General features: G+C 37.3%; 9 protein-coding genes and 1 long non-coding RNA gene across 14 annotated transcripts; 5 read left to right on the top strand and 5 right to left on the bottom strand.

Moving 5' to 3' along the window:
* The first annotated feature begins 2,915 nt into the window (after window positions 1-2,915).
* Window positions 2,916-62,135, top strand: kremen1 (kringle containing transmembrane protein 1). Of its 3 annotated transcripts, none has more exons than XM_079870976.1 (10): window positions 2,916-3,198; window positions 32,275-32,437; window positions 41,155-41,246; window positions 55,668-55,792; window positions 57,346-57,499; window positions 57,587-57,696; window positions 57,806-58,028; window positions 59,654-59,731; window positions 61,138-61,222; window positions 61,514-62,135. In XM_079870976.1, exons 1-10 carry the CDS (start codon window positions 3,123-3,125, stop codon window positions 61,668-61,670), a joined length of 1,263 nt encoding a protein of 420 aa, XP_079727102.1. In that variant the 5' UTR covers window positions 2,916-3,122; the 3' UTR covers window positions 61,671-62,135. The 3 variants fall into 3 exon arrangements, with proteins under 3 accessions (XP_079727102.1, XP_079727100.1, XP_079727101.1); XM_079870974.1 differs by having other exon boundaries at window positions 2,982-3,198; window positions 59,654-59,881; XM_079870975.1 differs by having other exon boundaries at window positions 2,982-3,198; window positions 59,654-59,839.
* A 4,684-nt stretch (window positions 62,136-66,819) lies between these two features.
* coq5 (coenzyme Q5, methyltransferase) lies at window positions 66,820-73,529 on the top strand. Its single transcript, XM_079871158.1, has 7 exons — window positions 66,820-67,065; window positions 67,420-67,569; window positions 69,578-69,799; window positions 69,887-69,993; window positions 70,276-70,364; window positions 71,194-71,305; window positions 72,699-73,529. The coding sequence occupies exons 1-7, from the start codon at window positions 66,870-66,872 to the stop codon at window positions 72,798-72,800; spliced, it is 978 nt and encodes a 325-aa protein (XP_079727284.1). The 5' UTR covers window positions 66,820-66,869; the 3' UTR covers window positions 72,801-73,529.
* Window positions 73,530-74,097: 568 nt separating this feature from the next.
* znrf3 (zinc and ring finger 3) lies at window positions 74,098-142,414 on the bottom strand. 2 transcript variants are annotated; one of them, XM_079871156.1, is made up of 8 exons: window positions 141,882-142,414; window positions 103,367-103,489; window positions 82,128-82,202; window positions 79,473-79,604; window positions 78,702-78,809; window positions 78,330-78,497; window positions 76,866-76,968; window positions 74,098-76,766 (listed from the first exon to the last, which is right to left on the bottom strand). In XM_079871156.1, exons 1-8 carry the CDS (start codon window positions 142,101-142,103, stop codon window positions 75,100-75,102), a joined length of 2,598 nt encoding a protein of 865 aa, XP_079727282.1. In that variant the 5' UTR covers window positions 142,104-142,414; the 3' UTR covers window positions 74,098-75,099. The 2 variants fall into 2 exon arrangements, with proteins under 2 accessions (XP_079727282.1, XP_079727283.1); XM_079871157.1 differs by lacking the exon at window positions 141,882-142,414 and adding an exon at window positions 118,122-118,238.
* Window positions 142,415-147,454: 5,040 nt separating this feature from the next.
* Window positions 147,455-147,971, bottom strand: LOC307158251. The gene is made up of 3 exons (XR_013821207.1): window positions 147,933-147,971; window positions 147,712-147,805; window positions 147,455-147,578 (listed from the first exon to the last, which is right to left on the bottom strand). It is a non-coding gene; the product is annotated as an uncharacterized lncRNA (long non-coding RNA).
* Window positions 147,972-163,113: 15,142 nt separating this feature from the next.
* On the top strand, window positions 163,114-165,441 carry xbp1 (X-box binding protein 1). Its single transcript, XM_079871285.1, is given in 6 exon segments — window positions 163,114-163,478; window positions 163,993-164,089; window positions 164,216-164,332; window positions 164,446-164,589; window positions 164,592-164,612; window positions 164,737-165,441. Coding segments are annotated over 6 exon segments (1,167 nt in total). The 5' UTR covers window positions 163,114-163,263; the 3' UTR covers window positions 165,310-165,441.
* Window positions 165,442-173,317: 7,876 nt separating this feature from the next.
* On the bottom strand, window positions 173,318-204,225 carry LOC307158250 (uncharacterized protein). The gene is made up of 13 exons (XM_079870673.1): window positions 204,122-204,225; window positions 198,115-198,233; window positions 193,346-193,471; window positions 190,317-190,420; window positions 184,234-184,326; window positions 182,311-182,527; window positions 179,651-179,735; window positions 179,012-179,086; window positions 178,210-178,350; window positions 177,142-177,303; window positions 176,692-176,881; window positions 174,005-174,144; window positions 173,318-173,377 (listed from the first exon to the last, which is right to left on the bottom strand). Exons 5-10 carry the CDS (start codon window positions 184,300-184,302, stop codon window positions 177,240-177,242), a joined length of 651 nt encoding a protein of 216 aa, XP_079726799.1. The 5' UTR covers window positions 184,303-184,326; window positions 190,317-190,420; window positions 193,346-193,471; window positions 198,115-198,233; window positions 204,122-204,225; the 3' UTR covers window positions 173,318-173,377; window positions 174,005-174,144; window positions 176,692-176,881; window positions 177,142-177,239.
* Window positions 204,226-212,104: 7,879 nt separating this feature from the next.
* LOC307158252 (uncharacterized protein) lies at window positions 212,105-217,642 on the top strand. Its single transcript, XM_079870674.1, has 4 exons — window positions 212,105-212,597; window positions 212,986-213,049; window positions 213,673-213,793; window positions 214,660-217,642. The coding sequence occupies exons 1-4, from the start codon at window positions 212,213-212,215 to the stop codon at window positions 215,206-215,208; spliced, it is 1,119 nt and encodes a 372-aa protein (XP_079726800.1). The 5' UTR covers window positions 212,105-212,212; the 3' UTR covers window positions 215,209-217,642.
* Window positions 217,175-224,675, bottom strand: hspb8 (heat shock protein b8). 2 transcript variants are annotated; one of them, XM_079870676.1, is made up of 4 exons: window positions 223,712-224,473; window positions 222,038-222,101; window positions 218,297-218,513; window positions 217,175-217,691 (listed from the first exon to the last, which is right to left on the bottom strand). In XM_079870676.1, exons 1-3 carry the CDS (start codon window positions 224,100-224,102, stop codon window positions 218,318-218,320), a joined length of 651 nt encoding a protein of 216 aa, XP_079726802.1. In that variant the 5' UTR covers window positions 224,103-224,473; the 3' UTR covers window positions 217,175-217,691; window positions 218,297-218,317. The 2 variants fall into 2 exon arrangements, with proteins under 2 accessions (XP_079726802.1, XP_079726801.1); XM_079870675.1 differs by having other exon boundaries at window positions 217,175-218,513; window positions 223,712-224,675.
* Window positions 224,676-228,881: 4,206 nt separating this feature from the next.
* On the bottom strand, window positions 228,882-278,012 carry srrm4 (serine/arginine repetitive matrix 4). Its single transcript, XM_079872330.1, has 13 exons — window positions 277,185-278,012; window positions 247,627-247,767; window positions 241,428-241,517; window positions 239,325-239,396; window positions 239,178-239,204; window positions 238,738-238,788; window positions 237,214-237,288; window positions 234,684-234,822; window positions 232,040-232,368; window positions 231,430-231,615; window positions 231,213-231,317; window positions 230,957-231,085; window positions 228,882-230,075 (listed from the first exon to the last, which is right to left on the bottom strand). The coding sequence occupies exons 1-13, from the start codon at window positions 277,313-277,315 to the stop codon at window positions 229,820-229,822; spliced, it is 1,731 nt and encodes a 576-aa protein (XP_079728456.1). The 5' UTR covers window positions 277,316-278,012; the 3' UTR covers window positions 228,882-229,819.
* Window positions 277,314-286,499, top strand: LOC307159149 (uncharacterized protein; the record flags this gene model as incomplete). The annotated part of the gene is made up of 5 exons (XM_079872360.1): window positions 277,314-277,403; window positions 278,007-278,211; window positions 282,313-282,994; window positions 283,089-283,187; window positions 286,343-286,499. The coding sequence occupies 5 exons, from the start codon at window positions 277,314-277,316 to the stop codon at window positions 286,497-286,499; spliced, it is 1,233 nt and encodes a 410-aa protein (XP_079728486.1).
* Window positions 286,500-288,358: the final 1,859 nt, after the last annotated feature.

Raw genomic sequence — 288,358 nt, forward strand, 5'->3', positions numbered from 1 at the left:
CTATCTATCTGTCTGTCTGTCTGTCTGTCTGTCTGTCTGTCTTTCTATCCATCTGTATTTCGTTCAATAATCTATCTATCTAATCAGCAGTGGCTCACAGAAACAGGAGCAAACAAGATGGTTGCTGTAGGTAGGCACATCATGCATGTATTTTGCTTAATAAATCAAATTAAAACAGGCAAAGTGAAGTGGGAATAATTGCACTGACAGTGATAAAAAGATTAGGAGTGAAATCAAGGAGAGACACAGCCTTGCGGAAGGTACCTTGGCTGTTGGCCCTGTTCCTCGGTTTCAATATCCACCCTAACACGGAAATCGGTATAGATCTTGGGGAATGTGTAAACCATATATACAAGCTCTAAAGAAGCAAATATAATGATATAATCCTGGACTTTCCAGTGAACCCTGAAACTGCTTTTAACATGCTCTAACAAGTTAGAAAGACTGCATTAGCTACTTAAATCTCAGGTCTTTTGTTGTTGAAAATTAAGACAAAACTATAAAGCATGTCCAATATTAAGATCATTTCACACCCCTAAATGTTCAATAAAAAGGCAACATGTGTGTGTATTACGGATTACTTTAAGGGTTTACAGTTAATTTACCTTTAAAGTAACACATATACATACTGTATATACTATTTATAAACTGTTATATAAGTAAATTAACTCTAAACACTTGAAGTTACATGAAAATAAATTATCCCTAATATATACATTTTGCCTTGTTTCCAAGGTTTTGTTAATGACTGCAATGTATATTCTCAGCTTTTTTGACATTAGAAAAGATGAGATCATGTAGGTCTCCTTTTATAAGGACAGGGAGTGTGTCCGTTCTCTCTTAAATGCATATAATTATTATACACTTACAAACATCAGACAAAGGCTGAAGACACTGACACATCTAACAACCCGGAATACACCTGAGGAACTTGTTAGGACTCGACCATCTAATTGTGATGTAGTCACATGCTCTTTTATGTGTGTGTATTGACTAGGTTGATGTAATGGTCCTAATAGTATAAGTAATTGCTGGTGCAGAAGACAAATCTAATTATGTTGGTTTGCTGTCTTTTGGGTTTTGGGTTTTTGTAAGTTTACTGAAACAAGCCTTACATATCATGTGTAGACAAATTAAGACATTTCCAAGCCAGCTCTGTATTACAGTGTGCCTAACATCCTGCTGATGATTCACTCCGTTATGGTCACTTTCATACCCAACCGAGTCATTTCAAACTTTAAAAAAGGCAGCAGGCAGCGAGTGTTATTTTTACCGAGCCGTTTGGGGTTTTGGGTGAGTTCGTTTTAATTTCAGCGGTGGATGAAGTCACTGAAGAAGCCTGTTATGGCTGCTGTCCCCTTCATGCCCTGCACTGCTAATGGATCCTCCATTCATGCGTTCTCCCACTAGAGAGAGACATTCTGCACAACTGATGCTGCTTGTTTTATTGGCTGGAATGTATGACATTGAAATGAGGTTTATGTTCCAGTGAGCAGTGTCATTATTTACCACAGAAGGCTGACAGGCTTTAAATTTACATTTGAGTTATATTCCTCATGTTTATGTAAACACTGTAAAAAACAAAAGTTGCTGCCTTAAATTTATAAGTACACTCAACTTGGATTTTTGAAACCATTTCAACTTAAATTGCTTAACTTATTTTGATGAGTTAAAGCAATGTAAAAACATGTTGTCATACCTTGTTTTTATTGATCATGTCATTTTTTACAGTATATGCATATATGTATATGCACAACATATGCATTCACTGTAAAAGAAATATGATCAATAAGTTATGACAACATGTTTTTCCATTACTTTAACTCATCAACATAAGTTAAGCAATTATACAAGACTCAACTAAATTGTTTTAGTCAGTTTAATTTGACTGTAGCCTACTTAAAAATGTAAGGCAGCAACTTTTTATAGTGTTGTAAAAAAAACTAACTCGTGAACCAAACAAAAGCTTACAAACCCTAAGCCTATTTAATTTCATAGTTGTTTAATTGTTCATGTATTCATTAAATTTTTTGTTATGGTAAAGTTTTTTGGTTAACATTAGTGAACTACATTATTAAACATGAACTACAGTATACTGTACTTCTACAGTATTTCTTAGTTAATTTCAACATTTACAATACGTTTCTAAAATCAAAAGTTGCATTTGTTAACATAAGTTAATGCACTGTGAACTAACATTCACTGTGAACAAGGAACAACGGTATTTTTATTCACATTTAGAAAGATTAATAAAAATATGTTAGTTAATACATTAACTAATGTTAACAAATGAAACCTTATTGTAATGCAATGTTTTAGTGTTGAAGTCCAACGTTTTTTGAACCACGCTGTCTTCTTTTGTGTTCCTGCAGATCGATCTATCTATCTATCTATCTATCTATCTATCTATCTATCTATCTATCTATCTATCTATCTATCTATCTATCTATCTATCTATCTATCTATCTATCTGTCTGTCTGTCTGTCTGTCTGTCTGGTTTTCTATCTATCTATCTATCTATCTATCTATCTATCTATCTATCTATCTATCTATCTATCTATCTATCTATCTATCTATCTATCTATCTATCTATCTATCTATCTATCTATCTATCTATCTATCTATCTATCTATCTATCTATCTATCTATCTATCTATCTGAGAATGTCACATACTGTAGCCTATTGGAATCATCACCGATTTAAAAGTCTTCAGGGATTATTTTCTTAACTCTGTGTTGTCCGTCTCGCTCACAGCTATTGGATTTCCAGCCATCCCACAGCGCGCAACAGGTATATGCCCCCATGCATGGGGCAGGTTGAATCTATTGCCCCGATTTCCTGTCACATGATTTGAAATAGGATCCCTACTTTTTCTGCTATCTGTCTTGTGTGTGTGTGTGTGTGTGTGTGTCTGTGTCTCTGTGTGTGTGTGTCTGGGGGCAGCGCTGATCTGCCTTAAAGTTCATACGCTCTTAACGCGGACGCGCAGCGAGATTCTGTGACATTCAGCTGCTCACTGCTTCAGCTCCACTGACCTGACTGGACTCAAAACACTTCACCTGCGAGAAGAGAGAGAGAGAGAAGGTGTTCAGATCTCTTATAGCCTACTACAGAAGAGCGATGGATTCGTGGAGAATCGCAGCTGTGCTCCTTGGTGCCTGCCTCAGCGCGTCAACTTCAGACCAGTTCGATACGGGTTAGTCCTCAACTCTTATGACTTGTAACTTTGTGCATTCGGGGTGGTTGTAGGTCTTTTATGAGATGTTTCTTACAGTCGTGCACTGCGTTGAGCCCGCATTGTCCCGACTCAGTCTCGAGATGAGCATCGGCGTGCAGCGCGTTCTGTCAATGTTCTTGCCTCGTCTTGCCTCTGGTTCAGCCGTATGAATCACACAATCCATTCATCACTAAATCATCTCAAAATCACTATTTGATCGTGCAGACTAAGCTTCGCTGTTTTGCATTTTGATGATTCTTCAATTAGAGACACTTTTGACACTTTTTAAGTCTTGAAAAATGAAACTTATTCAAACTATGTTTCATGGTTTGTGATAAAGTTATTGCATATCTTGGTATAAAGAACCATCAAGTGATGGACATGGTGAGAGTAGTTAATATTGTGTGCAATGGTAATGACCGTGATGTAATGACTTAAAAATAAATAAATAAATAAATAAATAAATTCTGTATGTGTTTAAAAATAAATAAATCTGTATATATATATATATATATATATATATATATATATATATATATATATATATATATATATATATATATATATATATATATATATATATATATATATATATATATCATGTACAATGTATTTTAATATATTCCTTTTTTTTAATTAAGTTAAATGTTAACACTTTTTTAAAATAATTCTTTATAAATAGAGAAATCGTGGCAAATTTACCTTTCAACACTAAAAAGATTTTGTATATGAGATTTTTTCTTTGCAATTTTAGTATATACAAGAGCTCCCCTAATTTATTAATCACAATATGCCTTATTATGTGACATTATACGTTTACATATTCGTACATTACGTATAATATAATTATACAAACATTATATGTTTGCATGCTTTAATGTATTTTTCAGGACAGATATGAAATCATGGTAAACCATACTTTCCACCACAATACCAGTTTCGACAGTGACTGTTGTTTACTGCAAAATTCTAATATGGGATCTCATTCAAAGAAAGTTAGATGCTTTCAATATATTACATGACGACAGAATGGTGACTGATTACCACAAGTTACCACAGTTTTATTTTACTAACAACAACCACAGTAACTATGGCATTTTGGCGGAAGCTATTGTTACCATTGTAAATATCTGTAAGGGATCTCTTTGTGTCATCATTGTCTAATTAAACTGCTCTTGGGATTACAAAAAACCTCTATTGACAGATTTACTTATCTGCCATTGATGTTCAATACTGGATGTATTGGAAGCCTTTTAGTTTTTCTCTCAAATCTACTTGTTCTTAATGAGCAGATCATGTTCTTTTCATGATATTTAGTAGTTGAAAGCTCATTATTTTCATTTAGAAACAGTCCAAATCTTTCGTCCCGTATTTCAAGTAGGTGAACTTGAGACATTTAATTGTATCATAAATCCATCTTCAGCATCAGACAACCATAAATGAATTGTCTCTATGCAAAACCCCAAAGAAATGGTAATTCATAAATGTTTAGCAATGACTACACAAAGCAAGCTCGCACCCCAGATAAACAGCAAAGAAAGTGTGACGTCTTCCAGGGTGGAAGTGACGTCAGCAATCAGTCGACCAATCAAAGTTTATGTGTGTGACAAGACACACATATTTGTATACGTATATACACACATAATTGTTAGGTGCCATTATCAAGCAGGTTATTATTTGAAAGAAGAACTAAATTTGTTAATTGACTGCCAAGTTAATTGACTGTTAGCTAACTTGTTGTGTTAGGAAGTCCAAGGTATATCCAACCTTTTCTCCAAAAAGTAAAAAAAAAAAAAATCCCAGCATGTACTTTGAATGCAGTAGCATAGATTAAACTTAGTTTAAAGACATTTGCATTGATTATAATGGGAGTGCTCTAGGTTGTCGCATTGCTTCGCTAACATTGTAAGCTGTAATTTGTGTTGTGTTTCAAGTCTCAGAACCAAATCCCATACGCTCTCTTTTAATTTTTTTTTTTTTTAATTATAGTCTTTGATTCAAATGACAGGTTAGGCAATCTGAGCAATGCGTAAGCACATGTCCTCTATACCTATGCATTAGCAATGTATTTAAAGCTGCCTTCCAGAACCTATTCATGATAATTACTTGACTTATTCCTCTTTAAAAGTTTTTCTACCATTTTGTGACATGTGACATGGTTTATGACTAATTTTGACAGGTTTATGGCTAATTAATGCTGTAATAATTAATAAGGCATGCAGTAACATGTCCATCCACCCAGAGGTTTTAATGTGTTGCAGTAAAAAATCATTTATTGAAATGACTTGATGGCTCATTGCAATCCTTGTGTTTCCATGTAAAATATAATGAAAATCATTTAACATCAGTGAGACGATTTGTACACTTTGCCCCCAATTTGTGAATATGATTATTTGCAGCTAGCAAGATTTATTGCATGAATTAATTAGAGCATGCATTTGCTTTATTGAAGTGGTTTTAGGCCGGGTGTCACAACTCACAAGTCATTGCATGTGTTAGGCTCTTAGGTTATTGATATCTGATGAGTGAAGAGACATTTTGTTGTGCATGTCTTTGTGTGATTGGATGTATAGATTTATACTTGTGAATGATGAAACACTTTGCATTTTAAATTATGTTAGACATTTGAAAGAAAGAGTATGGCATCTGTGTTTTTTCATTAAAGGTGCAGTAAGCAATTTCTAAGAAACTGTTGATATTTGGAATCAACTCGATTCCAAAACACATGCAATGCAAGACTAAATATCTCTTGACACTCAAAAGCCAATGACACTCAAAACAGTCCTGTTACTATAGCTAACATTACAACAACAGCATATATTAGCTCTGGATTCAACAAAAGATTGAGATTCTAAACAAAATAACACTTAATAGAGGTTATGCCAAAAGGGTACATTTTTTTGATTTTTTTTTTAATAATCTGAATGAAATAAAAAAAAAATGAATGATTCAAAGACTCCCTCATAAATACTTCTTGTTTCATTACTGAATGAATTAGCGTTTTTGAACAAATCTCTTGAATGAATGATTCAATAACAAATACATTTTTGAACCTGGCGGTGTAACAATGTAATCGACACAATCGTTATTTGAAGCGCCATGTTACTTTCAAAAGGTGATTTGCTCTATTTTGATCGGTACCGTAGACAGTGTTTATATATGAACTATAAACTTTTATCCCAGTACTTCTGTGATAATATGAATATTTGTAACACTATTGTGAAACTGTGTGGTTGAAAAGACTGTTTGTGAATTTGTCTTTTACCCATACATGATAACTGCTTTCTCTGGATCCGGAGCAGCGCAAACGCAGATTTGAAATGAGATCACGTGGGTGTTTGAAATGAGATCGCAATCTTTTAATGATTGATCGGGCAGCTCTAATTAACGCGGGTCCTAAAGCTCTTGCCTGATCATAACCCTTCTTTTTCCACTGATATTCCTCTGAGCTTTTCTCTTTTCTAATGTCTTATCAGCCATCTCTCTTTTTACAGTCTTTCTTCAAATCTCCCTCTAGCTCACTCTTTCTCCTCCCCCATCATGAGTGGACACACCCCCTACTGCTGATTGGCTACTAGCAAGTGTGTTGTGGTGCTGGGTCCGATCCAATTTCAACAGCGTTTCTCCGAAATCACTTACTGCACCTTTAACATAGGGAAATGCATTATTGTTGTGCTCGGAAAACTTATTTTATTTTTTTGCCTTTTTCTTGATATTGCATGAATTTAAAGCTTCTGCTCCTTTGCTTTTAAACATATCTAAGAGATATGAGCAGGTTGTACCTGCACCTTGACCAGGCCAGAGACCAAGTCTGTATTTCCTCAGACAAATATATGTATTAAAGGTGCAATAGGTGATTCTCTACAGAAACATTTTTTGTTATGCTGGTTTAAAGTCTCCTCATATCCTGATAGCAATCACTATGTTAAGCTGTCTAAATGTATTTTTATAAATTTATATCATCTGTGCAAGGCATAGACCACAAAATGTTCATTCAATCACTGCATTCAGTTTGAATGAAATGAAAGCATGTGTTCCCAGTAAGTCAATTGTTCACGCAGACGTCATATGTCATCAGCGAGTTCACGTATACGCTGCTCAGACAGAGCGAGAATGGAGCAAACAGTTGTTTACGTTTGTTATTGTAGTAGCTACTGTTACTCACTGTACTGTAAAGTTGTGAATGGTGAATGACACATTATGTAATTCAATAACGTTGTCTCTGGACCTCTCGCTTCTGGTCTGTGCACGTTCATGTGTTTTGGAGGAGCGATTTGCAGGGATCGTATGCTTTCAATGCTAGCAGGCTAAAGTTAGCATTTCCCAGATCACCTATTGCACTTTTAAACGAATAGAGTTTTATTCAGGGACTTTGAGAAGAAGCATCTGTGTCACTCATGTAAAGTGGATTTGGGTTTAGTTAAAAGATGTTGTTGCCTGGAATGCAGTAAGTGAGCTAAAAATGACAGATGCATTTTTCCCTCATATTTTTGCTGTTAAATGTGAACTTGGTGATGCTTGTTTGCTGTGTTTTTCTATGCAAAGCAAAATGTGCTGATTGTAAAAATGAATGGAATGGTTATGGCTGAAGGGCAAACCGAAGACTTCAAAGCATCAACAATTTAGCTTGAGTTATTAAATCCATGTCATGCCTTGTCTGTCGTGATTGTTTCGTCTTTCATCTCGTTTCAAAAGCCGACGCAAGCACCATGTGGCCAGTCGTGAGAAATTAACATGTTATCTGAAATGAGATCTCTGCTCAGAATCAGCACCGTTTAAAGTCATTTTTGTTCTTGAGTGTGTGTGATCAACTGAATCAGCATTTCATCTACAGACACTTAGTTAACTCTTTGACTAGATTTCATCTAATCTTGTAAACGTATAGCCGAAAAGATTGGGAATTCCAGAACGCAACCTCAGATGTTTCTTCAGTTTGCCTGTTGTGTTGAGCAAAGATCCAACATCAAAATACTTGTTTATATTTTCTCCAAACTGTCATCTGTTACTGGAAATCACAACCAGTCAACTACATCACTGTCAGTCAGTTAAAGCGTACTAAACCCAAAAGTGTTAAAGGAGGATTTGTTGCCATATTGCATTAGCGTCTGCCTAACAGATCCTTCATCGCTTCTGGAATCATCTTTCTCTCCTGCTGTCCGGCTGCTTGCCATTGCTGACTACCTCTCTCCTCTATCTTTATTTTCCCTCCATCTTTGTCTTTCTCTCTTGTTCCCCTCCTCTTTTTCTTGCCAGGGCTGTTTTGAGTGCAGCGCCTGCGCTTTGTCTAGTGTCTTCACTCTGACAGTGAAGTATGGTTTGGGAGGGAAACAGTAGCCAGGTGGTCGGAAATGTGGGACTTTTGTAACTTTTGTGCTTTTTCTTTGTCCCTTCAACCACTTCCTTTTTTCTTTCTTTTTCTTTTTATGTGTACTTGTTTAGAAAGCACTGCTGCATTGACCCACTGGAGTTCATGACTATTATTTAAAGACTGTAAATGGATGGTTTATTTTTTAGGGATTACAGTTTTTCTTTTTTCTTTTTCTTTTTCTTTTTCTTTTGTTTGTTCTTGGTCATCCACATCAAATGCTGTCTATGCTGTTATTTTGAAGCCTTGACTAGTTTTTCCAGTGAAACTTGCTTGTCATGGCATGTTTACATTAATGCATATGTGTGTATGTTTGTGTGAAATCATTTCAAGTCTTGTCGAGTACACCAGAAGTTCATACAATATTCTGTTCTGTTCTTTTTTTTGTTGGTTGTACCAACTTTGTGTCATACTGTGAAATCAATTTTCTTAATACATATTTTTGTCTTGTTTTCTAAATATTGTTAAAACAAAATACATTTACTTGAGAAGCAACATTTCATGAGACATTGAGTGTATTAAGGGAATACATTTTTAATTAAGTTTAGATTTTTTTTTTTTTTTTTTGTCTTACCTCATTGGCATTTATCATTGTTTTAAGCATAGATTTATGCTCAAAATAAGAAAAACTATTTGCCTATGGACTAAGACAAATAAACCTAAATTATATATTTTTTTGTTTTTCTTATAATTTTTTAAGTTTATTTGTTTATTTGTCTTACAACATTAGGAATGTTTATTGTTTTTAAGCATAAAGCATTAGCATTTTTGTTTATTTGTATAAAAGTGATATTTTATTTGCCAGTGGACTAAGACAAATAAACTTAAATTATATTTTTTGTTTTACTGATAGCTTTGCATAAAATAGAATACAATGAGAAAAAAATATAAAATAAAATCAATAAAAAATACATCAAAAATAAAATATTAAAATTGAAACATCTCGTGCAGTCTTGCTTCTCAAGTAAATATATCTTTCACTGTAAAACATGGCAAAAAAATAGGAGCGATAACACCAAACAAATGAGACATTTAATTAAAGAACAGCGCTATCAGTTTAGTGTGGATAGCATTGCTCAGATAAGATGAGAAATATTTGAGTTCTTTGACTGTTGCTTGCTGGCTTTGGAAAGAGTGCAGCTTGAAACATTCAGGAGAGAAATCTCAAAAGTTGAAGAACATTAGGAGAAACTATAGAGATTTGTTTTTCCTAGTGGCTGGTGTTCCACTAGAAGGCAGATTTGTGCAGATTTCTGATGTATAAATAAAGTGATAATGATTTTGAGTCAATACAGGGACCCTCATAATGTCAAACCACTGGACCGTGTGCCCACTCCCATATCTTTCTGTATCTGTGGTGCAGAGGTGGTTAGCTGAGAGTGCTTCTTCTAATTTAGCAACAGAAATACCCACATCAGAGGCTGTCGTTTCAGGGCACTGGCATTCCTTTGCTCCCATACATTTCCCAGAAATCCTTCCACCCATTTCCTGCCAGCATATCCTCACATTTACACACAACAGGCTGTAATTACCCACCCAGCTGATCCGATCCAGAACCAACCACCGAGAAACATGGAACACAAAGATGCCTCTGTATCCAAGAGTGACACAGTATACAGGCCGCGTTGCTCCTCTGGACAGAGACACAGCCTGTGGTCGGTTCTGTCAATCCCTGTTTCTACTGGAAACTAAGCAGAAAATAAGCAGGCAACACGTCGTGTGTTAATGACAATACCTGAACGCCAAGTTCGGCTGGGATGAGAGGTGCCTAAAGAGGCTAAATGAACTCAAACACTTCTCACCCAGTTCTACCAAGACCAAGATATTATCCGAGCAGTTTTTTTTTTTTAAGAAATTAATATTAGAACAATGAAAAGAATGGTTTTTTGACAAAAATATGAAGCAGCACAACTGTTTTCAACACTGATAATAATAAGAAATGATTCTTGAACAGCAAATCAGAGATTAGAATGATTTCTGAAGGAACGTGCGACACTGAAGACTGGATTCTGTGAACATGTTTGTGTGATAAATCACTAAATTGTTTGATTCAGTTGATTCACTGAAAGATTTGATTGATTTGTTTGATTCAGAACTTCCAAATGAATCTATATCGTCTTTTCCGAACATTTTAATACTGAACCACAACCCTTAAGCTAATGGTATGTGGGAGTATACGAGAGGTTTATGATGGTCATCTATGTCTGTCTCTCTTTTGTTTGATGTTACACCATGGGTCAAAGGTCAAGCCTTAGTTGACCTAGGGATAGTTAGAAGCTCCTGTTCTGTACCTAATGCCTGTTCAAACCAGTTCACCTCCTAGCTAATGTGGCATCTGCAAATCATTCCTTTTAAAGGCCGTTAAAAATTGTTTTATCTTAGGCTATGATTTAATCTACATGTTGTCTGTAGACAATAAACACAAGCCTACTGAATGTGTTTTTAATTATTGCTTTCTCTAGTTGTTGATGACTTCGCTACCACCCATTTAGTTAGTTTAACATTTGCATTTAGAGCAAAGGGCAAAACTCGTCTCGACTCAACATTGTTATTTTGTTATTTTTCATTGTACTAAGCATATTTTGTGTTTTGCTAAAGCTATATCCAGCACTGTTATTTTCTCTGAAGTATGCAAAGGTCAGTGAGAGGGGAGAGAGACAGACAGCGGGAGAGAGATTGAGATCTGCTTAACCACCATCACGGTGTCCAACATGCCGAGATATGTCAGATGCCTGGTTCAGAAAAATATCCATATTTATAAACATGAATTTGGAATGTGCTTGTATAAAGTTGGCGAGAGAGAGAATACCTCAGCCGCCTCCCATGCTGCCTTTTTCTGTCTGAGGCCATTTATTTTGGCTCAGGATGTAACAGCCCATGCCATCCGCTCACGACTTCCTGTTGACCTCTGATTGGTGTTCTGTGGAGCCGGTGCAGGTCAAAAGGTCAACTATATCTATCTACTGTCGAGTAGGGATGAGTCAGGATGATCGACTAGTCGTCAGTCAGTTAGTGAGACTGATTAGTGATTTTTTTCTTCTATCTAGAGTTAGTATTTTTGAGCGGTTTGAACATAAATGTGTGTTGGCAGTGTGTGTTTACACAACCACCCTATAATGGTAAAAATCCACCCACTCCTCTTTTTGTAATCTCCATAAATCATCAGCAGTGTCTCAGAACAAGCCATTTGCATATTCTAGCCATGTGATGTCACAAATGCTTAGGTCCCGCCCACGACTGCTGACAGACTCCGCCCTATTAGCATAGACCCCGCCTTCAGTAAACTGTACACAGACCGCCATGTTAATTCTTCGCCAGAGCATTTAAGTAATTTGTTCTTATTAAAGCTACTAAAGTTTTTCAATAAAGAGCAGTGAGTTATTTTTTTTCTTTTGTTGTTTGATTCATATTAACAGCATACATAGCAGTAGGTACTGTATATTACGCCGCTTTCACTTTAATACACAGATCTAATATACACGTGATTTCTTTCCTTGCTGTTTACGTTCACAAACATAAACCGACTGTGTTTTTTTACATAACCTTTTGTGCATTTGACAGTTTAAGCGCAATAAGACGCGAAAGAGAATCCGTCTGGTTTCCAGTTCGGATGTGTGCGCTCAGAAAACCATATATCAGAAGTTTAGACTGATGGCTTTAAACGCATGCAGATAATAAACTTTCATGATGATGAAGAACTGCAATGTCACGTGAGCTTGATCGCGATAGAGATGATAATCAAAACCAAACAGATGTTTTTCAGAGTATCAGAGGCACAAGCTGTAAAGGCTCCGCCCTCTTTTGGATGGGAGGGTGGGGATGCAGCATCTCATTTGCATTTAAAGATACATGCACGAAAACAGCATGATTTCCTTTCCACTCAAAAATGGGCATTTACAACATGGTGTAATAAATGATCTGTGGGGTGTTTTGAGCTGAAACTTCACAGACACATTCTGGCGACACCTGAGACTGACACCTGAGAACAACATTTGCCTGAGGCGATAAATGTAAAAATGTCTCTGAGAGGGTCTGACAGTGTATTTGTGCTGTGTTTTGGCATGCTAACAGTAACTATTGGATTGTTAGCATGTTAAAACCCTCTTTAATGGTGCAATAACATAGTTATGTTGTTCAGCAGATTTCCATGGGTCAAATCCAGTCATTTCAATAGGAATCCACACAATGTGGAATTTTGAGAGCGAAAGATTTCGCCACACAGATTTCACTCATGTTCAAGTTTGTCACGCAAATTCACCGCACTGATCAGCAAAAAGCTGCTGGGTTTGGAAGTGACTTCTATGTGAGCTGTACTTCATACATCACTAAACTACTGACAATAGACAATGGACTTTTTTGCCAGTGGAATTTCGCTGAAATTACGCTAAATTCAGTCTAAATTTCATCTCATTAATCCATCAAAGCACCTCTTTTGTAACCAATGAATCTCTTACATTTTGGATATTTTTTCAATTGTTCATCTATAGACACATTTTGGTCAATGTGTTGCTTCTCACTGTTTTTTTGTTGTTTTTGTTTTTGTCTTTTGGTGCCACCATGTGACTAATTGTTCTGGAGGCACAGGACAATGATATCATGGCATAATGAATCCAAAAAAAAAATCAAGATTATGATTTAGAGAGGTAAATAAATAAGAGAAGACGGGTCCTCGAGGAACAACCGTACTGTACGTTTGCCGTTGATGATTTTACATGACAGTGCATTGAGAAACATGGAACGTATGTTTCCGATTGTTTTTCTGTGAGACGTGTCATGTTCCTGTTTAAATTTGAAAGGCTTACACTTGTTTAATCCATACTATCACTCGTCACCTGTCCAGTATCCAGCTGTCAGGGTGTGATTGCTCAGTGCCCGCAGTGCGATAAAACCGAGTGGAAAAGTGAGTAACTCCTGTCCTCCTTTGAATGAGCTGATAAAACCTGACAGGAATGATAGCTGTGTAGAGAGTGGCAGCGAGGGAGAAAGAGAAAGAGAGCGACACCTCGGTTAGGTTTGTCATATCAGCCCTGTCTAATTCAAAGGAGCAGTGGAAGACAGCGGAACATTAAGCTGTCAGGCATTTGTACCCGTGTCAGGAAGTGTCTGTGGATGTGTGCCTCTCTATTCGTGATTAGATTCATTATTAAATCACTGAGAAATGCTGGTATAACTATGAATTTAAAATATAAGCCTTTTTTTTTTTTTCACTGATTAATATAATTAATTATCATTTAATACATAAATTTTTTTGGGATATAATAATTAAACATCATTTAATAAAGCATTTTTCATTGATATTATCACCTTTATTTATTTATATATTTATTTATATTACTTTATACAGTACAGATATATAGGTCCCACTTTATATTAAGTGGCTTTAAGTACTATGTACTTATATTGAAGATTTGATACAATGGACTTATTGTGTAGATACATTGTTTTTACATTTTACTTATAATAATAAATTATTATTAATAATAAAATATCATTTTAATATATAATATCAAGCAATGAAAAACATTGTTTATATATTAAATATTGAATTATTAACCATTTCTCTCAGTGATATAATTAAATATCATATAATATATAAACCATTTTTCATTTATTTTATATATTAAATTCTATTTAATTATTAACCATTTTTCAGTGACATAATTAAATATCATTTATTATATCATTTTTTAAAAAAAATACTATAGTTATTAAATGTAATATAATCATTTTGTGATATCAAAATTGAATATCATTTAATATTTAAGCAAATTTTCATTGCTATTATATATTAAAAGATATATATTTTTATATAAATGAAAAGAATGGTTTCTGTAATTAATTATATTTAATTGTAAAATCAATTAAAATGTATATTCATTAAATCATTAAAAAAATTTTTTTAAATCATATTTCTGTTGCTACCATTTTATAAAAGTCTGATTTAGTGATTTTTAAGGGGCAAACTCACTGTAACACACTGCCTCTTGTGGTTTATTGCTTTAATATACCATCAAACCACCTGTGGATTGTTTTGAAACATATTTATATTCACAGAAATGCTCTAAAGCTTGTAGCCACACTTTCTTTTCATGCCATCACTGTAACCGACACTAATAGAAGCTGAAGCTACCAAACATGTATCACATCTTTAGGATGTAAAAGCTTTGAAAATTCATGATCTGCCACATAAGAGGAGTGTTTCCCTTCATTACATCTGTAGCCTAGCTCTCTCTACCTCCTTCTGCTTTCACTGTCCTCCCTTTTACATGCATCTCTGTGGTTTTGATCTGACAAATGTTACGCTTGTGCAAGCTTCACAAGCTTCTTTTCACTCTGACATTTGCAAATGCCTGCAGACAGAGCTTGTCATATTCAATTGGATTTTTCTCACACTCTTCCTCTCTCTCAAATCAAATTTAAAATTGCTTTGTTGGCATGACAATAAATAATACAATATCGCCAAAGCTTGGAATACATAGAATAATAATAAAAACAGAAAAACAAGAAAATATTATAACGTAACTTAAATTTAAATAAACAGTGTAACAAATTAGAACATGTGTGAACTCTCTCTCTCTCTCTCTCTCTCTCTCTCTCTCTCTCTCTCTCTCTCTCTCTCTCTCTCTCTCTCTCTTTCTCTCACAGAAGAAAAAAAAAATGGTTTATAATCGAAGCTGTAGCAGAGACCATTTGCATATAGGGAGTGCCTGGAAAGTGCTCTAGGAAAAATGCAAAAAAGCATATGAAAATTGTTTAAGATAATGACTGTTTTCCAAACTACCATTGGTTTGTTTGGGCTAAATTAAAATGCAGTATTGTTGCAGCGCTTCGCAAAAAAACAAACAAAGCTAAAACAAACAATTGTGCTACCAGAATGCAAATGCATCTGTCTGGATGCTCAAGGCCATGAGTGTAGTTATCTACATTGCTGATCCAAGCAAATCCTCGTCTGAAAGTAACAGCGTTTTTTTGTAATGGGTTGTTTCAGTTCACTCTATGGGATAATGAGATTAGAAGGTTCTTTGAAAGTCTTGGAGAGGCTTTTCATCTTTGTCTGGCCATGTAATGGAGCCGAGAACCTTTAAAATGTGCCAGTACTGGAGTTTATTCACTAGGGCTTCTTAAATGGCGGTAAAGTCAGCAGATGTTCGGCAAACACACCGAGGAGATGCTACCAATTGTACTTTGTAGAAACTGCCCATTATCTGAAGGAAGTCCTCTAACGTTCCCACATCTCTGAAGACCAAATCTGAACCTTTTCAAACAAGCAAACATGTACTTATGTGGTGTTTTGTACAGCTATGATTTCAAAAGCCATGACCAGTATCATAATAGTAGGATATTGAATTGCCCCGGAGAGGGATGTGACCTGTCCTGTGAACTCCCTCACTTTTATGCGAACATTGACTTTGGTTCTCCGCCACCGGCCAGAGAGCTCTAAAGGAAGAAGAACAAGGCATAAAATAAAACCGTCCTTCCCCGAATACACTTGCTCGGGAGCCCAGAAAGACTTTTGTGGCAAAGAAGCAAATTGTCACCTTCCCTTTTCTTTTCGCGGGAAACTGTGACATGGAACAACAGGAAGACTATTGTGGAGGGTTAGATACTTGTGGTAGGGATGAAATAACTTTGTGTTTTGCAGTTCAAGCTAACTTGCAATTAAATGAGATTTAAGCTATTTTATTCCTCTCTGAAACTTTCAACTGTGTTTCATTTAGTCAGAGTCGTTTAACTTGAAAAGAGCCCATAAACTTGTGATTCAAATGGATGGTTCACCTAAAAATAATAATTCTGTCATCATTTACTCACCCAAAGTTGTATGACTTTCCTTCTTCTGTGAAACAGAAAAGAAAAACTAAAACAAATGTTCATACAATGAAAATGAATGAGGTCTACTGTTGTTTTGGACCCCATTGACTTTCATTATATTGTCAAAAACAATTCAATACTCAAATTGACAGGTCCTACAGGTTTCAAATCCTCAAATCCTTCAGGTTTGGAACGACATAAATAAATGATTTTTGGGTGAAACTTCCCTTTAAGGCTTCAGTTTGTGGCCTTATCGATTACTTATTTTAACTCCGTCAATCTTGTTGGTTTCTTTTACTGGTTTCCTGTGAGTTTTTGAAATCAACAGGGTTCAATGGCTGGCTATCTTATCTCAATGCTGGCGTAGACTCTTTTCTGTGTATTAATAGGGATGAATGAGGCCTATTCAGTAGCGGACCCATAGAGTGCTTCCTCAGGTCCGATTTGAGCAGGTCACTCTTAGTGCCATGTAACTGGATCTCCAAGTTCTCAATGGATCCATGAAACTGATCCCGTTCTCATGGAGGACAACAGGGATGCCCTGGACTTTCTTTCTCACGCCTCTCTCTCTCTCTCTCTCTCTCTCTCTCGCTATTCCATCTGTTTCTCTGCTCTTTTGTTTTTTTCCCCAGTATCTTTGAGCAGTTGAACTGAAGCGGGTTTTACTGTCAGGCAGATGGAGAAAACAAGGAGATGTTGATGATTGTCTGTCTTGTGTTGCTTCTTTTTTTTTTTTTTTTTTTGGTTTCAGATTATGAAAGGCGCATTTCATATGGTGTTTCTTTAGCGAGGGATTGTCGAGGAAGCCGAGCTGATATGAGGTAACAGAAGGATACCAATATCGATATCCAACAAAAAAGAAAGGAGAGGAAAAAATGTTAAAGTGATGTGAACAATGCTGACTTTTCTGCAAGGATGTCAAAAGTTGAATGAGTGTTTTATAGCAGGGGTTCCCAAACATGTTCAACAGCTATCTATATGACAAATGATTTACGTTTAAAGGGTTAGTTCTCCCAAATATTTCAATTCTGTCATCATTTACTCACCCTCGTTCCAAACCCACAAGACTTTTGTTCATCTTTGGTACACAAATAAAGATGTGTAATGAAATCTGTCCCTCCATTGACAGTCTATGCAACTACCACTTTGACACTTCAAAAATATCATAAAGAGATAATGTAAAACTAATCTGAATTGATCGGTTTATTCCAAATTTTCAGAAGAAACACAGATCGAATTTAGGCTTTTATTCACATATAAATATTGATCAGTGAATGTAACTGATCAGTGAATGTAATATAAATATTGATCAGTTGAGAAGCTCAACTGTACTTGCTTGACTCACAAGAACAAAGCTCATTGGTTGTTGTGTAAGCTGAAATGTTCTCATAACCTCATTGGTTCTCGCACGTCAAGCGAACATGCTTGAGCTTCCGTTTATCACAACTGATATGTGAGTTGATGAATGTTTATGTGAATAAAAGTTTAAATTAAATCTGTTCATCATATAAAGCGATCGTGTCTCTTCAGAAGATTTGGACAAAACACTTGATTTATATCGTTTTACGATATATAACCTTTTTGAAGCGTCAAAGTGGTCGTTGTATGAACTGTAAATGGAGGGACAGAAAGCTCTCAGATTTTATTAAAAATATATTAATTTGTGTTCCGAAGATGAATGAAACTTCTACTGGTTTGGAACGACATGAGGGTGAGTAATTAATGACAGATTTTTTTTCCTTGAGTTTAGTTAAACCTTATTTGATGTTTGTTAACCTTTCAAAATGTAATTCTTTTTTTCAAAATCTCTACATTTACAGATTTATATTCCTATTGTGTGTAATTATTATTATTTTTTAAACTTCCTATTATATTTTAATAAAGCTTTTTACATGTTTTTAAAAAAATATATATTTTAATGTAAATGTTTCTTAATTGAATTGAATTGAATTGAATTGAATTTATACCATTATCTTGGAAACCTTGGAATCCATGTTTTGGAGCCCTGTGTAAAATATTATTTTAAAAAGCATCTTTACATAAATTTGTTTCATAGAAAAAACAAACAAGAAATGCATTAAATGGGCATTTAAATACTCAATAAGATCTATACAGTGTTGTAGGGATGATGTATTTTTGTCGACCGAAACCCAGAAATGAGTTAGCATTCTAGCACTTCCTAAAGCCATTGGGTTTTTTAAATCAGTTTTTGGTTAATGCTTGAAATAAGGTCTGTGTTGAACAAAAGCTCAAGATATTTTCACCCTCTTGTGTTTTTTTAAAGCTCGGGGACATTAAACGTCATCAGCCGAACAGGTAAACTCATCGACTCGCTAGTCCGCTTTCACAACCTCGTGTTTATAATCGCGCTCTTGCAAACTATTATAACTCGAACTCTCAGAGACAATATTTTTAATCAAAGACTGAAAGAATTGTCGGAAGCTTATGGTGACGTTGAACTCATGCAACCGTGATCTGATCTGTTTATAGCCTACGTTTAGCTTTTGACTTCTGCCGCTTGTATTAACGCTTCAAAAGACCTTATTTTCTACAATAATCCAAAAGCCATTGGCAAAAGTAACAAGGGCGATGCTAACTTCCGGATTGGCTTACAAAAATACGCCATCCCTCCACCACTCTTATTACCAGCTTGCTTTGCCCAATTCTTGTTTTATTTTTAGTGTTTGTTTGTTGAGCATCACTATTACTATTGTTACTTATTGCAATCTGTGGATGAAAAATCTCTCCTACTTACATCGAAGGAGGGACCTGATCCATGCATACAAACCAGAATATCATAGCCATTTGTGGGTTGAACTCTTTTGACTTGAGCCCTTAAGTAATTCTGTTGCAACCACCTTGAACACCCAAGAAAACCACTCAAACACTCAGAACCCTATAGCAACCTCATAGCAACACCCTTACAACCTTGTGGAAAACTTTGCATTGGCAAGTACCAATCATATTTTCTTGTACAAATCTAGTTTTGTTTATAATGTATTGTTTTAATCCTTAACTTTTTGGATAAAAGCATCTTCTTAGTAGATATAACCTCATAATTGCTCTCAAAACAGCTCTTAGAGGCAAGCTCTTACTTTACAGCTTGCATGAAACATTGGCCACAGATGGTGGATGTTTGAGCAACACGCATGCATGCGCTGATTCTCTCCTGAGGGAAAAGGCGAAAAGGCGTGAGATTATTGAGTTTTTTGGGCAATGTCTGTACCTGCCGTGTGTAGCAACCACTCATCTTCTTTTTTATGGGGTGAACAGGTCCCACACACTACATTCAGTGTAATTAGTTTTAATGAAAACACATGGCTCAGAGCGATTTTCAGACATTTTGGAAAATTAAAATGGAATAAAATGAAGTTAAGTATTTCCCCCCCAAACCTCCTCGTCCCATGTTTAATTGGAGCTTCAGTGGAGCAGTTAAAATACTATATAGGTTTAGCATTCATGTTTGGTTCACTGCAGGCAGCGCTATCAAGGAAGAAATGAATTTACATTTATATTATTTTGTATTTTATTTGGTTAATCCTTCTAATGTTCTATGTTTTTTTTGTCTCCATCTCTTGTTCTCATATTACATAATTATGTTCAGAAACACATTGAAAATGTTGCTTTAACAACAGTGCCTAAAAACCTCATTCTCGGATGCCGTCATCATGTACAAATCTATGTTTAAAAAGTCTTTGTAGATGTTAATTATGTCTAATTATCAAAATTGAAGAATGTAATCCTGGACAGAGTTTGAAAGACATCTATGTTCGTTATAAACGGAGACTAATAGTGCTAATTAAAGTTGGGTTGGGACGGTCAACTAGTTGTTATCTAGATTTAAAGTGGATGAATTTGGGGACGCAGCTTCTCAGAGGATGTGTTAGCATGTGGATCCAAACAAATTCTTCAATTTTTCCCACCAACCTGCTGAGATGTTGTGGCTCTAAGTTAATTCAGATTTCAAACATGTTTACGGAGGCTTTCCTGTAGCTCAGTGGTAAGAGCATTGCGTTAACAACGCAAGGTTGTGGGTTCGATCCCAGGGGATTGCACATACCTATGTATAAATGTATAGGATAATGCAATGTAAGTCGCTTTGGATAAAAGCGTCTGCCAAATGCATAAATGTAAATGTAAATGTAATTGTGGATCAAGTTAAAACTAGACCTTTGCATTCTGTTCCATTGAGAATGAATGCAAGAAAGTGTATTTTGTGAACACTTCCTAAGAAACCTGTCTGATTCCACCAACTAGCCAATTTTTGTACATTCCTAATACTCATAAGTGTACCATGGTATTACAATATGTGATTTGTTTTATACATGGTACAATTGCAATGCACTGCTTTTATGCACATGCATATTTCCAATGTTGTTTCTTGTTTTTCGGGGGAGTTTTATCATATTATTTGCAGTACCTTGGAGTGGCATGTTAATACCATAGTAAAATCAAAGTTTGTATCAAAGTTAAGGAAAAAATACCATTACTGTACCATGGTTCTTTCACAGTATTTTTGTAAGAGTATATGTGTATTAGGGGTTTAGAAAGATTGACAGATGTGGCCTGCTTCTTGTAATTCTTGAGAACTGACTTGAGCTCAATTCTCTTGGGCAACAGTGCAGAGCTTTGAGAAGGAATGAAGTATACGTCTGTTTATATACCCTTGATTGATTTAACTATTGATTATATGTACATGTTCCTCCCAAAGGAGAGAACTCCATTGAAGACAGTTGCCAAAAACAGTGCTGTTCTACAGTATTTCTGTTCTGAATTGGGGTTGTTTGGCCTAAAGTAATATGAGACAGAAACTGTGCTGTGGTGTGGCCTGTAATCACTGTTTCTCAGTATCAGAGGGTCTACCGTTGCACACACATGCCCTTCAATGCACCCGACACATGTCTGCCTGCCTAAAACCACATATAATTAACATTCTTGCAATACCAATAAACCTGAGCGAAAACAGGGCGATCCGAAACAGGTGTGAGTTTGTGTGTGCACGTGTAATAATATGCAACACAGATCTTTGAGGTGTTACAGGCAAGTGGATCCAAACTTTGATTCAACTTTCCTCTGTTCTGGCCAAACCAAAAGCTTGTACGAAAGTCAACTTGGATTTCTAAAATTCAACTGAACTCCCATCAGAGAAGAGATGTGGTAACATAATCATTTCTCATTTCTCCAACCAATTCTGATTTGACAGAAACAGTCCTGATTTGAATTGCACATAAAACCATGATCCTGTAACCCAGTTATCCATAGAAACATCTGGCAGGTTTTATGATAACACGGTGAGGGAGCATTGGCTGATAACTCTAATATTTATTAAATCATAGAACAGAATCTATAGCTGACCGCACTGATTATTGATCGCTCCGTTGTTTTCTCTCTTGCTAACAGCTTAAACATATGCTTTACTCCTTTGTAAATCACACTCTAAATGTTTTTAGGGCCATCTGGGTGTTGTAACTGCAGAGTAGGAGAATGTAGCCTGTGCTTCACTCTTAAAGGGGTCATATCATGAAAAATCCTATTTTTTCTTTGAACTTTTGAAATATTGATGTCAATATACTATGTAAACATACTGTAAATTTAAGTAATTACCCTAATTACCAACCCAGGCTCGGTGTAAAAAAGTCCCAGTGATAACACCCATGCATCTCGCAAGCTTCACCACACTTTTAAACTGAAATGTCCAGTTTTATTACGTTGATTGTTGTTTACTACATCAGAAAAGTCATACATATCGAGCTGGTTAAGTGATGCAAATGTCAAAATGTATTAATTTACAAATCATGCACTAGGATAAAAGTGTTTTTAGGTGTTTACTAGGTTCATAACATAGTATTGTGCAAGGAACACAAAATAAATATTTATTAAGTGATAATCTCCCTGTAATCATAATCTGTGTGAAAAGGAACAAAAGGTGTTGGTGTTTAGGCTACTACCACTGGTGTTCATTTCAGCTGGAAACTGCATTGAATTGGATGTGTAGGTATGTTTTTTGGAGTTTTTCTAAAATGTAGAGCCACGTTTTTCCAACCAACCCGTGTTGTTAATTCATTCAATTTCATTTTATTATTTTATTTCCTTTAGTTTAATTTCATTTTAAAATACAAAACTTCCCAGTGCAAACTATATTGGATCTGACAACAAACCTGTTGGATCTGAGACTTTTCCTAACAACCCAACTGTGGGGATTAAACAATGATATCCAATGCTAGCACATGTCTGTAGCGTTTACAGGTGTGTGATTATTAGCAGAGAGGACTGTGGCTGTGTCCGGAATCGCCCCCTATACCCTTAAATAGGACACCATTTTGTAGTGGTCTCCGAAACCTGAGTGGACGTTATCGAGTGCACTCATTCAATCCCACTATAGACCGCAATAATGAGCGTACATCCGATGTACACTCGACGGCTAGAGAATAGACACTGTGAGAGTCGCGCGCCAAATGAATTCCTGCATCTGGCCAGAAGATGGCGCTAGCCGAATCATCCATCCATTTTGCAAACCGCTGGTCCAATGTGGGTACAGCGTAATATCACACAGGTATAAATTCCTTTTAATTGATTATTAAATTGTTTAATTAAGGTTTACATAGTTTCCATGACAGAGTTCAAGATACATATTTTCATCTTACTACTGGAGCTGCCAGTTTGCAAATAGTTATTAAACAGCAAGCACAAACTATGCAAATGCGTCACTCGTTTTCATTCACTCCCTCGAGTGAACTATATTAGTGGAGTAATGTAGGGAATAGTGAATTAGGTTATAGCGGGCGATTTCGGACACGAGAGTCTTAAATGAGTGAATGATTCAGTGATTCACTCATAAAGACAGTCACTTGTTTCATTCGTAAATGAATCCGTGTTTCTGAAATAATCGATTTGGTTGAACAAACTATTCTATTTCAGACAATTGCCTCCATCTACTGGCGTAACAATGGAACTTGTATTAAAAAAGTTATGATATGACCCGTCAAGGCTCGAAATGAAATCTAGATTCACTGCAGTACTTTCGAAAGTATAGTATTCAATCCTTCAAATTCAGTTTACCAGAAGTGATTATTCTAGCAGTTTCCTTTCTTTCCAGATTACGTCCTTGAACTCCAGACGAAGGGGTTTTTAATGGGTAGGTAGCGCTTAAAATAATCAAGGATCTGTAGGCGGATATCCGTTGAGAGGTCTTGATGTAAGAGAGAGGGTGCAAATGACACAAGCATGATGAGATCCTGTGGGAACAATGAGCTCTAGTGTCCTCTCAAATCCCACAACATGACGGCAGTCTACAGCTTAAAACCGCTCTCTTTCTTTCACTCCTGCCGTGAATGGATGGGGAGAACAAGAGGCAGAGACAGAACAGAAGATGATGCTGAAAAGGGAAGAATGCTGTGGGAAGAAGCTAATTCATGCATGTTTTCACTGCCACATTGTCTGTATCAGTGGTCTCTGTATGCTAGCTTTCGTAGGAGTTGTCTCACTCAAGCATGCTTTTATACAATAAGAATACACCCACATGCTGCCGCTCACTTTGCCGTTAGAGAGAGTGCACTATTGTGTTTATTATCACAGCTTTGAAAATCCTGTTCATGTTGATATATGCAGATACTGAGCAAGTATACAAGGGAATTCAACACCAGTGTCAGGACGTTTGGACCGCAACTATCTACAACCTTTGATAAAGCTGACAAGTTAGACTGCATATTTTAGCTCTCCAGTGTACATTAGTACAGTGTACATTAGTACGCGCTTACACAACCCACACATGTCTCAGGTTGCCGTTGTGTGTTTATATGCAGGTTCATCTGGCAGTTAGGGTTGCACTTCAAAGGCTGGCTTGAGCTGTTTTGGAAAGTGAACTTGAACCTAGCGTGGGCGCTATCTCTTTGTTTTGCTGTTAATTTTACGAGTCTTGGCTTTGTGACCCCCTCCATAACAAAAGGAAATGTAAATTAAACCGGCTGTTACCTCACAAGCTCGACTCAGTTTGTAGGGAGAATTGGGGCACTTGAGGAGAGAACAACGGCAATTTGACCATTCCTTTTTTTCTTCCACTATCTGGCTTTTTTATAGGCTCTTTGTTTGTTTAGTTCTGTTTCTTTCTCTTTTGTGTTACCTTGACTTGTGCTTTATCAATTCAGACGTATCTGACTCAAACAAATCCACTTTCGAGCTTTTAGACCTAAAATCAACCATTCTTTCCTTTTGCAGAAGAATACCATGGCATTACTACGTTTTCGTAGCATGATAATACTGTGATATATTTTGATATAAGTACCTTGGCGTAACATGTTTTTGACCTTTCAAAAGTTTAGGATGGGTGGGATGATCTTTGCTAATCTAGGCTACATTTATTTGATCAAAAATACATTAAAAACAGTAATACTGTGAAATGTAAATTCCTGTGATGGCAAAGCTGAATTTTCAGCATCAGTCTCCATGCAGTGTCACATGATCCTTTAGAAAACATTATCATATGCTTATTTGGTGCCCAAGAGATATTTCTTATTATAATCAATGACGAAAACAGTTGTGCTGCTTAACATTTTTGTGTAAATTGTGCTAAAAAAGTCTAGCAACATTATAAATGTTTTTATTATCACTTTTGAGCAATTTTATGCATCCTTGCTGAATAAAAGTATTCATTTCTTAAAATAAAAATATTATCGGCCTTTGAACGATAGTGTTCACAGTATAGTTTTGAAAACATTCAACCAAAAAAATATTTTTATATATTTAATAAACATCTGGTCTTTTTGTTGTTGTTGCTATTTCAGTTATTTAAATAATTTGTAAATTAAAGGTGCTCTCATTTGATTTGATTATTTTCTATTTTTAATTGGAACTTAATGGAATCAAACAAAAAAAGTTCATAACAAATACATAATAAGCCTATTATCAGTACAAAAACAGCTTCACATTATATAACACTTGAGTTAAAAACTTGGTGCCAATGTACTTTGTAAATACCGTGGTACATTATATGAAAATGATAATCATTTTAACTATTGTATATACTGTATGAAATTATCATTGTATTATGTGATTTCATCACTGTCCCATGGTACAGCCACAATCTTTTTTTTTTGTAAGAGACTTTTTCTCTCATTTCATCTGCGTTATTCCCATTTGTTTACTTTCCTGTCAGGGTCGGTTTGAGGTGGTGTCAGTGGCGTGTGCTAAGTTAGTCTGCCGTTCCCACTCCTATTTATTTAACCTCTTGTGGTCCCACTTTCACGTCGCAGCTCATGAAGCTTTCTTTCCCCTTTCGGAATGTGAAGATGAAAGATGACAGCAAAGCCTTGTGGATTCTGTCACAGTTTTCATCCAGCTGGACTCTGTGAGGCCAGATGTAGCGTTGGAGGATTCCCACTGCAAGAGAGGATGTCTATGCATGAAATAACAATTTCGCAGTGTCAGGCACTTGTGTGTGTTGGCCAGCCCTCCAGCTAAACCTCTGTGACTGCTCATTCAAGAACTTTATTATTCATCACCCAGAGCCAGCTCATATACATCCATTTAACTTATTCTTTCCTGAGAAACTCATGTGGTGGTGGTTGATGATGTTATGTTAAAAGAACAATTCCTTCAGAAATGAACATTTTGTCATTATTTGTCATTCCAGACATTTATTTTCTGTGATAGAAACACTGTTTGCCATACAATTTGATAAACATATCATAAAATTCCATATGATTTTGGCGCCTTGGAAAAGAGCGACTTGGACGGTTTCAGATATTTGTGGTTTTGAACAAATTGAATGACTTTAGGGTGATTTATTTTTTGGTGACCAATCCTTTTAAACCAATAGTATGCATTTCCCATCTCTATTGAAGACTTTTTTAATTTATTCTCACCTTCCAGGTAAGTTGCAACAAGTAGAATTACCTGTTGGCTGCCTTAAGGCGTTTCTCATTCTATTTATACCCTTCAAAGGCGGCACATGGCAGCACACACTGCTTATTTTTCCCATTAAAGGAAACAAGATTGAATAATGTGCTCTGCATAAGTGAGTCTTGGAGAGGATAGAGAAGGTTCAGTCAGGTTAATATTGATGAGTTCCTCTGAGATGCTGTTATTCTGAACCTGTCTGATTTTACAGTATCTCCCTCTGAAGTTTTTATTTTTTATTTTTTAATAGAAACTACTCAAGTAGATGATACTTTTCTTAAACTGAGTTAAGAAGATATTAGCTTCAGGTAAAAGTACTTCACCAGTGGTTCTGGAATGGGTTTGCTTCAGAACTACAATCTTATACTGTACAAAACATACTGTGGTCATCAAATAATCACGTTTATACTTGCAATTGAACCTATTTTAAGTAGTCTGGATTAGGTCGCCTGATGTTTTTTTTTTTTTTTTATGGCCAATGCTGATGTCTGATATAAAGCTGATATAGGTCTATATGATATTGCACTATTTAATTTAAGGATAGTAAATAACACATAGGCCTGCATTTCTGCAATTAAATTTATATTTATTTTACAAATTTTACATTTATTTTACTAATATTTATCAGCAACAGTGGCTGGTGAGCAAAAAAGTTAATGTCAAGCCCTGTTTATATATATAATTTTAAAATTAACCACTTGAATTTAAACATAAAAATGCAATGCATAATGAATAAAAACAAATGCATAAAATAAACAGATATATACTTTAGATATACTTCCTATTATAGTATCTTTCACAAATAAAGATGTTTAAATACATAATAATTAATAATATCTTAATATCTAACTAAAGACCAGATAAAAAAAAAACTAAAATAAAATGTAAATAACAGCCATGGCAATATATTGGTCAACCACTAGTCTGGATGCATGCAAATACCCTTGTTGGCATGTGTCTAGTTTGGCTAGCTACAAGTGCAGATACATTTGTGCCGTTCTCATACCCAAGACGTCACTTTTTGTCACTTTCAACCATGCTTCAATATCTGACGCTCAAAGCACCCTTTAGCGTCCATATGAGACGCATAACCCTACCACAGACCTAAACCTACCCAACCGAAGCGTCTCATATTGACGCTAAGGGTGCTTTGTGCGTCGGATATTGACGCTTCCGAAAGCGTCAGTTACATGACGCCTAAACCTACCCATAACCGAAGCGTCACATATGGACGCTAAAGGGTGCTTTGAGCGTCAGATATTGAAGCTTGTTTGAAAGTGACGCTTTGGGGTGAGAATGTGTTGAAAATACTAAAAACCTATTTATTTTATCACAACTATGCATGATTACATGGTCAGTTGCAGTTTATCATTTGCATCAAGCTTTGTTTTTTTTTCCCCCACAGTCCTGTCAGAACGCTCCTGTGACCCATTTTTAGGTCATGACCCACCATTTGAGAAGCACTTTATTCGGCCACCTTGGTGGGGACATGTCAGCAGCGATGTGTCATGATCCATACATCTCTTGAAATCATGTCCTCTTAATGGGAACTGCTTTTGATAATACAGATGCTTCTACAGCAAGACCTAAAGTGTTGTTGTAGTTGAAGTTTGTCCAATTGTTGTCTGATCGTTTTGAAAGCGCACCCCCTGAAGCAGATAGACTTGGTGAGTGTTTCATATGATGTGGCGGATGAGCAGATGGTTTGGCACTGTCACTTTTATACATAATCATTTTCTCTGCTTGTCTCATAGGCCTGCCACGTTCTCAGCTGAGCCCGTGGCTGGCTAAAGCTAGTTGAAGTGGGAAATGTTTTAGACTCTGCCATTGTCTCCTCACTCCATTCAGTGTGACGCAGAACGAGACCCAGAGGAAGCACAGTGTCTTGTTGAATTACCTCACCTCCCTCCCAGTGCATTAGTCATCAAGACATAGAGCCTACCTGCAAGATTCAGGGCCAGATTTACTAAACAGGGCAAATTAGCGTGAGAGCGCAATTCCAAAACAGCGCCGATGGTAGTGGAAAGTTCTGCGTGTGATCTACTGACGACGCTCAAATTAAAGAACACAGTCAGATCATTTCCATTATAACCAACGCAATCTACCAGTTAGCGTCTGGTTTAAGACATGCTTTTTTTGGGCGGTAAATAATGACGCAAACACCGGTAAATTGACGAGCGCAAACTTTAGTAAATCACCTTGCGTGATTCATTTAAATACATGAATATTTGCTCATTCTCATGAATTTTGCGCCTGAAAGGGAAACTCCCACAAATGCATATGCAATAATGTCAGCCTCAAAAATAACTGTCCACGCCTTTTCAGTGCTAATTTTACACTGCATGTCTTTAGTAAATCCTGACTGTAGTTTTTTAACGCCATAAAAGGGTTTGCGCTGGAGCAAGCTGTTAGTAAATCTGGTCCTTGGGGTTTTAATGTGCAAAAAACCACAGAAAGTGGAGCATTTCCAAAATGATTCTGCATCGTAATCCGGGTTCACACTGTACTATTCTTAATGAACATTGCGATAAAATTTTACCTCTGACGAAATTCTGGCAGTGTCAGAAGTTTTGGGGCACAGTCCTGCTGTGTGACTTCTCCTACAACTAACTGTCAAATCAAAAACCAATAGGAGCGCAGAACCTGATGACGCAATTAGTGAGACAACAACAAAACCACCACTTGCTCCACACACACGTCTTTTTTTCCCAGCGTTCTTTTTTAAGAAAAGCCATGATCATAATTAACGCTAGAGATTGTTTTTGTACACTACCTTTCATTTACATCCCGCATAAATGGGGCTTAAAGTCATCGATTAATGATGTAAAACTCTTGGCGTGTGTATGTTTTTAACAACTGAGATCTTACCGTGTGACATGACTTCTTTAATGACAGAGAAGTGACCTTTTATTAAATTATTCCTCTGCTTTACTCCTGAATTTTATTGAGAATTGTATCCCTGTTGAATCCTAGTGCCTTTGGTTGACACAAACACATCAAATTTAGTGTCATTTATTTCTGCCTTTGTTACATTTTCTGATCACAGTGCTACAAAGTCTCTCTCTGTCCTTTACAAAGATGAGCGCATCTGCAAACTCAATATGGAAGCAATTAGCAATGAATCCTTACACATATAATAACAGGGCATGTAAGTCTTTGCAAATAATCCACTTCTGTCCGTTTCTTTTAAGACCCTCTTGTTTCTGGTTCTGTGGGGCGGTTCCTCCCTTCCTCCTGAACCGAGCTTCTTTTTCTGTTGATGAACTTGCATTTTATAGGTTTTTTTCCATTCCTTTCTTTCATGTGGCCAAGACTCTGTTTCCCATCAAGGCCTGTGATCCGACCACAACAAAGGCATCACATGGCGATACAGGGGGAAACTTGGTGACAGAGTGAAAAACGGTTGGAGGTTATATTATTACAACTAAAAGAAGTGTGAAAGCTCATCCTCAGGAAACTACAAGTGCAAACAGTCTCGTTTTTTCCAGAAATGGTGTTTCTTTGAATGCCGCTTGACAACCCACAATGGGTTTTGACTACCCATTCATCTCGATGATGAACCTTCTTATCTGGTTCTTCCCAGTCAACTCGCTGCTTCCCTACACTGCCGCAACTTAACGACGTCTGCCGACCACATCAAGTTAAGTTGCTGCTAATTGCTATCCTTCCCCGGGTCCTTCTTATTTCAGCCATCCTGTCTGGAAACCTTTTTTGCCGAGGTTAGCCACAGCAGCAAGATGTCTGCCGGCTCGTAACCCAACACCAAATGCGATATGCAGTAGTAGATGGTTATTTAGCATCAAAGGGGCAGCAAAGTTGCTCTTCGGGTGACTTTTGCCTTTTGTAGGTGAGCATTACGTAGTATAAATAGGAATAATGAGTCCTGTGCTGTGTGGAGAATGGGTATGAAGGACGTCCATCCCATTAGTAATGCATGGTTTGGCTGGCAGTAACTTGGTCCAAGATTACAAAGAGGAAATCATGATTGCTCTGGGAGATCTGACTCTCCAATGCGGCGTAAACTCTCTGAGCTCTACGCGACAGCAGAAGCCATCGATCGACCCCTAACGGAATGGTCCAGTCACGCATTATTTATTGGCATGCTTTATGAATGTTAATCTGCTGCCTAAGTCTGTCACTGCAAGTGTTTTTGGATGAATTTTGCCATAAACTTTAACCGCAACCTTTATTATTATCAGCACCATTTTGAAGATCGATCGATCTATCTATCTATCTATCTATCTATCTATCTATCTATCTATCTATCTATCTATCTATCTATCTATCTATCTATCTATCTATCTATCTATCTATCTATCTATCTATCGAAAAAGTCATGCATGTTTGGAACAACATGAGTAAGTTGAGTAAATAATTATTTTTTAAAACAGTATTCCTGTCCCAGCAGGGCTTGTTTCTGTGTCTTGCCACCTGCATGACTTTAATTAAAATCTACATGACACCCAAAAAGCAAAGCCTGTGATTTCACATTTTAATGGGGCCTGATTTTCTTTCTTCTTGATTCCAGCGAGCATGACTTCCACAGCGCTGCCTGGACACTATCCAAGTGTTCTGCGGCTTTTACGGCTGTATTTTATGATTGGATACAACTGTTTCAGTTGTGCGAGCAACAGCGCAAATGTCCTACCACATATGTAGCTGCACCCTATGTCCGTTTGCTCAAATGTGCTTTTTTTTTTTTTCAGAGCCAGCCACCGGAAAGCATTTGCCCTTTTTTGAGGCAAGCAAGCCTCACACAAATCAAAATGATTATCAGTGAGCTCTCATTTTAGGCAGTCCTGCCTGAGGTATGTTAATTGCATTTGATTAATGCCATTCAGGAAATTTGTTCAGGGAGGCTGTGTGGTTTTTTGATTTGGTGCATGATGCCCTACTCATCCCCTGAAGGAAGGGCTCCACCCACATCAGTGGGACATTCATGCTTGAAAATCAGAGGCTAATTATCCCCAAATCTTTACTGTGCTCCAATATGCTGGAAATGTCTGCAATACTTTACTCACTTATGAATATTCTTACATATGTACGTATTAAATGAGTGGGAAAAAATAACCACAGAATATCTAGGGACCAGAATTTGAGCACTTTTGACCCAGTAAACAACCACCCAGACAATTATTGCCACATAGCAATGGAAATTGCTTTGTTACTTATTATTATTAATATTCATTCATGGGATGCTATTCTTGCACGTTTTCATTTTCTTGGCTTTTGTAGATCTTGGAGAGCGGATCAGAATGGAGATGTTATCAGATTATGAGGTAGCTCACATATGAAAGCCAGGGTTTAAATCCACGCTCTCGCCACATACCAGTTTCCTCATTCAAACCAGAACTCGGTCCAAATTAGATGCTTTGAAGTCTAGAGCTTAGAAATACCAACAGATACCCTTTGATGGAATAGTTACCCTCTTGTTTATTTTGACTGTGCAAAAGTCCTGCGTCTCTGTTGTTTTTGGTTGATGAAATAGCGGGGAGGTTTGGTCCATATGGTTGTGTTCCAGAATTTATTGTTCCTTTTTACAGTTTAGCCTTTGCTAGAGGTTCACAGAAGGGTAAATAACAGAATTGTCATGCACGCTTATGGAATTAGTTTGCAGACAGGTCACGAATACATGAATACAATCATAAACCTGAATCATAATTGATTAATTTCTTCCGTTATAATTATTCACATCACCCCTTCCCTGCAGTGATATGACTCATCCTGGGACAGCAGACTTGCATGCTAACAGAATGCAATAACAAATTACTACAACATTTTGAGTGTGACTCCCCATATTCCTCACAATTTCTGCCAAAATACTAAATGTTTTGTTTCTAAAAAGTCATAATAATTTAATAGGGGATCTCCATCAAATAATGTATGAATATTTTTGTACTAGCTACCCACAATCTGGATAAAATGTGTTGTGTTTACATCTAATTTCTGTAGAACATTTGGATTAAAAGAAGATTTTGTCTCTTTAGAGTGTTATACAGCAAATGGAGAGGACTATAGAGGCCGACAGAACCAGACCAGCCTGCAAGGGGGGAGGCCGTGCCTTTTCTGGAACGAGACCTTCCAACATCCATACAACACCCTCAAATACCCCAATGGAGACGGAGGCCTTGGACCTCACAACTTCTGCAGGTCAGACATGGTAGTACTGTATGGCCGAAAGGAAAGCAAAATAATCGGGATGCTCTGTAGAATTTACAATATCTGTAGAGTTGCATGATGAATACAAATTTGCAGAAGTGCTCATATGCTGTGGTATTTACATATTACTCCAAAGTTCTTCAAAGAATATAATGGTTTACTGTGGTACAGTGCAATGTCCAAGAAACATAATAAAACCTTGTTACTTTCTGGTACTTTATGCATTGAGAATGCTTGTATTGGGAATAAGATTCTGACTTATTAATTGTGGACTGTTCCTTTAAATAGAAGAATGCATTTTTAAGAGAAAATAACCAAGAGGGACATTGTGTGATTTTGGCAATGTGGTGTAAGAATGTTATTGACACATTCTTCAGTGTCAGAGTGTAAGTGTTGTCTCCTCACTCTAAAACATTCACACTTTATGTCCTCAACATTTCATATGTTTTATTCATTGAAAGTCTCTCCGTCTATGACCATGAACCGTATTTATATCTATAAGAAAACAATTTAGTCCTTAAACCACAATACTAAATGATTCTAAATTTATTTCATGTTGTTGGAAGGAAGCATTTGCGCTCATATTGTTGCTCAGAAAGTCACACTGCAGTGTTTGACTGTGGTCCATGAGTGTAGGTTTATTTTATTTTTTTCGTTCCATTATGTGGACTCAGCAGGGCTTGAAGAGTTTACATTTGCAAAGTCGCCTCAAATCCCTCTGTACAGAAAACAAACGCAGCAGAGCGACAGCATGGATGACCGATAGCCTCTTTCTCCCTTCAGCTTCACATTTGTTCTAGAATCTAGATGCACATGCTAACCCACCATGCAAGAAACAAAACGTTACTGTCATAGGCCTGTGATAAACAAATTGGTAATAGATTACATTTGGTTCAGGCACACGTGGAACACAATATTCCAACCTTAGTCTGTTTATAAAGTGTCAATTTGATAGAAATTCCCTTTTTTTCTGGCTGAATAGCCAAATCTGTCGGAGTTAGAGTTCTCGCAGTTTCCTCAGCTGTTGTGTCATTCCTTGGACTGACGATAGTAATTGAAAACACAAGGAAGTAGAGGAGAGATGGCTGTTTTAAATACTTAGAGATAGTTCACCCATAAATGAAAATCATGACATTGTCTACTCTTCTTAATTATTTGAATCCTGTTTCATTTTTAAGCTAAACACAAAACAAGTTATTTAGCAAAATTAACAAATTTATTTCCATGTGTAGCATGAACAATAAGGCCAATTACAGTTGAATCCGGGAAAAACTTCAATTTGTATTACATATAGCTATTGTATGGCTTGGAATATGGCTTATATAGGCAATTGTTATGGTACTTTGATTATTTGGAGTTAGACAAAATATTTAAACCAGCCTTATTTGCCGTTTGCTTAGCTGTTTTAAGCTAGTGTAAAAAAAAAACAGCTATACAACAGACCAACATAACAAGTTTGGCCAGGCTGGAGAAATGCCACCAGCCTGATGACAGATGACAGATTTTTCATTTTTATGAACATTCCCTTTAAAACAGCCTGCTTATTGCTATTTCAACCATGAGGAGGGGTGCTGGGGTTACTCTGTATATGTGTGTGCGTGCAGGTCCAGCAGACTGTATGATATGGGAAGTGAAAGCCGGATTCTGAACGGCAGACAGAGATTAAGTGAAAAGGGGGAGATCACCGTCAGGAACACCAGTGTTGATTTTAGGCACACGGTTGCATGGTGTTATGTCTGCTGGCTGTATGTAGGAATGCCTTTGTGTCATAACAGACTTTAGGTTTTTGACTTCACAAGATTTTGCCGAACTGGCTACATCACTGGAGACTTTTAGAAGTAGGATCAGCATTAGATCTATCTATCTATCTATCTATCTATCTATCTATCTATCTATCTATCTATCTATCTATCTATCTATCTATCTATCTATCTATCTATCTATCTATCTATCTATCTATCTATCTATCTATCTATCTATCTATCTATCTATCTATCTATCTATCTATCTATCTCTGTCTGTCTGGCTAAGTAGATTTTTTAAGCGTTAAAAAGAGTCAGGGAAAATGAGACAGGTGTATGTTTTTAAAGATATGACAACTGTTATTTGTGTAGTGAATGTTTTCATAGTTTCAATTACTTGTAAGAGAGGAATGCTTCTGGAAAGCAGCAAGTGTGTGTGTTTCTTTAATGATGTCATAAACTTTTTTGCATCTCTTTGTTAGCTTGTCTACACGCCATTTGACTTGAAAGAAAGAACTGCAGTCTTGAGAGAGCCAAAGAGAGAGAGAAATGGAGGTGCCAAGTCCTAATATCCCTCACATTTCATCTTTATTGTGTGCTGTAAAATAGCTATGAAAACATTTAGAGATGGGGCAGAGAGGAAACGTTCCATTAATTGTGAATAAAAGGAGCAATGAATGTTGGAGATTTAGACGGAAAGGTCTACAACTCATCAGCTTCCTCTCTGTTCACCTGTTCTACACCTCCTTACAGAAAGAGCAATCATAAATGGCACTTAACTTTAACAGTACACAAATAGCATTGTTTAATCAGGGTTTTAAGGTAAATCCCATTTATAGAAAAATATACTATTTATTTTGCAGATGCTTATATTCTATCCATTTATGCACTTGTTAGCACCAAAACATGCCACGCAGGGCTCCGGACTGCGACCAGAATGGTTGCAAATGCAATATAATATCAAAATGTGCTTCAATAATTTGAAATCTAGTCGGGAAAACTGTATCCATCAGTATGCTGTTTCATCACATATCACAGAGAAACGAAAACAGTGTGAAGTGTGATGGTCGATTCAATAACAAATGACTGTTATGAACTGGTCGGTCAAAAAGATTTACAAAAATAGGTTCTAAGTCGCTCGTGAATTAGCGTTTGGAATCAGACTCTCGCAGTGACTCATTCAGAACCGTTACTGAGTTCACAACTGACTCCCTCAATGACCCATTCAAAATAATCATAGAAGACATATATATAATAAATACTAAACGTCCCTTCATTACAGCACGCAACTGTTGTTAAAAGTTGGGAAAGTGGGACTATGTTTTGGGACAATTGTAGTGCCCTGACTTTTTGGACATGTACAATGGTATTCTTTAAAGTACCATGTAAATACTGTGTTACATAAATATAGTAAATAGACATTGTATAAATCAAAGTATTCAATGTTGTCAATAATGATATTTTCTCTGTATTCAGTGTAAATCAATGGTATATCAATAGTATTACAGGCCGGTTATTTTTTGCTGCTTTGTATATTATTTCCCAGAGAAACTTTAATGTTTAATTTTCCATCCTCAATCTGTCAAGAGTTTAGCTTAAGCGAAAGTGCAAGCAATCGTTAAGCATTTGTGCCTTTTCTGTTTACACTGTTGTTTACTTGACTGTGAAATTGAATGGTTTGTTATCCACTTTCAGGTGTCAGTTCAGTGAGGCAGGCTTGAATTGTTGTGGTTGCATCGACACGTAATGCCGTAAGAGTGTCTATGTGTGATATACTGTAGATACAATAGATTCTGACAACCAAACAGTCTCTCAAAAGTGTTCCCAACTACTCGGTCCCACTTTAAAGCTGCATAAAATAACTATGTTAGCTACATTAAAAAAGTACATGATTGTCTATTTGCCTGTTTTGTAATTTTTATTTGATTTAGAAGTGTCAGCACTTGTACAGGCTCATACTTGAGTTTCATTCCTGCTGTAGCATATGTTTGCCATGTTGACCAAGCACAGCTCTGAGCATATTGGGCAAATTTCCCTTGCTCATATTTGCTTTGGATACTGGTTAGCTGCAGAGGACTAATAGTGTGGCTGAGGTTGGCGTAAGCTATTTTCAGCCTTTCCCTACTATAGATCTCACACGCTTTTGTTGTTAAAGAATCCCAGGGTTTTTTTGTTTAGTTTTTTTATGAATAGCCCTATGCCAGAATTTTTAAAGTTTATCATAAATTTTATGATTATATTGAATGGAAAGAGGTTATTAAAGAAAATCGTTTGAACGCAGGCCAGACAAGAACAGCTGGTTTTCTCTATGGCCAGTAATGCTGAACTTTGTCTCAGGTGTTTCTAGTAAGAGTATGGAACTGTAAAATTGAAGGGATGGTTCACCCAAAAATGAAAATTCGATCATAATTTGTTCACTCTCACATCATTCCAAACCTGTATGACTTTCTTTCTTCTGTAGAACATAAAAGGAGATATTTTGAGAAATGTCTCAGTGTTTTTTTTGGTCCATACAATAGACGTCATTGGTCACCAAACCTCTTTGGTTACCAATATTATTCAAAATAATAACTATCTGTTTGGTTGCCATAACTCATATGGCATAATTTGGTCTTAGAAGATTTTAATGAGAAAAGTTTTAGTCCATATTGATTGCAGACTTTGAATGCTGCTATCTTGGCAAATCTCAGCAAAGTTTGAGACATTGTTGAGATCTATTCTGAAACACTAGAGGAGAAACATGCTTTTCTAGGGAATTTTGCTCATGGAAAATATCTGAGAGATAGCAGGAGACTGTTTGCTCTCCATATCATTACTGTCCACAAGAAACAATTTATTTGCTGCTGCCAATAGTCAAGTCAAATCACCTTCATGTATATAGTGCTTTTTACAATACAGATTGTTTCAAAGCAGCTTTACAGTGATAACAGGAAATAATGGAACAAAATTTGTATCTGCTGTACAGCAGATCTAGAAGAAAATAGGTTCATAGTCCATTTTAAGTAAGTTCAGTGATGGTTCAATACATACACATGACATGCTGTTTGTTGTACAGTACATGGATTACCCATAGCAGATCTATATCAGCTGTGGCCTATAGAGAATGATGTGATTGCAAGCAAATTGAGTTGAGGAATTATCAGCCTGCACCCTCTAGAGTTTCATGACAGAACTTTGTATTTACTTTACCAATTTTCAGAATGACAAATTGAGTAAAAAAAACAATTTCAGGATGTGTTACAATTTTTCCCTCTTTTGTGCTGTTCTAAAGAGCATCTTGTGCTTCAATGGAAGCAAGAACATCTGACCATCTGTACAGAGACTTGATCAGTTTCACAAATTTGATTACAGACGTAGAAATAGTGCAGAATTTCTGCGTCATTTACATCATACTATTTTATTGTTTATTTTTATTTATTTTTCCAGATTTTAGATTTCGAATCCCTGATTTTCACTGTAGTCTTGGAATTTATTTTACTGTGTTTACAGTATAAGCATACAAAATTGTGTATTTACATTAAATTACAATATGAAGAGTGATCACAAAAAGAGAACTCATTGGTAATGGTTGTTTCCTTGGGGCAGTTCTAAAGTTTATAAATCTCTAAAGGCAGGGGTAATTCCCCATCCCATTAACCAGCCCGGACAGATGATGATCCCATCGTTACGGTAACACATGAAAGGCCCTGAGATTCTATACTCATTTTCTGAAGGGACTTGACCCTGCAGGCTTAACCGGACACACACTTAGCATCATAAAGTACACTTTTGCACACACACATGCGCACATACACGTCCATGCATTTTGAGTCCTGAGGGCAAACAGGCCCCGTGTTTGGTGATCAAAGCCACCTATTATATCTGTTATGGGACTTCACCCCAGCATTCTCTGTGGCTGTGCTTTTCTCTCACCCTTGAGGGAAGGAGGGGAGTGATTAGAGGTTAAACAGACAGATGAATTTAAGGATTAGTTTATGATACTTGCATGGTAATTTTGAGTCCTTTTCGAAACTTGAATACTGTAGTCCCCATTCAGCCAGTCAAATTTTGTACTCTGCGATCAGAATTTAAGTTAATTACTCATAATCTTCCAGTGAACAGTTGCCAACACTTCTTTGAGTTACTGAGTTGAACTCAAGAACCAGAACAGTCAAATTCATGAACAAATCATTGAAAAGCTCAGTTTTAAAGAACATTTTGATCACATTTTTGGAGATTGTTTCTTGGCACGTTCATGAGAAGGAGTACTGTTACCGTTGAACAATTACATTTTGAATTAAATTAAAGTTGTATCGGACACTTTTATGAAACTTTTATGGTGCTTTTTGTCATTTTGTAGCTGGGCTGGCCCCAGTTCTCATTCACTTTCATTAAAGAGAGTGTGCAAAGCTATTCTTCAAAATGTCACCTTTTGAGTTCCACAGAAGATCAAATGTTATGTGGGTTTGGAACAACATGATGGTGACTAAATGATGACAGAATTTTCAGTTTTGGGTGCACTATTCCTTTAAGTGCTCCCCATGTGACCCCAGAGGCAGACTGGATCAGATAAAGCCATATAGAAACCTGGCACAGTGTACGAGTATGTTTATGTGTGTCTGCCAACGGGAAAGATTCCTCTTATAATCTAATCTCCTCCATTGAACCTCAATTGCCCTCAAGTCTTCAACTCCAAACAGGTGTCTTTCCTGAAGAAGAGAATACATTATAAAAAAAAAAACTATGCAAAAATCCATTATACTTGACTGAGTCATAATGAAAATCCCATCAGGCTGGAGGGGTTTGTCGAACTTGATGGTCGAAATGCATACACCGCTCCAAAGCCAGACTTTGGTTTGTTAGCAGGCCAGATCTCATTCTCCTCAACAGAAAAGAAAAAAAAAAGCAGGGAAAAATGGGAGATGTTTAACTGACTCCAACCTGAGGTTAAGTTTCCCCCGGACACAAAAAAGAAAGCACATGAAAAGACGCTTCACTCAATACACTTTCCTGTTGTAAAGAGAAAAGAAGAGAAGCTGGAAAGTGTTTTTGATAGGGGAAGAAAAGACCGTGGCACGCCCTTTTGATTCCACCGCACAATGGCTGAAATCAGATAGCTGTCGCCTCGGGGTCGAGCTCGAGATGTTGCATTGTAGCTCCTTAAAGACAAGAAGAATAGCTTTTCTCGCAATTATCGTTATTTCTGACGGCGCAGGCACCCGTAGTGCACTTGAAGGGGGATTCAGCCGGGCTGTTTTATGATGAATGTTCGGTTAGAGAAGAAATCAACCAATCACTGCCTCGTCTAGCTGTGCGGTTGTAATCAATACTCTGTTTTGAAGGCTTTTGGGGTTTGGGCATCAAGGTTTAAAGTACACACCGGAGAGCTTAAAGGGGTTTTGAAGCAGACAAAGCCGGAGAACTCCGCAGGTCACTGTCTGGAAAGGAACAAAGCCCTTCCCTGGGCCCTCGCGTAGACGCTGACCTGGAGGTGGACATGCTTGGATGGACAGGGCAGGGGGAGAGAAAGAGGCTCAATAAAGCACATAGGTTCCCTCTGTAGGGGGTGTTTCTGTCTGACTGACAACCCATGAAAAGGCTTTTCTCTTTAGTGACAGCTACGCTTGAACTAAATTACGTGCAGTAACTAACTAAAAGCAGTGATGCTACTAAATTAACATTTTTCAGTATGGCGTGACAGTTTCTCAGCTGTTTTCAAGTTACACTACCATTCATAAATTTGGAGTCAGTAGCAACGATGCATTTCATTGATCAAAATTGACAGTAAAGACTTACATTTTCATAAAAAAAAAAAATCTATTTCAAATAAATGCTGTTCTTTTGAACTTTCTATTCATCAAAGAACCTTTATATTAAGCTAATATTAAGCAAATATTAAGCAGTTTCCAACATCAAATCAGAGTGACACTAAAGACTGATAAAAAATGTAAAATTGTATGAATATTTCACAATATTACTGTGTTTTACTGTATTGTTCATCAGATTAATGCAGCCTTGGTGAACATAAGAAATATAAGACTTTTGAACGTCAGTGTAGCTCACGTAGTCAAGTTATATTGCATTATATTTATATTTTGTCCTACACTTGCTGAAAGTTCTCTCTTTCTCAGATTTGATAGTCTGAATCATTGTGGTTCATTCAGACTGTTTATTTTAAATATCTGGTTTATTAACAATTCACTGATTCATTTGAATCATCATTTAATTGTGTTCTTGAAACTTCTTGAGACTTTTTTGAAAGTTATATTAAACTGTCTGAAAACAAAACAGGGTTCACAAACGGTCTAAATATGTTCACCATGGTCCATTTATGTATATAGTAAAGAGAATAAACTACTGTATACAGTATATAATCGCATCTTATTAATATGTCAACATTTGAACTGCTCTAAAGTTGGGGGGGGGGGGGGGGTTACATTTGTATCATTAGATATTTGAGTAAGTTGAAACCCAGTACTTACGTTTAAAAGTGTAATTCGGCAAATTCTCTCAAAAAAAATCCTGTCGTCACTGGCACGCAATCAGTTCTGGGGCAGGCAAGGCCGCAAAGTTGTATCCATCTGTTGTATCATTTATTTCATGGGAAACGAAGGACGCATTTGGAGGCCGCATTTGAAGGAGCAATCGAATTTGGACGGCCTTCGTTGCGCCGTGGTGACACAATCGGCCTTCAAATTCGCCCTTCGAAGGATGCAGCCTCTGAATTGGGACAATTCAGAATCAGTATTCAAACAAATCACTTGAATAAATGATTCAGTGATTCACTCATAAGACAAGTCATTGGTCGCCACCTACTGGTGTAACGATGATACCTGCAGAAAGACTCACTGAAATTATAACTTGTTTCTGTAGTAGATTCTACTGTAGCTATAACTAGCCTAATTCTTCAAAAGAGGAACTTGACTGTTGTTGAACTAATTTGGTTCAAGTAGTTTGCCGTTGTAAACTAGTCTCTTTCTCACACAGGAACCCAGATGGAGATGTCCGGCCATGGTGTTACATCGCAGATCTTGAGGACGGAATCTACTGGAAATACTGTGATATTCCGACCTGCCAAAGTAAGTGTTTAAAGTGAGGAAAATGACGTGCTCATTGTTGATTCAAAGTTAAAGCAGGAACCTGGCCAAAAAACTTTAAGTTCCCATCATCTGGATTATAAAACTTAAATGCAAAACCACATTTTTGGGAAGGACTCTAATTGCTCCATCAGAAATCACACTGTCCCAGCATGCACAGATACGATTGCGGTGCTTGTCATCACTTGACGTTTTTGCATTTTCCATCCAGAGAATGTACAAGAGCATCTGTGTGTTGAAAGTATGTGTTTACCTCAAAGCTATAGGGTGATTAGATTAATTATTGATGTAGCTGTATTCAGTATTATTTCATATAATCAGTGCAGACTTATCTTTCTTTCTTTCTTGTTATTAGTGAATAAGTCTTTCTGTGCTCGAGGGCATGTATGTGTGTGCATGTACATACGAGTGCAAACCCATTTTTCTGTCAGTCAGATTTGTATAATCCCACTAAGTGTGTTTTCTACTGTACTGGCAGAGAAAGAGAATGTGGGTGTGTGTGAGAGTAATCTGATATCCCCAGCTCCTCAGTTTCTTCTTACTAATCACACCCCATAAACAAGAGCTGACACACAGTATCACAGGATGGGCATGAATACAAAACTTAACAGCTGTGACAAACACCAGGAAACAATCTCAGTAGTTAGAGCCCAGTCTGAAGTTCACTTCCATTACATTTGTGTGATTCTACAGCCATATCAATCATGACAAGTAAATGTGTAAATTAAGGAGGTCAAATTAGCATGTTAATTTAGCTCAATTAATTAGAAAAAAATTAATGGATGACACTGGAGCAATTCAAGCTTAATGTACCCTGTTTTGGGGAATCTGCAGCTCCAAAGTTATATTCCATATTTAAATTGATGCAAACAAAAGTGTGGCTATAGCGGGAAAGTATATTCAGTTCAATTCAGATGTCTTATTGTTTTATGGTCCTATAGTTCATGTCTAATTTTTTTAAAGAAATTGTACTTTCCATTTATCAATATCTTGAAAAAACATCACTGTTTCTGCAAAAATTTTAATCAGCACAACTTTTTCCAACATTGATAATTAAAAGAAATGTTTCTTAATCACAAATTCAGCTTATAATGATTTCTGAAGGAAACTGAAGATTTAAGAAATTGCTACAGAAAATCAGCTTTGCCATTACAGGACGTAAAATATATCAAATATATATGTAAAATATATTAAAATAGGTAGTTATTTGAGAAATTGTATTAATATTTCACTATAGTACTGTTTTTATTGTATTTATAATGAAATACATGTAGCCTTTGTGAGCATAAGAGACTTTCAAAAACATTTAAAAAGTCTTACAGACCCCAAACTTTTGAACAGTAGTGTATTATATTTTATTTGCTTCCGTTCTTTCCATCCTAAGCTTTAGACTTTCATAAAAATCGTTCAGACTACCTTAACAGTGGCATAGGATATCGAGAGAGAGAGAGAGAGAGAGAGAGAGAGAGAGAGAGAGAGAGAGAGAGAGAGAGAGAGAGAGAGAGAGAGAGAGAGAGAGAGAGAGAGAGAATATTTAGTTAAAATCTAGTCAGGATTGTTGTTTTTTCCCCCCAATCACATCCACTCCTGGTTCTGTGCTGGTTTGTTAAGGCCTGCTTCTCAGTATTTTATAGCCCATCTCAGGGTTGTGATGCGTGACTTAAGCTTTAATTTTCCTCCATCTCCGTATTCACTGTCCAGTACAACTGCACTCACTGACCCATTTCCCAAAAGTGCCATACACACATTAATCTGTCTGGATGCCCAGTATCTCTGTGCCTGAGTGGAGCTAACAATGCCCACCCAACTAATGCCCCTCTGGGCTGAGGCTGTCTTGGACGGCAGGCAAATTTAGGACAGCTTTTGTCACAGCCAGTTGTCTTCTCTGTTAGGCTCACTGGTTTGAGTCTGGTTTACCGTAAATGTGTTTGTGTGTACCGGCTTGTAACCTATCTGGTTTTTTTTTTCATGTTCCAGATTCCCGTCAGCTCTCAGGGCATCGCCCATATCAAGTACAGTCCTCCGCATGCTCCTGTTTCGGCTTGGATATCATTAGATAGGTCTTGGGTCTTGGGTGGTGCCCTAAAGCCACGATGCCCACAATGTTTGGCAATGAAAGCAAGGTGATTTGTTGGACTTTTTAGTTCCAGGCAGTCGTTATGCTGTAAAATCAGAAAGAAGTCGGCGCAATTGTAGCATCACAATCGACACGCGTGCATGCACCCGAGGCTGTTTCCCTATTTGTTATGTGGGATGAAAGAACAGAATTTGCCCCAATCTCCATTAGGCACGCTGTCATGTGCAAAAGGACACTTATCTTTGCAGCATGTAGAGAGAGGTAGATTTTCTCCTTTGTTTGTTCTGTTTTGGTGTTTTTTTTTTTTTTGTTCTCTGAATAACAATAACCTGTTTTAGATATCTTATCATGTTAACCTTCTGCAGACTTCTTTTTACCAACCCACACACACACATAATTAAGTATTAGTTTATAATATCTAGAAAAGGTATGTAGAAAAGCCTTCCTGCATGTAACGGAGGGACTTGATGTTTATTTATATACTGTCAGCACTGATTCAAATCACTCAATCACACAAAATTAACTTTGGACAGTTATCATGTTTACTTTCACTTTTATAGTATGTGAATATTCACCATGGAGGTTTAATGCCAAATAATTGGGATGGTTAACAGTCAAGTGTGAGTCATAAGAGAACCAGCTGCATTCCTCACAAATAGGTTGTTTTCTTAAAGCGAACAACAACATTATCTGTTAAAGGTGCATTTTTTTGTCTTTTTAATCAATGGTCATGCTCAGTTTTCAGTCACAGGTGTGTGTGGGTGGGTGTGTGTGATGGTTGGCTCAGGGTGATGTTTGGATTTGCTCTTTAACCTCCTGCAATAACAGATGAGAAGATTGGTCTCAGTGCCACATTTACACTGACAGATAGGCTTGAGAATCAAATCTAATAGTAATTTAAGAAATTGAATCATTCTGGGTATGATTCCCTTTCAATTCTGATTCCATTAATTATTCTTTTTTGTACTTTTAAAGATGAAATATTTTGAAGAAAAAATGTATACAGTAGTATTTGTACACTTTTTTGATATATTTGGTCATTTTTATAAAATGCTACTTCCAAAACTCTATCTTGTCATATGAACAACCATTCAGTAACTACTCTGATTCAAATCTCACAAGCCTTACAATAAACAACACAATAGCTTTATATGTTTGATTCGGAAGGGAAATGACTCATAAGATTCATTTTTCGGGAATCAGAATACATTGTTTACATGACAACTGCTCTCTCTGGGTCAGCAGCAGCACCAACGCAGATCTGAACGTTCACTGTTGTCAAAGGAAGATCTATTGGGTGTTTAAATCGAAGTCAAGACCTTTAAACGACTAATCATGCAGCTATATGATTTTATGAATTCCATGCTTTCAATCTCATGACTGGCTAAGTAGACAGATGAAGATTGCACAAGTACGTCTGTTAAAGATCACTTCATCTGTAAAGCATCTGCTGTTTACTAACATCTGATAGACGTCTTTAAGATGTCAGTTTTACATACATTCTAAATCAGAAACATCTTAAAGACATATTCTAAACATCCATTTGACATCTGACAGGAAACGTCCTATAGACGTATTGCAGATGAGCAAACACTCTAAAAAATACATCTTCCAGATGTAAACACGCACATCAAATAGACATCTCTGTGATGTACATGTTCAATATTGTTCTTGATACAATATCTTCATTAACAAAACAAAGTACAAAGGCCAAATTGCTGTTCTTTTTCCCCACTCAACAGTCTCTCTAAATTCGCAGGGCCGCCGTACCTCATGACCCAGGGCAGGTGCAGCGGGGGTTGAGAGCTGAGATCTGTACAGCTCTTTTCACTGTTCATTCCTGTTGTTTTACTCCTCCAGCCTCTGAAAACACTTTAATTATTCTGTTTCTATTGAGAACGCCTCCTTCAAACTTTAATTAAGCATGCAGTCACTCCCTGAAGGGCATGGCGGTGAAAGGCATTGATCTCTGCCTCAATTGTGTCATAATACGGCCTCCGGCACGACTAATGCAATGTGCTCACCGCCTTGCAGATGCACGACATGGGAAAGTATGCCGTGAAGTTGCGCAGCAGTCCCCTGTTAAAGGGTCGATGGTATTGTTTGTGTTCCTTGCATGTTGTACTCCAACCCAAGATTTATACTCAAGATGTTTGGAACGACCCCGTTGACTTGTTCCTTTGATTCTCACTTTTTCTCTCTCCCAGTGTAAATCTCAGCTGCTAAATGTATGATAGCTACAAGGGTCATGGGTAAAGTGCGGCATAACGCAAACAGAAACTCAGTCAGAAACGCCTGCCTCATAAACAAAGCTACACTGTCAAATTCCCCCGAGCAGAAAATGAAAGCATATTAATAGTCTGTTTTTTGTGGAATGATCCACAACATCAACAAATTAATTTCACTCCGAAGCAGATCCAGCTGTTGTAACTGTACAAAAAAAAGTTAAACCAAAACACATGTATTCTGGGCTGGAATAAGTGTATCTGAATTAATGACAGACATTCAGATCTAAAAGCAGGAAAGAGGATGAAGGCTCTTGAATGATTTACCAACAAATCACCAAACCCCAGATGCTTAATATAGTCATTTTATAGGTGTTTTACACCAAACTGTGAAGTGCAGCACTAAAACTAGATAATTGCTAGAGGTTAAAAACCCTCCTCTACCCAAACTGCACTGCGTGTCCCTGAATTGCTGTCCATAAAGACAGAAAGTGGAAATGTTTTAAATAAATGTTTCATTTACAAAATATTTTTACTAAATTCATTTTATGTTAAGTTTTTAATTTCATTTCATTATTTTTATTCATCTCTTTAATGGTCACTATTATTTTATTTCTGTCATCAAGCATCCAGCTCCCTAAATATCAGTATCAATATTGGCTATTAACTCTTTCCTCACCAGCGTTTTAAAAAAAAGTTGCCAGCCACCACCATTTTGTTGTATGAATATCTGAACATGCAATCTATCAAAAGAAAGAACAGACCCTCTACTTTTAAACAATAATAGCTTCATGCTTACTTTCTTTTATCAACACTTGAATGTGGGTTTCATTAAAAAAAGCAAAAAGTTGAGAAAATCACATTTTTGTCAAAGTCTACATCCAGATCGGATTCAGAACGATGATCAAAACATACAGTACTACATGGAGTAGATCGAGTCCATCAACACCCCCAAAACATTTAATTCAGTAAAAGTTTAATGATGTTTAATGTTGATGATCCCGTTATTTTACATATGCATCTGCTTACATATATGCTACCGCTTGTTTCAGCTTCTTCTTCGCATGCGTTTTGATCAGGAGATTCAATACTCTTTCAGAAGATGTGTAATAGCTTAAAACACAGAGAGCTGGAAAATTCCGTCAATGGCTAGGAAGCGTTGTCTCACAAATGACGAAAATTTCCGTCAATGGCGGGGAAAGTGTAAAAAAAAAAAAAAAAAAAAAAAAAAAAAACGTTCAGTCAACCACTAGTTAAACTCCCACTAACAAACCACTAGTTAGATGAAATGTGCTAGAAGTTCTTGTTATTGTGAGCAGTTTCACTGTTCTATATGATTTGTATCTGCCCACATGCATGAGCATAATAAAAAAAATTGGGCATTCTAAGAGATTTTGATTAATGCATTGATACTGTCAGCCCACCAGTAACATTAAAGCATCAAGCAAAAGGAACGCCTACTCCCACCAACAATACAGCAACTAAATGACCTCCACTAATAAAATTCCTGTCAGTGTGAGCGGCCCTTGAGAGCTCTAGGTGTTGACCGTAGATGTGTTAATGAATTTGTGCTGCAACAGCTAGAGGAATAGGCTACGTCTGTGGAATAAACCTGTTGATGTGGTGGGAGGTAGTTCTATGTGTGGGTTTGTGTATATGGACTTCACAAAATTAGAATGTTAATATAGTTTTCTAATCTGTTTGGGCTTTATTATTTCAGAAAGGTAACACGCTGTGAGATGACGCTCACAATAAGATGCCTGTGGAAAAAGATAAATCACACACGCTATATACTTCTCTCTGAGATCTTATCATCATTTTTATTAGTATATTGTATTATTTTATTTGTTGTGGCCCATTTTTAGCTTTTTTTATTTACTTTCACATTAATGATTTCAGAGTGCACTATCCATAAACCACAATAGAATCTGTTTACTCACTTTCCAAACTGTGCAACAAAAAATCTGATTTTTTGTTTGTTTGTACTGATCACTCTCAAAAATTGAGCTTCAAAATGGAAAGTCTCATAAAAGTACTCTGCACAAGTTCTGCAACCATATGAGCTTTGTATGATGAGCAGATTGAAACTGTAAGTCTTTATTTACTGTATACCAGGAGAAGTAGTGATTCATAATGAGTGAATCATACATCTGATTTAGATTCGTTTTAAAGAATCAGTTCACAAAACTGGCCTAAATGATATATTAATAAATCAGATTTGGAATATAATAAGTTTTGGGTCTATAATGTTTATTTATTTATTTATTAGATAGTGGTTTCTTATTGCAGACCAAGGCAGCATTTATCAAAAATACTGTAAAACAGTAATAGTGTGAATTATTGAACTGTTTTCTATTTTTTTTTTTTTTTTTCTATTTTAAAATGTAATTACTCCAGTCTTCAGTGTCACATGAACCTCCAGATTTGTATATATTTATTTATTTGAAACTGTGATTTTTTTTTTTCTGGATTATTTGATGAATATGAAGTTCAAAAGAGTAGCATTTATTTGTGACAGTAAATTTTTGTAACATTTTAAATGTCTTTACTGTCACTTTTGGTCATTTTAATCCATCCTAGCAGAATAAAAGTAGGCCTATTCATTTCTTTCATAGAAAAAAAAAACATTTCTGAATGGTAGTGTATAAAGTACCCTACCATAAACGTATCATAAAAGTCATAACATTTATGATACTATTCATTGTTACTACATGAAAAAGAGCGAGCGGCGCATTATTAAAATTTCTATAGAAGACCTAGAGTCATACAGGTTTTGAACAACATGGTGAATAAATGATGACAGAATTTAAATTTTTGGATGAACTATCCCCTTTAAACATTCAGAAAGACAGACTGTCTTATTAGCAATAACAAAACGTCTTTTTATTATTTCACCCCCTCTCCTCAAGTGTATCTCGGCTCTCAACTAAAAGTGTTCCTGGCAGAGTCTGCAGGGTGTGGCACAGAAACTTATGAATGTATTTTGGAAAAAAGAAACACCCACAATCCTCTGCAAAAAGAAAGAAGAAAAAACGCACCGCAGATGTCATCTGAATTTATGTCTGTAATTACCTTATTTTAATAACACACAGAGAGAGAGAATGAAAGAGGGAAAGAGAGAGGCCCTCTCAGACACGCTTATCCGCTGTTTCTGCCAAATGCATTTGCCAAGATCTGCAGTGTTTGATGTTGTTGTGTTTGTTATCTGGGTGTTTCTTTCCTTCTTCCTTTTGTCAGTCTCTCTCTCTCTCTCTCTCTCTCTCTCTCTCTCTCTCTCTCTCTCTCTCTCTCTCTCTCTCTCCCTCCTTTTGAATGCTATTATGTCCGCCTCTCTGCTTCAGCGGACTTGTGACACGTCTTTCACTCTTGCGTCACCCCCATCAAGCCCTGCAATAATGAAAATCTGAATTGTGAAAAGCACGGATGACTCCCCACAGCTGAGATATGATGTGCAATATAAGGCCTGATACCATCGTTTCTGCTCTGAACAATATCGGCGGTTTTAGTGAGCTTAAGAGAATAACAGTGGTATTTACTGTCGCTGTAGAGTTTTTGAAGATGAGAGTGGAACTGTCTCTCTTCAGAAGAGGGTTATTGGGGGTAATTCATGGGTGGCCTTGTGATTAAGGATCAGGGTTGAAATTGGAAAAGTTATCGTACATGCACTGCAAGTTACACGTGGTTGCAAAGGAGGACAGGCTGACTACTTCAACATTTCTGAGATATTGGGCCATTTAAGTCAACATAAGTGTTGTTTTAGTACACTCAAAAAAACGTTTTAAGCCTTTTTTTGAACATTTACTCATTTCAATTAATATTTTCAATTAAAATTTAATTGAATAATCTGTAGGTATTTTAATTGAATAATGTATTATTTTTTGAGTGTATTATTTAGATGCTATTATATTAAATAATATTTATGAATATTTTGAATTTTATTGTTTATATTTTTATTAGGGCTGTCAAACGATTAATCGTGATTAATCGCATCCAAAATAAAAGTTTGTTTTTACATAATATATGTGTGTACGGTGTATAATTATTTTCTATATATAAATACACACACATGCATGTATATATTTAAGAAATATTTGCATGTATATATTGTGTATATATATTTATATTACATATAATTTATATTATATATAAATATTTTATATATAAATAACACATTTTTCTTAAATATATATGCATGTGTGTGTATTTATATATAGAAAATAATTATACTCCATACACACACATATATTATGTAAACACAAACTTTTATTTTGGATGCGATTAATCGCGATTAATCGTTTGACAGCCCTAATTTTTATTTAAATTTTTGTTTAAGTTTGAGTAATTTTGTGTGCTTTTGTCATATTATTTTTTTGACAGTTCTATCTAGCTTTTTATTTATTTTTATTTAAATTTTTGTACTTTTTAATAAACTTATTTTATTTCAGTCATTTTTCATTTCTTATTTTTGTTTACATTTTTTAAGTTTAAGGTTTTCATCTAATATTTATATTTTATTTTATTTCAACATTATTTCAATTTACGAAAACAATTTTTAAAAGTTTCAGTTAACAATAACCACTCTTTATCAAAATGAAATCAAAATTGACCTCATTTGCTTTTTTTGTAACATTTCAGCGTGGTGGCGAAGATATGCTTATTAATTAATCATTATTAAGCAAATTATGTTAATTCATAGATGATACACATTGTCTTCTTTAGCTGTTGCGTCATATCTTGCACCTTGATCTGCATCTACTGTAGCTGGTCTCGCATAGACAGACCTTCAGACTGACAGCAGAAGGTCTGGACTCCATCGCAGCTTTCATTGGCCAAGGACCGCCCATAGGCGGTCTGACTGACATGTAAAGCAACCAATCACAGTTTGTTTTGTTCCGCGTCATGTTTATGGGCGTGAAAATGTAACGTTGATGTCCTTACAATAACAGACCTGTGTGTAAAACTCTTGGACTTATTTTAAAGAGTCTTATTAAGAGCTCTCATAGAAAGAGTGCTCATTGTCACAGTTGTAAACATGATGGCTTCCTTTTTCCATGAGGGGGCTTGGCGTCGCAGCATCTTTGTTTCCAGGCGGATCATTAAAGAACAAGTCACACACGTCTCCCAGAAATCCTGTAGAATTCAACCAATCAGAAGACAACTTCGAAACTTCTGAGGTGTTTCCAATTTTGTGTGCGTGACGTCTGAGGCTGAGACTAGCATCTAGCTAACTTTGAGTCTTGTGAATGTTCTCTGAATGTTCCGAAACAAGTAGTAACATTTAAAAAAAAGTTAGATCAACGTCCAACTAAAAAACATTCCATGAGTGATGTATGAATAATGTTTTTGTGCTGATGTTTTGAGAACATTATTAAAAACCAGATAACTTTTAACTAACATTCTACAGTATTAATGTTACTGGAAGAAGGTTTGTTAGTAACTTTTAGAGACCCTTGCCGGAACTTTAGCCAAAGTTCTGAGAACGTTCTGTAATGAGGTTTGTTGATTAGGGAAGAAGGAGGCAGGAACCGACGAATGTTTAAACACTTTAATATCAAAATAAACAAACACAAAAACGAAGGTAAAAGCGGCAGCCCCTCAGGGACGACTGCCACCACGTATAAACATAACATAAATAGTCCAGGCCTGGTCTTCTCTCATCCTTCACTGTCGTCGCTCCTCCTTTTATCAATCCGGAGCTCCTCCGTGAGATACTCGAGACCGGTGTGGCGTGCAGGTTCACACGTTCCTTGTTAGTTGGGGTAGCAGCTGGGTCTATGCTGACTCTGCGCTCGCAAAAACATAAAGGCTGCACTTGAGTTTTTCCAATAATCTGACAATCCCTTATTAGAGAATTTACATAGGAAAAATACATTTTTATTGAATTTTTAAATAATTAATCACACTAAATTAGTATTAGCTTTACAGCTCTACTTGCAATATGAAAAGGTCACTGCCATTTTTAGAATGTGTTTTTCAAACTGTTACGATCTATGCCTGTGAGCTGTACATCAGGGTGAAGCGAGTTTTCTTCTTTCTTTTGTCATTAGCAGATAGTTTTCCTCTAAAGTGATTTACTGTGAACTAACTCATGTCATCTTGCTCAAGGGCACACTTGTAAATGTCATCAGAGTTCCTTGGCTGCCCCTAACGCCAATCAAACCAGCAATCTTAAAAAAAAAAACACTGAGATATTTCATCATGGGCCTGCGTAGTATCAAATATCACTGTGTGTTTTTGTGAGGCATTTAATAATTTTATGTATTTCAGCAGTGGAACCAGCCACATTCCCAACTGCGTTTAATTTAAGACTCCAGTTCTTTCCATGTTGAGATGCAGATGCAGGCCTGTAAAATATAGACGTGTGTGTGTGTGTGCATGCGTTGCATCTTTCCATTGTGAAAGTGTGTGTTTCCTGAAAGCCGTATCTGGATGCGAGCCAGTCTAAACGAGGCACATTAGCACACGTAATGCCATTGCGTTCGCCAGCCAAGCGCCTTATAAAATCTTCAAATTCCACTCTACACTTTGAAGTCGATTGTATTACTTTTAAAGCATGGATATTCGCAGTTGTTGCCCATGTTCAGCACATCTTAACTGCATGAGGTACGTTCTGCAAATCTCTTTTGAAGTTTTCTGAGGTAAGTTAACTAAAAAAACATGGCGTTGCCTAAAACAGCAGCTGTGTCGGTGAAAGAGATGAGTCCTTTTTTGTGCAGGGGGAAGCAAACCCAGTGCGTGATGAGAGGTAAAGGACAGATAAATTGATGGTGAAGTACAATCACTCTGTCAGAAGCAGAAGACCTGCGGTCTTTAATCTTGCATGAGCCCTGGAGAGCAGAATGCCCTGCTTTCAAGTTCAGAGCTATTGCCATTGAAGTGGCAAAGGAACGGCCAAGAGAAATACTCTCTTTTTCCCCCTCTTCTCTAGGCATCCGAGAGTGAAAAATGAGTTTCTGTTCTCTGTAAAAGCATATCAGTGTAATTAAGGCTTTTGTCCTCTATCTAACGATCATAATTACATGCAGTCTTCCATTTAATTTCCACCCAGAAATTCCTCGCTGGCAGCGATGGATCATCTTCAGATCCAGTCCACTAGAACAGGCCCGTGTTTGACTCAACACCGCTCATGTGGATATTGTTCCAGATTTATGAGGGGGAGGAACACGCTGCACTGCAGTTTGTGGTGGTTTTTTACACTCTGATTAATAAGAGGAACAGACTGTGGATTATATTGTACATGTCTGTGTTTAGACAAGCATGAAAGTTGTAGGGTTTGCACAGTCTTTGTCTGTTCAACTCTACTTAGTCTTTAGCTAACATTTATGTTATGGTCATTTTGAATATTATATTTGCATACAAAGGAAAACAAATTTTTTTTGTTTCTCTTATGAAATAAGAGCCTAATTAATCTTTATTGAAAGGGCAAATTTTGTATTATGCGACACAATCCGTCAAATAGAACATATTAGATGTTTAATACTCCCTCCACAATTGACCCAGACCGTTTAAGGAAACTACGATGCAAAAAAGAAACGGCATATGTCATAATTTTATTAATGATGTCACAATGGCATTAATCAGTACATTACTTTTTTGAAACTTTTGAAAAACGATACCGTTATCGTCTCCTTGTAAACTACAAAAACTCGTGAAAACGGTGATGTCATGCGCGTGACATCGCAAGATAGTGTAAAATGTTAGTGTTTTTGGATCAAGATCACTTTTTTTTTTTTATAAAAGTTTATAATATTTCCTCCTTAAATTGTGTATTTATTAGTTGACATTGCCTTTAATAATGACTTTGTTTGTTTATTTTCAGCAAACCCACTCGAGATCTATTTATATGGAGATTAATTTTACTGTCACAATCTGTTGTAGTAGTTAATCTGTGTGTGTGTGTGTGTGTTTTGACTGACTGCATAAACTTCATTATCAAACTTTTCCTGCTGTAATTTCACTGTTCATCAAACAGCATGAAATATTTCAGTAAAACACTTTCACACAGATACAGAAACAGAATGTGTGTGTGTGTGTGTGTGTGTGTGTGTGTGTGTGTGTGTGTGTGTGTGTGTGTGTGTGTGTGTGTGTGTGTGTGTGTGTGTGTGTGTGTGTGTGTGTGCGTGTGTGTGTGTGTGTGGCCTGAGTTAGCCCCAACGTGTATCCCTTTGAAAACAAAACTTTTCATTGTATCCAGCGAGCGGAACAAGGCCTGTGCAAGTGCTGACTTGAGCTGAGATGTGTTCTTGAAGAGTTCTGGAGTGTCTGAGAGGGTTTTTTTTTTTATCCTTATCACCAGTCTGCAATCAAACCTTTCACTATTTAACCTACTCTGTCATCTAAATGGTTCTTTAAAACTCTTCAGATAGAACAGATACACTTACGTTCACACAAACAAATCCCAATCATCCATTCCTTTCTTGCATAAAAGGCATGTAACTTTATGTGTGTGCTGAATTCCTCTGTATGGTTGCTGGGTGCTCTGAATGGTTTTAGCACATTGCTATGAAGTTGCTAGGTTTTTTGTGGCTGGTTGCTATAAGGGATGGCCGATAAACAACATCACATTGAGATTGCGATGAAATTTACATCGATGACGATAATAAGCTCTGGATATGGATTAATCTAACAGCCAACCATGCAACAGAAATAGCAGAAAGTTATTTTTCCGCGTGTCTCTGTGAATGAGCAGCACGGTTTTGTCTGATAACAAACTCACACAGGTGACGCTCATGGTGTTTTAAGCATCTGCCGTCTCAATATATGAGGACATGAACACATGAACTTCATCTCCAGAGCTGCTTTGAGAGTCTCTTCACAGGCTTTTCACCGTTTCATTCAAGAAAATTAAACAAAAACAAAAAGGTCTTCACGACAAACTGTCAAAATAAAAGTTCGGTTTAACTTTAAGAAATTATGACAGAAATATATCACTACTGTATACTAAAATGTACTTCTAAAAGTATTAATAATAACATTTTTATTTCATACAACCAATATATTTTTTCTTTCATATTTTTTGTTGTTGTTGTAAATTAATTGTTATATTTTCATTTGATTACATTTTAAAAGCTTGAAAATAAATTCAATTGTTAAAGTTTATATAAACGTCCCCATTCACTGATCAGTTTTGAGTATCCAGATGATATAATCAATATAATCAGATATAATCTCCTATCTTGTGGAGCACTCTCTGAGTATGCATTCATTAGTCATTTTAACTGTTGGAAACGGAACGTAAAAGTGGACCTCAAAGATTTCGTATCCTCTTTGCGCCCTCTATAGGCCATGATCAGTGACTATAGTCGACATCAAGCTTAAAGCGTCATGGCAGGGCATTAAAGTTGACTTTGGCATGGCAGGGCATTAAAGTCTGTGCCTAGAACAAACAAGTTTACATTTATTCTCAAGGTCTGACAAATATGTGGAAAGCATTTCCTTTCCCATTAATGGTATATGAATATCATCATGATAAATATCGATAATGCATGAAATGGAAAAAAAACAATGTGATAATATTTTGCCCTAGTTGCTCTCCTTGCACTCCCAGCCCCAAGTTTTTCCATGCCAAAAAAAAAAACACCTACCAAAAATGGCCTAAACTGAACTCGTTGGTTTAAGATGGTCTTCAGTGGGTTGGCGAGCTGATTTATAGTTGTTTCATGTAGATAATAGCACACACACTTAATGGCACCGACATGGACTTTCAGACATTTTCTCTCTGTCTCTCTTTTTCTTTCTGACCTCTGTGTTCTCTCACCCTGAGATCTCATTCAGTTTATAATTAACAAACCCCCCAGAATCCATCTGTGCATTCCCTTAGGATGAGGTTTAGTCACATACGGCACTCTTCGTTCTCACACTGTTTGGGCCATGAGTGCTGTTTTAATCATAGTTCATAAAACACCTCAGTCTTTAAGACACGCTTCCAGACGATTTACCGGCAGAAGGAAGTTAATGATTTGCAAGTGTGTCTGTTATTGCATTTAATAGTGGCTGATGTTTCTAAATTTCTACATGGGCATAAGGCTTTAATATGGCCATGTCATGTTTTCCAGTGATTTTTTTAAATATATTTGCATTTTTTGTCTCTTTCTCTTTCAGTGCCTGGTAATCTGGGCTGTTTTAAGGACAGCGGCGATCCAACACCTCTATCCGGAGGCTACCAGACCTCCAACAAACTCACCATTCAGAACTGCATCAGCTTCTGCCGCAACCAAAGATACAAGGTACCAATTTCACTATGGGACATGCATAAAATAGAAAGCACATTAATATACAGGTGCTGGTCATAAAATTAGAATATCATCAAAAAGTTGATTTATTTCAAGAATTCAACTTAACAGGTGAAACTAATATATTATATAGACTCATTACATGAAAAGTGAGATATTTCAAGCCTTTATTTGTTATAATTTTGATGATTATGGCTTACAGCTTATGAAACCCACGAAATCAAAATCCCAGAAAGTTAGAATATTACATGAAATCACACAGTAATTACACAGTAATACCATGGTCATTGAACCAGGTTTTGGTTCTTTTGGCAGTGTGGGCAGGTGCAAATCCTGCTGGAAAATGAAGGAAGCATGAAGTGCTCTGAAAATGTCCTGGTAGACGGCTGTGTTGACTCTGGATTTAATAAAGCACAGTGGACCAAAGTCCTCTTTTCTGATGAGAGCAAATTTTGCATCTCATTTGGAAACCAAGGTCCCAGAGTCTGGAGGAAGAATGGAGAGGCACACAATCCAAGATGCTTGAAGTCCAGTGTGAAGTTTCCACAGTCTGTGTTGGTTTGGGGAGCCATGTCATCGGCTGGTGTTGGTCCACTGTGCTGTCCACTCAACGCAGCCGTCTACCAGGACATTTTCAGTGCACTTCGTGCTTCCTTCAGCAGACAAGCTTTATGGAGATGCTGACTTCATTTTCCAGCAGGATTTGCACCTGCCCACACTGCCAAAATAACCAAAACCTGGTTCAATGACCATGGTATTACTGTGTAATTACTGTGTGATTTCATGTAATAAGTTGAATTCTTGAAATAAATCAACTTTTTGATGATATTCTAATTTTATGACCAGCATCTGTATATTAATGTGTGGTCACGTGTACATATATTGGTTCCTTCACAAAAGCAATGAATGTGGCTTGTCCAGGCAGATTTTATAGCTAAAATTATGTTTTTTTTTATATATAAAACACGTTACCTCTTTATGGACGAATCTTACAAACAAGAATAGGTCACTTTTCATCCCAAAATCAGAACCAGAAATTTTATTTAGCATAAAGTTTAAATGTATGCTAGCTAAATGTGTGTATATATATATATATATATATATATATATATATATATATATATATATATATATATATATATATATATATATATATATATATATATATATATATATATATATATATATATAGTACAAATGTACAGTATAGTAGTACATCCAATATTGCTACCCAATTATATAAATACTATAGCCAATTATATATATATATATATATGTATATATACATACTTAAAATATACTTAAAATTGCTTACATGACCTTTTCTATACAATTGTGATTTTAGTCAATTTTTCCACAGTTAATGACTCAGCAAAAAGAAGAAAAAAAAGAATCAATATTTGTCCAAGATGTAATCATGTGCATCTGCTTGTGTGGGATGAAATCAATAATATATATTGTATTTTGCTTACTTTTTCTGATTGCCTGCACGCTTGGATTGTCCAGGCATGAGAGAATTATGATAATTTGTGAATCCTTTTTTTCAGCTCGCCGGTATGGAATCCGGCTATGCTTGTTTCTGTGGCAACGACCTTGATTATCATCGTCACGGTGATGCTCCGAGCACAGAGTGTAACCATGTGTGTTTTGGAGACCACACCCAGCCATGTGGAGGCGACGGACGTGTCATAGTCTTCGACAGTAAGTTTTCATAGTCTAATTACCTGTGCAAATGACGCGGACTAGCAAGTTAAGGAAAAAACTGAAGCTGTCACTTTACTCCTATAGCAAAAGTAGGCGCTTGTGGAGGAAACTACACATCGCCCTCTGCAGTAATCTACTCTCCTGACTTCCCAGACAAATACAGACCTGGCAGGGTCTGCTACTGGACCATTCAGGTATAATCTTTTAATTTCCTAATGGAGAGAGAGCCTGCTAGAGCCAAAACACATTATATGTATCTGGCATACTGACAGCTGTCTTATCTTTGTCATGTTGCTCTTCCAGGTTCCAGGTGCTTCCGTCCTTCTGTTCAACTTTACTTTCTTCAATATCGTGGACCAGACTGATATGGTGGAACTGCTGGATGGAAACTCCAATCGGGTGGTGGCACGATTCGATGGCCGCAATCCACCGCGGGACATCGTGAACATCACTGCAGACTTTGTCATTTTGTATTTTTTCTCAGATAGGACAAATGAGGCACAGGGATTTTCTGTTCTTTATCACGGTGAGGATTTCTTTTGATTTATATTTGGAAACATTTGACTGTCCACTTTTATATATGGTCATATCACTGCAAATGTTACAAAAAAAGTGTGTGAAATTGAAATCTACATATATATATTCTAAAAGTTTGGAGTCAGTAAGATTTTTTTAAATGTTTTTTTTCTTTTTCATCGGTAACACTTTACAATAAGGTTTCATTAATTAACATGAACTAAGAATGAACAATACTTCTACAGAATTTATTATTTTTAGTTAATGTTAATTTCGACATTTAATAATACATTATTAAAATCAAATGTTGTATTTGTTAACATTAGTTAATGCACTGTGAACTAACATGAACACACAATGAACGACTAACATTAACAAAGATTTATAAATACTGTAATAAATGTGTTGCTCATTGTTAGTTCATGTTAGTTAATACATTAACTAATGTTAATAAATGATCCTTATTGTAAAGTGTTACCTTTTTATCAATACTTCTATTCAGCAAATGCATTAAATTGATCAAAAATAACAGTAAAGACATTTATAATGTTACAAAAGATTTCTATTTCAAATAAATGCTGTTCTTTTCACTTTCTACATTTTTTTTTTTACAAAATATATCACAGTTTTCACAACTAGCACAAATAGTTTTCAATAGCTATGCATCAGCATATTAGAATTATTTCTGAAGGATCATGTGACTCTGAAGACTGGAAAAAATATGCTGAAAATTCAGCTTTGACGTCACAGGAATAAATGACTTAATATATTTAAATATATTTTATTTTAATATATTGTTAAAAAATACACACATGCACACACACAAACACACACATATATTCTATTTTTTACCTTTACAACTGATTTGAAAGAATTTTTCTCAATATTACTGCTTTTACTGTATTTTTGATCAAATAAATGCAGCTTTAGTGAGCATTAGAGACTTAAATAAAATATAAAAATAAAATAAAAAAACATTTAAAAGAACTTACTGAGTCAAACTTTTGATTAGTGTATTTTGTTGAATTTGACGACACAGAAAGCCTCTACTCAAAGCTAAGAGACACAAACTAAAACCAACATAACTCTAAAATCATGCATCATATGATGTTACTAAACACACTCTGCTGTTTTTATGAGTTTAAAATGGTAATATGAAAAGAAAGAAATAGAAGCCAAATATGTGTAAGCAGCACTCTCTGGATGCTTTTTTGTCATATCTATACAATTTTCAGACACGCTGTCACTTTCTGTTGTGTTGTTTTGGGAGGCAGAGTTCAATAACCACAATCTGAGGAAGAATAAAAGGGAGTGGGAAGTATGAAATGGAAAAAGGTTTTTCTGAAAGAAAAGGTCAAGAAGCAAATTGGCTTTCACTATTCACAGAGCCCTTTTCCCCTGCAGGCAGAGTTTGATTCAAACACCACATACTGCGTTTATATCTGCGTCTACAACGCTGAATGAGAGACGTGATGTTTTTTTTGAAAGAGCTTTGAAATCTCTCTCCGTGATGTCCGGGGGGACGTCAATAGAAACGTTATGAATTTTAATCAGATGATCAGCATATCTTAACAAGGAATTTTTGGGTTCTGTTTGTGTTTCATTGGCTGATTACCACATATGAACTCCCCACAGCTTTAAGCAATCAAGGAGTCAGACCTGTGGAAGAGGATGACGATGGTGACGAAGAGGACACCAGTACAGTGCGGCCTGGTACGGGAAGCACTACAGCAAAATCAAATACCAGTCAGAGTGGAAAATCCTCGCTCCTGTACTCACATCAATCACATGTAATCACATCAAGTCCTGCAAACATGCCAGGTCAGTGGCCTGGACCGGGCCGGACCACAGGCCACAGCACCAGTATGTGTCCAGTTCTCTTCATTTTGCTTCAGATCTGCTACTTTCCTCACTTTTTTATACTAAATATAAAAAAAATATAGCCTGATAGCCTGGTGAGATTACGTAACAATTTAGTTGCATACTGTATTAAACAACAACAACAAAAAACCTTACCCTTACTAAGGTTTACCATGGTAACTATACTTTCTGTCCAAATGCCTAAAAATTATATCCCTGTACTTTTCAGATTCATTATATATCTTGATATTTATGCATTTGCTCAGTTATTTGTTTGCAAGTATACTGGACATTTATTTAATAAACAAATCTAGTTAAAAAATATATATATTTACAATTTTTGATTTATATACTCCAATATTACCATACATAATAATACAAAGCACTAATAATAACAAGAAATGTTACTTGAGCACCAAATCAGCATATTTGAATGATTTCTGAAGGATCATGTGACACTGAAGACTGGAGCAATGATGCTGAAAATTCAGCTTTGACATCACAGGAATAAATTACATTTTAAAATATATTCAAATAGAAAACAGTAATTTTTAAATTGTAATAATATTTCACAATATTGCTGTTTTACTGTATTTTAAATCAAATAAATTGTGAACGTGAGACTTTTAAGCTTTTCAACGGTAGAATTTATTGGATTAAATCTTTTTTGAAGTGTATATGCCACAGAGCAACTTCTGAAAACATTTTTGCTATTAAAGTTTAAATCAGCAATGCTTTTAAACATATTAAAGATAACAAAACTAGTCTAATAACACAGTCTTTAGGGAACCTACTGGCCATGTAAATTCCCCTGTGAAACACATGAGATCACATGTGAAACACATGTTGAACACATGAAATTAATCTGGTTTTTCCATAAGGGGTATATTGAATATTAATAACTACATTTAGTGTTACCAGAATATACTGTGGTAACATTAGCTACGACTGTTAAAAGATCAATTTTTTTTTTAAAAAAGACTGAAAGCTTCCTTGGGAGATCCCACATTAATACATTATGATTTTACAGTCTTAACTTTACTGTAATGTTGGAGCTGCCAAAATGGCTATCATGTTAATTTATTCATTTTGTTAGTTTTCAAATATTTGCTGTTAGCTCTGTGCTTTCTAAAGCTAGTCACTCTTTATACTAGTACTTGAGTTTTCGCTAGTGATAGCCTTCCCTTTTAGTACAACTGTAATTATGAGGCTGCATTAGTTTTACTGTCTGTCACTAATAAACATGTCATGTTTTACAGTGTGGACCATCTACGCATTAGCTGCTCTGCTAACGCTAACAGTCATAGCCATGGTAGCTAAGCTGCTCCTGCATCTTACTGTAAAGTAAGTACAAATGCTACAAACTAAATATATTTTATAAAGTTTTTCGATTTGAAAAGCATGAGATGAAGAACTGTGATGAAATTGACTAGCTTATAGAAGGTTTTATTGCAGGTACAAGGAAGTTGTGCAGGTTTATCACTGCACTGTTGTCAGATTTATAGAGTCTATTTTGCTCATAATGGATGTTCGCCTGTACAATTTGCATGTCATTTGGTTTTTACCAGGCATATTGCAGCACATAAAAGTGTGATGTGAATCAATCGTCTGTTTGTGTTTGTCGCCCCCTCTCAGATCCCCATCCATCCCGTCAATCAGCGGGTCAGATTCGTGTGCGCAGAGCACTACGTCTGAACCCTGGATCATCTTCTACAGACCTTCCACCATCTCTCTGTTTAAGAAGAAACTCAAGAACCACCATGGAGACCTCAGCCCTCTCGTGGGAAACTAACCTCAACGCCTCTGACCTCTACGGCTGCTTTAGCCCCCTAAAAGATGCACACACTGTACGCAATGCTGGTCTTCTGCTGCTGGGCGTTGAAAAGGGATCGATCCCTACTTCACTTCAAATGACCAGCGCAGGGCCCAGTTTAAACGTGCCGATCGGTTGTTGGTAAGAAACAAATAAACTGCGCAAAATGAGCTGGCCAATGCGCTTACTCTCAATTTGCATCTCAACAAATCATGTGACAGGTGCACATATAAACCAAGCGATTTGATTAGCAAAGGAGTGCTGGAATGTTTCTGTTGCCACAGACCAAAACGAACAAATGACCAATGGCGAAAAATGGATAAAGTGGCCCAGCTGTTTCTTTCTCTGCTTTCACAGAAGTGATCAACAGATAAGCGTCTGCATTAAAGAAAGCGTGAGACTCCAATGTGGAGCACACTGAAAGACAAAACCACTTACATAACCAAAAAAGAAAAAAGAAGAAAAACAAAAAAAATCCACGGAGCCCCTCTGGACGAGAGATACGATTCTGCTTCATTCGCTCTTTAACCTCTAATGTAGGTCACCTGTTGTTGAGGAGCACAGAACTCCTTTCTTCAGATGTAAGAGAGCTGGCTGAACCGGCGGAGGATTGATGTCACAATCATGTCGAGAGCAATTCAGACTCAAAGTGAACAACAAAAAAGTCGAGAGAGAGAGAGAGAGAGAGAGAGAGAGAGAGAGAGAGAGAGAGAGAGAGAGAGAATCGGCGAGATGGACTGCGGAGAACCAAAGCCTGAAATTGCTACAAGTTGGGCAATGTTCAAAACGAGCTGTAGTTCAAACATCCCTATGGACCTCGCTTTCGTCTCTCATCGTTTGTGTTGGGTTTTGATCTTTCTGCATTGCCTTTAAGTGCCTTCAGGACTGAACAAACTCTTGTCTGTCTTTTAAGCTGTCATAATGTCTCGATGATGTAAAAACATTGATCCTTTGGAGCATTGAATTGCAAATGAGAATAGGCACTAAGGGAGTGTTTTTTTGTTTTTTTCTTGGGGATTCTCAAGATAAATGTAGTCCTGTGGGTGTCATTGGGGCATATTATTCTTGTCAGGTTTTCGACTTGAGCAAGAGAAGCATTGTGATGGACATTGTGTAATTCTATGTGGGAACAATCGAACGTCATCCCCTTTCATTTCACTCCCCAACAGAGGCTGTGGTGAAATTCTTCCAAAACAATTTGCTCTTTCTCCCCCTTTACCACAACTTGAGCTCTCACATTCTGAAGCACTTTTCCAGCCAGCCAAAAACCATGCGGATCACTGCACTGCTAGCTGCGAGGATTGCAAAGGAACGCGCAAACCGGTTAAAGGGCTGGTTCACCCAAAAGTGAAAATTCTGTCAGCATGTATAACGTTCTTAGAACACAAAAGAAGATATTTTCAGTGAATGTTTCAATTGTTTTTGTCCAAGTCGGTGGGATCCAAAACAACATTGGGCCTCATTCATGAAAAGTCTTTTGTGCAAATTTGTTCATAAAGCGAAAGTGTTGATTTTTTTTTTTTTAATGTTAGCTGGTATGGAAAAAAACGTACACCTGCTCCCAACCACACGCACATGGTGCGTAAAACATCCAGATGTTAACATTAGTTAAATGTGGAAATAAGTGTAATATGTAAAACACAAATTATTGAAAGTGGTTGTGGAATCCATTTTCTTTTTTATTATTATAGATTACACCAATAGTATTTGCCTGCAAGCTTAACACTTTCATAATAATTCATTTTAATTCAAATGTGTATGTGCATCCCTTTTTACAAATGATTGTTTAACTATCAAAGTTGAGGTTGATGATGCATTTGTGAATTGGGTCACAAATTAACTCTTAATGTTTTTGAAAATTTCATGAATGAGGCCCAGTGTTCTCAAATGACTTTCAATGTATGGACAAAAAAGTATATGAAAACAGAAATTTCATTTCTGAGTAAACTATCCTGTTGTGTCATCATGACATTTAGCTTGCGGTTTACAGCACTTGCACAGCCATCAGTCACAGGTCAACCATTTTGTACTTAGTGCTGTGAGTAGTACTTAATGTAAGTTTTAGTGATATTGTAAAGGCCCTTCATTCAGAAATCCCTTTGAGAACATTCAGTATGTAATCTGACACATGGGGGAGCAGCATTGCATTTTTTTGTGGGTATGTCACTAATGCTGTACCGACAAAAACGAATTAACAAAATCACTACATTTTGCACTTTATTACCGAAGTACTTATCTTGTGTAATGTTTTAGGGGCAACCTTTTTAAAACTATGATTATATCACAACGTGCATCTTTTGAAAACCAATACCTTGTATAAGAAAACAAATCAATAAGACCTCAGTTAAAGGAGAACTCCGGTCAATTTTAACATTGAGCTCATTTTTTTGTACATTTGGAGTGCTGTCAATACAGAGAACAACGACAAAAATCGGTGTTGCCTACACCGTGTTATCCTCTTTTTAAAAGATATGAATAAAAATGATGTTTATTCAGCCAGCGCACATACCTGTATTTACATCCTGTTTTCGGTCGAAGTCCATAGTAATCGATTGTCGAGTTCACGCGCATGATCATAGGTACTAAACCAATGCGCGTGAACTCGACAATCGATTACTATGGACTTTGACCGAAAACAGGATGTAAATACAGGTATGTGCGCTGGCTAAATAAATATCATTTTTATTCATATCTATCACATCTACTGCAGTCAGATTGACCCGCGTTCACTCCGAAGGAATCACTCACATGACCTGTGCACTTGTAAATAATGACACATCAAGGATGTTAAGAGGCTAAAAGCAGGTTTAAAACTTGCCCCATTGAAGTCAACAGGGTGCAAATTTTAAAAAGAGGATAACACGGTGTAGGCAACACCGATTTTTGTCGTTGTTCTCTGTATTGACAGCACTCCAAATTTACAAAAAAATGAGCTCAATGTTAAAATTGACCGGAGTTCTCCTTTAAGCAAGCCACCCACCCAATTCAAGTGCAAAGACCTCGCTTTACCTCAATATGAGAGTGTTTGTCTGCACTCTGTTAATTAATGCATACTTCATCATAACCTTAGCTCTGCAGTGCCTGAGGCTGCCCATGCATACTAAAGTGTCACCGGTCACAGAGAGAGAGACAAACCCAAAGTGACAGGTTAAATCCAACAAGGTCATATTCATCTGGAAAGGCTGGTGAATAATGCAGAAACCAGGCGTCCATTTAGATCGCAAAGCAGAAGGCCGTAACACTTTTAGCAGTGGGAAAAAAAGTGTCATATCCTTCTGTGGTTTATCACAATGCCACTGGGCCTTCCTTCTGAGAAACCAAGATAGGAATCCCTACAATTTTGGGAAAGGGTGCTTCCAGGGATAATAAAAAAAGATGTTGTTTTCATGGAATTGTAAATAAAATAGTGAGAATTTTAATTTATACCATAAATTATTGTTATTTTGGATGGGATATAATCTATCTTTTGTATAAGTTACCTTTGTAGTTTTTATTTAATGTGTCCTGAGTGCGAAAATAAATATGCATGTTTCTTATGCCTGTTGTGTTTGCTTTGTATACATCATGAGTTGTCACTAATGCTATTTTTTTTAATGATGTCATGCAATCATTTACATAGAAGTAAGAAGAGAGCGAGAGAGAGGGAATTTACAATGCAAATTAGATCCTTCGGGAGACTCCAAAATTTGCTTGTAAGATGACCAAAGTTTCATGCACAACCACAGCGTTTTATTAAACAGACATGACAAAGGGGGAAATATGCAAACAAGCATGTAGTTGAAAACTAGACAGACCTCCAAAACAACATCTGTTGAAGAGGAAAAAAAGTGAAGGAAGGAAGAAATTCAGCTCTGATGTTTTCTGCGTTGCTTAAATGCTTATCAGATAAAATGACTACCAGACGTAGAGTGGATGCACAAACAAAGCCTGTATTACAGGCCCCATGTGTAAGCCATTTCCCCTGTGTATGTGTGTGTGTGTGTGTGTGGGGCTGCCCACCTGCAGATGTTCATGGTATGTGAGGTGAACACATTCAGAGTATTACAATGCAACACAAACATAAATCACAAAATAAATACAATTCATCAATTAGTTTTTTTTACTGATCTGAATAAATGATGCACTCAAAGCTAATGCATCTATTAAATTCATGGTGATTTGTTTGATTGCCAATAAACACAATCAGCCTTTTCTCGTTAAATACCACAGATAATGAAATCCGCTCAGTCAGAAGCACTGCGTATTCAACAAGCATGACTATGAATCCTATAGTGCCCCCTACTGGTGTGGGTTACTTAACACATACTTTATTGTCATGTCTTTCCCTTATGAATAGCAGTTGCATTAATTCAAACAACAAATGTTTAGATGACATGACATTTCGTGGAGTTTTAGCGGTGTTAGAAGAAAAACACTGAAATACACACATCTCTGTTAGATTTTTTGTTTAATCTGGGAATCTGTCTGCACACTTGAATTGCCAAAGCATAAACAACATTTTCCAGTTAGCTGTGATACAATAAAAAGAATAGTAATTACATCAAGGGACATAATTAAAGAATATACACAATAATAAAAAGTCAAATAATACCATTAAATATAAAAAAATAAAAGCTAGAAATCCAGAAATATCTATCAATAAATCTTCCTGCCTAATAAATCTTTCTATAAAATACATTTTTAAAGATTCACCAACTCGTTTGTGTGACAAGATTAAATAGTTAGACAATGCTTTCGCCTACACAACAAGCCTACATAGGCTACATATTATACATATTACATAAAGTAAAATGACCTTTTTATTATAATTTTGATAATTGTGAACAAACCTGTCCCCACAGAACAAGCTTTCACACACACACATTAAAAATACATTTGGCTCACTCGCATGGCTCACTGTGGGCTTTAAATTGCCAATAAAGATGTTTTAAAAGGGGGTAATAACAAAAGTTAATCAAGACATCATTAACTTGGGGTCCATTTTTTTTTATGCAAGTCAAGGCCGGCTGTCAAGCACCATAGTTTTTACTACTGTTAATATTTAGAGAATATTTGATCTCTAGCAGGTGGAGATCAAATATCTACATGTTTGTAGTCCAACAAAGATCCGCCGGAACTACAACTCGTCGCGTTACGGGTTTATGACGCAGTGCTTGCGCAACTGAACTTGAGAGAAACATGGCGGCCTCCATCAGGGCACTTAGATTTTTCTCCGGTTCTACGCGAAATATTCATCATGTTTCACGGTGTCGAATCAAACATTTATGCTGTCGTGCTGGGATCACAGGGTGTCGAGGATATAGCGATAGCACAGAGAGCAGAAGTACGCACTTTGGATTCCAAACAGTCCCAGAGGAGGAGAAAGCAGAGAAAGGTGAGTTACACACATCAGTTTATTAGGACTGTTTGACTAACTTACTCAAAAGAGAATATATGACAAGATTACATGATACGTTTATGTGTCCTGCTACCTAAATGTCACATACCTAAACAAAATTAAACTGGCTTTTTTAGTTGTTCTATATATGGAAACTATCTACTGGCAACTGTATCTGCCTTCACATTTGGTATGATTGTTTATGTATGCTTATTAGTATGATTAAGTTAGTTGTCTATGCCTAATTAAACGTGTTTAAATTGAGTTTTTGATATTAGATAGTGTGTGATAGAACCTTTCCACTAGGCATGCATGACATTTCCATTTCTCTCGTTGTTTTTCAACTGTCAGTGTATAAGGTGTTTGAAAGTGTGGCCGAGAAGTATGACGTGATGAATGACGCCATGAGTTTGGGAATCCACAGATTGTGGAAAGACACACTGCTGCACATTATGAACCCTCAGCCGGGGCTGCGGCTACTGGACACGGCTGGTGGCACAGGTTAATCAAAGCTATCACTTGTTCTTTATTTCATTTCATTTTAATTTTATTTATCTAGAGCTTTATACTATACAGATCATTTTAAAGCAGCTTCACAGTAATAAACAAGAAAATAACAGCATTAATGCTGCCAAGTTCTTAAATTATTAAACAAATACAATTTCAGCTGAAAAGCAGCTCTAAAAAGACATTATTCAGCTCAATTTAGTTCAATAGCAGCGTGAATGTTGCAAAGTTCTTTATTTATGAAATGAACTATAAAACAGTTCTACAGAAGATAATTGTGGCATTACTCAGTTAAAGCTGCAGTCCGTAACCTTTTTGGGTTAAAAATTATCCAAAATAAATGTTTGAGCAAGTACATAACCAGCCTGTGTTCAAAACTCTCTGCTTGCCTTAAGACGGCTCGATTCAAGACGGTAAGCTTGTAATAATGTTTTTAATTTCAGTGGTACTGGTGGATTTCCGTGGGAAATTCGAGCATGTCTTTGCGTCATTACGTCACATCTGTACATTCAAAGAAGAGATGTCTCGGCTAGTAGGCTATATTGCGTGTGAGGATGTTTGAGGTGGAGATTTATAGCCTTTTCTCACAGCACTTGATATAATTAAACTTATCAATTTGATGGCGGATCCAGAAAGGTTCAAACGACAATCACCAGTGACAACTGGAGATTCACCCGTTGTAAAACGCAAAAGAAAAAAGAGACTGCAACCGGGACCATGCGAAAACAAGGATAAATATCGGAAGGGCATTAAATGTAGTCACGCAATGCTGATGTTGTTAACATTAACAATTTGAGAGCAAAGTATAATTTGCACGGTTTTGACGTGATATGATAAGCATGTGATGGTTAGATTTAATCGGCGCGATTTACTTTTTTTTTCCCTTAGTTGGTCAGAACAAAAGTGGATGTTACTTACTTGTTCAGATTACATTTTCCGGTGAAATTTCTTATGTTGGTCATAAATCCAAAAAGTAGAATCTGTGATTGCGAATGACAGTATCCACACCAGCACAGTGACTGACAGCCGCACATTCTCCTCAAAACATTAATTCATCCGCGCTGTGCCGTGCCGGGGCACAACCCAAGTAAAGTTGATAATTCCGCGAATAACTGCAATTGCAGATTTCGAAAAGAGGTGGCGACAAAGAGGAAAAACTACGGACTGCAGCTTTAAATGTTGATTCAGTTTAGTGCAAAGTTAGTCAAATTATGAAACAAGCCTAATTCAGTTATAATCAGAAGGCAATAGTGTTGTTATTCAGCTCAAGTCAGTTCAGTGTTGATTCAATTCAGTGCAATAACAGTGTTCAAGTTTTGTTCTCATTCAATACTGTCAATGCAATAAAATTGACAATATTACTGAATCTAAAGTGTCTTTTAAATATTAATTGTCTTTTAATGTGCTTCTTGAACATCAGTGTTGGGTAAGTTACTCTGAAAGAGTAATTCATTACTAGCTACTAATTACATCTTCAACAGTGTAATTAGATGACTGTACTAATTACTCTCTAAAAAGTATTGCATTACTTATTACTAATTATTTTCTAGATCCCATATCAACCTCGACAAGTTGAACAATACAAGGATGGACATGAAACCGCTCTTTTAATTCTTTCATATAAATAATATAAAATTGCATAAATTATTCCTGAACTGACCAAAGTATTTAAAAGCAAAAAGGTTTCAAAAACATACATTTGGACCGTGGAAAAGTTGAGAGAAAAACATTTGTAAAAAAATAAATAAAATAAAATCAATAAATTATTAGAAATGTAATGTAACGCAGTAGAATCTAATTATTTTCCAAATTATATTTTACATTTTTACACATAATAATGGTTTTTCACTGAATAAATTGGGTCCTTACACATGAAAATATATAGCTGCCTTTTAAGTTTTAGGAATGGGATGATCATATTTCGGGTCCATGGCACCGAAAAGATTGAAAACCCCTGCCCTAGATGTTCGTACAAATTCAGAAATGTGCTATTCTGCTGTAGGTGACATCTCTTTCCGCTTCCTGGAGTACACACACTCAATGTATGATCGTCAGCAGCGGCTAAGAGCAAAATCCCGTCAGACACCATCGTGGCAGGACATCACTGAACGTTATGTGTCCGACGATGCAGGGCCTCCACAGTCACGGGCAGTGGTGTGTGACATCAATAAAGAAATGCTCAAAGTTGGAAAACAAAAGGCGGAGACAGCAGGAATCACTACAGGTATGATGATCATCTGCAACCAAAGACATGATCATGCATGTTTTGGAGTGAAATATAAAGGTTGATTTCGTTGTCACATGCTTGCAGGTCTGTCATGGGTCGCAGGCGATGCAGAAGAGCTTCCGTTCGATGACGATCAGTTTGACATATACACTATTGCCTTCGGCATCAGAAATGTCACCCACATAGAGCAAGTAAAGACTGCACTTCACATCAGATTGCTGAACAGTTTAAAAATAGACACTGAAATAAATGACACTGTCTTGAAAGCCATTTAACTTTGAATTGTTGTCCATATTGCTCTACTACTTATGATCTATCGTGTGTCTTGCTGTCTAATATAAAACATACTGCATTTCATGCTGTTATCATTTATTAATTTCCATATTTGAAGAATGGGAGTGTATGAGGTCTTTGATCATTCTGTAGGCTAGTTATTATTATGATTTACTTTAAGATGACGTCTCTGTTTGCAGGCTCTACAAGAGGCTTTGCGCGTCCTTAAGCCAGGTGGACGCTTCATGTGTCTAGAATTCAGCAAAGTGACCAACCCTCTTCTCTCAAGGTCATTGTTGTGTTATTTTAGTATCACTATTATAGAATTCATTTTTAGCAATTTTGTTTTGTTTTTATGTCTATATTGTTTTTATTCATTTTTATTTCAGTATTAATTTGTTATTTTTGTGCATTTTAGTTATTTTTGTACAAGTTGAACTGAATGAAAATGAGAGATGTTGCCTTGGAAACTAGCTGAAATAAAATGAGCTATAAAAAAAGTTTTTTATATTTTCAGTCGACGTTTATCTTTACGGAGCACCTAAAGCAGGGTTCACCAATCTCGGTCCTGGAGGGCCGCTGTCCTGCAGAGTTTAGCTCCAACCAGCTCCAACACACCTGTTTGAAAGTTTCTAGTATGCCTAATGAGACCATGATTAGCTGGTTCAGGTGTGTTTAATTGGGGTTGGAGCTAAACTCTGCAGGACAGCGGCCCTCCAGGACCGAGATTGGTGAACCCTGACCTAAAGGGACATGGTGATGGAGGAAAAATAAGTAAATAAGTTTTGTGAGTGAACACGGGAACGCAAAACCATTGAAATATTCATTTTTTCGCGCCATTTCATATTTTTTCCATCACCATGTCTTTTTAGGGCTCTTTTGCCAGTCATTAACACAGTCTTTGATTTGTTAGGTACTATTCTTTAAAAACACACTTTAGAATAATATTTATTGTATATTGTGCTATACTAAAAAAATCTTATAATCATTAATTATTCTCTTTTTGTAATAACTTGTGTACTTTAAAAAAAAAATGTAATCTAATATTTCTGTTTTAGAGAGGGTATACACAGTGTATAGTATGTGAATTGCTCCATGATTAATTTATTTTTTTGCAGGCTGTATGATGCATATAGTTTTCAGATGATCCCTGTGTTGGGTGAAGTGATCGCTGGAGACTGGAAATCATATCAATATTTGGTGGAAAGCATCCGAAAGTTCCCAGACCAGGTAACAAAAAACAAAATCCACATTCCTTAGTGATACAACTATTTGATAGGCATAAGAGACATGGCACAATAAGTGTTTAGAAGACTTTTCGTGCAAGTGCAATAATTTCCTTGTAGCTTTGATCCAAATGGCTATCTTCATTTTGCCTAAAATAAAACCGTGTTGGGTCTTGAAATTTAAGAACTTATAAGGGTGTTTCATCAACTAAGGGATCATTTTTAAAGATTGCATTATTTTTCTTTGTGAAAGCCACACTGAAATTTTGTCCATGCTAGGGGTACCTGAAGCAGAATACTATGTTGGGAAATTAGGCATTCTACGGAGCCCCTAAAGGGACATGGTGATGGGAAAAAAAATATGAGAAGGGAGGGACATTTTTTTTCAATGTTTTCGCAATTATATGGTTGGTTAATTATATTGCATATAATTTGTGGGCATCAGGAAGCTATGGAAGCCTGTTTCCGCCACAAAATAAAACATTTTAAAAGATAATTGCGACTTTTTATCTCACAATTGCGAGTTTACATCTCGCAATTCTGACTTTATTTCTCAGAATTGCGAGATATAAAGTCAGAATTGCGTGTTATAAAGTCAGAATTGCGTGTTATAAAGTCAGAATTGCGTGTTATAAAGTCAGAATTGAGTGTTATAAAGTCAGAATTGCGTGTTATAAAGTCAGAATTCTGACTTTTTTCTCACAATTGCGACTTTGTCACGCAATTCTGACTTTATAACACATAATTGCGAGTTTATATCTCGCAATTCTGACATCTTTTCTCAGAATTGTGAGATATAAAGTCCAATTCTAAGGAAAAAAAGACGGACTTTTTTTTTTTTTTTTTTTACCTCAGAATAGTTTGTATCTCACAATTCTGACTTTATAACACGCTTTTGCGACTTTATATCATGCAATTCTGACTTTATATCTCGCAATTGCGACTTTATTTCTCAGAATTGCGACTTTATATCTCGCAATTGCGACTTTATTTCTCACAATTCTGACTTCATATCTCGCAATTGTGAGAAAAGTCAGAATTGTGAGATAAAAAGTCGCAATTATTATTATTTATTTATTATTCAGTGGCAGAAACAAGCTTCCATAGGAAGCAGCTATCAATATGTGTTGAAATTGTTTTGAAATTGCTTTTGAATGCGCGCTCGCTATTTACTATCCAAATTCAGATTTAGCCTTCGGGCACATCCTTTGTTTTATTTTTGCAGCTTTTCAATGCTAAAATATCCTGAAAACTCATAAGTATTACATTATTGTAAAAAAAAATTTGAACTATGGTAATCTAAGCAAAGAGTGAAATGAAGCATTTTAGTATTTGTGTGAAAACGAATTATAGAATACGTTGCGAGAAACCTTTATCATGCTATATGCCTTCCACAGGAAACATTCAAGGAAATGATTGAGGATGCTGGCTTCTTGTGCGTCCAGTATTTTAACCTGACAGGAGGAATCGTTGCCATTCATTCAGGATTCAAGCTCTGAGTGACTGTCTACCACATACACATGAGTATAGCTTTCTCTCCAAATGAACTCTGACAAGAAAGAGTGCAGTTCTACAAACAATGGGACGACAGTAAAATCAAACACTTGTGCAACAGGCACTGGCTCTTAGGAAACTCCGCATGGAAAGTCCTTTGTTCGTGTATTTATGCTGTTGGTATATTGAAACATTTCACCCTTTGAAGTGAAAATGGAAGAGATTAAAATGTTCTTTAAAGTTTGTGTGAAATGTTTTCCTGAGATATTGAAAATGTTGAAGCTGATGGAATGTGAGCACTATTTTTATTTGTACAAGCTGGACAATGTGTTTGGTTTTCGGTCATTGGGAAGCACATGCTGACCTAATAAAACAAAAAAGACTAAATATGTTTTATTTGATCTCATTGCACAATGTAAGTTTAGTAATGAACACTCCCAATGAATTACCCATCATTCATATAATGCGGTGCGAGTTCTACTTCTGGACTCGATCAAATCCACACACTTTTGTATTAGTGGAACTGGTCCATAACATGATGAACAACATCCCTGTGATGTGTTGTGCTTGGCGAAAATGAAACAGTCAATTGTGTTTTTACTTTAATAAAACCATATATTTTTTAAAGATCTTTGTACACTTTGTTACAAAACTGTACTAAAATTTTAAAATCAGTTTTTGGTCAGAGAATATTTAATCGTCTTGTGTGCAATTACCATGTATTTACAAAGTCTCTTATTAGTGATCTCAAGAAAAAAGAAAAGAACCTCACAGACACTCTGAACATAAGACATGGCTTAAAGATAAATATATTAGTCAATAAATATTCAGAGAACATATTTCCATTTATGAAATGTGCTGCTACACAGATACAGAAATATACACAGATCAAACTCTAACCTTTAACATTTGTAAAATGATAATGGAGAAAATAATTATATCTTTAAAAAAATTAAAAAATATTAATTTTTGTACACATTTTCTTTTATACAATCTTAAGTGCTACAAACAATACGAAATATTAAATAGTGACTCAAGTACCCAGAAAAAATGCTATATTTGCAGTACATATTTCTATGCAAGGCAAGAGTAGATTCTCATGTTACGGCACTGTTTTAGTCTATGTATAAATAAAGTTATTTTAAAATGACCGCCTGTGTAAGCTGTATGGGTACATTTCATAGAAACAGTATAAAATACTCTGTAAAAACAGAAAGGCATGATGATATGATGGTGTATGTGTAAAGCATGAGTGCAATGTGTAGTTATTAAAGGTAATTATGCGGTTTTTGATACATATAAATATATATATACCACTGCATTCCAATCTCTTTAAACCATTATACTTTGGCGTCTTTCTGACAAACTGCTAGCTTAAAAAAAAAAAAAAAAGAGCAACTTAGGGGTCAAACACTAGAGATCCTACACCTCTAACCCTATAGAGTAGTCAGGTTCTAATTCAACCAGTGGTGTTTTGACTGTACCCTGGAGACAAACTAAACTTTGGTGTGATATACATGTAGCTCAGTAGTCTCCATTGACAAGTATTAAAAAAAAAAAAAAAAAAAAAAAAAGGAAGGTTTTTTTTTTTTAAATGGTCTGTTTCTGTACTAAAAAGACAAAGGCCCTGAGAGAGGAAGAGAAAGAGGGAGATGTACATATTCAAGTCCGATTTACACCTAGCTAAGTTGTCGGTGAGAAATGACCCCAGCACCTGATGTGCACTCCCTCCACATGAAGTGTTCCATTTTGGTTTTTATTTCTCTAAATGAAATCATTTAGTTTACTGAGATGTACGTACATGCTTGTTTGACTTCTTACTGCTCGCATGCAATTCTGAATGTAAAAAGAGCATTCAAATTATCTTAGCGCTAATAACATGGAACTTAGGCATAATCTAAATTGTCATAAAAAACGTAAAAGTTAGTCATATACATTTAGACATAATCCCTGGTCCTAGTCCAATCAAGAAAGCATTCATATAATGATGCTCTGTATGACTCACATTTCTGAGTTTGTGTTGCATGAGGAAGTATGTGAAATTCAAATATAGCTGTTATTTAGCTTTGTACTTTTGCCTTCTATAACTTCTATAACCATTGTGTTGATGTGACAGATTCTGAAGGCCACAGGAATGAACAAGATCAACACTGAAAAAAAAAAAAAAAAAAGTACAATTGTAAAATCTTAATTTGAAAAGCAAACCATTTCTGATAAGTACACTCCAGAGTTTTGACAACACAACTATTTAAAAGTTTAACATTTATTGATTTTCAAGAGCCTGTGCTGTTTTGGGGTCTCCTATCAGAGCCCTGATCTATCATAAGATGCTTTGCCACCCCCTTGTGTTTCAGACACGCCAGTACACTGTGAGGAAAACAGTGCTGTCGCCTCTTCATCCTGAGGCTGCTGATAAACTTGACCTCTACATTGTCCTGAGGTGAAAAACAAGTCACAATTCTCCTCAGAAGTCCTCTCTTCCCTCTCTAGGTTAAGTCTAGGAGGGAGCAAACATGTTTGTGGTTCTGGACCCAAGCCTAATTCACAGTCTGTATCCTCAGGAATTATGGGTATTCGCTGTGATAGCTCACAGCAACCCTGACCCATGCATCCGTCACTGTCTGCCTGGGTGTACTGTACGTTAACTGAACAATCTTCAGCGTAATTACTAGCACTTCCTCTGTGTACAGTCATCTCTGTGTAAAAGCAGCACGGCAGTCCGTCATAGCTAACATGATCTGGAGACGGTAGCTGCTCTGTGCTAACGCTATAAAAGTTCTGTGTGGAAGCGACCGCCTGAGACTCTGCGGCCCATCTGCAGCGTCCTCGGTCTTCTCCTTCCTTGCCTTTACGTTCTAAGTGTAATTTAGGTACCTCAAAACAGCAGTTGCAAGCTACCCCTTGCTCTCCACAAGGCTTCACAGAGCTGTGGCTCCTTTCTGCCAATGAGCCCTCTAGGGGCCCGGCTGAGGTAGTGCTAGTAAGTTCCCTGGTTTCCACTGAAGAGTGGTTACTACAATTGGGCTCCAGGCTGCAGTTAGACAACTGGTCCCCAGAACTGTAACACACTCCAACTGGAGGTTGTAGGCAGTCCATCATCCCTGATACTGGGGCCGAAATGTCATCAGCTGGAGGGGCGGCAGAAAACAGCGTCCCAGCCTCCCCAGCCGATCCCCGACACGGACTCTTACTTCGGTACACGTAGGGATCATAATCACTGCTTAGCGAACTCCGGAACGTCGAACAGCTTCCATACACGCCCTGGTTGCTGACTTCCGTACAATCCAACATGGAGTCACTTGAGGAGCAGTGGCACTGACCCGAACTGCTGCTGCTGTCACTTCCAGGACAGTCCGCAAGGTAACCGCTACACACGGAGCGGTGCCCGTGGTAACAACTAAGTCCTGAGGTGCTTCCGGAGTCACCCAGACGAGAAGATGAAGCCGGTGCCATGTGCACCACAGTAGGATACAAAAGTCCTGGCTGGAAGGGTCGGCTGTGACCTTTGTGTAGTCCATTACCAGGCTGGCCTTCAGGTTGTGGAAAGGTCAAGCCCTGAAAATAGTAGTGCTGGTACATGGTCTCGTACTGGGAAAAGCAGGCAGCACGAGAAAAGTTGCGTCCATGGAATTTGGGCCGTTTGAATGTATGGGTTTGTGGGTAAGCAGGGCCGCGATGCTCCATGCCGCAATGGTGCGGGTTTAGTGTGCGGTCCAAATGGAGGGCAGGGTAACCCCGAATAAAGGAAGATTGCGAAGGATAGAGGCCCTGCTCAGGGTGCTGGTCCACTGTTAAAACAGTGATGGGGTTGCCATGGGGGTCCATGCTGGTCCGTGTAGGGTAGGCCGTCACTTGCCCAGCTCTGTGCACTCTTCCTGGATAATGAACAGGGAGGACAACTCTCTGCTGGCGGCTGTGGACTGGGTTTCCTGGATCCAGGCAAACGGCACCTGGGTTTCCCTTTTTTTGTTCTGGTAGAAAATAAAAATGCACAGTTAAAAAATGAACTGAATCAAGACCCATTATTTAGACATATTTGACAAGTTTATTAGCCGGTTTCTGATGCTCACCAATAATGTTGTGCCTGCAGTGTGGACAAGTGTGGTGCTGAAGTAGCCAAGGGTCCACACATTTCTTGTGAAATCGGTGTGCACAAGGGATAACCCTCAGCTCCTGCAAGTGTGGAGGAGAAGATTTGTGAGGTCAACAGGTCTTTCTTAACATTTTTGTGGGCCTTCCAGTTATAGCAATGACATTTTGAAGCTTCCTGAAATGCAATATTTGCAAACCCCAAAAAAAAGATAACCATGGGCCCCAATTTTATGCTTTTACCAAGTCACAGAGCTGCTTTAGATCAGGGGTGTCCAATTCTGCGTCTGGAGGGCCAATGTCCTGAGGCGCTTCTCAATACTCAAAGTGATACTTCCTCATTTCTTCGCTCCTCCGTCCTCTAGCCCGTGACCTGGAAAACTGATCGAACTCAGCCATTTTGAAGGACATCCCAATTCTCAAATAGCACAGCGAGGAGGAGAGGAATGAGGAGCGAGGAAGATTCCTGAGGAGTCATGAGCAAGGATATACACAGGTGTATCCTTCCCTCGCATCCTAAGGGAGAGGAGCTAAGACGCGTGGAAAGGAAACGAGGATGCACAAATAAGAAATGAGAAGCACCCCTGGAGAATTTAACTTTAACCTGCACCAACACACTAGCCAGAAAGTTTCTGGCAATCTGGAAGATCTTGATTAGCTGGTTCAGGTGTGTTTAATTAGGGCTGGAACGAAACTTAACAGGAAGGTGGCCCTCCAAAAGCAGAATTTGACACCCCTGCTTTAGATGCAAAAATACCACATTGTGCATGTGAACTGTAGATGGCGCCACCGTTACACAGCATGTCAGTGCTCAAGATGCTAACATTCTCAATCCCTTTCGAAGAGATGCACTCTTGTGCCTTCAGACAGAAAGCCTAACTTCACAGATCTCACCCACAGAAGTCATTCTCTGTCCCCAAGCATGACTCATCCCCCCTCCCTCTGCCTTTCCGTCCCGCTTTTGTTGCTTTTCTTAATCATCACAGACAAACCCTTTGATGCCATTGAGCCTTTTATATCGCCACTTCCTCTGTGCATCTAAGACGACTTGATTTCTTTGTTGTGTGCTTTTTTTTTAGCATGACACATAACCACAAAGGCGAATACAAAAATGTCACCAGCGTTAGTCTTCATATATTTTGAGACAAAAGAAGCACAGGGAGGCCAAAACATGGATGTTTAAGACAACATTATCAAAAACCTCCAAAAGGTCCATTGCTGAATAAACCAAATCAACCAAAATAAATAAACTTGAAAGCATGACTAATTTTCCAGGGTCATGCAATAGTGGTTTGGCATATTCCTTTAATCTGTTAGCCTGTAATTTGGTTTTGGAATAGATATTAGAGAACTGACAAAGTGAGGACATTTGGCCAGTGTGCAAAACCTTTTTAATTGAGTTTTTTATTTCCTACAAGCTTTTGAACATTTGTGAAGATATTTACCTCGCCATCGATGTATTTCTCAAGGCATATGGCACAGTCTGATGTGGAACTACTGCTCACGGAGTCTGATGCTCCACAGCTGGCCTCACGTTGACCCTTGACCTTAGCCTTGAACTTGCGTGTCTCCATCTTTTCCAGGGCCTGAATAGCCATCCGGTTCATGGAACTCTGACAGGTGGGGAAACAATTATGTACAGAAGGCATGTCAGGAATGGCAAGAAACGAACTTCTTTAAATTGTACAATGACCTGAAACAAGACACCTTCTGTGAATGAATCAAATTGCATGAGACGATGAGGTAAAAATTTAGACCTCAAATTGAATTGTTACAGTGTAATCAAATATGTATCAAACTGCGTTATGGAGCCTCACCTGGCTGCGTCTTTGCTTGAGCTTTATCTTGATGAGGAGGATGAGGCAGACCAGAGACACCACAACGAAGAACGCCAGGAAGATTCCCATGTCAAAATACTCTGTGGGCTGTTGTAGACAACAACAGGAAAATGTCAGAACATTTTACAGATAAGGTGTACGCAAAAAAGATTACATTCAAAAAAATAATTACAAACTTTTTCAAATACAACTTTCTTTGTGGGACACTCATGTGATAACGCAACAGCCAAACACAACCTGCCCTAGAGGGTGTACTTTAAAGGAGATTCATTTTACGACTTTTAGAGAGTTTTATTACACTCTGTGGAATACTTTACTCTGATTGGTCAATCGCGCAACCCAGCAGTATGTTATTCCCTGATAACACCTATTACCTATTTTCACCTACTTATTGTGGACTGTTTAAAAAGAGTTGTATAATCTAACCTTTATAGTGCCTGTATAATCTAAACTTTATCAGCCGCCTCTGTCCCAACTTTTTTGTAGTGTGTTGCAGCCATCAATATCAAAATTTATTTACAAAATACAATTATGTTGGTCAGTGAAAACATTGGAAAAAATTTCTTTGTACTTTTGTCAGTTAAAAAAAAGGTTCAAGAGAATTAACATATCACAGATTGTGAATTTTATTGCATTTTATTAACTTTTCTGGAAATGGGGTTGTAGATAAACGTTGTGACAGATAAAGATCCTACTATAACTAACATACTAATATTTTTTATTGCATGCAATACAAGTGTGAACTCTCACCCTTGGTGGTCGATGTTGGATTCTGGCTCGTGCAACTTTTTGCTTATTGACTATGTTCATCAGTTTAACAGCATCGGCTCCTTTGACATAGACCACCGGCCTCTTTAAAGGGTCCTCTGAAACCTGGTTCAACTAGACAAAATAATGAGAGAAAAGACATTAAGAACTCGAGAGAGAGAATTCAAGCTCTCATGCCAGACCACTTAACAAATAAACGATACAGTTATTTTGAGTAAAAACTCTCAAAAGCAGCAGAAAACCCATTACACTGCTATGGCTTTACATCTGAAGATGCACTTAGAAAAATACATGTAATTATTTTAATGAATAACGTTTCCAATCATTATTCAATCTGCCCAATCTACATGAAGTCGGTTGCCAGGGAAAAGCTCTCCCCGACAACATACACCCATGTGAAAAAGCAACCTATAGAGTCCAGACGTGGAAACTGCGGTTGGCCTTTTTTTTCTATAGAAGGGGAAAGTAGCAGTAAACCAATTGCATGTTGCAAATGTGGATGCTCAATTTAGCCTTGTAGCTCCCTCAGACTACAGCTCCAGTCTGTAATTTGAAAAACCTGAGGGAAATACCAGGGATATTTAAGCCTCTATTTCTCCCTCTGTCGTCATGTCTCTCATGTGAAATATGGGAAGTTGAAAGATAGTCATTTAAGCGTTCTTTTCCCCCTCTTATTTTTCAGGTCTGTTGGGTTTTCATTCAAGAAAAGATGCACAGACTCAGGGAAATCCTCCCGTTTCAAACAACGCATTCTCTATGTTTACACATCACAACACGATAGAAATACAGGCCTCGTCGTATATACATCGTAGAGATGTCTTTGCGGTTTGTGCATTTTTATCTTGACGATTTACAGCGTTCGCTTATCTGCAATACACTTCTAAGGTGTTTGTCACATGGAATAGAATAACATTTAACAGAAATTGGGACGTTTATGATGTTTTTCCTGGAATCTGTTTTCTAAAGATATTTACTAAAGATTGTTTACAACAAAAGCAAAACCTGTCGCACATTTTTTAACACATTTAGTAACCCATCAGACAAAAATTAGATCACTTAAAGTAATAGCATACATTTTTCAGTTGAGGTATCACAGACGTCTTTGGCAATGTACATGTGCTTACTGGGGGAGAAGAGAGAGAGAGAGAGAGAGAGAGAGAGAAAGAGAGAAATGAATAAGGACAGAACTAGGTTAGGATCTGGGGTAGGGAACTAGGGTAGGATCTAGCAGGTGATGATGAAAGCTTTTCCCTTAATGCTTCGCCCCGTGATTAAAACTCTCCTCGTCCTCCCCAAAGCCTTGAGGCTTTAAACTGTAATCTGTGCAACCGAGGAAGCCGAATGAGTCTGGACAGAGGTGCTGGCACTGGAATGTACAGCGCTGACTCTTTTCATGTGGTCTACACAGAAGCTCTTTTATCTCGTCTGTACACCGTTTACAACTGAACGAAGGAGAGGGGGAAAAAAGCAAGTCTGGGCCTGGTTTGGAAGAGAAAAATACCACAGTGAAAGAGAGGGGAGTGGAAAAAAAGACCCTTGCTCTCTCAAAAGCAGAGACAAAGAAAAGGACTTCCGCAGATCAGCCTTTTCCACAGACAGTGCTGAGAATAGGTGCTGCACCACGGTAGTGATTCCATTAAGTAAATGGAAATAAAGTGGTAGTGGACAACACGCTTCTTTCAATTACCACTGAATATCTTTAACTACATTTGCATTTCTTAAAGAAAATACCAATACATCCCATCCGAAACAGAATGTGCTACTAGAATTAGACTGGAAGTTGTAAACAGTGTGCCAAACATGCCCAAATTATATAATTATGTACTGATTTATAAATTAAATAAAATAAAATGAGTATTAATGAGTGTAATTCAGTATGTAGCGTAAGTATGCAAACTGGGACGCAACCACCAATTGAAGGCAATTTCATTAACAAACCACATTACAAACCGATGACATCTTTAAACGCTAAATGGGAGTTTTGAAGTTCAGAATGTGAGGTTTTAAACCTTCAACCTTTATTTAAGAATAAAGTAGAAAAATTAATAAATGAAAAAAATATATATACTGTATGTATAGCACTAAAACGATACGTTTACACAACACTGATGTACAAATAATAACGGATCCACGAAAATGACAAAAACGCTGTATTATGCTGCCAAACCAGTAGTTTGTAAAGGAACACTATGCGCCTTTAGACTGAACACAAAATATGCAAACTTGCGTTTTTGTTGTTTACAAAGAGATAACGGTTTAATTTTACTTACACTTTGAAACCTGTTTTCAAAGGTTTGTGTTTTCGGGTCCCCAAAACGCAGTTGTTGTGTAAACGAACGGCCAAAACGAATAAAAAGTTGTCCATTTTTAGTTGAATATGGTTTCATGTAAACGGCTCTGAAGGCTGAAATTATCTACAAAAAATTGTTATAACCAACTAAATATATAGTCTCATTATACATCCATTTATAATAATGGATCCAATTAAAATGTATGTTTTTCATACATTATGCATGTAATGGACAGGTGTTACTCTAGAAAATGGTAATATTAAAACTGGATGTATTGCTGATAAAGATCAAATTAGGTTGAAGTTGTCAAGACATTCAGCACATCACTGATGTTACAGACACTCACCTGGTCGATGGCATCTGGATTTTCAGAGACGTCAAAGATGACAGCTGTGGCCCCTCTCTGAACGGCTCTCTTCGCCTGTGAGGACGGTGACAAACAAACAAAAATTATTCTTCTATACTCGAAGGGCCAAAATCTCATCTAAAACTGACAATGTAGTGCTGAAAGTAAACAGTGGAAAAAGAATAAAGCACTGCAAATTACCAGTGTTATTTTGGTATTATATATATATATATATATATATACACACACTAGTATTTATTAATATTTGATCTTAGCTTTTATTTTTATATGTTCAGTTTTTGATTTTAGTTTAAGTTTCAGTCATTTTATAATGTGCTTTTGTATTTTTTTGTATTTTTTTTTCTATTACATTTATTTTTAATTCAAAAGTTACTTGCTAAACTAATATTTAGATTTTATTTAAATTACTGATTACTTTTAATAGTTTTAGTTTTCATTTTAGTTAACTATAACAACACTGGTAATTACTGCATTTATAGGAAAAGACAACAATTCAAAATACAAGAAACCGTAAGACCGCAAACCCCAAATGTTTGAAGTGGGAGCAACAGTAGGCTCCACATCAAAGTTTTTCTTCATTTAAAAGATTTGGATTCATTTAAAAGCAGCCCATTTTAAAGACACACTGCAGTAATGTGACTTTTTTTGAGCCTTAAGTAAATATTTCCACACCACGTTAAACGTTCTACCTGTTTCTCTCCCAGCCAATAGAGGTCGCTCTTACACTTCAGCTAGAGGGCTCACATGACTCAGTGTGGAGAACAAGTACTTTGTGATGGTTACAGTGGCTTTCTGTACATAACTACAGTTCAAAGCTTTGATCAATGCATTTAGTTGTGCTTTCATTGCTTCATTTGTTCACCATTTTATTGCCATCTTGATGTTCATTGTTTTATTATTTTAATAGATGATCAACATCACATACCCGGAATCGCATTTTGTTTACACTGATGGCTGGGTATGTTCCAACTCCACTCATGCAAAAGAGAAAAGAACAGGCTGAGAAAAAAAAAAAAGAAAAAGAAAAAAAGAAAAAGGAAAATAAAGAGATCAAAGCGACAATGCGCAGCTCTATAACTCTGTTATCAGAGTAGCAAAGGGATGGCACTTTTCCAAGCCCAAGGCATTCTGGGTACTATGAGAGAAAGCATGGCCTCTCCACACACTGTCTGTGTGCTTATGCATGTCTGTGAGTGTGTGTGTGTGTGAGTGTGTGGTAGAGACATTGCAGTGACTGTTCAACAAACAATACATGTATCCGCAATTCACTGTTCATTTACGTCAAAGTGATTTAGCTGGAAGTCTCACGTAAAAGACCCGAATGAGAAAGTTGGTAAAGACATCAGTAATTCAAATACACGTTCATTAACATCAAATGGTACATTGGATAGATAGATGGACAGATAGATAGATGGATAGACAAATGGATAGATGGATGGAAGTTGACATATTAACCATGTCATTTTGTATTTTGATGTCTACCACACAATGATGGGTCTAGTGGTGTGGTAAGCTGATCTCCTTGATAAATAGTAACTTTCAAGTCCAAATAGAATAAAACATTGGAAAATTGTTAAAAATGTTGGTGCCAACATTCATTATCAAATACATATTTCAACACGAGACTCACTGAATCCCACAGGAAAATCACAGTGAAACCGAATCCCATTCTGACTTCTGTTAAAGCTTGAGCAAGAACGTGCAAGAGAACAAAAACAACCCAGAGAAAACTCATGGGACTGCAGTCGTACAGCACGGAAGGGTTGGGTGAGAGGTTATGCAGCAATATTCCCAAACTCAAATTTAAAATGAAAGGAAAAAGCAAACATTTTCCACATTGACCCCATGATGTCATAATGCTCATGCTCCGCCCACGACCACTGACGGACTGTCCCGTATTAGCATATTTCTGCCCTCAGCCATTGACACCCCCCATGGAAGTTGCTCATTATCATTTAAAGAGACATGCACCGAAACGGGTCACTGTGAACAAAACTGTTTTTGAGGAGGTAAAAAGGTTGTTTTACACAACCATTGAGGAATTTTAACCGAAGTATATTACAAACTTTACATGAACACCCTAAAGAATCATACCAACTTGTGGAAAATGGGCATCCGATGACCCCTTTAAGAGATAAGCCACACAATAGTCTTAATTCAATTTTGCAACATTTTATTATTCCCAGACATAACTTACGGTCTTTGATAAGACCTGTCATTTTCATTTAAAAGTGAATATGCTCAGTAAACATTGTAATGAGTAAGACATGAGAGAATCCAAAGGAATTCATTTGACGCTGGATGAGGGAACACCTCGAGAGATGAAAACGAAGTGGAAGTTAATGACTGTTTAGGCTATGTCTTGTCAACGTTTAGATTCATACTACCGTTTAGCTGATTGACTGATCCAAAGGAATGCGGAAACAGACTGAACTCTCTCGCTCTACCTTGTTTGCTCCACATCAATGTGCTTCGAACGGTTCAGCTGTGTTTCGGCTCTTTTGAAGATGGCAATTTCAGTTAATTATTAATAGTGGCTTGATAAAAGATCTTTAGGAGTAAAATGAAGGGTTGGAGAGAGGGGTGGTTGACATAGAACAATAGAGAGAGAGAGAGAGAGAGAGAGAGAGAGAGAGAGAGAGAGAGAGAGAGAGAGAGAGAGAGAGAGAGAGAGAGAGAGAGAGAGAGAGAGAGAGAGAGAGAGAGATCCTGGTGGAACAGGCCAGAAAAAAAGAGACATGGAATCTACTTTGAGCAAGCGCTGCGATGTAACAACTTGTCTAACGACAGCCAGAAAAGCTTCTTAAGACAAAGCAAAGACCACCGCGCAACCTCCCACACACACAGACACACACACACACACCTTGTTCAGGTGTCCTGCAAACAATGGCCACCAGCAGTGTTGAGGAATCTACTTTGAAATTGTAGCTACTCTTTTGAATTAGTTAGCTACACAATAATCTACTTACAAAAAGTAGCTAACTACATTAAAGCTACTTAAGGGGGATACAATTTTTTTTTAAATATAAAACTATCTGATAACAATGTACAATTTGATAACCTGAGTCATACAGTATTTTTTCTTGCGCATTAGACTACTAATCGACAAAGAATCAATATGAAAACATTAGACAGCACAATTTACGAATTTCCATGGGAACCGTGGAATGAAAAATGTCAGTTAGGATACAATTTGCGTGTTCCAGAATATTGAACGGATACAATAATTTGTTATAAATCGAGAAGATTTAAAATACTGCACAAGGATTTGTGCGCAGAGCCATGAAGTAAGAGAATCCTTTGCATGGAACCATCCAAACAAACAATTCATTCATTAGAATTAACTGACCAGACATTATGACTGGATTCCACGATTCCGTCCGCATTTTCAGCATTGCAGAAATCACATAGCCCTAAGAAGGTACTATAACTGTACCTTTACTGTAGTGAAAAATAAATGTAATATTGACTGCAAATTACGTAGTTTAAATCGCAATATGATTGCTAGAAAGCACTACATCAACCGGTGCAATAGTGACTGTGATATCCAGGTGAGCTACAATCAATTTATAGACCCTTGAAGCAATCATCTCTCCGACTTTATGCAATTTTTCCTCTCGCTTTCTCCTCCTCGCCCCTTTTTATATTTAAGCAATCCTACACACTCTCTGCATTGCTATAATTAAAGTAATTAAGTCCTCAGAAAGCAAAGCTCTGCCATTACGCTGTAATTTCAGGTTGCCTTCTGGCCGTTGGGATTCCTCAAAGATAAAGGCATACTTTCCTCATTTAGAGTTTACTTACATGTGGTAGGACTTTAAAAAAAAAAAAAATTATCACCCTATATTTTCTGTGAAAGTGCCAAGGCATTACTTAGGCAAGTCCTAGATTCTTGAAGGGAAAGAAAGGGAAAATAAAAAAAAGCATCCAAGTCAGCAAAGTACAAAACTGTGCCTACTTGGTTTCTCACAGTCTCTTCACTACTTGGGTTTGCCTGAGCTACACTTAACACGAAAATCCAAACAACACACTTAGCTTAAGTTTACACTGAGGTCCTTACTAGAACCACAGCACTTAACGCTAAATAGACACAGGCTACAGCTGCTCTTATGCTGTCATTTTTTAAGGTTATATTTCTGCTGTTGACTTGTGTCAGTGCACTGGTTGAAAAGCAAAGAGGAAAAATACGCATTTTTACATACAATTTACCTAAAAATGTTAGGAAGACTAAATAAAAACACCCACGAAATGCTTTATTGACTACATGAGGTTACTTTCCTTACAACAAAACAAAAAAATAAAGGTTTCAAAAGGAGGTTTTCACAGTGATGCCATAGAAGAACTATTTTCTTAGTGTGAAAAACATTTGAATAAACTTTTTCCACTATAAAGAATCTTTTGTGGAATGTTAAACATCATACATAAAAATCTACATACAAATATGTTTTCTTAAAAAATAAACAGTAAGCATACAAGTATTACTTTTTAATATCACTACAACTTACTGAAATTATATACAATAATTATACAGTAGTTAAGGAGTAAAATTACTCAAACATTTTACACCACTGCAAAAAGTACTGTAGTAATAATGTGTTAAAGTAGTTATCTCATGGTATTGCATTCAGATCGATCACTAAATTGTTCGATAATATATTACTCCAAAGTACTGTAGAGAATACAAGGTAAAAAAAAAGGGTAAATCTCTGTTAATTACTGATGTAACCATTTACTTGTATTTTTGTTACCGTGATAAACGGTAACACATTCTCCATACCGCACCAAAACGTATTTCTTAGAGGCTGCATAAATGTGCCACACAAAACTTGCTGCCAGCAAGCAGGACACTTACACACACTTACACTTATGGTTTAATATTTGTCTTATGGACAAAATAGTCCATTAAGCAATAACAGCTACATTTTATAGCAACCATGAGTACAGCGTGTTACCATTTAAAACAATTTTTATTGGTGAAAAATGTTTATGAAGCTTGTAAAAGTCATGTAGTAACACAAATCACAGTACAAACCTAGTGTTAAATTAAACTTCCTTTGTCTCAGCAGCTCTGCCTGGAAGTACATATAAAATTGTTCGAGACAAACAAAAGGCATTTGGATCGAAAAATAGCTCTGTTTTCAGTTTTAGATTTGACTTAATAATAATTTAGGTTTTCCCATTCATTCATTTACACTAACAGTTCATTAAAGTTATAAACATGCACTACTAATCAAGTATTTAATTCTCTCAAGGCTGCATTTATTTTATCAAAAGTCTAGTAATATTGTGAAATGGTATTACCATTTAAAATAACTATTTTATATTTTATATTCATTACTCCTGTCTTCAGCGTCACATGATCCTTCAGAAATCATTCTAATATGCTGATTTGCTGCTCAAGAAACTCTGAAATTAATTTATTAGTGGAAACAGTGAACTATTGTGAACTGGACCATATGCAACTGTACTAAGTGTCAACATGCACATCTTAAAGGCACACTATGCAAGATCTGTACTTTAATATAACAGCTTCGAAGTCATTTCGATGGTAGAACGAATGGTCATTTCGATGGTAGGGCGAATCATCCCGATCGCAAAGCAGGTTTGAGAGGTGGCACCCCGCTAAATCTCGCGAGAATCTCGACTTGCTTTATGGCACGATGTCACATACATCAACAACATATGAAGCAGCCTCTATGGAAGACACTAGCACGCATTTCAGACGTGAATCACGGCAGAGTCGATGAAGAAAACGAAGAAAGCGCGGTCGGAAGAGTGCAGAGACGACTTTGCGTGACTGGTATTTACGACAGTAATGTTAAATACAAGTACTCCACAGCGACTTTGCTGTTTGACAAAAACAGAAACTGCATAGTGTGCCTTTAAAAGGTCAGCAAATAAGAATTTTCTATATGGAATTAAATGTATGCACAGATTGCACACCCTAAAAAACCTTTTATTCACAAGCACCCTTGATTATCACTGAAAAAGTCACTTAACGATTTAAACTGAACAACTGCAAACAGAGAGAGAGACCTCTAAGACCAGTCACTAAAGTTTGATCTAAAGCTTGCCTTTACTCTAAATTGACATTTAGAGTAGAGCATTCTCTCTAAAGATAAGAGGTAAATGGGTCTTAATAACATGCCTTCACATAGTCAATGGTTATTTACTGAAAAACAGGTCTTGATTTTGGCCCGGTCTGTGGACGCAGCGACCTAACTGAGATGCCAGTCTCATTGGAGGCCCCTGTTAAGTAGTGCAGAACTAATATAGGATAATTTGAGGGAAGGCACCAGAAGACCCTGGACTACAGGTCAGCTTCTTGTTCAGACCTGTTCTGAGTTCAGTTTCATGCTGGAAGCAAAAACTGTTTGAAGGACTGAAAAGATAAGGCTAGGTTCAGGTAAGTGGTATAGATTAGGCTAAATAACTTCAAAATAACCTTATAATGACATTTTTACAGCTAATTAACAATGTTTTATGAAGTTGTTTCACAGAGGGAACATTCACCTGTTAATTAGCCAACTTTAGGGGTGTGCTGTTTATAAAATGCACACGCTAGTTCAGATGAATAAAGCTGCCATTCATTTCATTTACAGCTAGTTTGACACACTGGATTACATCAATTCAAAAATAAATCCTAATTAATTTTCTTCCTGCGAAATGTATTGGTTTCTTCAAATCACCATACCATCAACCTTTTTTCTTTCCAGTCATCCTTTCACTTTCCCTCCCCTAACGAAATCTCTCATCACTTCCAGCTCCTGTTGCATAACCAGAAAATACACTTGCGTGTGTGTGTGTGGGGGGGGGGGGGGCACCTAGCAAAGGGACTGACTCTGTCACGAGGCAAATACGAGGCCCTACAACTGTGTAGCCAAAGAATAACTCAGAAAGACTGGTGTTCCGTTTTTCCTGCAACTCACAAATGGACATAACATTTACAGTATAAATATAGTATATTTCTAAATATAAACATGACAATATATTTATAAGGGCCCAAATTTAGATCGACAGACAGACACTTCCACCAAGGTAGAAGCATTTTCCCCCAAAAAATGGTAGCTGTATGGTAAAGTGTGCCGAATGCTTTGGAAAACGTTGTGCCAGTGGCCCAGCTAATAGTCATACTTTGCATTCACATTCAGATAACAAACAGACTTAGCATTCTATACTTACTAGTCCATTGAATTGGTTTTAATCAATCTTTTCCTGCATCTAAAACTCCATCTGACTGGCATATTAGCTCTTGTGGATGTGAATTTCTTCTCATTCAACAGCTACATGTTGATTGTATTAAATCAAATGGTGATGATTTTTGGAAGAACTAAATGTTCCTCTCCAGATGATACCCACTTGATCTATCAGCGGCGCCTCAATGACGAGAAACAATGACAGGGAGGCTGGTGATGTCATCTGACATTCTGTGGGAGAATCCCTGTTCATTATTTCATCATTAATAGAATGAACTCCAGCTTTGGTTCCCAGCTATACCAGCAACTTCCTGAGGGGTCGTAAAATTGCCCTCTTCTCCATTTATCATTCTCAAGGCTCCCCCTCCTCTTTCCTTTCCCTGCACTCAACGATCAGTCAAAAAAAACACAGCCACTAATTTAAAGCCCATCGGCTTCCCGCTAACTCTGGTGACTGCAAACCCTGCGCCTCAGGATGGACAACCGCTAATTAAATTTCCCCCTCATTTTTTTGCTTTCCTCTCACTCTCTATTTGGGTGTATGTTTTGTTTTTATACCGGTTTTCCAGTCTTAACCATGCACAGGAAAAGTAAACAATCCTGTCTTTTCGATCTCCTCTCAATACCAAATTGGTATGTGAGGTATGTTGCAAGAGAACATTTTAAGTCAAGTTTAAAGTCAACGTGAATTACTGTTTCTAACCAATTGTGCTTCCATAATCTGATCAATTTCTGAGTAAACAAGGGAGTCACCAAGAAACAATGTGCGATTTTTTTTTTCTATCCATTGAACTGATTGAATTACCAACGAATGTTGATTGTATGAAAAATAAATTATTATTATTATTTGTAATAATATGTGAGATTATGAATCATTCACAATAAGACCACAAAAATCGTTATAAAAAAGGTCCGTTTTGATTTCACGTTGACTTTAAAGAGCCTGTAAAGAGGAGCTGACATCTCCTTCAAACACATAAAACAAGAAAGAGTAGCGTTTGAAAATCGGTCATTGCGGTTTTGCAGACATAGCCTGTCCTTTTAGCTGTACAGGGAAAAGTGAAGCTAATTGCATTTCTGAGAGGCTCAACAATGTCACGTACACCATTCAGAAACTTTCTTTTAAATGGATGTGAAACGCTCTTGCTCAGTACAGTGGAGCATTCAGAGCTTTCATCAAAGAAGTCATTATTAAGAAAGTGTGCTGTGGATTCCTTGTCAATGATAACTCAATCCAGGCGAGTTTAGATTTAATAAGGGTACCACAGCACGAGGCAAACAAACACACGCATAAGTTATCTTTAATAAAGTTAACACTGCGGGGAGACGCTCTGCTGACACGGTCTTAAGACAATCAGACACAAAAGGGCTGCCCAGGGTCACAGAGAGTTTAAAAATGTGGCATCCCACAGAAGTCAGCATCTACACGATCTTTACAACCAGCGGAGCTATGCTAAAAACCTGCCTACATACTCGGACTGATGCATTGGACAGTCATTCCACTTAAATAAAATTACACACAAATGAATTACCACAGAACCCAAACAAAAGTCATGACTAGGATGTCTGACAATATTAAAATGAAATTAACCAAATGCATTCACACATAACCTTCTTAATAAGTTAGCGTGGTAACTCTAGATTGTGCTAGAATACTATTTTTACTATTTTGCTTATGGCTTATTATTATTTGCTTTTTACAGAGTCATTATCTGCTAAACCAACAATGTCATCATTGAGACCCTCTGAATATTTTATGCCAATAAGTGGCATATGTACATTTACATATATAGAAAAACATACATACTGTGTGTGCGTGTGTGTGTGTGTGTGTGTGTGTGTGTGTGTGTGTGTGTGTGTGTATGTATACGTATTTGTGTATATATATATGTGTATATGTATGTGTATGTGTGTATGTACTGTATGTATGTGTGTATGTATGTGTCTATGTCTGTGTGTGTGTGTGTGTGTGTGTGTGTGTGTGTGTGTGTGTGTGTGTGTGTGTGTGTGTGTATATGTGTATATATGTGTATATGTATGTGTGTATGTGTGTATGTATGTGTGTATGTCTGTGTGTATGTCTGTGTGTGTGTGTGTGTGTGTGTGTGTGTGTGTGTGTGTGTGTGTGTGTGTGTATACACACATATACATACACACATATACATATATATATATATATATATATAATTGCAATTAGGCAATACTATATACATATAATTAACAATATGTGTTAAATTATTCATTAAACGAAATGCAACTGTTTTGGGTCTCTGATTGAAGAGTGCGAGCCAGCGTGGAGTCGTCAGATCAGAGCTGCTTGTGCACTGCGGTGAATGAGGACAGCTGAATGCGAATGACTTTAATTAAAGGAGCATGAGCTCTCTGCCTTCATACCTCTCTAATCTAACCTTCCCTTGAAGTGGCTCTCTGTGTGTGGGGTATATTTGAGCTAAGCTTCATGAGTGTGAGTGTGTGTGTGTGTGTGTGTGTGTGTGTGTGTGTGTGTGTGTGTGTGTGTGTGTGTGTGTGTGTGTGTGTGTGTGTGTGTGTGTGTGTGTGTGTGTGTGTGTGTGTGTGTGTGTGTGAGTGAGGGAGACACTTTGTGTGTGCGTCTGCGTCTTTGTAATGGGATCTGCATTTGGTGAGCTGCGTTTCTCCTCGGGCAAACAGAACAGCAGGTTTAGACTCGGCCTATACAAGACCACAACGGCTTTCCAGCACTTAGATTAACCCTTGCAGCGGGGGGATTTACCAGAAGACTTCAAGGATTTCAAGCAGAGGGGCAGCACTTTGATACAAGTACAAAAAACGAGGTGTCTCTCTTTCAATGAATGAAGAAATCTGATGGAAACTCCTCGCTTCCTCTCACACGTTCATTCCGTTTTTTCCACCTCGGCCTCTCATTCATTCATCTTTCTCAAGGCTGTTCTGAGAGTAGGAAACAGGAGAAGAACTCTCCCTCTTGCTCTATTGTCTCTTCTACTCCAGAGAGCTGTAATTCAACCACCCACAATCCCTCCCTGCGCTCACACGTCTCACACTTTAACAAGCGTATCTTTACCTGACACACAAGCCGGTGGCTTCGTGCACCTGAGGCTACCAGGTGTGTTAGCCAGTCCCGTTCTCAGTTTCCTACCTCCAGTTCCCCCCTGCCACAGGAAAGACAAATCGCACATGAGATCTGTTTAACATCTCAATTGTTTCTCCTAGATGGCAATGAGATTAAATGGAGTGCAAATGGAGACTTAAGGCTAGCGCAGAGATTCCCAGAGGCCCTAGTAATCTCACACGTCTCGTCTAGAGTTTCAGAAGAGATCTGTCTCACAAACCACCACGCTCAAATTTGCAAAGCTACAAAAGTCTGCAAGGTTCTGCAAAACTATTTCTCATCAAATTCTTCCAAGACCAAATTGTCCCGAGTTATGCTGTCCACATTCATTTTTATAGCTCTGTATTTTTATGACAGCAATTAGCTTCTGTTTTATTTCTCCTCAGGAATTTTAGGAGAAACATCTGAGACAAAGTTACAAGGATAGTTCACCCATCATTTACTTTCTCATTTATTTTCTGTGAAATGCAAAAGATTAAATTTTAAAAACAATGTGTTTTTTCTCCATATAATGAAATGAGATTCAATGATGTTTTGGACACCACGTTCTTTCATTGTAGGAAACATGCTTCAAAATAACTGAAGCTCCACTGAAGAAAGTAAGTCATACATGTTAGGAACAACATGAAAGAAAGTTTTTTGTTTTGTTTTTGGTTTAACTATGTCTTTAAAAGAAGTTAATTCACACATCAAGCAAAGTTAGGGTTCATCAAATATCGTCAACAGAATCTCAATGTGGCTGTGTTGATCAACGTTTATGTGAATAAAAGCCGAAAATAAATCTGGTTATATATATATATATAAAGCGATCATGTCTCTTCAGAAGACCTAGGGTCTGTTCACACTTGGCATGTTTGGTTCGATTTAAAACGAACCCAGGTGCAATTGCTCTGTTAGTGCGGTTCATTTGAATAAATGTAATGCCATCCAAACCCTGGTGCGCACCAAACAAGCGGACCCAGATCGATGGGTAAACGAGCCAAAAACAGGACATGATGTCACAAGATGCGACCCTAAAAAGGACAGAATGCTCATGCATACCTGTTTTTTCTCATCATAGTCACGATGTTGCCCATCACAGTTCGGTACAGGCATCAGAACCGTGTCTCCTCGCTGCAGATCTTCGTTTGTGACGGAGGGATTCCTGCCACTGTTTTGACTCCTTTATACATTTTTTAAGCTCTTCACAAGTTCTCAGCTGGTCAAAATACCATGTTGGCTATGCACACACAATGAGCGCATTTAGCCCAGCACACAGCAAAATCTGCTCATATAAAGTGACCATGTGTCTTCAGAAGACAAAAAAAAAAAAAAAAAAATGTTATCCTGATCTGCCTAGCGTTCACATTGGCATTTTAACACCGAACCTAAAGATACCAAACCTTAAGGCATAGGGATACGGTCACATCCTGATTGGTCGGCTTTTCCTGAACATCCAAAACAATGCTGTGTGCAGGGATAAATGCGCTCGTTGTATGTGCCTACATATGATGCTATTTTGACCAGCTGAGAACTCGTGAAGAACTTGTGTAACGGAGTCAAAACAGCGGCAGGAATCCCTCCGTCACACACAAAAACGAAGATCTTCTGCGAGGAGACGCCATTCTGATGCCTTTACCGAACTGTCTTTTGTCTGTGTTGTGTTCATATTTAATTCGAACCGCACCAGAGTTCGTTTGGAAGCGGACCGAGACCCATCTTTTCAGCGGTCTCAGTCCACTTGTTTGGTGCGCACCAGGGTTTGGATTTCAGCGTTCACACGTTCAAATGAACCGCACTAACAGAGCAAACGCTCCAGGGTTCGCTTTAATCAGACCAAACATGCCAAGTGTGAACAGACCCTTAAATTAAATAGTTTGATTCATATGGATCTCGTTTATGATCTCTTTATGAACTTCTTGAAGTTTTGGTGCAATGGACTTTGAATGGAGAAACAGAAATATCTCACATTTACTTAAAAAAAAAATATCTTAATTTGAGTTTCAAGTTTGAACAAGTCTTCTTAATCAAGTAAAGGTCTTTACAACCCATTTTACTTCAGTAATGAAAATTATTTCTGAGTGAAACAGTATATTGAACAAGAAAGAAAATGGACAGGGGTGAGCTCAACTTTTAGAACAAGGGTCTAGCAACACCAAAGTCAGTTCGAATCTCTGGCAAAACAAATGCTGACAAACTGAATGCAATGCAGACAAAATATCTGCTGAATGTATAAATGTAAAAGGAGTTAATCATGAAAATGTATTAAAAGTAAATGAGGTCAATTTTGATTTCAAGCTACACAAAAAAATGTAATCTACGCTGTTTTTTCTGCATCTTTTTCTATCCTCTCCCTCACTCCTTTTCCCTCGCCCCCCTCCGTCAAGTCCTCAACTTCCTCTCAATTAGCAGGTGTGCTAAAGCTTTCTTCTCCCTTCTCTCTTTCTGTAGCTCTCCAAGTCACTCACAGCTGACCCCCTTACACAAGCCCTCCTCACACACACACACACACACAGATACCACCCCCCTCCGGAGTATAAAAGAGTCTTAAAACTTGGGATGGAACTTAATCCATGAAAGAAAAAGCGGAAAAAAAAAGCCCGCCAAGTGGCCCGGCCCATCCCAGCATGGCACAGTGTTCAAAGAGAAACACACACATACTATTACCGCATCTGGCAGACACAACATTACACGCTCTGTTCGCCGCAACAACCTAAAGTGACGTGTCTCGCATATTCGGCTCCATTCTTTTTGGAAGGGCAGCCTGGAAAAATCCACAGGTGATTTGCGAAGTCTTTGATTTTCATTCTCTTGTAAACACTAAAACAAAATACTTCCTGGGGGAGCTCTTTGAACTGAGATACCACCATGACATTTTCTCTGGCGGCTTATCCGTCTCCCTCTCTTGCGCACTCTCGTTCCCCTCCTTTCGCTTTTCCTCGAGCTCTTGTCTTAAGCTCCCCGGGTTTCTTTTCTTCTCTCTTTAAATAGAGGGCCAGGACTGTGAAGTCTAATAATGGTCATTTTGCCTCCCATTGAAGGCTGGGTAATTCTGCCAGGCCTCGGTTCACTTTGAAACACATGACACAGGGAGCTTCCCAGTGGCCATGGCAACTCACTCAGTGGGTTCCAAAGCCATGATTTCATACTTGTGGAGGGACAGAAACCTGCCGGCCAATCGGAAGAGGCTCCGCCCACTGGGAGAGAACCTTTGACACCAAGCAAAGGAAAACCCAGTGAGATAATATCAGCAAGTTGAGGCATACACAAACATAAAAGAGAAACCCCAGAGCTAGGGCCCCATCAGCACTGTGCGCTTCAAAAACGCCAACCGTCCCCCCTCGCCCCACCCGTTCCTGCTACTTCTGGATGGTCTGTGTGTGAGTGTGCATGTTAATAATGAAAACTAAATGTGGAGTTTACATTAAAACCCAATACGTCACAATCAAAAGATGTACATTAAAGGGAAAGTTCACCCAAAAATCTAAAATTCTTTCATCATTTACTCACCCTCAAGTTGTTCCAAACCTGTATGAATTTCTTTCTTCTGCTGAACACAAAGGAAGATATTTTGAAGAATGTCGTAACCAAACAGTTGATGGGCCCCTTTTTTTTTCTTTCATACTTTGGAGGTCAATGGGGTCGAAACTGTTTGGTAATCCATATTCTTAAAAATATCTTATTTTGTGTTCAGCAGTAGAAAGAACAACTTGAGGGAGAGTAAATGATAAGTGAATTTTCATTTTTGGGTGAACTATCCCATTAACATTTCTTTCTACCAGTGTTTTTTCTCTTTAACTAAAACTAAAACTTTTAAAAAATAATTTGTGATAATTGAAAATTGAAATAAGATCAAATATAAAAATTAGATGAAAAACAAAATGGAAATTTAAAAAATACTTAAAAAAACTGAAATAAAAATAAATTAAAACAATTTTAAAAAACTACAAAATTACAAAAGCACAATTTTTTTTAAATAAAAAACAAAAATAAGAATTTAAATATTAATAAGTGCTATAATATGTTATATTAAATATATATATAAAAGTATAAAGCACAAAACATTACTAAAACGTAAAATAAAATTAAAATGAAAATTGAAAATAATTAAAAGCTAATTCAAAATATTAATAAATGCTACAACAGTATATAAATGATCCTAAAATAACAATGATTCCGACATCCTAAGAAAAAAGACAAAGTTTTAGCTTCAAAATCAATACATTTCTGCATCAAAATCTTTGCTCTAGTGCTGCAGCTTCATCTCCCTCTGGTTTTTAATCGAAGTGACTCGAGCGCCGTGCAGTCAAGCAGCAGGTGGGTGGAGGTGCTTCAAGCCGCCTCCGGCCTGCGTCAGGATTTAGCTTCCTTTCTAGAGCAATTACGCCACATAAAAAGCAATGTTCCAGCTCATCAAAGGGGAGTTCATCAAATGGTGATGTACGAGGAAAATGCACATATGTGTGGACACCTGGAAGCTGATTCAATCACTTTCCCTTAGACACTTTCACAAATGAAAGGCAAATGTGCGGCAAAAATAAGTAGCACAACTGTTTTCAACACTGATAATAATAAATGATAATGATAATACAATGTTTTTTGAGCATTGAGTTTTTTGTTCTCAAAGAGCACCAAATCAGCATATTGGAGTGATTTGTAAAAGATCATACGACACTGAAAACAGGAGTAATAGTTGAAAATACACAGGAATAAAATATATTTAACAATATTACTGTTTTTACTGTTGTTTTTACTGTAGTTTTTACTGCAGCCTTGCTAAGCATAAGATGTTAGTTCTGTTATATGTTCAGGCACTTCAAAGTTCAAAGAATATCATGGTTTTACCATACCATGAATCATGATACATGTCCACTTCCACCAAGTTAAAGAACTTAAATCAGACAAAAACAGATACTATTTGGACTTGTTTCTCACACCCACACACACACACACAGCCATGTGGACTGATGCAATGGGAACGGGAAGACTCAGTGTGCAGTGGGGAGATGAAAGGACAGAACCCCTAGGCCGATTTTGCATGTGTCAGAGCAGAGCACTGTTTGGGAAAGAAGGATATCATGCTGGCAAGGAGACAAAAAAGAGAGAGAGAAAAAAGAGAGAGACCAACAAACAGATCAAGACTGCCTTCGAAAGAGAAGGAACCTGCTGGGAATGTATGAAGTATATTCACCACAGGAGAAACAACAAGATCTGTGTAAGATACACAAATAGGAGACAAGTTTCACTGCACTTGAAGATGAAAAGTTGTGAGGAATAAAAGCTAAGCCACAGATGGAGAACTATGGAGTTAAATTGGTACATAATTATACAAATGTAAGAACATTTGTCCTTAATTTCTTTCTAAAACTTGGGGGGTGCTGGTTCAAAGGCAATTCAACCTGTAATTGATGCATCTGTAATGTCATCAAAAATAAGTAGGGGTGAGCACTAATAGTCGAATATTCAATCCGTAATTATTATTCGAAAAAATAAAAATACTATTATAATTTTGCTACACGTTGCTTTGCTGGCTGTAAATGCAGTAAAATCCTAAGCACGCAAACTAAAATACATTGGGTGGCGATGTGGAGCGTGTAAACAAGTTGATTGTGTTTTATCACAGAATGTCGTCTGCCTCTAGGTGCGATTTTACTAAATAACCTTAAAAAATAGAATTACTTTTGATCAAATGGATCAATATGTCATATTCTAATATATATATATATATAATTTTTTTTTTATGAGCTCAAATATTTAAAATACAATATTTTTAAAAAATGCCCATCCCTAAAAATAAGGATTATAAAACAGTCTTCCTCACTAATATTTTCTGCCTTACAAACAAATATGGCTAAAAAAACAGAGCTCACTTAAGCCCAAAGCATATTTCAGCTGTGATGTACTGTGCAGTAGTCCAAGAAAAGTGTGTAAAGAGTGATACAAAAGAGTAAACAAAGCAGCATATCCTTTCTCGATCATTTTTTTTTTTTTTTTTGGTTCTTGTTCTAAACTTTGCGTGCAATGGCAGATCTTGAGGCTGCTCGATTACGGCAAAAATCATAGTCACGATTAGTTTGGTCAATATGGAAATCATGATTATTTAACATGATTATTGGTGGGCGATATGATCAAAGTCTTATTTCAGGATGAGTAATTTTAGTTATCAGTAAAATTAACTAATGTAGCTAAGAAAAAGGTCTTCCAAACAGTTACAGAAGACAGAAGTAAACAGTCAGCAAAACAATAAGGAATAAAGAAACTAATTACAAACAAAATGGACGAATCTAACAAAAATACAAATGAAAAAAAAGTGCTTGAAGTTTTTCATGAAGATGTCCTAACAGTAGTATTCAGATAATAGCCTACAACAGAAACTGAACAAAGTAATCAAATGTAAAATAACACAGCATAGTCTTCACTGTATACATTAAATATACACTCACCTAAAGGATTATTAGGAACACCTGTTCAATTTCTCATTAAGGCAATTATCCAATCAACCAATCGCATGGCAGTTGCTTCAATGCATTTAGGGGTGTGGCCCTGGTCAAGACAATCTCCTGAACTCCAAACTGAATGTCAGAATGGGAAAGAAAGGTGATTTAAGCAATTTTGAGCGTGGCATGGTTGTTGGTGCCAGACGGGCCGGTCTGAGTATTTCACAATCTGCTCAGTTACTGGGATTTTCACGCACAACCATTTCTAGGGTTTACAAAGAATGGTGTGAAAAGGGAAAAACATACAGTATGCGGCAATCCTGTGGGCGAAAATGCCTCGTTGATGCTAGAGGTCAGAGGAGAATGGGCCAACTGATTCAAGCTGATAGAAGAGCAACTTTGACTGAAATAACCACTCGTTACAACCGAGGTATGCAGCAAAGCATTTGTGAAGCCACAACACGCACAACCTTGAGGCGGATGGGTTACAACAGCAGAAGACCCCACCAGGTACCACTCATCTCCACTACAAATAGGAAAAAGAGGCTACAATTTGCACGAGCTCACCAAAATTGGACAGTTGAAGACTGGAAAAATGTTGCCTGGTCTGATGAGTCTCGATTTCTGTTGAGACATTCAGATGGTAGAGTCAGAATTTGGCGTAAACAGAATGAGAACATGGATCCATCATGCCTTGTTACCACTGTGCAGGCTGGTGGTGGTGGTGCAATGGTGTGGGGGATGTTTTCTTGGCACACTTTAGGCCCCTTAGTGCCAATTGGGCATCGTTTAAATGCCACGGCTTACCTGAGCATTGTTTCTGACCATGTCCATCCCTTTATGACCACCATGTACCCATCCTCTGATGGCTACTTCCAGCAGGATAATGCACCATGTCACAAAGCTCGAATCATTTCAAATTGGTTTCTTGAACATGACAATGAGTTCACTGTACTAAAATGGCCCCCACAGTCACCAGATCTCAACCCAATAGAGCATCTTTGGGATGTGGTGGAACGGGAGCTTCGTGCCCTGGATGTGCATCCCACAAATCTCCATCAACTGCAAGATGCTATCCTATCAATATGGGCCAACATTTCTAAACAATGCTTTCAGCACCTTGTTTAATCAATGCCACATAGAATTAAGGCAGTTCTGAAGGCGAAAGGGGGTCAAACACAGTATTAGTATGGTGTTCCTAATAATCCTTTAGGTGAGTGTAGATTAATCCTTATTAAAGATACAAAAGTTATTCATTCAAGAGCAGCGAGTTCTTTTTGATTTTTGTCTTTTGTTGTTTGATTAACATTAATAACACAGACTAATGCATTAATACTGGGCTGCTGTCACTTGAACGGATCCAATATACTGGTTGTTACGCATGCGTTTTCTTTCTCACCTGTTTACATTCACTTCAGACATAACTGACTGCGTTTGCAAGGATACTTACCAAAACAGCATGTTGACATTTTTGTGTGTTGGCTATTTGACTGTTTAGGCGCGAATGCGAGGAAAATTAAGTACCTGAGCCTTTAAGGTATCATGTGTTCCCTCATGACATCACATCCTTGCAGTTCAAAACAGGCTTCTTATTGGCTACTGAGAGAATCAGTGCAAGGAATTAGACTCCAGGTCAGACATGTACACTGTACATGAATAATCCATAAACACTTCAAACTAGTTTCCTGAGGATTCCCGATGAGAAGATCCACAATTCGATGAGACTAGTATAGGTCAGAAAGAATGGTGCAACAGAACAAAAGAATGAACAGGAACAAGAGAGGAAGCTGAAGAGGTGGGAGGTGAGCAGAGCGATGGCTCTCTGCGGACAGAGACAGGAAATGAAGGAAGAAACTGTGTACATATACATGTCAGTGGGGTAGCGCCGTCAAGACCTTACACAAATTGGAGAAGCCCACATGACCTTTTTTCAAATATACACAGAGGGCAGGGTGTGACAAACCTGAGCCACTCACATCTTTAAAGCAAAGACAAACCATTCACGTGAACCACTACACGTTACATTGTGTTGTTGATCAGAACAGATTTTTGTTGCTTTAAGTAAAAAAATTGTAATGCTATCATTCAGGGTTTCAAACCAGCATACACTTATTTATTTACTCATGTTGTTCCAAACTTGAATTAACTTATTTCTTTGGAAAACAAAAAATATGTTGGAGAATGTTGACAACCAAACCGTTTCAGTTCCTATTGACTTCCATCATATTTTTTTGTTCAAACAATGCAAGTCAATGGGAACTGAAACTGTTTGGTCTTCCACAAAACAGTTATTCATACAGGTTTGGAACCGTAAATGACAGAATTTTCATTATTTGGGTGAACGAACCCATTACAACATTACACACAAACCTGAGTGACAGACTCTCAAAACTGCATGGCTCAATGTCCATGAAAATTTGCATTTACACAGACTGGGAAACAAGCAAGAATGTTTCAGTCATTAAAAATAACAAAAATAAAACAAAAACAAATGCATTTCTAAATAATGAAATGAAATGTTAAATGCATCCTTGCTGAATTAAATGAAATTCTTTTCAAAAATCATCACTGACCCGAAACTTATAAAGGGTAGTGCACATTTCAGACAACAGCGGAAAGATAAAAGAGACAGTGAAAGGAAAAGAAAAACAAAAATAAGGGCAGAGGTGGCACAGCAGGGACAGACTGGCACAAGCGGGTCAAGAGGACACTGGTGAGACTGGACAGACACTGATGCTGGGACTAGAATGAGAACCCCAGCTGAGCGCGGGCCTGTATCAGAGGCCCGATTACGACAGCCAACTCTCTAATTATAGCACTGGCACAAAAGAAGGGGAGGATGTTTTTCTATCCTATTATTATGAAAGAAAAATAGATGGAATGTGTTTTCCCCCGTTCACCTAAAGTGAACTTTCCGGAAATCATATCTGTTGATATTCGAAATGAATTTTTCAAGTGCTATTTTTGTGTTGGTTTTATGATAAGCTGAAATCTTAACTGATGCAGGTGTGCATCACAGAACAAAGAACTGTTTGCGCACTTTATTTATGTTCCTTGGCAAATGTTGTCTTATTAAAGCAACAAGAAAAATGTGTATACTGACATAACACAATTTAAGAGAACTAAATCTGCCTTAACCCTATAAAGACTACTGTGGATATGCAACTTTCTAAGGCCTATAAATGATCAATATGACCAAAACTTTTTGCTGAAAAAACCTGTTGTACACAATCTTCTACATGCCTTCAATCATCTGATTAATAGTTCATTCTTTTTTAGCAAGTAAAAGGCCTTTTAGTATAATTCTATACTATAATTGATTTTTAATTCATTTGTCAGGCATTATAGGGTTAAGACAGCAAAATCATGTGGGGGGAAAATCGCAGACTCAAAGCAATTCCCACATGCCAAGAAAGCAGCGAAAACTTAAATGAATATGCTTATTGTTAAAGAACATCTCAATGAGAATTCAAAAGGGAGAATGTATTATGTGTAACGTTAAGCCCATTCCAGCATAAGGCATGGGAAAATATTTAGCTGTTTTGCAGCATGAGCGTCCTGCTGAGAATTAATGTGTGGAAATCCTCAAATTTCCACATAAAAAGATCAAACATGCAAATAGATACTGGTGTCTTGAGACTGCAGAAAACTCAGCCAATTAGGAAACGCTTCATCTGCGTCTGGATTTGTTCATTGTGTTTAAAGAGCAACCCATGGAAGCCAACACCACACTGAAAGTATTTTACCATGTAACATCACAGCAGTTAAAAAATAAATAAAAAAATCAGGTGACACTGTCTGGGTAGTATATCAGTCTTGAACAACACAACCATTCAACAGTTCCTGCAAAACTGTATAACACCAAGTGGAGTTACAGCAGTCTGGTTTGGCACAAACTGCCAGCAGACAGTAGAACATAAAAATCTGCACAAAAAATGATGGAAAGATACTATTCTAATTCTGACGTGATGCAGCCTGAATCATAATGATACCATGTTCGTTCGTTGGCCAGAGGAGAACTCGTCCCCCGACTGAGCCTGATTTCTCCCAAGGTTTTTTCTCCATTCTGTCGCCTGATGGAGTTTGGGTACCTTCCCACTGTCGCCTCTGGCTTACTTAGTTGGGGAAACTTAATATTCAAAAATATCTGTGATCTGATAGTACTGATGCTGCTGTATGAGAACTGAGCTGGACGTTGACATCATTTTTTGCAGAACTGCTTTATAGATGAAATGGACTAATTTAAATGAAATGCATGAGCCGAAAAGCATCATTTTCATGTTATCAATGTAAAGTTGATTTGAAACAATCTGCATTGTCCAAAGTGCTGTAGAAATAAAGGTGACTTGACTTGACTTGTCTATTTGCCTCATTTATGGAAATATATATTAGTATAGTATTTACAATAGTATTTAAATGCCTAGAAACTGGAGACATTTATGAACAGAACTTTGAACAAATCTACTACTGAGAGTAAACGTTGAGCAGTGTCCTTACCTTGCCCAGTACAGTAAGACAGCTGGGGTCCAACTCCGGCTGCTCCAGTTTGACCACTCCAACCCAGCCGTATTCGTACAGGTCCTCTTCATCGTTGTTGTTACACAGGCCCAAAGGGTGCATCTGCAAGACAAAAAGAATCTTCTTCAATATCTCCTTCCAAATTATATCTGGCCACATATTCTCCCATTCCCAACTAAACAGATTTCAGCTTTTTACAAAGACTGACTGAAAGAAGAAGAGATGAAAGAAAAATGTCTTTAAGCTTTGAGAAAGGTTAAGTCAAATGCATTTTTTAAATACAATTAAAAAGAAGTTTAATATTGCAATGCAGAGGTGCACCTTTAAGTGATAAGCATTAACCAGACCATGTTATTGCGCCATAACTTCACTTCCTTTATAAACTGCCCTATATTGACGTGCCACGCCACACCCACAAGCCAGTGAAGGTGTGGAAACTGTAAAAGGTATGAGTGGAGCAGACATGATCATTAAAGTCATTAGATGTGCACCAAACCATTCAAAATAGCGGACAGTTTAGATGTCTTGCAGATTCTCTCCTCTTGGCTCAAATCCCATCTTTAATTTGTAGTAAGTGTGAAATTTAACGCTTTTGATGTGTTGAAAATTTACAACATGGATGTTTATCAAATGAAAATCTTCAAGGAGATAAAACTCTACTAAAATGAGAAAACTAGGTTAAATATTATATAGCAATTACATAACTGCTGAATGAGGCCACACATTGTTTGAGGATGGCGATTTATTACTTTATTAGTGCCATTAGCTTCAGTAGACGACCATTTCACGGATATGTTGCTGGATTTTTTTATTAAATGAATGATAGCTTAAGCTCTGCTGGCCTTGCATTCAAAGGTAAAACCGATGGTAAACCTGATTAAAACTCCATGACAACAACTGATTCATCTGCTTTGACCTTAGTGACCTGTTCTCTACCCATAGCTGAGAGCTTCTGGGCAAAAATGAACAAATTGGATTAACACTCTGAAAAGGCTGATTATCATCTTAACTCTGGGATCAAAAGCCACATCAGCTCCCAAGAGGCCTTGGATTCCACATTTGCATTTAAGTTTACTGATGTTGTGGCATTTTATCTAATTAGACTGGCGACATATTAAAGTAGCACTGTAAGGTGACACTGATAAACTAATTCCTCATCCAAAAATTCAAGATTATGTTAAGATACGGTGGTTAAATGATGCCTTTTCTAATCAGTGACCATCTACAAGCAAAGCATTCCTTTAATGCCTTGAGAACCTTGCATTTCAATGAGGATTGTTCATTGGATTTAATTGCGGTTTTGCAAAAGTGGCTTGTCAGGAGAAGTTAATGATGGCAACCACAAATATGGCAACAAAAAAAAAAAAAAGGCTGCAGGACATGGCTTGTTTTCTGCAAACACATTTACTAAATTATTTCTTAATTTCTCCTGTAGTTTAGACTACTTTTCTGGTAAGCAAAGAGATTCCTTCCCAAGCAACTACCTAACTTATGGTTGTTTGTGTAACTGCACTCCAATTTTTCAACACGCATGAACCAATACTCGTGTTAACACACGAGTACCAGCATTTCCCTCCAGTTCGCCCCAACAAATTTCCCCAGTTGGCCCCCACGACTGGGTGAATGCCCAGTTGCACACTTTTCTCCAAACCAGGGTCCCCCATCTCTCCCTCTCCTTTTTCTGTCCATCATTCTGCGCTGCACCCATCCACCTCTTCTTTTACCACCAAAAGAGGTGTCCCTTGTTCAGCTCCGCCACCCTCAGCGCCTCTCATCTATCCGTCTCCTGTACTGCCGTTCACATGTGTATCTCCTTTCATGGGCAATACTCTCAATGAAATCACCATAACAACAGGCAGCCAAACTTCTCATACCCAGTTCCACCTTAAGCATGAGCAGAATAAAAAAAAGGTCAGATTGATGCAGTACATAAAGTGCTGCAATGGCGTAAGTGATTCTCAATGGAGCTAGCCATGCAAGTTATCTCTCTATACATGGAATATGGAGGGCTGCCAACGTGACGCTTTTCTCCCCCCTTTATTTGTTTGTTTGTCTTTCGCTTGCACTAACTGATGATGATAATTATAAAGGGATGATATGTGCGAAGAAAAGCATGCCCTGCTTAATAATAGTAATACTAACATTTTGCATTATTTCTCAAAACCGTGTTTGAAAACAGCAAATGGATAGATGAACAAACACAAACTGTTTTTTTCTCCCCTCCTCGCTTTCGAATGAGGGTTGACCTGATTTGCGGTTGGTGAGGGGATCGGAACAGAATAGCCAGTTTAGGCCTTTCCCATCTCAAAGAAAATCAAAATGCCACTCACACCACACACAAACTTTGTCAGGCGCTCAATTCACTGGTGCTTTGATCATCAAGTGTTTCAGCCTCCTCAGTAGAATCAGTCCAGGTAGCAGAGTTTCTATTGCACCTTCATTTGGTTTTTCTCTGATGTGTTGACTGCGTTTGATAAAACTATTGGGGGCTTCAGAGTCCTGCAATTGGAAAAAAAAGCAGTATGTGTGCGCGCATCTGCCTGGGGCCAAAACAGTGGGGGCCAGCTTAAACTCAACTAAAACTCATAAAAATATTTTAGACCACACTTGGTTTCTTTCACTGCACCAAATAGTAGGGCTCGGTAAAATGCATTTTTCATCTAATCACAATTTTCATTTAAATAACTGAACAATTTAAATATTGTTTCTTAAAATCCCAAGATCAATCTTTTGCTATATAGGCTATACTAATATGAAGCCACAAATACAACAGAACAAAGATACAAATGAAATAAACAGTGCATGTTTTCATGTTTTTCAAGTCTTCTTGCGCTAGAATGGTTTAAAATCGCTAGAATGTTTAAACTGACAGGACCTAAAACACTTACAATTATGCAATGAATTGCAATTCTGTCATGAAAACTTTCTGAGAGATCTGCATGGTAACGGTAATGGATATGGTAATGTTAATCTATTTGGTCTTGGCAGAATGGATCTGCTACGCTGCTACTGAAGAGCAAGTACAGAGACTTGCTCTGCCAATACATTCACAGAGTTTGCTGTGAGCATGCAAGACATGCTGCTGCTGCACATGTAACATTCATGAAATAACCCCCCATAGCAGATCTATACAGGTGGAGCTGGGGAAGGTGGAAGGTTTCTGAAAGCACACTGCAGACTGCTGTTGAGCCTCAGCTCATTGGCAGCTGATGAAACGGCAACCAATGTAGATGACGACGCAATCGCTACCAAATGAGTTTAGGACCTATCAGCCTGCACCATTTAGAATTTCATTCCAGAACTTGGTATTTAATTTGAGAATCACATGCGTTTCGAACCGTGGTGCATGGTCTGTATGGAATCGGATCAACTATGATCCCGACTTGACATCGCACATCCTGTGATGTGACTATCGCACTGCAATATCGATGCTAAAACTAAATATCGTGCAGCCCTAGAAGGTACTCATTTCGGACAATTTAGTGATTGGTAGAGACACTTATTTATTTAACTGTTGTAATTCAAATCAAAATGATCAAGTAAATACAGTTTTCATCTTCTGAAATCCATGTGAATGGAGAAGCCAGGAGCCATTGCTGAGATGCAATCCCACATTACATAAGCAAAACTGATTCAATGAGATGATAAATGACCAAATGCATTTAAATAAAAAGACAGTTGACTCAAAGGATGCAAGACTCAAGGACACTAAACAGAGCTGGTCTAAAATCAAACCAGCAGATAGTAGCCTAAACATTTTAAAAACACACCCCTTCTTATCAGCAAAGCTGACCTAAACGTGTTGGTACACAGAGCAAGCGTTCATGGATCGTGGCTGTGGTCCAGTAGTAGAGAACACAGAACAGATGAGTCGCAGCCACAGGCATGGCATTTAGGTCAAGGCCAGTATCAATTTCACCCACAACAATCAAAAAGCCCAGCTAGCCCGAGGGTACGCTCTGCTATCAAACTCAACTCCATAACCCACACTACAACCACTCTCACTGGCTTCAACTGCATGTAACCCGATACCAAGATTTTTCATAGCTAATTTATGTCCTCTGATTAGTGAGTATAAAACTAACAAACCTACTTAACCGCAACTATAATCTGACACGGAACACATATATCAATCACGCCAACAAGGCCACAAGTCCATGGACTTCAAGCTGAGAAAGTTTTGTGGAAAAAAATATTTCCTTCTGCAAGGGGCAATTTCTCTCCTTTCTCATGCCGCTGGTCTCACCAACCTCCCCCTCTTTCCCAGTTCTGACCCTGTGCCCGTCACCCAGCCCCCACCCCCTGCCGCGGGAGTGTGGAATAGTTCCTGGAATAACAGACCATCCTGCCAGGAGAGGTGGGGGAATATTTGATCAAAGCCACAAGCGGGCTTCAGAACCACCCCCCCCTCTTCCCGGGCCCAGAGCCACTTAGAGAAACTCTGTCCTCAGCCGTGGCTCTCAGGGCAGCTTTTCAAACAAGGCCAAGAGCCTTTCAAACAAGCAAGAGTGCTGGGAGTTCTCAGTGCCGAGCTGAGCTAGCAAACGCCATGTGCACAGGAGCCTCGGACGTTTGCTGGCTTCCCTCTCGGTTTGTATTTTGGCAGTTGACAGAGATAGAGTGGGATACTTCTGATATACAGGGTTTAGAAGACATAGTGATCAATAATAAACCATGTTTCCAAGTACTAGAAGCAGCTGACACAGTTTAACTCACAAAAAAAAAGTTGTTTACCAACTATCAGATCATGGTAGGAGAAAAAAAAAAAAAAAAACGTATTGAACGTTGAAGAAAAATCTAGTCCTTTTAGGTCAGAAACATTCTTTACACACAGACATGAGAGGTTAGTCGACTTGCAGTCCAGTTGTTGTTTTTTAACATTTGGTCAACAAACACCACAAGAATGTTTTGGAAAAATCTAGAAAAAAAAATGTTGTTTCATATAATCCAGTCACAGTCAATGTCGGGAAACAGAAAATTAAAAGCGGATTAATAAATCCTAACACCACATATTCATACATCACATCTATACGCAACAAACAATTTTAAAACATGCATCCGCTCAGAATGATACAAATGCAAAAGTGAACTACGTTGCTACAGTCAGAATTTCCAAGTCAAGTTGGGAATACAGTCTTTTTATAACAACGCACTGAAACACAAACAATGAAAACTAAAAACTAAAAAAATCTATTAATTTAATATTTTTATGATGTTAAATGTAATATAAATTATATTAATTAAAAAATAATGTACATTAGTAAATTAATATTTAAAATTGAATATAGGTTTCATTTTGCACTTTATTCACTAAAGTGAATAAATATGTCACGACGAAATATTGAGTAAATTGCTTATTGCCATCCAATGACAAAAACTATCACTAAAACAAAAAATTGTGTGATAATCAACACTGTTTGCAAGCCAAACAACTTCATCCACAGAGGACCTGTTTTTGCACTATGAGAGAATAGGGATGGAAAGCATTTCAAGTCAGTAACCGTAGCTTAACGCTGTCCATCAGTTGCGCAGGCGTGTCCTTTGGTGTAGACCGGGAGATCATTTTCTCTTTAACCCTACGTGGATCCCTGCTGTAGCCGTTGGTCCCTCTCAGCTGTTACATATCTCTAACATTTCCTCATCTATAAAACTGGAAGGCCGTCTTGTAATCAAATGCCCACACATAGCGGGAAGAGCTTTGCATTGGGTACACAAGGCAACCCGGCCAGTTTCCTTTTGGCGCTGGTCGTCTGAACTCCCACCTACTATCCAAACAGAGGATGTGCTCACAGACTCCAACACTATTCTGGTTTGTCTATCGGAAGAGTGTGAAATACTGGAATGGGACAGATGCCTACAGCTTCTCCTCTACTTGCCCTGGACTATTTATCTTTCGCCTTCTCCCTCTTCGCTTTCATCCCACAGCCATAAAGTTGTCGGACATTTATAATATCACACTCCGATAGCAACGTGTTTCTAATCTGCAAAAGGAGCAATAATCAAAACAAAATTTATTAAAATGGAAGGAACTCAAAAAGCAAAGCAAAACAAAAAACATGGAAATATCTGCAGTTAGAGCATGCAGAAATCAAAACCTATTTAAATATATTTAAAAAGAGAGAGAAGAGGAGGAGCTTGCCGCTCTGATTGCTTGTGTCTTCTCATTTCCCAAGCACTGGAAATAACTTCAAAGGGGATCGCAGCCTTGAAGAGAGCGCAGATAGAGTTACAGTGTGGCAGCTGGAGAAGCCTTGCAGGTGGGGCCTGCTCTGACGGTGTAATATTATCTCATAAAGGGAGACTGGGCCCTTTTTCAAAGGAGGCGACTTCCTCTCCTTTGTCGTCTAGACAAAAACGATGGAACGACAGTTGCAAAAAGTCACCTCTGGCCAACAAAGACTCCAACAACTCTTGCCCAGAAACCATGTACGTACCCAAGAAGTAAAGCACACACTGGAAAGTAGATGACATCATGAAGCACCAACCACAAGCATCTCAGATTTGTTCAAGGTTTAGAGAACAGGATGTGCATTGGTGGACAATTCGAGGACAATTTGCTTTGATTATCTTTACAACCAAAACATCTGCACAAACTTCAAGCATTTGGCAGCAACTTTTTAACCAGGTACAAATTGTATTAGTTAAGGCATTTCTCGGGAATCAAACCCATGACCTTAGTGTTACCAGCATGTTTGAGCCACAGGAACACCAGAAGAGTCTTGAGACCTCTTATGCCATCTCACTGAAAACCATTCACACACTGTCCCCCTGGCGACGACATAAGCAAACAAATGGTCCAGTTCATACTGGAGCGAACACTTAATATCGTGTAAATACTAAAATATGCATCAAGCCACCAGGGAGGACAGCTTTAGCAGAGGGGAAGTGGTGAGTCTATTATAAGACTGTGAGTGGAGATTGAAACCATCAATGGTGTGAGAAAAATCTCTCTTATGGAGATGACTATTACTCAATAAACAAAATGAAAACTACAGTTGAATAGGAACATGATGATCATGAGAATAAGACAATGGCTGCATCTGAAATGGCATACTTCCCTTCTATAAAGAAGTATCTTCTTCCAGCGAGATTCTGAAGTGTGCATACAAAGGACACTTTACTATCCCATGAGGCCACGGAAAAGGATTTGTGAATGGCAGTGAAGCAAAGTAACTGACAGTGGTAGGTCACATGATAATGACAACATGGCGAATATAGTACATTTGGAGTTAATAGAACTATATTTTTTAACAATATCGAATTCAGAAAATGTAACAATTTTCAGGGCTTAGTAAAGCTATGCTGTTAGAAGTTCATGATGTTTAAAATTCTATACAAGTTCAATCAAAGCAATAACAGAGTATGACGCTAGCAAAGTCAAGGTCAAATCACTTATGTATTTATTTGATCAAAATACAGTAAAAATAGCCGCTATCAATATGCGGGGTATTGATATCGCTTTTGAATGCCCGCTCGCTTTTTCCTTTTGCTTTCCAGTTTTCCTCAACTGGCCACACATTTTACAAGATATTTATCAATGACGCTCAGGATCTGTTGCGCACCAAATCCTCCGACATCGTCCTTTCAGTCATCTCTCTTTAATATCTTTAAGTGAAATCACATAAGTGAAACTATGCGCAGCAATACTACAACAGCAAACCTAATCATGTCCCTTTTTCATTTTCTGTGTTTTTCATGAAATCAGAATTAGGCTTTATGCACATCCGTAGTCTCCACCGTCACTTTTGATCAATTGAATGCATCTCACTGACCCTAAACATTTGAACAGGTGGATAAATGAGTCTCCCAAATGCAGAAATGTAAATCAATATTCAATTATAATGAAATAAACAATTGTCCTCTAAACAATTAAAACATAAATTTTTGAAATTGCAGGGTTTTTTCCCACCATGCAACAACTTTATCAGTTCACAGCCACTTTAAACTATTCAAGCTGAAGAGCCACATCAGGGAAAGTAAGAAAACCTCATGACAACAACATTCACACTTCAGCCTGTCATACTCCAACCTCTAGGAGCAAAAAAAAAAAAAAAACAGCATACGTCGAGGGTTAACGTGACATGATTTATGGGCAAGGAAGGCAAAAGTGCACGCCAGAATACTACCACAACTGCTCTTGAAGTTCAGGAGGCGGGTGAATCTGTACCCGGGAGGATTGTAGTCATCAACACCTAGCCTCACCGATGCCTTTGAAGTCCCTCCCTCGCTTTGAAGGTCCCGGCAAAAAGGAATGCCTGCACAGGGCTCTTGGAAAGCCCCCAGAGTTGTGGAATGCGGAGCAAGCCGCTGCCCAGCCTGCTGGAATGCGATTAGAGCGCTGGAACAGACGAGGGCTCTCGCGCCAAGGAAAGGCTGCTGCTACCACCAATGGCACGGCACTGGCCCTGGCCCACTCAATGCAAAAAATATTTCATAGAGAAAAAAATGGGTGAGAGAGTGGCAGGGGTGGGTGGATTGGTTGAGCAAAAAGAAACAAGGAGGTCACCAAAGAAAGAGGCCAAATTTTAAGAACTTCAATACCGTAACGAAATGTTGTAAATCCAGAAAGCGGTTGATCAAAGACAATTTGTGCCTTTGAAAACAGAGACAAAGAGTTGACTGAAAATTACAGACTATGAAATTCTGAATTCTAAAATATTTAACTGTAAAAAAAATAAAATCAATAATTTTGAAAGCTTCAAGTGAATTTGAAATTCTGAAATCTAAAATATTATAGCCTGATTATATTATATAAATATTTGGCCACTAAATTGGCAATATTAAAATTCTATATTATTTTGTCTAAAATTAAAAGTTAAACAATAAAAACTAAAATCATTTTAAATGCGTCAAGTAAATTTAGGCATCACAACACTATAATGTACAGTATGAACTCTACACGAGTTGATATTGCACCAATATATTGTGCATCTGTAGTAACAGTCCCAGAAACAGCACACACCATTTCTTCAAAGTCCTTTTGGTACAAACATCTGCTAAGAACATAAATAATAAATGAGAAAACTGTGTCACTATAAAAGCAAGTAATACACCTCCATATTTCCACTGGCACAGTAACATCAGGCCAGACTCGAGCTGATCCTTCCCAGAATGAGTAGACTCACTAATCATATTTCCATAGCTCTTGGGTTTTACGTGCATTATGAAACAAGTTTCTAGTGTCTTGTTGTCAGTCAAACATTCCAGAAGAACGAGTACTTGTGCTTATCAAGTGCTTGTTTGTGTGGAAAACAAAAAACTATGCCTTTAAAAACTGATGCGTACATACAGTCTGGACAATTCTATTTATACACACGCCCTCTCTTTCACACACATACCACACTGACCTTAACGTCTTACCACTTAAACGAGTGCTGAGACATTGGGTCGGCTCTTGAAAGAGGGAAAGTAAAGCTGGAGATGACTGGGCTGATCCAGAGAGCTCTCTCTTTAAAGGTCACTACCATATAGACCATCTCCAACTGTCTCTTCCACAACCCATCACAGTAATGACTTATGAGATCAACGGCATGGATGCCTCAAAATGAGCAGGGAATTTTGATGCATAGCCAAGATCTATAAAGGCTTAAACTTGGTTTCTAATGGGATAATTCAACCAAAAATTTTAAATCTGTTATCATTTACTCACCCTCAAGTTGTTCCAAACTAGTATTTGCTTCTTTCTTCTGCAGGACACAATGAAGATATAGAGTGCAACAGTCAGCTTCCAAAAGTAAAAATATTCAATTTTTCCATAGGGAAATTGTTTTGTTTTTTTACAACTTATAAACCTTTAAAAGACAACCTTATAGTTCCGAGGTTGTCTTTAAAGGTTTATGAAGGTTATTTAACTACTTATTTTAAAAAAAAAATGTTTAACAACTAAATTTGTGGTGAAAAACTACATTACCCATGATGCTATACAGATAACTCCACCAATCAGAGTCACAGCGAGCAAATTAGAAATCACAGTACTCTCCCATGAAGCACCGCAAATGACAATCGAGTCTCCATTGACTCAAAATACTTTTAATGTAAATGCATATTTTTTATTAAACTTAAATTATATTGTTTCTATAAATATAGTCAACAAATTTAAACGAATAGTTTTATATTTTATTGTTTTTGTTCGCAATGCTTCATTCCTTCCCTCACTAAAGCAGTTGAGTACACAGTGTCTTTTTGTCCGATTTTCAAATATTTTTTGCTGTATGTTGTTATTCAGCTCAGAGCTAGTTGGCTTTTCATAATATTGTCTTTTGTGTTCCACATACAGGTTTGAAACGACATGTAAATGATGACAGTTTTCCTTTTTTAGTGAAGTACCCCTTTAAACAATGAACAAACTTATAAGTAGATTTATAAGTACGCAATTATGACAGCACCGATGCAAATTCACTGGAAAACAGATGAGCTCTTGCGCGACCTGTTTTCAAAGAAAGCAAAAACATGGTTCCCAAGAGACAAACCAGTCAAAATATCCACCCATTCCCTGACAAGCTCACACATACATAACTCGACCGCAAGCATCACCCTCCACCCCTCTACACACACATAACATTTGGCTCAGCTGCAATGCAACTGGCTGAGGTAATTCAGCCCACCGTCAACCAGAGAATCGCAACAAGCAACCCCTGTGTCAACACCACCTGTCAATCAAAAGAACAACCCCAACATGGGCCAGTCACTGAAAAGGGGGTGGAGACTGCCTCATCCAATCACTGGAAGATCCTTCAAAGCTTACTCTAGCCTCTGGACTCGCTCTCAAGTTACAGAGATAAATGCTGGTTGAATGATAGGACTCAAGAATGTGCGGCTATGGAAAATTGCACACTGTACAACCAGAATGTGTATTCTGCACCTCCACAGACTGTTGTTCTTGCCAACTCATCCCCCCCTTCACTATGCCACTATAGGTTAGATCAGGTTTCTGTTGCCTTAGATTTGTTTTCTTAAGGAGGGTGCCTTATAGAAGAAAACACTTCATTTCCAGGTCAAAGCCTATGGTCTGATTATACACGTGGGACTGGACTGAAGAGATGGCTGGATGGAGAGATTCAAGGCCACATGTGGATTAAATTGAAGGTCACGCCCAATTTCATTATGCTTGCATTTAAAGTATGTGAGGACATAAGGCAATAATCAGTTAATGAGGCATGACATGCAGACTTCAGTCTGTTTTACAGTTTCTTGAATTTCCATAAGACTCCAGAGCACTGACTACCGATACCAGTGACTTCTCGCACATTGACACCAGACACGAGCAGCGCTACGCGATGCGACAAAAGCAAACAGATCCCATTGCAATCAGTCATGCTGTCTACACTGGACAACAAATATGCAACACAACAAATGCCAGTCAGTAAACTTTTTAGTTTACTGAAGTAAAGTTTTTACTGACATGCTCCATACGCTTTTACTACGTATAATACTTATAATAACTTTTTAATTTAATATATTTTAAAATGTAATATATTCCTGTGATAGAAAAAAATGAACTGAATTGTCAACAGTCATTGCTCCAGTCTTCAGTGACACACGGTCACTATTGGATATTTCATCGTACGCCAATTTCTCCTTTCACATTTACATTAAGAATGTATTTGAATATTTTTAAATTAACATTTACCTAAATGAACAAATTGTATTATTGTTATTTAATGTTATCTATTGCATTAACTGAGAATTGAATCGATTTTAGTTTGTAGCATTTTATTGTTAAAATTGTATGAAATTTGAATATCGGCTATACATGAAAACAATTACTTGGCTTAGCAGTATTGTCTAGAAGTGTAATATCTGTGCATCCCTACTTTTGAGTTTTAGCTGTCTTTGACTGAAGAAGCCCTGTTAGTTCTGTTGAATTTTTTCCTCTTCCTCTCCCTGCATGTAGCTCCTTTCCTGAAAACTTAAAGGGAGCATGGCTTGATGATATTCCAGAGGAAACAAGTGTTAAAAAGAAAAAAGAAAAAAGGCCAAGCCATTTCCTGGCGTTATGAGAGCAGGACATGGAAAGGCAGGTAGAATTTAGGAACAGCCAAGGCCTCTGGTATATTCCTTAAGGGAAAATTTTGGACGCCATACACAGCAGAACCGGAAGCTATTTGGAAGCACATCAAAACAAGAATTGTTGTATCAATGCCACGAGTGGAAAGGAACAAAGCGGCTAAGAAAGAGATACGCTCTCATTCTACAGGGGGGGGGGGGGGAATGCAGATTTTAATAATCACTGCATCATTTGTTCATCAATACAGTCATTCCAATACAGTCATTTTCAATACAGTTCATCAATACAGGTTTAAAGGCAAATAAATGATATTCCACAGAGCTTTCCCACTGGGAGGAAGTCTAAAATGCCCTCAATCTATTCAATTACTCATGTAAGGGAGTATATAGAGATCAGGTTGGACAAGTCTCTCTATGCAGGCTAATACAGTTACACCAATATTTCTCCATGAGAAGAGAGATTTGTGGAGGAAAAAAAAACATCTAAGAGATTAACTCCGACTCAGTGGGGCTGAACTCAACAGTCTGTGTTGAGTTCACTGGTTTGCTCACACCCATCCTACCCATGCATGTCTTTGATACTTGACTATAAGGAATCTGGAGGCGTTGCGTTCACTACAAAAGAAACCTGCACTGCTGGGAGAACAAAAAAGGAGTGAGAACCATGTGCGAGTGCCAAGGCTGGGATTTCTCTTCATTCTCCTCCCCACATCTTTTTCACTCGTCTTCCCTCCCCCATACCAAACACCACCAAACCACTGAATCAGAAACTTCACTCCCCCCAAATGTTTCCACTTCACCAGCTATCTTATGGGTTCTCTCTCTCTCTCTCTCTCTCTCTCTCTTTCTCTCTCTCTCTCTCTCTCAGAGTGGCATTAGCATCCGATCCGAGATGGCAAAGGAGAAGAAGCACCAATGAAATATTCAACACATCCATATTTGGATGTTGCTGATGGAGGGATCTAGTGTGGTTAAGGGAGAAGTGTTGGGGGTGGTGAGGAGGTTTGACTCCCCTTGGAGAGTTTTTTAAACCCATTACATCAGTTTTTTTTTCTGCCTCACGGATTCAGAGGCCTGTGCTTTTGTGAAACCAGAAAATGACCTAAATTGACATTCATTTGGTTGCTGGTGGTTTAACATTTTTGCCAAATAAATAAATAAAAGGTTCTCTCCTTGGTCCATGCAAACTTGCGCAACTTGAAATTAAGCCACAAGCATATCAAAATATAACATCAAAAATGTCCATTTTGTTAATTCACAAAAGAACAACATATAATGTTGCCAAAGACAAACATGAATGCAGACTGATAAAATCTAAATAAAAAAATAAAACAAAAAAAACTGAAATCAATTGTTTTTAAATGATAAAGTGAATTTTTACAGTGTTAAAACAAATATTCATTATGAGATTTGCTGAAGACTAGTAAATTATTAGTATTTTAAAGATTGACAAGTGGGTGCCAGATGATGCCAATATCCAATATTGCCAATACAAAACTGTCCAAAATTTCGGGGTATGTAAGATTTTTAACTTTAGCAAGTTTATATATATATATATATATAATATATTTTTATTATTATTATTATTATAAAGAGGCTGCATTTATATGATTAAAAAAATACAGCAAAAACAGTAATATTATTACAATTTAAATAAACAATTTTCTATTGTAATATATTTTAAAATGTAATTTATTACTGTGATGTCAAAGCTGAATTTTCAGCATCATTACGCCAGTCTTCAGTGTCACATGATCCTTCAGAAATCATTCTAAAATGCTGATTTGCTGCTCAAGAAACATTTCTTACCATTATAAATATTGAAAACATTTGTGCTTGTTAATAGACCTGTGGAAACTGTGACTTATTTTTTCATGATTCTTTGATGAATGGAAAGTTAGAAAGAACAGCATATTTAAAACAGAAATCTTTTGCAAAATGATAAATGCCACTGTCACTTTTGTATTCATTTCTTTCCCAAAAAACAAAACAAAAACAAACTAATTTTGATTGGTAATGTATATCTAATTCTGGCCAATCTAAGCACACCCTTAGTTAATATCAGACTGCTATGATCAGAAACAGTTCAAATATACAGCTCTGTGAAACACACGTTACATGTTTAAGTCCAATCCAAATTCCAAATACCTTCCCCAAAAATCACAGCAGAAAATGTGGAAAAAGTCTGCAAAAGGCCTGCTCATGACGGCACCTCTTAAGTCAAATAAAACCCATATCAAACACCGGGCAAACGAGACATGAATCAGAACCATTCAAACAAACAAACAAACATCTAAACATCTTTTCCACTGAGTGCCAACGAATCCCGATCCCTCCATTATGTGCTACAGCTGCCCAGGCAGTCAGACCCCCGCTCTCTCTTAGGCAGCATTATGGAAACATTGTTGAGGAATGGGATGAATGGTATGGCTTTGATCTCTGGCCGTTGACCTGGCAGGCCCTGGTCCCTCCTCCACGTATGCGGCGGCCCACATCAAAACCCTTCGCTCGGGGAGATCAGCTGCACAGCCAGACCTAATCCCCGCACGAATTTAATCAGCCATCTCAACGACTCACATTACGCTTTTTAATTAGGAAAGAGTCATTGCTTCGGAATCACACCCAGCCGGAGTACTCGCACTGTGCGGACCTCTAAGTCCCTGTGAGCTTATGTCAAATATAAGATTTCACCTTAGGGCGAATAGAGAGATTTTTTTCTTTGACTCACTTTTTAATAGACTGCAACTCCCTTCCGCCATAGAATAGGTTAGGCAAAGTCCAAGTCGCCATTCCAGTCTACATTCTCACCAAATCTTGATTAAGAAATACAATAGAACAAAGATACAAATGAAATAAACAATGATTTATGTTTTTCAGGTAAGCCTAAGAGTAGGTTACAGAAATTCAATAATCAAATGTAAAATAACTTTACACTGTATTAATTAAATATAATTAATCTTTGTTAAAGCTACAAAAGTGATCTCTTTGTATTTTGTTTCTTAATTAAGACTAATGACAGGCAGCAGCAGGAATATTAGGCTGCTGTCACTTTAAGACTGAAAGCACGGATCCAATATAATGATACGCATCCATTTTAATTCTCATTCGTTTACGTTCGCGTAAGCCATAAGCGACTGTGTTTATGAGGATACTCACTAAGATGGGCATTTTGACATAATTTTGCATGTATGTGTCCGTTCAAGCACAAATAGACGCGGAAGAGAACAGAATTCAGTGTTCACGTGCCCCATGTGTGTGAACAGAAAACAGCGCACAAGGTCCGAATTGACTTCTCTTTCGCATCTTCTTGTGCTCGAATGGTTTAAAATGGCTTGAATGTTTAAACTGACAGGACCTAAAACAAGTGCAAATGATAAACTTTCGCTCCATGAAGGTTAAAGTTTGCAATTAATCAGAGAATCACGTGCGTTTCGATTCATGGTGCCTGGTCCCAACAGATTAACTACAATACGTATACTTGATATCGCACATCATGCGATGTGACTATTGCGGATATGCACACTGTAATATCGATGCTAAAACAATATATCGGTCAGCCCTAAAATATGTGCTACGTATTTCAGAGTAAAGCACAGCATTGTGTTCTTTACATGCGAGCAACTCATGATCCAATGTTTTTAAGTGTCTCGGAGTGGCTTGGTTCACAGTAAATGCTGCTCCATTAAAAAGTAAAATCTGCTCTCAGTTTGGGTCACTTATGTTGTGCATTCGGGAACGCAACATGTGCCAAACATCTTCCCAAATTTTTAATGAGAAGCTCTTATAAATCAGCTGCTGTCAACAAAAGAGAAATTTTAAGGGCTCCCTGTGATTTAAAAGCTCAATGGTTTACCAATTGAAAATGAAGAAATAAAGACATTAATATTTATATTCCTATACATTTTTGTATTGCAATTTAACATTTGTACTGTAATAATAATCATTTTTCTGTAATACAATTTTTTTAAACTATTACTACAACTACTAAATAAAAATATAAAATGAAATGTTAAATAATATTGTAATATTTAACTATAAAAATAGTTAAGAAAAAATATTATTTATCAACTATGATAAATATCAAGTATATCTACATGACTATAACAATAGCAATAATAATAATAATAACAAAAGCAACAACCACAATAATAATAATAATAATAATAATTATTATTATTATTATTATTATTAAACTAATATATTAGTCATACTGATACATTTTTGTACAAATTGTGCAGCCCTACAAACAAAAAAAGGGGAAAAAAATATTCCAAAATGTAATAAAAAAATAAAAAAAAGCTATTAGATCTTTTTTTATCCAAATCATGCAGCCCTAAGGACAGAACTACACAGATTCTAAAGTTTTGGAAGTTTTTGGTTGCTTCTTGAACTAATACTGATCTTTTGTATCTCTTTTAAAGTCGCCTTCCACCCTTTGAACAAAGCTGCAGCGGCAGCTATTTGCAGCAACAAGCTAAATCTGTTCCAACACAAGCCTCTATTCACAGGGCCAGCATCCATCAAAGGACTGGAGGGGGGGCAACAACAGAGGATCCCATCCTTTCCAACCAGTCCAGAAGTACTGCAAAAAAAAAAAAAATATATCAAAGGCCTCTACAACACCCAAGGCCAGTCATTTCAGTGGACGCCGGATGGAGTGGCCAGTGCCAAAAGTGACCATATCAAAAGCCCCCGGGGCCCTGAGTCACCCCCTACAGTGATCAAACAGGGACCATCCCCACAGAGAAAGGAGGGGGGTGTGAGACCAATGACGAGTCAAAGAAAGACACAAACTGATAGAGAGACCAGCAGTGAGGGAGAGCGGGACAGAGAAAACAAATGAGGCCCATGGACGAGAAACCGACCCAAGGCAAACAGCGAGGGGTAGAACACAAAGACAGCGGTTGCCTGGGAGAGAGGGGCTCGCAGCAGAAACTATGTCCAGATCAAGACACTCGCCGCTGGGCAGGACCGAGTGAGGTGAGCCCTTACTGAGCCCCCGGAGGTCACGGAGAACAAAAGAGCAGAGGACTGGAAAAACAGCTGGCCAGAGCAGATCACAAATGAATAAGGAGGAAGGCATGAAAAGAAAGATCAAAAAGGGTGAGGGACGGAAAGAGCGAGAGGGAGAGGAAAGAACGGACAGAGAAGCACATGGTAAAAAAATGGTAAAAAAAAAAGAAAAAAAGAAATTGAAACCACTTTTCTCACTTATTTTTCTCCTAACATCAGCTGATCACTAAGATTATTGGCAATTTTGAGATTTTTGGCTTTAGCTTCAGATAGCATGCCAAAAAGTTATCAAATATTTTTGGTGAATATACACACACAAAATCTGGCCAAAAACTCTACAAACAAGCACCATAAATTTATTATTATCATTAAATAAATAAAAAAACCACGCTATTACTTTTACCATTATAAAAAAATGGAACTACTACTACTACTACTACTACTACTACTACTACTACTACTACTACTACTACTACTACTACTACTACTACTACTACTACTACTACTACTACTACTACTACTACTACTACTACTACTACTACTACTACTACTACTACTACTACTACTACTACTACTACTACTACTACTACTACTACTACTACTACTACTACTACTACTACTACTACTACTACTACTACTACTACTACTACTACTACTACTACTACTACTACTAATTTTACAGTACAACAGTACAACTATACAATAAAGGCAGCACTTAAAACAAGATGGCAGCAGTTTGATCCAGACTGTTCTAGAGATGAACATGAATCCACGAAGTGGAGCTTTACCACATGTGCATCCACTCATATGGGTGAGGTGAGTAAACAACGCTTACGGGAAGCGCACACCACAATAACAAATACACTTACACTTGAACACACATCGCAAACATACTTCAAGCAATGAGCACAGCTTGGTTACAAACACTACAAACATACACACACACACAAAATCATACAGATGTAAAGCAGATTTTTTCACTGCTTAGGAGAAATTGTGGACCAAATTCTAAGTGGAGCTTCAGATGCATTCAAATATTTCAATTTGTGCAACTGCGCAGTATATGACTATAAGGCAGGTTGTGATGTAATCTATCCACAAATATCCAGAACACGTACTGCTCTGTGGAATAAACGGTTATGAATAAAGTATTTTTATTATATATTTGTACTATTTTTGGGATAAAATTAAACAAATCATTGATAATTTTTACCTTGTGTCAAGGTGTTCCCTCCAAAAAAAGTTAACAGGTCACTACTATTTAAATACAATTGCATTATGTTAATCTGACTTCACAAAAAACAGACTTGTATGATTTTAGTCAGACTAAAGCAGGGGTGTCCAAACTCAGACCTGGAGGACCACTGTCCTGCAGAGTTCGGCTCCAACTTGCCTCAACACATCTACCTGGAAGATTCTAGTATGCCTAGTAAGACCTTGATTAGCTGGTTCAGGTGCGTTTAACTGGGGTTGGAGCTGGACACCAATGGGCTAAAGTGTTTAAATGCCATTTTAAAAGAAAAATGATTGCTTTAGTCTGACTGAAATTGAACCTTTAAAGTGCATGTAAATGCACTGCCTAAAAGAAAAGGGGGGCTTAAATTCCAGAGTTTGTGGACATACTGAAAAGATGAAAAGACACCAAGAAGTCTACAAATGGACCACAAACAAGAAAGGTCAACATAAACCCAAACCAGATACAATTCACAATTCTGAACCACCACAGTTCACGAAACAGACCTATTATTCTCAAGGACTGTAGAAGTTCTTCTGGGGTTAGCAGTGGGCTGGACACGGTCGGTCCACTGAATTCCACCAAACATTTGAATAGCAGCAAAAAGAGCAGGCTACACAAACAGTGCTTTGTTCAGATCCAGAATGCTACAGAACCCTCTGCCAAAGGTAAGCCAAGTATGTCTGCTTGGCAAACACAGAGAGCACCGAGAGGTCTGGGGAAGAGAAGCGCTTCAAATGCTCAAGAGTTAAACATCAATCTTCTCAACAATGTCCGCATACATACACACACTAAACGCAGGAAGGATCAGAGGGGGCCGTTTTCTAAAGGTGGGCTAATGGTCAACTACCTCTGAAGGTGATATGGCCGGAAAATGGGTTTTTCAACTTTAAAGCCAATTTACTCATTGTAATGAGCTACTCATTCTCTGGACTTGCAGGTTGAAAGCAATTATGTCCCATTTGTGGACAAATCGTTCTTTTGATCTGGTTCTTGATAATGATTTGCTTGTAGAGCAAGAAGGTATGGGAGAACTTGATTATGTCACCAACCTTACAGTTTTCTTCTCAAACAACATTGCCCTTACAAATGATTCCACATTATAATCAGACCTCACTATGTTGAAAAATGACCAATAATATTTTTTGGAAAAAATACATATTTAAAAAATATACACTTATTAAATCAAAATTCAGCAGTAAGTGCATATGTTTAACAAAAAATGACCAACAAAAAATGATTCTGTACGATTCAACGGGTGAGTGAGTATGATTCAAACAAGTCAATCAAAAAGATTCAAGAGAACACTTGCATGCATCTTTCTGACTGACTGGTTCATAAGAGTCAGGTGTTCATAATTCGGAAATCACTTGTTCATTGTTCATTGTTGCATGCAGGAAATTCACTCTAAAGAAAATTACTAACGTCTCCTCAAAATAGCCTAATACCTGATGGAAAAACATACAGCAATTACAAATGTTTTTCTCTAAACAGTGTTAAAGAAAAAAATCTGCTATGCTAACAGACTTGATCTATAGCTTAACCACATACAACATCTTACAAAGTCATCCAGAAGAAATCATGAACCACTAGGCCTAAATGTTCACATTGGCCAATGTTTCGTCCATATTTTATTCATGAAAGCATGTGTAGCCAATTATAAACCTTGAGGGACAACACAAGCTGAAATCGTCCATCTATCTGTCGCTTTCGCATATACCTTTTGACATCTCACCATCAACCCCACCCCAGCCTTGATGATAATCATATCTGACAGATGTTTGTGTTTAACCCCCAGCACTTGCCTAGGTGAGCAATGCAGCATGGGAGCTCAAAGGAAGACAGAACAGTTTTCTTGTTAGTGTCAGTGATGTTCTACCAACATACCTCATAATTTAACAATGATGTGGTTTAACAAAATGCCGTAAGAACAGTTAGCTGTTCTTACTGCATTTCAATGAAATTCCAAGCTGGCGAGATTTTGCACAAGCAAGAACTAATGCAGCTCACTAGCAAGAATAACTAACTAATGAAGCTGGTTGACAAGGTAGTCTTGGTAGATAGGCTAGATGCAAGCACACCAAATACATTATAGCCTACCAAACTAGGTATCTAAAATATAATGTGACAAGTTCTGATATCAACTCCATCTCAACAATAACAATGTTTCCATCCAAACTGAGAATTTATGTGAAAAATCAAACAAACATCGCAAAAACATGGACCTGGTGATTGGAAATATGAGATGGGAGAATAAAAAAAAAAAAATTAATTCTTGCAAAACGTTTGCGTTCTCTTGCAAAAGTATTGCGTTTCCCTGAATATATAAAAATGTTATTTAAATTTAATTAAAATAATTCCTCCCATATTATTTCAAACACAAAACTTATGCGAGCAAATGCAAAAAAAAGTTGTGCGCACAAATGCAAAATATCCTGGGGGAACGGCAAAAAAAAACCACTCAAGAATCCATGTTTGCTAGTGTGTTTCAAGCGTCAGACTGTCAAATTGTGTGAGTTAGCAGCAAATCATGTGAGCAAAATTTTCAGTCACATGACTCAAATCCCTAGTTTCACATCAAAACTGGTGTGACTATTGCAATTTCTGTGCATCAAAAATGTGCAATCACAAGCACGATATTGCATACTTTATGCAATATCTCAAAACAGTCCATAAACAGGTGGATGGAAACCAGTAAATAGTAACTTACAATACTCTTTACACCTTTGACCTTTTGAAGATGCCCATAAAAATACAAAGATATTCATTACCCGTAATCACATGACCTACTGTGTTAGTTATTAGTGCAGTTTACCTGATGCTTCACACAGCCATACTTGAAGTGTGAAAATAATAACGCAGACAGCTACACAAAGAACAGACTACCTATTGTAGTCACTACCATCATCCCTGATCCCTTACACCCAATGAGCTCATTTTCCTCCCCGGCCTCACGTCTCTATCAGCGTCTGTACAGAAGACTCTGTTCATACTCACACAAAGAAAGAAGTGAGAGGCAACCATCCTCGGCATCTCAGGCATCCTGATATTCTCTACCGATATCGGCTTAGTGGCTTATGCGCTTTTCGTCTTCTCTCTTACCTACTCTCCGCACATTTCCCCTGGGATAGGTGGTACTCCACCAGGTCCTCCTTGCTAAGTTTTATTTGGGATATGTGACTGATTCTAGTGGATGAAATGTATGGAAGTTTATTTCCAACAAAATAAAAAGGGTTGGGTTTTTTTTTCCTCGCAAGTTTGTATATAAACTCGCAATTACAAGTTTACATCTCGTACAACTTTTTTCCCCTCATAATTCTGGGTTTACATCTCTAAATTGATTTTTTCCCCACAGAATTCTGAGTTTACATCTTGCGATTCTACTTTTTTTCATAGAATTCTGAGTTTACATCTAGCGATACTGACTTTTTCCCCCTCATAATTCTGAGTTTACATCTCTCAATTGATTTTTTCCCCACAGAATTCTGAGTTTACATCTTGTGATTCTACTTTTTTTCTTAGAATTCTGAGTTTACATCTTGCAATTTTGACTTTTCCCCTCAGAATTCTGAGTTTACATCTCACAATTTTTACTTTTTTCCTCAAAATTCTGAGTTTACATCTTGCAATTTCTGTTTTTATTTTGTTTCCAATACGTAATTAAGTAAAAAAGGTACTGTGAATTTTTAGCTCACATTTCTGAGTTTCTTTCTCAAAATTCAGAGACAAAAAAAAAATCAGATTTGCAGGAAAAGTCAGAATTGTGATATATAATCTTAGAACTGCGAGGGGGAAAAAATTCAGAATTGTGAGATAAAAAATGTGGCATTATTCTGTGGTGGAAAAAAAGCTTCCATATAAACGAATGTATGAGTGGATGTTGAAGTACTAGAATTCCAAAAGCAAAACAGCTATGCCACGTCTATGATCTAAAGCATACAAATTCAACCTCTTCCCCCTCTCTCACAATTCAGCTTATCAGAGGCTCATCTCCGGCATGCCAAGAGGGGCACATACCATTCGCTCTGGCCCATCCTGTGAGCTCTCTCATTGGCAAGAGTGGCCCTCTCAGCCGCTTTGATGTGCTGATGGTTCGGTGGCTCGCTCTGCAGCTGGTGATAGCATCAGAGCAGGCCTCTCTTGGGCCTGTGTGCCACGCTATGATAACAGGAGGGTTGATAAGAGGAAATACAAGCTGTCATGAAGAACACATCGAGTTGGATGCCAAGCTGACAAATCAGAGGGACAGCAAAAGATGCAGAGAAAAACACAGAGATAGAAGACTATGCAGGGGTGACAGACAAAGCAATGCAAACAAAGAAATAAAGACACATGAAAATGTTTATCTGACATGAAAACCGGTGTTGATTCTGCAGTGGGTCATTTTTTATATTGTCTATCAATGCCACAAATCTAAAAATCTAATCAAGAACCGATGCAAAGAAGTCACACACAACACTCTTTTTTACATTTTTACATTACAATCCATTACACCCATATGTACATCACAATCCATGTTATTCTAGTATTATTTATGTACTGTTATAGGTTTTAATACACTGAATTAGCATTTTATTTTTATATTTTCAGTTTACTTGAACCAACAACCATCCAGGAACCAAATTGGAGCTTATTGGAACCAAAATAGGCTCAACAAGCATTAAGACTAACAAGCTAACATGGAGGTAAAAAGAAAGGCCAGCTGATTTTCTCCCGAAGTTAACTCTAAAAGGACATCGAGGTAACCTGAATCTGCAATAAAGTCATAAATGAATGGTGGTGAAACTGGGTCACTACAACCTTCTACCCTCTAATAATCCAATTTATTCAAGCAAAGACTTGTCCCTTAGAAGTCACATTCTACATTGAGTTAGAAGAGCTAGAGACAGTGTGAGATACCAATGTTAAATATCCCAAGGCCAACCTCAAAGCAGCAACATAATATTTGCTATAAGAAATACAATAAATATGAAAATAATACAAGCATGCTAAAACAATGTTTGCGTGTTCATTCTGAATGAGTTGGGCATTTAAAGAATAATATTACGTTACACAGCTGGCAAGAGAAGCGGCACAGATATTCTCCAGAAGTTCTCAGGAGAATAATGTGCAAATATTTAACTAAAATAACCATTTGAATATCTAGTATTATCTACAGTATAACATGTCAAATCAAGCAAGTGGAGACAGATGCATAGACAAGTATGGATAATGATACAATGGAAAAACTATATGACACATAAAAATAATAATAATAATAATAATAATAATAATGTTTCCAAACATATAGAGCAAACATCTGGAGCAATAAGGGTGTTTCGACTGATCAGGCGCGGATCGTTATAGGACAATAATAGCTTTATACAGTTTGATCGGTGGTCTCTATAAAGCCGATCGGAATAGCCGATCAAATGACGCAAAACTCGCGAGACAATAATTCTATGCGCAGCTAAAATTTCTTCATTCACCGGTCTGGCAGTTCTACCAGGTGTCTGAAAATGACATTAAATTTGCAATGTCTTTGCGGAGAGTGGAGATATCGCAAGGACAGCAACCCTACAGCAATGACAGGAAGAAACCAGAGCAGTGCTATTTCAGTGCTTGCGCTTTCGTTCCTCTCTAAAAGCCCCAAATTAACGTCCAAATCAGCTAGATCTGCGATTGTCATAAAATACAGCATACTTTTGCTAAACTGCAGGACGTGCTCGATAATAAAAAGTTTTAAAACTGTATTAAGCCGCGAAAGTGATACTGTTCCTCAAGTGGCTTTCTTTGCACACGCTCCAAGACAAGCAAAGTGAACTTTGAGCTTCCGGTTAGCGGAACGGCGTCCGCCTAAACGGACGGTTAAATACACAAAGAAATGTGACAAAATGCCCAGCTTGGTGAGTATTTGCTTAAACACCGTCGGTTATGTCTTAAGTGAACACACACAGTTGGGAAATAAGTAGCATGTGTAACTGTTTATTGGATCCACGCATTCAGTCTTAAAGTGACTGCAGCCTAATAGTCCTGCTGTCTGTGTCATTAATGTTAATCAAACAACAAAAGAAAAAGAAAAAAAATACACTCACTGCTATTTAGTAGGATTGCACTTGATTACTGTTCGTTATTATTGTTATTATTTATTTCACTGGAATGCTATATTTGTTCAACTCTAAGCTATTATTGGTATCGGTGACTGATATCGGTCAATACTGCTTCCAGTGATCGATAATTGGCGATCAACCCCAAAAATCCTGACCGGAGCACCCTTATGGAGCAACAAGAAGCATGTCACTGCTGCTTAAAGTCGGCATAAAATGGAAATTGTGTTGGTCTTTTCTCTACTATGACATATGTAAAACTGCTCCTCGAACAAGAAAAATGTAGAGCGGAACTTGATTTTGTCCATCAGGAATTGATTGGATCGTTGTTGTTTGCTAATTGCACATCATTAGAGAAGAGCTGTCATTGTGGGGGGAGGGGAAGTTAATTATTTGTTATTAACACTGCAATATTCCATAAAAAAAATAAGGATTGTCATCTCCAGAAACTCCAACTATGCTTAATTTAGGCTACATATCTCAGACATATTAGCACTACCACACAGATTACAAAGAAACTACAATTCTGCAGAAAATGGGCATGAAATTGACCAAATTAAACCAAATCACTTTTATACAAAATCTAATTCCACCCTACCAAGTGTAAACACTCTCAAGGTCAATGTCATGTTCCTATCCTGACTGGAGTCTTCATTTTGTATTATTCCACTGAATGCTGATGCCTCATGTGTGGTCTGGACCATCGGGATCTTGAGGTCTATCAAGAGAATAAACGTGTACCTTAGATTCTCCCGAAATCCCACCTCCCATATGGAGCACATAACAATAAATAAATAAAATATAGGGGATCAAATCCTGCCAAAATAAGCTGTAAAGAGTGTTAAATACATACACTCTGTCACAGGCACCAAAGGAAACAGTGAGAGAGGGATTTTTATAACCTTTAGAAACTGTTGTATCAACAAACAGCAGATCTCTAAAGCATTCAGAGTCCTGTAAGCCCCTTTGGGTTGAAACGCTAGCTCCATTCATACCAGCTACACACTGAGCGATTGTGTTTGAAGGTTTCTGAATAAACCCGTTTGAGGTTTGACCCACACACATGTAGCTATCCTAATTCCACCGTAATCCATGTTCATGAAATCAACCTCTATTAAAAAGAGATGCTCAAGCTCTACAGTGACATCAGGTCATTTGAACTATTACTAGCAGTTTCAAGACCATAGACATCGCACATTTAATCAGCTAAAAGTCCAGGAATCAGAACACAAAAGTGCACATTTGTGTGTTCACAAAAACTAAAATACATTTTTAGGACTGCACCAATATTGAAATTCTGACCGATAATTATTTTCATGATATGGCCAATATCCAATACATTTATAACTCGAGATATTATAAACCTACTTTATCTAAAAAAAAAAAAAAAAAAAAAAAGTAAAATTAAATGTAAATGAAATTAAATGAAATGAAGTGAATTTAGATGTCACAATCTACTATAAAAAAAAAAAAAAAACTTAAACCGCTGAGATACTAGTTACATAGTACCTGAAAATGAATGAAGTTTGAATCAATAAGATTTACTTATTTTTTTTAATTAATACTTTTATGAAGAAAAAACATTAAATTGATCAAAAGAGACAATATGACATTTATAATATTACAAAAAAATATATATTTCAAATAAATGCTGTTCCATTTAAATCAAGGAATCATGAAAAAATATACTTACAGACTCCACAACAATCTGAAGCAACAACTGTTTTCAACATTGTTGATAATTATAAGAAGATGAAATGTTTCTTGAGCACCAAATCATCATATTAAAATGATTTCTGAAGGATCATGTGATTCTGAAGACTGGCGTAATGATGCTGAAAATTTAGCTTTGCATCACGGGAATAAATAAAACTAAGATATTTTAAAACAGAAAAAAAAGTGTTTAATTGTAATTATATTTTACAAATATTACAGCTTTACAGTATTTCTGTTCAAATAAATTGGTGAGCATAAGAGCACAAAAGTATTAAATTCTTACCGACCCCAAATTTATGAACAATATAAATATATTGGGCATCCCTATTTTTATACACACATGCACAAGTTAGTGATTACACTTACTGCCAGGAAGACTTCAAACACAACCCAACAGTCAATATGTTTTCTTAGTAAAGTCTAAAAACACACTTCTACTACTACTACAACAACACAGAAAACCCATTCTTGTGATGGTGTGTGTTTAGTCACAGGAGCTGTCAATAAATTATAAGGCCGTCTGTTAGAGCACCACCGTTTTCCTTGCGCATACTTCAAAGAGCATGCATGCACGTAGATGAACACGCACACACACACACAATGCTGTTACTGTATAAACTTTACAAAGCACAGTCAACTCTGTTCCACCTGTTGTGTACTTTAGGAACGCCCAATGGATTAACCGAATCGGATTAAAAACCCCACAAGTGTCTTCAGTCGGTTTAAAACTTTAATCAATTCCACTTTGCAATGTGATGCATGCGTGTGTGCAGAAGATAAAAAGAGAGGCAGCAATGACAAAAACAAAACATAGGGAGAGAAACAGGACCTCATCATACATTGGGTTTAAATCACAAAATGAGAACCCCAAAAGTCCTTATGCCCAAAATTTAACATCAAGCATTTGTTCTTTACCCAACTTGTCCAACGAACACCTCCACCTTTATTTGTGCAGGGGTGGATTTCGCTGCAGGCCTGTGATTACATCACCAGCCGTTTGTGGTGCAGCTTTATCAGTCAGGCATTGCTCAGCCAGCCCTTTGAAGAGCCCGCCGGGGGCCTTTGATCTGAGCGTGCTCAGTGGCCTCCCAGCCGGCCGATCCTATCAGCTCAGGCGGCACATTTGTGCTCAACCCAGAACCAGATTCCAAAGCCACCTCTCTCTCTCAGGTCTGACTGGTTATGTGTAAGAGGTAAAAGGAGAGGGAAGGGCCTCCGCGCAGGGAGTAAATCCAGAGAAAACTGTGTGAAAAATACCACATAAATAGACAAGGTGTTGAAAGTCATCTCAACTCAACATGGAACTGCCTGGGGGAAGAACAACCAAAATGTTTTTTGTTTTTTTTTCCTGAGATTACCAACATACAAGTACAACTTTAAAAGCTAGAGACTGTCTGTTTTAATATGTATGGATACATATTATTTTTCATTTTTTTATCTGTTTGTGTCAGTTCCTAGTTGTTATTAATACACTAAGGTATTTAAAATATATATAAAATATTTAAATATATAATAATTATAATATTTAAATATTATAATAATAATTATTATTATTATTAAATAAATACATAAATACAATCATAATCATAAATGTATAAAATATGTATAATATATTGAAAATGAAAAGTAAAAATATTTTCAAGAATTTAAAAATAAAACACAAAAACTGAATATATATATATATATATATATATATATATATATATATAAAATTGTAGTGAAGTTTAGATAAATCTACCCCTGTCATACAGTACAGGCCAGTTGAAAACATTAACCAAAAAGACAACTCTGCCGCTTGGACCAGACAACCTAATCTTTCAAAGCTGGAAGCCGCTATACCGAAGGGACCGCGAGTATCTCATTAAAAGGGAGCCAGGAGACAGTTGTCAGGCATTGTAGTCTATTTCAGAAGCCGAAGAGAATCAACACCTTGGATGAGATGTGTGCATCCATTCGTCTATGACAAAATGAACACCTGGTGACCATGGGAAACAACAGGGGAGCAATTATACAGAAGCCATGTGGAGTGAACAAAGGAACAAGCGAAAAATGATGATCCATCAGGGAGAGAGGACTTTCTTAATTTAACAGAGACACAAATAAGTGCCTTCATAAGCCAACTGAGTTACAACACGTAATTCAGAGCAGAACTTATCTGTACTTCCCCAAATCAGTTGGGTTTTCTTTTAGACGCCTTACAGCCAGTTCACAACATACAAATGCAGTGAACTTTGTACACAACCAAGAAATAAGCGCGATATAATGCCAGTATCTAATGCAAAAGCTAATATGAAATGACAATGAATGATATAGTACTGTTTGTATATACAGTATATATATATATATATATATATATTAATAAATGCTGTTAAGTATCATTCATTGCTATATTTTATGTTAACACCTTATAGTAGAGCGGCTAAGTGATATAATCGTTCAGTTTATGATACAAGCGTGAAAATTGGCATGAGCAGTCTCCATGGGTCACTTGACAAGAAAATTGTCCGAGCCACTTGAAATTTCAAGTAGCTGTAGGTGGCTTATTGTCAAGTGACCCACAGAGACTGCTCATGCCAATTTTCATGCTTGTATCACCAAATAAACCACTATATCACTTAACTGCTCCACTAAGGTGTCGGCCATCTTGAAAAATGGCCGCCATCTTGAAATTTCAAGTGGCTAGGACAATTTTCTTGTCAAGCGACCCATGGAGACTGCTCATGCCAATTTTCACGCTTGTATCATAAACTGAACGATTCTGCCAAACATAAGCACTTAGCCGCTCCACTATTATTGCAAATGGTGGAAACGAGTAATTGTTTATTTGATATTTTTGTGTAAATCTTCCAGCATATGTAATTCTCTGCTGGTGTGCACTGCTGTATACTTTGAACCCAGTGTTCTCGAACAAAAGAAGAAAGTAGCATAAATGATAAGTAGATGTGGTCTTAAGACTTGAGGATTTCATGACTTGGTAAATATTACAATACTAGTACGAAGCTTGGATTTTGCTGCAGTTGTTTGGCTGATAACACAACATAAGAATAGTCTTCTTCAACCAGAACCTACCCGTGAGGACAATTAGCAACAAGGTAATTAGGATGACAACATTTCAAAATGTGCTGTAAACCAATAAAAGACTAAACCTTAAGGCAAACAGACAAATTCTGTTATTTCCTGTTGGTGCATGAAGCTCATGACATTTCTGTTATTGCTCAAAAACAGTCTGCCAACTAACCCCAAAATTTGAAAAAAATAATTAAGGTATCATATTGTACAATACTGTTCGAGCGTTTGGGGTCAGTAACGGGTACGATTTTTTACATTTTTGAAAGAGGTATCTTATGGTAACCTAGGCTGCATTTATTTGATCAAAAATACAGTAAAAACATAAATATTGTGAAATATTTTTACAACTTAAATGAACTTTTCTATTTTAATATATTTTGAATCTGAGCTGAATTTTCAGCAGTCTTTATTCTTCAGTGTCACCTTTAGAAATCATTTTTAGGATTCTTTCAATCAATCAATCAATCAATCAAACTTTATTTACAAAGCACTTTAAAGCAACCAGTGGACAAAAGTGAATGGAAAGTTGACAATTAGAAAGTTCAAAAGAACAACATTTGTTTAATTATCTTTTGTATCATTGTAAATGTAATTTTTTATCAATTTAATGCATCCTCACTGAATAAAAGTATTTATTTATTTCCCCCCAAAAAAGTGGTAATGTACATTATGGGCTCCTTTAACAGCTTCTTACATGTAGATCTAGGAATTAACAACAGCATTTATCAATAAAAAAAATGTAAAAAAAAAAAAAAAAAAATCACATACCTAGCCACTGTCATGTAAAAATGAATGAAGAAATAATAATAATTATTGTTAATTTGCTCAAATAATATCAGAAAAGATGACCATCATGCAATTATTCTACAAAATCAACAATAATTCACATCTTGTGCAGTCTAATGTACATTTATCCATTATTCTGTCATTCATTTCAACCATCTTAATGTGTCCAGCAACTGTCCAAGAACAAAACAATAGCTGGTAAATCGATCATGTTAAAACTTAACATGTTTTCCATGTCAACATGTCAACTGTTTTCCATCATAACTTGAATCAAGTCTAGGTCTTCATTCAAGATTTCAAGTCTCAAGTCAAGTCTAGGTTATGATGGAAATTATTATAATCCAGTCTTCTTAAGTTGCATGCTTTGAGTCATATTGTGGATTCTTGAAGTCTCAAATCAAATCTGACCATCAACTGTCTTTCATTACAACTTGGACATGCTTCGAGACTTGAAGTCTAAGACTTGACAATAACTCGAACCCTTTTCTGAGACCCCTCGTCTCCATGATGTGAAAGAGTCCCTGGAGAGCGAAGAGGAAAAGGAAACATATGAACAAGTGCTGAGGAAAACCTTCAAGTCTATGCTAACTGGTTAAGCAGAAGGGCAAAAACAGAGAGAAAGACAAAGGAATAATGGAAGGCAAGTACCATAGAGAGTCAGGGCATGACAGAGTGTCTAATGGCGTGACAGACAGAGATAAGTACAAGGACACGACAGACAGAGAGACAGTCAGACACTGAAAGAGGGAAAGACTGAAAACCAGAGCTTGAAGGAAACAATGGGTCTGCGTTTTGGACTTCAGCCGTTCGTCAGCACATTCCTGAACAACAACAAAGCATGCCTGAGCCCCTGTGTGCCCCAAGAGCATTGTCATTTCATAACCCTCTGCTGCTTTTGCAGAAGTAGAGACTAAATGAAGTGAATATATAAGCACATCAGCCATACGATTGTGTCAGTCAATATCAAAATTAGCGTATTTATTGGATTCAGAGTAGGGGTGTGCGATAACACGATTTTTGATCATGAATGGTTCAAATGTCTCCCAGATCTGCTTTTGAAGAAGTAACGTAGTATCGTGCTTCAGTGCATTCTATCAGTTGCAGTTCTGGCGCCTCCATCTCAAAAGTTGCTGACTTCAATTTTCAAGTGCAATCAACTTAGATATTCAAGTCATTTCAACTTAAATCACATTAAACTGACATAAATGAGTTGAATTTTGTATAAATTACAAAAAAAGTTGAAAATTGCTTAACTTATTTTGATGAGTTAAAGCAATGTAAAAACATTTGTTGTCATAACTTACTGATCATATCATTTTTACAGTGAACATATTAGGGTACAAAGGTAGGGTCACGCTCACGTGACATTGCAGTTATTCACAATCACGAAAGTTTACTATTTGCATGCGTTTTAAAGCCTTGCTGGTTAAACACTTTATCGTGATATGATATTTTTGCCATATCGCCCACCCCTAATTCAGAGTCTGTCCTCCAAACAGCCCCACATTTCAACTGTCGGAACTGAGATTCTTGAGGTGTAACCATAGCAACTGGGATGATCAGCTGTGATAAGCTAATCAATCTGTGTTGTCAGTCACCATCAGGACTGCACTTGCCTCTCAAGTGAACATCCAGTCCTTGTAAATAAACTTTGATGGGCAAATCATTAGGGGTTTCAAGGAGAGAGAGCGGAGCTATCGCTCGAGCCTTTGCAGGAAGCAAGAATAGGATTAATTCTGCGCCGGGTAAAATAGAGCCGACGGTTTGAATTTTCTATTTATTTCTGCCTAAACTATTTGTGCTTTAAGAAAACAAACAATAAACATTTTTTCAAGCGCATCAGAGTGAGGCAGACAGTGGTCAAGGAAGAAAGAAGGAGACAAAAACAGTTTAATCTTTTCTACTCCGACAGAGGGAGAAAAAAAACCACCTCAAATTACTTTGGCAAGGCTATGAAAGGCCGACGGGTTAGTGGTTTGAGCAGATACGTCTTAAAATACAGCTGCCACCACAAAACCAATAAATGGAAAAGTAGTCGTGCAGCACTTTTAACCTTTTAAACCCACGGTTGTTGAATATTGCTACTGTTGCTGTGGACAGGGAGGGGCCCCGTGTTTTCGGGTACCCACTGTCTCGTGAAGGGCCGTTCTGGACTCCCATGGTTTCAGTCTGTGGGAAAAGCATGCAGACTTCTTAGGCCAAACCAAGCTCTCATTATGGGCCTAATTTAAGCGCAAAACTACAGCAAGCTTTGAGGAAAGACACTGTATCAATCACACCACAGAACGTGGGCTGACTTTAACTGATTTTGTAAGATAAAACGAAAAAACAAAGTACTAAATTGTGGTTTATGCATCTAGGAATTAACCCAGACCTCAAATGTTCAACATATCAAATAAGGAAAGTCGCCTTACGGTCTATTAAAGGAATAGTAGTAGTTGCTGCTCAATGACAATCTTAACCTCAAGTGGTCTGTTAAAGGGATAGTTCACAAGTTCAGTCAAAAATGAAAATTCTGTCATCATTTACTTACCCTTATGTCATTCCAATCCAAACCTATATGAGTTTCTTTCTTCTGCGGTAAACACAAAAGATGATATTTTGAAAAATATTGGGGTCCAAAACACTGGACTTCATTGACTGTCATTATATAAACAAAAAAAATCGTTGTTTGTGCTCCAAAGAAAGAAAGAGCATCATACAATGACATAATTTTCATTTTTGGGTGAACTATCCCTTTAGCCTCTGTGATTACTGAGTCAACTCGAGACAAGTGGCGCTCACTGCAGAGCCAACTGATGTCAAGCTCCACCTCTCTGGACGTCAGGTATTGAGCTTGGCCTAGTCCAGGTCCACCTCTAATGGGTGGAGGTAGAGAGTTATGGAAGGGTTAGGGTGTGGTTAGACCAGGGGTGCCCAATCCTGCTCCTGGCGATCGACTGTCCTGCACAGTTCATCTCCAACCCTAATCAAACACACCTGAAGCAACCAATTAAGGTCTTCAGAGCACGTCAAGATCACTTGAAAATTAAAGGCAGGTGTGTTTGATTAGGGTTGGAGATGAACTGTGCAGGACAGTCGATTGCCAGGAGCAGGATTGGGCACCCCTGGGTTAGACCTTCTAGCTCCGCCCATTACACCCAAATTAAATCCAGAGAGGAGGAGCTGAACTTCACACTCCACCCATGGCTCTGCAGTGACCAGCCTCTCAGATCTAACTAATTCAAAAACGAATCATTCAGACCAATTTTGTGAACTCAAATCAATTCATTTGAAAATAGTGGACTTCACCACTTCTCTCACAAACTAATGAATATGTCAAATAGTGCTAGGGTGGATGTCAAGATTACAAGTCATAGTGACAAATTATTTGAAACTATTGTGTCATTTTGAAGTTTCAAAGCATCAGTTCCCATTCAGTGTAAAGGCACTGTAAAGGAGTCACCAAATTCTTCACAAATTCTACTTGTGTGTTCCACAGAATAAATAATAAATAACAGAATCTTCATTTTTGGGACCATTAAAGGCAGTTTACACAAAATTTCTGTCATTTACTCACCCTCAAGTTGTTCCAAATTTTCATTTTTTGGAAAAACTATCCCTTTAATAATAATAACACATTATGTTTACGCTTGAAAAGTGATGAGTGAATCAGAACCAATCACCCATCTCTCTGTTCTCAGAACCTTAAAAGGAAAGGTGACCTTATGGAAGCGACTTTCATATGGTCAATCCATGGTTCAGTGTCCCTCAGAATCCCAAAAATGAAAGTCAGGTGCGCTAAGCATTTGAAAGCATTGTAGTACAACAACAAAAAACGAGACACTCGAAACTCAAAACTCATATGCCAACTGCAAACATTCCACTCATATATAAACAATGAGTCATTTTCCAACACATATAGATTTCACTCCCACAGTTATCAGCCACAACAAACAGGTGAGAACAAGGTTAAAAGAGGGAGTACCATTTTACTTTCCCATATCCAGTTCTCAGTGTCTAAAAACCACCAGCACGGTTCTAGTTCTGCTGCAGGAGGTGATAAGGCGAGTCATCCATCAAGGTATTTTAGGTCAGTCATGTATAGATATGACACTACAGTTCTGCCTGAGAGAATGGAGAGAGGGCATCATTTTAACATGTCATCGCCTGTACTACCAGCGTTCACACAGACCACTTCATTTCACTTCTGTTTATTCAAGGGAATTTCAGCACTAACGGTCATGAACTCCAAACAATGATGCACTGAGTTATGATGGTAGATGAGATAAATCTAAACTAGTCCGGTGGCACACTGAAAACAGTTGGTGTTACAGACATTATCTCCCTGAAAAATTAAAGACAGGTGCAACTTATGACAATCACACCTGGCAAACTTATTTATTAGAACTTGCTCAACTAATTCAGGGTTTCCACTATTTTTATTTTTTAAATCTAATCAAAGTAGAAACAGCATATCATAATTGCATTAAATTATATTATTGTTATTATTTTTCAAAATATTATATTATTGATATCCATTATTATACTGAAATATACAGTTTGAGGTTGGTAAGATATTTAATGTTTTTGTAAGTCTCTTATGCCCACCAAGGCTGCATTTATTTGATCAAAAATACAGTACAAATATTGTTATTATTTTTAAAAATATTATATTATTGATATCCATTATTATACTGAAATATACAGTTTGAGGTTGGTAAGATATTTAATGTTTTTGTAAGTCTCTTATGCCCACCAAGGCTGCATTTATTTGATCAAAAATACAGTACAAATTGTAACATTGTAAATGTTGATACAATTTAAAATAATCGCTTTCTAATTTAATATATTTAACATTTTTACTTATTCATATGATGGCAAAGATTAATTTTCAGCATCATTGCTCCAGTCTTCGGTGCCACATGATCCTTCAGAAGTTTTTCGAATATGTTGATTTGCTGCTCAAGAAACATTTATTGCCATCAATGTTGAAAACGGGTGTGCTGCTTAATATTATTGTGATATATTTTCCAGGATTATTTGATGAACAATATAAAGCAAAATATAATTTATTTTAAATAGAAATATTCTGTAACATTAGAAATGTCTTTACAGTCACTTTTGACCAATGTAATGTATCCTTTTTGAATAAAAGTATTAATGCATTTAAAAAAAATCTTCCTATTATAACTTACATTTTTCAGAATAATATTCAGCATTACAATCAATATTATTAGTCATTTTTAAAACAAAAGGTGAAACACAGACTCACCAAGATGCATATATAATGTTAAAGGTATAATACACACAATTTTATAAAATATCCACACATTAAACTCACTGTTTCTTTCCTTGAAGGAACTGGGAAAAAAAAAAAAAAAAAAAAAAAATTCACGAGATTATTTGTCATTTTAACCTGCTTAAACATTTGAAAGTTCTGTTTAACAGAGTAAAATTCAAGGTATAACAAAGCAAAATAAAGTATATTAGACTGATAACCACCATGTCAGCTAAAGGATTGGCAAAATCGTCACAGACCAAACATTGGATGTAACAGCATTTCCGCTTACCGGTAAATATTTTTAACCTTTCAGCCTTAGACAAAAAAAAATTTTTTTTTTTTTAAATAACCTAAAAATTAAACCAATAATATTCCTGTGATCAATGTATAAACCAACAGCTAGCAAGTCTCTATACTGGAGACAAGGCCCTGGAACCGGCTGTAGGAACGTAACACTATATTCAAAACACCATCAGCAAGACCTTTCCAAGAGAAAAGCCACAACTACAGTATGTAAGAATTATTTAAAAAGACACTGATTTTCATGCTATGAGAAGACAAAATTGAGGCAATTGAGGTTCTAGCCAAGGAGAACATCGGTTCATTAGCCAAGAAGTCACTTTGCTTCCTGCCCCATAAGGTAGAGTATGCAGCAAATTGAGTTAATTTGTTTGCTTTGGCCCTGCTTTGGTACTCCAGGCTCTCCTTTTCACTCAAGGGAAAAATGACAAGGATGTACCAGGGCTTAGGGCTAGTTTTCTTAAAGTGCTTGAAATTTACGTCCTACAGTCTAAAACCCTCACTTATTGACTTAATTGGATTCTCAGCGCCCAACAACAACCCTTCTTTATAATTAAGCCACCAGTGCACCAATCCTAGAGGTTAAAATGCAATAAACGGAAATTGAGACCAGCATGTGGTTTGCAGGAAAACTTTTAACATGCTTAAAAGCAATTAGGCACAAGAAAATGTATGAACAAGAATGCAGAACAAGCATGAAGGCCCGCTCACACCAATGACGATAACTATAGCGATGATATCAAATCACTTTAAGAACGATTTTTTTTCCAGCTGATGAACAGCCAATCAGAATGCTCGAGCATTTAAAGCCTGCAGCACACTTAGAATAAACTGAATGATATCTTTCTTGGTGTGATCGGGCCTTAAGACTCCAAGAATGGTGCAACTGAACTTTTTTTTTTCATTCAAAATGAATTACGCAACTATATCGTCAAACATAAGTCAGAAGTCAAACATTTGCATCAGATCTCAAAAATATCTTCATATGGTTCTTATTCAATCAGCTTCACAGCAAAACTATCATTAGAGCAAAAAACATCTCTCGCATGAACACCATTCAAAGCCACATGAAATTATGACATTGCTGAGAAGTTGACATGAAATTATGGCATTGCAAAGAAGAAAATTGTGAACGATACATGGCATAGCATTTCGGAAAATGAGAGAGAACAAACAGTAAAGGAGAAGATCTAAAACATTGTGTGCACAATGATTACAGCGTTAGAATGTATTACGAACACTATCCCAATAGGAATCCTAACTTGGCCTCTGTGATAAAAGCGATGTTTAACTATGTCTGAAAACATGGCAAACCTCAAAGGCTTCTCAACGTAAAGCTGAGGTCCGGCATCTCAGCAGGGTTTAAAGATAGAGCCAAACGGCCCGTGCTAAATGGATGTATGGCCAGTCTAAATATCTAAACCACTAAATCTCTCATTTCACCCCACTACAGAGAAAGCAATCTCCTCTGCCATCACTGAAAAATGATGATCACCACTTGCCATTTTGAAAAATGTGATACTCACTAATCCTACACATGCGAACATTCTAACATTACTAAGTACACAACTGTAAACACATAGTAGCGAATGATGTGGGACGGACACAGTAGACCTGGATGTAAAAAAGCCTGTATTTTTCATATTTCTTCACTAAAACCACAAGGAGGAATGTAAAGGAAAGCACAGAAATAGTAGGAGCTTGTGAAAGATGAACTATTGCATGCAGCTAGAGTTTATGCTTGTGCATTGGTTTCATTCCAAACCAGATTTCTTTGCATCAATCTAAAAGGTAAAGCATTTACAGTGTGTTGCATGCATGAGGAGATGCAGCATAAAGCATCAGGCATTCGCTTTGATCACTGCATCTTCTTTCAGTGTTCACATTACAAGCACATTCACCATAACTTCCCACAGTGCACTTCTGCCAACAGTGTTAAACTCTAAGCAAGTGTTTAAGGGACTAATTATTCCTCTTGGCGTGACATTCAATAACTTCTCGCTCTTTGATGCCTGTTCTCTGTTTTCACAAGAGGAGAGGGAAGAATTACAAACTTTCAACAAATCATGAAAATGGGCGCTCTTTAGAAGGATTGCAAAACTTTCCCTAGAGAATACAAAAACCGCTTGCATGCAATATGAAGGATAAATCACACAGAGGTGTGATGGTTCATAAACAATTTATCAAATAGCACAGATCCCTGTGGAGATATTATTTTAGTAGAGCGGTCTTCTGGACAGCATTATGGAGATGATTTCTCACAGCCTTCAATGAACTTCAAACAAAAGACATTTATATGACAGGTGTCATGGACCTATTTAAATCATACCATTCAATTATGTAATAATAATAATAATCTCAAGTCATCTTGCCGGTCTTAAAACGCATGCGCTGATTTCAACAGGAAATCAAAACTATAATAAAATTAACTGTGGAAATGAATAAAAGTTATGGGAAAACGTTTCCAGTCTGGATAATGTTAACGCCATTGTAGGCACATAAAGCATATTTCAGAGGTGAGCATGAGGTATATTTTTTCATGATCCTATATTTACAATCCTTTCATCCTTCCAGGAATTCATTGACTGTGGGAATCCTGTTACTATGAATCAACATTGACACTTGTCATCGTAACACTGCAAAAAAGATCTAGGAAATGCTGTTATTAAAATTGATAACCTCTGACATATGTTTACCACTGTCATCTGCGCTACAAAGTTAGCCACATGTGTTCCTGCACGTCCCTAGTCCGTTTCTCCAGTATGCTACACAATTAATGCAAGCTATGCATCAAAGTAACTTTTTTGCAAGTACGTTTTCATGTTTTGCAAGACAAGAGGCCATTTTGCGACCGCACAGTTCTCTGGTCTTGTACCATCCTCGCGTAGTGAAGTGCAACCCCACACCCCCTTGAAAAGAAAGAGAAAAACAAAGTTGCGGAGAGCGAATGCACCGCACAGAAACGAAGTTGTTAGAGGGTAAAATTCCCATGCAAGTGCACCGATAGAGACGGAAACGTACTTGCACGATCTCGCCCTCTGCGCTGATAGTGGCTCCGGCTCTGGAGAAGCGCCCTTGCAGACCTGTCGTGTAAGTGGTATAATCACCATTTGAGCTCGACTCAAAAAGCACAACTTCCACAAAGGCAGTATCCTTGGCTACGACGCTTCCCAAGACCCAAAACAACACCAAGACCACCGAATCAGCACCACGACCGAACCCACTCCTCGGTAAAATCATCATCTTGCCGGTTGGATCAGCGCCGATCGGAACATAATTTCCAAGGGTCTTCAAAAAAGTGTTGATTCAGAATCAAATTTGAGAGGGGAAAGCTCCCTCCCAAAATACAAACGACACCAAAAAAAGAAAAGAAAAACCCCAATGGATGGTGCGAAATGATAATAGCGATCATTAAAAATAAAAGTTTGTCCTTGGAAAGAATGTCGTGGCTGATTTCACCATTGCTGCCCGCACTATCGCATTGCTCGCGCGCTCGCTTATGCCTCGCTGGCTGCTGCTCGCGCTCTCTGTACAAAGCGGATCTCCTTTGATCTAGGAACACGTGATTCCTTAATTTTTTTTTCCACAAAGGGTTAACCCCACCCACCGATCTTCCTGACCCTCTCTATTCTAGTGGTGGAGTTTATGATTCATCCAAGTGACTCGATTCTTTTGAATCAGCTCATTTAAAAGATTCGTTCAGGAACCGGTTATTTCCCAGCTAACTTTCTCAGAACTTTGTCTAACGTACTGGCTAGGTTTCTCAAAGTTATGAACAAGCATCCTTCAAGTAACGTATGCTTGTTCAGAGTTATTTGTTAATAATGTTCTCACAAAAGCACAAAAACGATAGGCTATATTCATAAAGGCTACATTGTTCGTGGAACTTTCTTTTCCTGAAATGTTTTAGTTCGTTTAACATTTTAAATGTTACTAGTTGTTTCAGAATGTTCAGAGAACATTCAAAAGTAACGTTCCCATAATAGCCTATTTGCAGAATGATAAAATGCTTATATAATTTATAAAACATTTAATAAGCTTTTTGAACATTTAGAAATAACGTTCATATCTTAATGGGAATTATGTTCTTAGAACACATTTTGTTAGCTTAAGTTATCTTTTTCGTATTATTCTTTCATTTGCATCTCTACAAATCCAGAGGAGACACCATAAACAGTAGGCCTAGCTATTTAAAGATAATAAGCCTTTTCCCATAAGCGACACCTAAGCAGATATGATATTTGTCAGCTGCTGCGCACAGTGTCTGTCAAGCTTCTGAAAAATATAACAACAATTCTGCAACTTTCGGTAAAGTTACTTCATTATAGTTGTGTAGCCTGGTCATTTTTACACATGCATCATTCTTAATATGAGCAAAATACGTATGTTTTAAAAGGGAGAAACTTTAAAAAACTAAAAATGAGTTGCATCGAAGTGAAAAAGATTCGTTCTTTTAAAAGACTCGTTCAAAACAACCGATTCGTTAACGTCAATTCCACTCCCCTGCTCCTCTCCGCATTGAATCGTTAAGGAGGAGCGACACTGTTTGGATGATTCATACGCAGAAATGTGCATGTAGTAATAGCTTTGAAGTTAATTGCTGGGATTGTCCTTTCGTATATAATATATTATAGTCACAAAACAGTTTTATTACTTTTGCTGGAAGATTGGCAAACGTTTCTCTTATAGTTGTAATTAGCCGACTGTGAGGGAACTTGTTGAACTTTGGGTGGGCTACCTTAAAAATAACTAAATCTTCTCAAAATTATTAAGTGTTAATTTTACCCGTTGTCTCAATAAGTGGACTTTCTGATGCACTTTACACATTGTATATTATTGTGTAAAGTTTTTCAAGTAGGCATATTCTCGCCTGTCTTTCTGAGAGAATTTGAAAGCTATTAGTTTTAAAACACCTTTAAAGTCACCATGAAATCAAAACGATTCTTAAAAAAAATGTATATATAGAATATTGCAGCATTTATTATCATTTATTTTTTTAATTTTTTTATTCATGTGCTTTCGTAACCTTTCATCAAAATAACCCTCACTTTTGCAGCAACATCTCTTCTCTGATGACGTGTTTACTGGCATGAGGGCATCTACATTTTATCTTGTTCGAGAAGACGTTTTATTCAGATATAAGTCACATTAGGAAAGAAAAGACAATCGCAACTTACATCCATCATGACGAATTTAAAGTCTGGGCTGTGTCCGAAATCGCCCCCTATACCCTTAAATAAGGCACTATTTGAGGAGACAGACATTTATGGGCCATTCTACAAAATTGGTTCAAAGTCAGAGGTGGAAACATCTTGAAAAAAAATGTCTTTTTTTTACAATTTTTTTTTACAAATTTTGTATGTATGCAAATTGTATAATATCCAAGGTACACATTTCTAGTAATCGTGCAGTTAATTATCATATTGTATTTTCAGAAAGTTTTGGAATATTTTTCCTCTCCCCAAATTTGTCACTCCCGAAACACAATAATAAATAATTTAATAATTAGGCTTATATTGATTGTTTACAGCTACCTTGTAAATATATTTTTTGCTATTTAAAAAAAAAATGTTTTCACAGGTAAATCAATAATAATTACAATTTTAACAATATTTCAAGTGTAATTTATAAGATTTGTTGTATTTTGAATCCAATCCTTCTTTGTAAAAGGCATTAAGTTAATCATACTGATTTAAAAGTTAAGGATTCATTCGTTTGAATATACATTGAACCAAACAATATGATAACACATTAGTTAGTTGATTATTCAATATACTTTATTTTAGAAAAAACATGCATGTTTCAGTCGTGACAGTAATGTTTTGGTAGCGACCACATCACATTCCAGAATTTTAACTCGCATACTAAAACACTACTAAAACATACTAAGATACTAATGATTTGCATAACTGTACAAAAATGTTGTTTATTTCCCCCAAATAAATGATTATGTGTTCCCTTTTGTCACTACCAAAACAATGATGACATGTTTCGGTTATGACTGTTTCGGTAGTGACAATTTTAGATACTTTTGAGCCTAACTCATCAGCACATGATTAGCACAGTTCTGAAAAGTTGTACACACAAAAAAACTAAATTCTATCGAATAACACTCAAAAAAACATGATGTCACAACCGAAACGTCACCACGTTTTGGTAGTGACTGTTTCGGTAGTGACAAATTTTAGATACTTTTGAGCCTAGCTCAAAGATGATAACCAGCACAAGGTTACCTAGCACAGTTCTGAACAGTTGTACACATATAAAAGCTAAATTTTGTGGAATAACACCCAAAAAAGTTTGCTTAATTGCAGAAAAAAGGTGTTTGTTACGTTCCTTAAAGTTACACACAGATTTTCAGACTTTTGAACACATTTCCCTCAACATGATGGTACCTATCTACAATGAAAGAGAGGCTATGAGAGAGAGGGACACATGAATATTTCCTGATCAAAAATGTAGGGGTGTTGTTAAAATCAGTCTCAGCCAATGGACTAAAACACACACTGTTTCGGTAGTGACATGAAAATGCGGGACACTTTTTTTTTTTTTTTTTTTTTATGAAACATAAAGTTTCAAGATTTAAAAATAAAATATAATTTTTTTTATATATATTTTTTTAACTTCACTTTTTAAAAGAAATCAAAAATATAAATATATATATATATATATATATATATATATATATATATATAAAACATTACAATATCATTTTCACAAGTTGAAATTTAGGGGTTAGGGTTCGGTACAGCCCCCTCCCAATTGAAAGTGCCCAATAAATTATGATTTTATATATATTAAGCTTACTGATATTTTAAATATTATTGTGGTATTCAATATATAATAGAAGGATCTTTGTAAACATCTCAAATTTGAATACTTAAATTCTTTTTAAATGTGTTTTGCACCAATTCTGTAGAATGGCCCTTATAGTGGTGCCCGAAAACATAGTGGACATTATCGAGCGCACGAATTCAATCCCATAATGCACCGCAATTCACTGTGAGAGTCGCGCGCCAAATAAATTCCCGCATCTGACCAGAAGATCATGGCCCCCACAACTGAATAATCCATCCATTTTCCAAACCAATGTGGCTACTGCGTAATGTACACATTTTTCCTTTTTAATTGATTATTACTTTGTTTAATTAAGGTTTATACATAGTTTCCATGACAATCAATCTTTTCATCTCACTGCTAAGTTTCAAACGATTATTAAACAGCAAGCACAAACTACGCAAAAGTGGCAGCCCTTCTCAATACTCACTCGTTTTCATTCACTCAATCAAGTGAACTATATTGTTGGACTAATGTAGGGAATAGTGAATCCTCATATTGTATAGGGGAGATTTCGGAGAAAACAGAAAGGTTAAATAAAGGTTAAAAATCTTATTATGATAATATCTGTCAAATGTTTTTGTTTTATAATGAGATCAGATGAACATAAAATAAGGTTAGCCTAACTTTGAAATTACTAGTATGTTTACACTCTAAGCATTGGGATCAAGGAAACCAATAAAACAAGTCAATCTCAACAGAATTTTTTTTGTGCAGGACTTTTTGATTATAGCCAAATTACCCCAAACGTTAAAACAAGTTAAAGGGTTTGATCTCGCCTTTGATTCACATGAGGAATGAGACAAAATCAAAGACCCTTTGCGTTCAACTCTTCAAAAATAAAAGAACCTTTGAAGTATGAAAAGATTTGACCTGGACTGACAGCAAAGGGCCCTCGTTTGTAATGACTTTCAACTGGACGCATTTAATCAGAGGAAGCTCAAGCTTACATTGAAAATGTTTATTTTACAGACCATGCCTTGGTTAAGGATGCATTTGGAAAGTAAACTTTGGCAAGATGACCATTTAACAAGGATACAATGAAACACTGGATTTTTTTTTTTTTTTTTAAGTATGTAATCATGTTTAAGCCTCTTTATGTTGCAAAAAAAAAAAAAACAGGGTAAACTTGAGGTGCCTTTTGAAGTCTTTTATTTGGTTTGGGTAGTAAAAAGTTGCATTTAATATTCGAATAAAGGCTCAAACACATTATATTAGTGTTCAGAAGTTTTTCAAACACACACACCATTCTTAGGCCTATACCTCTCTGATAAATAATGCATGTTTATTCCCCATTTTTTGTTGTCATGTCAATGTTTTCTTTATTGAATTGTACTGTGCTTGCTCAACCAATGTAAACATCATTCAGACAATCAAAGATTATGAATTCAGATTTGCATGCAATAATACCCCAAGAGTCTTTTCGAAGACACTCGCTTTATGAAAACCAACTGCACAGCTCCTCAAGGTCAGGAATGTATCAGGAAGAAACAACGGATCCCAAAATGGCCAACATATGTTCTGATTCAACACAGGAAAACCCAAAAGAGCTTGCAGAATGCTAAAAAGGCTGGTTTGCCTACAGCATGACAATTATTCGCAGATCGACTCTCAGATGATGATGTCACTGAAGCTGTGGACGAGGGGGAGAACGGCACCCCATCTGTTTTTGAAGAAGACCCTCAGCTGTGATCTATAAAATACCACATATGAGGAAAATTGCCATCTTAGTTTTCTTTTTTCACTCTCTGGTCCTCCAAGCTTCATAGTTTGCATGCACAGTGTCTTGTAACATTGCATCATTTTAGTCAAAGACGTGCTTAGAAACTCATTTTTTTTGTGCAGGGTGGAGTATCAACATCTGTTAACAGACTGTTGTATCTGTTAGGAGACAAGACAAGAGAATAATGACTGACCGAAAAGTGTAAAAGGTGCCATAAGTTAAACAAAAGTTGCCTCAGTTCAGTGTTTAAGTGGCTGTAATGTTAAACAATCATAAAAATGGCATGTTTACTGTCTCCCCCAGTGTCATTTCCATGGGAAATTGTATGCAGGCCCTCAAGGGTTTGATAAACAAAGGACCTCTTCTGTTTTCATTGATCCATGTCCTGAGAGAGAAATATAAACGGCCAAAATCCTCTGATAAGCAGAACGCTGCTATTGTTCTGGACAAAAAAAAAAAAAAAAGACGTGTTTGCTGTCAAAAATAAAAGCAAAATACAGATGATTACTTACAAAAAAGAGCAGCAGAACTATGAGGAGAATTTCCAAAGCTGGAAGAAATGATAGGTCATGTGATCAAACATTTAAAAAGACACAAAAAGAAGACAACAGCTTGTTTTCATGTCTAAGTTTATCACTTTTTTTTCATTAAACTAGTGTAAAGAGTATTTCTTCAGCTATGGGCACTTTTCAAGAATTTTTCAGTTAACTCTCATATAACACTTTTCACACTCACAGAAATTGTTGCATATTTGTCTACTAACAATGTCCAACATGCAGTGTACATACACAACCATTCAAAAGTTTAGATTTTTATAAAAAGTAAGAACAGAAAGAAATACAGTAAAAACAGTAATACAGTAAAATAGTATTATAATTTAAAATAACATATATTTAAATATATTTTACAATGCAATTTATTCCTGTAGGCAACACTATCTCACGACCAATTTGTACGAATTCGTACGAATGATAAAAAGGTGGCTAATTTACGATTTGTCTAAACCCACGTGATGGGTAGGATTAGGGGCGGGGTCAGGGGTAGGTCATTCGTATGAATTCATAAAATATGTACGATTTTGCAAAAATCTTACTAATTCGTACGAGTGAGGTTGTATGAATTCGTACGAATTAGCCACCTCGTAGAATTTGTACGTTTTCCCGTGAGATCAGGTAGAAATTTTCAGCATCATCAGTGTCACATGACTCTTCAGAAATCATTCTGATATTGACACTAATACTGATTTGCTGCTCAAGAAACTTAATTTATGCTTAATTTTTTTTTTTTAATTTTTTTTTTTTTGTGGAAAGCATGATACTTTTTTTTAGGATTCTTAGATGAAAGTTCAAAAGAACAGCAATTTTTTTAATATTTTTTGCAAGTCTTTACTCTTTTTTATGTATACATGCATCACAGGGTATTTTTGTCATTTGAAAAAAGTTTTCTTATCATTAGTTTTGGAAATTTATAAAAAGTTAATAATAAAAAGTTATTACTATTTTTTTTTTTTTTTGCCCAAAAAATATTACACAATAAATGTTGAAATGGTTTATGATTATTTCACTTCATGATTAGATCATTACAGTTTTAAACACGTAATAATTCATAGTTTAATGATGAATTTTCAGTCAAAATAATCTATCCATGACATGCATTTGAAATAGCAAAAATAAATGATTCAGAGAGGGTAAAAACTTCCAAGTCAATTAATGTGTAATTGCAAAAATAAAAATCTGTTAGTTTTGCCTCAGCCCTCTAATGTTAGCTTACGAATATCAAGAAATACTCAAGCTGAAATGCCGTGCAGAACCAATTACAAATGAAGAAATTCTGTAATTGTTTTTGGCATGTTGTATACACCATACAAACCACAAGCAGTTACAGCACTTCTCCATTCGTAATTGTTTATGTGTAGTGTGTATAAAAGAGAAAGAGAGAGGATGGAAATGGTTCTGAAAGTCCCCTCATGCAGATAATTCAATTCAACTCTGCCCTCTGGTGGTGTTGGTGAAATTAGGCATATTTTATTCTTGTTGCCACCGGCTGATCACCTGTGGATCTGATAACTAAAGCCATGTGAGCGAGGTTTTGCTATACACTCTCTTGGAAGTGTGTTGTGAGGCAGATGTTTGGGAGCAATAGATACCTCATGAATTGTGAACACAAATTAATTATTGCCTGTTAATTTCTTTGAGAAAACCAACTTTTTCTGTATTTCCCTTAATATGTGCACTTCTTGAGAATTTGTGTGAATTTTGTAAAAAAATTTCACTATTAGTGCCTTTTAACAAGGCTTATTGATCTTTAGATTTTGTCTTTCATGAATTAAAGCATGCATACTTGTAGGGAGTGAATCAAAACACAAAGCGCTGATATCACCTCACGCATTAAAACATTGTCCGACTATAACATCCTCCCTATCTCCTGGAGTCAGTCAGTGGGAGAAAACATTTCCATCTGTGGGTGTCCAGGGGCCTCTTAATTGCTTTATGTAATAATACACTCCAGTGTTGTGAGTTACAGACACAAAATTAGGGCCTCCTCGTCATCTCTTTTCTTCATTAGAGGATAACGTCAGCAGGGCCCCATCAAAGGCACGATTCACCGGGGACGTCTGATTTATGAGCACGGTTCCCAGAGCATTGTGAGGATTGCGCACATGCAAAATGGCTCCTCTGGTATTTTTAGTAACCCAACTGGCATTGTGCTTGAGAGAAGGATGAGAACATGTAGGAAGAAGAGAGAGAGAGTGTGTGTGTGTGTGTTGAAAATCACTCTGCTTTGATCTTTGGCCCCTCCTCTCAGATAAAACTCTCACAGGACAAGAGCTTTGAACAGAAGTCACACAGTTGTTCTGTAACACTGCACCACTCGATTATGTTTTAAATGCATGAATGTGTACGGATACTCTGTTTTTTGTTTTTGTTTTAATCAATATATTTATTATTTTTAGACGCTCTGTTTATTATCTGTTCAGTTGCATATATCATAGTTTGAATAGAAGGACTTTGTCCAAGTTTCATTAATACACGAATAAAACAGGGGATAAACCCTCTACAGGGGGAGTTATTACAGGCGGGTTCATTTTTCTCCAATTGTTAGATCTCCACGTTGCTTTCGAAACTAATTTTGGTGAAAAATGATTATTATTAAACATAATTTAAAAAAGAAATATTGTTTAAATTAAATATTTAAAAAATATTAATTAAATATATTTTAATCAAAAATGTTAACCTCCCCCTCGAAACGACATCTGCTCTCTTCATGATGTGTGTATTAAATTAATAAATGTTTCATTGTCTCTCCCACATTCAGAGGGAAAATGTAATGTATATGACTCATGTATATGTGTGAAAAAATATATATATATATTAGGGCTGTCAAAAGATTAATCGCGATTAATCGCATCCAAAATAAAAGTTTGTTTTTAATAATATATGTGTGTGTACTGTGTATAATTAAATTTGTATATATAAATACACACACATGCATGTATATATTTAAGAAAAATGTGTTATTTATATATAAAAAAATATATATTTATATATAATATAAACTATATAAATATATATACAGTATATGTATGCAAATATTTCTTAAATATATACATGCATGTGTGTGTATTTATATATACAAAAAAATTATACACAGTACACACACATATATTATGTAAACACAAACTTTTATTTTGGATGCGATTAATCGCGATTAATCTTTTGACAGCCCTAATATATATATATAATTTTAATGACTTTGCAATATAAGCATCATAACAAATTTTGTAAATACATTGAAAGTATTTGCAGGTTTCAAGCATCACCCAATTCTATACGATAAAGTTTCTGTAAATTAAAGTCGGCATGAAACGGAAGTTGCTATAGTCTTTTCTTCCCTATTTTACCTGATACGGCCCTGGTTAAAGTTACTTATAATCTTTTACTTAATCACCTTGATTTGGTATTTCTAGCACCGTTTAAATCTTATTTGACCAGACACTGACAGTTTGTTGCTTTAGGGGAACACAGGTCTAATATCTGACAGTTTCTACTGGCATCCCTCAGGGCTCAGTTTTAGGACCATTACTTTTTAGTCTTTATTTATTCCCTCTTTGCCAGCTTTTGCAAACTCTTTTTCTTATTTTTATGCTGATGACACACATTCATTGTAAACATGGTTGAAATGAGGCTGTCTCAGTGCTCACTACATGTATTTCTGAGATAAAATAATGGATGTCTAATCATTTTCTTTGTTTAAACTGTGAAAAAAAATGTTTTTTGGTTTTCCTCATCAGCTCCATAAGGCTGGCCAAACACGTCTTATCATTGATGGTTCTGTACTTGAGTTTTAGAAAAAAAATTGTGATCTAGGTGTGATCTTTGATTCTTCATTGACATTTGAACCCCATGTATTAAACGTTGTAAAGACTTCTTTTTTTTTTTTTATCTTAGAGATTTCGCAAAATTGCATCCATTGCTGTACCTTTCAGTTGCAGAAAAGTTCATATCTATTTTCCGCATTTATTATTACAGTAATTTGATTCTTACTGGGGTTTCTAAGCATCTTCTAAATAAGTATTTTAATACACAAATGTACTATTGTTGATTTATTTTGTATTTCCTTTGTATTTCTTGTAAAGCGATTTGAGAAGCTCCTTTAAAGACGTAATAGAAAATTAAGTTATTATTATTATATCCGAGTGAATAGGGGACTGGATTTCGTCCTCAGGAATTGATTGGATCGTAGGAAGTTTGACATTGTTAACTATTTGTAGGCAGATCTGAGTGGCAGTTTGCAGTCAGTTGTGGAGGATATTGATTCTCCCCAATTGCTGAGACACACGTCATGAAGAGAACAGAGGTTGTTTCGAGGGGGAGGTTAACATTTTTAATTAAAGATTACAGGGACATATGAATTAAAAAAAATAATGATGTGCACAGGTAAATCATTTATAATAAACACTGCAACATTCTGAAATCACATCACTGTATTAAACAACGGACTTTAAATAGTCAGAGAAAGTCTATTTCATGGTACAGCCAAGACACTAAAGAAAGAGCTTGATGTGAAGATGGATTTTCCAATAGGGGAAGGGTGCCTTCAAATATAGAATCAAATCATGACTCGATCCGCACGCTCGGGGCAGAACTACAAACTACAAACCCATAGAGAAATATAGAGAGAAGAAAGAGTTTGTGTGGATCAAAGACAGAAGTTTTGTGATCTTTTAAGTTCTTTCTGTGACCAACATGTTTTCATGATCAACATGAAAGTGCAAGTGCATGAGAACTTTGAAGTGGAGAAGAAAGAGTGAGAAAGAGTTCTTCTTCTTCTTCAGATCTTCACCGTCATATACATTTATTCATTTAGCAAGTGCTTCAATTCTAAAGTGAGGAACAGCTGAATATGAAAATATTCATGAATATAATGAATATGAAAATAAGTGTCATTTAAGCGAACAAGCCTCAGAATCTGTTATTTTTTCATAATGCTGTGAGGGAATTTGGTGAGTAAAAGTAGAAATGAGGATGTTATGGAATAATTAATCATATATAAATAATATATATGGCTATGTATATGTATATATATATATATATATATATATATATATATATATATATATATATATATATATATAATACATACATACATCCTGATGTATTTATGTTTTACTCAAGAAAATAGCACATTTTAAGAATTTGTCAACTGTTTTTGCCTAATAAACAATAATAATCCATAATAATCAAATAGCACTGAACCCCACTGAATTTCATTGTATGGACACACACACACACACACACACACACACACACACACACACACACACACACACACACACACACACACACACACACACACACACACATACACACATTTTTTTCAAAATATCTTCTGATGTGTTTCAAATAAGAATGTCATACAGGTTTGGAAGAACATGATAAACAAATTATATCAGATTTTCATTTTTAGGTGGACTATTCCTTTAAAAGTGTTCCCAATATTTAATGTAACACCTTTCATTTTGTATCTCTGAGAGAGAAAAAGAGAGAGAGAAACGGACCACTCTCTGTGCTTTTAGAGACAACATATTAAAGTACATTAGCAGCGTGTCAGGAAATGACTTCAGATCACATGGCTGACATGATTGTGGTTCCTGCTTCTTTTCATTTTTTCTTCCACCTCTCTCACCTACACACAAACCCCCACCCTCATCTTTTTAAAATTCCTTTTTAACTTCAGAACAGAGCGAATGGAAACTAAGCTTGTTACCACATGATGTCTTGGCAAGCTCATCCATGAATTGAGCACATTTTAATTTGAACCTCTTTGTTTTAACAACCCTGACCAGCATCTCCAGAGAACAAGTCCACACAATAAAATGCCACGCTCGTCTCTTTGAAGCGTCTCCAAAAGCACTGTCATCATTGTGACAAGCTCATGAAATGCACAAAACTTCAAATGATTTGTTCTTGTTGGTTTTTTGGAGAGCAAAATTGGATTTTAATTATGTTTAAAGGTTGCTTATGTCTCTTTCTTAATTTCACGTTTGGACATTATAACCTTTTAATCATTCATGTCTAGCCCTGAAATTATTTTTGCATTAGTAAATTTATATTTATGTTATATATTTATAATTTATAATAGACCTTTTGACAAATTTAGCTTAATTTAATTTAGTAAAAATATATATGTAATAAAAAGAATATACAAAATATATTATAAAAACAGTAAACAGACAAACTACATTGATTTGACAAACTTCAAATGATTTGTTCTTGTTGGTTTTTTGGAGAGCAAAATTGGATTTTAATTATGTTTAAAGGTTGCTTATGTCTCTTTCTTAATTTCACGTTTGGACATTATAACCTTTTAATCATTCATGTCTAGCCCTGAAATTATTTTTGCATTAGTAAATTTATATTTATGTTATATATTTATAATTTATAATAGACCTTTTGACAAATTTAGCTTAATTTAATTTAGTAAAAATATATATGTAATAAAAAGAATATACAAAATATATTATAAAAACAGTAAACAGACAAACTACATTTACATTATTCATGTTCTGTTGGTTCTCTCTTCTTTTTGCATGTTTTCATAATTTCTTTGTATGACAGCCTTGACAAAAATTTGGCATGTTTCATTGCGTTATAACAAATTTTGACTCCAAACTACATAATATGATTAACAAATCGTTAACAAATTTTAAATAATATTTCAATAAAGGCTGAAGAGGCCGGACATCACTTTTAGCCACTGCTGTAAAACTCTTTCTCACAAAGAAATGTGTGCTTCCTATATTCTCCACCAGATGACAGCAATGTACAAATACGTTCTCGTCGCCCTGGAAAATCTCACACAGAGAGTGCTGAGAGTGGCTCATATTTGGAAACCATATTTTTTATTTCATAATTTTGACTTTATCTCATAAATTATGGATTTTGTCTCATAACTATGACTTATTTTTAAACATATACATTTTAAAATATTGCTGATTACTTACAAAGAACTAAATGGTTTAACTCCCCAGTACTTAACGCATTATAGTCCTTCACGTCTATTGCGATCTCAAAACTCTGGAACAGTCTTCCTAACATAGTCCGGGAAGCAGACACACTGTCAGTTTAAATCTAGACTAAAAACACTTCTCTTTAACCTGGCATACACATAGAAAATTATACATTCCTATTATTCAAATCAGTTAAATTATTATTATTAGGCTGCATAAATTAGGTCAACACTTCCTTTAACACACGATGTACTCGTTACATCATAAGAAGAATGGCATCTACGCTAATGTTAGTCTTTCTGCTTATTCCGAGGTTTACTGTAATCAGACGGATCCGGCCTGTATCCAGATCAGATGGAGTACCTGCGCTATAGACACGACCACAACCACAACGCATGATGTAGTCAGCCAGATCCGGGCCGTATCCAGACCAGATAGAGGACCTGCGCCTAGACACGACCACAACGCATGATGTAGTCAGCCAGATCCGGGCGTATCCAGACCAGATGGTGGACATGCGCCTAGACACGACCACAACACATGGGGCCCTACTTTAATGATCTGAAACGCCGGCGGGATAAATGACTCTTGCGCCCGGCGCAAATCTAAAAGGGGTTGGTCTGAAGTAGCTTAATTACTCATAGGTGTGGTTTGGGCGTAACGTGAAATAAACCAATCAGAGCGACATCTCACATTCCCTTTAAGAGCAGGCATGCTTGTTCTATAGCGTATTCCTATTACGGCGGATTTGCCAGGCGCGCGCGAGGAGCGGTTCACAGCCGAGGAGAGCAACGCATGGAGAAACACACCCAAATTAACTTTGGTTAAACAGGCGTATGATAATTTGGGTAAATGTAGATGTATGCTTTTATAATAAACTGTTTATCTATCTATCTATCTATCTATCTATCTATCTATCTATCTATCTATCTATCTATCGTAATAATGTAGGCTATGATTTGCAAAAATGAAACCTGCTGCGTCTGTGTGTAGATGAGAGAATCAAAGTGCATGCGCGTTGTGCACACGCTACATTGATTATGGCCAAGCATGCGCCCTTAAAATAGCATATGAATAACATGTGCAACGCGCCACTGACTTTAAACTAGTTTTTTTTCGGGCAGTGGCGGAATTGTTTTCTAAACCTGCAAAATAGCATGAAGGAACGTTTGTGCCGGAACACGCCTCCTCTTTGTGCTGAACCGCCCCGGGGAGCGCAAGTTCATTCCCTAGTTTAGCGACGTGCTTCTGTGGAGGGAAAAGCGCGCTTTGCGCGGGTGCAAAATAGGAATGATACATGCGTCGGTGTACAAAGTCAATTGCGCTGGGTGCAAGATAGGGCCCATGATGTAGTCAGCCGGATCCGGGCCGTATCCTGACCAGTTGGAGGACCTGCACCTAGACACGACCACAACGCATGATGTAGTCAGCCGGATCCGGGCCGTATCCTGACCAGATAAAGGACCTGCACCTAGACACGACCACAACGCATCCCTAGTGTCAGCAGAGATTGTGTCAACTAGACTCTCCCCTGTGAAGGCCTCATCGACACGACAGCCATCGACACTGATCCTCAACAAACTCATCTCCATGCCGGCGTGACTCCGATCTTCAACCAGATGGAACTGGATAATATTCTGATTGTTCCAAACCAATCTGACTTCTGACCTATAATGCTGCCTGAATCATAATCATACACTGTTCGTTCATTGGCCAGAGGAGAACTGGCCCCCCGACGGAGTTTTTTTCTCCATTCTGCCCTGATGGAGTTTTGGTTCTTTGCCACTGTCGCCTTTTTTCCACCTTTGTTGCAATGGCTTGGCTTGCTTAGTTGGGGACATTGAATTTAACATTTAATTTAATATTCAACAATAATATTGATCTGCCTGCATTGACACTATTATACGAACTGAGCTGGACGATGACATCACGGTTTACTCCAGAGTGGCTATATATATGGACTGTGACGCTATTTTCTTCTGGAAACAAACTTTTTTGCATTATCTTCCTGTCATCTCTGTAAATCTGCTTTAAAACAATCTGTATTGTAAAAAAGTGCTATATAAATAAATGTGACTTGACTTGACTTATTCATGAAAGACTAATGAAATGGCAATTTTGGAAGTGGAAACATGACAAATTAAACAGACATCATTTTTGGCCAGCCTGTCATTGAAAGAAATTATGAACACATGCAAAAACAAGAGAGAACCAACACATTGTTATATTATGTGTGTGTGTGTGTGTGTGTGTGTGTGTGTGTGTGTGTGTGTGTGTGTGTGTGTGTGTGTGTGCTGCTACCTCTGGGTCTGTGATCTCTTATCTTCCACCAGGAGGTGCTTCAGAGGGAAAAACACCCTTAACCTGTTGACCGTGAAGCTTCAGTGAATCAGAGTGAACAAACACTTCACGTTTGGCAAAAGCAAAGACAGCTAATGAACAGAAGAGCACAAGCACAGGGCAGTTAAACGGTACAGTCGCAGAAACATGTAACCGTGTCCCTATTTGCATTCACATCCCCCTCTCAGAAAAGACTCTTGCGAGGCCTGGGGGTGAAAGTGGGAGTTGTTGTTTGGGGGCATGTAGTTGTTGTTGTTGTTTTTACAGGCAGACAGAGTGAGGGGAACGCTAAGGGGGGCTAAGCAACAAAGAGCCCGCACTGTCAGCTATTCCACTAACAAAGCACAGCTTATTCTGCTAACAACAGTCTGGCAGAGACACCACGACACGCTGACAATAAGCAAGATCCCACTCGTGAAAATTTAGGTCAATTTACACAACTAATTTTTATGGATCAAGGGACACCTTCACTTACGATGATAATAATCAGTTACATGCTTGAGTGTTCTTGTAATCCACGTAATACAAATGTTTACTTTCCATCCATAAATATAGCTTTATCTCTTTTCATTCATACATTCCTCATCTCATGGCTTTAGTCCATGTCTGTTAGCTTAGACGATACTGATATGCAAAACAAAACTGACTTTAAATACGTGCAGCATGGATGTCCTCGTAAAATAAAGATCCCATTGATTTTCATTAGCTATCAGAATTTCATCTTACTTTTGGCAATATACCTTTCAGCAACTGCACCAAGTTGCATTATTTTTGCTCAGTTTGGGCCTCTCAATAAATCTGAGGAGTTTTTTCTTCCCAAAGTATGAGGTCCATATTCTCTTAATATATGAGCTCAAAAAATATGATACTCAAAAAGCACATTTTTGGATTTTGTTTTTAGATTTTGTCTAAAGGTTCAATAAACTGTTCTCTTTTTCCTTGTGACTGTTTTTTCTTAGTTCATTTGCAGGTTATCTAATGTGTTACTTTTAAAAGTAATGTTGAATTACTCCCCAAAAAACTAGCTAATTGCGCTATTTGGTTACTTTTTATGGAAAGTAATGCATCACGTTACTTTTGCGCTACTTTTTCTCACCCGGGCTGGGTTTGCTTGGTTGTTTTTTTAATAAAATGTAAAGTCCCTTTCGCACCAAAAATGATATGAATAACCCTCTAATTAGTTTGGTTGAATTGGATCATCGAAGGTCAGCAGCAAAGACATAATACATCTAATCTAATAAAGTGAGATTAAATACATAAAGTATGTTTGTTTAATTTAGCATTTAATCATTGCAAGTTTGCGAAATATTCTGAGTTTGTATTTCACTGGTTTTATTCATGTTGAGGAATACAGAATCTGTTTTTGTGTAAGTGAGATGAGAAAATGCCTGTTCACATTTAGTCTAGAACTACAATAGCCATCATGTTAACACAGCGCACACTTCTGCACTTACTCCCGATTTCTCTCGATCAATAAATGGGAAAAAAGTGTTGGTTATTTGAAAAAGTAACTCAGATATTTTGTTGTAAATTTAAAAGTAATGCGTTACTTTACTAGTTACTTGAAAAATGTAATCTGATTACGTAACTTTTGTTACTTGTAACGTTTTATTCCCAACACTGTCTAATAATATAGATTTGAAAGCTATTAGTTTACAACTGTTTTTGAATAGTCAGTGTTGCACAGTTCAAGGTAACATAATCTGGCTATAAAGGCCAATTTATGTTCAGACAACACAAAGGTTTAGCGTTCTTCAAAAAAGATTGAATCTATTTCCAGTATTTAAAACACATGCAAATGCTGATAATCTTGTGGCACATTAAAAAGACATCCACTACTACTCCAGACCGTTTGATCAGAGATAATATCCATGGCAGTGTAACCTTTGAGGTTTCGCAATTGGTTACACAATTGTTGCTTCACTGAGACATGTGCAAGAGAGCAAAGATGTTCGTAACACTTGTATTATGATAAACACTACCGTTCAACCTTTTTTTTTTTTTCAATAAATTAATACTTTTATTAAGTAAGCATTGAAATAAAAAAGTGACTGTTAAGACCCAAACTTTGAAGAAACCAGTGCTCAGGAGTCATATTAATTCAGATTTGCCAGTATCCTCTGACTGAAATGGATGGGAAAGCAGCAGGCGGTGTGGATACACACAGGGGAGTGTGATCTAGGATTGGGTAAACATCGTCTAAACCTTGGGAGTAAACCAGATGTGTGTGTGTGTGTGTGTGTGTGTGTGTGTGTGTGTGTGTGTGTGTGTGTGTGTGTGTGTGTGTGTGTGTGTGTGTGTGTGTGTGTGAACGGGTGTGACCCTTCAACGCCCCATTATCCCTACACAACACACAACAATAGGTAAATTGCCACAGACATTCCCACCCTAACTGAAGTGTCACTGTTGATTCTGCAGCATTAACTGATCAACAAGTGATCATACAAGACAACATCAGCCACAAACACAAAATTATGCATAGTATATGAGTTTCACTACTTTCGTCTGTGCTCCATCTGACCCTTTACCCAGACTTGATTCAGTACACGCTATGTACGGATGAAATCTTGCACAACTTAACAGCATTCAGAAACAAGTTCGTTTTGAATAGCTTTACTATTTAAGCTTAAAAATAAATAAAGCTCTGTCATGTAGCAATGTGATCATTGTACTAGAGTTGAATAGCTCTATTCATTCATTAGTGTAAACAGATGCATGACACAGAGCAGTGTTATTTTGGTATCATTGAATTGCTATTTCAGGTTTTGTTAATATTTTGAATTAGATTTTGATTTTAGATTTTCTGTTTAGATTTTAGTTGAGTGTTTTTGCAATTTTTATTATTTTATATATGGCTATATAGTTTTATTAACTTTAATTTATTCAGTTTACATTTTACAGTACTTCAACTTGAACTAAACGAAAATGAGAAATGTTGATTTGGCAACTAGCTGAAATTTGTGAGAGACTGACACATTCTGACAAATTGGTGGCTAATTCATATGAATTTGGACAATCTCCCTTGTTATGTTATGGTATGTTCTCTCACAAGATCGGGTTGGAGTTTGAGTGCTGTAGTATTTTTAGATTTCCATCTGCAGTCAAGTACACAAGTGCTTCTCAGAATAAATTATAATGCTAAAAAAGCTAATTCTGTTAGCACCAATGACTCTACAATGCACTTTTAACAGTCGGTTTAACCCAGCAGATATTTTAACAGTCAGTTTAACCTACAATGCATTGGCAAAGTTTGTAGAAGAATGTCACAACAACTTTGTCAAGAGTCACTTATAACGGGAATTGCTGGTAAGTTTCATCATCCTCTATACTCAGTTTGCCAACTCACATATTTTTTCTTCTTCATCCAAAAACAGTCTCTGCTCAAACATAGTTCCTGTTTCACAGGAAGTAAACCAGAAACTAATAGCTACTAATGCATTAGCTTAGTGAGAGCGAAAACCAGTGCACTTCGGGGACTCCCCTTAAGGTTTTTCAGGTGAAATGCAGGGAGAAATGACTTATTGTGTCGCTCTTGGTACTTTTTAAAGGGACAAGAAAAGATCCAGCAAAAGAACAGCTATAAATGTTTCTCTCATATATGAATCCCAAACAAGCTTAGTACAAAATGTACAGTGACCACCGTTCTGCCCTGTCAGCATAAGTGTCCTTGAGCAGGGCACTTACAAGGGGACTGTCCCTCCGATTGGTGTATAAACAGCTTAAGTGGGAGAAACTTCTGCTAAAATGACAAGGAAGTCCAAAAGTTGAGGTTTCAGTTCCCCTCACAGTCCACTACTCTACAAACAGGTATTACAGGCATGTTACATCATAAACTAAATATTAAAACTGTGTTCTCAGAAACAGGGAAGGAATGTGTAATCAATATGCAAATGCGTTTGGATGTTTATGGACACTTAAAGGACACTTAGTTCATCCAAAATGGAAATTCTCTCAGCATTTACTCCCCCTTATGTCATTCTAAACCTACTTCTGCAGATTACAAAAGAAGTTTTGGTTACCATTGACCAAAACCCCCACTGAGACATTCCTCTTTTAAGTTCCACAGAAAAAAAGAAAGCCATATACAGGTTTGGAACGACATGGGGGTGAGTGAATGAAGACAGAATTGAACTATTCGTTTATATCATGTTTTAAAAATATTTGAGTCAGATTACAAAATGTCAATCTGAGTGGTGTTTTTCAAAGGAATAGTTCACTTAAAAATGAAAATGTTGTCATCATTTACCCTTAAGTTGTTTCAAACCTGTATGAATTTCTTTCTTCGGCTGAACATAAAAGAAGATATTTTGAAGAATGTCGGTAACCAAACAGTTGATGGACCCCATTGACTTCCATAGTATTTTTTTTTTCCTACTATGGAAGCCAAAGAGGTCCATCAACTGTCTGGTAACCAACATTCTTCAAAATGTCTTCCTGAATTCATACAGGTTTGAAACAACTTGAGGGTGAGTAAATTATGACAGCATTTTCATTTTTAAGTGAACTATTCCTTAACTAACTTCTCTTATAGTGGCCTGCTACCCTCCACATCTCAATGAATTTTGCATACTCTACATCTAGATTTACGATGTTGATTGAACGGCTATAGTAGTGTGTAAAGCAAACAGACGCTGTTTGCTCCCCACACAAACCAACATAGAAGTTGTGGTGACAGACTTCTCATTCAACTGTAGCTCACAGCTACACCTTTAATACACAATTCCTGTACCGTTACAGGATGCTTATACGGGGGACCACCTGTAGATCATACAAAATTTGGACTATTCCAAATGTAGCCTACTTCTACATTTCAAATGATAAAAATCCTGAAACCATGTGATGAAACCTCCCATACAATCAACATAAACAGATAGATGTATATCATGTTAATTAGGATGACTCTATAACTTAACTCTAAAATCTTTACTAGAGATCCAATTATTAGAGTCACATGCAAAAGTATTTCCCCAAACACAGACTTCATGCAAATTTATGCTGTCCAAACTTTGCTTCCACTCTCACTCTCAGGAAGGATTTTTAGGACATGAAAGCCCCCTCAGAAGTTTCTCCTTTGTTCAGCAGTTCCTTTGACGCTTGACCTACGTCTTCATTCAAGTAAATGTTTGCAAATGAGCCTGTTCCAAATACAGCTAATTTAACCATTAAAATGAACAGGCATTCATAACAAAGCTGAACGGGATCTTAATCACTTGATCTCGTTTCCTAAAGAACTGAGGGGATTAAAAAAAGAGAGATTTTCTGATGCAATCACCATGTAATAGTTAAATTCAACTTATTCAATGCTGTACTTTTCTTAATAACAATAGTTTCAGAAGCATTGCAATTTGCATGAACACATGAATTTCATCAACTGAATTAGCTTTAAATGTCAACAAGCAAAATACAACAATTTGAGTTGAAAAAAAGAAAAAGGAAAAATTAAGAGTGAGATTTTATAACTGGAAAGTTTCACATAAAAATCTAGTTTTTAAACCAAGAAGCAACTCAACATAATACTTCTTATTTTTTCTATAAAAATAATGAACATGGCTTTAGTCCTTTTAGGCTTCATCACATTTTTGTTGAATTTATTTGCAATTAGATCGAAATAATAAGGTCACATTCTGCAAATAAAAGTAAAAAAAATCAGGAGAGTGTTCACGTCTGAAGAAACTTTGTTAAAAAAAAATCCATATGCAATTTAATGTCATTAGTATGAAAACTAAACGGCGTAAACATGAAACTTGCGTCAGCTATTTAAACCCAAGGAAATACTGACGTCCAAATACGTCAGTGGTCCAGGCAGCCAATCGCAGCGCACCACGACGGTAGAAAAAGAACGCGAGCGTTTCCATTTCTTCAATGTTAAGAGATCGAAGGGAGAAGTTAATACGGGAAATAAAGACGATTTTTTTTTTGGGACATTTTCCTCCACCCCTAAACAATACAGAAAGGGGTCTTTACACAGATCCTAATCCAGAAAATCATACAACATGGTCGTAGTTACAGCAGGGACCGGAGGAGCCCACAAAGTCCTTCTGATATCGGGGAAACAGAGCCCTTCGACACAGGGCGGATACAGCCGTTCAATATCTGTCATGATACCGAGCCAAGCCTCTTCAGACTCTGACTCCACCATCTCTGGACAACCACTGCGAAAAAGGCAGAGACTCACACATCTGAGTCCAGAGGAAAAACAACTTCGAAGGTGAGACGAGCTGGGATTTATTTTCATCAGCCTTTAATTTAACGTTACTGCTAGTTGGTTTGAAAGCGGGTTAAACCTAAATAATTCAACAGAGTGCCCATATTTAGGTTCATGTACTTCATATATTGACGTTCTAATATGTAAACTTATTGAATCGCTAAAAATGGACCAATTTGACACTTCCATATGGAAGATTTTGAGTCCGAGCCAAGATTAGTGGGTTTTGCCGGTCAGTCCCTCCCCCTCTGAATCAATATCCACATCTTGCCTGCGTGGCAGGAACATGACCGCGCATGCGCCATTTCCTCAACACTGTCTGACCCTGCCAAAATGGGTTGCTCAATAAAAAGGAAATGTTTAGTTTGTTTTATATAAAGTAGTTATAGGAATGTATAAATATAAATTGAATAAACAGAAGTGTATAACTCATTCAAAAAATGTCATGTCTCAGATAAATGTTATATTTACTGTTTAGCCAAAAATGTGTGTTAAACCGGTACAATTTTATTTTTAGGAAACTGAAGAACAGAGTTGCTGCACAGACAGCAAGAGACAGAAAAAAGGCCAAAATGGGGGAGTTGGAGCAGCAAGTTTTGGAGTTGGAGCTCGAGGTACTTTTTTTTTTTTTTTTTTTTTTTTTAGTTCCATCTAATGTGCAAAGCAGATTATTGTTTTTTTTTAGTTTTTTTCTTTTGTTGCTCAGAATTAAGATTTAATTTTGACATGTTTTTCCACAGAATCAGAAACTCCATGTCGAGAACAGGCTGTTGCTAGAAAAGACGAGCGATCTGATCTGTGAGAATGAGGAATTGAGACAGAGACTGGGGTTGGATACCTTGGAAGAAAAAGAGCAGGTAAAAAGACTGGGTTTGTCATTCTATTGGTAGTTGCTAAATGGGTGGTTAACAGAGCTGTAAAGCATTGTTTTTGTTTCCACTTCCCACTTACGCCTCTCATTCTCTTTTAGGTTCAGGTACTAGAGTCCGCAGTGAGCGATTTGGGTTTGGTGACCGGGTCTTCTGAGTCCGCAGCACTCAGGCTACGTGTGCCTCCGCAGCAGGTGCAGGCCCAGCAGTCCCCAAATCTGAAGACTTCACCATGGATACTCTCAGCCCTGGCCCTGCAGACTCTGAGGTAAATATCCTGCAGTTTTGGTTTACACTGCAAGCAAATCTCATTGGCCGTGACCATTTCTTCTCACTAATGACTCTTTACTGTACCGGCAAAAGCTAACTTGGAATTTAAATGTCTCCTGCAGTCTGATCTCTTGCTTGGTATTCTGGACATCCTTGACCCAGAGCTCTTCCTCAAGACAGATCTCACAGAAGCACAGCAAGGCCAGCAGGAGCTTGAGCTGGTTGGGGGTGCAGGAGAGCAAATACCTGCCTCCCCACCTACGACTATGGGGCCCGCACCAGTTAAGCTGGAAGCCCTTAATGAACTGATCCACTTCGACCACATCTACACCAAACCCGCTGAGGTGGTGAGCGAGGAGAGCATTTGCGAAGTCAAAAATGAGGATTCCGTCGTCTTCTCTGAGGTCGATGAAGAAATCGAGTTGGAAGTCCAAACGGTGTCTGTTAAAGACGAACCAGAGGAAGTGGTCATCCCTGAGACGGATCAGAATCCAGACGTGGTTGACGATTTCCTCTCCGACGCCTCTTCCTTCAGCGGCTACGAGAAGGCTTCGTGTCTGACGGATGCGTACAGTGACTCTGGATACGAGAGATCTCCCTCCCCCTTCAGCAACATTTCATCCCCTCTCTGCTCTGAGGGCTCTTGGGATGACATGTTTGCAACCGAACTCTTTCCCCAACTGATTAGTGTCTGAAAGTTGCATACAATATCCAATACGCCTGCCTTTGCTCTTTTATTGTAAGTGATTGCCATGTGCTTCATAACGATAGTACGACAGTAGCGTATAACCCCTCTTGCGATTTAGACCAAAGGCATTGCTTCAAGGCTAATACGGCAGGTCTATATGTGTGCAAGATTTGCCGCGACACTATGTACAGTTCAAACGCAACTCAGTATTTTTGTCGGGGAAGGGGATGGGTACTAATCGTTTTAAAAAGTACATCTATTTATTTGTGTATCTCTCTTTTCTAGAGTTCTGTAATGCAATCCATCTCAAATGCTTAATGTACAACTTATTTTTATTGTAAATGCTCTCCTCAATCATAATGCATTAAAAAAAATTTGCATTGCATAACATGCCTTGTTGTCTGACTTTTGAAATTTGAACGTGCCAGAGCTCTTATCTACTTCCTGTTCCATACATTTTTAGCTCCCTTTAAAGGGATAGTTCACCCGATATTTTTTTTTAAATTCATGTCGTTCCAAACCTATTTTGTCTTCTGCAGAACACCGACGATATATATATTTTTTTTAATGTTTCAGGTATCTGTGTTCATTAAACGGGGTCTTAAACTACACTGGACCTCACTGACTTTAAAGGGATAGTTCACCCAAAAATCAAATTGGTCATTTACTCCCCCTCAAGTTGTTCCAAACCTGCTTTCATCTGTTGGTATTCATCCTACTATGGAAGTCAATGGCTACCATCAACTGTTTGATTACTGATATTCTTTAAAATATCTCCATTATTGTAATTAGTATTTTTAATTGCATCTTATTTTTGTATCACAGAAAGTCATACAGGTTTGGAAGAACATGGACAATGATGACTACGGGTAATTTAAATTTTAGGTGAACTTTTTTTTCATTTTTTTTCAATTGCTTCACTAAGATTGTGGTGTGAATTATTTCTCAAACCAAGTGACAATCATCAAATGTAGTGGTAAATATGTGTATGTTCTCTAAACTGGAAAATCACCATTAACTCTCTTTACCCTGAATGTATCCGTATGTACACGTAGAGTGCTTGTGCAAATGGTGAGTATTTTTGGTTCCAGTAGCATGTCAAGTTGCCCTTGGGACTTTGCCATCTGCTTTCTGTACTTTTCTAAAAGAAGGGGTGATAAGATAGGCTTCAAATCTAAATGATTACACAACACCAATCATGTCAAAACTGCTTTTTAATCTGATTACTCACAGAGGCATGTTAACGCTGGCAATAGGAGTTCCGTTCTTTTTGCAAAAAGTTTCTATATATGCCTGTTGAAATGTTACCTGAGTTTCTGTTTCAGTGGGCCAACTGGGATGTAATGCAATGTATTGTGAAAAAAGGGTGGTGTAGGATGGTTTACACCTTTTTATCCCCAGGCTAATTCAATAAGCTTGGTTTCTCGGAGTAGGGTGGGGAGGACGACAGATCTCTAAAACCCCTTAGGAGCTTAAATTCCAGGCGACACCACACTTTTAAAGATATTGCAAGTTGACTCTCATGCTCACCAAGGCTGCATTCATTTGATTAAAAATACAGTAAAACAGTAATACTGTGAAATATTGTTGCAAGTTAAAACAACTTATTTTAATATATTTTAAAATGTCATTAGTTCCTGTGATGGCAAAGCTGAATTTTCAGCATCATTACTCCAGTCTTCAATGCCACATGATCCTTTAGAAAACAATTGAACAAGCTGATTTGGTGGTGAAGAAACATTTATCAATGTTGAAAACAGTTGTGCTGCTGCTTAATTTTTTCTTCTTCTGTGGAAACCATGATCATTTTTTTCAGGATTCTTTGATAACAGAAAAGTTCAAAAGTACAGCATTTATTTATTTAACATATCAATCTCCTTTACAGTAACTTTTGATCAATTTAATGCTGAATAAAAGTTTTTTATTTTTTATTTTACTAAGTCCAAAGTGTTGAACGGTAGTGTACAATCAAAAAACTTTAACGCAGGTATGTGATGGTTCTCTTTCAAACACAACATTTTCACAAAACATCTTTTTTGCTTTTTTGAAGAAGAAATCTTCCTTCATACACTTGTATTTGTAATACCACATTGTGGTGCATCTCATCCTGCAAGTCACATCGGGTGAAGTTGAGGTGAGAAAATTCAAGTCGTTTGATATTTCGAAGTTACTTTCATGACTGAGCGGAAGGCGTGGATTGTGGTTTTTTGTTTCATGTGATCTAAAATGGATATCGTAGAAGCAAGATATAACACATGGATAGGCCTACATACGCTAAAATTACTGACTATGGATTAACAAAATCTTTCGTCAGACATGTAACATCATAGTTAATTCTCAAAATATACTTATAAGCCTATATAAGCACAGGCTCAAATTAGAATGTTATTCAAGGTCTTAAAATGACACTATCACCACCTCGGGTGATTGAGATAAATCCTACAGTAACTCTCATCTTACAGCCACAGTTACAGAAGTTATAAGAATGCCAGCAGCTGATGGGACACTGGGAAATACCCACAAATGCCCCACCAGTCTCAGTTTCAGGGACTATCCACATCTGACTTTAAACATAGAAAATGAAAACATAAAAATAACAAACTACCACATTAGATTTTTCAATATTCTTTTTTGCTTGCTCATGAAAAACCCTCCACCACAGGGTGTTGAGAGTGTTTGACTGGGCATTCTGGGTGTTTTTTTAGCTCATTGCAGGGGGTTGCGTCCTGCGCCAAGCCCCTCCTTCTATTGACAATTTTATTGTCTGCCAGATGAAAATTGAAAGACTGACATCTTAGAAAAGTAATGTATCCAAAATGTACATACTGCCTGACGTCAACTCAAACGCAAATTTGTGTCTCGGCACAGAAACATGCATCAGATTAGAAGGAGAAACCATGCTGGGATGTATTACGGATCAAAGTCAGCTGTGAAGAAGCATTTATGCTGAATATTTTTTCAGCTCAGAAAGGGATATGAGAATAGACATGTGATGCAGAAGGTCAAACAGGGCAACAGCTTTCACAGAGATTAAGTTCTCAAGTCTTTGAAGAACATTCAGAGTTTGTGAGTGTTTTCATGCGAAAGAGTGTTTTCATCTCTTAAAGACACAATTGTATTTACCGAAAAAACACACAACCCGAACTTCATAAAAGCATCTGGATTGAACCAAAAGAATCAATCAGTGGCAGTACAAGTATTATCTTGATATCATGATACACCTTTACCAATATAATTAAGCTCATTTTCTTAATCCTTTGTGAATGGCAGAATAACCGCCAAATCACATGACATATCAGTTCATGTAAAACGAAAAATGGAAGCAATACCGAGAGACTAACTGCCAGTCTTTCCTGTACAGGTGTGCTTGTTGCGCCTGGTTTCACGCCGACTTGATTTGTCACCAAGACCAGAAATACAAGCTTACAATGATCCAAAAAAAAAAAAAAAAAACTTCCTTTGTATTGATTTTCCTTCTTGCATCACAAGACATTCTGAATCCATAGTCTTTTTCTATGTGTAAATTCAATTATTTACACAACATCTCCACTTATACAGGAGGCCTATGGCCAGTTTCACAGACTAAAATGCATGTTTGAGCTGTTTTAAATAAAAACAACTTGCACCGACATATATTAAAATATGTCAGTGCCATCGTTTTGTCTCAAGTTTCAAACCAGTAATGTGTTTTTATAAAGGGACATTTATAAAAGCTACTTAAGTGTCCTAATTGAACTAAGGCCTAAGCCTTGTCTGTGAAACCAAGCCCTAAAGAGTGTTAGCTTTATTGTCAAGTTTTTGGTCAGGATAAACATATTTTACATTTTTATTTTCATATTTTTCTCCACTTAAATACCAGCTGTACTGGGAAAACTGCCCTTCTACTATGTCCACAAGTGTCTGTTTCTTAAAACAGTCCTGGTGTAAAATTAGTATGTGTGTGTATAGTGTGGTGCTGAGGCATATATGAGTAAGTGCGAGTTAAGGGGGGAGGGTGTCAACACCATCCACGTCTGCATGACCAACAAGATTACCAAAACAGGAACCATAACCGAGACAAGACAGCTTTGTATCACCCTCCATTCACTGAAAACTACACTCATTTTCTATATTTCTTAACTTGTGCTTTGTGTGTGCTCAGAAACAAAGACTACAATAACCGTTAAAAGTGTCTGTTCAGACTGTCTTAGCAAAGTAATGCAACATTGCCATTATAAAACCCACAAAATAACAAACCTTTTCAGCTAATTAGCTGGTTACTTGTTTAGGAGAAACTTTAAAAAAAATAACTCCAAAGCAACCTATGGTTTAGGCCCAAGGAATTACCTGGTAAATATCTGGTAAAAGCTAATCTTTAGCATTCCCATTCACCTCAATGGCAGTTTCTCAACTGGCACATGAAATTAACTCTAGAGCACGTGACCTAAATGCTGCCATCTTGAATTCAAGTGCGGTTAGTCTTGGAAATATTTTTGAGCCAACCTGAGCCATATATGTCATGTGACTGATCTTTCTACAGTATTTAACGCAGGGTTTCTAAACTCTGGCCCTCGAGGTCACTTTAGAGTTTAGCTCCAATCTTGATGAGACTCACCTGTTTATAACTTTCTAGAACATCCTGAAGACCTTGATTAGCTTGTGCAGGTGTGTTTGATTAGGGTTGGAACAAAACTTTGAAGGAAAGTGGACCTCGAGGGCCAGAGTTAAGAACTCCTGTTTTAGGGGCCGTTTACACGACGCAATTATCCACTAAAACCTTTTTATTAAGGTTGGCTGTTTATTAAAATAACAACGGCTTTTTGGGGGCCTGAAAATGCAAGCTTTTGAAAACGGGTTTCAAAGTGCCGTTATTGTTTCCATGATTTTTGAAAATTACAAAATGACATTGCCAACTACTTTCCAGAATACAGCGTTTTTTGTCGTCGTCTTAGCAGATCCGTGTGAACGGCGATCGTTTTGACAACGTTGTCGTCTGTACGCGAAGAAAAATAAAGAAAAAACGTTTCTGTTTTTAGTATATCGTTGTAGTTTTCACACTGTCCTTGTCTATGTTAAGAGCACTGTAAAGTTAAGGCCACTGGTAAAACATAATTGTTATATTTATAAGTATGTTATAATTATATATATAATATAATTAATATAATATTTCTGTACAAATGAATGTCTGTACATTTCCCTATGCCCTACTTGTTTGCTTGACAATGGATTCTACAAATGCTGCTCCACAATCAACACAGAATAGTCTCTCAGGAGCAACCCAGGGCTGTATTCCGCACTGCATGAGTGTTGATCTTGATCCCTGTTGGGATTGAACCGGTAACCTTTAGCTACTATAAGACCTTAACTATTATACCTTCCATTTCATGGTTGAGGCAGCGTGCTGTCGGATAAACGTGGAAAGACTGATTAAACCACATTCTGCTGTTGCCATGGTTTCATTTCCTGAACATGACAACTCGTATCATCAAATCACACAGTTATAGCCGCACAACAACCAACCACTACGTCCCCTAATCCCTATGTACATGGGATTGCATCATGCTGAGACAACAATGGCAAGCTATGCAATTTTAATAATTGAGTTTCCATGATTTTGACCTTTGCTAATGTTATTAAACAACTAGAATGACTAATAAAGACAAGAATACATGTTCAAAAGCATTATTATAAGAACACCATTTATAACCCTTCAGAGGAGGTCAAAGTTCACATACACACACACACACACACACACACACACACACACACACACACACACACACACACACACACACACACACACACATTAAATTGGTCAAAAATGACAGTAAAGGTATTTATAATGTTACATGTACAAAATATTTCAAATAAATACCAATCTTTAGAACTTTCTATTTATCAAAGAATCCTGAAAAAAGTATCATGGTCTCCACAAAAATATTAAGCAGCACAACTGTTATCAACATTAATAATAATAATAAGAAATATTACCTGAGCCCCAAATCAGCATATTATAATGATTTTGAAGACTGTAAAATTCTAATTTATATTTGAAACAATTGCGTTGACTTAATATTCGCATTTTATTTAAAGGAAAATATTTAATGCTACTGCTCACATTACATATGGAAGAAAATTTTAAAATGCATCTATAGTCTATACAGTATTCAATGCAATCAGAAGAAACGAATTAGAAAATTAAGAGTAGTTATATTTGATCATAGGCCTGGTTTGAGCTATTTTTAGTTGGCTATTGTTTTTGTCACCTACAGTATATGACCTGGCAACCCTGGACAAGACACTGAAATAAGATTTATCTTGCTATTGTTCTAACATCTATATGTATTTTGATATCATACAATGCAGTTTGTAGTGAAAGTGAAACAAATAAAAGGCAAGGAACAACACTTGATTTAAAATCAAATATAATTCATAATTCTCTATAATCTTAATTCACACAGAATTATAGGGCATAATCCCATGTTTATTCACATTCAATAAACATGGGACATTCAAGTCAAATCTGCCTTGTTAGATTGCAGCACTAGACAACTAAAGGAAGTAGGAAGAATTATTACACATTGTTCGTTTCCTGTAAAGATTAAAAACCAGGTTTTCTAGCTGGGGCATGAATGAATGAACTTCCTTAAATCTACCAGGAACACACAAACAGACTAACTTGTCAGTTTGAAATAAAGGTGTGCAGAAACCGAATGATCATCATTGACCCTCGCAAAACCACAAACATTCAGACTGAAACACAACATATCCTATTTTATGCTTTTACACAGAAAATGTTCGCTTCCTGTGCTCTTGACTTGACTACTCACTGCGGTTAGTGTGTGGTATTGTGCAGACTAGAACAACACAGTCACTGAACTCATGGAAATTATATCCTGCGTAGGATTGTTTGAGACAAAATGGACTTTGAAGTCATATTCTAGAAGCTGATGACCATAAAATGTCTATTAAAATGTGTTAATGTATGACTATATACACAGTCACTTCAGGTTAAGATAAGCAATTTCAATTCAATAGCCTTTTATTTCTTAAAAAGGTTGTATTTCAGTAGCAGGTCGTGAGGTCTGCCTCGAGGGTCACAGTGTTCTCACTGATGTCGTATTTACATCACGGCTGCGACACGCACCATCAGAAAGGGCAAGACCATCAGGATGTCACAACGATTTTTTCAGGAATGTTGCCTGACAGGCTTTTCCAATAACGTATCGGAATTTCTAAAATCTTTGTTTTGTTTTTAATCATTTAAAAAGTGGGTTCCGAAAATTGGCCACACTAAAAATGTGCCTTCTATGTTTTTGAAAAAAGTTTCTTATGCTCATCAATGCGGCATTTATTTAATCGAAAATACAGTAAAAACAGTAATATTGTGAAATATTATTCCAGCAACTGCTTTCTATTTGAAAATATTTGAAAATGTAATTTAGTCCTGAAAAATCATTCTAATATGCTGATTTGGTGCTCGAGAAACATTCTTGTTGTTATCAATGTTGAAAATAGTTGTTGCTTATTTTGTGTGTGTGTGCGTGTGGAAACCGTGATAGAGAATAGATAAAAGAACAGCATGTATTTGAAGTAGAATTTATTTATAATTAGACCATATTTATTTTTAGATCAAGAATAAGAAATGAAATAGAATTACAAAGTTTAAAGTTCATTGTGTCACATGACTGATGGTCAACTTTCCGTTCAGTGTACATTAGAGCTGCTGCTGGTAACTGAAGGGTAAATATTGAATTTTCGTTTGAAAGAAACAAGACTGTTCTCGGCACACTCACACAGACAAACAAACAAGGGAACGCATGTCTACATACACAACCTTCTGTCTCCTCTCATGCCTCCCAAATAGAAGTGCTTAACTAACGTGGCTAAATTGCCGCATTCCTTTTGAACATATAAAATATTGCAACAGCCAGTGTTTCTGTGAACAGGAAAAGTATAATGCAATCCCCAGAAAGAGCTCTGAAAGAGGCGGAAATGTGTCCCGGACACAGACGCTGAGGCATTCTAGAAACGTCTGGAAAACAGCACTTACCCATGGGCCTCCTGGCTGAACTTTGACCCCAGAGTTTCTCCCACTGAGGGGAAAAAATAGAACAGCTTATCATGGTGGATAAGAGATTCTGCTTTACACCTGAAATTCTGCTTATTTTAAAGGGCAAACGCACAGGTCATGACATTTTATCAGGGACAGTTTATTTGACAAATTGTGTCTTTATGCCAGGAAGAATGAGACACATGCGCGCGCACACACACACACACACACACACACACACACGCGTCTGGTTCACTATCTTTGTGGGGACTCTCCATAGACTTAATGGTTTTTATACTGTACAAACTGTATATTCTATCTCCTAACACTAACCCTACCCCTAAACCTACCCATCACAGAAAACTTTCTGCATTTTTACATTTCCAAAAAAACTCATTCTGTATGATTTATAAGCTTGTGTACCCATGGGGACCTCTATTTAGGTCCCCACTGTGACACGAGTCCCCATGAGTCTGTGTGCATTAAGGTTGAAGTCCCCACCGGGATAGAAAAACTTGTACACACACACACACACACACACACACACACACACACACACACACACACACACATACATATTTATATATATAAATCGTGTATTTCTATATTATAATATTATAATATTTCATATTTTTTACTTATTTTTAGGGTGACATATTACTGGGATCACCTGATTGCTTTTAAAAAATGCAAACAAGTCGATAACAGGTTGTATGTAGTGCTCTTGGTGGTCTGTGATTGGCTGACTCTGTTGTGTAGCCATGAGTCGTACTCTGCTTTGGGCATCTTTACCACATTCTGCCTCACTATCTGCAAATAACAGGGAGAAAGAGATACATACAGGGAGAAAGATAAAGAGAACTTCTCATAATTACCAGCCTCTAGCACCCTAACCTCCCAGTTCCTGACAATAGCTTATTACACACTGGATAATCTGTCATTATACAGCCCAAATGGCTGGTTGTTACCGGCGTCCTGTCTGGACTTGATCTGAGGTCAGCAACATTTTGGCAGTCACAATTAAAGGATAGGAATAGCTAGGGAAGCTGAGAAACCTGAAATCTAAAACTCAAATGATTATGCACACATTAGATTAAAGGAAAATCAGCCAACTCTCCACAATGTGTAAGTTCAACTTTAAAAGAATGGGTAAATAAAGAAATAAAATGACAATTCTCTCACATTTATGTGGTTTAAAACCTGAACTAAAAAATAAAATAACAGCGACATGAAGGTGAGTAAATATTGACAGGATTTTTGGGTGAAGTATCTCTTTAAATTTTGCAGAAAAACTTATAGAAAATGGTCATAATAACTAGGTAAGTCGTTGCTATTAGTAGGGGGCAAAATCATAGTGAAGCAGAAACTGAAAGAGGTTTGTGTGCTAAAGATGGCTTAATATTTTTGAAGCAAGCTGGTGATAGGACCTCATAAAAAATGATTTGATGTATTTATCCTTGACAAGATCATTAGCACACAGATAAAAGGCCTAATGAAGTGCCATGATGATCTGAAAGAAAGTCTTGCCGATGAAAATGCAGTTAATCTGTCAGAGTAAGAGACTACTGCACTGAAAGACTAGATAACTGCAGCTGACAGTTCATTAGCTCCTTCTACTCTTTATGTAATAAACTCAGTTTTTCATGTGTGGCAAGAATTTACATATAGGAGCTTAAACTTATACCGGTCTATGTTGATATATTAAGAACGATGACATTCAGTTAATAACTTAAAGCATTAATTAGATGTAAGACAATTAACTTTTGAAGAGTATATTTGTTAATACACACCACCATTTAAAAGTTTGAGGTCGGAAGATTTTATAATGTTTTTGAAAAAAGTCTCTAATGCTCACCAAGGCTGCGTTCATTTAATCAACGATACAGTAAACAGTACTATTGTTAAACATTATTACAGTTTATTATTTTAAAGTGAAATGTATTCCTGTGCAGCCATTACTCCACTATTCAGTGTCACACGATCCTTCAGAAATCCTTCTAATACGCTGATTTCATCGATGTTTAAAACAGTTTTGCTGCTTAATATTTTTGTGGAAACATTTTTGTGATGCATTCTTTTCCCAGGATTCTTTGGTGAAAAGGTGAGTTAAAAAGAACAGCATTCATTTGAAATAGAAATCTATGGCTTTTCTGTCACTAATGCTGAATAAAAGTATTAATGTTATTAATAAAGATATTATTACAAATATATTTTGTTATCTGATGTAGACATTCATACATTTATAAGTGTGTCTTAAGTGTGTAAATGCTGTTTTGGCCCACTATAGACTGCAAACGACCCAGATATGTTGTAACCATTGTATTGACCGAATTGGTTCTCTAAAGTGAAAATTGAGTGACAGTAAAATGTAGCATAATCACATTTAAAGTCAGCATGAAACAGATTGTTTGAAAGTTGTGATTAGTCTTTTCTTTCATATTGTGATGTATATCCAAGGCAGGACTTGATTGGTCCATTGGGAATTGATTGGATGGTTGTGTTTTGCTATTACTGTAGGCGCGTTTCCATTACAGATTTGCGCAAAACTTTTGCGATTTTTTCTAAATGTCGACAAAAAACTATTGCGAAATGACGGCATTTCCATTAACTGATGTTATGCGACTAAAACTTCATTTTTTCCTCTCGCGATAAGTCATTCCAAAAATCATGACAACGGATGTTAGGTTGATGTATATCCCTGCCACTGCACTAGCCATTATTATTAATCAAAGGAGACATAGGCGTGTTTTCCAAGCATTAAAGGCAAGGAAAGACCCTTATACTTGAGAGCGGCACATACAGCATGAGGTGTTTCTGGGTGTTTCTCCCTCATTTCTGCTTCGAGGTCTTGATTGTGGCATTTCTTTGAGGTTTAGAATCCAGTATTTCTTTTATCTTATATGAATTTAATAAAGAACTCTGTCTCGTATTTTGTCCAGACATACCGCGTCATCTAAGTCAGGTGACCTGTAAATGCGCAAAAACTTTCCATTGCAGTTTTGCGAAATATTTATTTTTCAAATTGCCTGAAAAACCAGCTCATGCGAGCGTATGTGATAAACGTTTTTTGTGATAAATGGGAGTTTTTGCGAAATTGACGCGTTTCCATTGGCCGTATTTTCAATTCGCAATTTCAATTTGCGTAATTTAAAGGGTAATGGAAGGTTGTCCCACCCTCATGGCAGTAAACACATCAGAGAAGAAAAGTCATTGCAAGAGGGAGGTAAAAATGATGTGCAAGGATAAATCATATATAATAAATAATGCAATATATATCTCCATAAAATAAAAGAATTATACATTTTGATTTCATGGTGACTTTAAAAGTGCTCAGTAACTAAGTCAGCTGTCTTGTACCTCTACAGCCACACATAGATCCGGGCAGCAGAGCTCCCACAGCTGGAGTGAGTTTAAGATCCTCAGGATGTTGTGTGGGTGAAGTCTCAGCGTGTGGCTTTCTGTAAATCCACTCAGCTTCTCCAGCAAACGTGCCATCCTCCTGTCCGAGTGTTTGACGGGGGCCAGATTACTGAGCAACGCTGAGAGCCTTCAGTAGAGACACACACACACACACACACACGCACACACACACACACACACACACACACGGACTGTTGATGTGATGTTATTGTAAACAGCAATGTTGAATGCATACACACACTCTTGCACCTGCAAGCATCCTGTAGGGTCATTCACGTTAACATTTAACACACACACACACCAGCACATTAAGTGGTTTTGCATCCGTGTTCTCTAAAGGATTGGCACTGATGCAGACCATTAAACATTCACTGAACACACACGCACCACTGAGTGCTGTATGGATCCTCGGTGCTGTCAGGGATTTTTGAGTCTTGCGCTCATGGAGAGGCCACTGAGGTTATGGAGGTTACAGCAGAAGGGATTCATCCACCGGACACCACATTACAGAGAGACCGGTATCTCTGGACCCCAAAACCCCAAAACTCTCTTAAAAAAATGGGACAAAAAGGAGAGATGTTTACATATATTATGTTGTTATAGCTGAGATAACAATTTTTCTTGTTTTGTTGTGGTTGGATAAGCAGTCTTCGAGACTGATTAGTTTTCTTGCTCTTTAAACTTTCTGTAAATGTTTTCGACTACAGGCACATAGTACTAGGGGTTGGTTTTTATTAAAATCGTGGTAACACTTTACAATGAGGTTCCATAAGTTAACTACTTTAAACTAAGAATGAACAATACGTCTACAGCATTTATTCATCTTAGTTAATGTTAATTTCAATATTTACTAATACATTGTTAAAATCAAATGTATTTGTTAACATTAGTTAATGCACTGTGAACTAATATGAACAATCAATGAACAGACAGAAATGTTGTTTTGACAATGAGATGAAATGAAATAAGTTTATATATATATATATATATATATATATATATATATATATATGTCTTATTTTATTTCAGTAAACTTTTATTTATTTTCATTTATTTTATTGTTTAAGTAAAAAAATGTTTTTTTATGGTTTTAGTCTTATTTAACTTGTATGTAACAGGTATATTTAGGCATTAAATTATATGTATTGTATCTACATCCATTATTGAACATTTTAGAAGACGAATTAAATAAACTACGCTGTAAAAAATAAATTAAAGTTTGTAATTAATACAATTATTTTTGTTGGTATAAATGAATGTATTAATGTTTGATTCAGTGATGTGGAATAATAATTTTTACTTGACTTTATTTAGATGTTACCATTTTTCTGTAATGTTTTTAAAACTTTAGTTACAGTTTGAAAACTATATAAAAGTGTGTTATACAGTTAAAGAAACAATCATAAAACAGATTGCTCTTTCACCGGTGTGGTTCCCCATGAATAAATAACTTACTTGGCACAGTGGTCCAGAGCATCAGATAAATTAAGTTTTAACTCTTCTGCTTTGTCCACAAAAGATGCCTTTATCCCATCCATAATGGCGTTCTTCTGGTGGATGAGTTGAGTAGTGGCAGAGCTTCCTCTCACAGGGGAACTAATAAAACAAAGGTAGGAATAAAGTGAAATATAATAGTAATATCATTCTGTACACAACAAAGGTGCCTTTGCATGGGCAGTACACATGTGAGGGATGTAGAATGGTGCATCCGAGGGCAAGACAGCATGAGGATTGGACAGTTACAGTAAATCTATGGAGCGGTTTAAGCTGGGACGACACCCTGTCTGCACACTTTTGCACAACAGTTTAGACAGGAGATGAAGGAGGAAGACTCTTGCACACTGATATGTGTGGTTTACATCGCACAAACTGTGTCTGTTATATATAGCATATTAGTAGGTGGAGTGTATGAAAATAAAGGTCAACGCAAAAGGCCCACAGCTGTACTATGGCTTGATATGTGGATATCAGGGCAAGACCTTGTTTGGAACAAATGAGCAACATTACAGAAAAAAAATGACATTATACAAAGTTAATATGTAAGCTTCATCATCAACAGATCTGCAGCTTTTATGATTACTGTGGGGTATTTATTTGTGACAAAATATAATCTGTTGTGTATTATAATGATTTCTGAAGGATTATGTGACATTGAAGTGGGTTAAAATGGCCTGATCATTTTTGGTTATTTATTGTGTTGCCATCGGTCACAATATCATAATTCATAGCATAGGAGTTCTGGGAACAGCAAACAAACCTCATCACTCTCTGAGACTCTGTCTTCTCTCCATCTGTGTTTTGCTTGGCCTCAGGATGGACTTTGACTGTATTGCTGTTTCATAATGGAGACAATTGGTCACATGAAATCCCACAATAAACATATCACAGCAATCAGGGGTCATCACATTCATCACATTCTCACATGCCGATCAGATGATATGATAACCGACACAATTACATCAGCCATTACATGCAACTACAGATGACTGCAATCAATTTATGTTATTATTAAATTAACGGTTTAGTTTAGGGTCCAGTTCTCACTATTAACTATATGCTTATTAGCATGCATATTACTAGGAGGATATTGGCTGTTTATTAGTAATTATAAAGCACATTTTAATGCCTTATTCTGCATGACCATATTCTACATCACTTATTCTAACCCACTACCTAAACTTATCAACTATTAATAAGCAGTAATTAGGAGTCAAAAGTCATAATAGTGAGAATTGGACCCTAATGTAAAGTGTCACCAAATTAACATTTTATTTAAAAAAAAAAAAAATAAAAAAAAAAAAAATATATATATATATATATATATATATATCTATCACATTACATGTGACTGGTGCCCCTTAATATAGTATAATAATAGTTGTCTGTGCTAGTTCACCTGTCTGAAGTGGAGGTGAGTTGGTTATCAGAATCACAGCTGGGTTTAAAAACACTCCACAATTCTTGAAGGAACTTCTGGAGATCTGAAACACACACAAATAAACACAATTTACATCATAAATACAAGTTTTTCAAAGAGGCAAAACAATATTCCAATCATGACAATTGTTATGTACAAGTTCCATTGCCATATATATCCATATGAAATGTGTGTGTGTATATATATATATATATTTTTTTTTTTAACTAGAAGGGGCATCGGTGTGTAAATGATCCAAGCACGCCCTCTGCTGGGCGATTAATATTTCACACACTAAAATTATGACCCGCCTCTATGTAAACAGAAGATGACAGCAGAAATTAACCTTCATTCAGTCTCTGTATTCATTTAATAAGCATTCAAATAGATTTATCACCATGAAAATATAATCTCCCTCAAATACAACACTTCATTAACTTAGACAAAACAAATAAATCTTGAGTAAAAATGAATATTTTCATTACATAAAATAAACTAGGATGCTGTTGGAGACAGATGAAAAAAGACATAACTCTTGAATAAATTGGCTGGTTTCATGCCTCATAAATACAAACCATAAAGATGTCATTTTCAGTACTCAGGATTTATTATCTATTAATAATATATAGACTTATTAAATTGGGAGATTAATCATGTCTATATAAGCTTGCATAATAAATAATGACTGCTCACACTGATTCTTCCCATCACTGATTATTCTCAAATACATTCTCATACAGCAGGTTTTATCCCAAAACCAATTAAACCGGTAACAATAAAACTTCAGTAAAGAGGGATATCTTCAGAGTCCAGCTCTTGGATTTCACTCTTAAATCGTTTTGGATTAGTCTCAGGCTCGATTAATTGCCACGGCCGAAAGAGGCTTTATTAGGCCTTTTGATTCCTTTTATAGGGAATGAAATAAACAGTAAAGACTGTGAGAAAACAAAGGCAGTTTCGCAGAGCTTAAGCTTTCATCGGGGCTCAGTACTTCTCTCTGATCTACTCCGTGGGGTCTACAGAGTCTTCAGGCAAAAATAGAGGACACCTATAGTGTGCATTCATCCCCTGTCGCACGGTGGGGCCCAAACCGCTACGGGAGCAAAACCAGCATCTGGGGCATAGCAGACACAAGCATTTTAAAACCCAGGGAAGGAGAGCACAGAGAGGAGAGAAATATTTGCACTCACAAACTATCGAAGAATCACAGTGTATAGAAATGAAGCAATCATCCACACCAAAGAGCTTTCCTAAAAGTGCCCATGTCAAACCTAAAATCCAGATCTGATGGATTTTGTTTAGTCTTTCTTTGTCCTGTGAACCAAACAGCACAGCACTGAAGTGCATGGTGATGATGATGATGATGGCACGCACTGTTGCCATGACAATGTGCTACATGTGATTGTGTGAGCAAGACAAGTGACAGTTCAGTTGGCAGTGAGATGGAAAACAGATAACTCTCGTTTTGTGCTCCACCCATCGAGAACCAGACACCAGTGAAAGTCACTCAGGCTGTGAATCAATGAGTGTGTTTATCTGTATCAATTTCACAGCAGCTGTGTCGTGTTATAAATTGCTTCAGAATAGTATCTCGATTTGTCCCTAGGTGTTTTGCGCTAACAATGGCAGCCTATGGACCAAGCTGAGGGTTAAACGCAAAAATGTGATAACTGTATTTTGGTTAAAGCACTTGCATTTTTTTTTTTTTTTAAACGACTACTTTTGTTGTATATTTGTCTAAATAATACTTTTGAGGTGGAATGACTTGTCTCTGGTTACACACTACCATTCAAAAGTTTAAGGGTCAGTAAGATTTCTTGGTAACCCTTTATTTTACAGTGTCCTTGTTACATATGTTACATGTAGTTACTGTAGTAATAACTATAAATTATACATAATTACTTGCAACTAGCCCTAAACAGACCTATTCCCAGCCCTAACCCTATAGTAAGTAACTGTAGTTAATTACTATTACTCAGTACTTAAATGTATAATTACACTGTAAAACGGACATGAATTTTTTATGTTTTTTAAAAAAAGTCTCTCATGAAAAATTTAAATAATTTCATTTTTTAATAGAGCTTGTCAACTTAATCAAATCCTATCTTTCTTCCTGTTCTCAATCTGTCAGAACTGACAATCATAAATGAACTGTCATTAATAAAACTGACAATGACATTCACAAAAAGGATCTTACTGACCCTAAACTTTTGAACGGTAGACTTGAAGATGGGTATTGTATAAATAGCTGAATCAGAATTTAAGCCCAAACTATCCATTTTATAAGATAAAGTCATTATAACTAGACTCCAGAAAAGTTGAATGTATTAAATATTATGCTATGTAAATGTTATGGACATACTTTTCAAAAAGTTTAATCAATTTACTTGTGATGCATGTCCACTTGATAGCTAGACTTCCATTATAGGTTTCTACAAACTCAAAATTGTCTGTGTCAGTCAACAGCATTTCATAGAGTGTGGCACTATAATGATTTTGAAAACATCCCAAATAGTCCTATAAAACAGTCAAACTTTGACATCTTCTTGTCTGCCTTAGCTGCTTAAAACATCATGGAACTATGAAGAGCTCACGTAATCAGAAAGATTCATGCATGAAGGTTGACCATTGTGACCTACATACTGATGATGAAGAATCAGAATCGGATTCTTGTACGCTCAGAGTCTCGATGCCCTTGGTGTAAACAGGCTCATCACAGGTGTGCTCTGTCAAAGACAACAAGCTAGCCACTGATGACCCCGGTACTGAGGAGGAAAACACACTGAGAGTGGAGGTCTTCCAGGTCAGATGACTCCCTGAAGAAATATGTAATGGCCTGGATGTGAGATGCCGTGCCTGTAGGAAAGGGATGGAAGGAAAAAAAATAGTAGACATTTAAGACCAAAATCAAGAGAATTTATTTTTCTTAAAGAAAGTTCAGTCATTTTCAGGATTATGTCATTTAAATTTTTTTTTAAAGGGTTAGTTCACCCAATAGTGAAAAATCTCTCATTTTGAAGCGTCAAAATGAAGCGCCACACTCATGTCGTTCCAACCTCGTAAGACTTTCGTTCATCTTCAGAATACAAATGAAGATATTTTTGATGAAATCTGAGAGCTTTCCGTCCCACCGTTGACAGCTACGCAACTACCACTTTGACGCTTCAAAAAGTTCATAAAGAGATCGTAAAATGAATCAATATGAATTTAGCGGTTTAGTCCAAATTTTCTGAAGAGACTCGATCACTTAAAGGTGGGGTGAAACACTCAGTTTCAGTCAATCTCGTGTTAATCTTGAGTACCTATAGAGTAACGTTAGTATTGCATCCTTAATATCTCCAAAAAGTCTTTAGTTTTATTATATTTATAAAAGAAAGATAGGCTGTACCGAGTCTTTCCGGAAAAAAACGAGCGGCTGGAGGCGTGCCATGTGGGCGGAGCGCCGATAGCTAACATCACACAGGCATTTGAAGCAGTTTTACTCACCGCCTGCGGTTCCAACGCACGACCGTGAACCTTTATCGTTGGGACTGCTCCATCCTTAAGCATTAGACGATCTGCAAATCCGGCGTCGAACTGGGCCTTGTTTATAAAACCTATGCAGCGCTGCCGATGATTTCCTGTTGAAGCGCGTTGATGTGCGCGGTCTCGCTCTCCTCTGGTCGACGTGTGCGCGGGCGCGCTTTTCCGAGAGAAATGCTCATTAAGGAGTTCCACTCTCGTCTACGTCATTAGATCCACGATCGGAAAAAACAAGCCGAAACTTGTACCAACACGGAAGTAAGATTTTCGGCACAGAAATTCTCCGTTATTCGTCCAAAATATATTTTTTTTAACTTTGGCTATGTTTAGCATGTGTCCCTCCCCCTCCCCCTCCCCCAAACGTGCTGCGTAATGCCTCAAGCACGCCAAGCACTTCAAGCATGTCAAGCAAACATGATTGGGCTTCTGTTTACCACAACTGTTGTGCGAGTTGATGAATGTTTATGTGAATAAAAAAGCCTAAATTCTAAAGTCTCTTCAGAACAAACCCTTTTTACTCTGAAAAAAGTAAAAGAAATCCAAAAGAATGTATACATTTACAAAATTAAGACTATTAATATTTCAATGTGAAGTTGCTTTTAAACAGTCTGTATTGTATAAAGTGCAATATGAATAAATGTCACTTGATGTAGAATACTACTTTTTTAAATGTTTCAATACTAACTTTTTCCACACAGTAGAGTGTATACCATGCAGCATGCTAGTATCCCATCACAAACACAACCAAAGTTTCTTGATCAATGGCCACAATGGCGATGGCTCGTAGCTCACCACTTGATTACCAGCTCAGATCTTCAGCCATTAAGCCACCCTAAATAATTGTTGCCTACAGTTTCTTTCTGCCGAGAGTGTAATTAGCCCTTTTCTTATTTACTGTGTCTTCCAGAAAGCAACTAATGTGGCACACTTGTCTAAATCCCACTGGTGTGCTTGAGGAGAACACATCGCTTCATAGAGCTCCAGTGGAGCCAGAGGAACTCAACAATTCCAGCGAGAAAGAGCTATTTGGAGGAGAAAACCTTTGGCGGGGCGATAAACTGCTCCCACTTGGCTTCTATTGCCTTTTCCTTATTCAGCCTCTTTATCATGGTTTTCTGCTCCTTCCAGGGTCCCTGAGAGATACGGAGAGAGAGAGAGAGAGAGAGAGAGAAGGACAGACAGAGACAGATAAAGAGAAGCACAAAATTTCTTGACATATTAATTATTTGCGTGATCTCTTCATAATGTGCTCACCAAACCTGGAGTATTATCAGAATCGTATGTCACCTTGAGAGGACGGAAAGAAATAGAAGGATGGAGCAAAACAAGCGCGCACATCTCAAGCTCCCTCTCCTCTCGGCTTGGGTTTTAACGGCGGCTGATAAAGTTTCATTATTTTTTGTAATATCTGCTCTCTGCCATGCTGTACCGTTTTCCCATAAAGCTTCACTTTATTGGAAATTGGATTCTGGGAAGGTAGGAGCCCCTCCAGGCTCTTCTGGGAGACGCTTCTTACAATTTCTCTCCCTCTTTTTCCATTTGTCTTGGCCTCCCTCTCCTCATCCTTCACTAGCACCAACCTGTAGCTCCAGGAGATGAAGGATTAAATTCTCTATCTCTCTTTTTCCTCCATATCTCTCTCTTAAACACCACCTAAATTCGAGGGCTTCATCATTTCTCCATTAACTCTTATCCTTGTTGTTCCAGTTTGTTGTAGTTGTTCTTGTAAGCTCTCATTAGGTTTGATGGCTAAGGCTAGTATCTCTATTACTATTGATCAAAGTTGAGCTTAGTGATTTAAACAAACCCCTAACCCTAAAAAGGCAGCTATATATTTTAATGTACACTACAGTTCAAAAGTTTGCGTCTGAAAGATTTTTTTAATGGTCTCGCATGCTCACCAAAGCTGCATTTATTTTATCAAAAATACGGTTATATTGTGGAATATTACACTTTTAAATAACTGTTTTTTATTTGAATATATGTTAAAATGTAATGTATTCCTGAGATTGTAAAGCTGAATTTTCAGCGGCCATTACTCCAGTCTTCAGTGTCACATGATCCTTCAGAAATCATTCTAATATGCTGATTTGCTGCTAAAGAATAATTTCTTATTATTATCAGTGTTGAAAATGGTTGTGTTGCATAATATTTTTGTGGAAACTGATATCTTTTTTCAGGACAAAGTTAAAAAGAACAGAACTGATTTGAAATAGATTTTTTTGTAATATTTCAAATGTTTTTGCTGTCACTTTTGATTAATTGAATGCATCCTTTAATAAATATTGATAAATATAGTATAGCACAGATTGCAATGCATCTGTTTCAAAATGTCCGTTTCATCTTGGTGGAAAATTACGCTCTTAAATAGTCTTGTAGACTATCGGGCTTGAAGTTTTAATATTTTTGTGTAAACGTGATAATTTTAGGTAAAAGATTAGTAAAGATAAATCTTTACTGTAACTTTTAATGCATCCTTGCTGAAAAAAAGTTGAGACGTATATATATATAGATCAATAGTGCATAAAACCACATATATATAATGTAAGTAACAATATTAAGTGTGATATTAGACAACAAAACTGGATTTGATAAATATTTAAGATGACAGCATAGCTGGAGTCAGGTGTCCACAAAAACTATGAAGTGCCAGTATGAATCCGGACCCTATTTCTAACATGCTTGCATCTTCAAATATCATTTAAAATTATGAAGGTAAAAAATTGGTGTAAATCTAATTAGGTCAGGGATGGGTAACTATGGTCCTGCAGAGTTTAGCTCCAACCCTGATAAAAACTCACTTGCCTGCATCTTTCTAGTAATCCTGAGGACATTGATTAGCTTGTTCAGGTGTTCGATTAGGGTTGGAGCTAAACTCTGCGGGACAGTGGCCCTCCAGGGCCCAAGTTGCCCATCGCTGAATTAGGTCATGACTTCAGGGGACACAGCCTGGTTGTCTATATTAGTGTGGTTCAGTTCACACACACACACACACACACACACACACACACACACACACACACACAAACACACACACACACACACACACACACACACACACACACACACACACACACACACACACACACACACACACACACACACACACACACACACACTCTCTCTACTTACACTACAATATGTTATACACAGACCATCTGCCATTTTCCAGAATCAATGTCACTTTAAAAAAGACGCACATGTGATACATTTCTAAGCTATTAAACTCAATTTTATGCATGAACAGACAGTTTCACAATCACTACATGCACATGAAACCAATTAAACCCAACCAGCAAGCACTCTAGAAGAGGTTACACCTTCCTAAAATACAGAAAAAAAGGTCAGGCGCACAACACTAAAGAGTGGAATTCTGCCTTTTCAAAATTACATTACTATTTATGAAATCCCATACTACCATCCAAACGTTTGGGGTCGGTAAGATTTTTTGGTAACGCTTTACAATAAGTTTCCATTTGTTAACATTAGTTAACTACATTAGTTAACATGAACTAACAATGAAAAACACTTCTAACGCATTTATTAATCTCAGTTAATGTTGATTTGAACATTAATGCATTATTAAAATCAAAAGTTGTATCTGTTAATATTATTTAATAGACCTAAACTAACATGAACTAACAGTGAATTGTTGTATTTTTTTATTAATTAATGTTAACAAAGATTAATACATTCAGTAACAAATGTATTGATCATAGTAAGTTAGTACCTCATTGTAAGTGCTACCAATTATTTTAATATAAAAAAAAAAAAAAAAAAAAAAAAAATATATATATATATTATGCAAACCAAGGCTGCATTTATTTGATAAGAAAAAAAAATTATAAAAATTTAAAATAACAGTGTTCTATTTTGATATTTTAAATGTAATGTGTTCCTGTGATGCAAAGCTGAATTTTCAGCATTACTCCTTGAGTCACATGATCCTTCAGAAATCATTCTAATTTGGTGCTCAATAAACATTTCTCATTATTATAAATGTTGAAAACAGTCGTGCTGCTTAAAATTTTTGTGGAAACTGATACTTTTTTTTTCAGGACAAAGTTAAAAAGAACAGCATTTATTTGAAATAGAAATCTTTTGTAACACTTTGCTGTCACGATCAATTTAATTCATCCTTTAATAATCAACAATAAATAATATTGGACGCATTGCAATGCATCTTCAAAACATCCGTTTCAACTTGGTGCACAAGCAGTTAAATTACACTTTTATTGAGTTTTGTTGACTATTGGGCTTGAAGCTATATCACTTTATTAGTGTATGTTTTTTCACACACAACTGAAAAAATGACCGCTGAACAAAAACTGGAATGTCTATAATTTATATTGGAATGTCTCGACACACAAAAATCCTCACAAAAGGCCACGGGTGGCCTAGTATGAAATGCTCTAGGCTGGTAATTTTAAGATTGCCGGTTCAAGCCTGGAACAGGCAGTTCAAGTACTAGAACACAGTTGTGCCCTTAAGCAAGGCAGATAACTTTTGTTCCAGGATTTTCCAGTGGGGATGCCAATGTAGAAAGCATTCTGGAGGATACTAAGGATAAAAACATAGCTGTTAAATGACAAATCAACTAAATCAGTTTGCCTGAACAGAACAACTGCATCTGAATCCCCAAAATAACATTCTACGTTTTGAACTTTAATGGAAATATATTATTATTTATGATGACCTACAGACCAAAATATTTTTGTGTCCGCACGTCCACATAGGCTGCTTTAACATGCCAAGCACATCAGATTCCAGACAGACCAGGTAAAAAGTTCATTGTTAGAACTCTGGGGTCATGTGTAGTCAGGGTTGCCTGATCTGTGCATGAAAAGTACCTCAATCAAAAGTAGCCCACAAATTGCCCAATGTGATTTTCTCCATCCAGCGGACGAATTCTACACTAAATTTGTACATCTGGAGAGGATCGTACTTACGGGAATGGAAATCAACCCGTTGGAAAAAAAAAAATTCGTAAAAGTTAAAAGTAGCCAAATTGCGCGGGAAAGCCGCAGACTTGGCAATACTGTGCGTGATGTGCTACTCATAAACTATTCAAAATGACTCAATGATTCTTTGACACACTTAGTAATAGATCTAGTTTGTCATTCAACCCTGAATTCTGTCATTCAGCATTGATGTCAGTAAGAATTTCACCAACACAATGAGAGCAATATTAGCCTGTTTAATTATGAAAGAGCACATTTTAATTTGTTTAATTTTTGAAACTCTATTCGCTTCATTTTGAATTTTTTTGTCTTGTGACGGCTTTGGTCAATCACTTGCTGCTACGTGAATGTAACGAGGATTAGTAACTTGTAACCAGTTATAAATAAACAATTCCATTATTCAATTTTGATCCAATCAGGAATCAGAACTACAGGAACGTTGTGCTTTACAATATACCTTTAAGTTAATAAGAGAAAGTTAAAAGAAGTCTCCTCCTGTTTCATAGATTCAGATCCCAGATCAATACAAGACCCTTCAAGGCCCAGATCCGGGCCAAATCCTAACTCTAAGACCCAAATCTGGTCTTGCCAGGCCAAGAACCACCTTTCTTTTCTTTTTACACCTTTCATTTTGAACTCTGTAAAGCCTGACATATGAAAAATAATAGTCTGATTTTTTTTTAATGGAATGGTTTATTGACCCTTTAAACAAACCAAAAATGTTGGCATATGTGTTTTTGTTGAGTATCATATTTAATACATCAGGCTATTATGGCTCATGCAGTATGATAGGAGAATATGGAGCTCACACTCAAGGGAAAAAACGCCTACATTTTATTCAGAGGCCAAAACTAATCAAGAATATGCAATTTTGTGCAGTTGTTGATATTTATATGGCCAAAAAATAAGATGAAATTCTGATAGCTTGTAATGTAAGCAGACTACATGCATACCAATATCAGGCGTCACTCAATATCTCCCAATAACATGACTTACAAAGATGATATTTAATGGTTTTATCAAAGCTCTGCATTTAGTTTTTTTTTGGAAGTGGCAAAACATGTAATACAATGCAGTACAATGATAATTGAGAGATGTACAAATAAACATTACTTACTAAAGCCTGATGCATAATATTTGATATTCACATTTTAACATGATTTTTTTTTTTTTAAATGATATATGGAAAAACAAGTTGTAATGCTTTGGTTGTGGTGGTAAGACAGCATTCACAGAGAGAGTGAGAATCCTATAATTCAAGGTCATAATCCATACCAGGCAGAGGATCAAGCACATGTAATCAGTCCGAACACAAATACAATACACTGAGGCAGACGGGAACAAGAAAACCAAAACTCAGGAAAATATAAAGAAACCATGAACTGCTCAAAATGCTGACAGAGAGTGTGAACCAAAACAAACAATCAAACAAGACTTCATACTGAATGAAGGAAAAAGGCACTTAAATAGACAGGGTGATGATCAAATGAAACAAGAAACAGCTGAAACGGATAAACTAAAAATGAGCAGAGGGTTCTGGGAAATGAAGTCCAGGAATAACAGAGTCTATGGAAACGGTGAGGGACTAGACATGTTGGCACCTGCAGCCGACAGATGTAACACAACTTAGTAAACCTCATTTGCTTCAGTCCAGTAGGTGAATGTCTTGAAATATAACTAACAAAATAACTGTAATATGGTCTCTTTGTTTATCCCTGGATTTTGTTATGCTTCCTGTTCCATGTTCTGCCTGCCATATTTATAGTTCTTTTGTAGTTTTTCATATTGTTTTCCCCTTGATTGTCTGTGTCTTATCTCGTTATCTTGTGTATATATAGCACTTGTGTTGTTTTTTTAACCTGCAGTTAGATCCTCTCCTCTGTCTGCCTTCTCTTGCTTCCGCTTATTACAATAAGAGTTATTCTTACATTTACTATATAAAAAATCTGTAGATTTCACAGCAAAAAGATTCATATGGACCACAACATTTTTTAGAATTATATTAAAAGGCCTTTCTTTAGAGTCCTGAAATCTCCTGTTTTCAATCAGACAAAAATAAGAAATGTTTCTTGAGCACCACATCAGCATATCAAAATGATTTCCTTTCAGAATCAGAATTTCTTTGTCCCAGAACACAAACACTATTATTTTTTCTCACTTACCTGGCATCCCAACAGGAAGTAACAGGTTCAAATCTTCCAGAACGTTCCAGAGTCAGTGCCTCCAGCAGCCAATTCAACAGCACAACTGACGATACACACACTCGCTAGGAAAGAAAGTTTTTTTATATAATATATATCCTGTAAATCATATTTATAAAGTAAAAAAATAAAAAATAAAATAAAAACCAACCCCAGAATACAAATGAAATTATCTTACAAGGCACAACATTGTAGAATTGAAAATAATCCAAGATATTTTAAATGAACAAAGATATTTGCTTGACTGTTTTTCTACCCCCTCTTTCTACCACAATGACCATTTGGAGTTCCTAAGGCACAGAAGGGCTGATAGTGATCTAGGCCTGCAGGCCAAATGTTTGTACTTTGGGGGGTCGATGAATTGTCACACCTTTAGTACAATGGGGGAAGTGTAATTATCTGATTGGTCAGTTTGAATGTCTCGCAGTTGGGTTTTAGTCACATGGTCAAGGAAAGGATAAAACAGGATTGAAACTGTAGCGCTGTCTCTCTCTCTCTCTCTCTCTCTCTCTCTCTCTCTCTCTCTCTCTCTCTCTCTCTCTCTCTCTCTCTCTCTCTCTCTCTCTCTCTCTCTCTCTCTCTCTCTCTCTCTCTCTCTCTCTCTCTCTCTCTCTCTCTCTCTCTCTCTCTCTCTCTCTCTCTCTCTCTCTCTCTCTCTCTCAGGTATCATTTTTTCATATATGCTGGGTACAATTATTAATATAAGTTATCATCATCTCATACATCTATTTTGTAACTATTTTAAGTGTAACCATAACCATATTTTGACATTAAACCTTTTGAATTACAACTAATGTGCTAAATAGTTTTGATTTGGTATTGACTTTGAAGTGCTACATATTGCAGTACAATATCATCACTCTCTATAGCAACGCTCTCCCACAAATATTAAGCTATTGTAACTGCGCTTATTTCCGTCGTTGGTATAAGTGGCAGTGGGTGGAATAGACAAGAAATGTGCAGTTTTCTACCATCTTGCTAATAACGTTTCTTTAGTCATTCGGCATTTCTTGCAGCTTGAACCACTGCAGGAATCCACCCTTACAACATGTAACCTTGTGTCAGCAGCTTTGAAATCCTGTATAATTGCTTAGTTTACAAGTTGATGTACAACATAAGACCTAAAACATGCTATTCCACAGAGAGCCTTTCTGACAGCTTTGTATTCATATTTTTTTTAAAAACACATAATCAATGCAGAATCAAAAGCTTTGTATATCTTGAAAGCCCTCTTGACAGAAAAACAGCAGCAGACTGAGGCTGTCTAGCAAATCTTTCATCCAGCAATAAAGAAATCTATCTATCTATCTGTCTGTCTGTGTGTTATATGTGAGTCGGTTGCTTTTGTGAGGACTCCTTTATGGTATCGACAGAGTTTTTGATGAGAAATTTTTTTTTACTTTCTGTATCTGTGTGAACACACCTATAGACACTATGGTGGCATTGTCTGTGGAAACTGTGAGAATCAAATCCAGTGTTAATTGATTCAGTGTTCAATCCCCTGTTGAAAGACAAAAATCTGATATAAAATAAGAAAGAGTAAGAAAGAGAGAGAGAGAGAGTTACACTGACTGTGCTTTGGCTCATTTGTTACAAGCTAACATTTCAAGGCCGTCTCTATGTATAAATTAATTCCTCTCACTTTCTGTTCAACATGAAGTAGAGGCATCGCTTTGCCCTCTGCTTTCTGTTCAAACTTCAAGGTTAAGATGTTTAATCGGGCCTCTGATGAATGACATCCACCTACTCACTGTTAGCAGACAACAAGCTTCTTGACATCACGCAACCTGTACGGTTTAGTTAGCCACAATGTGACACGTGGGTTAAATATCCGACTACAAAGGTGATGAAACAGGATTTCTATATCTGCCATATTCAAGCACATGACCAGGCACTTAGGGAAGTTGTCAATAATAAGATCTTCATTCAAAAGTCCCAGAAACGATCATTTCATAGCTGTTAACATAATACAACCACATTGGGTCTGTACTTTCAAAATAACCTTGAGAAATACTTCCATATGGTATATCACTGCTGTAGCATCACTGTTTCCGTCCAGCAGATACGGACAAAAGGAGTGTGTGCGTGAAGTACAGGGCCCCCAAAAAATGTATCTGGACACTTTTAGATACATTAAAGATGATATCAGTGTCAAACTTGATAAAGTATAAAATCAAATGGCATGTACAAGCAAAGCACCTGCTTGGTAAATCATGCAGTGCGTATGAATGATATGGACAGCCTTCAGATCCAGTAGCGTAAACCTCTTACAGGCCGCTTGAGGTAACGACAGTATAACCACCATGTCCCCATCAAAAGCAAAAATGTTTTTCAAGTGCAGGCAGAAAATGCAAATAGCTTATCAAAGGGGTAATGATGCATCGAAGATGTACTTTGATTCCAGCATGACATTATATTCCATCAAGAGACAGTGTAAATGAGCCATGTTTATTTTTTCTTTTCATTTTGTTGCATTAGATCCTTCTAGTCAGAGGGAAATCGCTCTATCCTGCTGGGTGACACTTTTGGTTGAATGAATTTTGTTTTTCTGGAAGCCGAGACCCTCACGGTGAAAACTCTTCAGCAGAGAAAGGCATTATTTTCCTGTTTTCCTTCTAGTTTAAATCATTTAAATGTTTGTGTGAACAAAATTTTTATGTCAGGGAGTTTATCTGACGTGATGTGTTAGTATTCCAATCATATGCGTGGAAATGTGACACTAGGAAGTTATCAGGAATGCTTTAATCACATGTAGCCAGATTGTTGAATTATGGCATAAAGTCATACTCAAGCAGCTTAATCTGAACAGGAAGAGACCGCCTGACTGGCATGACAAGTGACTTATCACAGCCATTTAGAGAAAAGGTTATCTTAAATAATTATATTTAAAAGTATGCTAAATCAAAATATGAATTTCTGTAAACTTTTGTAAAGAAGAAAACCCCCCAGCAGAATAGAGAGTGTAAGAAAGGGGTGCCGAGTGTTTTTACCCTGGTAGTAGTTCAGGAGGTGTTGAGATCAATGATCTGTAGACGGGTAAACGGACGAGCAGCCCGCATTTTCCTCCGGATGGATTTCCATTCTGAAGAGGATGTTGCCGCAACATCACACACCACCTGACAAAACAGCCGTGTTTGGGTTAGGGGGTGTGGAGAGGAAAAATGACAGATGTACTAAAGTGCAATTGCATCCCAGCTAACCGGAAACATTCTCAGAACTTTGGATAACATTCTGGAATGGTTATCTCAAAGTTATGAACAAACATTCCACCAGTAACGTTAACAGAATTTACAGGTATTTAATAATGTTTAAAAAAAAATAAAAAAAAATAATAATAATTTATGGAAAAATGTTTTAGTTGGACATTCATCTAATGTTCTTTTAAATGTTATATTTGTTCATTTTAAATGTTAACATTCTGAAATGTTCCCATAATGTTTGAAAACTGATTAAATGGAACGACCCTTAACGTTCGCAAAACTACAAAAAACATTTTAAATATTCAGAGGAACATTACAAAATAAACTTTTTTTAATGTTTTGGGAACATTCTTAGAACATTATTTTTGTTAGCTGGGATGCTATCATGCTTAAAAAAAACCACAACTTCATCTGACATCGATCTACGGCATACAGCTGTGGGTTAAAAATTAGGGTGAATTCATGTAAATTAAATTAGAAATTCAAGTCAATGGCAAAATGTTACACTCCTTGCGACAAAGTGATAACAATATCAGAAATCAAAAGTTTCCTGTAGGCGCAATTTTACTGAATTCACCCTGCATATACAGTGCTATGCATAAGTTTAGACACCCATGCTAAAGTTGACTAAAAAGAGGAATAAAAAAATCATCTTTTGGAAATTGAACTTAATGCCTTAATTTAAAAAATTAGGAAAAATCCAACCTTTAAGGACACCAATTTTCTTTGTGAATGAATAATGTATCGTAAATAAATAAATGTTCTTCCTTAAAATACAGGGTGCATGAGTTTGGACACCCCTATGTTAAATTCCCATAGAGGCAGGCAGATTTTTATTTTTAAGTATTTTTTTTTATTTTATTTTTTTTCCTGATAAAGTTCCCTTGGCCTTTGGAATTAAAATAGCCCCACATCATCACATAGCCTTCACCATACCTAGAGATTGGCATGGGGTACTTTCCATAAGATCATCTCTCAATGCAAATCAAACTAGCTATTAGGCTAACTGAAATAAAACCATGCCAATCTCTAGGTATGGTGAAGGCTATGTGATGATGTGGGGCTATTTTAATTCCAAAGGCCAAGGGAACTTTATCAGGATGCATAGTATCCTAAAAATAAATAAAAAAAAATACTCGGCAACGCCCTTTCATCACGCTCAAAAGGCAGCGCAATACTGCCAATCTGCGTCCCATTCTCTCATCCCCACACACTCCTCTCTCTCTTTCCGTGGGTCTATGGAATTGCCAGTCAGCAGTCAATAAAGCTGACTTCATTCCAGCCTTTGCATCTCATTCTACTCTAAATATCTTAGGCCTGACTGAGACCTGGATTCGTCCAGAAGACTCAGCAACCCCCGCTGCTCTCTCTAGCAATTTCTCCTTCTCTCACTCCCCTCGCCAGTCTGGGAGAGGCGGGGGTACAGGGCTCCTCGTTTCTAACAATTACAAATACTCTGCGCTCTCTTCTATATGCAACAACAACTCATTTGAATATCATGCTATTACACTCACAACTCCCATTAAGATCCATATTGTAGTCATTTATCGTCCCCCAGGTCAGCTGGGTACTTTTGTGGATGAGCTGGATGTGCTGCTGTCCTCCTTCCCTGAGGACGGCACCCCACTTCTAGTCTTTGGTGACTTCAACATCCATCTCGACAAGCCGTATGCAGCAGACTTCATCTCTCTCCTAGCCTCTTTCGATCTCACACAACTCATCACCACAGGTACTCACAAATCAGGCAACCAACTGGACCTGGTTTACACACGCAACTGCACCACAGACAACATCTTGGTGAGACCTCTCCATGTCTCAGATCATTTCCTCATTACCTTCAGTCTACAACTCTCTACCCCTGCACCACCAACCCCACCACCAGTCACTTTCAGGCGAAACCTGCGCTCACTTTCCCCCTCCCATCTTTCCTCTGCCGTCTCATCTTCTCTTCCCCCACCCTCACAATTCTCATCTCTGGATGTGAATACCGCAACGGATACCCTATGTTCCACTCTAACCTCTTCTCTAGACATTATCTGCCCTCTCTCCTCCAGGCCAGCACGCGCCACTCCCTCTAACCCCTGGTTATCTGAGGTTCTTAGGGAACACCGGACCGAACTCAGGGCAGCGGAGAGGAAATGGCACAAATCAAAAGACGCATCTGACCTGAGTACGTATCAATCTCTCCTCTCTTCCTTTTCTGTTGATGTTCATGCTGCAAAATCTTCATACTTCCACAACAAGATCAACAACTCCTCCAACACACGATTACTCTTCAAGACATTCAACTCTCTCCTCTGTCCACCTCCACCACCACCCGCCGCCTCCTTAACTGCTGACGATTTTGCGATCTTCTTCACCAACAAAACAACATCTATCAGCAGTCAGTTCTCAGCTCCACACACACAGGAACCCAGACCGACCCCTTCCACAGCCAACATCCCTCTGCCCTCCTTTTCTCCACTAACCGAGGAAGAAGTATCTACACTTCTCCTCTCCAGTCACCCTACCACCTGCCCTCTAGACCCCATCCCCTCACACCTTCTACAAGCCATCTCTCCCACACTTCTACCAGCACTCACACACATCATTAACTCATCCCTCCATACTGGCATTTTCCCTACAGCATTCAAGCAGGCTCGGGTTACTCCACTGCTTAAAAAACCAACGCTAAACACATCATTTGTAGAACATTACAGACCTATCTCTCTCCTACCATTCATTGCGAAGACACTTGAAAGAGCTGTTTTCAACCAAGTAACATCCTTTCTGTCTCTCAACAACCAGCTGGATGTCAACCAATCCGGCTTCAAGAAAGGGCATTCTACTGAGACTGCACTACTGTCAGTCACAGAAGCCCTACGGATCGCAAAAGCTGCTTCCAAATCCTCAGTCCTCATCCTCCTGGATCTGTCTGCTGCCTTCGACACTGTGAATCATCAAATCCTTCTGTCCAGCCTCTCAGCACTGGGCATCACAGGAACTTCACTCCACTGGTTTGAGTCCTATCTCACAGGTAGGTCCTTCAAGGTCGCATGGAGAGGCGAGGTATCCAGAGCACATCAACTGACCACAGGGGTTCCCCAGGGTTCAGTTCTTGGTCCCCTCCTCTTCTCCATCTACACCACATCACTGGGACACATCATACAAGCACACGGCTTCTCCTACCACTGCTATGCTGATGACACACAGCTCTTCCTCTCGTTTCAACCAGATGATCCCACAGTAGCTGCACGGATCTCAAGCTGCCTGGCAGACATCTCGACGTGGATGAAGGAACATCACCTGCAGCTCAACTTGGCAAAGACTGAGCTTCTCGTCCTCCCTGCCAATCCGTCTCTACAGCACAACTTCACTATCCAGCTAGAGTCATCATCAATCACCCCATCAAAGTCGGTGAGAAATCTTGGAGTAACGTTTGATGACCAGCTGACCTTCACAGATCACATTTCAAAGACAGCTCGATCATGCAGGTTTGCACTGCACAACATCAGGAAGATCAGGCCTTTCCTAACTGAGCATGCAACACAACTTCTCGTCCAGGCCCTGGTCATTTCTAGGCTTGACTACTGTAATGCTCTTCTGGCCGGACTTCCAGCATGTGCAACTAAACCTCTACAGATGATCCAAAATGCTGCAGCCCGTCTTGTCTTCAACGAGCCAAAGAGGGCCCACGTCACTCCTCTGTTCAGCTCACTGCACTGGCTACCTCTCGCTGCTCGCATCAAGTTCAAGGCATTGACGCTTGCTTACAGATCTATCACAGGCTCAGCTCCCTCCTACTTTCACTCACTCCTACGAGTCTACATCCCTGCCAGAAGCCTACGATCGGCCAACGAGCGACGTCTCGTGGTTCCATCCCAGAAAGCCACAAAATCACTTTCCAGAACATTCTCATTCACAGTTCCATGCTGGTGGAACGCTCTCCCCACCCTCATCCGGAATGCAGAATCCCTGACAACCTTCAAAAAACATCTGAAAACCCATCTCTTCCGGGAGCACTTAACCTCATAAAAAAAAAAAAAAAAACACCTCCCCTTTCCCTCTAACCCTCACTTATCGGGCTTATGCTACTCTGAATAATGCCTGAACGTTGTATCTCGAGCACTTCTTGCGCTGCTTCTTGTTTTTTGCCTCTTCATGATGTCTCGCTTAATCTAGTCCTACTTTGTAAGTCGCTTTGGATAAAAGCGTCTGCTAAATGACTAAATGTAAATGTAAATGTAAATACTTAAAAATAAAAATCTGCCTGCCTCTATGGGAATTTAACATAGGGGTGTACTCACTTATGCACCATGTATTTTAAGGAAGAACATTTATTTATTTACGATACATTATTCATTCACAAAGAAAATTGGTGTCCTTAAAGGTTGGATTTTTCCTAATTTTTTTAATTAAGGCATTAAGTTCAGTTTCCAAAAGATGATTTTTTATTCCTCTTTTTAGTCAACTTTAGTATGGGTGTCTAAACTTATGCATAGCACTGTAATTATTACACTTGCAAAAACAAAGCTAGATAATAAGAATATCTCTGTTCTAATCATCTCACATCTATGCACCTCTCAGTATCACTGTCCTCATCTGAATGGAAGAGATTGGGAGGTCGTAGTTCAGTGCGTTTCAACTCCTCCTTCCTCTGTCGCTCTCTCCGCTGCTCCTCCTGCGCTTCCTGCTCCTCCTTCAGGAGGAGGATGCAGAATGATGGATAATTAACTACACGGCACAAGCTGATTGGTTGGTTCCTGTTGCATCTGCAGCCAATGAGTAAGCTGCTCAACATAGTTGGCCAGTGTTTTGCTGTAACAGTTTCAAAGTTCCTCTGAAACCCTCCACCTTCCCCAGCTCCACCCGTTTAGATCTGCTATGGGTAATTTCATATATGCTAATGTGCAGCAGCAGCATGTCTTATTTGCTCACAGCAGAGTGTCTGTGTAACGTTATGTAATGAAAGTAGCAAATCTCCGGTCTTGCTCTGCAGCAGCATCATTGACATAGCAGATCTATTCTGCCAAGACCAAATACATTGTCATATGTCATATCCATTACCATGCTAAACTCTTCTGAGAGTTTTTATGATAGAAATGTATTTTAATAATAATTTTGAATAAGTTTAAAATATATTGTGAGGCTCAATTAATATCCTGTATGAAAAAACAAATCACAAAATGAGATCTCTTTAATGCCTCGTTATCTAGATAATAATGTGATTAAATGGAGAGCAAAGACACATTTTTCTTAAAGGACAAGTTCGGTATTTTACACTTAAAGCCCTGTTTACAGATCGTTTTTGATGAAATAGAACGGTTAAGATTAAATTTTGGACAAATGTTGCTGTCCCGAGAATTTTAGGTTTCTTTCGCTTTCCCAAACACCAGTAGACTGGGTGTATAGGTGCACTCGAACACTCCTTCCTAAAACACATTAAACTTTCGTTTACAAAGACGTGAAACTCACCGAGTGGTCAGGGGTGTCCACTGATATGCTCACACAAAAATCGCTGCAAAAGATGCTTTCCAACAGGTTTTATCGTAGTTTTTGTCTCCTCCATTGACTTGCATTGGATGTGCTGTGAGGTACGGTATTACTCCGCGCCGGAAACTGAAATGGGGTTGTTTTCTTCTTCTTCTTCGTTTTTTTTTTTTTTTTTTTTTTTAATTTTTTTTACGGCGGATCGCAAACAATGAAATGCCAGTGGTTTGCTTGCAAAGGTGCATTATCGCCACCAACTGGGCTGGAGTGTCTATTATTCAAGCTCTCAACGGAAGAAGTCCGGGTGTGAGGCGTTTGGAAAAATAGGTCCACAGTTTTACAACGAATGGTAAAACACCTGTTGGAAAGCATCTTTTGCAGCGATTTTTGTGTGAGCATATCAGTGGACACCCCTGACCACTCGGTGAGTTTCACGTCTTTGTAAACGAAAGTTTAATGTGTTTTAGGAAGGAGTGTTCGAGTGCACCTATACACCCAGTCTACTGGTGTTTGGGAAAGCGAAAGAAACCTAAAATTCTCGGGACAGCAGCATTTGTCCAAAATTTAATCTTAACCGTTCTATTTCATCAGAAACGATCTGTAAACAGGGCTTTAAGTGTAAAATACCGAACTTGTCCTTTAAGTCTTCTGACTGTCAGATATTTCTTCTAAAAAAAGACCCTATAGTAATGTCATCTGTGCTCAGACATTGTAATCAAAATTCAGACTTTAAAAATGAACTTTTTCCAAATTTAACGTTTTCACATACATTTTCTCATGTCTTTCTGTATGCCAATAATTGTCTCATTTGTTTTTTTTATTTGTTATTCTCCAAAAGAATTCCAGGAGAAACATCTGAAACAAAGCTAAAAATTAAAAGCATAACTGAGAACTCCTGAGTGTCATAAAATATTATCTAGCAGATATATAGAGTGCTGCAAGGATGACATATTTTTGTAGGCCAAATACCCAGAAATTGTTTTTAGCACTTATCACCATCGTCCAAAAGTCAATGGGTTTTTTGACTGAGTTTTTGCATTAATTTGTGTTGATTATCCTAATGAACAAAACATGCAAGAATCATAAACTTTTGTTGGACACAGAGCTTATTTTCTACAATAATCCAAAAGCCAAAAAAATATTTTTGGGGGGGTTGAGGAAACCAGGGTGATGCTAACGTCTGGTTTGGCCTACAAAAAAAAAATACATATTTTTTTGCAGAGCTCTATTAACAATGAGAACTTTATTTTTTCAAAATTAGTACATCAGCTACATATCATCAAGGCTAAAAGTAAAAATAACTAAAGCAGTATTGAACAAAACCACTTGATATACACAACAGCGGTGACCTCATCCACTTGAGACTGAAGTCTCACTGAAATCCAGCCACAATAATTGCATTTTTCTTTTCAAAAATGCCAGTCTTCATGAGAATGAGTATGAATATTTCAACACGTTTGGCTACGGTCGTGTCTGCCATAAATGTCAACCATTTTGTGACGCACAGAAAAAGGAAGAGAGGAAGAGAGTGAGAGAGACACACACACACAGCTCTCTTGCCTGTGGTGAGACTGTGTTAAATTCCCCCACAAACAAAATGCCATTGGTGATGTCTGCCAGGTTTGAAACCAGAGCCGCAGGGCAAGACGCATAACATGCTGAGAGTGGGGTGGAGAGGAAGAACGGATAATAATAGGTTTTGCTGCAAGAACACACAGTTTAGCACTGAAATGACTGGTTACATATGAATTTAATATTAATCACAGATGTGCTGGTGTTGTCAGATAAATGAACTAACGGCATTATGACTTCAGAATTTCATTATCTATAGACTTTTGTGTTCTTTTGTGCAGGTGTTCTTTTTGTGCTTAATTTTAAAGCTTCCGTCAAAATGTTTTGTTTGATTAACTGATTACTGTATATTAGGATTTCTGTAAGCTATTGAACATTTCCACCATTATTGCCTATATAAAAAAATTTATATTGTTATTTGAATACACATAAACGCCTAGTGTGGCATGTTTTCACAATGGCTCAGTGTTGCCAAGTCTGCGGTTTTCCCACAGAATTGGGCTACTTTTACACTGTTGTCCCCCCTGCAACCCATGCAATGGCTTTCTATAATTACAGCATCTTAAAGTCCACATGAAATTTTGAACGTTTGTTGGCTTTTAGTATGAATATGTTAGCCTTAAGGTTATCAATAAGTTACTGTGCTCCAAAACATTAAAGGGATAGTTCAGGATTTTAGACATGAATCTCTATAGCTTCCCCATAAGCAGTGTGGTGCATTGACCATGACTTACCCCCGACAGCGTCCTGTGAGCCGAGCTCCGGTCCAGTTTTGGTCAAGATGAAATTAGTCCGGGCGGCAAGTTTGCTGGGGTCACGGCAATAAAGCTTTTTTCTTCTCAAATCAATATGTGTTCAAAAGAGTGATATATTTGCAGCACAAAACCGCTGTCTATGGAGAGGTCAGACCTCGTAATGGCTTGGCACTATTTTCTTCCCCGTCATATCACTGCGCGCTGCCGCTACCTACAGCCAGCTGGGAGCCGCGCACGTGTCACTTTGTTTACAGCTCGTAAAGAGAACGATAACATGTCTGACTACAGCAGCGACGATGACAACATTGACTTCGACACACAGCCAAAAGGATATCTTTACGAACCTGAATACACAGATGACGAGTTACGCCAGATGGAGTTAGAAAGGACAGAAAGAGAGAGGATGGACAGAGAAGTTGAACAAGTTGAAGCTGGAGCCACAGCTGCTGCAGTAGCTATGTTAGCTCGTTCGTGTAGCTGTTCTGAGCACGTAAACACTGCTGTAAACACTGCCGAACAACTGAAAAAGTGGTGTGCGCCTGCGCAGCTCCCAGCTGGCTGTAGGTAGCGGCAGCGCGCAGTGATATGACAGGGGAGAAAATAGTGCCAAGCCATTACGAGGTCTGACCTCTCCATAGACAACGTTTTAGTGACGCAAATATATCACTCTTTTGAACACATATTGATTTGAGAAGAAAAAAGCTTTATTGCCGTGACCCCAGCAATCTTGCCGGACTAATTTCATCTTGACCAAAACTGGACCGGAGCTCGGCTCACAGGACGCTGTCGGGGGTAAGTCATGGTCAATGCACCACACTGCCTATGGGGAAGCTATAGAGATTCATGTCTAAAATCCTGAACTATCCCTTTAACAAGATTTCTGTCCAATCAAATGCTCTCTAGAATCTTAAGCATCCCGCCCCTTACGCTATAAATAGATGCTGAAGCTGCGGCTGCAATTGGTCATTGATTCACACAATTACTATTTTCTAAATGGTGAATGACGCATAGTGCACTACATAGGGGCTGGCCGAGCTGTGATATACAGTCAAACCAAAAAATATTCAGACACCATTTAGCATTTTTTATTTTATTTTTTTTACTAGTGGTTGCAGGACACCATAGCTCATTTATGTAAGTTAGGATAGCAAGGTGTCTGAATAGATTTTGGTTTGACTGTAGATGAAATGCTATTGGCTATTTAAAAAAAAGGGGAGGAGCAGTTCGATATGTGGAAATTACGCCAACATTGAATAACGCTGCGCATTTCAAGGCACTTCAGTAAGCCTTTAATTACTATTATTATATAATTAATGCTGTATGTATGCTATTTGGGGATTTGTAAAGTCATTAAACAGATCTAAAAAAGCATAATCATATTTTATGAAAACATACATATTTATTATATACAGTAAGCAATCAAGTGATTTGGCAGTGCTTCACTAGAGCATCTGTGAATGCAGCTTTTTAGAGCTAAACTGCACTAGCATAATGATGCAGACATAAACAATAATTAGTGCACAGTAGGAATCCTAACCTTGTGCGGCATAAATGTTTTCGAAGAACCGTGTCCTCTCTTTTCCGTAACCAAGAATACTTTGGTACTAATTTCTAGGGGGGGGGGGGAAACAATGAGATTGTTTATAAATTGTTAAATTGTTTATAGATATATCATTATGTTATAGATTGTTATGTCATTTTTTTTAGACTAGCCAATATTATCACTGGTCTACCAAAAAAAAAAAAAAAAAGTTGGGGTCTGTAAGATATATATATTTTTTTAATACAGCCTCTCATGCTCAAAAAGGGTGTGATTATTTAATAAAATATTACAGTAAAACAGTTATGTTGTGAAAAATTATTCCAATTTAAAATATCTGTTTTCTATTTTAATATATTTTAAAATGCAATTTATTCCTGTGATGTCAAAACTGAATTTTCAGTAGCCATTACTCCAGTCTTCAGTGTCACATGATCCTTCAGAAATCATTCTGATAAGCTGATTTTCTTCCCTGGTAATGAATTTATTAAAACTAAATGCTTTCATCACAATTACAGAGTGTGTTCTCTATTGATTTTATAACATATTCAGCTATAGACAAACAAATACACTACTGAAAATACATATTTATCATAAAGTTCTTCAATGATGAGTTTTGTAACATTTTAAACTTTCTTCCCCCACTTTCAATGGTTTTACTTACATGAAAGGTTAGAATGTTTAGAATGAAAGATCAAAAGGATAAACAATGCAAATTCATTTTCACAGCCTTCTTGGCTCATATTTACCAAGGGTGCCTGCCAATAATTCTGACCACGACTATACACTGTTCAATATATATTAATAATATAAAATATATATATTATATCTAATGTTTAATGCAAACCCATAACCATTGTAAGATGTACTGACGCAGCCAAAACTGTCTTTGGCCATCCTTGTTGTTTAGCCCTTATAAAATACAAATATTTAAGCGGCAGCTCATGAATGCAAAATAGGCAAGCAACCCTAAAATGAGGGCAAGTGCTCTAATATGACCCCTTGAAGTGAATGTAATCTGACTGGATGGGCACAATTCTCAGATTGTGACATTCCACATCGAACTTGCACCTATATTCGCACAGCAAATCAGCTGATTTTAATTAACACGTTTGTTTGCACCTATGCTGTGTGCAGTCTCATATTTTTCACTCAGCTGCAGAAAGAGGACAGTGTGTGCAGATATAATCATTGGGTATGTGTGAGAGTTTTGCTGATAAAGCCTCACACCTCGTTTTCCTGTGAAGAATGTGGAGGGGTTTCGTGAACGAGATTGTCATCAGCTTCAGAGATCTCCTCCTTTGGTGCTTAGTAGAAAAACACAAGTCATTTCAGGATTTCACAGCCAGCACAGCTGCATAGGAATGAGAATTAAAATACAGCCCACAAAATCCAAAGATGTGACATTACGACACAAGAAAGTTAATTACAGGCAAAGTGCTTGAAGTTTTTCCTCACTTAGTAATAATGAAGTTCTAAGACAATTATCTCAGGCTTCGTCAGAGATATACAGTTTGCTCATGACACATGCAGTGGGACTATTGTGCAATTTTCCAATCATAAAAAATTCAGAATTTTAGTATTCTAGAAAGTGCAGAATTTTACATATTTTTTTTCTTTATTTATGTCAATGTTTTATTGTTAAAAATAAAATAAAAAATGCATTATACACACACATTCCTATTAACCTCCAGTTTATTAAATATTTTAAAAACGTTTTCTCTTGGTTTTCTCTTACATATGAAGATTAAGGGAACATTCATGTTATAATTTTGCGAACATTATGGGAGCGTTCGTTTTTTAATGTTCTCTGAAGTAGTAGCATTTAAAACCCGTTAAATGAACATCTAAATGTTAAATGTCGCCTCTGGCTTGCTTAGTTGGGGACACTTAATATTAAGCAATATTATTGATTTGACTGCACTGACACTCTTGGATAAGAACTCAACTTAGCTGGATGATGAAACGACTGTTTTCTGCAGACCTGCTTTATAGCTCAATTGAACTTTACACAGTTTTTGAACTGATTTCAACTGAATAATGTCTACTATTGTCTTTTCAGAGCTGCTTTACAGCAGAGTGGAATACTGTTTTCATCATTGAATTGTTATTTTTCTGTTTATCACAGTTTATCGCTTTGAAACAATCTGTATTGTATAAAGCGCTATATAAATAAAGGTGACTTAACATCTTACAAAACATTTCAGGGGAACAAAAATACGTTTTTGTGCTAACATGTTGAGAGAAAAGACCATATAACTTTGAATGAATGATTAATGTTACAGGGAGAATGTTTGTTCATAATTTTGAGAGAACCTAGACAGAATGTTAGCCGAATTCCCTATTAGCTGGGTTTAAATCCTAGATTGTCTCAGAATTTTGGACCCCAGAGAATACTGTGCCATGGTGCTCCCCTTCTCAGTCTCTTTTACCCTATCAAATGCTATCTATATTATCTCTTAATTCTGGAATAGAGGTAGAAAAGGAGACAGAGGTCTCTGCTCCGGCCGCTCCCTCACTCATGTCCTCCATGCCCTTGTCCACATCCTCCCTCTCCCCTGCTGATAGATGATCTCATTTGCAGTAAATCTGTTTGTGTCTGAGCCAGACATGCCAGAGAGCTCTGCCTCCACTGACGGCACACTGCTCTACCCCTACTGGGCCTAAAGCCACAACATATGAGCCGCATTTAAACACAGTTTAAGGAACTGTTACCTTAAAGAGCAAATCGACTTCACATTGACCATGCTTGGTTACTAAAAACAACACAATATGTTCAATAGGACCATAATCAAGGATGGATTATGTTGACACAATTAATGCCATGTAGAATACATTTGATGTTTAATCTATAGCTTTGAGGAGCTGGATTTTAAACCAATGAGACTCTTTATGAAGTTGAAGTCCAACAACAAATAATTTGCCTGTCCACCCTGAAAGCCAGAGGGCTGCACAATCATAACTAATCAGAAAATAGGCCTATTTGATGTTTAATATACAACAAAAGGTGGGTCACGGGTTTTATGGACCTAACCACTTGAGAGACCTCTCGAGCTGTCTTAACTTCTGAAAGAGACGACGGATCAAGGACGGATTATGGACCACGACAAGGACCAGGTCTCCAGCTGAGACACTAGCTATATATATATATATATATATATCTTTTAGAAAGTATTACATACAAGGTCATGTTTCTCTACTGTTGATAATTTTGATTCAGTTGAATTATTTTGTACGATTTTGAACGATTCATTGATCAAATAAACGATGGCTCTACAGTGCGACCATTTCAGTCGCATTTGCATGTGACTGATTATAAAATATTTGGACATGCCACAAGTGACCCAATCGAAGCTCATGAATAGTTCAATCAGAATAAAGACTACAACTCCAAAGATGCATCTACACTGTGCAATGGTTAAGTTTAGCATTGCTTGCCTTTAGTCATCAGAGGAGTTTAGAAAAAGTTGTGTGTGACAGACTTCAGAGACATTATGTTTTGTGTGTATTTATGTTTACAAGGTGACAGGTTAAGATGAGTTGCTGTTGTTTGTTTGCAATCTTTTGAAATACAATTTGATTATCAGAATTAAGGGTCGGAAATTAACGGGACTTGGGGCAAAAATTCCACCAAAATGAATAATTAGTTAATTAATAATTAACAAATAGATTAGCGATGTGGGGGCAAAAAATGCCACTTCATGAGGTCTTGTTTTTTATATTTATAACATATGATATAGTTATGCAATCACATAAGCAATAGAGCCGTTTTCCCCAAATATCAGCACGATTCCAAATTTAATATTGATTTTATACAATAGTTTAATACACAAGAAGTTAATATAAGTGATTTACATTTTAGACACAAAATTGGTATTTTTGCTCTATTTCGCAGATGAAAATAGTTCCAATGCATAACTGATGCACATCTCTGAGCAAAACAAAGCAGTATTTCATTACTGACTGAAATTAATCGAGTGAGTCAATGATTCAATGACCCAAGACTACATCCAAAATCACATACTTCTCTACTATATAGTACGTTAAAAACAGAATGTCCGAATTCACAGTATTCATAAAAGAGTAAACAAAAAGTACCTGGATGACCAACTTCTTCTGGCGAGATTCTGAAGTGTGCATACAGTGGACACGGGAGAGGATTTGTGAATGGAAGTGAAGCAATGTAACTGACACTGGTAGGTCACGTGATAATGAAAACATGGCGGATGTAGTACGTCCGGATTACATTCATTCTATATAGAATATACGTTTTTTGCGGTCGTGAAGAATTATTTATTCAAAATAAGTACCTATTCAAGAGAGTATGTGATTTCGGACGCAGCCGGTCACTTGTTTCGTTACTGAATGAATCAGCCATTTTTGAAAACATCGATTGAATCAATTACTCAATTACAAAGATAGTGCTGCCACCTACTGGTGGTTTTAGTTTCACATTTAAACATCATTTCGATTTTTATTAATCATTTCATATTTCTATATTAAAAAATCATGCCACTTAAGAGCTGCATTAAACAGTTTGTGTAAATATACCTAAATGTCACTTCAGATGCAGCTTCTGTGCCACCTACACACTGCAGATGGATTTAGTTGATACTGATTTCATGTTTTGACTCAGCTTTATAAATTAGTATAATTTGTAAATAGTTTTTGTTGTATTATCTGTATTTAGTGTATCAGTTAAATGCTGTTACAATAATTTAGATCCTTATTGTTTTATGCCACATAAACAACATTTATAACGACACTGTCTCCTTAGCTTCTTTTTCAAAAGGGTAGCTTTGAATTACTTTTAATTATGATTAGCTTGTACACTGCCAAACAATAGTTTGAAAGCAGCTTAGGAGGAATACTGTAACTTTATGCTTTAAAAAAACAACAGCATCTTATATTACTCCCTCTGGAATACATCAAAATACTCCGTAAGCAAATACAAACGTGCATATGTTCGCTTCATTGCTTTAAAAAAATGAGCACACAGGTGGCAAATAAAAGCACACCACAGGAGCACAAAGGACATTTGTTTAGTCTATCCTTGGAGAAGCCTCACGCTACTCTGTTTCATCGCAAAAGGAATGCGTACAACTACCGATTACGCAACTAGAATGTTAAACAGACCATCTGGAAGAATGGTTTAAGAGCACTGCTGGAGTTTAAAAACGCATGGTGCAAATATCACGACAGCAGCAGCATTACTTATAATCGGATAACAGCATTCCTTGTATTACTGTTGGCATGCTATCTAATAACAATTCACATCACTGAATACATGAGAACACTCAAAAGGAACCTGCCTGCACATGCTTAAACACATAAAGATAATAAATGCAAAGCTCTGGCACTCATTCGACATTGTACATTCCCATGATACATTAGGCTCTTTGCAGATCAGCGCGTTTTACTTTACTATTTAAGGCATGTAGTTATAGGAAGAGATGGCACTGCTCTGGCCCACTTCACAGGAGTAATTGTGTTTCAAACGACAGGCTCTGTGTCTCATTCATTACATCTGCGTCTATTATGTAAAGCCACTGGGAGAAACACAGAGCCGTGCTGAACTCCTCAGCAAGACTAAAGAGCATCCTTCACTCTTTATAGCCACGAGACTCTACAGTCGGTCTCAACGCAAGAGAAGGGAAGTGAGAAAGGGTGATGCCCTTATCACAGGTGATGCTGTCAGTGTCATTAATTTGCTCTGTTTCCATGTCCATTAAGAGTAATTGGAGAACTTTAGGCCGAGGATCAAGACAGATGTGTATGCTCCTAGGGAGCTTGGACCATGCGCCATGGGAGAAAAAGTCCACACTAATCACATCAGAGTTGAAAAGAAAGGTAGAAAAGTTTTTTTTTTTTTTTTTTTTTTTAAAGCTGAAACTGAAAAAAAAAACTATTGAACTGACTCAACAAAAAGTAGCCTAAGTTCTGTCATGACAACTCTTGGAGTGTTTTAGCCTGACTACGTCAGACTTCGTACTTCCGCTCAATTTCAGTTCGCTTCTGTACTCAGTCTGAGATAGCGACCTATCTCCCAGTTTTCCTCCGGCCTCAAAACAGCCGGCCAATCAACGAACAGAGGGCAGGCTGAGAGCCGTGACGTAGACGCTAAGATTGTACCGTGGATGCGTATATTTACTTCACATAATCTGCAAGTCGTTCACAGCCATGTTCACTCCGGTATTTCGCTCGATGGTTTTGTTTTCGCATCATACATACATTTCCCCGCCACGAGAAAGAAAACGCTTTTCAATTATGCCCTTCCAGACTCTGTCTACGAAGCAAAGCGAAGGTATTACCAGGCTAGGGGTGTTTGGCTTGGTAATAAATAGTACAATGTTGATATGATTTGCCTTGGCAGAATAGATCTACTATGCTGCTGCTGCAGAGCAAGTACTGGACTTGCTACTGCCAATACAAACATGCTGTTGTGAGCAAGTAAGACATGCTGCTGATGTACATGAATTACCCATAGCAGATCTATACAGGTGGAGCTGGGAAGGTGGAGGGCTTCTAAAAGTGCGCTGCAACTGCTACAGAAAATGCTGACCAATGCTCAGAAAAAAAGTGCAGTTTTTTAACCTGCAAAAAAAAAAAAAAAAAAACTGCATGCATTTTGCATAAGAACATTGTTTTGGTTGTGATTCAGCTCGGCATGACTGTGCGGATGTATGCTGCCAATTAAACAACATTCACTAACTACTAGGCGGCTTAATAACCAGTTAAGACGGAAAGGACCTCAAGCTGTCACGTTATGTGTAGGACAAAGCTCATGGAGACGAGGAATATGTAGAAATAACATTTAATAACCAAACTCTCAGGGGAAACATCAAACGCTCACACTTACAATGACGGACAAAGACTGAAGGAGAACACAAGGTATAAAAATACACAGGGACTAACAAGATAACTAATGAGGTGATTGACAATGCACAGGTGATAGACTTGACTAATTAGAACAATCATGGAACACTAGGACACAGACAGTCACAGGACTGAACCAAAAACACAATGAAGGGGGGAAACACAGATCATACATGTAACACAAGCTAAGCTAATAGCTCAAGATGTAACAGTAGCTGCCTACCCATAATAGATATGGTTGGCTACTACTTCCTTGAAAATAAATTCCAGCACAACAACCATAATTAAATGACTTTTCAAAATAGATACTTTACAGCGAACTGTTACACAAATAGGCTGCACATGGCAATTTATCTGTGCAATAAAATACATTAGCCTACTCGAGATTTAGCGTGCAGCATGTCAACCTTTCCCGGAGGAACTGTTCCTTATACGAGACACTCGAGTGACACGTGCGCAATTCTCCGATTTCCCGCGAAAACCATCCCGTCAGGTCTAAAGTATACTTATTTATAAGGCTTCCCATAGTGAATCGGGGTAAGACAAAATCCCGTTTTGGAAGAAGGATTGATGAACTATTGACTTATTTAAATCTTTTTATTTTTGAAAAAAAAAAAAAAAAAAATTATTTGTGTGCCTTTACCTTTTTCACATTCCACAGACTTAGCCTATGCTTGTGATGTCTTAGATGTCTTATATAAACCGTGCTACCTTCTCTTCTTGTCCCAGATAATTCATGATGAGTTTCTTTGGTTTCAGGTGAAGTGACTCCAACACATCCTCAGCACAGCTCCCTCTGACTGAACTGTAGACTCTACGGGTCAGTGGTCACTGGTCCCTGTCTGCGATGAAATCTCTCCCAAAATATCTCACATTTAAACGGTTTGTGAACCACACATGGTCCAGAATCTAAAGAGACATCGCTCTGAACTGCCATTTTCACTGTTTTTGTTTGAAAGAAGATGATTCGCCAGTCCATCAAAATAATAATGAATTATATACACAGTTAAAATTAATATTTATATAGCAATGATGCATTAAATTGATCAAAAGTGACAGGAAACGTTTTCTATTTCAAATAAATGCAGTCCTTTTAAACTTTCTATTCATCAAAGAATCCTGGAAAAAAAAATATATATATTTCCACAAAAATATTACTTTAATATGAATAAAAAATGATCAATTGTTTTCAACATTGATAATAATAAGAAATGTTTTTGAGCACTAAATCAGCATATTAGAATGAAGGGGGATTCTGAGGGATCATGTGACACTTAAGCCTGGAGTAATGATGCTGAAAATTCAGCTTTGACACCACAGGTATAAATTACATTTTAAAATATATTTAAAAGGAAAAAAAGTTATTTTAAATTGTCATTTTATTTCCCAATATTACTGTTTTACTGTGTTTTTGATCAAATAAATGCTTTTTTCAAAAACATCTTACCAACCCCAAACTTTTGAACTTCTTTTACTATATATAAAAGAAACAGCAGTCTTCAACATAAAGTCTTGCAGTGCGACAGCAGCCTAATGTTGTCCGTTTGGTCTCCAGTGGTAACAAGACAATTTAAAAAACCAGTCTGAACCTGTCAGGGCCACTGTATTTGAAGCCATGCTGGATGGATTATTAGCGTAGCTGTGTATTACAGATATTGCTCAGGCCATACTGTGTAGGTTTAAAATAACAAGCATCTTAATACTGAAGTTTGAAATAGCAGTGAAATAGTGAAATAATATTCTATTATATATTTTTTAAATTATATTGCACACCAGAGACAGACTCCAATATTCAGAATATTAAATAGAACCTGAACATAACAATAAAGTGTTGAGCAAATGTAATTGTGCAGTCAGCAGTACACCTACAGTCGGCACTGAGATTAATAAGGGTGAGTTGGCTGCACTGGGCCCATTAAAGCAAGGTCCCCTGTGCACTCGTTCATTCTGAATCCAGGAAATAAAGTTAACAAGCACTTAGACACCTTCACAACCTCTATATAGACACCTCAACACTTTAATAGTTTCTACAACACTATTAACAATCAGTTCAATAAAATCTCTTTGCCTGTCAGAGGCTAAGCAGGACTTGGAACTGTTAGTTCTCATCAAACTGCTATTTGTTGCTTCCCCTTTAGATCTATAAATATCCTTAATTAGCGTCTCCCATAGAGCCCTTCCACCCCTCCGGTAGCAGATTGAACTACCTAGCCATCACTTCATCCCTACATTCTCTTCTGGTAGCATCATGGTTACTGCTTAGTAAGTGCTAAAAACCTGCAAGGACGCTATATAAACAGCGTCTGCAATGTCCACTGGCCACATTTGTCTTTGCTTTCAATCTCTACAGCATCTCTTTTTGTGTAGTTGGTGCGTCTTTAATCGTACTGTGGCTGGACCTTCCAAAAAAAATCGTTCTTCCTTAGAATTTTCAATTTTGTCACTATGGCGGATGCTATCAAGTCACCATCTAGGCCTCAATATTGTAATGAGGTACCTTGGAATCCCCTGAGCTACAGATGGCCCAGTGTAATCTTTAACCAACATTACGGCTTGCCTCCGTTATTGGACCCCCGAGACCTCAGCTGGATCGAAGGCATCTTCAGGAGGCTGGGGACGTCGTCTTGGCCCGGGTACTTGCGCACACCCGTGTTCGCTCCCTTTACTCAGGCCTCAGGACAGCACATCTCTAAACTGCACAGGGAGATGAGTGGAGGGGTGTCGGAAGTGGTTGGTGAGATGAGCAAGTGGAAAATTAGCTTGGATGTCAATCACTTCGCTCCCTCTGAGGTTACGGTCAAAATAAAGGACGGATTTTTGGAAATTGCAGGTATGGGTGAAAAAGTGTACTATTCAATATATTATATATATATATACATATATATGATATATTGAATAGTATTGAATATTGAATAGTATATATGATATATTGAATATATATGTATATATGTTTATATGAATAGAATATATGTTTATTTATTTATTTATTTAAATTTCACCTTTCCAACAGAATTCAATGTCAGATAATACATTTTACATGTAATTAGTCTACAAAACAGAATAAGCCTGGAGATATTGTACATTTTATAATTTATGAATATTTTCTGAATATATTTTTTTTATATATTTTTATATTTAATATGATATACAAAATATATTATGCTCTTATTTGAGCTAATTAATCTCAATAATTTTGTTTTAATATATTTGATTCAAAGGAAAGCATGAAGAAAGACAAGATGAGCATGGCTTTATTGCTAGATATTTTGCAAGAAAATACAAGTAAGTGTTAACATGCACACTACACTATATCTGAACCACTGTTCAAAAAAAATTTTTTTAATCTGTCTTATGCTCACCAAGGCTGCATTTATTTGATTAAATATACATTAAAAACAGTAATATTGTGAAATATTATTACATTTCAAAATAGCTGTTTTCTATTTTAATATACTTTTAAGCGTATTTTATTCATGTGATGTTAAGCTGAATTTTCAGCATCATTACTCCAGTCTTCAGTGTCACATGATCCTTCAGAAATCATTCTAATATGCTGATTTCTGCTCAAGAAAAATTTCTTATTATTATCAATGCTGAAAACAGTTGTGCTGCTTAATATTTTTGACAACCGTGATACATTCATTTTCTGGATTCTTTGATGAATAAACATAAGCATTTATTTGAATTTTTTATAACATAAAATGTATTTACTGTCACATTTGATCAATTTAATATGAATTAATTGCTGAATAAAAGTATTAATTTATTTAAAAACAAAACATTAACTCAATGTCTATTTTATTCTGTTTTAGCATATAATATTTCACTGGGCAATTGTGTCAAATTGTCACAAAGCTGTCTATATCAAAGCAGATTTATAGATTTTTTTCTCACCACTGCCTAAGACTTCCAGGTGGGGTTGATGCTGAAAATCTCCAGTCGTTTCTGTCCGCCGATGGGATCCTTACAGTGGAAGCACCATTACCCAGCATTCCCATCCCTGCTGATGTCATTATCCCTATCCAGGTATTGATTGGTTCTGACAGCCGTTTAATCTTTAATTATGCAGTCCGAACTTATTCACTAACTGAAGCTCAAAATTAGGCACTCAGTGTTCTGGGTGGCATGCATTGCACTTATTTATATGTTATTAAATGTGTCATCTGTATATTTAAGTGGTGCTTTCTGTCATTCATAGTGAAGACTATTGAAAACTTTTCTAGGTAAATCCCAGGTTGAACACTAGCCATTCATTCTCCAGTACTTAATTGGTCCTGTATAATAGGTAGACATCGCAGGTAGAGTAACTGTCTCTCAGGTGCTGTATTTTAGCCAGTCTAATGTTAAAAAGCTGACAGCTATTTGCATTTGCTGGAAAAAGTAGGGAAAAAAGGGCATCTCAAAACTTATTATTTCAGTTGTTTTGTTGTATTATATTATTGCAGAGAATGTGGTCATCATGCTTTAAAAATTGCAGATATTGTTTACCCATTGCATGTCTTATTCAACTTACGCCAATTTGCAGCACCGTTAAGCCGTGCCGCCATAACAGGCTGCGAAACAAAATATTTTTTTTACATTACTGCAAAAAAGATTTCAGAAATAATTAGAGGTATACGATTCTACAATGCCCCATAAACATCAAATGCCAAAGTCGAAGTCAGTTTATAAATTAATCGCCCTGCAATTCCAATTACCAGGCTCATAATTGTTCTAATAACCAACAAAGAGATTAAATGCAAGCTCTTATTTTCCCGCAGGGGACATATTGGCCTTTCTTCACTACCCAGAAAATTAATATTTTTTGTGTACAGTGAACCTGGCACTTTAGGGTCTTGATTTGGCATTTAAGCACTTGACTTAATTTGAAAACTGTTTCACGTTTGCCACAGGTTGAGATGGAGGCACAAACCGTGGGAGGAAAACAACAAGAGCCTGAAGACGCCATTGAAGCCGAGGCTAAACCGGAATCATTTGAGGGAGAAACTCCTGAACCCTCTGTCTCAACTGAGCATCCTGAGGGCGAACGAGACCAGCAGACTGTATCTGATGTAGATCCATCTAGAGAACCACAACCCCAGTCCATCACAGAAGCTGCACCAGGTGCCTTTGAGTCTGAAAGAGAGCAGGTTGGAGAACCCAGCGATGGCACAGAGAAAGACAAAGAAGGTGCTATTCAAGAGGCGGTTGAGGGCATCGAGCGAGACACGGAGGAAGTCCATGAGTCTGCAGACAAGCCTCAGGCTCCAGAGACTCCAGACACCATCACCTCCGAGCAAGGAGAGCAGGCAGAGGTCACGCAGCCTCTGGAACTGGAGGGTGAAGAAGGATATACAGACCCTGCTGTGACAGAAGATGAGCAACCAACCTTTGGGCAAACCCAGGAGGTGTTCAACCCCCAGCTGGAGCTCCAAAAGAAAATGGATGTAGAGAAAATGTAGGCTACAGAAAAACAACATCCCCAGCTCTTTCCTTAAGCTACGTCTACATTAATCCAGATATATTTGAAAATGGCATTTTCTTTGTCCATACTACTGTTTTCAAGCGTTTTCCCAAAGTTTATTGTCCACATTGAACCATCAGAAATGCTAAAATGACCTTACTGCGCATGCATAATACATAAAAAGCTTACTGAGATGATACCAGACATAAAGTTCTCAGGCTATTCTGGCGCGATAATTGTATTAACAAAATATTTCACCACTTACTGGCGCATCCAAGTCGCACTCAATAGACATTACATGGTCTAAAACACGATTGCCCTCGTGTTTTGCCGCAGGACAGCAAGTACATTTTCTGTCATCTTTCCAGGAATGTAATATGAAGATTGTACAAAGTCACATTGTTCTTAAGCAACACAGTTCCACACAGCAGGCACATACCAGTATAAACATAGATATATGCACTGCCTGCCAAGTCTCTGCTTGGATTGAAATAGGCAAATGCTTAAGAGTCTATGATTGGATGATTACTGCAGTGATTATTATGTCACTAGCATGTTATATGTTTGGCAACTGTTCCCTAATTGATGGAGTGTGTAGCTTTTCATTTTTTAAACAACCATGTAGGAAGACACATCATGGCCATATTCAAGGATGACAATGTCAAGATTCATCAGGCTCAGATTGTGAAACAGTGGTTGGGAGTGGTTGAAGAATAATTTTCACACATGAATTGGCACCTCTGAGTCCAGACCTGAAATTCATTGAAAGTCTTTGGGATGTGCTGGAGGAGACTTTACAGAGTGCTGGACTCTTTGTATTGTCAATACAAGATTTGGACCAAAAAAGTATGCACCTCTTTGATAATATTTTGGTCAAGTTCTTCTATTGACAACACATTTGCTTATTTAAATCCTTTTTTTTTTTTTTTTGTCGGGCAGTGTATATTGGTACAACATGTGTCACATGACTTAACATGCGTTGTCATTTTCGAATACCTCCGGTGTTTTCCAATGCATCACTTTGGGAGAGCGTCTTTGATAAGCTTTGTTTTCGCAAGACACACTGTCTCAGTGTAAGCGGAAGGCCAAAGAAAAAAAATTGTTTTCAAATGTATCTGGATGAATATAGATATAGCCTTAGCCTCTTAATTCCCATAGATGTTTTTGAGTTTACTGTAACATGCATCCTCTTAGCACTAATAAAGACCTGAGCACGATTGTGTGAAGCTTCTTGTTGTGCTTTAAAATAACAAGAATGATTAATCAGGGAAAGCTGAGAAATGTTCAAATTTAGGTGACAGACAGAAATCTGTCGCATTGGCACCTAGTTGACTTTCTCTTGTGCTTGCAGAGAATTTTACATGAATCATTTATGCAGTGAATATGGTTGCACATTACATCCCTTGAGTTTTAGTAAATATCGTATAATTCTCATCTAACTCGGGTGGTTAAGATGCCAGCTCCTCTTGAGCATGGGAATATTCATGATTCATTAACCTCAAACTCTGAAAATTAGACAACGAGAGAGCTCGGATCAATTTAAAGAGAAAAATCCAATGGGCAACAGATCAGTTAATCAGCAGTGGAGGACCGTTTTCTTCAATATTTTCTCTCCACATCCTCGTGGAGGAGATTGAAAGTGAGCCAAAGCGTTCGGAATAATCTCCACACTAATCTGTCACCCAATTACCGCAACCGTGCAGAGACAACTCCCATGGAGTCGTTCCCATAAGCACACAGCCAATCTGCCATCCGAACACCCAGATGTGATCGAGGACAGAGGATTGTGAGACAGAGACAACCGAAGGAGAGAACGATGCTCGATTTATTACTCGAAAACATCCGAAGGTTATACAAGTGGGATAAGCAAACAGGTGTAAAGCTGAGAAATAATATCAGTTATATCTGTAATGCAGCCTAATTATTAACTTGATTGAGATTTGCAGAGAGGAGTAATAAAAGGCTTGCTTTCGTAAAATCATTTATTATAAAAACGCATAGCATACATCCCTACACAAAAAGAAAAAAGAACACCCACAAATAAGAAAGAAAGAAGACACAATAAACAGCACTTGAGAAAAAGCTCTAGCATTCAGGCCCAGTTCCCAGAGAAGACCTTCATATAAATAGTCCAATGTGACAAAAATTCAGATTATTCAAACAGGGCCTTCATTCGAACTCAGGGACAAAACAAGATTAGGTTTAAATGAGGGACAGAAAGTCCATAACATATTTTAAAAACATTCAATTTCAACATCAAAGCTTGATTTCACATCCAATGTGTCTGAATGGAATTTATAACTCAACTCAAGCACACATCGCATTCTCAGTGTCACCTTACTTGATGAGATCGGCATGGCGGAGCAACAGTTTAAAGAGAATCGTAATTTACCAAGCAAATAAGATAAAAGGATAGGTCAAATGAAAATTAAGAGATTATTTACTCACCCTCATGTCATTTCAAACCTGTATGACTTTCTACTGGGGAACACAAAAGAAGATATTTTAAAAAATGCTCTGAAGAAATTTTTTAAAATTTTTTTTTTTTTTTTAGTCTATACAATTTAAGTCAATGGGGTTTAAAACAGCATTGGGTCATATTGAAACTACTGTATTTTCTTCAAATATCTTCTTTTGTTTTCCACAGAATAAAGGTTTGGGACAACATGTTGGAGAATAAGAGATGAATTTTGGTTGAAAAATCCATTTAATTGTTGACATTTGAAGGGAACTCTATCGCCCCCTTTAGGACTGAGAGGAATGCAGGTTAAGTATATACAATGAGACGTGCCATTACAATGTTGACCGTGCATTCGCATCTACGTACATTTTTCCATGCCTATTTCCAGCCATACAGAAATTGGGCCTGGTCTCATCCCATTTCACACCTTCTCCTTCTCACTTGACCGGTAGCTCTATCACATCTGTTTATCTTCATTGATATAGTAACTGAAAGCTTCTGGTATTTGATCCAACCATGTACTATTTAATTTATAAACTATTCACTGGCAGATTAATGACTTTTGATTTAAGTAATTTTTTGAAACTGATGAATCTAGATTTTAACACTGGCTTGGAACAAATACCATAGGCACGCGAACACCAGTTCACTCCCTGACATCAAAGACTGGAGCTGAAGCCATGCTGGGTTCCTGCGGTCTGGCCTCAGGATCTTCCATGGGTTCTGCGGGCATTTCGTTGCTGTAGAGGTAGTATGGAGGGGTCTGTCGGGCTTCAATGATGAGAACACCTTCTGGAGACAGAGAGGCGAACACAGTGACTGGGTCCACATCAGATGGGATTCTGCGAAAGAAGAGAGAGTTCAGAACGATGTCCATTTTCCACCAGTAGAAATAAAGGTTCTAAAACTGGATTTTTGCCGACATAGAATGTCTGGATCCCCAAAAAATATTTCAGTGAACCATTTTTTCTTAGAGTGAAGAACACTTTACACCATTTTAATAATCTAAAGAACCTTTGTTTCCGCTAAATAACCTTTTGTGCAATGGAAAGGTTCCATGAATGTTTAAGTTTCTTCATAGATGCCAATAAAGAGCCCTTATTTTTCTTGGTGTACCCCCCGACACACAAAAGCAGCTTTTGAATTTTTTTTTAATTAGATTCGCCATTTTTAAAGGGAGAGTTCACCCAAAAATGAAATTTATCCCATGATTTACTCACCCTCAAGCCATCCTAGGTGTATATGACTCATCTTTCAGACGAACACAATCTGAGTTATATTAAAAAATGTTCTGGCTCTTCAAGCTTTATAATGGCATTGGTGATTTTCATTTTTGGGTGAACTATCCCTTTAAATGTGGTTGTACATTGATACATCTTTGATATCTAATATCTAAATGCACACCATATTTTGCAACTTAAAAAGTGCTTTTTGATTGTACCTTACAGCTGCACTGAAACAAAGCTTGAAACCAAATGCCACAATAAGAACTTGACAATGGTCAGTTTAATATTAACATCTACATGTACACAGAACTGTCTGAGCATAACCCAGATTAACTGAGGTCTAACTCAAGTCTTTAGGTTAATATTAACCCAGAATGGGAATCATCATGGAAATTGCAAACACTATGCCCTATACTCCGTATATTCTCATTATGGTTTCATTTTCAACAAACTTCATTTTCTCTGTGGCAGCTTGTGGCTAGAAGATAATTCTCAATGCATTTTGTGGTTTTCATTTTAATGTTCTGCCTGCCATCACTTGCAATGAGAAAGAGAGAGAGAGAGAGAGTGAGCGAGGGAGCCCTGCTCCAGGTGCTGGCTCAGAAATAGAATCTGTTCCCAATTATTACAAATCGCCTCCTGATGCAAAGTTTATCACCAGAAATTTCTATCTACACACTAGTCTAATCATCCAGCAGGCAGACTGACTGCAGCTGTTCTAATGAGAGGAGTTCTCACTGTCTGTTTGAATGTGATGCCTTTAAGGCTGGATTAGCATAAATTCATATCTGCTCTACAGAGAAAGGGTGGAACTTGTTTTAAACATGAATGGATGGTGATATCATGCAAAGCTACTTCCTGCTGGCCTTCTATGACAAAAGTCTTAGGGTGGGGGAACTTTTAGTGTGTTTGCTGTGTTTGGATAATGCTGGATAAAATAATTGTACTTGACAATATAAATGAATTCTCACAATCAGCAATATTGTAACCTGTAGTTCTATGTCTGTTTAGCTTCATTGTGTTTTTATTCTGTTCCCTGTTCTGCTTTGCCTGAGTTCTGTTCCCTGGTTAGTTTTCTTGGTTATTCATTAGCTCTACACCTGTTCTGTTTTACCTTGATTACCCTGTCTGTGTATTTAAGCCCTTCATTTCTTAATTTTAAATGTAATTCAATTTTTAATGTAAGGAAGTACAATTTAAACAAAATTATTCATATACCTAATACACTACTGTTCAAAAGTTAAGGGTCAGCAATACTTTTTTTTAATTCTTATGCTCACCAAGGCTGAATTTATAAAAACAGTATTATTGTGAAATATTATTACAATTGTAAATAACTGTTTTCTATTTTAATATAGAATGTATTTATTCCTCTGATGTCATCATTACTCCAGTCTTCAGTGCCACAATCATTCTGAAATCATTCTAATATTTGGTGCTCAGTGAAAATTTCTAGTTATTATCAATACTGAAAACACTTATGTTGTTAAATATTTTTGTGGAAACTGTGATACATATTTTTTTCAGGTAACTTTGATAAATAGAAAGTTCAAAAGAACAGCATGCATTTTAAATAGAAATCTTTTGTAATGTTATAAATGTCTTTACTGTCACTTTTGATCGATTTAATACATCCTTGCTGAATAAAAGTATTCATTTCTTTCAAAAAAATAAAAACAAATCTTACTGAACCCAAACCCTATCTGGAAATGCTTCCTCCACAAGGAATTTGGCTAGAAGAACTACGTAATGTTATTGACACCTATGATACTTTAAAATGCTACCTAGTTAGCTCACTAAGGTTTTCTGTTGCCAACTGTTTTATTTTTATGAATGTTGAGATCTTTCTGTGTGAGAGAACACAACAGAGAGAGATAAAGAGAGAGAGAGTGTCCCTGAGCTTTGTCAGTCATCATGGCCAAATAAGGCTGGAAGGTTTCACACTTGTTGCCAAGCATCTGCTGAGTTTATATTAACCTTAGCATGTAGCCGACTGCAGTAGCCTGACACTATTCAATTAGCACAGCAATGTTATAGCCGTCCTGCGCTGTGACTCAGTCATCGCAGCTCTGCTACTGAGGATCAAATGCCACAGATTGAGATTTCATTCAATAGCTGAAAGCTATTAATAAAAAAGCTCAATGTAATTTATGCGTGGCCTGTATCTTCTATAAGTGTGCGTTCTTAGCTTAGTTTAGCAGAATGCTAATGTTCAACTGTTGGAACACAACCAACATGGCCTGTCAACATCAAATTAGCTAAGCAGTTTACATTGGATGTAGAAGAAAGACTTAGCTAGTTAAAACACTGAGAGGAAGCTTTCACTATTAATCATACCCATCGTTCAAAAGTTTAGGGTCGGTAAGATTTCTTAATATTTTTGAAAGGAGCCTCTTATGCTCAAAGCTGCATTTATTTGATAAAAAAAAAATACAGTAAAAAAATGCAGTAATATTGTGAATATTATCATTTAAAATAAATAATGTTTAATGTAATTTAATCCTGTGATGGCAAAGCTGATTTTTCAGCATCTATTACTCTTCAGTGTCACACGATCCTTCAGAAATCATTATATGCTGATCTGATGCTTAAGAAACATTTCTTATTATTATCATAGCTTAATATTTATGTGGAAACTGTGATTCAAGGTTTTATTTTAGTTTATAAAAGTCTTTACTGTTTTTTTGTGTTCAATTTTTTCCCTTGCTGAATAAAAGTTCTTTCTTGGATTTTACTGACCCCAAACATTTGAACAATAGTGTAAAAAGTGCTTGATTTGTTCCATAATTAAACTCTCTTTCTTTCTTATAGTCTATTTCTGTGTGTCTCTGTCAGAGAAACAGCATGTTGACAGGAAAAAAATCAAATCACTATGTATCTTAATTACTGCAGACATCGGAGCCGCGTGATATGTTGTCTATTTTATCTCTAACTTTGATTCTTTTCCTCTGCCTCTACCATCCAATTTGACTCTCTGAAGAGCGAGAAGAAAGCAGAGAGGTTGGGGCGGGTGGAGGAGTAGGAATGCTTTGTGTTGCTTTAATAACTCAGAGTGACATTCCTCTGGAAGCTGCTTCATCATTCTAGAAGGTTCCAAATCAGAAGCCCCCGGAAACTTTTGATACAATCATCGTACTTACTGAATTTTCTTCGTGAAGTTTTTGGTAACAATTCCGCCCTCGTCTTGCTTTTCCTCATGTTTCCCTGGTGAAAAGACAAAGGCAGTTGTTAACGCAGAGATCGATACGACCACGATACGTGCTTTAAACACAACATCAACAGATTTCTTGAAGTGAATCCCCGCACTGGTTGCTCACAGAAGTGTAACCTTTGCCACACTGACATAAAATTAGACATCAGATTCGGAATTAGTATTATTAGTATCAGATTTTCTAGCCATGGCAAATAAGGTTTTTTCTTCTTTTTTTCTCCACATTTTACAGACATTGCAAAGGCAACACTATATATGATTTTGTAGTATTTCAAACCAAGAAAGCCTGTTTAAAAGCCTCTTGGCCTCATTCTCTGCAGCTGTTGGTCACTAAATGCCAGTCATGCCATATTGTGTCTCGGCGCGGCCAACATATCTACAATAACCGGCTCTTTAAAAAACACTTTGAGCACAAACACATTTGATTGATCAATATGCTCATAGCACTTTCAACATTTCTAATCAACAACTCAACCATTTAAAATATACTGGGACGCAAGAACATTTTGAGAGCAAAATCTATCCACATATATAGACATTTACCTACTGACATACTGTGCAATGGCCTTTCCCTATTTAACAAAGACATTCAAACATGGCTGTGGCATTTGTTTGACAATGCTTTACTTCAGGGCAACGTTGAACTTAAATGTTTTGCTGATTTTGGTGGTCCAAAACTGGTCATCAGAATCTGAGTTCAGTGAAAAGGCCTTTAGTAAAACAGTGCGTAGGCTAGTTCACTTTGATATCTCTGTGTGACACTTTTAGAATGAGGTTATGTGAAGTTAAGTCTCGCTGTCCCCACCCTCCTCCCACTGTGACTGAGTGACCCAGCTGGAATACCAGCACAGTGTTTATATTAATCCCTGCACACCAGGCCTTTGCTCTCTCCTGAACTCTGAACTTCTGTCCTGCCATCACAGTCAACAAAATGTATTTCTGGAGCAGGCAGCCAACTGGCCTTCGACTTTTCCGCATTATAGACACACAATTTCAGTTTTTACAAAAGAACTTTAGTGATTAAAGAGAAAAGTATGGGACTATTTCAGTGTGTTTAATGTAAGTGGTCATCAAGGGATCTCAGCAGGTGGCTAATTACAAGTGATTAGCTGATAATGTGCAAGTCATACTCAAAGTGCAGCGGAGAAACAGCAGCAGAGATTTATGGAACATGGGGTCCAAAAGGCCATATTTAAAATAGGATATTAAAGCAATTAAAATGGGACATAAAAATACAAAAAAATCAAGTCAATTTTGAGAAATAAACAAATTCATATTTGTAAATTCAAATTCACATTGTTATTTATTATTTTGTAAGAAATGGCCTTTTTAATGTAGGAATAATGACAAAAAAAAAAAAAAAAAAAACTACCAAGGTAATACATTAAAAAAAAAGTTGCATATGTTTCATAGTAATTGAAATGCATATGACGAACTGCTTAATGCTCCTCTATTTAGGATAAAATCGTCTGGTAAATGCACAAATGTAAATTATATTCCATTCAACGTTATTCCATGATTCATTATTATAGGCTATAAAGGTAATTAACTTTGTGTTCTCATAATAACTCATCCTTCTCAATGATTAGAAGTGTTTTCTCACCTGACACCTCTATAAAACCGTCTTTAGTTTTGACATTAAGCTCCTCAGGTTTGAAGCTGTGCACGTTCACGCACACTTTCCACGGCTCGTCTGGGTTGGTCGGGGGCGCGCTGGATCGGCGAGGGCTCTCGCTGTACATGGAGCTGAAGCCCTGCGGCGAGCCCATGCTCGCCCGCGGGAAGCCCGTGCGCAACGAGCCCGACCACGGCGCGTCGAGGCGGGCGCTCAGCCGAGGTCTCGCCCAGCCGGGCCATTCCATCGATAACTCGTCGGGAAAGGGTGACAGTCCAAAGTCATCTTCCATAAAGCGAGATGCGAGTGACTGTTCCCGGAACGGATCCCGTGGAATCCTTTGTCGGTTGCCCATAGTGTAGTAATCCCCTTCTGCCATTGTGAAACTTGGAAAAAGTGAGTTTAGACAACTTTTCCTGTTCAGAACGTCGCGTTGCTGTCAGATTTCCGAATATGATAAATTATTAAAAAGAGCGCAAAACAAATTCTGTTGTTTTTTTGTTTGTTTGTTTTTTCGAAAAAAAAGCGCAAAAACTCTCCAGGCGCGTGATTACGCACCTAAGTTTAAGCCAACCACTGTACTCATGTATGAGTTCTAGAAGTTTACTGACGATGTAAGTGCTCTTTCACCGGTTTATATGTGATTTGCCGGTCTATAAAGTCCAGAAAGTGCTCGGTAGCACACGACAGCTGACTGAAGACCCTCCCTATCCAAGTTTAGACCCCGGGCTGTGACTGGCTCCACCGGACAGCGACTGGTTCAATCTCACCCACCCCCAGATGACTCATTCACTTCATAATAGAACACTACTCACTCCTCAAGGCCGGAGAGGAGTCACACACTCATAAGAACAACACTAATAACGTTCTAAACACGAAATGTGACGAAATACAACATAGGCATGCGGTAGGCCTATCTCCTTTTCCTTCTTCAAACGAGTCCTCCTTGCATACGTCATGTAGGGGAAAGTAGGCTACGTAAGATGAGCGAGAAAAAACATGCACGCAGTTATATTTTAGGATGTCTTATATCAGTTGAAATGTATTAGCCATGCCTTAGGCCTACTTAAAATGTATTTGATTGTATTATAAGGAACAAAATATCAACATTTATTTGACTTTTCAGACAGCTTTTCTTTTAGCAAGTATAAATTATTATATAAAATATAATAAGTACATAATTTTAGATATTTTTAAATATAAAAGTTTTTAAAGTTTTTTAAATTTTACTGTATAATGTTAGACAAAAACATTTCACTTCATGGTTTCCATAGAAATAGGGCCATATGTCATGTAAAAGTGGTCCATGTTAAAAAAATAAATACTTTCACTTTCATGCACTTTGATTATGTGCTCTTCTCAGTCACAAAAAGATAAAATAATGGGCACTTCCTGTTTATTTTGGTCAAATAAAAATCAAGCACACCTATCTATGTGGCTTAGCTTACCCTCTGACTTGTAACACATAGAGTCCAAAGAGGAAGATGAGGAGACGATGAAAGTATAAGGTAATACTTTAATCAAAATAAACAAAAGCAAATATCCATAAAGCAACATAACAGTGAGCACTAAAACTCAGTCAACACCAGACAACTGAACAAAAGGAACTGAAGGGTATAAAAACACACATGATAATGCTCTGAATGCAAACAGGTGAACTAATTAATGAATAACCATGGATACTAATGATGGTGGGAAACAAAGGACAAAGAATACAGGAAATTAAAAATCATCAGCTCATTATCACATGGGTTAATGAGCTGATGAGTTGAATCAGGTGTGTTTGATTAGGGAGACAAAGAAAACGTTGGGGGTACTCCAGGAGCAGGGTTGGGAACCACTGACTTAGGAGACCATGGCGAAGCCACTGCAACGAGCGATGGAGGTGGAGCCAAGGAGCCCAAGGACTGCGCTGATGACATGCAGACTGAGGAAAGAGGAGGAGCACGAGGGAAGGAGGAGCCCGGTGAAGCCGTAGGGGTGGAGGGACTAAGCGTAGCTGACGACACACAAGTCTGTGGCGACTGACCAGGGTGGAGCCAGTGGGACGAGGGAACCCAGAGGAGGCAGAAGGACGATGGTTCTGGGTGAAGCTGAGGGAGGGAGGAGCCAAGGCGGAGCTGGTGAGTCGACTGGCAGAGGTGGAGTGAATAGCTCAGAAGCTGAAGGCAGGGCTATGGGAACCACTTGCCTAGACTGTGCTGGCGACCGGAGGACCCGAGGTAGATCCACACTTGAGTGGGGTAATAGGAGATGTCAGGGCTGAAGAGCTGGATTGTGAAGTGGTGGTGGGAGAGGGAGGCTGGGCGGGTGCTCTGCAGGTAACAGTAATTCAGAATTGGGCAGAAACAACAATGACGAATACATAGTGGACTCTGAACTAGGCAAGATCATTGATGACGAAGACACAGGAAATTCTGAGCTGGGTGGGATCAGCATCAACGGGAGATAAAAGGAGACTTCCTCTGCTAAACTTCCCAAACAACTACACTCCACATAGTCCAACTTCAGCTTACCGCCCATGCTGGGATGGTGGGCGGGGTCCTTCTCCATACCTTCATACTCCACCAGGCATTCCACAGCGATACACAGTGGTGCCGGCTCACACACCTGGTCAGACAGGCTCCAGGGCGATTGTTGGCACTGTCCTTTTTTCAGGTTCTGGCTCTCTCATCGTGGCAGGCTTGAGCTCTGTCTGTGGTGGGCTCTGGCCGAATGTCCTTGTGAGTGGGTGATGGCTGGCTGGGCTCTGGAATTGTTGACGTGGTGATGGATGTTGGGTGGAGCTAGACGGTCGCGCTGTTCTCCTCTTCAGCGTTTCCCAACTCAAAGAACCATCCGTCCACCCAGAGAGCAAAGTTGATGTACTTTGCTAGACTCCAACAGCGATCCCCACTGGGCATGAGGAAGCCCATACCAAAAACCTTGCATGAGTGTGAGGTCATAGCACGTCACCCGGTGGCAGATGTCAGTGAACTCCTCCACACAATCCTCTAAACATCGGCCACCTTGGAAAATAAAAAGAACTCCTCTACGTAGTCCCGGCCAGTTTCACAGCGCCACACTGATGGCAGCAATTTTCATCTTTCTTCTCATTTTTGGGTCTGGTGTCCTTTAACGTGTAGCGTCCAAAGAGGAAGATGAGGAGACGATGAACGTACAAATACTTTAATCAAAATAAACAAAAGCAGATATCCAGGCATAATAAAGCAATGTACTGTAACAGTGAGCACTAAAACTCAATAAACACCAGAAAACTGAACAAAAGGAACTGAAGGGTATAAATATACACGATAATGATCTGAATGCAAACAGGTGAACTAATAACCATGGATACTAATGATGGTGGGAAACTAAGGACAAAGGAAACAGTCCTTGTCCTTGAAAATGAAAACCAAACACCAGGGCTGAATCCGAAATCGCCCCCTAAACCCTTAATCACTATTCCCTACAGTACATTAGTCCACTGATACAGTTCACTTAAAGGAGTGAATGAAAACGAGTGAGCGAATTCAGACAACCGTTGAGCGTACATCGGCTGTACACTCGTTAATGTGGGAGAGAACGAGTGCACTCGATAACATCCACTATGGTTTCGGACAGCACTACAATTGACTGTCCCTTCAAATAATGCCATATTTGAGGGTATAGGGGGCAATTTCGGATTCAGCCAATGGAAGTGTGACAAGACCCATCTTACCCCACCCTCCATTTTTTTACAATGCAAATCACAAACGCAAGGATATAATTTGAATGTGAATAAAGAGAGTGCAATTTTAAAGAAACAAAATATTGGGTGAATTAATTAGATGAATAATTTATTTAGGACTCTTTGAATATCATTACAGATTCAGACCACAGAGAACTAGCCATTAATTTGAAGAGCAAGGGAGACATTGATACTCTTGTGCACATAGACAGCACTGTATATACATAGTAGAATAGGGTAATATGAGGAATGTCCTTAGCATAATCTTCAAGCCTGATGCCCTGCACTGAGGTTTTTTACTTTGCTCTAAAACCAATACACACTTGCTATATATCTTTACCGCACATTTTGTGCAAAAATAATTATTGGTATTACAGGATGTTGCAATTGTGTTTTGCAGTTACAGAAGCCTATGGCAACCTCTGTAGCATGTTTTGACTTTGATTCTGTAAAAAAATGGTTTAATTCATGGCAACATTTCAGCTTTTTTTTTTTTTTTTTAGAAAGAATGCAAATAATGTAAATTAGAAAGCCAGCCTTGTAAACAGTCAGTACCACTACTCCATCTCAATAAATAAAGCCCATGCCTAATATTGCCGCACTAAACGTTTGCATATTTACACAACAGATTTACATAATCATTTACTAAACTCATTTACGGTTTGAGACGAGCGAACAAGATGAATTCAACAAGATAAAACATTTGATACACTTCAAGTTTTTTCCCCTTCATCTACAACAAATTTTCTGTACAAGTGTCAGAATTCACAACAGTCAGACAGCTAATAATGTACAGTGCATAGAGATCACCATGCCTTCGTTTAACAAGCACTCCAATAGACTTTATGACACAGAAACAAAGAAACTGCCATTATCTGTTGTGATGAAGGTGATGATTTTTATACGCTGTTTCATCAAGCTGTATCACACAACAAATATATATCTTTGATCCTTTCAAAAAATCCTTGATCTAGTCACTCTGATGGATTTCTTGTAACAGCCGTCTACATTTCTCCCAGTCTGTAATAGTTTCTCTGTTGTTGCACTGATGTGCAACCAATAAATATGCTTTATAAAACATTTGTATTCATAAATATCATCATCATTTACAGTATGTAAAGTTTGTGATTTAATTAATGCAGGACTGAATGTTTAAACTGTGGGATTTTGTGGAAAACGAATAGAAAATATCAATCAGTCAAAAATGGATGATATACTGTAAACAAAAAAGTTTTCTATATGAATATCAAAGGTTTTATATTATAAATAATTCAAGTGATCAGAGTAATAAATATTTATACCGCACTATTTGCATACCTAACAGAAATAAATAACAGATACAAATAGAAATGACTAGGCATTAAAATAATAAATAATTAAAAATATTATACAATTTAATACGACTTGTGTTAAAAATTACATAATAATAATAATAATATGTATGCCAGTGCTTTAATTTTAGAGTCAGTAGAGCAGAAAATGTTTTACCTTTCTTTGTTCACTCAGAAGTAGCCTTGAATTTGATGGATAAAAAAAAAAATCTTCATTCTGTCTCTTGAGGTCTGCTAGATTAATGTGTAGTTTAACACATTTTTTTAACACAGTATGGACAGCTGGACCCTGCAAAAGGGTTCCTACCAGTGGAGCACATCCGCTGCATTTTGATTGTCCAACACCATCATCATCATCTCCATCACAGCCAATGACATTTGAATTGTTTTCCAGTTCAACAGAAGATAAATAAAGCTGGCATTTGGGCTGATGGGGTGTGCGTTTGCCGGTGGGGCTAATTCGGGTGGCACATTTTTCAAAGTGAAGGTGTGTGCAACACAGAAGCGGCTGCTCTCAGTAAAAGCTGTTATGGAAGCAATAAATCTTTCTCCTCAAGCGCTTTTGACATCTATAAAAAAAGAAAACACTACAAAAATACAATAGATTTAAACATCGGCTTTTACAGTCAAGGCTATGAGCGTCTCGTGAGTGACCCTGCACATGAAGACACTTCCTTTTATCTACTATGGCTGCTTTTGATAAATGAACAACAATATCCTCACACCTATGAGCAAAACCAGGTATAGCAGAAACTCACACATTGCAGTGCACATAGTGAAACCTCCATTCAGGTCCTTCCTACAACAGCAGGTTTTGTGAGCAGGCTTTTTCTTTTCCTTTGAGCGGGATGGATGAAAGCACACAGTTTAGTACACAACAATATGGAAAGCTTCAGTCTTATCTGACACTGAACAGATGATCCTGTCACTGCCTGGTCTTCCACATCCAAGCACAGCATGTTCTCAGTGCTGCTCCATTTCATTTCCAGTTACAATAAGATGCGGTCCTGGGCTCATGCTGTAGCTCAGCATTCCTGCATCTGGTTCATCCGTAAATTAGCGGCGGGCTCTGCTGTAGCTCACAATTGAGTCATAGCTTCTGCTCCGACTGCGACTGCGCCTGCTATATACAGAGTTCCACGATGAGCTGCGACTGTAGCTCCTGTATGATGAAGAAGTGTGACTGCGACTGCGACTGCGACTCCGTGAACGACTGCGTCCGAGAGAAAACAGGCGCCAGGACAGGAGGCTGGAGGATCTGCTGCTGACAGAGGGGCTGGGACGATGGTAAGGGATGGGCCTCTTTCTGGCACTGTGCAGGACATGAAGGCATGCAGAAAGAGAATACAAAGAAAGTTGGTCATTTTACATTTCAAAAATCCTAAAAGGATAAGTTAGGGGTCTTTTTTGTCTAACAATCTCTCAAGGAAATCTCTTATGCTCACCATGTCTGCATTTATTTGATCAAAAAATACAGTAAAAACGGTAACATTGTGACATATTATTACAATTTAAAATAAGTGTCTTCTATTTGAATATATTTTAAAATGTAATTTATTCCTGTGATGCAAAGCTAGGAGTTTTCAGCATCATTACTCCAGTCTTCAGCATCACATGATCCTTCAGAAATCATTCTGATATGCTGATTTGCTGCTAAAGAAACATTTTTTTTTATTATTATCAATGTTGAAAACAGTTGTGCTAATTAATATTTTTGTGGAAACTGTAATCTTCTTCAGGATTTTTTGATGAAATAAAAGTTCAAAGGAACAGCATTTATTTAAAGTAGAAATGTTTTGTAACATTATGAATGTCTTTACTATAAATATATATTGTTATATATTGCTTCTCCTAAAAAGCCATCAACATTAATTTGAAGACTGTATGTCTATTTTTATTTCTCCCGAGGATGCCAGCAGAAAGCTCTGCATTTTTACACAGAATTGGAATGCCTGACATTCCCACGACTTGCTTGTTAATGTGTTAAATATTTTTTGATAATTTGATAATGCCTTCAGCTACCAATTAGAGTGTGCTCTCAGCGCAGCATTAATTAATTCTGCAGATTTCTAGAGATTTCTTCCTAGAATCAGTGCAGAAAGCTGTGGGAAAAGTATATAGACTCTGTCTGGGTTAACTGATCTCCAAAGTAGGATCAGCAGAGTTGTTTCTGTTTGTGATTCAAGAACAAACCTTGTAATTCTACGGGCTTCCAGGTGGCTGGGGGAATCTCTTCTTCTCTTTCTCATAGGGGAGCAAGGTCTTCTCCTGCTGTGCTTTCTACTCTTGCAGGAACTGCAGTCTCTTTTCCTCTCTCGAAACCTTTTCATCCACACATAAAAGAGATGCGAGCATGTATGTGTTCAAAAACAGATTTCAGCAATGCCACAGTCATTATCAAACAATTATATTAGATTAAATTACACATCTCCTTTCAGCTGAAAATCACCTGTCTGATGTGCACCGTGAGTAATTTAGACTGCGGCAACTGCTCGCACTAGACAGACTGTCTCTCCGTGAATCCAGCGAATAACTGGACGAACGGGAATATGATCTGTAAGTGAGCCGGGGGGAATGATATTGTCAGATACAAACATACGAGTTTATGACTAAATCGAAAGCTTAAAATAAGAGTTCCTATAATAAATAGCCGCTGTGTGACCCACCTCCTCCCTGAGGACAGGGATCGGCTTCTGGAATAGCGCCCTGAGTATCTGCTTTGGGATGATATGCTTCTGCTGCGGGACCTCGCTCGTTCCTGATATCTATCATAAGACGGACTCCGATTTCTATCGGTGACGAGACCCAGAGGCTGTGTCTTCTCCAAATCAGCGTTCCTGCCCGTTTCTTCACTGCAATTACAAGAGGGAAATTATTTTAGGCCTTTACTTTATTACTTCACAATGTAAGTGACAGGATATCTGGATATTTGCAGAGAGAGAGTCTGCACTTTGTACCAGGATTATTATAGTTAACTAGACATTAAAACACAAAACTAATGGGGGGAAAAAACTACAACAAAATGACTTTAAGTAAAATTAAAATAAATAAAATCTATAATAGTATCTCAATGATGCCTTAATAGCACTGCTCTACATAACTGCTGTTTTGGTCACTCATCAGTGGTCATATGTTAAAAGTGAAATGGAAGCCGAACCTACACCGACAGTTCTTTCACTGGAAAGATACATGGTTTAATGGCATGTTAGTGATGCATTTGATGTACACCATCAAAATATTTAAAGTTAATGTAAAATGCATTCAAAACAGCCTTACCCTTTAAACTTGTTGAAGACAGAGCTGTGTAGGGTATTTTCTCTGAGTACTGGTTTACCCAGAGAGTCATAGCTGGTTAGTGAGTTGCCTGAATCCGAGGCATTGTCCCCATCGGCTAGTCTAAGCTTCTCAGGACATGTTAAATCCTGACAAGAGAACTTTCCATTTCTGGTCACTTTTGACCTTGTGATGCCAGTTTTACTTGACAGTGGAGAGGACGTGTCATTTCCCGAATCGTAATCTGCCTGACCTTTGCCCTTATTGGATATTGAGTCCTGGACGATCATCATTTTGTTTAAACCCTCAACCCCATGACGTGATGGTGAGACCTGCAAGCAGACAAAGCAAAGTTGTTGTTTTTCTAAAGAAAAATAAGGCCGTATCAATCTGCTACCTGCATGATGCAGTCTGAGTACTCTTTAAAAGGCACATATGTCCCTACAGAGCACAGAGAGGAAATGAATCAAGATTTTTTGGGACAGAAACTAAAAGATTAAAATCCGCCATGCAAATCTGTCACATGCGAGAAGTTTGAAAAGAAAGGAGAAGAACAAAGCAAGTACTCTTACAAAAGAAACTAATGAAAAAGAGACTGAAGAGAGAAAATAACAATGAACCAATGCTAATGAAAAAGGCAAATTAAAGAAAACATCCAGATCAAAAAAAAAGAGAGAAAAGAACCTACATGAATAAACTTCCAGCTACTTTTAAGTCAGAAGAAAGAGAGAGTAAAAGGAAACAGAAAATCCCCCATTTGAAAGTTGCTTTCCTTTAAAGAACATTAAACAGACATCACAGAATGGGCTTAAGTAATATATATATATCTATATATCTATATATAATCATATGAAAAGGGTTGCAGACAAAAGAAATATCTCCATCACTCTAAATATTTAAAATCCTTGAGAAAACATGTTTCTGCTTTAGTCCCCTGTCGGAAGAGATTTTACAGTCCACCAGCGGCCTACAGTAAGTCCCTAAATCTGCGGATAGCATCGACTTACCAATCAAGACTTCCTCCTTAAGTAGGTAAGGTGTAAGAAAAAGGGAAGAGCGGGTGACATAAGTGCATCATTAGAGTGGTAAAGTGCAAGAAAAAGACAATAACCCTCTCTTCTTTAATTCCAACTCCAATCTGCCACACACCGGCATGAGCCTTTTTCTTTACCTTTGTTGTTCACCTGTAGGTTTGAAATTAGATCTCATTTTCTATTGTGGGACTGATGGAGTAAAATTAGGTAGACTCTACATCCTTAATAGAATCTGTATCCTTTATAGAAAATGGAAAGAAGCTGCTTAGTTTCAATAAGATTCTAGTTTGCTACAATGGCACAAAAAAAGCAATCAAACTGGTTTATGTTGGAATTTACAAAAATCTGGTATAACCCAGAGGCTATTTGTAATGATCTAGCTGTGAAGTATGAGACTGGAACAATTATGTGCAGGTTTATGTATTTTGTTTTGCAGGGTTATCAGCTTTTTGCAAGCTTCAGTATATGAAACAAACTGCACCAGTGCAAAAGCTTGCTTTGCTTATACAGCTAACCAACCAAGGATCCACGGCAGGGCCAACGGAGCATTACAATTTACCTCCAAAAAATGAAAAGGGAGACTTTCGTACAAAGATGTTTAGAACAACGTCTACGGTTTAGGAACAAAATAACAACAACAAAAATCAGTGGAAGGAATATTTTCTTCACACTAAGGAAAATCTTTAAACATGATGGTGCGAGACAAAAATATTAGCAATGATTAAAGTTAAGAAAATGTCATTCATGTTACTTTAATGATTTTGTGATTCATCTGCCACGCGGGCATTTATTTTTCTCTGTGGTATTCAAACTGTCTTCGAAGGCTTAAAAGCTGTTGCAAGAGTTTCTTTAAAAACTTTCAGAAACAAATTGTTAGAAAATCCACAGTGCAGTATATAGGATTATGTAAATTATTAACTTTATTAAAATATTCGTTTTTATGACGTTATACAGACTAGGCATTCTCTGGTTCCCCAGGACCATGTTCTTTAGTGATGGTGAACTTTTTTATTTATTGAATGATGTTTGATATTTCTGGTTGGAGTGGATGCATTTAGAGTGTGGCAGTAGGTTGCGTGTCACTTTAAACAAGTGTAATTACTGAGAGTGCATGAAAACACTTGAAAACCACTCTCATTAAAAAGTTAATTCACTTAAGTTTAAATTATGTGTCAAGCACGTGTGCAATATGCAAATCACATGTTGGTTAAAAATTCTAACCACAAAAATAACCTCACTCGAAGGCATTGCTACAATCATTATTGTTCCTATTAAAAACGAAATGGCAATGCAATATGAGCCAATTTACAAAACAAAAAGGACTATAGAAAAACTTCATCTGTGAGAATTAAAAATACTATGCCTTTATGCTTAACAATGGCTAGTTTCAATCCAAATCCTATCCAAAAGCAAGCAAACAGTCACATAAATAATGATAAAGATTTCTCCATGGGGGAAAAGATTTGCACTTGCATTAGTTTAACAGACAAGTGTAAAACAACATAGCTTTTGGTCTTGATATCCGTTAAGTAAAAAGAAATGGTTTCACAACGGCCTTACAGAGCAAGAGTTCGGCACTATAAGCGCATCAGGTAGCCATCAGAAACACTTACGGTGCTTTCAGAAAAGTGGCAGCAGCACTTAGAGGAGATTTTATTGGTCAGCTTGATTGCCGACCTGCATGCATCGCCTCCATGGACAGCTGATGAATGGCCACCGTCTTGGAAACCAGATTTTTCACAATCTTCATATCTAGGCATAGACAAAGCACATAAAAACGGTGTTAAAGGCCCCTTCACCTCAAGGAGAAATTTAAATATTTATATTCACATTAAATATACAAAGTACTGAACCATTTTAGCTTATCAAGGTGCTCACAGCACCTTTACAACAGTAGCAATAAAATCATAATGTCGGACATCAAAAGAATAATAGTCATTCTTCAGTTTTTCCTTTCTACAGCATTTAGGCAGTGAGGTGGAAAAATGAGTCCTCCACAGGTTAACATATGGGAATGTCACTGTCTCTGGGAGAAGCATCAATTTAAGTGGCAAAAGTGTAAAAATACAGTATGGAAGCACTTTGTCTAAAGAATCCATTTAAAAAAAAACACATTTGTCTCTGTCGATATTATATTTCTGCTGAAATAGCAGTGGCAGAGAGATCCAGCTAATGTCCATTTACTTGAACAATTGGCGACAAGAAGATTTATATTTCATTGTTTTAGACGATCGTCTAGTTCCTCTATCTTCATAGGCTTAAGGTGGAATAAAATGGTTTCCCATGAAAGGACATGCCAATTATACCAGCTCAGGACATAGATTATATGTAATGGGTCTTTGGAAAGTGAATGAGGATTGGGAACTGACGGCCATTGTTCCTGTTGTGTGGCGTGAGTGGGTTCTCTGTGCCTTTTCAGCTCCTGAAACCATGTAAAGCTTCACTGTGCTCGCCTTCTATAATGATTTCGTCCTTTGAATATCCCTAAGAAATTCCAAATAATGGAGAGATCAGCTAGGGATTTAAAACCAATCATCTCCAGCTTAAGATTATTTCAATTTGAAACCGAAGCTTGGTCTTCTCCGGTCTCAAAAAAGCCAGAAATTCTGCGATGAATGAATGAGAGGCTTTTTTTGAATGAAGGACTGATGAAGTAATCAGAGTGGTGACACCTGGGAGAGCATTTGAGGCCAATTTATAGCATGAAAAAGTCTTTGTCTGTGATTACTCTGATGTGTTTGTCTAATTCAAAATGTATTTTTAAAATATGCCTTTGACCCAGTACAAAATGGTCTTATTTTACATATCATAAACTACACTAATTTGCCTAATAAGGAATCATGTACTCCAACGTCCTAGCATTTTTCATAATATCTGTACATGGGCGATCAGCAGGACTGACTTTTATATGCTTTAAAGGCAATCTTCACTGACACCTACTATCAAAGAAAACTGATTTAAGCCTGAAACTTAATTTCATCACTATTCCTTACAGTGCTCCATCTCTACAGTACCTCAACCCCATCACCCCACAACCCACTCCAAGGAGGCGCAACTGTTCACGGGGGCGAGATCTCAAATTTCATTCCCTTTCCCGATCCCATTGATCTACGTGCCAAATGTTGGACATAAGCTGCGAGAGACAGATAAAAGCGTTTCCTCTGTGTCACCTCTACCTTTATCAGTCATCGCCACAGTGGCACTGGATGCTGACTGATAAGATAAAAAAACCTGACTGGTCAGCATGAAGCCATGAATATCTCTGACCCCCAACATTCATCCAAATATGCCAAAACTTTATTTTGTGGAATTTTTACACCATTCTGATTAAGAACTATCTAATCCATACAAATGTGGGACTTCTTTAATTCTTTAATGTTGAACATTTACCTGCAAGTAAAGACTTATTTTATATTCTATACTATTCTAACTTGAATTTGTGGTCACTTTAGAATACTGTTCCGTCATTAATGAATAACTACACAGGAACAAATGAGTAATGCAATATTAACATTAGTAACTGCTAACTAACAAGAACCTCTGATTAACAATTTAGTAAGTGATAACGCTCTGTTGAATGTGGTGGTTCATTATTAGCTAGTCAATAACTATTTTTTCATACCTCCCAGAGGACTACTAAAAACTACTATATACAGGTTCATAATTACTGAGAGTAATGCACAATGTATATGTATAATTATGTCCAAACTAAAGATCATGGTAACCTATTAGTAATGACTCAAGTATTATCAAATCCTTCAGAAGGAATTATTCATTATTTGGAACAGTCCGCTAAAGTGAAAGCATGATAACTCTCTAGTAATGACTGAAGTCATTGTAAGCTTTTGAGGTTTTGGATAGGAATAACTCAAGCGATATATATATCCTTCTAAAAGAATTACTGGGCATTTGGATCAGTATTCTAAAGTGAGGATCATTTGTTCCTGTGTAGTTATTCATTAATGACGGAACAGTATTCTAAAGTGTTACCGAAATTATTATGTATTTATTTTTTAGATCATTAAGATGTGATGTTATAATGCCACTGACAGACTGGACAGCAACTCCACCATGGAGTTACACTGAAGTTTACATTTAAATTGGCCTTCTCCCAATTATTCAGTTGGAAGGTCACACATATACCTGTTTTCCATGCAGGAGGAACTCCTAATTTCAGCTTTCCGGCGCCGGTGTCTGCGATGAGAGTGGCTCCTTGACCTGAAAAGTAACCAATAGAGACATACAGCCAACAAATCAATTATCTCACCTGTATTTATGCTATTTTGTGTTGGTACATCAACATCAAGATTTGTTTTTGCATTACTCTCCCATTACACCTCTTATTTTAATTTATCTTATCACTGCAGTGATAGAGAAAGAAAGAGAAAGCAAAGAAATAAGCAAAAAATTAATTACGATGCCATGAGACAATAAAATACATGACATATCACCCCAGCAAGAGTCAGAGCTCTGTCTCTGAAGTGTTATAATTTAATGTGGCACATGTAAAACAGTGTTAATTGAGTCTGAAATGGAGACAGTTGAGTGCAGATTCACATGAGTTTGCTGAGTGAATTCAATTAAAGTTCCAAATTGAATTTAGCTGCCCAACAAACCATACAAAAGAGCAGACCATGTTTAATGGGTTGAAATTAATACATTTTAAACAGGTAGTTTAAAACCTTTTATAGCAAGTACATTCCATGTATGTATTGTTTTTGAATATGTTTTTTACATAGCCTATACGTATTACAGTAGTGTCAGTACTGATTGAATAAGAAATCACAAAAAAAAAAAAAAAAAAATTAAATGAGAGAAACATTAACATACATTTTTCCTGTCCTGTGAAAAGCAAAATTGTTTCAGGGGTAGATATTTCGATGATTAAATGAAACATAACATTTAAAATTGTAATGCTATTTCACAATATTACTATTTTTACAGTATTTTTGATAAAAAGACAGCCTTGGTGAGCATAAAAGACTTCTTTCAAAAACATTTAAAAAAATGTACCAACCCCAAACTTTTTAATGTAAGTGCCATAGACTGTAAAAAATAGGTAAGTGCACACAATTATGCACAAAAGACCAGTAACATATTGAAAAAGTAAAACTTTTTATTTAAAAACTATTTTTGTTTTTAACAAAATTATCGACCCGTAATCTTGGGTCATGAAGCAAAACCACTAGGGAACCATTGATTTAACCCACTCACAAAACCTGAAGGTTTTGAGGATCAGAAGCCCAGCGAGGCACTTCTTCCCTGGCTGTGTGTGTAGCAGGCTAGCGGCGTGAAATCGGTTCATGTTTCTGTCTCTCTGGCTGCTCGCCTGCTTCAGTGAGGAGCTGCTCTCAGACTGCACCAGCTCTCCTTCAATTCGAGAGAGAACACGACAAAAGCAGCCAATAACAGCACTCTCTGAGAGAAGCTGAGGTGCACTACAGAGCGGCTGTCAATACACTGTAATCTAATCTAGAAAATATGACTCTTGTGCATGAAGGGTCATGCAGGTGCTTTAAAGTGTAGAATACGTTAAGCCTTTGACACTAAAGGATAAACCACAGAGGGAACTTGAATATAACTCAATAAACTGTCGGTGCTTGAATACTTTCAACTGAAGTGTAAGCTGGTGGGTTTTAAATAATTAAGGCACATGAAATCACCAACCTCTTTTTATGTTTTTTCTCCTCCTTTCTTTTACGTCTGGGACTCGATCGACTGTAAAAATAGCAGAAAAATGATTGATCGGGTTTAAATTAAAAGGTCCCATAGGAAAGAAAATTCACACGTGAAATGTCCTTGCTGTTTCTGCTAGACAACAATGTGATTAAACGGAGAGCAAATGGAGGTACAATAATTGTACCTTTTTTTCTCTCCTAAGGAATTTTAGGAGAAACATCTGAGACAAAGTGGATACTTAAACGATTTATAACTGAGCTCTCCATTCAATCTCCTGGTCTATAAGAGAGGAACCTCTGAGAAATAAAATCGTCTTCTGGGAGCCATAAACTACATAAAAGCACTTAACAGTAATAAACAGGTATTATGTGTACTGTGAAAAAAAGAACTGTGCCCTTTAATGCAAAATGTTAAATAAATAAATGTACCTGTGCCTTCCCTTCCTTGAGGCAGACCTAGAGGCAGAGAGGAGATGACTTTAAAAGCAGTCGTGACAAAACAACCACACCACATCAGAAAAGCGTATACTCAAAGCAAACCTCTAAACATGACCTGATGTGAAAATCAATCACTACCTATGTCGCTTCCTTTTCTTTGAGCTCTTCTTTTTCTTCTTCCTCACAGGTGATGGACTGCAGGAGGGAGATCTGGGAGATCAAATAAAGCCATATGTAGTTAAAAACACGTACAACATTTTGTTTTAAAGGAATATTTCTCCATTTACGAAAATCTTGGAAAGTGTTTCAAAGACTTTCAAATGCTTTCAAATAATTTAGAATATGATGCACAAGAAATCTGGATACGTTTTTATTATTATTATTATTCCATCTGTGCTCCATATTAATTTGAATTATTTTAGTTGAGGCCTCTTCCTATTTGTAAAGTTATTAAAACCCTTTTCTTAGATTTTTTTTTATTTAGCAAAGGCACATTGAATTGATCAGAAGTGACAGTAAATACATTATTGTCGTTGGCATTATTTCAGAAGATTTTCATTTAAAACAAAATGCAGTTCTTTTGAACTTTCAATTCATCAAAGAATCCTAGAGAAAAAAAAACATGCATTACAGTTTTCACAAAAATATTAAGCAGCACAAATGTTTTCAACATTGATAATAATAATTAGTGATTCTTGAGCACCAAATCAGCATATTAGAATCATTTCTGAAGGACCATGTGAAACTAAAGTAATAATGCTGAAAATTCAGATTATTTTTTTCTTCAGCTTCAAAGGAATAAATAGCATTTGAAAACATATTGAAATAGAAAGCAGTTACTTTAAAGGAGAACTCCGGTCAATTTTAACATTGAGCTCATTTTATTGTACATTTGGAGTGCTGTCAATACAGAGAACAACGACAAAAATCGGTGTTGCCTACACCGAGTTATTCTATTTTTAAAATTTGCACCCTGTTGACTTCAATGGGGCAAGTACTAAACCTGCTTTTAGGCTCTTAACATCCTTGATGTGTCATTACAAGTGCACAGAAAATGTGAGTGATTCCTTCTGAGTGAACACGAGTGAATCTGACTGCAGTAGATGTGAAAGATATGTATAAAAATGATGTTATTTAAGCCAGCGCAAATACCTTTGTTTACATCCTGTTTTTCGGTTGAAGTCCAAAGTAGTCGATTGCAGAGTTCACACGCGTGATCATAGGTAACTAAACCTATGCGCGTGAACTCGGCAATCGACTTCTTTGGACTTCAACCGAAAAACAGGATGTAAACAGGTATGTGTTCTCCTTTAAATTGTGATAATATTTCTTTATATTAATGTTTTACTCTATTTTTGATCAAATACAGTAAATGCAGCCTTGGTGAAAAATGTCTGACCCCAAACTTTTTAGAAAAATAAGTAAATGATAAGGACTGTAGATTTATGTTTTGAAGATAGAAAAAACTTTTAAACGGAATGGAATTCAGTGAGTGTATTTCCTAATTAACAGGCACAGAAGACGCAAATGGCAAGAAAACGCAACATCTAAAATAAAATAAAAAAAATGTAAATGCATTTCCTTTAAGCTTAACAAGCTTAGAACATTTCTTCTGTTGAATGGCTCTTCTTTACGACACTAACACACTATTGTTCTTTAAAGGACAAGTTCGGTATTTTACACTTAAAGCCCTGTTTACAGATCGTTTCTGATGAAATAGAACGGTTAAGAGTGAAATTTGGACACATTCTGCTGTTCCGAGAATTTTAGGTTTCTTTCGCTCAAAAACTAAGATAAAACCTGTTGGAAAGCATCTTTTGCAGCGATTTTTGTGCGAGCATATCAGTGAACACCCCTGACCACTCGGTGAGTTTCACGTCTTTGTAAACGAAAGTTTAATGTGTTTTAGGAAGGATTGTTCCAGTGCACATATGCAGCCATTCTGGAGGTGGGGGGGGGGGGGAAGCGAAAGAAACCTAAAATTCTCGGAACAGCAGCATGTGTCCAAATTTTAATCTTAACCGTTCTATTTCATCAGAAACGATCTGTAAACAGGGCTTTAAGTGTAAAATACCGAACTTGTCCTTTAAGCCTACTTGTGAAAGTTAAACGCTGTTGTTGGATATTGACAGCAGACACCATTAAATGCAGCATGAAATCTTTCTATGTCTTTTCCAGTGCTGTAGACTGGTCAGAAGAGAAGGTAATTATCACATGTGACCATTTGATTTGTGGGCTGACCTGTGTCTCCTCCTCTTCCTCTGTGACTTCTTCTTCTTTTTTTTCGTTTTAGGCACTGGCCGAGGAGAAATTTCGGCATCAAGAGACACACTGGAAAAGCAAAGTAAAGAGAGAACATAGTAAAAAGTTTTTCATTTTCAAAGTCAGTTCAGAAACGAAATGTCTGGCTAGTGGAGCTAAAATGCTCTTAAAAAATGTGGAGTTGATGCTCTATCATGTTTAAAAATAACGTACCACCTACATTTAATCCTACCCTAAACCTTACCAACAGTGTTAACAACAGCAAGTGTGAGTTGACACATTTGCTGAGGCGACCATGCCATTTTAGCTTGCTTCTACAAGTTTCTCAGGTATTTTATCATGACTCTTGCTTCACGGGACTCGTAACCGAGTGCTCTGCATCATAAGAGCAATTCTGTACCAGCTGAGTGACCGAGCAAGTTTACTACATCAGAAAAGCTATACATATGGAGTTGATCATGTGATGCAAATGTCAAAATAAATTACTTTATAAATCATGAACTATGATAAAAGTGTTTTGAGGTCAACATAGCATTGTGAAAGGAATTGTGTGGAAGTCTTTATTGCTTGATAATCTGCCCCTGTAATCATAATTTGTGTGAAAAGGAATAAAAGTTGTTGGTGTTTTCTGCCACTAGTATTAATTTCAGCTCGAAACTTGGAGTTTTACAAAAATGTGAGTAGAGGCAAGTTTTTTTTTTCCAGTAACCCAAAACATCTCATCTCAAGAACAGAAAAGGCACAGGGAAAAAAAGAGGTTAAAGAGGAAGGATATAAGAGACAGCAATAAGGAGAGAGAGGGAAAGCAGCATGCTCGGACAGATAGATGACAGGCAGCTTTTAAAATCAATTTACTTTTAGTGGCAACACTTCTGCAACAACAAAGCAGAAGATCAGAGAGAATGGATGGCGTGTCCTGACTGAGTGGGACATGTGTGCCGTTTTAAAAGCACTGCAGTGTCACCTCAGAAGTGTCTTTTAAAGGCAATAACATTGAGGGGAGTGCAAGGAAGGATTTTAAGATTAACAGAGAGATATCACAGTGTATCCACTACTGAGAGTCTTCCTCAGGCAATTCAAATGCAATCATCAACAGGGAGACTATACACAGACAACAGACATTTATATCACACATTTTCAATGTGTTTACAAAAGCACAGGGCACAGCTGTTATAATTGTGATTATAGCAATGACACACCACTCTCATTCCATCAAGACAACAGAAAGAGTCCAATCAAAAGTGGGCGTGAAGCGTTTTACCCTAATCACTAATATTCTTGATTCAACCAGAAGGGAAGAGGCGAGCTGATCGAGTTAAGTCATTTTCCGGGCTAATTGCAAAGGTTACATTTCTGACCCCCTGAACGTAAAGGATTTATCAAATATAAAGACTGAAAAGCTTGAATGAGCAACACTATTCCCCTGTGCCTTATTTAGCCACATAAAGTAATGTCCTTCCATCACTTTTAATCCTTTGAACCCCCCAAAAAATCCATTAGATGCTTCAAACTCCCCAATCTGTTCCATTCAGACACTGATAAGGCTCATGTAATGGAACAGCTGACCTCTATAATATTTTCAAAGGCAGATTTTCTGATACTCACCCTATTTATATCAAAGAGACTCCTTTTAGCTTGCTATATTAAGCTTAAAGTGCTCTGTGACCGAAGGAGCTTGCCTCACAAGAATTAGCACAATGGAGGTAGGAGGGATAAAACACTGAAAATGTAGATGTTCTTGCCTTCATAAAGATATGTGTACAGTAAATAGCACTTCATAATTTACACATACACATCACAGACTGTCATAATGACATGCATCTGGCAGACAGCAATAAAAATATGAAGCGTGGGAGAAGGTATACAGGATATTCGTGACAAATACACATGACTGGTGCAGGTTAAAGGCACGATGGCAGCGGCAATGAGATTTGCTTCTTGCGGCACATCGCTACAGCAGGATAATAATATTTCATAGACACAGGGGAGTGCTGTCCGTGACAGTCGATGAATTACAGACTGTTGTAGCTTTGGCTTTGCCCAGCCAGTCAGTGATTCAATATGAGCACTGAGAGGAAGCCATTTAGATGGATCAAAACAGACGGTGAGCCAGGCAGGCCGTGCAGATGTGCTCGCGGGGGAGAAGGCCGCTTACTCCATCTCTGAGGGTGGAAAAGGCTGTTTGGCCTGATATAGTAATGCAGTTCATCCAGCCATTGCTGCATTAGCAAGTCTGAAACGCATTAGAAGCTGATTAGCAGAAAAGCAAGTGCCATTTCTGCTTAATTAAGAACCTTTGTCTCACATTACACCCTCGGCACAAAGACAAACACACACAGACACTACAATAGTCCAAGATTTTTACAGTTAATTTTGTTCCTGCCTTTTTTGGTAGAGTAAATGAGATTTGGTTGGAGCAGTTTTAAACAAAATACAGTGAAGCAATGATGATAAGCAATCACAAGCAATGACAAGTCACAATTAGAGCTGTCAAACCATATTTGATTGTAATAATTTTTCTGTCCTTTTTAAATCTAAATAAAGTGTAATATGCCAAATATGTGCATATCAATATAAATGGATCACAGTGTTATTTTAGTAGGCCAATCATTAAGATACTATTACAGTTTTTATTTTATTTTTTCATTTTAGTAAATTAAGTTTTTGTAATTTTGAAAATAAGTTTTAAATAAGTTTTAGTAATTGTGTTGTGTTGTTTGTCATTTTTATTTATTTAAAAATACATTTTTATTTCAGTTTTAGTTATTTTAGTAGGCCTACATCAAGTTAAACTAAGGGTTCTTTCACACTTGGTTCGATTGCCTGGTCCGAACCAGAGTTAGATTGCTCCCCCCTCCCCCTGCCGGATTATACATTATATTATTTGGGTCCGAACCGCTGTTTACCCCTGTTGCTTGGTAACGACAATGAAGGAGAAGGTGGCGAAATGCATACCTCAGTTTTATATTGTGGTTTTTGAACCTTTGGTTTTGTTTTCAAAATGTCAGCACTTTTAGAGATTTGGTTGGAGCAGTTTTAAACAAAATACAGTGAAGCAATGATGATAAGCAATCACAAGCAATGACAAGTCACAATTAGGGCTGTCAAACCATATTTGATTGTAATAATTTTTCTGTCCTTTTTAAATCTAAATAAAGTGTAATATACCAAATATGTGCATATCAATATAAATGGATCACAGTGTTATTTTAGTAGGCCAATCATTAAGATACTTTTACAGTTTTTATTTTATTTTTTAATTTTAGTAAATTAAGTTTTTGTAATTTTGAAAATAAGTTTTAAATAAGTTTTAGTAATTGTGTTGTGTTGTTTGTCATTTTTATTTATTTAAAAATACATTTTTATTTCAGTTTTAGTTATTTTAGTAGGCCTACATCAAGTTACAAGATACAAGTTACAAGAAACAAGATGTACATTCTCTCTGCTCGCAGTTCATCAGTCACGCTTGAAAGGAAAGTGAGTGAGAACACACACAAACACAGTTTTATCAAATCATAGGCCATCAGTAGCGGTTCACTTCCGCGATTTAGTCAGTTACGTTCATATCAGCGAAACGTACTAGAGTTCACATGAACCGTACCCCAGACCAACCTTTTTATGCAGACACGGGTACAGTTTGCGGGTGCGCACCCAAGTTCGGAAAACAGTGTTCACATCATCCATGAACCGAACTCTGACGTCAATTGAATCTGTGTGTGAACCAAAGGTGCTAGTGAGAAAGCACCCTAAATGAAAGTGAGAAATGTTACTTTGGCAACTAGCTGAAGTTTAAGATTGTTATATTTTATTTCATTTAACGTTTATTTTATTTTAAGTAACAAAAATGTTTTTGGTTTTTAGTTTACTACAATAACCCTGGTGGATCGAGGTCATTTTTTTGTAACAATGCTTGTCTGACTTGCATACCAAACCGATTCTATATTTCTTACACTGCATCAAATGCATGGGAAATTCAATTCTGCAATCATTTAAGAATAAAAAAAAAATGTTTCACTGCTGACCTGCATTTCTGGTCTATGCATTAGCCTTGCGATGAATAAAGGTGCTTCACTATTGTGTGATACACATTTCTTGAGCTTTGGTGATAATACAATTTCACAATACAAAGAAGACTTGAGTGAGAATACAAAGTGTCCGAATTGAATTTGATTTGAATAAAGATTTGATAAACTATCCTTAAAAAAATTTACTGAGAAAAATGCTCCCCTAAGGACTTCTGTCAGCTTACGGTTCAGCTCCGATCAGTCCCAAATATGCGTGTTGCAATATTGACAACAGCTGTGATACTAAAAAAAAAATAAAAATGAAATATTGATATTGTGTAAATAATACACATATGATAATGTCAAAATATTCCAGTGCCAGTGACACTTCAACATTGCAAGTGGCGGTATTGCACAAAATCATGTCAAAGTGAGACACTCTATCTACACCTGAAGTAAGAGTGACTCATTGGTGAAAAAAAAAAGAGAAAACATTAAATAAAGTTAAGCATGAATTTGATATTAACATTACTTTTCCCAACATTTTTATAAATATTGTTATATTATCGTTATTGTGCATTATCGTTATCTTTTGTTCATGACATTTGTGTAGTGAAAATCTGATATCATGAAAGCCCTAGTTCCAATCAGCTCTGAAATCAAACTCTTGTTAAAAGCAATACAGAACTCTTGAGGCAACACATTCTGATACATCGACCAATTTCACGTGTCAGATGTGCCCAGTTATTCCTTTCATTTAGCTTGTGGGTTTGCTCTCCAGCTTTTAAAGTCTTTCTGTCAGTTTCAGTTGACCTTGAAGGCGCACAGGTAACGAACATACCCCTAATGGCCACCATCACTTCAGCTGTCAGAAGAGGGTCGTCTTGTGAGTTAGACTGAGCACTGACACACTCAGGAGAATAGACAAGGTTAGAGAGTTAAAAGACTGTCAGCATTTATAACTGACATTTCACTGAGAGCTTCAGCACTGTTTACATGGCCAGCACTGTACCTTTCAGCTTTGGGGAAAAAAACGCAACGTTTCCCAATATTACAATTGAGAGGCTTAAGCTTGTTACAAAAGTTATAAAAAGAAAATGGTGCAAGCAAAAGATCCCACATAAGGCTTTTGACTACTAACACACTCCAAAGGATGTCAAACTTACAGAGTAAAAGATCTGTCAAGACTAATAAAAATATTTTAAATAGAAGGATTTTCCAAAAAGGACAGAAGCCCTCTATTTAAATGTCACATTATTGAGACTGAATTTGACACTACACAATAAGACTATTCACATTTGAGATGTTTCTTTTTATTTGGATTAAGACAGCATGTCGAAAATAACTGTCTATGTACATGATTTAGGATTCTTCAGTTGTACAGATGAAGGAAAGCTGTTTGTGGATTTTGGTGGTTTAGCTTGATCTGACTTAAACATTATTTGATTTTGAATTGCTTAGCTGCAGTTGTGTGCTTGATTATAAAATCTCATCTGAAAAAATGCATTTGCATCTGCTGTTTTCTGGCAGAGAACTGAGCATGAACTCAACTAGAGATTAGCATGTTTAAGATAACACTTGATCTGCCGTCCTTCCTGTTTTACATAATGATGCACTGCTTTTGGCCTGTGTTATCGCGCACACTTTGAAGGTATCAGTGGAATTATGCCGTTGAGAATCCAATGCTGAATCAATTCCTTTCACCAGGTGGAGTTTGAATTGTTGTGGATGGGAAGTAAGAGGACCCCATAAAAGACACCCGTGTGAAAAATTCCAGCAACACCTGAATATTTACACTGTGGCAAGGAGATAAGAGTGTTTGTGCCTGCCATGCTTTAAAGTTTGGGGTTTCTAATTCATTCTTACAGAGTGAGGAAGAAGCTTAGAAGTGGATTCAGTGCTTCATATTTACATGTGTTTGATCTTCTTTGGGGTCAAAATAAAATTCACATTTGAATAGCTTTATAGGTTCTATGGTTAAATTGTACAACGTTTTCAACAGCAGATGTTGTTTTCAATCACTTCAAAGTTGGTTTAAATCAGCTATTTTACTTTCAGAGAGTATACAAATAGTTTCTATTCTAGCACATACACACTGAAGTGCTTGCTCCTAAGCACTGAAATGTCTTTGATGGAAGATGTGTGTATGAGGAACAGCTTTAGAAGATACAGACCTGCGAGCTCGGCGGTGGCTGTGGCGTTTACGTCCTCTGCGTTTTGTGTGTCCATTTTTCTCATGTTTTTTTGTGACCGTGTCTTTCGTTTTCACTTTCTCCTCTTCATCTTTGGGCGCAAGGCTAACTGCTGTCTCCAATCTGGAAGAACAGAAAATCAAAAACTCTTTAGCTTCAAATATTTTAAAGTCAACAGGTTGTTAAATCTGAATTAAAATCTAGAATTAAAGTTCTAGATTTGTTCTCTGAATTAAAATGATAAAAATCATTATCTTTTTTTTTGTTACCCATTGGTAAAGATCGGGCAGTTATGCAATGATCTTAAATATAAGATCTCAATAATGAAACTGAAATATTTTTTTCTGAAGGCATAAAAAATGCCCATCATTTTGTTTTTCAGCTTGTAAGTGCACTCATGTTTGAAGAACGGGACTGGATTCGGTTCTCTGCTGAGAAACATTGAGCATTTTCATGTTTCTCCTCTAGACCTTCATAAATGCAGAGGTCATCTGCTCAGCATTCAAATGAGGTGTCAACAGAGAAGCCTTTATTTACATGCCTCAGTTGAACTGACATTTCTGAAATTATTTGTGCGTATCCCAAGGTTGTAAGGAACATGGTTTGGAAACTCAAAACTGTGTGCTCGTCTTTCTGTCAGTGGAGGAGAGCAAAAAGAGTTTTATGTGTGTTCTTCATGATCTGATATTTAAACTGGAGAAAACTGAAAACTGTACAAATATATTTTTCATGTTGTTTGATGATTCTGATTGCAAATTTAATAATTGGTTGACATGAAAACTGAGCAATTTGGTTTGTGTTAGCTATACAACAAATTGCTTACTAAAAAGTTAAAGACCCCCTGTGGTGAAAATCAAGTTTTTAATCTTGTCTTTGTAATGTCTATGTGGTGTTTTTAATATGCTTTAAGACAAACCATGTGCAAATTCATAAGTCAACACCATTGCTGAGTATTTTCTCCTTAAAACTGCAGTGAAGAAAAGACAGTCTCAAAAACACCATTTGACCTGTGTTTCTGACGTCACAAACTAACTTGTAGCCAATCCCGTTAAGTCTATCAGTAATTGGTGCGAAGCAGGGGAGTCTCAAGAGAAGCCAGGTTATCCCAGTATATTTTTCTGTTGATATGAAAATTGGTTACATTTAGCAATATAACGGGTGTATTATGTGTACACATTGGGCCCTATCTTGCACCCAGCGCAATTGACTTTGTACACCGACGCATGTATCATTCCTATTTTGCACCCGACGCACAGCGGACTTTTCCCTTGACAGACGCACGACGGTAAATTAGGAAATGAACTTGCGCTCCCGGGGGCGGTTCAGCGAAAAGAGGAGGATTGTTCCGGTGCAAACGTTCCCTGGTGCTATTTTGCAGTTCCAGAAAACAATTCCGCCACAGACCAGGAGAAACCTAGTCTAAAGTCAGCGGCGCATGCTTGGCCATAATGTAGCGTGTGCACAACGCGCATACACTTTCCTTCTCTTATCTACACACAGATGGAACAAGGAAAAATATTCCACATGAGGGAAATCATTGTGGTGTCCATGAAGATGTGAAAAAATAGGCATAAATCTAGCTTACACATTTACCAAAATTATTATATGCCTGTTTAACCGAAGCTAATTTGGGTGGGTTTCTCCCATACCCATACAATGTCACTTCTCTTTTTACTATTTTATGCCGTCTTTTACGGCCCTGAAGAGAACGTCGGTCTCCTCGGCTGTGAACCGCTCCTGGCGTGCACCAGGCAGATCCGCCGTAATAGCAATCTGCCATGGAACAAGTGCGTCTGCTCTTAAAGGGAATGTGAGATGATGCTCTGATTGGTTTCTTTCACGTTACGCCCAAACCACACCTATGAGTAATTAAGCTACTTCAGACCAACCCATTTTAGATTTGCGTCGGGCGCAAGAGTCATTTATCCCGCTGGTATAATAGCAACAGCGCCAGAGATCCACCCACAAAGCTACTTGCGTTTCGCGTTTGATACTTGCGTTTCAGATCATTAAAATAGGGCCCAAAATGTGTACAGTCATTACTGATCCACATTTGACCAGTTACCAATGATTAAATGTTAGCAGTTTTCATTTTTCTAACACTAAAACTGCAGCTTAATGCTCTTTACTCAATTCACAATCAAAATGTGTCTGATTGAAATTGCACTTGAGCAGAGAGAGACCCAGGTGATTCAGCAAAGACCGTAACATGACACTCGAGCCATTCTTTTCTCGTCATTTCTATTCCTTACAAACAGTTTGAAAATAAATGCATAAATAAAACTGATTGCAAGAGCTGGGTAAGTAGGCCTGACTTGATCTCCATGGCATAATTACAGATCCACCTCTGGAGTGTGAGAGTGTATGTTGCGTGCATATGTCTGCGTGCGGCCCGGTACATTTGTACATGAATTTGTGTCTGTGTGTCTGATTGTAATGAGAAGTTAATCAGTCTTGCAGATTAAATGCTGATTGCCTCTCTCTCTCAGCAGCAGGAGGAGGCCTGCCCTCTGCCACCTCTGGATAAGAGAGGGCAAAGCACAATCACATTATTAATGTCAACCTTCCGGCACCGCAGCCCTACACGGCCCTCCAATGAGCCAGTACGTGATTGGAAAATACACCGCCCTGCCGGGTATAATCAGGAGAGGATTAAAGATGGTGAAACAGTGAAAACATGTTGGTGTGAGGGCTGTTGAATGACCCAAACATTAAAGATGTTCATGAGTCTGAGTGTGATCACATGTGGAGAAGAAAAGGTCTGTGATTTCGAATGAATAAAAATTTACTTTAGATATTATTGGTTGATATAAAAGTTGTTCCAGGAACAACGATATTGATGATCCAGTAACATGTCCCTTGGTGATGAAATCACAGTAAGTGTGGTTGAAGGGTCAGAACAATGGACTAAACACAGTTCTGTCAGAACCACTATCATCAAAGGTTCTGGGCAAGAACTCCCTAAGAGCATGGAGCGCAGCGCAACCCTATTAGGGGGTAAACAGAACAGAACAGAACCAACATAAATGTATTACAGATATTTTTTATGTTCTTTATGACAATAATTTAATGTAACAACAAATCATGATAAATTACTGATTCAAAGAGGAATATCAGAAGGCCAAGTTCTGAGCAATGCAAGAAAACTGCTTAAAATACTGAATGGACCTTAATATGGATGCTGTGATACGCATAGTATTCCTATAGGCAGACGTGGATCGGCTGAAAGTCAGCTGATGCGAGCTTAAATGATGTGACCTGTTAGAACTAATACTACACTTGATTTCTGTCAGGACCACTATAGTCAAAGATGACTGACAATAGCATACAGTTTGGATTGGCGGTATGGTTCTGTTCTGGGCAATAACTCCCTGCCCCTCCATGCAGCCTAGCATGGATAAGAGCAGGGAGCACAGCGATAACTTCACAAAACAAAACTATATGCCAACATCCCCCAACCACAAACTAAAAGCGAAAAATCTGAGTGCCAAGATTTCCCCGACACCACCCGCCCAAATACCCAGATATTGATGCAATTCATGCCCTGATACTGGAAAAAGACAGACAACAATAGGAGATTTTGGAAAGAAGCAGCATGTCCTTCTGAAATAGCAGTGACTGGGGGCAGCATGCCTCTTACAAGAGAAGAACAGCAGCGAAGGGGTGCTCTTCTGTTACAAGCAGCGGAGAAGAGCAGCATGCCCCTTTAAATGCAGTTACCCGAATGAGCTTCTGAAAAAAGCATGTTGCCAATAATAACAAGAAAAGCGTTTCAGCCGATTGAGCATGTTGAATCAGCATCAGAGCCGTTGGTGAGAGATGATCACAGAGCTCTGAATGAGCAAGAAAACAACGAAGTCAAGAGGGCACACACAGAAGGGTTCTGCTACTTCTGAGCATTCCAATGCAATATTTCCATAAATGTCATGCTGTCTGGAAATGAGGAAAGTGACGATTAAGTGATCAACATCAATTTTTTTGGTTTGTAAATCCGCAGTACAACCATACAAGTTCTAGTTACTTTTGAGTGACAAATACAGACTAATATCAACTGCTGGTGTGGACAGTTTCTCTCATTCATGTGTTGAATGTGCATGATTATTGGCTGTAGTCTTGCGCTGTGTTCATGTGTCTTGACCCAGACCCAGGCAACGAAAAGTGACAATATATTTGCTTGTTGCCACTAGTTCTTGATCTTGGCTTAGTGTGTCTGAGCTGTTAAGTCCACAAACATGTTGCCAATAAACATCAGAAGTCGTAGGCAACAGGCATATTGCTGATTCCCTAAAAAAATAACTTGAGGTCAACATAAAATCCAATTTGACCCCGTCTGATGTAAGCACAAATTGCTAGTCTTGTAGTAAACCTTTCAACCGTACAAGTTGTCTTTTAATAATCTTTCTCAAAATGTGAAGATTGCTTACATTCTGGAATGGCGTTCCTTCTCTGATGCGTCAGTTGCCTACTTGGGCAAAAACATCCTTAACTACTCCCCTGCAACAGACAGGTTGTTGAGAGCTAGAAATGAGAAATTGAGATTTCCTAATATCCTCTTCATTTGGAAATACGTCATAAAACTGAAATAAGGTCCGTGACAAGTTCTGGTTCACAGAGACTTAAGCATCAAACATGTCGCCAATAACAACTGGATGGCTTAATTTCTTTATGAAACGAACATATGACAGAAATGATGGTGAAGGCTATGATCAAATCTCACGTCAGGTCTCAGCTTGTGTATGCAAGATTTTGAGTTAGCGTGAACTTGTGTGCAGCATAGTCAATCTGGTGGAGAATGGTAATGAGAGCATTTTGTTCATTTAGATTATTTTCCTGTTCTAGTCAGCTGATGCGAGCTTGACTGACTTGACCTGCCAGAACTAACGCTCAGCTTGATTTCTGTTCTAGTAAGCTAAAGCTCCAAAGAAGTAAAAGTTTATAATTCGCATAAAGTTATTTTTGAAGCACCTGTGGCCAGATTCTATGTGGAACATAGTTCTAAAAATTTATATAAATAATAAATTCTAAGAAGTTTGTAAGAATCTTCCTACAGTAGGTGCAATTATTGAGAAACCTTAAGAGAAAAAGAAGAAGATAGGAACATTGTTAGTACATGTATGGGAATACATAATATTCTTAAGAATGTTTTTTGTGAATCCAGACCCTGGTGACCAAAGAGAATAAACCTGCTGGGATACAGCAACCACCTCAAGCTCAGTAGGCAGATATTATTGCTTAAATAACAGCCTTCCGCTGTAATAGAAGCTTTCTCTTGATTTTCCATGGACTTCTTTAAAGCCAGACTCTTTCTTACTGGCCATGAGCTAGAGAAACCTGCTTATGAGAGCTTTAAATGAAATAGATTTCCTCATGCACTGAATGACTTTTCTCTGATCGGCTTCAGAATTTATGGAAGAACTTCTCAACAGGGAGTCAGATTTATGGAGTGCTCAAACACACCACACACACACACACACACACACATGCTTGCATCGGTTTGGGCTTTCTAACTTTCAAAGCTGTCTTGAGTACTTGTAATCCATTACTCTGGAAAGTACAGATCATATGAAGAGTCTAAATGGAACTATTCAGAATTCACAGCAGGAAAAAGCTTTCTAGCTAATAATAAGCTGAAGAACATTTACTGTAGAACTGTTAGACACTTAAGCCTTTCTGTTTGTTAGCAGTTATGGAATGGAGACTTTTATGGATTAGCTTGATTAAAAATAACAAATACTGTGATGGGTTTATGACAACTGACAAAACACAAGAGAGAAAGAGAGCGTTAGTTCTAAACTAACTTTAGGAGCTTGATTATGGACTTGCTTTTGACAGCAAGCAAAATCTGTTTACCGCTTTCAAGGATAGATGGGCATGATTTATAAAAACGTTTCATATGAAACGTTTCATATTTGGCCAGTTCCTAATTATTTCATTTTAGCAATTTTCATTTTTATAACGCTAGAACTACAGATAAACCAAATGCTCAGGAATTTGGGCTTTGTTCATATGCTATTGGCAATATTAAAAGTGATACCCTATACCTTAGAAATCACCACTAATAAATAACTTTGATGATTAAAAAGGCTTATAACAACCACAATCATGGCTCTACAAAAAACGTTGTTCATATAAATAAATTAGTCAGGCACAAGAATATAATAACTGGCAATCTGAGACTTTAAAGTGTTAAAAATGTAGGGCCTTGTCCTGTCCGTGGTGTGTTGTTTGTGCTGTGATGTAGGGTCTCTGTGGCAGTCTAATGGCAGCTCTCCAGGTCGTGTTGATGTGTTTCTGTTGTTGAGAATGAGTCATGGCTCCTAGCACAGGTCTCCTCACAGCCACTGTCATGTGACACTGATACCGGCGTGATGGGAAAGAACGGCAGGGAAAGCAATGGAAGACTGAGAAGGGAGCGTGATCCAGAAAGAAAAGGCAGATGGCTTAGGATGCACACAAACACACAGACTAAGGTGGGTGGGAGAAATGTCACATCTCCACAAAGACGGCAGAGAATACAGAGGTCTGTTTTAGAAGTTTGAAGCCATGAACACACACAGGTGCCCAAATACACACATGGGCCCTATTGCCATCAGGTATAACGATGCAATTTTTGTGATCCACATTAAATACAGGTGGAAACAGGGTCTAAAACATTTTGTGATCAGATCGCTGAAACCGCATTCAGAGGTAAATGCATGTGACCACATACAATTTCACAGTACTCACCGCCAACTGGGACATAGTCTCGCATAGCCAGACCTTCAGACTGACGGCAGAAGGACTGGACTCTATCCAAGCTTTTCTTCACCAAGGAGCACCCAAGAGGACGTTTGACTGACATACTGTATAATGCAACCAATCACAGTTTGTTTTGTTCCGTGTCATGTTTAGGGTCGTGACAATATAATGTCGATGTCCCTACAATAACAGACCGGTGTGCATCTAATAAATTATTCATTCAAGAACGTTGTGCAAGTTTACTGCAACAATGGAGCCGCGAACTTCACATACTTTTGAAAATCCAGCGTTTAGCCTAGTTGATCCTGGTAAGCGCTTGTTGTCACAGTTGTAAACACAACAGCTTTCTTCTTTCACGAGGGGTTTTGGCATCACGGCATTTGTTTCCAGGTGGACCGATAAAGAACGCGACACACACGTCTCCCGGACATCCTGTAGAATTCAACTAATCAGATCGCAACTTTGAAACTCCTGAAGTGTTTCCAGAAAAGTGTGCCATATGCATCAGACATTCAGCCAACGGTCCGTGGGCGTGATGTCTGAGGCTGAGACTAACTGGGACATGATGTGAGAAAGTGCACCAAAACAAGCAATCTTAAAGGGATAGTTCAGGATTTTAGACATGAATCTCTATAGCTTCCCCATAAGCAGTGTGGTGCATTGACCATGACTTACCCCCGACAGCGTCCTGTGAGCCGAGCTCCGGTCCAGTTTTGGTCAAGATGAAATTAGTCCGGCAAGTTTGCTGGGGTCACGGCAATAAAGCTTTTTTCTTCTCAAATCAATATGTGTTCAAAAGAGTGATATATTTGCAGCACAAAACCGCTGTCTATGGAGAGGTCAGACCTCGTAATGGCTTGGCACTATTTTCTTCCCCGTCATATCACTGCGCGCTGCCGCTACCTACAGCCAGCTGCGAGCTGCGCACGTGTCACTTTGTTTACAGCTCGTAAAGAGAACGATAACATGTCTGACTACAGCAGCGACGATGACAACATTGACTTCGACACACAGCCAAAAGGATTACAAACTGATCGCTCTTGGTGAGTAGCTATGTTAGCTCGTTCGTGTAGCTGTTCTGAGCACGTAAACACTGCTGTAAACACTGCCGAACAACTGAAAAAGTGGTGTGCGCCTGCGCAGCTCCCAGCTGGCTGTAGGTAGCGGCAGCGCGCAGTGATATGACGGGGAAGAAAATAGTGCCAAGCCATTACGAGGTCTGACCTCTCCATAGACAGCGGTTTTGTGCTGCAAATATATCACTCTTTTGAACACATATTGATTTGAGAAGAAAAAAGCTTTATTGCCGTGACCCCAGCAAACTTGCCGGACTAATTTCATCTTGACCAAAACTGGACCGGAGCTCGGCTCACAGGACGCTGTCGGGGGTAAGTCATGGTCAATGCACCACACTGCTTATGGGGAAGCTATAGAGATTCATGTCTAAAATCCTGAACTATCCCTTTAATGCCAGGTGGAAAAACATTCTTCTTTTGTAATTTCACGTTAAATTTCAATTAAGGAGGATACTAATCAATGCCTCAATCATCCCTAAAATACTTAAAAAAGACTGCTACACTTACAATAGCTACATTTACATGCACCTAAATAATCGGTTTACAATCAAATTGATGGCTAAGTCAGACTAAAAGACCTTCATGTAAGCATCTAAATCCGAATGAAATTTCAATCAGATTGAAAGGGGTGTTATAGACCTTAAATAATCTGATCAACAGGAAGTAAATTACGCAAATAAACGTTTGAATCTGACCATTTTCTCAAAAATACCTTACATACATGCGCAGTGACAATATATGTATGTGTTAACATAGGTTTTACGTCTTACGAACATGTTTATTTACCTTCCACAAACTGGTCAGCTATATATATATCCTCCATATATTTCAGTTTTCTTTTTAGGTATGTCACCAAGGCATAAACAGCAATTACGCTGGTGGTAGCTCTGATTGCATTACCATGGTGGCTTTCTCTGGTCCTAATCATGGCTGCTGGGCACTGTGCATGCGCTGCTGTTTTGTTTGGAATACATGCAATGCACATCAGATTGCAACATTAAGACCATGTGTTTTAAATAAACAGAAGTTTCAAAATCTGAAATTGGATTCATTTGTGCAGGTAAACATACCTTTCTCAAGATTAAACCTAATTGACTTTGCTGAGATATTTTACAAAATATATCTTTAGTGTTCCACAGAAGAGAGAAAGTAATACAGGTATGGAATAACATCTAGGGTGACAGAATTTTCAGTTTTGGTGATCTATCCCTTCAATATGCAGAGACTACAAAGAAGCCCTTTGTTGGGAAATTTCCTGAAAATCATAAAAACTGTGGCACTGTCATTTCTTGTTTAGTTTAGTTTGATTGGCCTAATAAAGCAACCAATAGCTTGAGTTTGGGGCGGGATCTGTGAGTCCGCCCAATTGTTTTTTTTATTCCCTTGGGTGACATTATTGGGACAGAAATGACACACTTCTGTTCTGATTTAATTACCACTCAAAGTATGCTGTATGCTGCTGTATGTATCTCCAATTAGAATGTTTATGCAATTTAGAAAAGGATCATGAGATGACAGCAAAACAGAAATATGAACACATTTTACTAAACAGACTTAACCCTATATGTCATCCTAAATTGCCTGGATGCACACACATACATTTGTAGTGCAGGAGTTTATATAACTGTGAATAAGCGTAATTCAAATTACCTGTTGAGTTCTGAAAACGAACTGCTTATTGTTTCACTCTCCATTATATTGCTCTTAAAGACACTCACAATCTGTTCTGATTCATCGGGGAAGAAGTGTTATTTGAGAATGCTGCTAGTTACCATAGCAGCCAGATATGACCAAGTAAGAGATGTTTCATGCAAGCTAACTTATGACCCATAATTATATGCTTTAACACTCAGACTAATTAGTGCTGTTAACACTCAACAAGAAGACCTGTCACAGAGCAGATGAGAAATGTAGAACAAATTCTTCACATTAATATAGCTGGATGTTTATTTTTTGTGACATTTAGTTCATATTCTTTTATCTTTGTGTTTCCCTCTTGTAGAAATTATCCAAAAAGGGTGAAAAAAACCTGGAATATCAGTGCTATGTTTGAACTACAGTACCTACTAAAAGCCTTACAGACTACTCCCTAGACTCTTGGTCTGCAAGAGTACAACAGACATAAAACGAGACACCATCCTCCCACTGCGGGCACATCTGATAAACGAGTCTCCTGTCCATCCTGTAGTTCACTGAGGCTATCCAGTGCTATTAGGCCTGTCATATCCACAGCCAAACAACTGATAATCGCTATCATGAAAGAGGAGGGCGGCAGATCATTTTGAGAGAGAGACATGATTGAGCATGTTAATTAAGGGTGGATACCGATTAACTTATTCCAGAGCTCCGTCTATCAAAGTGAAAAGTGATTATACTGTTTGTCTAACATTCAGGGTAAAAGACAACCTCTTTTTATTGTGATATTGATACTAATGATGGCTGTGCTTAGGCCAGACATGGCAATTAAACCATGTTTAGGCAAGTGAACATGCCGTTATGAATGAAGACTTGATATTTATCATTTAAAGATTTCCAAAAATAAGATCTTCTGAATGAAATGTAATCTGATTAATGACTAGAAAGCAAAGAACATTTTATATAACATTTTTGTATAGTAAATTTTTGTGATGTGCTCCAGTAATCTAAAGCTCGTAAACTTGCTGCATCACACTGCTACCAGGTCAAGAACAATGCAAATGGATAATCACAAAATTATGGAAGTTGTATTATTCTTGAGTAACACACACACACTTGCCTAATAACAGTGGATGTGCATAACAACCCTATGGGAACTCTACACGAGGAGCTGAACTCATGTCTCCTAATGGAAGCAGTTTATAGGATCTGCATCACTCCTAGATCCACCTATCAGAATAGGCAATATCAAACTAAAACAAATCAGATTAGCTGTGAACAAACACTGAAGGTTAAACATGTAGCAATGTATACCAAAAGCATTGTAAGCACTATTGAAATGTGCACTTTGACCCAAATAATTTTAGTGTATTCATGCCTTCGGCTGTTGATGCAGGCCAACGAACACATCCAAAAATGGAATCCACTGTCAGATGCAATTACACATGAATGTGTATGAACATATCACTTGCCATCATATCACTACAAATTCAAGTACTGCATAAAAGTTCTGTATTTTCTGTAATTCCTTTGCCAGGCCTTGGTTTCTACTCCGTGTAAATTTGAGCTGTTGCTTCTTATTTGATCAAATGGGAAGACAATAACACCGGCTTATATTTCTGCAACATGAGGCCTGCTGCCTCCACTGAGAAAATAACCTGCGTGGCATCATGGGAGAAAGAAAATCACAGCACCAGACCTCATTATCTGCCACAGACAATGTCCTTGCTAAATCCCAAACGAGCAAGGGAAGGTAATTGATTTGTAGAGACACTTTCAGAGTGAGGGGGAACAGGAAAGCAAGTTAGGCAGTTGGGCAGGTAGTCGTTGAGAAGAAAATCCACAAACAGAATTGGCTGCCCTATTTCCAACTCTGCATGACGGCTCCGCTTGAGCGATGCAAGTGGACATGAAGGATTTAAGAACAATCAGTATGATTTAGCAGCTTATTCCAGCCCTCCCATCTCTCTCACGTTTGTTTTGCTCAGCGGGAGGTACGCAAGAACGACATAACAACAGAAAGTTGCATACTCGCTATGCATGTGATTCTTTTACATCTCACTGAATTTCTTTCTTCAATCTGAGTGAATTTTTACACAGTTTCTGTAGAACAGATGCAGAGTTACAGACAGGTATGATGATGAACAGACGGATAGACAGATGGAATGATAAAAAGGAATAATTTCAGAATCATTTTCTTGTTTATATAATAAACAACAGGAAAATTTCCAACCTTCTATGCAAAAGATGGTCAGCACATATAGCGGGGAAAGTCATTCTGAAGATAAGTGGAGTTAGTTTATTCAATTATTGCTACCTGATGATAAAATGGAGCAGCATAATGGTTTGATTAATTTCCTTATCACACCAGGCACAAAGAGTAATTATGGCCCGGTCCACTACTCTACGAGCCACCAATCAATCAATTTAAGCACTCTTCACTCCCTACCGTCCCCTCTGCTCAAACAAAACAAATTACCCCTCTTTTTCTCTCTCTCGGTCGCACACTCACGCTCTGGAAAACTTTTGCCCCAGGCTGTGGAAATAATGCCAGGCAAACTCCAGATGTTCACACACACACACACACGCACATTGACTCTAGCCAAAGTCTCTGTACAACAGCCTAACAATAATTCTGTAGAGATGCATTGTGAGAAAAAGGGCACTGTTCACAATGAGCAATCAACAGCTTGTCACTCCAACTTCACCCAGTGCAATGGTGGGTGAAACATGTTGAAGCATATGTTAATGACTCGACGGGTGCATTCAGAGCCTTCTCAGTTTCTCACATTTTCTCTTGCCTGATTGGACTTATGTATCTGTTTATATCCTTAACTGAGACTTATCTGAGGTCATGATCAGAGGCGAAATGAGAGTCCCCTGATTTCTGGTTTACATATTCATCTTCTCCACCATGCAATTAGTTTTAAAATGCTGCCCTTAAGTCATGTCAGAATCATATTTATGAGATGAGTGTAGTCACGGTTCTACAATAATTACCATTAGGATTTTATTTGAGCCCTGATGAGTTTTATGCTGTGTCAATTAAAGAATCATGACAAAAACGTAGTTGTATTTATCATATTAAGTTGTTATGAATGTTGACTAAAATTTTGTTTGTATAGAACTAAGGACTACATTTCTTAGTTTTCTACATTTTCCATAATTCTCTTTTGTAGCACAAGAATGATAAAATAAATAGATAAAGCATCAGTTACAGTAACACATCTAGCATGCATCCTTTGCTCTTCATTTTGTTGCAGTAAAGCAACAAAAAAAAAAAACCCTTATGGTGTTTGTTATAAAATTAAAAAGAAATATGAGATTGTCTAACATTTTACTGAGACCAAAATCACTTCAATCACTTCAATCACTTCCCAGAAGGCAGCATTAGCAGAACTCTCATCAACGCTAACTGGATCCAGGTTGTCTCTCTCTCGCTCCCTCTCCATGTTAAACACAACTCTATTTTAGAGGCTCAGTAATGCCTCAGGAGCTTTTGGAATGTGTGGAGTCTGCTGGGAGAGTTTCTGTTTGTCTCTAACCAACCTCTATATCTCATCCTGGCAGATGAGAAGGCACACACTTGATATCTCCATTGAACACTAATAGAAAATATTACAACATTCCGATAATAGAAATATGGTATAAAGAAAAGACCAGAGAGATCAAAACTTTACAAAGTCATACTTAAAGTTAAAGTGTTTAAGATAACAGCCATTTAGCACAGCAGTGATACAAATATTATGATATGACATAATGATATCATGATTTTTTTAACCCTCAGGTTGTGTTCAAAACCATATAACACTTCCAGTTCCAAGGTAAAAAATAACCGGCCTACAAAAAATAGCTCATAAATCACTTGTTATGCTATATTATCACCCAATATCGGATTCAATCTTTCTGTCAACTTGTTCTCTTTCAATTAGGACTGGTTTTATATTTCTATTTGCATCTGATTAATCATAGGCCTCATTTATCAGAGAGTAGGCATCTCATTTATTGAGTAAAAGTATAAGTATATATAGTATAATGAGTGATTTATAAGCTATTTTTTGTAGAACACCACAAGTGTAACGAGGTGACAACCCCCCCCCCCCCCCCCCCCCAAAAAAAAGTACGAAAATTGTCAAAAGAACATTTGAGAAGTAGTTATACCCTTTGTAAACAAAGTTATTAAGTTTCAGTCCAATGCGATAACATTAACTAGTATTTTCAGGAAAAAGAAGATTTTCTCCGGGTCAAAATGACCCAAACACAACAGGGTTTGATGAAAGGTCTGAGGATGGTTGTATAAATGAGTACCTTATTCTCTGGACACCTTTGACTCTCCTCTATATCACCGCTTCAAATGTTTTACAGCCCTTGGAACACAGACCTCAAATAATCTCCGCCCCATTTCCCCATTCTCACTGACACTCTTCAAATTCCATTACCTTAACAGCCACCCATGCATTACAAGCAAATTTATTTCATTTCATTAACCTGTATCAAAAAGCTTTCATGACTGCTGGGAGATAGGAAGGGAAGAATGCAGTGTAGGACAAAGTGTTAATCTCCAGGATGAAAATAAGGATGCTAATCAAAAGGTACTTTCTTATTGCCTTAAGCAAAGCAATATGTTCTAGGTTTGTTTTGAAATATTATTGCCAGTATGGCTAAAAGTGAATCTCACGCAACCTGTTACACATATATATCAACCCATTCTCACTCCCAAAGCATTAAAAACTGAAAAAGGGCATCTTATATTGAAGCATCAATGTAAGATGCTAAAGGTACCACATGAGACACACAAGAGTCAATGACATTTCACAATCGAAGCTGACGTAACGGTCTTTAGGGTCTGTCCCTCACACAAAGAAATTTTGAATAAATTGAGAGTGTAAATAGTGTCATATAAATAAAATTACTGAGCTGTTTAAATCATACCCCAACATATATGTCATAATGACTAAATTATACCCCGATAGATATATATAATCTAATGACGATAAAATTCCCATGCCCTTCGAGTCTGTGTATTGACGGCATAGGTTTCCTTCTGAAAGCATTTGATTTCTTAGTCTTAATAGTGACGCTGAAGGCACTTGACCATGCTTCAGTTTTGGACACCTTGGGGGTGAGAATGGATTGTATATATATTATAATATAAGTAGCCCACCTATCTACTGTAAATTTAATATATATATATATATATATATATATATATTAACAACAATAGTTATTATTATTATTATTATTATTTTAATCATAAAGAAAACTAGCAGTGCTGTAGTGCACTCACCGAGAGAACTGTAATGCCTCTCTTAAGGTCATAATTAACAATGCTAATCTCACCCTCATCAAGAACAGATATGTTTTCGTTTGTTAACAACCAAAGAATGCGCATTAGATCACAATGACTCACAAAGCCCATCAGCTAGTCTGTAAATTACTCTGTAAAATCAAATTAAAGAAAATGAGACATTCTTTGTTGCGCAATGATAGAGAAGAAATGTTCCTTATTTAGATTTTCGTGATAAGCCCAATCTCCATGACACTTCCTGTCTGCCTCCTGGGGAGAGAAAATATGTCTCTCACTACACAGCTAATAGACAAAGAGAATAAGGGCTCCAATCAGTGGGCACACTAGCTAATTACAGTGAAAGGGATGCGTGGAGGACGAAAGAACAAGAGTCAGCTGGGGTTGCTGATTGGCGTGTGGCATTTCAGAGGGAGCAAAGGATCCACCATTAACACATCAGGCATGGTTCACCGCAGCAGATTTAGCTTCTTACCACAGAGAAACTCCATTGAGCGCCAGGCTTAGATGTGGGCCAGTTGCCACTCAGAAGCAGCAGGCCGGGAATTTGACTGAAAAGATGAGAGGGCTGGTCCAAGCCCATGGGCTCTATTTTATACACAAAAGAAGACAGATGGCTCGACTTGAGATGTGAAACTTCTGATTTGTAGTTCTTTTGATTTGGGAAGCTTTTTTCCATGTTAAGGAGAAGGACAGGAACTTAGCAGGAAGTCTGTACGAAGGAGGCCAATTAATTTCAAGCGTGCTGATTCTAGATGGCTGAGAAGATGAGCAAAAAAACAAAAACAAATACAACTCTCAAGTTAATTGCTTTTCAACCAAGACTGTTACATTGTACAAAGTCAAGCATGGTACTTCTTTTTCATGTACTAGTAAAGTTTAAATTAAAGTTCATGGTGTTCAAACGCCACAAAACTGGATGATCAAATACTAATACAGTTTAATAGTGCATATTGCATTTTAATACGTCAATGATAAAATCCTATTGATTTTTTTTATGTGGGAAAGTTTTAACGAGGACAAAAACTAAGTGCACCTTTAAAGTAAGACAAATATTAAATGAAAGTTTAAAAAAAAAAATACCACTGAAAAATGCAAATTAAAGTGAGTTAGTTAATGTAGCTGAGGTGAACAAGGAGGCACACAGAGAAAGTAATTCAGTCTGTGCTGTCTGATAGGGCTGTCAAATGCAAATAGAGCTTATTATCTTTAAATTCCACATAGCTAAAAACAGAATCACTAGCAATGGACCCTGCAAGCTCCCTCCTTATGTGGCACTGTCAGAATTTTCAGACACACATCACGAATTTAGAAAATGAGTATTGAAAAAAAGAATTTATGGTTTGTCATTATTCAAAGGGGCCATTTAAAAAGGGTGTTCAGTTGCAAAAGGTTTTAAAACCCTCTAGAATTATCTCAACAAAAGATAGCCTACATTTAATGCTGGCATTGTCTGTGTAAGAACTACTCTGCTAATGCAAGTGGTGTGCCAATATAGTGATTGTATGAAAAAAAAAAGACAAAAAAAAAAACACTCAACTGAATCCTATCCCAGCCAGGGATATGGGGGGAGTACTCTGGGTTCGGTCAAAATTCAGAGTTCAGAGCCATCGGACAAGCACGCCAAATTTGCATATTTGGCCTAAGTGTGAACTCATGAAAATCTATAAGTATGCAAAGTGGATGTGCGGCATCATCTCATAGTCAGACGAAGGATGACTGTAACAGCGATGAGGCGAACAGCTAACGTACTGTGCAGTGGAGCAGGACTAAGCAGCTTCACACTGAGACTCAAAATGGAAACCACAAATCATTGATTATTTCAGTCCTGACTGAGTCCCTCTCTCTGAGGAGAATGTCATTTGTGGAGGATAGAGCCTGCGTCGTTAAACCAAACCCCACAAGAGCATCCCTAATTACTCCAGGCTATCAACAATTCACCATTTGTGAGTGGGGGGTTCATTTTGTTATAGCCCTGGGAGTACAGTTGCAGAAATAAACATAGAACAAACACAAAAGCAACCATCTTGTTTATGTAAGTCTCATTTTGATTACGTTATTAAATTAGAGCATGAATAATTAAGAGAAAACAGACGGATGTGTCCATTTTGAGGTGTAGCAACTGACTTTTTATGATTTCCAAGTCCATCCATCACAGCAACAGGTGTGTGTGTGTGTGTGTGTGTGTGATATTTACATAAAATTATTCAAATGTATGCTAAATCTCAAGAGAAAAGGTATTGCTAATATGTTCAATCAAGTCCTTAAGTCTCCAGGATTTATGCATCCCACTATACTTTAGTTTCAGTGACGTGAGATTTATGACCATCAGTGGTAATGGCTGTGAATAAGGATCAAATCCAATGATCAACATCTTTCTTTTTACTGCTGATGGTCATACATATTGCAGATTAGCAGAAATGACTGAAACAGATGAATATCCTCCAAAAAGTTATTTACTGATCGGCATGGTAATTTGTTGCTTTAAATGCATCAATCTCTCCCTGAAAGCAAACAAAGACAAACATTATTTTCTTCCCACTGGCAAGTCGTCCGCATGCGACTGAGACTCAAGAGGTACTGTGGCCCCGACGAGAGCCAGATACGGTAATTAACGTGATGAGAAGCTGAGAGGAGGAAGCAACACTGTGTCATTCCTCAACTCAAGATTCACCCGACTACACAACCCCCTCCTCTCTGCTGGCCTTTGCTATGCAAAACAGCTCACTGAATAATTCACAAAGCTCACTTTTTTATGAGCAACCAACACACAGCACTCTTTACGCAATAATGAAACTGAATAAAATCTTTTTTTTCTGAAAGATAGAATTTCTGTGGCAAATTTACAGTTCCTCATAAGAGCAAGGGCAGATGAAACATATTTTACTTCCATTGCCTTTGGAGGGATTTCATCTATATGACCAGGATTGAACAGTAAATCAGCACTCTTTGTTAATATTCTATGAAATATAGGCACCCTACAGTGTTTTTACTGTTTAATGAATGCATAGTATTCTCATTACTGAATACCTTGGAGGAATGCAGTATCATGTATAAATGCCTCTCAAACTCTGGTTCACGATATTTTCTATATACAGCTTATTTTTTATTGATAGCTGCACGCTCCACAAATGAAAACTCCACTTAAAAAAGAAAACAAAGAAGTTTAGCCACTGTTTTACTGAAAGCTGTTCTTACACGTACAGCAGGTACATTCCAATCTGCATGTTTAAATCATTTTTTTATTATTATTTTAGTAAGATCAGCAGGTTCCTTACTTTAAAAGTAATGTTTTCATTTCAAATATAAAATTTGATTAATTCATAAAAAAGCTATAAATATAGTGTATCACAATCACAAGCTAAAATGCCCAATAAAAAAATCAGTTCCACTTTATATTATGTGTCCTTAACTACTATGTACAAACATTTAAATGAATAATTTGATACAATGCACTTATTGTGTCCAATATACTTATATTTTTTTAAAAATACCTGCATGTAATTACATCTATTATTACACTTTTGATCCTTAAACATACACATATCACCAAACCTGTCCTTAACCTTATACCCACATCCCACCTCAATTGCAGCACAAGTTTTTCCAATACAATGTCAACACAATATGTACATTGTGCTTATTTTTTTATGTAAGTGCATAGTAGTTAAAGACACCTAATATAAAGTGTGACCAAAAAATCCTACAGCCTAATATATTGTACAGTCTCGCCTGCTTTTCAGCATTACGGAACCAGCTCCAAACAAACACACTTATGTTCATTCCATGGACCTGCTCATTAATTCGATGCACATAGTATCTGCTATATCCTCCCCACCTGTGCTCTGTTACATAGGCAGATGGACAGAGGGCCCCTCTCTGAGTAGGACTCATCTGTCTACTTTGTGAGTTACAGTACCCTTCTCTGCTCTGCCAGAGACTGAAACCAACCGGGCAAACACTGCAAGAGGAGCTATTTTGGAGTTGGATGCTACTGACAGTGGCCCGTGTAATGGCTGCCTGCTGACACCGCTCCGCTTGAAAGGATGGGAGGCTGCTGGGACATGCACAGATCCGTATACATGGAGACAGACCACCAAGCCAAGTCCTTTGGTCTTTTATCTGCTGATTTCAATTTGTAATTATTGATTTTATTGTAATTGAATACAAATGTTCTGTTTGGGAAATCATATGAAATCACTTCTAAAACTTTGACAAGGAAATAAAAAGGAGAAAATCATTCACTTGGTGGGAACTGACCCCTATAAGCGTTCTTAATCAGTGAGTCCTCATTAAAGACACTGTGAACTCCCTCCTAACAAGCCGGTGTAGGAAAACCATTATGTGGATGCCCAATAAAAATGCTGTCATCATTTCCACTAACCTTCTTTATTATTTAGTACCCCATCACAAAGAGGCTATTTCCATTTTATGTGAGGGAGGTCCATTCAATTCGCTGAGTCTCCACAAGAATACTCTCTTTCAAGGGCAAGTGGATTATTCTGTTGTCCATAATGTGCATATGAAGTGCCCTCAAGGACCTACAATTTACAAAACACATTGACATTCTGTATGTTTGATGACTCATATCCTCAACAAAAAAGTTATTTATAATATGCTATACAGAAAACACTTCACAAACACTAACGGTACATACATAAGTCACCTTATAAGATTTAAAAAGTTGAAATGAGATCAGAATATTTCTAAATTGAGAATTTCATTATGTGCCAAAGTCAAACAAGGACTCACTAATAATGTGCTTTGGAAATGTTTTTATTTTATTCCAGCATTCAAGAATCATGCTGTTGATCTACTCATGTCTAATTGATTCATGTTGTTGGTGTTATTATCCGGTTTTTAAACCTCTGGCAAGGCAATCAAATGAAGTGAATATCATAAACTTGCATGAGCTTAATTAAGCTCTGTCCATTCAATTTGCAGGCAGCTCAAGGAAATGACCAAATATTGCAACACATGCTTCTGTATGCTTTAATTACATTAAGTGGAAGCTAATGAGAAAAATGAGGGCATTAATATTAGGATTTAATATCAAATTCTAAGAAGCTAATGAGTAATTGCCTAAATTAGCATATTTTACGCTATTTTTTGTGCAAGTGTAGGCATTTTAAACAAGGTATTTAAATCCTTATGGCTACATTTATTTGATAATAAATAGCAGCAGAATTCATTATCAGGACAAAAGCGAATGTCATTATCACGTAGGAAAAACAATTACAGTTACACTCTTGACAAACTGCATTGTGTATGTTTGATTTCCTGTCCAGAAAATCATAACAAACCACAAACGATGAAAGGGAGCATCTTTTTAAAGTGAAAAAAGATTTTTGGTCTCAAAAGAATACACTCGACGCCAAGTTTGTAACATTACTTTGCCCTGTTCTTGACAGCTACTTTATACTAAGTCATTCAGAGGCGTCAGTCAAATTTGTGCCATCCTTCTCCCACTCATGTCAGTCCTATATCTTTTCTCTTATGACCCTGATACTTTAAAGTAAAAAGGGAGAGAGGATAAAAGAACAATGACTATGATTAGTCATACAATTTCCCTACAGGTTTTGAGACAAAGGGAAAATTTGATATCAAAGCAAAATATCTTTTAGCATATTGTGGATCAAGAGAAAATGTCTCATAAGAATGCATTTATAGCTAATGTAGAGGACACTAATGTTTTTCCCATATTACTTTGTAAACTACGATCAATAATCGCATTATAATGGGGACGGGAACATCCCTACGTCTTGATCAAAGACTCAGTCATTGGTCCTGTGTAATAAGCTTGATTCACTGTAGAAATAACTACTTAATTGCTCACCTATCTGCCTTTCATGTTCTGCATATGAATAGAGAAGAAATTGAAATATATATGTGGAAATATTACTTTCTGAACACGGTTCAGTAGTATGTTTGAAGTTAGCCTCTGAAATACTTTCTTCAAAGCCTGTGAAGATACAATCTTTTATTAGCTTAATCTTCACTTGGGAAGAATTCAAATGTTGAATTTCTTCACATCATTTCGCTCTGGTTTGGAAGAGCACAGAGAGGTTAGGAGAGAGTGGTTAATGAGTAAGAGTAGAACACTTTAAAAAAATCCTCGCTGTAGGAGAAAATATCTCTAATGCACTTCACAATGCGCTGCAGCATCCAGAGAAAGACAGCAAACCTGTCAGCTTTGCTTTTTGTAATAACTGCTCAGCTGAATCTCTCGGCTACTGAAATGTCAGTGGCGATATTGCTCAGTTTAAGAAACCCATCGCAATTTAGCACCTCCCAGACTGCGTCCTCTTTGCGGCTGCCTGACATGTTACAACTCTTTTGGGCTCAGATGGTCGGTGTCTCATGCAAGTTCTTCCCTTTAAAACATATAAATGATCCTTTAGCTATCATTCACTGATGAATAGATATGATAGAATGTCCTAAATTACTGTGAACCTCCCATGCAATATGCAGTAATACTGAGTACAGAGAGCCATCTTAAAAACATCATTATAATTATGCCCCATTAAACTTTACTGTTCTGCCTCGACAAAAACATACACAGTAAAAAGAAGAGCCAAAAACAATAAAGCTTTAAAGAACATATGGAAGCCAATAGAATATTCAGACTCATATTCGTCTACTTTCTTAAAGGGTATCCTGAATGCTGAATAAATCATTCCATGACTTACTATCAGAGTACTCCTAACAGTTGAAGCCTGAACATCTGCTCAGCCAGAGGGTGAAGGAAATGTCAACTTAAGGAACACTTGTCCTTGACTCCAAGATTGATCCCTAAATGGAGAGGTGGGAGAGTTCCATTCGCTCGTTATTGCTGTCACTGCCATGCCATTGTGCAGTGACATCGCCACAGAAACAATCCCAGCCCAAATGAAGCATCAGTTATGCAAATGGAAGCAATTTTGTGTGAGTGGCAGATCGTCTTCCTGAAATGAGGATGGGCAAGGGATGGAAATGAAAAATGAAGGGGAGGCAAAGAAGAGGAGAGCCAGTCAAGCTTGAAATGATTTAATTTAAGTGATGAAGGTTTGACTTTGATAAGTTTGCCTTTTAATAATGGCTTTTGATCCCTCCAGGGGTCCAGTGGTGAGGAAAATAGCACTACAGCATGTGAGTTTCAGGAGACGACAAGCTGATAGACAGTAACCTCTGCAATACGTGAGACACAGCTTGTAGTAAGATGTGCCTGCCTACTCATCTCATGTTCTGTTTGACACAACCTGCTTGATTGATTGTCCAATGATTGCATGTATTGAGCAAGTGATGTTCAGCCTCACGAGTGCAGCACCATGGGTAAATAAGGTACGAACAAATCAGAGGAGGCATGTAAGTTGGACATATGGCATATTAATTAGCTGGGGAATTATATAAAATAGATTTAGCCTTAATACCACTTTATGACCTTCAGAAACATCAACAAAGACTGCTATTTGCCAAGCAAATTTCTTGGAGTTTTTTTCTCTTGTGATCAGAGATGCTCAATAAATAGGTGATCACATCTTTGCATGGAAATGTTTTTTTTTTTAATCAGCTCTGGATTGATTAGTCAGATATTACTAGCAGATAATACAAAGGCTTTCATTGCCAGGTGCTACTTCAAATAGTATAAATCACTCCACAGCCAATCAAATTTGAAGACTAGAATGGTTGTATAAAATGTTTTGATACCAGATTCACTTCATTAAATATAAAATTGCATTTCTGCAATGAATGCAAAGTTTGACTTTATGCTAAAAAACAACAATTTGGCTGGAAAAATAATCAGCTTACTGCTGCCTAAACATTGAGCATATTGCCAGTGGAAAAACATGTCCTAGCCTAAACATTCACATTGCGATATTTCCTAACAGCCTTATATATTTGATTGGACATTGTGATAGTAAAAGGAAATATGACTTGCTCATTTAGATACGCATTTCTGTGAATTCTGAGTGTGCACAATATATATTGCATGAAAAGTAATAAAATAACAACAAATTTGACCTCTCAGAAGTTCACCCAGCAAACAAGTCCACACATTGTAAACGCTATGGCTAACTATAAACCGTACAGGACAATCTATGATATTTTCATGTATAGTTAAGGATAGAAATGAAATTTCTGAAATTTGCTGAAAAAGAGCTCCTGTTAAAACTTTATTCAGTTTAAATTATTGGTTTTAGTCAGTCAATTATCAAGCCATGGCAAAAGTGCATAAGTGGATTTATACTCATTATATATAAGTGTTAATATTTAATGGAATCAGTATTACTTCTCTAAATGTATGCAGACCTGTTCCAGCACTTTATGGATTATTCATCCTGGTAATATTACTCCAATATAACCCCAGGTTGTGCCTCGTTCTCATTTTCCTTAATCTCACCAGCTTTTCAGTGATTCATTCACTGAAAAAAAAGTGGCTTGTGGACTTCACGAGAGAAGGGCAAGATGAGGGTGAAGCATTCATAACTGATGTAATTTAATGTTGGGATCGCTAGAACTAAATTATAATCAAATCTGTTTACAAGAGGAAGTGCACTATTCTGGTATCGATTCAACGTTGTGCATCACAGTCTTGAAAAAGCCCAGAAAGATATCATAAATTCCTAAAGTGGATGGTAGCACATACTCTTGCAAACACACAGTTGATACTTTTACATGAATGGTGTTAAATGCATTATATACTGATGATTCAGACTTCATTTGGATTTTCTCAGCACAACTGTCAAAGGCAGAAAAGAAATATTCTTAAAGCCTTATCACTCTAACATCAGATAACTACTTCATATGACAAGTCGCCAACTTAAGTGCCCCATATCAAGACCTCTTACTGCATTTCAACATCTCCCTGGTGTTTCACAGCTGTGCCTTTCATCTGCTTCTGACTGAATGTTGGACTCACTTACAGCTAAATAAAAATGTATCTCTCTTATACCTCTTAGATGCTGTGCTGGAATGTAGCAGTGGCTACATTTAAAAGAAATTATAGCTGAACCCTGGAGGCCTGGCAACCATATCAGCATTTCTACAGCTCTGCAGCTGTCTCTGAGCCAGAGCTCAGCTCCAGGGGTTACAGTCCCTTCAGAGACTCCACCCACCCACCCACCCAGAGAGACAGAGACACAGCAAGAGAGAGTGCCAGAGACTCAAATGCTCTTCTAAAAAACAAAATAAGCATAGAAATTAGATTCTTTGAAATTGAACAACTCTATTTGCGACCACCGCTTCAGCTGATTTAAATCAACTGAATTAGAACTAAGCAGAACTGAGAGTTCTGACTGGCTTCTACATTAGGCCCTGACACGAACAACCTTTGAACAATGTCGTATCCTTCTGCTTTCAGAGCAAAATCAAAAGAAAGTCTGGGTTTACTAGAAGATCAACAAAATCATTGTCTTTCTGTTCATTTTATCACCTCAGCTGTAGCCTGGGTGTGGGGCGACTACTTAATTAGGAACAAAAAATAATGGATTGAACCAAGCTATGCTACTTTACATTGATGTGTACATAAAAACACAGTTTTTCTAAGTTGAACTTGCAGTGCAATAGCAGTTAAATCCATTATAATTTTGGAATGTTTTTTTCTTTATAATTGCTATGACGCTGCACAAGCATATTGGGTTACGATAATGAACTAAAGGGTTACCACAGTCTTCATTTAATTTAATTTCACCCAGTCAAATCAATACTAGAGGAGCGATCAATCTTTGAAACAAGCAACTCAATAAAATCAATTCCTTCTCAAAGCAAGCATGTCCAAACCTTTTGTCTTCAATGAAAATAAAAAACTTCCCAGAAGACTGTTGTAAAAAAAGAAAAAAAATAGAAATGAAAATTAGCTTGAATGATAGCAGGTTGATTTGAAAAGCAATTTGAGGTTTAAAGATGACACGCTTGCTTTCATATATTTTCTGGAAAATAAGTCGCACCAGGTCAAAACTGAATTGCTGAGAAGACACAGTCGCATCGTTGTATAAGTTACATTTTACTGTTATATATGAAATGTAATTTATACATTTCATTCTTACATTCAGAAATAATAGTAAAATAGCAAAATTCAACATTTATTTAAGAACTTTAATTATACCCCCCCCCCCCCCCCAACAAATTACTTTAAATGTAACATTATTCAGAACAGAATAAAAAAAGTAAGTGTAAAACAAACATAAATTATAAACAACAATTATTATAAACACCAAGCATTAACAAAATTTATTTAAAGCAAGACTAAAACTACCAGTGTAATTTACAAATAAACTTGGGCTCACACACCTCTCTCATTCAGCACGAATCCAAATGTGTGCGCTTTTAATTGCATTATATAAGTCGCAGCATGTTTAAAATGATAAAAAAAACGCAACATATTCCAGACAATACAAAATAAAGTATAGTATAGTTATTTCTCTTCTTTTGCATTTGGGTGCAGTTCCATTCCCAGGTTACCCTAATCTCTTTATTCTTCTCCTCGTTAAACTAGCATCTGCTAGGGTAAAGGGTTCTCCCCCTTACCCTTTCTCCCATGGGCCATCTGCTTCCTAACCCACACAAACACACTTACACTCAGTCCAACTAAAACCCTCTGCATTTTTAATGAGGTTTGCCACTGAGAAGAACAGCTTGTGGGGCTGCAGTGGCCGGGGGCAGGACCCTCTGGCTGCACAAGAGTGAACTCCTCTCTCTAGCCTTGCCAGAAAACACTAGGTCTACAGAGGAGGATCAGCAACACCCTTTGTAATTGCCCTGCACTGTGGACCTCTTTAAAGCTCAGTGACACCACGAGAAAAGAGGCGGAATAAGAAAACGAAATATGGTCAATTAAGTGGGGGGGGGGGGTGTAAAGCAGGGCAAAATGGGCTAAGTGTACGCATAGGTGACCAACATTTTTCAGCTGACATAACCAATAATGATGTTTCTCCAGTCATGCAGCTGATATTACAAGCTAATGGGCCTTATGCTCTGTGATTTATTACTGCAAATCGAAATAAATTATTTTATTTCTCAGGCATTTTAACATCTTAAAACGTCTGTGTGTCTTGACGGCTCAGTGCCTGGGGTAAACACTATGAAGACGAACCTGAATGCTGAATTTGCAGATGGCACTGGTTAAATCAGCGACATTGGTTAGGTTGTAAATGTTGCTGTCATTACCAGCCTTGTACACATCAACATCAACGTCAGGTGCGCCCTGAAGGGTGAGTAGCTTTATGAATATGTAAATATTCACAGTGAGATAAACAGATCGAGAAGAAGAGACTAATAATGAGATAGAGAGAGGAGAGGCTAGTGAAAGCAAAATGATCAATGAAAATTCTGGTAACACTTTACAATAAGGTCTCATTTGTTAACATTAGTTAATGTATTAACTAACATGAACTACAATGACCAATACATGTCTTACAACATTTATTAATCTTTGTTCATGTTAGTTAATAAAAATCCAGCTGTTCATTGTGTGTTCATGTTAGTTCACAGTGCATTATTTAATGGTAGCAAATGCAACTTTTGATTTTAATAATGTATTAGTAAATGTTGAAATTAACATAAACTAAGATAAACAAATGCTATAAAAGTGTTGATCATTGTTAGCTCATGTTAACTTAAGTAGTTAACTAATGAAACCTTATTGTAAAATGTTACCAAAATTCTTAGTCTTAGCATTCTCTCTTTATCAAACTAATAATATTCTCACATTTATGGGAGTTCAAAATCTTTTGACTAATTATTATTAATTTATTTTTACTTTTGCATACAGTTTGAAACAGTGTTAATTTTGACAGTAAAAACTTAGTCATAGTCTTTTGACAAAAATGGCATTTAGTTTTAGTCATATTTTAGTCATCTGAATTGTTTTAGTTTTAGTCTACTTTTAGTCGACTAAATATCATAAGATTTTAGTCGACTACAATCTAAAATTTCCAAACTCATTATATAGCCTTCTGATGGAGAAAACATCTATTAACCTGTTAATATGAATTATATTAAGGTTTGAACATGCAATACAGACACATATTTAACTGTTGTGATGTATAACATGTCTTTATTTATCTTAAAATGTAATAAAAACACTTCTCATAAAGAAACAAAAACATGGTCTTATTTTCAATTGATGATATATTCTTGAAGCCTGAGACACTCCAAGTCTTCTTCAAAAAACTAGCGGCGACGAAAGCCTCGGGTCGGCTGGGTCTGGACCAAAAAGCTGTGCTTTAACACAGCACAGACTACAGCCGACTGCAAACTAGCATGTGCGTTCTGCGCCTGCGTGTATGGGATTAACCGTCTATATCAGCAGGTATCAATACATTCATCATTTAAAAGGAGAAACCAAAAGAAAAATATACGAGACATACGCAGATATACGAAACGGCTGTGTGTCCCGGCCTTTATAACAACTTGCATACAACATTTTTAAAACAAGTGTTGTTCGATAAACAGACTGCTGTCTCTTTAAGGCTGAATGCACGGATCCAATTCACAGTAAGTAAATGCCAACTTATGTCCCTCCCTAACATTTGTCTTGTTTTTATTAGGGGAGGAAAATTCCAATAGATTTTCGTCATACTTTTTGTCATTCAAAACTGTTTTTTGATGTAGGTTAAAGGAGAATTTTAACATTGAGCTAATTTTTTTGTAAATTTGGAGTGCTGTCAGTACAGAGAACAACGACAAAAATCGGTGTTGCCTACACCGAGTTATCCTCTTTTTAAAATCTGCACCCTGTTGACTTCAATGGGGCAAGTTTTAAACCTGCTTTTAGCCTCTTAACATCCTTGATGTGTCATTACAAGTGCACAGCCAATGTGAGTGATTCCTTCAGAGTGAACACGGGTGAATCTGACTGCAGTAGATGTGAAAGATATGAATAAAAATGATGTTATTTCAGCCAGCGCACATACCTGTATTTACATCCTGTTTTCGGTCGAAGCCCACAGTAATCGATTGTCGAGTTCACGCACATAGGTTTAGTACGTACGATCATGCGCCCGAACTCGACAATCGATTACTGTGGACTTCAACCGAAAACAGGATGTAAATACAGGTATGTGCGCTGGCTGAAATAACATCATTTTTATTCATATCTTTCACATCTACTGCAGTCAGATTCACTCGTGTTCACTCTGAAGGAATCACTCACATGACCTGTGCACTTGTAATGACACATCAAGGATGTTAAGAGGCTAAAAGCAGGTTTAAAACTTGCCGCATTGAAGTCAACAGGGTGCAAATTTTAAAAAGAGGATAACACGGTGTAGGCAACACCGATTTTTGTCGTTGTTCTCTGTACTGACAGCACTCCAAATTTACAAAAAAAAGAGCTCAATGTTAAAATTCACCGGAGTTCTCCTTTAATGCCTCTTTTTCATTTGTGAAAAAATGTCATTGACGAAAATTATAATCAAATTAACACAGAGGATTGAAGAGATTGTTAAACCAAAACTGAATAGACTAGACCTCTTTAACTTTCATTAAATTAACAACAACAAAAAAATCTTCTCACAAGACATTTTTCTAAATATATTTTGTGTTCCCCAAAAGAAAGAAAGTCATACAGGTTTGAAACAACATGAGGGTGAGTAAATGATGACAGAATTTTCATGTTTGGGTGAACTTTAAAAATGTTTTGTTAGGTAACCTAAGGAATTCTAGTATTGTTATACAAATCAATAATAATATGTAATTAATGCTGAATACATTGGTTGCACCATCAAAGTCTATTTCGGTTTCAGGTCCAGTCCAAAAATATTCTTAAAGAAACAATACCCCATTTTCCGTTTTTTATAGAATACAGACAGCCAGAAAGCACTAGGTTTGTGTCGGAATATTTTGACTATTGATCGACCAGTTATGTGCTAAGACTCCAATCAAATCTTTGTCCTACTGCAGTATGAATATAAAGCTCATGTGAGTAGCAAAATCGTGATACGCCACTTTTTAATACACACTATCATCAGGTGCCTTGATAAGGAAAAAGTGGACAAAGCACTGTGAAACCCCAGGTTCCTGAGATGGGAGACTGCAAGATGGGTAACACAGTACATGGAATGATACATGCACATAGGGAACAAGAGTGATTCATAAATTAGTTACGCACTCCTTACCGGCGTAATGAGCAAGGAGTAAGTCTTGATCCTGATTAACAGGAAAGGATGAAAAGGGAAGCAAACCCCTGGTTTCTTTATTGCTTTTTTGCATTTTCTCTCTATTCGACATGCTGCCATGCCTCCTAATTCATGGGTGAAGAAGAAGGCGCTGAGATCATCTTCATGCCCCTAACCTAAGGGCATGATGAAGGGCTCTACTCTGACTTGATTCATTAGGACTCTGTGTAGCCTCTCGCTCTGCTGTGCACTTATGTGTGCACAAGTGAAACTGACTGGCCTCCAGTGAAGGACAGTCAATGATGAATGGAGAGCATAGGCAGAATTCACGCTCACTGTTTGTGTGACATGAAAATGGGACAAAAAGGCAAAAGTTGCACAAGGGAGGGCAACCAAACGAGAGGAGACTTTACCGAGATCCCAATCCAAAACAGATTGTAAGACAATAAAACAAATACAGAGACAAATGTCAGGAACAAACTGAAACCAAATTTTCACTAATCTGAGAAATTAATATTGTGTCTAGAAGGCATAAATCAGTAGAATCATTAGAATGGCCTTGAGGCTGGTCTGTAAAAAAGTGATTGCAAAACATTATTTTAATTCTCAAGATTCTTGAGAATTAAAATAATGTTTAGTCAAGCTAAAGACTGAGAAAGGACACAGGAAGCCTCAGGCTAAACGACTCACTTTGTCACGGCTCTTCGTGCGGTGATGCTGGCGATGATGATGCTCTCGGGTCTCGGCATTGCCACGGCTTCGAACGTGCCCTTCCAGAACTTCTCAAAAAGCTGCTTCTCTCCCAGAAGTACACCGGTCATGGCGTGTCGATGTTCTGGGGGTGAATACCGAGAAGAACTGGGTCGGTTTTGTTCAGCAGGTTCAATGAATCCTCACACGGACGGTTTGGTAACTGTGTGTAGGCGGCTGCACGAGGGAGCTGTCCAAGTTCTGAAACCAACGGATTGTTTGAGGAAATGCAGCTTTTTTTCTTAATGTTTCAGTTTTTTCTTACGTGTTAAACGTTTTAACTTCTTTTGAGAGTCCGTTTTTACGTTTCCCCCGTCAGTTCCATGACGACGTTACGGCGACCGTTTCAGCGGGCAGCTTCTATTTATTGGCTCGGCGTCCCCTGTCGTGCTTCATTCCTCTCAGCGCTCGCGCTTCCCGCCTTCAAATCAATTTGAGAGTCTGAGCTCGCGACCTAAATCCTTTTCTGCGCTATTACTAATATCCATTAAACTCCTGGCAGTTTGAAATAAAAGTCCAGTACCAGCGTATCTGTGTGTGTGTGTGTGTGTGTGTGTGAACGGAGGAGTTGTGACAGTCTCAGCTGATGGTGGCTCGTGCGCGCCGCGATGTGAAGAACTCATTTGATGGTGGCTGGTTTTTGTTGCGAGCACCTTGTGACGTTAAAGAAGAGGAGACTGGGGGGCTTTAGGTCACGGGGAGCGTGACCATCCCTCCCCGCTTGTTCTCTTTCTCTCTCGCGTTCTCTGACTTGAACAAAAGACTGAGCCTGTTGCCTTAATCAGCATAACAAAAGAGGCAGGGGTCGGCGCAGAGGCAGCAGACGGAGCATGTGTCAGGCTCAATACTTACGAGGCAAAGCATTTCCCCCCACATCAGCCCTCAGGGGCCTCACAGAAACCATCCCCCTCCCTCTCACAGCAACCACCTGTCACTGAAACCCCACCTGCACTTGCAGACTGCACAGGTGATAGTAGTACAAACAAAAGAACAACCCTCCTCAAAAAGTGCCTTTGTATTCATATGTAGCCTACACTCCTCATGTCATTCTTTCAATTTGAAAGACACTGTGAGTCAAAAGTTTGGACACACCAATTTATTCTATAATTACTATTGTCAAGTCATCAAAGCTAACAAGCATAAAAGTTGGAATTATGTATGGAAAATATTGACAAAATATAAAAATATACATATCTTACATTTTAGCCTATTAAAATAATCTAAGCTTAAGCACTTACCCCAAAGGTTTTTAAGATCATGAAAAACAAAAACAAAATGAAAATATGAGTAGCTCTTTATTATATCCTAACAAAACCATAACTTAACCCTTTTTTGTATCCTATAGAGGAATACAGACTTACTATATTGTAAAGCAAAGGGGTGGTTGATTATGATTTCACTTTTCTAACTTTAGTTAGTGTGTAATGTTGCTGTTTGAGCATAAACAACATCTGCAAAATACAATGCTCAAAGTTCAAAGCAAAGGAAGATATTTGCTTTTAAAGAAATTGTTTTTTTAAGGAAATGGCTGGTAAGGACTACATGACATTCCTCCGGGTTAGTGACATCACCCACCCTAGAATTTACATAAACCCCGCCCCCGGAACATGATTTATAGATTATCATGACAGAATCGGGCGGGTAATCCATCGACCGGAAGTTGAAGCCGGCCGCGTCCCGCCATCTTGTAGCAGAACTTCACTTGCGTTAGCATTCCATTGACTCCCATTCATTTTGGCATCACTTTGACAGCGAATAACTTTACATCTGAGGCGTTTAAAGACTCCATTTGTCCATTATTTATTTCTAAAGAAACACGACATTGTATAAAGGGCTCCATTACCTTCTATGTTACAATATGGCCCCGTAGAAACAGTTTTTGTAAAAATAGGCTAACGATTGCGTTATAACCACTCAACTCTCTGTCGCACAGTAGAGAAATTACCATACAGATAGGAGGAGAAGCTCTCAGGCAATCGGGGGGACGTCAAGGGAGAAGCCCTGGCTTTACATTTTAAAATAAATACTACACAAAAAAATTAATCAAAATACTTACTCCTGCTTACTCATGCCAAAGAACTCTTTGCTCAAGCTCGCCGTCTCTGCAAGATTAACGTTGGCAGTTTGCACGCACAGCTACTAGAAGATTTACATCTGTCAGACAGGTTGCTCACATCATCAAGCTTAGTTTGAGTCGGTTTGAGTCTGCGCGTCAGGAACGGAAGTGCTAAAAAAATCGCTAAAAATGGGCTTCACTTGTCTCAATTGAGTTCCAATGAGATGGCTCTATCCACTTCTTATACTGTCTATGGACAGAATATGCTAATCAATGACTAGAAAATAACTACACATAAGCTACATAAATTCATCAACTAACCATTCAGAAATGTCCTGTTGCTTCTACATGTTGTCACTTCTTCTTGGGTCTCTCCATTGTCTGAATCCGGTTTGAACATAAAAGGCTAAAAGTTTTTGAAATTTCCAGTGCATGTCTGTGTGAGTGCCAGCTCTTGAAGCTCCGCCCTCTGTGCAGGGAGCAGCAGCTCATTTGCATTTAAAGGAACAGACACAAAACGGTGCGTTTTTGCTCACCCTCAAAAAGCGACAATTTTAACATGCTATATAAAAATATCTGTGGGGTATTTTGAGTTAAAACTTCACATACTGTACACACTCTGGGGACATCAGAGACTTATTTTACATCTTGTGAAAAGGGCATTTACCACCCCTTTAACGACTCAAATGATATAAAACTCTGGCTTAAACTCAGAATCCTTATCCAAAAGTAACATTGCAGCATGCTGTGAGAAGACTTGTGGTATGTGATAAAATCTTGTTATTATAATAAGAGGTGCAAATTGATTAAAGGGGGGGTACCATGGTGTTTCATGTATTCAGAGTTGTTTACAGTGTTAAAGAGATGGATTCTCATGTTAAACATGGGCAAAGTTTTAAAAAAATATTTTTAAAATATTTTTAAAAATACTCCGAATAACGGAGAATTTCTGTGCTGAAAATCTTACTTCCGGGTTGGTACAAGTTTCGGCTGGGTTTTTTTTTATCGTGGATCTAATGATGTAGATAAGAGTGGAACTCCTTATATGAGCATTTCTCTCGGAAAAGCGCGCCCGCGCACACGTCGACCAGAGGAGAACGAGACCGCGCACATCAACAGGAAATCATCGGCAGCCAGCGCTGCATAGGATTTGTTCAAGAATGTCTCCAAAAAAGTGTGTTTTTGGATGTGAGGGAAAGCTTACCGTGTCCAGCTTTCCAAAGAACCCAGTGTTACAGGAACAGTGGATGCCGTTTGTTTTTCCGGGGCAGCAACGGACTGTAGGAAGTGCGGTTGTGTGTTCTGGTCATTTCAGTGACGAATGTTTTATTAACAAGGCTCAGGTCGACGCTGGATTTGCAAATCGTTTGCTATTAAAACGTGGAGTGGTCCCAGTGATAAAAGACCCCATTCATGTAAGTACAACTGGATCAGATTTCTGTCTTTTGCTGGAAATCAAGCACTACCGCTTGACTCTATAGCTCCGCCTCCAGGACCTCGGCTTTTTCCGGAGAGAATCGGAAAGCTGTATTTTTCTTTTATAAATTTAATAAAACTAAACACTTTTTTGAGATATTAAGGATGCACTACTACTCTATAGGTACTCAAGATTAACATGAGATTAGGTGAAACTGTGCATGTTATGTACCCTTTAAACCAAATGGGAGTAATGGCAAAATGGCATTTGGCAAAACCAAATGAGAAATTGCATGAAAACTTGCTTTATATTTTTGAATATACTGTAAATTCATATTTGAATTTATCTGTTCAGCATTTATCTATTATACATCTGCATATGTATTTTACAGGCCTATTTACTGTATACTCTTTAATGACTTAATGATAGCTATTATAAAGTGTTACAAAAATTAAATCATGAGAAACAGAGTGTCCAAACTTCTGACATGTAGGTGCTCAGCCACATTACTGTTCAAGATTCCTGTCAAATAACTCAAAACCACAATGAAAAAATTATATTCTTCATTAATAACAGAACCACCATAAATAGTTAACCTTTTTTAAAGTCACTTTTATTTCTTTTGTCAAATGTATTTTTGAAAAGAGACTATTTAGATTAAGTGATTTGGGATAAAACTCTGGCTTAAACTGACAATCTTTACCCTTAATTAACATTAATTAAAGAAGGTAAGTGATGAAATCTTGTTATTTTCATGGGATAAAAACATGAAATTGAGTCCAAATGGGTTTCAGTGCAAAAGCCATGAAACCTTGATTTATATTTTTGCATGCTGTAAATTCATAATTTAATTTAAATGTTAAGCATTTATCTGTAATACATCTGGATGTATATTTTATACTTACCCTCATTAATAACTTAATGATAGCTATCATAAAGTGTATCAGTAAATTTATCAAAGTGTGATAATGAGTGACATGAATTAAGGGACGTAGCAGAATGAAAAAGAAATATGACTGAGTATGATGAAAGGAATACGATGACATTCAAATATTTGCCACAGTAAAGCATCTGAGCACTCATGAAGACAGGCTGATATCCTAACTGCCATTCATTAGTTCTGCTTATTTTAACTGCTAACATGAAACTCCATGTGCATCGCCACCATCCACTTGATTATAAAAGAGAATCAGATTGCTGTGATGTGAATGAGGATTAAGCTTGGAACGCTTCAGTTGAACCGCTTCAGGGTGCGTTGTTGTGTTTGGAGCTCCGTCGAATTAATTCAGAAACCTTGTTTTTCTTCTTTACACTCTTTTACAAACGAACTTTTTCATTTTTATAGCGTGTGAACATATCTGGAATACTATTCTCCTTAAAAAACAATCGGATTGCTCTGATATCGCTAACTTACATATATCCAACCTTTCGAACTTCCGCTACTAGCCTTAGCCCGCTAGCATTACACGCGTGGTCGCGCCTATCGATCGACTTATTTACACCCGTATCACTGAAAGCTATAATTCGCCATTATAGCACATCTGCTATAATGGCGAATATAACGGATGTGTGTCTAACGTTACCTTTGAGTGCAGGTGAGGACACCTTCGAGCTGCATTCTGTGCAGTTAGAGCTGGAATCCGTGGAGAAGCAGATCCGCGACCTACTAGAGAGACAGGCCGAGCTACGAGATCGACGTTTCGCGCTTGAAACATCACGCGCCGATGCTCACAGGTCAGTGGTTAGTAACCTTTTGACTCCGACCTCGTCTACTCCATGTGTTTCTCTGCCCAGGATGCGATCATCCCTGGTTTCATTCACTCCGGCACCGACACAACAACATGGACCCTGGGTGATTCCACAGCGGAAGACGCGGGCCAGGACCAGAGCTAGGACCTCTCCGCCCCTCCCGGCCTTCGAGATCTCCACCCGGAACCGCTTCTCCCCTCTACGCGAGACGGAACGCGACGCTGTGATCATCGGCAGTTCCATCGTCCGGCATGTCCGTGCTACCATAGGTAAAGGTAAGGTTCGCACTCACTGCTTTCCTGGTGCTCGTGTTCTCGATGTCGCTGCACAGGTTCCCGGGATTCTGAACGGTGACGAGCCCGTCGGAGCTGTCGTGCTGCACGCGGGAACGAACGACATCAGGCTACGGCAGTCGGAGGTTCTGAAGAAGGACTACAGGAGCCTGATCGAGACGGTACGCAGTACATCGCCTGAAACAACGATCATCGTGTCTGGACCGCTTCCCACCTACCGACTAGGACACGAAAGGTTCAGTAGATTATTTGCTCTAAATGAATGGTTAATGTCATGGTGTAATGAACAGAGACTGCTCTTTGTAAATAATTGGAATCTTTTCTGGGAGCGACCTAGGCTCTTCCGTGCTGATGGCCTGCACCCCAGCAGAATCGGAGCGGCTCTTCTGTCGGACAACATCTCCAAGACGCTACACACCATATGACTAGTAAGTCAAAGTCCAAATCACACTCTTTGCTGTCCAAACTTAATTGATATAAGTACCAATGTAGAACATTATATTGAAACTGTGTCTATTCCTCGTTTAGTGAGATCAAATAATAAATCTACTGCAGGATCTAAGAAAAATCTAATTGTGATTAAACCAGAAAATCTCAATATTAGTGAACAAAAACAATTTATAAAGCTAGGTCTTTTAAACATCAGATCGCTTACACCTAAGGCGGTTATTGTAAATGAAATGGTCACAGATAATAGTTTCGATGTACTTTGCCTTACTGAAACCTGGCTTAAACCAAATGATTATTTCGGTCTTAATGAGTCTACTCCTCCTGGATACTGTTACAAGCATGAGCCCCGTCTGATTGGTCGTGGCGGTGGTGTTGCTATAATCTATAAAGATATTCTAACTGTTACTCAGAAAACAGGTCACAGGTTTAATTCGTTTGAAGTACTTGTGCTAAATGTTACTCTCTTAGATGTAAGAAAGAAATCCATATTATCTCTAGCCTTGGCTACTGTATATAGACCGCCAGGGCCTTACGCTGATTTCCTAAAAGAGTTTGCAGACTTTCTCTCAGATCTTTTGGTCAATGTCGATAAAGCATTAATTGTTGGAGATTTTAACATACACGTAGATAATTCAAATGATGCTTTAGGGGCTGTGTTTACAGATTTATTAAACTCCTTTGGGGTCAAGCAAAACGTAACTGGTCCCACTCATCGTCTTAATCATACGCTAGATTTAATTATATCACATGGAGCCGATCCAACCGATATAGATATTATACCGCAAAGTGATGAAGTCACTGACCATTACATGGTCACTTGCATACTACATACCGCTGAAATTTGTCATGTTGCGCCGCGTTATCGACCAGGCAGAACAATCCTTCCAACAACTATAGATCATTTCTCAAATAGCTTACCTGATCTGTCTCAGCTGCTCAGTGAACCCAAACAAACAGATGAACTAGAGGAAATGACTAGCACTATGAGCACCATTTTCTCTTGTACATTAGACATCGTTGCACCAATTAGATTAAAAAAGGTTAGAGAGAAAACTAAAGCACCATGGTACAACAGTGTTACGCATGTTCTAAAGAGAGAAACTCGTAATTTAGAGCGTAAATGGAAACAAACTAATTTAGAGGTCTTTAGAATCGCATGGAAAGACAGTATGTCACGTTATAAAAAGGCCCTAAAAGCAGCCAGGGCTGAGCATCTCCGCAAACTAATAGAAAACAACCAAAATAATCCTAGGTTTTTATTTAACACCGTCGCTAGACTAACAAATAAACAGACGTTACCGGAGCAAAATATTCCGTCACAGTGTAGTAGTAATGATTTTATGAATTTCTTCACTGAGAAAATAGAAAGCATCAGAAACACAATTGTAAATGTACAATCTTTAATGGTGTCTTATGATTCAGCCTCAATTATCACCCCGCAAGAACAATTACAGCGCTTTGCAACTATAGGACAGGAAGAGTTAAATAAACTTATCATTGCATCTAAACCAACAACGTGTTTATTAGATCCAATACCAACTAAACTACTGAAACAAGTGTTACCTGTAGTGGAAGAGCCTCTTCTCAATATTATTAACTCGTCTTTATCCTTAGGTCATGTTCCAAGAATATTCAAGTTGGCAGTTATAAAACCTCTTATTAAGAAACCACAATTAGATCATAATAACCTAGCAAATTACAGACCCATTTCAAATCTTCCATTTATGTCTAAAATACTAGAAAAAGTTGTGTCCGCTCAACTGTGCTCTTTCTTGCAAGAAAATGATATCTATGAAAAGTTTCAGTCTGGATTCAGGCCGCACCATAGCACAGAAACTGCGCTCGTTAAAATCACAAATGATTTACTTTTAGCTTCTGACCAAGGCTGTATCTCAATACTAGTTTTACTTGATCTTAGTGCTGCGTTCGATACTATAGATCACACAATACTCTTAGACCGACTACAAAACTACACTGGTGTTCAGGGACAGGCATTAAGCTGGTTCAGATCATACTTATCAGACCGTTACCATTTTGTCTGCGTAAATGGGGAAAAATCGAAGATAACGTCAGTAAACTACGGTGTACCGCAAGGATCTGTGTTAGGCCCTCTGCTATTCTCAATATATATGCTGCCACTTGGTAATATTATAAGAAAACATGGAATTAATTTCCACTGTTATGCTGATGACACTCAATTATATATTTCATCACGACCAGATGAAAACGCTAAATTATCTAAATTAACAGAGTGTGTTAAAGATATAAAATACTGGATGACATGTAATTTTCTGCTATTAAATTCAGATAAAACGGAGGTATTACTTATTAGTCCAAAAAACTGCCCACAAAACCTCTTACAATACAACTTTAATTTAGAAGGGTGTCCTGTTACTTTATCCTCTACAGTAAAAGACCTGGGTGTTATATTAGACCGCAACTTGTCTTTTGAAAATCATATTTCATATGTTACAAGAACAGCCTTTTTCCACCTTAGAAACATTGCTAAGCTACGTAACATGCTATCTGTTTCTGATGCAGAAAAGTTAGTTCATGCATTCATGACCTCGAGACTAGATTACTGTAATGCTTTATTAGCTGGTTGTCCTGCATCCTCAATAAACAAGCTACAGTTAGTCCAAAATGCCGCCGCTAGAGTTCTTACTAGATCAAGAAAATACGATCATATAACACCAATTCTGTCGTCTCTACATTGGTTACCTATAAAGTTCCGTATCAATTACAAAGTATTGCTACTGACCTATAAAGCCCTAAATGGTTTAGCTCCCGTGTATTTAACGGAACTTCTATCGCCCTACAATCCATCGCGCTCTTTAAGATCACTAAATTCGAGGCTTCTGGTCATTCCTAGGATATCTAAGTCCACTAAAGGAGGGAGAGCGTTTTCACATTTAGCTCCTAAACTGTGGAATGGCCTTCCTGATATTGTTCGAGGCTCAGACTCGCTGTCCCAGTTTAAAACTAGATTAAAGACGCATCTCTTCAGCCAGGCATTCACATAATACTTACATTTTATACTACAGTTGAATCAGATTGAATGCATTAATATTGCGAACAGCAGCTACGCTAATTATTTCCCATATGCTTTTCTGTTGTTATCTCGGGACGCTAGTCCCGAGGTAAATACAGATCGTCAGCTCCAGTTTGTATCCAGCCTCTCATGGAAACTACAGATTCTCCAACACCTGTGCAGAGACGACTCGGCGCCTGTGAAGAGACGACTCGACGCTGGCGATGTTTATGCCCTAAATCAATACATGATTAACTAACTGTATTTCTCTATGTACATTTCTGAAATGCACTTTCTGTAAAGCTGCTTTGAAACAATATGTATTGTGAAAAGCGCTATACAAATAAATTTGAATTGAATTGAATTGAATTGAACCTAATTCAAAGATTAGTTCATCTCAACAACCCACATGTCGTGTTTATACTGGTTTTTTTTTTTTTTTTTTTTACAAGCCTATGAGCAGATATCAAGCTTGCCATTCGGAATGTATAGTTTTTCCCCCATTTATCCAATTGCAGTTGTTTTTAAGTTCTTATTAGCTTCTGCATAAAATGAGAATATATTTTATTATTATAAATATTGTCAGATGGCAAAAACAATGTTAGAGAGATGATGCTCTCTGCATTTCAAAAATAGAAAAAGTGCAATCAAAGTCCATTGTGAGTCATCTTAAAAAAATGCTGTTTGTTTTTTCATAAAATTACTTGACATCTCATCATATATTCCTTTTTCATATTAAGAGGCATGGAGTTTTGGCTGTCAAAGCAGCTCTATTTCCTCCCTGCTATCATGTCCATTACAAGAGAAGCCTGGCTCTATTCCTGTCAGCACATGAAACGGAATTGTGGGTAACTGCTCAATCCCGTCAGCTTTTGTTTAATTCCAGTAGTCAACATGTCAAGAGATGGGACACTCCATACACATACATAAATCACTGACAGAAACAAACTAGCATGAAACATCATTCTGGATACAAACTGCCAGGACAAGATGTTGATTCATATTTAATTTCCTTTGAGTGCATTCCTGCATGAGATATCCAAATGTAAATTCATTTTGATAACTTTATTCCGATTACTGAGAGAATGGACTATCATCTCTAGGGGGAAATAACTCTTTTGTTACTCATTACTAATTGCAAGTTGTAAATCTATTTGAAATTCAAATGAAGCCATCATTAATTAGATTTTTGAGTAATGAAACTTGAAAATGTAGGTTTAGGACAAAAAGAAAATATAATCTCTCACTAATTATTGGCTTCACACACACTGCCACATTCTAATATGTAAATGAAAATACACCATAAGTTTAATGTAAATCAGATTTGATGGTGCTAATTACATACATGATTAAATCATAGTGGCCAAAAATACCACAACCAGCTGCAGTGTCCTTAGCATGTTCTTCAATTACACATTGTCACAGTGATTCACATTCACACACACATACGTATATCCAGCTTGATTTATAAGGGCAAATCATCTGGAATCAGCAGCCCTTATCTACTGTCTACAGTGATCTCTATCATAGTGAACAAATTAAATTGTAGCTAAAGGCAATCAGTTAATGAACCAGTCTTGAAGCTCATTCTGTGTATTTGCGCGAGTGAATGTCACTGGATGACTTTGCATTGAACTGATGACTTTTGCATTGATTACTTTCCATTATTCTGGAAATATACACAATGTGCTCCCTAAACCTGAGGTCATATTTTTTTTAAATCTGGAAATAAATAGATTTTTTTAGGATTTTAAAATATTAAACTCAAATAAATGTTATGTAAAATTAATATTTCAAAATGAATATATTTGAACGTATTTCATATTCTGAAATAAATACTTTCTGGGTCACTAGTCAAGCATATTTGTGACATTGACTCCATTGTACCATTGCTTTCACTGAAGCACAAGATTCAGAACATTCTCATATCATGCTGATAACGTAGATCAGCAGTTTACATCAGCATGAGTTAATGCTTTCATTAAAGCAAAAGGAAGGCTAAGGGAATTATGCACTACAGTTCAAAAGTTTGGGGTTGGTATAGGGTTTTTAAACTGTTTTTTGAAAGAAGTCTCTTGTGTTCACCAAGGCTGAATTTATTTGATCAAAAATAAAGTA

This window comes from Squalius cephalus, assembly GCF_949319135.1.
Source record: "Squalius cephalus genome assembly, chromosome: 5".
Taxonomy (NCBI): domain Eukaryota; kingdom Metazoa; phylum Chordata; class Actinopteri; order Cypriniformes; family Leuciscidae; genus Squalius; species Squalius cephalus.

Excerpts from the sequence above, each read along its gene's own strand:
- kremen1 (XM_079870974.1), top strand. The coding sequence starts at position 3,123 with ATGGATTCGTGGAGAATCGCAGCTGTGCTCCTTGGTGCCTGCCTCAGC. Across the intron at positions 3,199-32,274 it reads TTCAGACCAGTTCGATACGG|AGTGTTATACAGCAAATGGA; the intron begins GTTAGTCCTCAA and ends TTGTCTCTTTAG. Across the intron at positions 57,500-57,586 it reads ACGTGTCATAGTCTTCGACA|CAAAAGTAGGCGCTTGTGGA; the intron begins GTAAGTTTTCAT and ends TTACTCCTATAG.
- hspb8 (XM_079870675.1), bottom strand. The coding sequence starts at position 224,102 with ATGGCAGAAGGGGATTACTACACTATGGGCAACCGACAAAGGATTCCA. Across the intron at positions 222,102-223,711 it reads CGGTTTTATAGAGGTGTCAG|GGAAACATGAGGAAAAGCAA; the intron begins GTGAGAAAACAC and ends TCTTTTCACCAG. Across the intron at positions 218,514-222,037 it reads AACTTCACGAAGAAAATTCA|AATCCCATCTGATGTGGACC; the intron begins GTAAGTACGATG and ends CTTCTTTCGCAG.
- znrf3 (XM_079871156.1), bottom strand. The coding sequence starts at position 142,103 with ATGATGATTTTACCGAGGAGTGGGTTCGGTCGTGGTGCTGATTCGGTG. Across the intron at positions 103,490-141,881 it reads CAGAGGGCGAGATCGTGCAA|ATGCACCCTTTGGGCCTGTG; the intron begins GTACGTTTCCGT and ends TTTGTCTTGCAG. Across the intron at positions 78,810-79,472 it reads TCCAACATCGACCACCAAGG|CCCACAGAGTATTTTGACAT; the intron begins GTGAGAGTTCAC and ends TGTCTACAACAG.
- LOC307158252 (XM_079870674.1), top strand. The coding sequence starts at position 212,213 with ATGGCGGATGCTATCAAGTCACCATCTAGGCCTCAATATTGTAATGAG. Across the intron at positions 213,050-213,672 it reads TATTTTGCAAGAAAATACAA|ACTTCCAGGTGGGGTTGATG; the intron begins GTAAGTGTTAAC and ends CCACTGCCTAAG. Across the intron at positions 213,794-214,659 it reads ATGTCATTATCCCTATCCAG|GTTGAGATGGAGGCACAAAC; the intron begins GTATTGATTGGT and ends CGTTTGCCACAG.
- LOC307158250 (XM_079870673.1), bottom strand. The coding sequence starts at position 184,302 with ATGATAAAGAGGCTGAATAAGGAAAAGGCAATAGAAGCCAAGTGGGAG. Across the intron at positions 182,528-184,233 it reads AGTTTATCGCCCCGCCAAAG|GCACGGCATCTCACATCCAG; the intron begins GTTTTCTCCTCC and ends CCTTTCCTACAG. Across the intron at positions 177,304-178,209 it reads GCTCTGGACCACTGTGCCAA|AGAGTTTTGGGGTTTTGGGG; the intron begins GTAAGTTATTTA and ends CATTTTTTTAAG.
- srrm4 (XM_079872330.1), bottom strand. The coding sequence starts at position 277,315 with ATGACCGGTGTACTTCTGGGAGAGAAGCAGCTTTTTGAGAAGTTCTGG. Across the intron at positions 239,205-239,324 it reads AAGAAAAGGAAGCGACATAG|GTCTGCCTCAAGGAAGGGAA; the intron begins GTAGTGATTGAT and ends CTCTGCCTCTAG. Across the intron at positions 230,076-230,956 it reads GAAGCCCGTAGAATTACAAG|TGCCAGAAAGAGGCCCATCC; the intron begins GTTTGTTCTTGA and ends TGTCCTGCACAG.
- coq5 (XM_079871158.1), top strand. The coding sequence starts at position 66,870 with ATGGCGGCCTCCATCAGGGCACTTAGATTTTTCTCCGGTTCTACGCGA. Across the intron at positions 67,066-67,419 it reads GGAGGAGAAAGCAGAGAAAG|TGTATAAGGTGTTTGAAAGT; the intron begins GTGAGTTACACA and ends TTCAACTGTCAG. Across the intron at positions 69,994-70,275 it reads ATGTCACCCACATAGAGCAA|GCTCTACAAGAGGCTTTGCG; the intron begins GTAAAGACTGCA and ends CTCTGTTTGCAG.